The 243,793-nt window shown below is 40.5% G+C and overlaps 1 protein-coding gene across 1 annotated transcript; it reads right to left on the bottom strand.

The window, feature by feature from the left end:
• Positions 1-2,920: 2,920 nt before the first annotated feature.
• synpra (synaptoporin a) lies at positions 2,921-150,142 on the bottom strand. The gene is made up of 6 exons (XM_060835859.1): positions 149,954-150,142; positions 115,484-115,494; positions 114,561-114,713; positions 58,974-59,172; positions 9,001-9,192; positions 2,921-3,235 (listed from the first exon to the last, which is right to left on the bottom strand). The coding sequence occupies exons 1-6, from the start codon at positions 150,140-150,142 to the stop codon at positions 2,921-2,923; spliced, it is 1,059 nt and encodes a 352-aa protein (XP_060691842.1).
• Between the last annotated feature and the right edge of the window lie 93,651 nt (positions 150,143-243,793).

The following is a 243,793-nucleotide window of genomic DNA, read 5'->3' as shown; positions in this document are numbered from 1 at the left end:
TCTTCTCGTGTGGGTCACTTGAAACTATTGGATATCCATAAGTCAAAAGAGAAAATGCTTGGCAGCCATGACAACTTAAGGAGAATCTCAACTGGTGTGTGAATCAATTTTCATATCATATACATCCATTACCTAACCAAGGAAAGGCAAGTACTGAGATGGGCATGGAAAGTATTATATCCTGCAGCAATGAAGCAAGCAAGCACAGAGGGACGTAAAAGAGATTAAGGAGACCAATTGGTGGGACAATCTTTGGGATTGGAGGTTAAATGTAGAGATCCACTCTTGAATTTGTATTGTGCTCCATGTGCTCATGGTAATCTATAGTCCTAGCACTAGTGTGAGTAGTTCTGTTGTGGAGTTTGTGGTGTACTTTTAGGTGGGGAAAACAGCAGGATGAAATTTCTGACGTCCTGAAGTAATGATCATCAAAAGGAAATGAGGATGCATATATTTTGTTAAATCATTGAGACCCCTAGAAAAGTTCTACAAATTTTAAAGAAAGGAATATGCAAATTTTAACTCAAAATTTGCTGGGTTACCAGGATGAATTTAAATAAAGTTGAATGAATTTGAACACATGTAAAGCCTGGTGATAACCTAATGATTAGAAAGGTCACTGGTTTTAAAGTGTCTGTTTTGTGTTGTGGAAGGAATGTGTGTGCTTAGTTTGGAGGACTGTAACTCAGCAGTAATGGACTGAACTGTCACAGTAACTCTGGAAAACTGATGTTTTATTCAAACCAGACACTGTGAATAAGGTATGATAATGTGGACTATTTATCAAATGAATTTGTGATTGTCATATAGAATTATGCTATGTAAATAGCATATGGTTGATTTGATGACATAAAAGCAGTGAAAAGCAAAATTAAGCTAAAGCTAAGGTCAGAGTTCACTAAAAGCAAGAGATAAGTTCTTTTCCAAAGAGACATAAGCAAATCTTAATGAATTAACTGATTTAACTGGCCATAGTAGATGACATTTTGTGCTCAAGACTGGATAGCATAAAGAGTTTGAACACTTTTTTGTATGGAAATATTAAAATAGTTTGCCTCGCAGCACAATTGGCCAGCTAAGGAGTTCATCTGATTGAACAGCTTAAAGTTCAGACAGAGTAGGCTGATGACTGTCCTGGTCAAATGTTCAAATAGGCCTTTGTAAAACAGTTCCCTTGTGACTGGAAACATTGTACGGGTAAAATGTTTGCAGTTTTTTTTGTAGTATACTTTGCTTTAATAAAGAACATTGGGAATATTCCATTGTTTGAATTACCTTGTTATTGATATCGGAATAAACCCGACAGACTAGGGAATGTGGAATTAAAGTCTAGAAGCATAGGTCTCGAGCCCAGAGTTTCTAGCCGACTGTGCTGTAAAACCTCCTTCTGTTTAAGTTGTAGCGATACGCAAATACAAGAAGGTCACATTATTTACTTCAATGGTGAGCCAGACATTGCAATGCTGTTTTTATGAGGATAATGGCAGAGCAGTGCATCTTAAAACAACTTCTGTATTTTGGATATTAATTGTACATTTGCTCTGTGCTTGAATTTGCTGTACCACTTGTGCGTCAATAACAGTAAGTACCAATAGCATTACCATTATTTTGACAGCTAGATATGGCTCATTGTATATTCTAAGAAGACAGTTTGAATGTTGCTAAGCTGACATTGCGACTATTGTGTGTGGATTTTTAAAATTTGCAGGTAATTCTACATTTATGAGTTGGATTACATTGGTTGGCCAATGATTTTGATCACAGATGCTGATGATTATTTTGAATACATTCACACACTTCTCAATCATCACCAATACCACAGTACTTCAAAAAGACAGAAAGGAATCATAGTTGCTTTGTGCTTTGATAACTACATCTTACGTCAAGATATTGAGCATAATATATTGACTGTTATAGACAGATACAGATTCAATTTTTCTACAATGACTATTTCATTTGTATGACAACACAGTTAGACCACACTGCAGGCAGGTACATAACTACTGTACCAAAGAGATATAGCTGTGGCAAGTTGCAGAAGCTGGTTGTACATATGTTCATAAAAAGTTAAACATTTTCCAAAGTAAAGATCTTTTCAATATTTTAGGGTGATCTAATGCAGTTTTTCACTACTGTAGGGAATTCAAAGATATATTACAAAACACACTAGCATGCTGAAAATAAATCACATTTGCATCTGTACTAACAAATAACATATATAAAGTAAACAAAATAACTTTTACATTTAACAAACAAGGGTTTTTTTGAACAAAATGCTTCTCCTTAACAAACATAGAAATATAAATTCCATTTGACTGTAATACCTGTAGCTACAGCATAAAAACATTTTTGCTTTACTAACTATAAGGTTGAGATCTTAGTGCACTGAGTAACATCACACCAGAGTCGGACACAGTGTAGAAGCTGTAACAACATCATGCACAAGCCATTTTTAAGTACACACAATGCAATATTTAGTAGTCACACAAGGGCCACTTATTAATTCCTCCCCAGAAAGCCAAAAAGATTAATTCAATTCTAATACTATTTGTTCAATCAGACAGAATCTACCACATGTAGCCAGAACAAACATTACACAAGCAAAATATGTTTTGTTCATTTTAGCAGTTTTATAGGTTTTACTAGTTCAATACAACATAAAAAAGACACTAACCATGGAGGTATTTTATAAAGTGATATTTGCTTACAGTAACCAGCAATACTTACATCACCATGCTAATGTTTGAACACCTGAAAATTATTATTAACAAGTGATTAAAATCACTGCAACTTTCTACTGATATTTCTCATTATCAATATCACAGAAATACTCAATACCCTTATGAATTTACTCTAACTGAAAGCTTGGTGCTATGGAGATTTCAGACAAAGGATGCACAGATATCAGATCTAGAACACGTTACATTTGATTAGTAAAAGAAGTTGGAGCATTCTGGCCGTAACCACCCTGACTGTAGCCTCCAATCTGACCATATGAAGCTTGTTGCCCATAACCTGGTTGCTGTCCATATCCTTGTTGGTTGTATCCAGCTGTTTGACCATAGCTTTCTTGATCACCTGCCCGCTGATTGTAGGGTTGGTTGAAGCCAGTTTGAGCTGGCTGTTTTTCCATGGTGCTTTGAGGGTGTCGTTGACCTGAAGTATGCCAACCAGTCTCCTTGAACACAAACCAGATATTCCCAGCCCACAGAATAAAGTTAAGAAATCCAAAGACCTAAGGAGGTGAGAAAATGTGCAATTTTATTTTATGTATGTCACTTTTGTAATCTTAAGTTAAGAACTATTATGGTTCTATCTGATATTGAACTGGACAAGTCGAAATAAAGCTGTTAAGGTGATCTAGAACTAACTATTTCATGTGAATAAGTAATACTTAGTGGGAAATCAACTGGTCCTGCATAAGTCACACACAACAAGATTTGGCACTAGAACTTGTAACTGGTAAAACTTTAAGCAAGTTGTTTAAGTTGCTCTTGAGTAACAAGTTTTGGTTCATCCTGCTCCATTGAGTAATACTGCCAAATGTCTTTACTGTAAAGTTTATGATGGTGGATTTGGTACTTTAACAATACTTAGTATTTGATATTGTCAGTTAATTCAAAAACAAGAATTTCTTTCATGCATGAGATAAAATGTAAGGACTTTTAAAAAATCTGCAGAAAAGGAATTTATTGTGAGTGATTGAACTAATGGACATTCATTAATGTGAGCGTCTTTACATGTGTACTTTCTATGTAATCTATTCTAATTTTTTTAGCTTCAAATCACTAGAACTGCAATTCTAAAATATTGTTTCAAAGAGGAAAAGTGTAAAAAGTACAAATAATTATTTGGAAAACAATATTCATTGCGTACATTCATGATTTCAGGCAAATCTGAGCAGCTTCACCATGAGTAATTGCTATTATTATGCTGTCAACAAAATCAGACCTTGTAAGACAGCTAAAAAAATGCAGGTCAGCAGGAAAAACAGTAATGCCTTTAGAAAATTATGCCTGATATGAACATACTGTAGGTGTTATGTGACCTTTAAAACAATTTATCATACTACTTAACAAATAGAAATGTCAAATACAATTTTAGCTCTCAGCAATAATTATCATTAGGAACTAAATTCATTTTCAGTCATAGAATCATAGAAATGTACAGCATGGAAACAGACCCTTCGGTCCAACCCGTCCATGCCGACCAGATATCCCAACCCAATCTAGTCTCACCTGCCAGCACCTGGCCCATATCCCTCCAAACCCTTCCTATTCATATACCATCCAAGTGCCTCTTAAATTGCAATTGTACCACATCGTCTGGCAGCTCATTCCATACACGTACCACCCTCTGCATGAAAAAGTTGTCCCACCACATCCCGACACCAAATTCTAGCTGTTTTGTTATTTAGACTTAAAGTTATTTAATCTTAAAATTAATTTCTGGTGTGTAACTATACAAGATATGGGAATTATTGGAACACACATTTAAAAGGACCAAGGTTATGCGAAGATTTGTAGCTCGGGTGCTCGTTGTTGTGGTTCTGTTCGCCGAGCTGGAAGTTTTTGTTGCAAACGTTTCGTCCCCTGGCTAGGCGACATCATCAGTGCTTTGGAGCCTCCTGCGAAGCGCTTCTTTGATGTTTCTTCCGGTATTTATAGTGGTCTGTCCTTGCCGCTTACGGTTGCCAGTTTCAGCTGTCCGCTGTAGTGGTTGGTATATTGGGTCCAGGTCGATGTGTTTGTTGATGGAGTTTGTGGATGAATGCCATGCCTCTAGGAATTCCCTGGCTGTTCTCTGTCTGGCTTGCCCTATGATAGTAGTGTTTTCCCAGTCGAATTTATGTTGCTTGTTGTCTGCGTGTGTGGCTACTAGGGATAGCTGGTCGTGTCGTTTCGTGGCTAGTTGATGTTCATGTATGCGGATTGTTAGCTGAGTTCCTGTTTGTCCTATATAGTGTTTTGTGCAGTCCTTGCATGGTATTTTGTACACTACATTAGTTTTGCTCATGTTGGGTATCGGGTCCTTCGTTCTAGTAAGTTGTTGTCTGAGCGTGGCTGTCGGTTTGTGTGCTGTTATGAGTCCTAAGGGTCGCAGTAGTCTGGCTGTCAGTTCTGAAACGCTCCTGATGTATGGTAGTGTGGCTAGTCCTTTTGGTTGTGGCATGTCCTCGTTCCGTGGTCTTTCTCTTAGGCATCTGTTGATGAAGTTGCGTGGGTATCCGTTTTTGGCGAATACCTTGTATAGGTGTTCCCCCGGAAGCGGCAAGGACAGACCACTATAAATACCGGAAGAAACATCAAAGAAGCGCTTTGCAGGAGGCTCCAAAGCACTGATGATGTCGCCTAGCCAGGGGACGAAACATTTGCAACAAAAACTTCCAGCTCGGCGAACAGAACCACAACAAGGACCAAGGTTAGGTTAACATTGTAGCCCTCTTGATCACTATTTCAGTGAAAAAGAATCATAATTTGAGTATTGTTGAGAAAGACACATTTTATCTAAGCTTTTTGTTTTGTACATTTGCATAAATAAAAATGCTAATGGCAACAGCATTTTACACTGCTTGAAAGGAGAATGCTGACTGGTTGACAAGTGGATTCTGATTGGTGGAGATGTTGCCATGGAGAATTTACCAGTTAGATGATAATTAACAGTTAACTGATGAGCGAATGAGTGCTAGATGAAAAAGATTGGCAAAATGTGTGTTTTTTCAGCAATGCTCAAGTTCTGTACTGCAAAATAAATATTTGTGGTACTATTCATGAATTCCATAGGCCTAAGTCTTGCTTTCTCATGATTAGAATACTCATGATAATTCATTGCTAATATCTGGGACAATATTTATTTTGTGTAGATTTAAAAAAGAAAATATGGGTTTGGCGATGGAGGCAGCCCAGGACCTGTATGGGAGAGGGAGAATTGAAGTGTTCAGCTATGGGGCGGTGGAGTTGGTTGGTGCGGGTGTCCCAGAGATGTTCTCTGAAACGATCTGCAAGTCGGCGTCCTATCTCTCCAATGTACAGGAGGCCACATCAGGTGCAATGGCTTCCACGTCCGACACAAGGCCTCAAAGGATGCTTCAACTTCTGACCAAGTCCCCAAAGGATCCTTGCACATCCAACAGAAATTTACCTGTACCTCCACCAGTGTCATCTAGTGTATCCGTTGCACCCGATGTACTCCCCTCTACTTCGGGCAAACAGGACGCCAACTGGTGAATCATTTCAGAGAACATCTCTTGGAGCCCCGCACCAACCAACCCCACTGCCCTGTTGCTGAACACTTCAACTCCCCTTCCCACTCGGTCAAGAATACGCAGGTCTTGGGCCTCCTCCATCACCAAACCCTAACCACTCAATGCCCGGAGGAAGAACACCTCATCTTCTGCCTTGGGATGCTGTAACCACACGGGATTAATGTGGATTTCAAGAAATTCCTCGTTTCCCCTTCCCCCCGCACCAATCTATCCTAGTCCCAAACCTTCAACTCGGCACCATCTTCTTGACCTGTCCATCACCTTTCCCATCTATCCGTTCCACCCTCCTCTCCGACCTATCACCTTCTCCCCCATCTTCATCTACCTATTGCATTCCCAGCTACCTTCCCACCAGGCCCACCCTCTTCCCATTTATCTCTCAGCCCCCCCTTCCTGATGAAGGGCTTCTGCCCGAAACGTCAAATCTCCTGCTTCTCGGATGCTGCCTGACCTGCTGTGCTTTTCCAGCACCACACTCTCAACTCTGATCTCCAGCATCTGCAGTCCTCACTTTCTCCAAAAATGAGTACAGCACTGAGAGTACCCATTATATTGTGCATGTGCCAGTGTTTCTGTGAAATTATTGAGAATTGATATTCTCATAATTTTTTGATACGCAAGAGATTATAATTTGTACGTTGAGAATCCAAGTTGTTTGCTGTTTTGTTTAGTTTTGCCATTAGAGCAGGAGAGAAAGAGTAAAGGGTAACTCCAGTGGAGAACTAGCAAAACTTACATTCATTTCTTCCTAGGTGTGGAGTCAGGAATAAGTAAAGCTAGGGGTTAATGACCAAAAGTATTGCCAGTTTGGAAGGGCTCAGTATCTCTGACAAAATGACATCAGAGCTCCAATTCTAGATATCCTTCACCCAAAACAGACAACCATCTTTTTAATGAGGGCTGAATGGAAACAGGGGGTATTTTATACATTTATCGTTCACAGAGGCAGCAGCACATTTTAAGTGTATCTGCTAACAAAGGATTAATCTTCATCAAGCAAATTTCTGAAACATGATTTATGGGCTTTAGACATTTGTGAAAATGTCTGAACTTCTTAGAAATCTTTAGAGAACACGTATACTCTTTTAGAAAGGTTCCAGTACCCCTCTGGAATTGTTAACTGTAAAATTATTGCATGGGAAAAGTGGATAAGCTCTTTGGAACTGTCAAGCTTTCAAGCCATTTAATCCTCTGTCCTATAAATTTTGAAAAGAATCAGCTTGCTGTAGTTGTAAATTGAAAGACAACTTGCTTACTATTTCAGAGATGTTTGCTATCATAAGCCTCAGGGTTACAATCACAGAAATTATCTAATTCACTTCTTCCACAATCTATCATTATCATAGTAGGGACCTGTAAGGACACAGTTTGATTGACAGTTCCAAGTGGTTATAAATGGATGATTATCTTCACACAGTGTTATAATATAAAAGTGTGTTGTTATTTGTATTAATCGCTTGAAGGAATGTTTGATATGTGAGTGATTAAGTAACTGAAGGACTTTAAGGTTTTAAATGGGCCTTCATGATTGACAGTGTTTTTTTAATTTAGTGAATTCTATAATAGATGTTTGGAATGTTGTATTATTTCCACTCATAAGTTAGTTTGGAAGATATAAGGTCAAAGCATGATGGGTAGGGTTAGTCCTGGGTTGGCTTAAATTGGTACTAAGCTGGTACAGGGGCTGTAAAGGCTGATATGGATGAATGCTGGGTCATAGGTTGCTGTGAGTTGAATGAATTTGGCATTGGGATATAAGGGGCCATGGGGTATAGGTTAGTATTGTGGGTGTGAGGAGTTATAGGGTGAATAAAGGGTCATACTTTGGCATGGAGGGTATGAGACATCATGAAGATGGATGGCATGAGTTGGCATGGATGGAGGAGAGGAGTGAGTGGAAGGTTGAGGGCTAAAAGGCCCGACTGCTAGACTGCGCACCCAACTTGCCGGTGAAAATTTGCCACCATGTTCCTAAATTCCTGTGAGCCCCTGTGATGGAAAGCATCCTAGATGAGGTCTCAACATGGTCCAATTGGTGGAGATGCTAGATCCTAAACAAAACAGCGAACAATTTCAGCTCTAGTATTTACAGGCAGGGGAATCCTAATGAAGATTGGAGGTTTGGCTACATCTCCAGACCCAGCTTCCCAGAACAGGTAGAAACCAAAGTTCTATGGTCACGGAATGCTCAAGTTCAAGAGATTTACCCAAAATTATGTATGCCCACTTGATCCATGCTAAGCCATCCCAGAGATCCCATGAAAATGATGGAGTTCTCTGATACAGAGTTATTGCTGGAGGACATAATCAGGTGCAATTATGGCATATATCCTGGGATCACAACCTGAAGAATCAGCGAGTCATTTTACTAACACAGAGACAAATGCTCAACTATTATTTTAATGTTTTGTATCAACATCCCTCCTTTTATGTTTATTCTCTTTAAAACACTCAATCATCACTTCCCAATTTATTGTTATTCCTTTCTTTTTCCATTGGCCCACTGATGCATGCAATGTCTTGAGTTTTGATTCCAGGACTTTGATACACAAAGGGTCATGCAAAATGAATACCGAGCTACTTCTTCTTCCATCTTTCCTGCTCTTGAGGAGCTGAATTTGGGAAGTTACCTTGAGGGGCTACAGGCGCTAACCCACATCTTACCTCTGGGATGTTAGCACATCACCAAACCTGCCTACTGTTCAAACATCTATCAATATTGGCTTTCAACTTACAACGGATGTGTTTAATCCTGACATAGCAGGGTCTCTGACAGGTGAGCATTTATTGCCCTGTTGTTTGCATGCTGACATGAGTAAAAGCACTTCATCAGGATCTGTAGCAACTTTGACATCAGAGAGTCCTTTCGCCCAGGCTGATGATCCCACGAGCCACATGAATGAGAAGACCACAGTCACAATAAAATCCTGGAAAATATTTTTAAAACAATTACTTAAAAATGACATTAGTCTTATTCTAAAAGCACACCATCACTGCATGCAGAACATCTCATGAAAGAAACCCATTTATACAATTGTAATGATATTTATGAATGTATAAACACAGAGCATTGAAACTTTATATATTCATCCCCAAGTAGCTAATCTCCAGCAACCTGATCCTCTACTGTCTACTCTTCCTTTCAGTTGCTATGGTTACTGTGGAAGTTTCAAATTTGACTATAAACTGGATGATGGAAGCAAAAAATGGGAACCTAAAAATGTAAAATTTGAAGGGGGTTGGAAGGAGAGAGACATATAATCAGCTACAGGAATTGTTAAATAATGAATGGAAATCTGGCTAAAACAACATTTTAAAATACTGCAACCTAAAATATATAGCAGTTCTATTTTATACTGATGGCATTTACCAGACAATCTAATGTAATTGCATTCTATTTCCCGAAATCATAAACCTTCTGGCTCATGTACTGGAATGGTACTGAATTTAAAAATAAAAGAAAAATATGGCTTCTGGTATTGGTGGGGATGGGTGTTGCAATTGGGGCGGAGGGGGAAGGGGAGGGGGGAGGTAACAGCCCTGGTTGGAAAAACCTGGGTTCCAACTTCCTAGCATTCTTTGAAAGCAAATGCTTTTTGTTTGAAATTGCATCCTTGCCTGATTCACAAGCTTGGATTGCAGTTGAGCAGCAGCACTCTAATGCAGTTCACAACCATAAGGAAGAAAGCTCCCAGTGTTGGTGTGAACTTGGGGTGGGGGTGTACTATCCCTGACTCTGGAGAATTATTGGTCCAATCATTGAAAGGTAGTCAGTGTGGGTGATGGGCCACTGGGGAACGACTGCTGCTCCTATTCATTGGCGCCCATGCAGTGCTGCAAAGGCACTTAGCTTTTTCCCTAAGCTATCATTACCTCCCTGTAGTTGCTGGATTTTCCAAGGCATGGAAAACTTAACCAGGGAAACATGACATAATGTAGGAAACCAGGATAAACGTATATACCATTAAGTTGACAAATTCTACTTGGAAGCGAATGGGCTCCCTTAACTGCGTGTCTGGTTTCTGCTACACTTCTAAGTAAGCAGACTGGAATTAAATTTGAGATTTTAAAATTTCAACATTTAACCTGACTCCAGTCAGCAAAAAAAGTCTGATGCTTGCAACATCAAAAGAAGCGATTGTGCCTGAAACGTCGATTCTCCTGCTCCTCGGATGCTGCCTGACCGGCTGTGTTTTCCCAGCACCACACTTTGAATTCAATCAACACATCTATTGAGGGTTAAAATACCCCCATCTGTTTCTACACAAATCTTTGCTGGAATTGCAGTTAATTTTGGAAGAGAATCACATATGATCTCAAAATTCAAAAGAGTTCCTTGCAGTTTCACTGTATCTCTGGCAGAACAGCAGTAGAAACCATAAGTGTAAACTGCCAAAAGCAGAAATTCAGGCTTTATCTATGTGAATAATTAAACTTCAGAACTGTAGGATGACAGTACACCCACAGCTCAATAATAGTCATTAGTAATCTGACAGAAGCTTGAAAACACAGTATGTTGCTTCAGTCAAAGCCATTGAGATGATTCTTCAGGCTGTAAAATATTAGCAAAATTAATGAATGCTGGAAGTACATCAGATGGCCCTGTCCTTCCAAACTACCACCTCCACCTTCAACTTTCCTTCCTGCTCAAAATCCTTTAATGTGTCTATGCTCCTGATATCATGCCCAACTTTCCTTTAACTCAACAATTGAACCCCTCCAATTAGATTCAATAATACTGAAATAATCTTTACCAAAGTCACAAATCACATCCTTCATGACTGTGACAAAGCTAAAATAGCCCATTTAATTCTCTTAAACCTCGTTATAGCCTTTTACATAAATGATCACACCACCTCATCCATTGTCCTACTGGTGGAACTAGTTCAGCCATGTTAATACACTCATAAGTAAAGAATTACTGACAGTCATTAATCTTCCTGCTTTTGCACCATAAAATCTGGAGCCCATCATGGATCTATCAGTGGTCTCCTTACATTTCATGCCTACCTACTACACATACCCACTACACCTAAGTAGCACCATCTGAGCACACAATGTCAACTAAAACATCTGTACTGATTGTACTCAGCTCCATTTCATTGCTACTTCTCTCAACCATTCCACTATCTCTGATTGGCATGCTGCTTAAATAATATCCAGTATAATTTTCCTTCAGCTAAATACTGGGAGTGCTAAATATTTGTCCCTGCCACAAATTCCAATCCCCGGTTACAACTCAATTCCTTTCCCTGACAATTCTCAGAGATTCAGTCAGTCATAACAATGGTGTTGTTATGTTTGACTATGAGACCCTTTATTCCTCCATTACCAAGTCAATATTTCACTCCCTAACAATGTCTGTCTTCACATTTGGGTAAAAACAATGGCTGCAAATGCTGGAAACCAGATTCTGGATTAGCACAGCAGATCAGGCAGCATCCAAGGAGCAGTAAAATTGACATTTTGGGCAAAATTCCTTCATAGAAACATCGATTTTACTGCTCCTCAGATGCTGCCTGAACTGCTGTCTTCACATATGCCTCAGCTCATTTATTGTTAAGCCAATGTTTCCTTTCTACATGACTATTTTAACGTCTTCCCGGTTTGCTGAAATATTAACAAGATGCTTATGAGGCAATGGGGTTCTGCTAACACCATTGCCCCTTGATCTATGATATCCCTATTCTTTCTGTAACCTCTTTGTCCAAGCTTGGTGATGGAAGGTGTGTTGTTCACTGATGTCTAGAGCAGGGAGATGCAACACAAACAGGGATTGATTCAGGATGACCCAGCAGTGTCTGTGTCGCTTACAATGTCTAGGTCTATGTATAATGTTGTTCCCCTTTAATGATCTCCCCGATGAGTCCTGCAGGCTTCACCCCCACCCACTCTGAACTGGTCACAGCCATTTTATTTTTCATTGCATATATTTTGATGTCCAGCATGATGGAAGGTGCTCTTTGGCTGCGGCTTACAAATGCAGTTGCCCCCTTCACAACTGTCATCCCCACTTTCTCCCAATCTGCAGCCCTCAATCCTGAAAAACAGTTTCCTGATTCTCCTTCCCAGAGCAGCTGCCCTTCTAGTCCCTCTCTCAACCCTCCTTCCTCTAGAATCTGTCGATTGCCCCAACAGACTGACTGTGGCCCACCCCTTGAGTGACCTATTCAGACAACCTTGGATATGAAGTGCCCAGACTCCTGGGTGGCTGTGCATTTCCACGATCATATTGGTCCTCACCTCCTGGACTACTGGGGCCTGACTGTGGCCAATCCCCTGGATCGGTTTTGGAGACTGCCCTTGATTTACAATAACACAACCACCTGACTGAACATAGAACATAGAACAGAGAAAAATACAGCGCAGTAAAGGCCCTATGGCCCTCGATGTTGCGCCGATCCAAGCCCACCTAACCTACACTAGCCCACTATCGACTTTGGTGAGGACTACTTCCCTAAACCCCAGCTGCTTGTATACAGCGCACACAGTGTGTTTGCCACATAAACTCCTGGCCCTCATGGAGCAGATGTGAGATTGATGTAGCAGACTGCCACACTGTAAGATGTACGCTCCTTTGACTGAGGGTTGCTGACCAGCAAGGCAAGCTGCCTGGATGTGTGACTGCACTAAAAGGCACAGCAAGACATGGATGGTGAGAGTTTGCTGGTAGGTCTAAGTGAGCGAGCGCTAAGAAAGTAAGTGAGCAATCGTGAGATGCAGCACGGTCAATCCGTGAGCTGGGTGCCTGTCTCTGCAGTGTCCTTGCAGCAGCCTTTCAGTGATAGTTGCTGGTGCACCCTGCGATGTAGGTCTGTACTTTGTTAGAGTGATGCTGATTGTGAGGGGTTGCCAGATGTCAGATACTACTGTCAATGAGCTGCATATGGGTAGCTGGAGTCCATGGATCATGTTGATACTGAGCAACATGAAAGCTCCGTGTGACCAGTGACAAGCTGAATTTGCTAGGTTCCCACTCCGAGCTCTCAAGGTCTAGCTTGTTAAGTGAATTTGGTTTGACTGGAAGCTGAATTCTAATGAGTTGTTTGGCAACTTGCCACTGTCTATTGAAAACTTCACTTTGCCATTTTTATTAAATGCATAGAAGATGCAGAAAGATGCTCCAGGCATCAATATATGTGTTGCTAGACTTCCCATCTGATTCTGTCACAAATCTTGCTCTGGCCCTTAGCATTCAGACCCCCTTAAGAGTCCTCCCATGTTGGTTTTAAAGGTCTCATTTTTATTTTCAAATCCTTCTATGATCATGTCCGATATCTGTAATTTCCTCCAGATCTACAATCCTCAAAAGTTTATTCACTTCATAAGAATGTAGATTAGCCACGCTGAATTGCCCATCGTGTTCAGGGATGAGTACGTTAGGTGGATTAGCCATGGAAAATGCAGGGTTAGGGGTAAGTCTGAATGGAATGCTCTTCAGAGAGTAGGTGTGAACTTTTTGGGCTGAATGGCCTGTTTCTCCATTCTCATTCTCTCCCTCCTGTACTAACACTCCCACAGATTTTCTTCAAAGGTACCTCTGTAGGAGGAAAGAAGAGAAAGTCAGTCCCAATACCTCATGGAATGTCCTGCTCCATGTGCTCAGAGATGTGACTGCAAGGCAAACTGCCTGGTTGTGTGACTGCACTAAAGGGTACAGCAAGGCATGGATGGTGAGAGTTTACTGTTAGGTCTAAGTGAGTGAGTGCTAAAAAAGTAACCGAGCAATCGTGAGAGATCGCTCTGACGTAGGGCTGACTCTCTTCCACAAAGATGAGTCTTGCAGGTCAGGCTGGATCTCTGAATCACTGCATAGTCATCTGCCATGAGTGTTTGCAGTGAGTCTTTCACTGATAGGGTGGCTTCAAGGTGTTTGTTCTTATCACACCTCACCCTGGACCTTTCTGAATATTCTGTGGAACATGAGCTGGGTTCAAAGGGGTTGTATGAACACTCTTCACTGCTGTCATACCAGGAAGTGTAAAGTGCATGTTTTCAGACACTGGCTGAAAATCAAGGTGCCAGATAATCTGCTTGACACTTCTCCTACACACAACCCTTGGTGTGTCTGTAAGTGGTTCCCCCTGAAACTAAAAAAGAGAAAATGCTGGAAAATCTCAGCAAGTTTGGCAGCATCTGTAAGGAGAGACAAGAGCTGACAGTTCAAATCTAACTGACCCTTTGTCAAAGCTAAAAAAATGGGAGAAATAGGGAGGTATTTGTACCAGGCTGAGAGAAGGTGAGTCATGGCTTCAGAAGCAAAGGTAGCAGTAAAGAGGTGATAATGACAGTGCATAGAGAGATAATAGGAAGATTAGGAGCTGGGAATGACCAAGGCTGAAGCCAGTGCTATGTGACAAAATATGTGGGGGATGGGGGAATGGGTGAAGCAGGGGCAAAATGGAAAACAGGGGAGAAGAGCAGCAAAGGGGGAAGAGGAGAGAAAAAAGGTGATGAGAGAGTGGGGAGCGAGAGAAAGAGAGACAATCAAGAAATAAGAGGTACAGAACAGTGAAAGAAATATATACACAAAAAAAAACCTCTGTGACCGCTTTGACTTGGTCTTCACTTTGTTTACCCTGTAGCTGATAGTTGCTGATTAATTTAGTGACCATTTGGGCCCATGATCACTTGGCCACAAAGTTATGCGACCATCAATCCTATAAAGTTGAAAATCAGACAACACCAACAAGTTGGAGTCCAACAAGTTTAATTGGAAACACACTAGCTTTCAGAGCGACGCTCCTTCATCAGGTGATAATGGAGGGCTCGATCGCAACACAGAATTTATAGCAAAAATTTGCAGTGTGATGTAACTGAAATTATACATTGAAAAATTGATTGTCTGTTAAGCCTTTCATCTGTTGGAATACAGTGACAGTTTGACTTCTTTCATGTGTAAATCACAAAACCTTTTTTTAAAATTGCATTCTCAGGTTAGCTTTCAGACATACACACTCCCACACTCACACATGCACCCCCTCACAGATTTAAGACACTCTGCACTCACTACACACACACACACACACTTTCTGACATTCACAACCCCCACCCCAGACAGACACACACACACACACACACACACACACAGACAAAGACCCACATGCACACATATTTTGTGGGGTGAATTTGTACTTGCAGAGTTACATTGCACTTTGCTCAAAAACTGCATACATTCATGTAGAACTCAGCACAAAAACTGCAGGAATTTATGTAAAACTCTGTTATCTCACTTTTTAGATTAGAATCAATCTAAACATCAGATCATAGACAGAGAACACGGGGGGGGGGGGGGGGGGGGGGGGTAACACCTTCAACATATTGTCTAGCTATCACCATTGTTAACAGCTAACCCAAGAATGCAACTTTTAAAAAAAAGCATGATTTGAAGATGCCGGTGTTGGACTGGGGTGTACACAGATCTCTGGCCACATGGGGCAGGACATTCCATGAGGTACTGGGACCCTGAGTGCAGGACTGACTTTCTCTTCTTTCCTTCTTGGCTGCCACTCTTCCTATCATTAAGGCGCTTGGAGTCAAAGCATGATGCAGCTTAAAGGAAAAGTTGTTGCTGTTCCGAACAATTTGTAGCAATCTCAACTCAGTCATTAATGCCAAGTTGTTGTGTTTCACGGAAAGCTACAGAGGGCCTTTGAGTATTTCCTTTGACTTCCTGGAAATATTGGCTGAGTTTTTAAAAAAAGGGTCAGGTTGGCTAGAGGGTTTTCAGAAACATCATAGTCAGTTTTGTAGGACTTGTGCCTGAATACCTGTAGAGCTGACTACAAGAGGATCATTAGCATTTGTTTGATGTTCCTTGCATTGAATCCAGAGAACACAGTGGAAACGTTGCTTGTGGAATTCCGCTACTGCTGTTACTAATGCATACTAAGGTCTCACTGCAGTACAGGAGTGAGGTGACAACAACTGCTTAAGACAGTAGGACTTCTGTTGATGTGTAGATGTCCTATTTGTCAAATATTTGCTGTACGTAGAAGCCTATTCTGGCAACTGAAGAATGCATGTAGAGTTAGAGCCAAAATGAACACCAAAGACAAGCAGAAACAAAAGCAGAAATAGCTGGAGAAACTCAGCAGGTCTGGCAGCATCTGTGGAGACACAGCAGAGTTAACATTTCAGGTCCAGTAGAGGAGACTTTGGGTTTTCAAAATGATGCGAGTAATTCAGATTCAGAACATTCTGAAATTTGCTTCATTCATTCCAAACATGTAGCAGGATTGCTCTTCATTGTTCCTGTTTGTAGTTGACAATTTGAGGATTAGGCTTCTCCCTTTGTTCCTTTTGACTTTCTAGAAGAAAAACTCACATTTTAGCTCACAGGCTGAAAGCTACAAAATCTTAGTCATAGAGGCGTACAGCACGGAAACAGACCCTACGGTCCAACCTGGTAAAAACAATGACTGCAGATACTGGAATCCAGATTCTGGATTAGTGATGCTGGAAGAGCACAGCAGTTCAGGCAGCATCCAACGAGCAGTGAAATCGACATTTCGGGCAAAAGCCCTTCATGAGGAATAAAGGCAGTGAGCTGGAAGCATGGAGAGATAAGCTAGGGGAAGGTGGGGGTGGGGAGAGAGTAGCATAGAGTACAATGGGTGAGTGGGGGAGGAGATGAAGGTGATAGGTCAGGGAGGAGAGGGTGGAGTGGATAGGTGGAAAAGGAGCTAGGCAGGTTGGACAAGTCGGGACAAATCATGGGGACAGTGCTGAGCTGGAAGTTTGAAACTAGGATAAGGTGGGGGATGGGAAATGAGGAAGCTGTTGAAGTCCACATTGATGCCCTGAGGTTGAAGTGTTCCGAGGCTGAAGATGAGGCCTTCTTCCTCCAGGCGTCTGGTGGTGAGGGAGCAGTGGTGAAGGAGGCCCAGGACCTCCATTTCCTCGGCAGAGTGGGAGGGGGAGTTGAAATGTTGGGCCACGGGGTGGTGTGGTTGATTGGTGCGGGTGTCTCGGAGATGTTCCCTAAAGCGCTCTGCTAGGAGGCGCCCAGTCTCCCCAATGTAGAGGAGACTGCATCGGGAGCAACGGATTCGGTCCAATCTGTCCATGCTGACCAGATATCCCAACCCAATCTAGTCCCACCTGCCAGCACCTGGCTTATATCCCTCCAAACCCTGCCTATTCATATACCCATCCAGATGCCTTTTAAATGTTGCAATTGTACCAGCCTCCATCACTTCCTCTGGCAGCTCATTCCGTACAAGTACCACCCTCTGTGTGAAAAAGTTGCCCCTTAGGTACCTTATACATCATTCCCCTCTCACCCTAAACCTATGCCCTCTAGTTCTGGACTCCCCGACTACAGGGAAAAGACTTTGTCTATTTATCCTATCCGTGCCTCTCATAATTTGGTAAACCTCCATAAGGTCACCCCTCAGCCTCCGACGCTCCAGGGAAACCAGCCCCAGCCTGTTCAGCCTCTCTTTATTGCTTAAGTCCTCAAACACTGGCAACATCCTTGTAAATCTTTTCTGAACCGTTTCAAGTTTCACAAAACCTTTCCAACAGGAAGGAGATCAGAATTGCACATAATATTCCAACAGTGGCCTAACCAATGTCCTGCACAGCTGCAACGCGACCTCCCAACTGCTGTACTCAATACTCTGACCAATAAAGGAAAGCATACCAAATGCCTTCTTCACTATCCTACTTACCTGCGACTCCACTTTCAAGGAGCTATGAACATGCACTCCAAGGTCTCTTTGTTCAGCAACACTCCCTAGGAACTTAACATTAAGTGTATAAATCCTGCTAAGATTTGCTTCCCCAAAGTGCAGCACCTCACATTTATCTAAATTAGACTCCATCTGCCACTTCTCAGCCCATTGGTCCATCTGATCAAGTTCCTGTTGTAATCTGAGGTAACCTTCATCGCTGTCCATTACACCTCCAATTTTGGTGTCATCTGCAAACTTACTAACTATACCTCTTATGCTCACATCCAAATCATTTATATAAATTACAAAAATTAGAGGGCCCAGCACCGATCCTTGTGGCACTCCACTGGTCACAGTCCTCCAGTCTGAAAAGCAACCCTCCACCACCACCCTCTGTCTTCTACCTTTGAGACAGTTCTGTATCCAAATGGCTAGTTCTCCCTGTATTCTGTGAGATCTAACCTTGCTAACCAGTTTCCCATGGGGAACCTCGTCGAACACCTTACTGAAGTCCATACAGATCACATCTCCCGCTCTGCCCTCATTAGTCCTCTTTATTACTTCTTCAAAAAACTCAATCAAGTTTGTGAGACATGATTTCCCACACACAAAGCCATGTTGACTAGCCCTAATCAGTCCTTGCCATTCCAAATACATGTACATCCTGTTCCTCAGGACTCTCCCAAACAACTTGCCCACCACTGACATCAGGCTCACTGGTCTACAGTTCCCTGGCTTGTCCTTACTACCTTTCTTAAACAGTGACACCATGTTAGCCAACCTCCTGTCTTCCGGCACCTCACCTGTGATTATCGATGATGCAAATATTTCAGCAAGAGGCCCAGCAATCACTTCCCTGGCTTCCCACAAAATATTAGGGTACACCTGATCAGGTTCTGGGGATTTATCTACTTTTATGCGTTTCAAGACATCCAGCACTTCCTCCTCTGTAATATGGACATTTTTCAATGTGTCACCATCTATTTCCATACATTTTATATCTTCCATGGCCTTTTCCACAGTAAATACTGATGCAAAATACTCATTTAGTATCTCCCCCATTTTCTGCAGCTCCACACGAATGCTGCCTTGCTGATCTTTGAGGGGCCCTATTCTCTCCCTAGTTACCCTTTTGTCCTTAATGAATTTGTAAAAACCCTTTGGACTGAATAAATAAACCAACTTTCTAGCATTTTAAAACTGTTTGAGTCACACATTTACCTTGAACAATACATAACAGCTCTTCAGTCTTAATACACTTTTATATTTGTTTTCATATCTGTTAATCTGTTGAATGTTTGCTTTAACAATAAGTACTGACATCATCGGCATTTCTGGTGCACAGTTAGTTCATCTTGGAGGGAGCTCAATCAACATGCACTATATGAACTATAAAACCGCTGAAGCATCCTGACTAATGACTGTATTTACTGACATTACTTCAGCTCCCCTACACTGCAGTTTCAACGCCCCTCAGCCAAAGAAAAGCTTGTAGAAATTTCATAGAAACAAACAAGGAAGTGGGAGGATGTAGGCTTCACCCCCATCCTGTTTTGCTAAGTTGCACTGCAGAGACTGATTGAAGGTAATATAATTTTACAGCACAATACAAAAAATAAAATTCAACACTAATATCCTTCAGAACATACAGGAGAAGATAGATTTTACCTCTTCACCACTTCCTGTGTGAGCAGAAGACATGGTGATCAGGGATGGATAGATGGCAGGCTTGCACAAGTGATGGATGGATGAATATTTAAGTTCAACTATTGACTGCCCAATTTCTGCCCGTTATCAGATCCCAATTATATTTTAGTATACAGAAAGGCTTAAGCATGTGCCAGTCATGTTAATCTCTATTGTACAGGACAGTGAGTGGTTGAGCTGCCAGTTCTCAAACGGACTATAGAAGATCACTTAGGAAAGGTAAGTTTTTTTTAATTTAAAGGACTTTATGGGTTCAAAGATAATGCTCTCATGACGGAGCAAGGGCCCATTCCAAGGCCAGTAAAATGATAGTGAGGATCAGAACTGACCAGGAATTATCCCCTTCACAAAATCACAGAACCTCAGAAGGTTTACAGCGCAGAAGGAGGTCATTTGGCCTATCATAGAAGACAAGCAGGAAGCTGGAAGAATACAGCAAGCCAGGCAGCATCAGGAGGTGCAGAAGCCAACGTTTTGGGTATAACCCTTCTTTAGGCTGGCTTGCTGTGTTCTTGCGGCCACCTGTTTGTTTACTTTGGATTCCAGCACCTGCAGTTTTTTGTCCCTATCTGGCCTACCGTGCCTGTCTAGGATCATTACTTAGTGCCAATCTCTTGCTTTTTCCCACACCCTTGCATATTATTTTTGACCCAGATAATTATCCAATGCCCTCTTGAATACTTCAATTGAAACTGCTTCCATCACACTTCTGGGATGTGCATTTCATACCCGAACAACTCATTGAGTGAATTTTTTTTCCATTTACTTCTTTTGCAGATCATTTTAAATCGATGTCCTCTTGTTCTTATTTCTTTTACAATGTTGTTAGTTTAATTGACTTCCCATCACCAGTTTCCTTTGTTGATAATATTTTGTGATACTGGTATTTTACCAGTGATATTTTTCTTATTCCCAGTGCATCTCCAAAAAGCTGGTAAAATCTACTGGCTGGTTCTCTCATTAGACCTTGTTTGAATTTTCTTGATTCTAGAAATGGTGGAATAAAGGCTTCAATAGATCTTGGCTTAGGTTGTCAATTGTAGATTTCACCTTTTAAAAGCTAATGTATGAGTGAACATAGAGGAGATGATTATTGATTTATAGTAGCTACAGGCTTATAATATTCGGGTAAAAAAATGAGGTCTGCAGATGCTGGAGATCACAGTTGAAAATGTGTTGCTGGTTAAAGCACAGCAGGTCAGGCAGCATCCAAGGAATAGGAAATTTGACGTTTCGGGCATAAGGCCTTCATCCTGATGAAGGGCTTATGCCCGAAACATCGAATTTCCTATTCCTTGGATGCTGCCTGACCTGCTGTGCTTTAACCAGCAACACATTTTCAACAGGCTTATAATAATCTTGCGCATTATTTTTGCCCTTTATTAGGGTTTCTTTCCAGTTCTTCAGTAAAATTTTCCTTTTCTGCAAAGTAAGTTCCCTTTTGCTAGTTATAATCCTGCATGGATCCCACACTCTACATATAATTCCTCTACAAAATTAGGAGATAATCAGTACAGATGTGCCAAAGAGTTGGAACATCACCATTGATCATGTCTTGAAGACTTTATATTTAATATTTTTTGTGGACTTGAGGTTGAAGGATTGTGGACACCTGGATTTTTTTTTGTGAGTTCAACAACAGTAAAAATTTTCAAATGAGTTACTTCTTAGTAGTCAGATATCTTGTGATAATTGTTTATTGGAGATCACTTGCCTGGATTTATAACTGTCAGGTTGTAGGTTACTTTAAAAACTGTTTGGAGTAGTTTGTGATCAGTTTGCTGAAGGGAAACAACTTGCCATCTTTGCAGTTCTTTGCCTGAAAAAGTTCTTGCTGTGAATCCAGTGTGAAACCTGACCTCTTGAACAGCTTACAGAAGAATCCTCAGTTGTTTCTGATCCCAAAAACTGCTGCCCAGGTTTGGAAACACTCATCTACACAACCCCTGAATGCCAGCCTGATAGTCACTGGAACATTTCACACCTTATCCTTTTGCCTTCAATAATAACCATCACTAAACAAAAGAGATTTTTTGTTTTTATTTTTCCCTAAAGTGAATCTCTGCAGAGAGAAATCCATTTCCCCCTTTCCTGGTGTGAATTGGTGTGTGTTTGTGTGTGTGTGTGTTGAGGTATTTGGAAGGGTTGATATTTAAACCTTCATGTTTTAAACAGTATGCTGATTGGCTTTATGTCTGTATGGTGTCAGTTTTATTTTCATGATAAATCAATATTTTTGTTTAATTAAAGAAATCTGTTTATGAATCTTTTCGTTTCAAACTTTAAAGTGATAAAATATCAAACTGGCTATATTGGTGAATGAAGAAAACATTTCTAGTTTCTGTTAGTAAAGCTTATATGTAACCACATAAATGCCATGACATAAATTAAGGTCTCAAAATCATACGTTATAGACAAAAAAAAGTGGCTCAAATTGCTCGTCTTGTGCGAATTTACTTATTAAAATATTTTAAAAATAGCATAATTGAATTTATCTAGATCTAGCAGAAACCCATTCGATTGAGTATTTCATCTAAAGTAATCAGAATTAATTGATTAGAATTCATGTAATGTAACATAATTACAACTAACCAATTAGTAATTTTTGAATAATACCAACTACTCAGATTTTCCAGATTCATTATAAATTATGTCAAAATTAATGATTAATCATGGCAGTGCATAGTTTAAAGCTGATTCACAGCTGTTTGAAAACATAACTACACAAATACATCTGCAAAAGATTTCGCAACAGATACAAGTTACAAATTAGATTGCATGCTTCGCATACTGAACTGCTGAAACATCCCAGCAACAAAAATCAGCCTAGATTCTGCCAGTCAGCCTAGCTTTTGATAATTAGCACTTCAGTTATTGTGTACTCATCCATTACAACTGGGTTTAATAGCTTGTAGAAAATGCAGATGTGTGGTAATTACTGTCAATGAGGTATTGCCATCCATCAATGGGAACAAAGCACTGATCTAGTAAATATTCATCTGATAGCCTTTGACCCCACAACTGGTCTTGTTTTGGGATTTGATTAGCTGCCTAGTCTCAGCCTGTGTTGCTGGCTTGTGTGTATAATTGTATATGAAGCAGAGTGGCACAGTAGAATTGGGTAGATTTACAATCCGGAGATTAATGGATCCAAACCATTTTTCATGCAGATCTCTTGCAAAGTGATTTTTTGCAAGGCAAGGATTTTCCTTTCTACAGTATATGCTTACTGGTAACATTGGGGAATCAGTGGAAGAAAGTTGTTCACATATCACATTTTCAAGTGGTACTGCATAAACCAAGGCAATTCTCCAAAGGGGACTAATGCTGTATGTTGAGTTCTGCAGCGCTGACTGTAACTTGAGAATCTATGTACATTTGAGTAGAGTCGTAGAGTCATAGAGATGTACAGCATGGAAACAGACCCTTTCGTCCAATTCGTCCATGCTGACCAGATATCTCAACCCAATCTAGTCCCACCTGCCAGAATCCAGCCCATATCCCTCCAAACCTTTCCTATTCATATGCCTCTTAAATGTTGCAATTGTACTAGCCTCGACCACTTCTTCTGGCAGTTCATTCCATACACGCATGCGTAAAAAAAGTTGCCCCTTAGGTCGCTTTTATATCTTTCCCCTCTCACCCTGAACCTATGCCCTCTAGTTCTGGACTCCCCCACCCCAGGGAAGAGATTTTATCTATTAATCCTATCCATGCCCCTCATAATTTTATAAAGCTCTATAAGGTCACCCCTCAGCCTCCAGGTAAAACAGCCCCAGCCTATTCAACCTCTCCTTATTGCTCAAATCCTCAAACCCTGGCAACATCCTTGTAAATCTTTTCTGAACCCTGTCAAACTTCACAATTTCCTTCTGATAGGAAGGAGACCAGAATTGCATGCAATATTCCAACAGTAGCCTAACCAATGTCCTCTACTGCTGCAACATGACCTCCCAACCCCTGTACTCAATACTCTGACCAATAAAGGAAAGCATACCAAATACCTTCTTCACTATCCTATCTACCTGCAACTCCACTTTCAAGGAGCTACGAACCTGCACTCCAAGGTCTCTTAGTTCAGCAACATTCCCCTCGACCTTAACATTAAGTGTATAAGTCCTGCTAAGATTTGCTTTCCCAAAATGCAGCACCTGGCATTTATCTGAATTAAACTCCATTCGCCACTTCTTACCCATTGGCTCATCTGATCAAGATCCTGTTGTAATCTGAGGTAACCTTCTTCACTGTCCACTAACTTCCAATTTTGGTGTTATCTGCAAACTGACCAACTATACCTCTTATGCTTGCATCCAGATCATTTCTATAAATGACAAAAAGTAGATGGCCCAGTACTGATACTTGTGGCACTCCACTGGTCACAGGCCTCCAGTCTGAAAAACAACCCTCCACCACCACCCTCTGTCTTCGACCTTTGAGCCAGTTCTGTATCCAAATGGCTAATTCTCCCTGTATTCCATGAGAGCTAATCTGTCTCAAGGTGACATCATGTGATTAAATGCTCCGTGTGCTTTTGGAACCCAATCTTAACATCTCCCCACCTTTTTGATTTACCCTGACTTTTTAATCTGCTATGCTTGCACTGTGTACATTTGATCCTGAAATTGGGGTTGGAATGTTCCCCTCCCTTGACTGGCATGGCAATTGTGATAAATGTAAGAAAGAATGACAGAAGAAATGAAAAAGAAATGGCAAAAAAAAGAAAAAAAATTCGGTCTGTCAAGAAATTAGTTTTCAATTTTCCACTGAAAGTTTAGGCATTGAGATCAGAATCTCACAAATAAGTGCTAACTACCTTTTGTATTCCATTACAATCTAAAATCACCTGATATCTATGCAGATTTCAATTTCTTCTTTTCCCTGAAAAACTAGATGGTGCCAATTCCCAACATGAACTTCTGAGCGCTAACCTGGTGGCAGCATCTTGCTGCTTGTTTCACCAGGCCTCTATCCAATTCTGTCCATCTTGCCAAGTCCCTGCATGCTCCATGGGCATTGTTCTGCTGAATTCATCAACAGAAAAGGCTTCCACTCCATCAGATCATATGTGACCATCAATGGCAGATTTTGTTGGTCTCCACAAGTATCCTTACGACTGTCATGATGTGTATGTACTAGAGAACTCACAGGCTCCTATTGCTTCCAAGGTCCTTGGGCCATAGAGGGATGGTCGCTCAGAGCCGAGGACTGTCCCCTGAAGACATGACACCGTTACAAAGCCCTTTCTATTGAGAAACTCGGCAGGTTGCTGATAGAGTGCTGTAAAACAACACAGTTTCATTCAAAGTAGTCTGCACCTGGGGAAGCCACCAATCCCTGTGCCTGAGCTGCTTAACTCTCCTCATCACAAGTTAAGGGTATAATGCAGACTGAAAATACAATGCTGCTCATGCGTTTCCACCAGTGTCACAATGAGCAGACTATAGGCCTCTTTAGGATGAGACTTACATGTGTGGTTACTCTCCAGTGTAGCCCAGAGCATCACCACAGCAAGCTGTGCCCGTCACAGCTGGAGCTGATAAGGGGGAATATCTTGGAAGCAGAGAAAATGGAGTATTGATTAATCTCCTGAGGTGTCAGTGTTAGACTGTGGTGGACAAGGGCAGAAGCCACACAACTCCAGGTTACAGTTCAAAAGGTTTATTTGAAATCACAAGCTTTTATCGTGCTGCTTCTTCATCATCTGAAAATGTTCTGAAAGCTTGGAATTTCAAATAAACCTGTTGGACTATAGCCTGGAGTCGTGACTTCTGACCTTCTGAGATTCAAGATGAGATAAGGATATTGACCGGGAGAGCTATCCAAGACAGCGTTATGAATCAATGCATCATTAATTAAGAGGAGTTGGTGAGAACCTAATTGGAACCCACTTCCAGGAAGAATGAGCTGGGTTTAGACTTCATTTAATTGCATAATTTTCTATTAGCTGTATGGAAAGCAGTTTCTGTTTAAAGTGTATGTAGACCTATGTTTTGTAGTCCATGAGTCTTCTGTTGCTGAATTAATGTTTCCTTATCAATATGGTTGCATGCATGGTATATTCAGCTGATCCCACTTTTAAGCATCTATGCATTACAGGTTCAACCAACAATTAAGTAAAAAGCAACAGTCAGTGAGACAGGGGACTAATATCACATGGTGTCAAGATTAGTTAGTTTTTAAGGCTTCAGTCGGCATATGATATCACATTTTTAGAATGCTTGCTATTATGATGGGCAGATGGTTGGGAGGAATCCTGAAGCACTGCCTTTTTGACCTTTCCAACATTGGTTAATGTTCAACTTTCAGAGTTTGCGTACTTGCTATGTTGCCCTGAAATATTTGAACATCATTTAGGACAATACATAAGCTGAGAGACACAGTGCAATTTGCAACTTCTCTTGGCTACTACTGCACTATCGGGAGAGTGGACATATGAACTGCCCACAGTATAGCACCCAGCCTTGAATGGCAGTACGTTCCCTGGAAAATGTGATAGAGTGAACGTTTGTCTCCAGAGATGTGTGGAATCATCACTAATTCTGTACCCGTATACATAACGTATGTGGAAGTGTGGAATATGTGCGCAGGTGAGGCTCGAGCAGGATCTCCGCACATTGCTTTTAGAAACAGACCACAGGAACAGACCCTTTGGCCCAACATGCCTGTGCCAACTTTGATCCTATTATAAGCTCACCCTACCTATCTTCACAAGATCCATATTCCTCTATTGCCTGCATGTTCATGGGTCTGTCTAAATGCCACTTAAACATACTATAGTATCTGCTTCTACCACCTCCTCTGGCAGTGCGTTCCAGGCACTTATTAGATTAGACTTACAGTGTGGAAACAGGCCCTTCGGCCCAACAAGTCCACACCGACCCGCCGAAGCGCAACCTACCCATTCCCCTACATTTACCCCTTACCTAACACTACGGGCAATTTAGCACGGCCAATTCACCTGACCCGCACATCTTTGGACTGTGGGAGGAAACCGGAGCACCCGGAGGAAACCCACGCAGACACGGGGAGAACGTGCAAACTCCACACAGTCTGTCGCCTGAGTCAGGAATTGAACCAGGGTCTCAGGCGCTGTGAGGCAGCAGTGCTAACCACTGTGCCACCGTGCCGCCCCTGTTTAAAAATTTCCGTCACACATTTCCTTTAAACTTGCCCCCTCTCACCTTAAACCGATGCTTCCTAGTATTTTACATTTCCAATCTGGGTAAAAACTCAGACTATCCACCTTATCCACATCTCTCATAATTTTATATACTCTTATCAGGTCACCTCTCAGCCTCTGATGCTCTAACACTAACAATCCAAGTTTGTCCAACCTCTTCTTATCACTAATATATTTCAACCCCAGCAACATCTTGGTAAAAATCTTTTGCTCCTTTTTCAAAGCCCTCTACATATTTCCTATGGTGTGAGAACCAGAAATGCGCACCATACTTCAAATATAGCCTCCATAAGGTTTTATGACTCGCCAACTTTTATACTTAATGCCCCAACAGATGAAGGCAAGCATGCCGTATGCATGCTCCACCACCCTGTGCTGCCATTTTCAGGGAGCTATGGACTTGCATTCCAAGATCCTTCTGTATATCAATGCTCTTAAGGGTACTAAAGGTCCTGCCATTTACTGTATACTTGCCTCTTGCAACTGACGTCCCAAAATGCCTCATCTCACACTGGTCCAGATTAAACTTCAAATTTCAGTGTTGCTCACATTAAAATACAACACATTGGGCCACAAATATTCACATAAGAAAACAGAGAGAATTTGTTGTTCATGAGGGATAATAGCTTGTGCAGGTTAAGAATCAGTCTGTGTTGGCAGTAATGGAAGAATAAGACAGTACAGCAACATGAAGCTCATTGAGTTCATTGGCCATGGAGGTCCCCTCATTGATCATGCTCTTCTCCAGTCAGCTTTTTTAATTAATTGTTGAGGAGCAATTGTTGGGAGCAGCCCTTGTATGCCACCCCACCAGAAGGTTTAGTGCTTTGGGAGGATGAGTTGAGCATAACCCTTTGAGTGGACATGATACAGGTAGTAATGGAAATTGTAATCTATGATCCTTGTTGAGAGTTGTACGCATTGGCAGAATTAGAGTGTGTGGTGGCCCTGTGAGTGTAAGGTAGCAGCGAGGAAATGGTGGTACTTAACCCTTGTGAAATGCAGAAAACCATTAATCTTCTCATTACACTGCTCCGCAATGCATTTCACCCAGGTAACTGAACTGACCTGGGACATTACTTCAGTCCAGGCTGACTGTCCAGTAGCATGTCAGCACTGGCCTCCTTTCTACCACTGAGTCCACCAGCATTTCCAAGTCCCTGTTCACAAACCAAAAAGCTAACTTGAATTTCTGGTCTATTTCCTTGGGGATTATGATACATGAACAAAGTGTGAAGGGCAGCTCCTGGCTTGCAGCCTTTGAAATGATCAACAGCTTGGTTTTAAATATTGCATTAATGAAATGTCTGGCAAAGTCCTGACACTGGTGAGCAATTCTGTCTTTGCTTCTGTGTCATTCCAAACCTAAATGCATAGGGGCTAGTTGTATAATTAATGAAGTGAATTTTGGAAGATGTCATGAGAGGAGTTGTCACTGGGCCTGGCAGACATGGGTGCCACGAAACTGACTTGAGTAAACACTTTGCCGAAAAATTGGAAAATTTAGCCTTAGACTTCCGAATGAGAAAAAATAAGTCAATCCCCAACATATCTCTTGAAATATTTATAATTTTAGCTTGGCCTTCCTGATTCCTTCTATGTGAGTAGGCAGGCACAGCCTCCAGTTAGAAACAGCATTTCATACTGGCAATGTTGCACTCCCTCAGTGCCATATCAAATATCCTGAATTCATGACCTTCGGATTTGTAGGTAATAGCTTTACCATTGTTGGCTTCTGAGAAATGTAGAGAGATATACAGATTTGTATAGAACTTCCAAGAGTTGGGTGGAAATAATTGCAATTTATGCCATCAGTGGTAGTGTGAAAATTGGAGGTTCCAGAGAAGGTTATAGTCGGAGGAGGAAAAGCTGCAGGAATCTTTAAAGTTACAGCTAAAATGCCCAAACTTCCAACCAGTGAAGGATGGCTATTGGACTGCAAACTTTATTTCATGCATTTTACAGAATGCCCCTTCATCTGATTCTTTCATGGCTTTTTCCCCTTGCACCTTCATGAAGAATTCCAATTGATTGGAATGGTATTGGACCTTTTCCAAATATCTAAAGAATTTTGTTTCCTGTTGGTGTAGCTCAGAAATACAATGAAACACTAACCTGGGGCAGCAGCAAATGGGAGTTAAACCCAGACCTCTAACTCAGAGGTAGGGACACTGCCACTATCACACAGGACCCTGGTACTAAACTGCACAATGTCATATTTCCCCACATTATACTCCATCACCCAACTTGCTGCCAAATCCCCTCCTCACATCCCTTGGCAGACTCTTTGCAGTTTTCCTCAAAGGAACTTGAAGATATTTTCAATTAACTTGTTCAAAGATGTCATGACAAACATCTGTAGCAGGTGGGACTTGTACCCTCCCCTTGATATTTAAGTGGCCACATTTTGGAACATTGTAATTAAATGGCTGTTTATTTTCCTATCCTCTCAGTGGTTTAGGTCCTTACATAAATGCATGGAATGCCACAAGCAATTTTAGAAATAAGCTAAGAAAAAAATTGGGCCAGTCATCCATAATGTTTCTGATTAGCTTTGCACTTGCATCCATCCATTCTGCACTACATTTATCTAGTGCTCTGAAAGGGGAGTTTTGCTTGTCAGAAGCACTTTTAAGAAAGGTTAGGTGCATATAGTGCAAATAAGGCTGCAAGATGATCTTATTAAGCCACGTTTTAAAGCATTAAAAAATAATAAAGACTTAACATTCTATTTTAATATTCATATTTACGTACTTATTCTAATGGAAAACCTTTAATAAAATCTGTTATCAGAGGTATTCTTCCAAATTAGTTTGTTAATAAATTGCTTTTCATTGAGGGATTGAATTAATAAATTTATCATTATAATTGGATACTAAATTTTGCTCTGTAACCTCTATTTATGACTGATAAAATTTCTCTCACTCCATCTGACCAGACAATCAATATACACTCACGATAAACACTGCAAATTGAAAGGTAGGTTTTTTAAAACTAGAAATTATGATATGAGGCAGAAGCTGTTGACTGCTTTTTAAAGATGTAAAAACTTTGTCTCACCTTAAATAACATTCTAATTTTGTACGCTCCTCCAGCTCTGTAACCCTCGGTGAACTTTACCGGCCTTCAATTCCAAACACTTGTTTATTTCTCATTTCTCTCGCCTCACTATTGGTGGGAACATTGAGCTGTCTTGGTTCTGTTACAATCCATGATAAAACTGCCAATTTACATGAATACCTCAGTAAGGACCAGTAACATCTCTTTAAAAGAGATTAACTTTGAGGTGAAGATGCGATGGTCAAGTGGTATAATTGCTAGACCATTAATCCAGAAACTCAACTAATGTTCTGGGGGGGGGGGCTGGGTTTGAATCCTGCCTTGGCAGATAATGAAATTTTAATGCAATGATAAATATATAGAATTATGAATCTACAGATGGCCACGTGTAGTGGTTGGAACCAGATGGATCTTGTTGACTATGAGATCCTTGCTTGGGATTGTTAACTTGGGCCAATCAGAAAGCCCTGGCTGACCAATATTAACAGAGGGTTTAGAATCCCTTAGTTCAGGGGGCTGACTCTAAACTGGCTGGCCACAGCCAGTGGACTGTGCATAAGTAAATAAAAGATGACCTGGTGACATGACACAGGTCACCAAACCATCATCTCCCAGACCATCCATTACCTCATCACCTCAGGGGATCTGCCATTCACCGCCTCCAACCTCATAGTTCCACAACCCCGCACCGCCTGTTTCTACCTCGTGCCCAAAATCCACAAACCTGACTGCCCCGGCCGACCCATTGTCTCAGCCTGCTCCTGCCCCACTGAACTCATCTCTGCATACCTTGACACGGTCCTGTCCCCCTTAGTCCAAGAACTCCCCACCTACGTTCGGGACACCACCCATGCCTTCCACCTCCTCCATGATTTTCACTTCCCCGGTTCCCAACGCCTTATCTTCACCAAGGACATCCAGTCCCTGTACACCTCCATCCCCCATCATGAAGGACTCAAAGCCCTCCGTTTCTTCCTTTCCCCCTGTACCCTTCCACTGACACCCTCCTTCGACTGAGTGAACTGGTCCTCACTCTGAACAACTTCTCTTTCCAATCTTCCCACTTCCTCCAAACCAAAGGAGTAGCCATGGGCACCCGTATGGGCCCCAGCTATACCTGCCTCTTTGTAGGATATGTGGAACAGTCCATCTTCCGCAGCTACACTGGCACCACCCCCCTCCGCTACTTCGATGGCTGTATCGGCACTGCTTCGTGCTCCCACGAGGAGGTTGAACAGTTCATCCACTTTACCAACACCTTCCACCCGACCTCAAATTTACCTAGACCATCTCAGACTCCTCCATCCCCTTCCTAGACCTCTCCATTTCTATCTCGGGTGACCGAATCAACACGGACATTTACTATAAACCGACCGGCTCCCACAGCTACCTAGACTACACCTCCTCCCACCCTGCCCCCTGTAAAAACGCTATCCCATATTCCCAATTCCTTCGTCTCTGCCGCATCTGCTCCCAAGAGGACCAGTTCCAATACCAAACAACCCAGATGGCCTCCTAGTTCAAAGACCGCAATTTCCCCCCAGACGTGATCGACGATACTCTCCACCGCATCTCCTCTACTTCCCACTCCTCCGCCCTTGAGCCCCGCCTCTCCAATCGCCACCAGGACAGAACCCCACTAGTCCTCACCTACTACCCCATCAACCTCCATATACATCACATCATCGGTCGTCATTTCCGCCACCTCCAAACGGACCCCAAAACCAGAGATATATTTCCATCCCCTCCCCTATCAGCGTCCCTAAAAGACCACTCCCTCCGTGACTCCCTTGTCGGGTCCACACCCCCCATCAACCCAATCTCCACTCCCGGCACCTTCCCCTGCAACCGCAAGAAATGCAAAACGTGCGCCCACACCTCCCCCCTTACTTCCCTCCAAGGCCCCAAGGGATCCTTCCATATCTGCCACAAACTCACCTGCACCTCCACACACATCATTTACTGCATCTGCTGCACCTGACGTGGCCTCCTTTATACTGGGGAGACAGGCCACCTACTTGTGGAACGTTTCAGGGAACACCTCTGGGACACCCGGACCAACCAATCCAACCACCCCGTGGCTCAACACTTCAACTCCCCCTCCCACTACACCAAGGACATGCAGGTCCTTGGACTCCTCCATCGCCAGACCATAGCAACATGACTGCTGGAAGAAGAGCGCCTCATCTTCCACCTAGGAACCCTCCAACTACAAGGGATGAACTCAGATTTCTCCAGTTTCCTCATTTCCCCTCCCCCCACCTTGTCTCAGTCCCAACCCTCGAACTCTGCACCACCTTCCTAACCTGCAATCTTCTTCCTGACCCCCACTTCGGCCTATCACCCTCACCTTAACCTCCTTCCACCTATCGCATTTCCAACGCCCCTCCCCCAAGTCCCTCCTTCCTACCTTTTATCTTAGACTGCTTGGCACAGTCCTCTCATTCCTGAAGAAGGGCTTATGCCCGAAACGTCGATTCTCCTGCTCCTTGGATGCTGCCTGACCTCCTGCGCCTTTCCAGCAAGACATTTTCAGCTCTGATCTCCAACATCTGCAGTCCTCACTTTCTCCTAGGTAGTCATATAGCCTCACGCAGGGCATATCCCAAACAGAGGGATCCTAAGCCAGCCCACATCAGAACTCGACAACAAAGCCGAGCCTCAGCTAAGTGGCTAAGTAGTCCTTCAGGATCTGAGCTGGCAAGCCATTGTATTTGGTGCCTGTATGCGGACTTGAGACAGCAAAGGAGTCCTACATGGCCTGACTTCAATAAGAAAACCCCTAGGCTGGTACCCAGGACAATGCACACTCTGGAAAGTCCTCCTACATATAGGTTGCTCCAATTAAATTGCTTAGCGATCCAAATTGGTTGAATGGCCACACAGTTCCCATGGAGGTCGACACCAGTGCAGCTGTATCTGTGGTTGCAGAATGTGTCTTTAGCAAGATTCACTCCACCTTTACGTTTGTACAAGACCTCGGCCAGACTGTGAACATACACTGGGGAACCGTTGCAAAATAAGAGTACGACTTTGGTTCTAGTCTCCTATGAGAAGCAATTGGTGCAGTTACCATTGATGGTAGTAAGAGGCTCAAACCCAAGCCTAATGGTGTGGAATCAGTTGAGAAAAATTCACCTGGATTGGATGAACGTTTTTCACTTAGAAAATGGCTTTCTCAGTGATTTCCTAGAGAAATACTCGGGACATTCTTAGGAAGGGTTTGGGACTATCAAAGGAGCCAATGCCACTTAAAAATATTGACCAGGAATCAATTCTGTGATTCTGCAAGGCCCACTCAGTGCCATTTGCCTTGCAGGCAAAAATGGAGGCGGAAATCAGGAGGTTGGCGAGGGAAGGAATCATCAAATCAGTGCAGTGCAGATTGGGCAGCACCAGTCACACTGATTGTGAAGCCTGATGGTTCGGCTCACTTTGGTGAGGATTTTAAACAAGCAGTAGGGTGCTTCTCATCGGTGGATAAGTACCCGATCACTGGCAAAGAGAACTTGCACGCAAAGTTGTGGGGGTGGGGGTGGAGGGTTGCTCCTTTACAAAGCTGGATATGAGCCACACCTACCTGCAATTGTGACTGGATGAAGAGTCCCAGAAGTATCCCACAATGAACAGCCATAAGGGTTTATACCCATATACAAGACTGCCATTTGGGGTATCATCAGCCTGCATCCTTTTCCAGTGCTCCAAGGAGAACATTTTACAATGGCTACCCCAGGTTTTCATTTATCTGGATGACGTACTAATAACAGGGAGACCAATACCCTTGGTTGGGGAACTTGGACATAGTGCTTACTCCTTAGAAAGGAAATGTGTGTGTTCCAGGTGCCCTAAGGGATCTATTTGGGTTACGAAGAAATTAAAACCAGGTTACACCTATTGCAAGAGAAAGTGAGAGCAATGAAAGGAGCCCCAGCTCCCATGTCTGTATCAGAGCTTCGGTCTTTCTTTGGGTTAGTGAATTATTACAGAAAATTCGTTCATAACTTGACCTCCGTCTTGGCACCCCTTATAGCTGCTATTGTAAAAGGGTCAGCCTTGGAAATGGTCACATAGCTGAGAAGGAGCTTTTAGGAAAGTGAGAAAGCAGCTATTGTCATCAAAGGTATTGTCCAATTTGAACAAGCCAAGAGGTAGTGCTGGCATGTGAAGCCTCCCCGTAAGGTATCAGGGTAGTGTTGGCTCACCGGTGGCCCAATGTAGAGAAATGCCCTGTAGCATATGCTTCCCGGACTTTGACTAAGGAAGATTTAGCAGTCATCTTTGGTGTGAGGAAATTCCAACAGTAACTTTACAGACGTGATTTTGTCATTGTAACAGATCACAAACCCCTGCTAGGGCTACTGAAGGAAGAGAAGGCAGTGCCACCCATAGCTTCCGTGGAATTCACTTTGGGCCCTTATTCTCAGCGTGTACATGTACAAGGTAGAACACCATCCAGGAAGCCAAGTGGCTAATGTGGATGCCTTGAGCTGCCTCCCACTGGCAGATACTCCTCTGGTGGTGCCTTCCCTGGAAGAGTCCATTCTGCTTTAAAATTTTCTGGACATCGTTCCAGTCACCGTGGGAAATATCTGACAGTAGACACAAAAAGATCCTATCCTAGTGAAACTGAAACAGCTGAGGGTAATGAGGGAAACAAAAGGGCCATTGCAACCCGGATTGAACCTTCCTGGACCCAGTGAGACCAGATTATCATAGAGGACAGCATATTACTGTGGGGAGCAAGGGTGATTGTCTCAAGTAAAGGTTGCCGCAAGACCCTGGATGAACTCCACCAGGATCATCCAGGGGTTTCTAAGATGAAGATGCTAGCAAGAAGCTATGTCTGGTGGCCAGGGTTAGATGCTGACATAACTGCATTGTTGGGGCATTGCTCAGAGTGCCAACAAAGACAATAATTCCCACCTACATTCACATTCATGGGAATGTCTGGGTAAACCCTAGAATTGGTTATGAGTTGACTGTGCCGGTCCTTTCTTGGGCTCAATGTTCTTGGTCATTGAAGATTCAAAGTGGTTGGATGCGCATAACATTCATTCAGCAAACTCAGGGATCACAAATGAGAAGCTGCGAGCATCATTTGCCATACATGGACTCCTAGAAGTACTGGTTATGGACAATGGTATGCCATTTACCAGCAAGGAGTTTGAGTATCTCCTCAAGTCAATTGGCATTTGGCACATAAGGATAGCTCCATATCATCCATTATCCAATGGTTTAGCAGAAAGAGTAGCCCAAACATTGAAGACAGGCTTAAAGGAACAGCCTACAGCGTCAGTTGATACCAAACTGTCCTGGTTCCTGTTCCATGACATTATAATTCCTGCAGAGTAGCTGATGGGGAGAAGACTCCACACCAGGTTTAACTTGATATTTCCAGACTTGGGGGGAGGTGTGAAATGGCAGCAGAAATGTCAATGCCTCCCTTAAGCGAGAGAGACAATTTAATTCAGGGGATGAAGCTTGGTGCCAGAACCGTGGAATGGTATGGGTATGAGGTGAGGTTGATGTGACGTCAGGTCCTGTCAATTACAAAGTTCAAGCAGGTGATCCAGTCCTGAACAAATACATGGATTACTGAAAGCTGTTAGCTCACAAACAGGGCAGGAGCAAAACATACCTGACCCCTCAGTACAGCCAGAAGGTCTGTCAGAAAACATAGGTGCCCCCCTCTGTCTAGTGTCAAGGAAACCTCAAAGTCTGAAATGGATGCAGCCTCAAAATTGCTACTGGCAAAAGAGGAGGAAATTCTCCAGAGACGCTCAGACATAAGAGAGGATGACAGTATGCACTCCCCAACCAGAGTCTGAATCAGAGAAACCAGACCTGGGATGAAAATGTCACAGGAAAGATTACAAGAGAAAGACCAGTCCCTCCCAGATTTAGTGGATGAGGGATGTAGTGATTCAAACCAGGTGGATCTTGTTAATGACGAGATCCTTGATTGGGATTACTCACCTAATCCAATCAGGAGTCCTGGCTGAACAATATTAATAGGGGATTTCACTGCTTGTCACAGGCCACTCGGGTGTTTTCCTACTTTTCCTGGTGGTGGAAATTGAATAAAGATTTGTACACCTTGTCTCTCACTGTGTCTCACACCTGCGCGCACACACACACACACAAAAAAAATTAATAGGGGATTTCACTGCTTGTCACAGGCCACTCGGGTGTTTTCCTATCTTCCTGGTGGTGGAATTTGAATAAAGATTTGTGCACTTTGTGTCTCTCACTGTGTCTCTCACACTCTCACACACACACGTGTGCTGGGGAAAAATAAGCACTGCCACAGTTAGGTGGTAGTGTGGGGGTTTTAAAAAATAAAAAAAACTGTAAATTTCACAAAAAAAATTAACAGGGGAAAAAATAAACAAAAAAAAGGGCGTCAAAGGTTCTGTTCATTCTGAGAGCTAACTCTGAGGAAGCCAGACCAGTGTCAAGTACTATGCACATTTAAACAAAGGGTGATTTGTTGATAGGATACCGGCCTCTGAGGAGTTATTTCAGAATCCCTACAGTGTGGATACAGGCCATTTGGGTCATTGAATCTACACCAACCTTCTGAAGAGCATCCCATTGAGAAAAAAAAATGAAAAAAAAATTAACAGGGGATTTCACTGCTTGTCCCTGGCCACTCGGGTATTTCCTTTCTTCCTGGTGGTGGAAACTGAATAAAGAATTTGTGCACCTTGTGTCTTTCACTGTGTCTCACACCTGCACACGCACAACATGGGTGCTGGGGAAAAAATAAGCACTACTGCAAAAAAAAAAGAAAAAATAATAAATAGGAGTGTCAGGGAATTCTGTTCGCTCTGAGAGCTGGCTCTGAGTGAGCTGGATCACTGTCAAGGGCTCTCCATGTAAAAATAAAAGCTGGGCCTCTGTGGAGAAAAAAAAATTAACAGGGGATTTAGAATCTCCTCCATTCAGGGGACTGACTCCAAGCTAGTGTACTGTGCACAAAAAAAACAGCAACTTGGTGAGGAGGCACTGGCCTCTGTGCAATTATTTTACCATGAAACCATTGATAGTTGGAAAAATCCATCTAGCTCACTAATGCCCTTCAGGAAAGGAAATCTAGGCACCTGTTTTGGCCTACATATCACTCTAGACCCATAGCACTCCGAACTTCAGGACTAAAGAAGGGCTGAAACGTTAACTTCCGCACCTCCTGATCTGCCTGGCTTGCTGTGTTCTTCCAGTCTCCCGCCTGTTTATTTTGGATTCCAGTATCTGCAGTATTTTTTGTCTCTGAAATGAGGTAGCAAGCCACTCAGTTATACTAACCACTACAAAGTCTCAAAGAAATGAAACTGGATGGACCACCTGCTATAGACCTAGGCACCGGAAAAGACAACAGCAAAAAGAGGTCTGCTGACCCTACAAAGTCCTCCTCAATAACATTGGGGGCTAGTGCCAAAATTGGGAGAGCTGTTTCACAGACTAGTCAAGCAATAGCCTGAAATAGTCATACTCACAGAATCATAATTTGCAGACATTGTCCCAGACACCACCATCACTATCCCTGGATATGTCTTGTCCCACCAGCAGGACAGATCTAGTAGAGGTAGTGGCACGGTGGTATATAGTCAGGAGGAGTTGCCCTGGGAGTTGTCAACATTGACTTTTGATCCCATGACGTCTTATGGTTTCAGGTTAAACTTTGGCAAGGAAACCTCCTGCTGATTCCCACAATTCTCTCAGCTGATGAAACAACACTCTTCCATGTTGGAGGAAGCACTGAGAATGGCAGGGCACAAAGCGTACTCGGGGTGGGGAATTGCGATGTTCCCCCACTCAACCATTATCGTCAAGCCAGAAATTCAACCCTGGTTGGATGGAGAGTGCAGGAAGGGATGCCAGGAACACCACCAAGCATTGCTAAAAATGACTTGTCGACCTGGTGAAGGTACCAAAACAGGACTACTTTTGCATGCTAATTGGCATAAGCAGCAAGTGATAGATAGAGCTAAGCAACTCCAGAAGTGACTGATCAGATCTAGGCTCTGCATCCTGCCACATCCAGTCAATGCCCGAACTGTGTTACTTTGGCAATGTTATTTTAAAATGAAACTGGGCTATTTAAGCACCAAACTTGACTCCTGTCCATGACTCCAGAAGGCCAGAAATGGAGTAATAGAGGCTTTCCAGATTATTGTAGGGTGGAGGTTAAAGAACAGAGACAAGGATATGGAGGAATTTGAATACAAAAATTACAAGTTAAAATTTGGATTCTTGCTGAACTGGAACCTAATATAAGTCAGTGATAGACAGATGATAGGTGAATGAAACTTGTTGTGAGTTTACAGAGGGTAGAAGACTGAAGGCTATCTGCTTGTTGTACTCACTTTATCATTGTGTGCTAATACATATGTCATACGAAATCACTTTGAGTATTATATTTTTGTCAAAATTAGTTATAAAATGTCACATTTTATTTTTAAAATAATTGTTAGAATTTATTGCCCATCCTTTATTGCCTTTATGCAGGTTTTGTCTTTCTTCTGTTGCTATCGTACACTGCATTATACAAACATGAATGATACCAGAGCTGATCCATGAGCTCTACTCCTCTGGAGACAAATTTAATTTTAAAAGATCCAGGTCTAGATAGTTTCCATCACAGAATTTTAAAAGGAGTCAATAATAATATTGCAGATATTGTAACTACAATCTCCCAAACTTCTCTTGATTTGAGAAATGTAGATTGGCAAAATGTATGCTTACAATCCTTTACGTAAGAAAAGTGTGAGAGGGAAATGAGTGAAATATAGATCAGTCAGCATAAAGCCTGTTGTGAAGTCTATAGTTTGACTTGGTCTCAGCTGATAAGAGGTAGCCACTATGGATTTATAAGGAATAGAGTCATTGAGATATGCAACATGGAAATAGACATTTTGGTCCACTCATCCTTGCCGACCAAATAGCCTTTTTAAATTTTGTTTCATTTGCCAACATTTGGCTTATATCCCTCTGAACCCTTCCTATTCATATACCCATCCAGATGCCTTTTATATGTTCTAATTGGACCAGCCTCCACCGATGTCCTCTAGTTTTTAACTCTCCCACTCCGGGGAAAAAGACCTTGCTCATTTACCCTATCCATGCTCCACATGATTTTATAAACCTCTATGATGTCACCCCTCAACTTCCAGCACTCGAGAGAAAATAGCCCCAGCATAGTCAGTCACTTTCTATAGCTCAAATCCTCTAATCCTGGCAACATCCTTGTAAATTCTTTCTGAACCTTTTCAAGTTTCACAACATCCTTCCTATAAGGGGGACACCAGAATTGCACACAGTATTCCAAAAGTGGTCTAACCAATGTCCTGTACAGCTGCGACATGACCTCCTAATTCCTCTACCCAATGTTCTGACCAATAAAGTCAAGCATACCAAACACCATCTTCATTATCTGATCTACCTGTAATTTATACTGGATGAAAAATAACTTTTTGAACAGGTAATGAAAGTGATGAATGCCTGTGCAATGTTTATGGAGGCAGGCCATTTGGCCTATTGAGTCCACACCGACCCTCTGAAAAGCATCCCATTTAGCCCACCTCATCGTTGTAACCTTGCATGTCCCTTGGCTCACCCATGCCTGCACATCCCCACAAACTATGGACAATTTAGTATGACCAATCCAACTAACTGCACATCTTTGGATTGTGGGAGGAAACCAAAGTACCTGGAAGGAACCCATACAGACACGGGGAGAATGTACAAACCCCACAGTTGCCGGAGGGTGGAATTGAACGCAGGTCTCTGGCACTGTGAGGCAGCAGTGCTAACCACTGAGGCATCATGCCATCAATTATTTAATGTAGTTAGTAAATCCTAGACAATGGAATAAACCACCCATTCACTTTTTCTCTTACGAAGTTAGACAGATCGCTAAACAGTGTAGTTGGAAGCATAGAATTACATTTTTATTTCCTGACCCTCCCAGAAGTTTCACATCATGCATGCACAAAGCTCTGCTCATGCACATGTGAATTGCTCTGCCATTAAAAAATATGATGGCACAAAGTAAGCAAGATAAATGTGAGCAAATGGGATGATGTGGCAGTACTAACAGGAATACCACACATACGCTTTGGACATGCATACTGAGGGTTTCTGCAGTGTCAACAGACTTACTCAAAATTACAAAGAGATAATGATAGATTAATTTAGTGGACAAAACTGTGGCAAATATTCAATGTTGGGAAATATGAGGGACTTTGGATCTGAAAAGGATAGAACAGGGTACTTTCTAAATAGTGAAAAGCTAGAAACAATGAACAGCTAAAGATGCTTGGAGCCCACGCACATAGATCATGCGAATGCTTTGAATAAGAACAGGAAATAACAGGCAGTCATTGCCATTGCACACATTTAATTTCCTTCATGGCCAGGTCTAAAGCAGAAGCAAAGTATTTATTAGGCGCTCTGACATCCTTTAGGACACCTGCCACCTATGCTTCCCCAATATAATGTCACGAAGCACACAAAACACCATCGCAACTCATGAGACCACAATGAATGCTGGATGCTGGGGTATTCCAGACCTGATAATGAAGACTTCCTTTAAGCATTTCAATGGCTCTCTCTCAATTCCAAACCTTATTGTTCTGCAAGAATTATCGTAGTGTTTCTATACAGCACTGATGTTCTGAACAAGAATGTCATTGTAATGGATATTCATCATCAGACATTCATTGTTGTGCCTTTGCCTCCCCTTTATAACTAAACCTGTGTCACTCGATAGATAAAATGTAAATGCATCATGACAGCTCTGTTTTTTATCATGAATTCATGTGCAAGAGAGCTATGCCTGTCATAACACAAAGCTGCACACACAGTGAATGGAAAGATACATGGGTGGAATTAATAGGCCTAATAACTTGAAGAATACAGTAATTATGAAAATATAGTGGGTGTTTCAGACAACTAAGCAAGCAAGTTTGTAAAGTGAGCTGCGCTGGAATCATGGCTTCTTGTGACTGGGCTGATAACACTTGCACAGGACACTGTCTTGACAACCAAGTGTTCCTTGTGGCTCTGGGGAATAATCCTGTACAAGAAATTGGACAAGTGTGATTATTTTCTGTGCAGCAGTAAGAGTCACTTCTGCTCTGTAACTTTGGTGGCACAGGATCAAGATGCACCAGTGAGCAAACCTCCTGCAAAGTTATATAAGTGGGTACCACCTCCAGAGTCAAACCTCCTGGAAAAATGTACAAAGATCTGAACCCTATCTGAAATGCCAATATGCACTTCTACAATTACATCTCGTGTCTACTTCACACAGCATCACTTTTTCAAGCCAACCATTCTCTTCCAGATCTAAATGAACATTTCCCTGCCACCATCACAGTTACTCTCCTTAAAGCTGTCTCTTATGTCAGGTGTTACAGCTGCTTGTTTTTCAATTGCAATTTGCTGGTAAAATGTTTGCTGACAGCTCATGGGCTAGGTGAATTTGAGACTTTTCCCAAATGTAAGGTGCACTACCAGACTCACATTCAGGCAAGTCCAAACATATTAATCGCTAGTTGCTTGTCCATCATGTTCCTCATTAAAAAAAAAGTAATTTTCTTATAATTGTTTTATAATCCGTGTATTTTCTGTATGTAATTATTTTCATTTTATTTGCTTTTCATTCTTTTTTAATTTTGTTCCCTACTTATTTGGCTCAGCAATTTTCTTACTATTATTGTTTATTGGTCATTTTTCATTTGCTCTCTTTAACTGTTGACTGTCTTCTTCTGTCATCCATATGTTTCTCATTTTCTCTGTTGAAGTTGCAACTCCAACTTGACACAATAAAAGTTCATATATGATTTCTCAGTAATTGGACACCTCAGTGACAGACATGAGTAATATGCCCACCAGGATTCAATAAACTAGCTGGCACCTTCACAAAAATAAATATAAAATGCTTTCTGTTACACCTCACTGGATTAGCGTACTGGAAGTCAAACCATGCTATTCCAGGAGTTATCATAAATGTTACAAACCTTTATTAAAAATTGCAAAACGTCCCTAATTTTCCTATCTTTTGGATCCAGGTTGACAGAGCACATGGACCAGGTTTCTGTACTTAACAGAATCAGTATTTATGACAAATAAATGGATTCTAGTTACAGGTAAACAATTTTGAATCATTGACATTGGAGGGATTATAACAAGATCAGCCAGGTGGATTTATAGAATATGAGTTCCCTGATTTGGGCTGTTAATTTGGTCCAATCAGGGAACCTGGCTGACAGATATAAACAGGAGTGTAAGATCTTCTGCTCACTCAGTGAGTTGGCTCTTAGGAAATCGGACCAGGAGTCAAGTGCAAGCACATGTAAATAAATGGTGACTTGGTGATAGGATAATGACCTCTGTGGAGTTAGTTCAGATATCTAATTCAAATGGTTAAAACTCTAACTCTAACTTAAAATTATAATCTCCCCCCTCCACATACAAATAGCTAAAAACAGCCAGATTCAAAAAACATTGGTATGGGCAGAGGAAGAGAGTGGGAGGACTGTTCAGTGGTCCCTGTTCCCAGCATTTGCTGAGGTAATGTTTTGGTTGTCAAAAGGACTGTTTCTTGATCCTCCTTCTCCAGATACAGGAGGCACACGGTGATTTGTTCACACTTATAAAGATCTCTGACTTTGTAATTAAAAGTTACAGCTTACAGCAACTGAAGTGGGAAAATAAACTGGCTATCTTCATGCTTGAGAAGATTTTTATTACAGAGCAGAAATATACTTCTTTTGCTTCCAAAGGTCCAATGACTTCTCCCTCAAGCATTCACACCCCAAACTACCTGGGAGCCAATTGCAGAGTTATTGGCAGACAGGAGGCCTTGATCATTGACAACTGGTTACCATTTCATAGACCATCTAGCTGGCAACATGCAGCTTAATCTCCATTCATTCACAGCCTTCAGCTTCCGCATGTCTGTAACTAGGCATTCCCTGCTGCTTGAATCAACAACACTTAGAATGGCTGTCAGATAACTTGCTTTTAAAATATGCAGGAATCTGACCATAAGCCATAGATTTTAAATGAACCATTTTCCCATTTCAGTCCACATTCAAAAATCCAGATAAAATAAAAAGGTCCAGCTTTTCCAAATCCATGATGATCTTTAATCCAGAGCAGTACAGTAAGAAGGGTTTGATTAGCTCAGTTGGCTGGACAGTTGGCTTGTAATACTGAGTGATACCAGCATGTGTTCAATTCCTGCACGAACTGAGGTTACCATGAAGTATTCTCCTTCTCAACCTCTCCCCTTTCCAGAAATGTGGTGACCCTCAGGTTAAGCAACCACCAGTTGTCTCTCTCTAATAAGAGGGTAGTCTACAATCCAGAAAGGCTGGTGAGTGTATGTCTACTTTTACAGTAAAAGAAAATTTGCTATTGTTTTAAAATGTCTTTAGAATCTGTAATTGTTCTGAAGAATGTTTGAAAAGAACATTTACAAATCTGCAACAATTGTAAAAGACACAATTGTAATTTTATTGAATATTTTTAAAAAAAAGACCTATGTGATCTGACAAACTATGACATGGAAAAAGTACTAAAAGCAAGGAAGCTAATAAATGGCATTTGGCCAGACGCAGAGAAGACAGCCAAAAAAGGTACTGCTGTTGATACAAAGGAGGACTGCAGCAGGAAAAGGATATGTATATCTGATATAGTCTACAAGGGACAAAAAGCTGAAGACAGTGTTAGATCATGGATTATGAATCAGACAATTCTAGGCTTTGTTTCATTTTTGCCACAGCTGACTAAACCATTTAATGAGGCTTATTAATAAAAGGAGTCATATAAAGGTGTCTCTTGGGAGTCTGTACCATTAAGACTATCACAATCTTACCTAAATAGTGTGTTATTTAGGTGATAACTGACTCCTAGAGATTCAGATGGAATAAATTTTATGGGTGACTCAAGGACCAAATCCATTGAGATCCTACATTCCAGAGGCTAAGTTGGAAAGACTGAGAGATTGAATATAGTGACACACTTGTGCATGAAGTGATTTGAATGCTTCTATTCTTATGAGATGCTCTTTCTTTTAAGTGCTTTTCTGTCTGTAATTTATAATTCACGTTTACCATAATATGCCTGCTAATTTATCTTTAATTTGTGTAGGTTCTGATTCATGATAAAGTAATGACTAAAAAGTAGAACCTTGTTGCTAAATATTTCATTCAGGAAATTTAGTTGTTTTGGTTTATGATTTCCTTGTGGGGATTGTACCACATCTGAAGCCTCTATATAAGGTTTATACAGCATTCCACTGCAAAATAGAATGTCTCTAGTCAGTCATTTTCCATACAACAGAAAAGATTATTCTTTTACAGTTTGCTTATTAACTATATATTTTTATGCTCACTGCCATATTTGAAAACTGAAATTCCCCTTGACAAGATAGGCTCTGTTTAAAGCTGAATGCAGATTGAAGCTGCAATTTAGCTGGATCAACACCATAATCTAATAGTGACAATGTCAGAAAACCACCATGAACAAATATGATGACCACCAGTCCAAGTCATACTCCGCAAGGACAGCAATTCCTTGCCCCTCCTCAATTCAAGATTTCAAACTCTTGAACCTCCCTTGACTGGGACTATTGACCTGTGTTGGTTTTTTCCATTCCATTCACTTCTCCTTGTTCCATCTTCTATTTCATCTGCATCATTTTCCGGTTTATCTTATCCCTTCTGTTAAATATATCTTAAGAATGCCTCTTCCTTCTGTTTCTTGTGTCCACTTTCTCTCCATTTTCCATTCTCCATTTCAAATCTTTTCTCCTTTCCTTTCTTCTTGTCTCCTTCCTGAATTCTCTTATCTCTTTCCTCTTTCTCAACCTCTTTGTTCCTCTCCTCCTTTTTCCCTTGCTCTTTTATTTGCCACCTGCCATTCCTCCTTCCCCTGCCTGACACTGATTATCTCCAATCATCTAACACCTCTTGACCTAAATACTGTGCTTGGTCTTAATTCCCCATTCACAACACCAAAACAAATTGACTAGAAATAATTAAAAGCTGCTTTAGTTTTTGCTATCACAACCTGACCAAATTTACACTAGATTGGATACTTGATGATGATGTATGTTTCTTTGTATTTGTTTGAGTTTGTTTCAGTGCAATAGCCTTTAGATGTGCCATGTTCCTAAGATACTGCATTAAACCGTAGCTTATTAAAAGCATGATAAGCTACTCCATTCTACAGCTCGGCTCTTTGAGGGTTGGAGATTGCAGATTATGCCGAAGCATTTTATTCTCTTGTACATTAAGATTCCCTTAGCTCATCTGATGTGTTAGCTTCAATGTCCACTGCTAATTAGCAATCTTCAATATTTCTGTTTAAACTAGATTAAAGGTATGCTGTCTGTGGATATTACTATCTCAGGAGCATTGCCAAATGCATTCAAAAATGGCAAAGACTGAAATACAGGAAATTAAAGTAACAGCAATGTTTAATTGAAGCAGAAAGCATGTGCATAAAATAAGTTTTTTTGCAAAATGCAGACAATGTTTTAAATCTGTAAGTTACCACAAGTTTTATTTTGACAGTTCACATGGCAATTATGCACATTTTCAGATTGTGAGACTTATTATGAATATAAAACTTTTAGAGCATCTGAGTCAACAAAACTGACTTTTATATAGTGCTTTTAATGTAACAAAACGTCCCAATTGTGTTATGTCTGATGATTAGCATATACTTAAGAGATACAGTATATCTGTCTGCCTTTAAGATTCATGTTCATGATATCAATACTGAAACCTGTGTGACCAAAATCTCCCATGCCATCTTATGGGGGACTAATTGAAGCACGACACACTAATTGAAATATGCTGCTTTTTGTAGCCTAGTAGCTTAATTTGAGCACAGACACTGATGTCTCTGTGAACATAATATTTGTATACATTTATGCTCTGTAATAAACGTCTGTTGACTGGTTTCAATACCACATGAGCATTGCTGTATCAGGTAACGTACATTGTTGGAGGGAAAACTCTATAAAATCCTAAGGTGTTTAACAGGAGTATTATAAAACAAGCTATGAAACCAAGCCACATAGGAACATATTAGGTTAGATGATCAAACGCATGGTTGTAGAGAAAAGCTTTTAGGTACATCTAAAAAGTAGAAATCAAGTGAAGAGGCAGAGTGATGTAAAAGAGAATTCCAGAGCTTAGGCTTACAGTAAAGACCGACGCTTAGGCTCCACAGTTACTAAAATCGGGGAGTAGAGGTTAATCTTGTCCGGTACATTATTTTTATTTTATTAAAGAAATATACGGTGTTTTCTTTTTCTCTTTTTATTCCTGATTTGTCCATGCTGAAGGCATCATACTGGTGGGAGTTCCATAGCCATAGACTCTTTGGACATGGGGGTGATGCCAGAGGAATGGATAGTGTTGTAGAACAGATGGACTCAGGGGTCCAGGTACATAATTCTTTGAAATTTACGTCATGGGTAGGTTAGGTGGTTAAGAAGGCATTTAGCATGCCTGCTTTCATTGCTCAGACCTTTGAGTATAGGAGCTGAGACAGGATGTTGAAGCCTCTTCTGGAGTAATGTGTACATTTCTGGTTGCCCTTCCATAGGAAGGATATATTAAACTGGAGAATTTCAGAAAAGCTTTACTAGTGTGTTGACTTATAAAAATAAGCTGTATATGCTGGGACCTTTTTTACCCTTGCATAGGCGGTTGAGGGGTGACCTTATAAAGATTTATAAAATAATGAGGAGCAAAGATAAGGTGAATAGCAAGGATCTTTTGCCTTTTCAAAACAAGAGGGAATATTTTTAAGGTGAGAAGAGGAAGTTTTAAAAAGGACATGGGGGCAATTCTTTTACACAGAAAATGGTTTGTGTGTGGAATGAATTAGCAGATGAAGTGGTGGATGCACATACAGTTACAACATTTAAAAGACATTTGGATAAGTACATCAATAGAAAAGGTTTGAAAGGATATGTGCCAAATGCAGGCTAGTGGGACTAATTTACTCTGGGAACATGGTTGGTGTGGACCAGTTGGACCGAAGGGTCTGGTTCCATGCTGTATGACTCTATGACTGCAGCTTTGAAAAATTTACATCTCTGTTTATAAAGGAAGATGATAAAACTTATAACTATAAGACTGGCAAAGGCAATAGTGTGCAACAAAATTAAATGATGTGGAACAGTATTGTATCACAGAGAGATTTATGTATTTTCACACTACCCATGATCAAAGTGTTTTATCTGAGGATGTATATATTTTCTTAACATCTGAGTGGTTGTTGCAATTTTAATAACTCAAGTAGCAAGCCTTTTTGTAAGTTTAAGCTGAAACAAGATTATTCATTACCTCACAATTTCCCCAAAGTCTTACTCACTCAATGCACTCACTAATACTCACACAAATGTTAGATATGAATGAAGAAAATAAACACAATTACAATTTATGATTGAATGAATCACTTTTTCATAGGAGGCCTATTATTTCTGAAAATGAAGGAAAATGGTCTTGCAAGCAGACGTTTTTCAGTAAGTAGTGAGGCTTCTGATAGTTGAATTTTCAGGAGGCTCATCTGCAGGTGCACTTGAAGTTACAACAGGTTGATTGGTATCTTTGGCCAGTTTTCAAAACATTGCTGTTTGTTACTTTTTCTGCTTAGATTTAGCTTTGCCACTGATCTTCACATAGTCTCTAATGAAATTCGGCCTTCAGGCAGCTTCTGTCGTTACTTTTAAACTAGAACATGGCTTCTTGGCAATATAACTCACCCAGGTTCAGAGACCTTTTACTAAAGAAGGGTGATCAGCTGAGTACACATTCTGTATCTCATGTGACACTGAAATTCACCTTGTCTGGTTCGGTGGAGGATCAGCATAAAGTAATGTAAGATCGATAGGATCAATTTCACATTAATCTAACACACATTAACCTTCAAAGTCTCTTATCCACAGTGAAACTGAAAGAGGAACCAACTGCTTCTTTTTGGTGTTAGTCCATTTTTAACAAAGGGATATATAAGTTTCTTTAATGGCTGTGGATGACTATATTTAATTAGTACTTGCTGGAGATCCAGGAACTGTCTGGAACTCAGAAGCCAAAGAATGCATGATTTGTAGTAGCTGTTTTTAATAGGTTATCTTCAAACTTTTAAACTGTTGTTAGCAATGTCATAATGCACTAGACAATGATAATGGAAATAAATGAAAGTTTAGAAGATCTGTTAAAAGTAAATAAAATCAAAATATCATGGGTGCTGGAAATCTGAAATAAAAACAGAAAAATGATGGAAACAGTCATATTGGACTTGAAATATTAATCCAGTTTCCCTCTCCACAGATGCTGCCAGATCTGCTGAGATTCTCCAGCATCTTCTGCCCTTATTTAGTCAAAGGCAAATTGTCCCTATCTAATCTGATTTAGCTCTTTATAAAGAGGTCAAGGGGGATACTGTAGTCAATGTTATGTTTTTTAAAGCCTTGTTCTATCTTGAAAATAGTTTTACTTTTTTCTTGGGCTGAAACCACTGAGTTGAGTTTTAGACAAAAGAGATAAAGATGGATAAAAATTAATCCAACGCCTTTGACAATGCTTGAAGAAAAGCATATCCTCTCATTTAAAACATTTTTGATTTTAAAACATTCTTGCCAATAACTACATCTTACAAGATCAGCTATGTTCATAATAAGCTCTATCTACAGTAATAGTAATAGATCAGCAGTGATGGCACATGGATAGCATTGAGTTGAGGGGTTTGTGGGTTAAGTTACTATATTTTACATTAGGATTAAATCTGGGCACAACATCGTGGGCCTAAGGGCCTGCTCTGTGCTGTACTTTTCTACGTTCTATGTTCTAAGTTGACTTCATAGAATATGAATTCCCTGATAGGACCAGATTAGCAGCCTCAATCAGGGAGCCCTGGCTGACAAGTATAAACTGGAGGCTCTATTCACTCTGAAAGCTGGCTCTGAGGGAGCTAGATCAGTGTCAAGTTCTCTCCATGCGGAAATAAAGAGTCACTTGCTGAAGGGATATCAGCCTCTGAGGAGTTATTTCTGCACTGTCAACCAGATCCTTCAAGCAGATTTTACAAAGTTAACAGACATCTGCAGCACAGGGAACCGGATTGTGAATTTCTCTAAAATCATATCCAGTGTACAGTATATCCAAAATGCCAGTGCCAGAAAAATAAAATCTACATGGATGGCCAGAGTTTGAAACCATCATGTTGCAATTCATCTCCCACTCCATGATGGACTGTTGAGCACACCTATGTTCACCTTCCATCTGGGCACCTGATGTGGAGCAACCTACTTTTGCAAGATTTACCAGCAGTCGTACTTTAAATCAAGGAATGGGAAATATCTGAAGTCATGAGCAAATTGTGTAAGAGTTTCTTACTAAACAAGTTCAGGAGAGGCTATGGCCACTGTGCTGCTAACCTCCACTGCTAAAGTCTCAGCGCAAACCCCTGCTGCACTTGTGGAGACACACAAACAATGCTACACATTACTGAGGATTGTTCCCTTTGAAGACTAAGTGGCAGACCAGTCACCTTGGGCTCAAAAAATGAGGAGGCTATCACTTGGGTTTGGAGAGTATGTCCACCAAACAATCAAAAAACAAGGAATCCACCTTAACACTATTTACTTGGCCAAAACCAGCATCAAAAAATAAACAGGTGATTGACTTTGCTCCTGAATCAAGCAATCTTCAATGTTAATATGTTTAGAGAAGGTGTGTATAGCACCAGCATGGGTCTGGCATGGTCCTTATTTATTAGGTCTTTGTCAGCTTATTTAAACAGATTGTGTTCTGACTGTGATTTTAAGTCTTGACTTGATTCTGAATGCCTAAAAGACTGCTTTGTGTGGCACAGTCAAGTGATGAGTATTAGAAGCAGGCATGACCTGTTAAGGTGAGATTTTTCATTTGGGTTTAGAAAGTTGAAGGGTGAGCTAATTGAGATGTTTCTAATTATAAAAAGCTCAATAGAGCAGTCTCAAAGAAACCATTCCTCTGACAGCGAATCCAGAACAATGTTAAAATTACAGCTAGGTCATGCAGCAGTACAGTCAGGGAGCATTTTGTCACAGAAAGGGCAAGAGAAATCTAAAATTCTTCCTCCAAAAATCTGTAAATGTTAGGGTAATGGATATTTTCAAGATTGAGTTCAAGAAAGATTTACCTAAGGTTTCGGTGTCCATGTACATAGATCCTTGAAAGATGCCACCCAGGTTGATAAGTTTGTTGAGAAAGCATACAATGTGTTAGCTTTTATTGGTAGAGGGATTGAGATTTGGAGCCATGAGGTCATGCTGCAGCTGTACTTGGAGAATTGCATACAGTTCTGGTCTTTAAAGGAAGGATGTGGAAGCTTTGGAAAGGGTTCAGAGGAGATTTACTAGGATGTTGCCTGATACAGAGGGAAGGGCTTATGATGAAAGGCTGAGGAACTTGAGGCTGTTTTCATTAGAGGGAAGAAGGTGACTTAATTGAGACATACAAGACAATCAAAGGGTTATACAAGGTGGATAGTGAGAGCCTTTTTCATCTGATAGTGATGGCTAGCGTGAGGGGACATAGCTTTAAATAATTATACTCAGAGAGTATAGGGCATAGAATGCACTGCTTGCAACAGTAGTAGACTCACCAACTTTAAGGGCATTTAAGTGGTCATTGGATAAACATATGGATGAAAATGGAATAGTGTAGAATAGATGGGCTTCAGATTGGTTCCACAGGTCGGTGCAACATCAAGGGCCGAAGGGCCTGTACTGAGCTGTAATGTTCTATGTTCTATGTATATAGACAAATGGCTGGCAAGGTTGAGCCACTGATCAGTCATAACATAATTAAGTGACAGACGATATTAGCTGAATGGTCTGAATGTTTTTTTTTCTTCATTTCACAATTGTTCCATAATGTTATGGAAGTTTTGACGTCAAATTAATGTCCATTAATTTTCAATCCCTTGGGCAATTAAAAATATGGCAATATCAGACACTTTTTTTGTTGTTGGTATATTATGAATATTCTTACAGGAAAAGAAAAAGAAAGCATACATATGTTCTAGAAGGCTAGGTACTGACGAAGCCCTTGAAATATATCAGGAAAATAGAAAAGAACTTCAACAAGGAATTAGAAGAGCTAAAAGTCATTAGCAAACAGAATTAAGGATAATCCTTAAGCTTTTTATACATACATAAAAAGCAAGAGGTAGCCAGGGAGGGGTTGACCCACACAAGGACAAAGGAGGGAATCTATGCCAGAAGAGGTAGGTAAGGTTCTAAAGAAATACTTTATGATGATATTCACCAAAGAGAAGGAATTGGTGGAGGATGATCTCAAGAAAGGGAGTGCTAAATGTCTAAGCCAAGTTGCTATTGAGGTAGCTAGGTCCCCAGGTCCTGATGAAATCTATCCCAGAAGATTGAAGGAGGCAAGGGGACAAATTACTGGAGCATTGACAGACATCTTTGTATCCTCTTCAGCCACAGGTGAGGTCCTACAGGACTGAGAATAGCCAAAGTTGTCTCATTGCTTAAGAAGGGTAGCAGGGATAATCCAGGAAATTATGTTGTTGGGAAATTATTAGAAAAGACTCTCAGGGACAATATCTATTTACATAGGCGGCTCAGTGGTTAGCACTGCTGCCTCACGGTGCTAGGTTCGATTCCTGCCTCGGGTGACTGTGTGTGTGGAGTTTGCACATTCTCCCTGTGTCTGTGTGGGTTTCCTTCGGGTGCTCTGGTTTCCTCCCACAGTCCAAAGATGTGCAGGTCAGGTGAATTGGCCATGCTAAATTGCCCATAATTTAGCATGGTTGAAAATGTGTTGCTGGTTAAAGCACAGCAGGTTAGGCAGCATCCAAGGAACAGGAAATTCGACGTTTCGGGCTTATGCCCGAAACGTCGAATTTCCTGTTCCTTGGATGCTGCCTAACCTGCTGTGCTTTAACCAGCAACACATTTTCAACTGTGATCTCCAGCATCTGCAGACCTAATTTTTTACCCATAATTTAGCATGGCCAATTATGGTATTTATGCACACCATAATGCTAGGTGCATTAGTCAGAGGAAAATGGATCTAGATGAGCTACTTTTCAGAGGGTCGGTGTGGACTGGTTGGGCTGAAGGGCCTGTTTCCACACTGTAGGGAATCTAATCTAAATTTAGAAGCAAATGGAGTTATACGTGACAGGCATCATGGTTTTGTGCAGGGGAGGTTGTGCCTGACTAACATGATTGAGTTTTTTGAAGAGGTGATGATGATTGATGAGGGAAAAGGATATTTAGAGATACTTCAGTAAAGCCTTTGACAAGGTCCCTCACAGAGACCAGTATAAAAGGTGACGTCACATGGTATCAGGGATGGGCTGGCAAGTTGGATCAAAACTGGCTTAGTCATAGGAGACAGAGGGTAGCTGTGGGAGGATGGTTGTGACCACAGGGATCAGTGCTGGAAGCTCTGCTGTTCATGGTCCATATAAATGATTTGGAGGAAAACGTAAATGGCCTAATTAGTGCATTTGTGGATGATATAAAGATTGGTGGAGTTATGTATAGTGAGGAGGATTGTCAGTGGTTCCAGCAGAATATTGATCAGTTGGAGGCATGGGCAGCAAAATAGCAGCTGGAGTTTAATCTGGACAAATGTGAGAAGATGCAATTTAGAAGGTCAAGAATGGGTGGAAATTATACAGTGAATAGCAGTACTCTGAGGATTATTGATATGCAGAGGGATCTGGGTATGCAGGTCCACATATCACTGAAGGGAGCTGTGCTGGTAGATAAGGTAGTAAAAAAGGCACACAGTGTTCTTGCCTTCATTGGACGGGGCATTGAGTATAAAGATAGACAAGTTATGCTGCAGCTTTATAGAACTTTAGTTAGGCCTAACTTAAAATATTGCAGAGTCTAGATTAGAGTGGTACTGGAAAAGCACAGCAGGTCAGCCAGCATCTGAGGAGCAGGAAAATTGACGTTTCGATTTTCCTGCTCCTCGGATGCTGCCTGACCTGCTGTGCTTTTCCAGCACCACTCTAATTTAGACTCTGGTTTCCAGCATCTGCAGTTCTTGTTTTTACCCCTTAAAATATTGCATACAGTTCTGGTCACCTTTGGAGAGGGTACAGAAAAGGTTTACCAGGATGATGCCTGTTATGGGGGAATTTAGCTATGAAGAAAGGTTGGATAGATTAGGTTTTCTTGCACTGGAAAGCAGGAGGTTGAGGGGTGACCTGATACAAGTTTATAAGATTGTGAATGGCATGGATAGAATGGAAATTATGAGGTTTTTTTCCCAGAGTAGAGGGGTCAATTACTAGAGGTTCAAGGTGTGAATTTAAAAGAAATGAAAATGGCAGGTTTTCACACAAAGGGTGGTGAGTGCCTGGAACGTGCTGCCAGAGGAAGTGGTGGAAGCAGACACAATAGCAACATTCAAAAAACACCTGGCCGAGTATAAGAATAGGAAAGGAATAGAGGGATATGGATCCTGTAAGGGAAGACAGTTTTAGTATGCGAGGGCAAAATATTTTGGTGCAGGCTTGTTCCTGTGCTGTATTATTCTACAGATGTTTTAATGGCCAGTTAATGCTGAGTAATGCTGATATACTTTCTTAATGTGCTCGATAAGATTTATTAGTGCTACCAAACACATTAACTCAGCAGGCGAATGCAAAAAGAACCAAGCATTCACTAATTAAAAAACATTTTGCAAAAATGCTAATAATTACAGGACAGGAGATGACAAGTGATTGAAATGAGTGCAGCACTCTTTTATATTCTGCAATATTATCTTTTACATAATTACAACACTTACTGTAGTTGAAGGCATCAGATGGGAGAGAGAATACCACTCAGAGTTACTGCTGACAGAAAATGTAGGTTTGTTCTGTGTAATTATTTTTAATGTCTGTCATATAATCAAATTATATGTTAATTCTGCACAATTTAGGTGACATTGTTTCAAAGAGCACTGTGCACCACTCTATGCAGGGTCTGATGTTAACTTTGAATGTACCATCATAAAGTGCTGAGGATGTTGAAATCCTATGCTTGGCAAAAAGGGGTAATAGTGTACCTAGAAAATTATGTTCCCATTCCCACCATCACTGTGGCCAACTGTGGCCATATTAAAGTTACCTCCCTGTTCAGCTGTAGAAAATACTAGGTTAGTCAATTTGAAAAGGGGTGGTACGGTGGCTCAGTGGTCTGCACTGCAGGCTCACAGCACCAGGGTCCCAGGTTTGATTCCAGCCTCAGATAACTGTCTGTGTGGAGTTCTGCACATTCTCTCTGTGTCTGTGTGGGTTTCCTCCGAGTCCTTTGGCTTCCTCCCACAGTCCAAAGACCTGTGGGTTAGGTGAATTGGCCATGCTAAATTGTCCATAGTGTTTGGTGCATTAGTCAGAGGGAAATGGGTCTGGGTGGATTACTCTTCGGAGGATCGGTGAGGACTGGTTGGGCCGAAGGGCCTGTTTCCACATTGTAGGGAATCAAATCTAAAAGGCAAATTAAGGTCCTATTCCAGACTCATGAGCCTGACTTTAATAGTAGGAGAGTACTTTAGCTGGACCATAAGCCATGCATGTTCTATCCAGTATCAGCTGGCTCTTCAGTGGAAAACAATGTGACAGCTAGGAATATTGAATAATATTCCATAAAAGTACAATGGGATTTTGCTGGCTCCCATCAGGATGGCCTCTCTGCTCCATTGCATCCACAGAGATCCCAAAAGTCCACTGTTCTATTGCATAAAATCAGTCACCTTACAGTGCCCATGTGATGTTCACGAATTTTTTAAGACAAGATTCAAATGAAGCTCAGTCTTAAAATATTAGCAGTGTCGTCTTCATTGTTAGAATGGATGACTCACCAGCTTTATTTGCTGGTCAGATTCTCAAAGGCAGGTTCTATCCAAGTTTTCTAAGGAGGAAGGAAAACAGCTGTGGATGACAAAGATAGTTCATCCATCGCACTTACTGATCTCTACTATCGGATCACTCATCAAAGCTTTTTCACTTCTCCAGAGTGGAAATGCTTTTCTCATGTCTTGTGACCAAGTTTGTCCAGAGTATTTTAGATATAACTTACTAAAATGCTTTAAAGATGCATGATACTGTTACTATACAATATTTTCTGTGTAGTTCATAATTCCAAGCCTCCTGAACTGAAAATACTGTAGTGAACATCAATGTACAACTGACAAACAGCTTTGAATACAGACCTATGATGAAGGCCACTGATTTAATGTAACTGAATTCATTTATTTTTATCACCCCTCAGCCTCTGATGCTCCAGGGAAAACAGCCCCAACCTATTCAGCCTCTCCCTACAGCTCAAATCCTCCAAATCTGGCAATATCCTTGTAAATGTTTTCTGAATCCTTTCAAGTTTCACAACATCTTTCTGATAGGAAGGAGACCAGAATTGCATGCAGTATTCTAAAAGTGGCCTAACTAATATCCTGTACAGCTGTAACAAGACCTCCCAACTCTTATACTCAGTGCTCTGACCAATAAAGGAAAGCATACCAAATGCCTTCTTCACTATTCTATCTATCTGCGACTCTACTGTCAAGGAACTAAGAACCTGCATTCCAAGGTCTCTTTGTTCAGCAACACTCCCTAGGACCTTACCATTAAGTGTATAAGTCCGGCTTTGATTTGCTTTTCCCAAAATATGCAGCACCTCGCATTTATATAGATTAAACTCTAACTGCCACTCCACAGCCATTGGCCCATCAGATCAAGATCTCATTGTAACCTAAGGTAATCCCCCTTCGCTGTCCACTACACCTCCAATTTTGGTGTCATCTGCAAACTTACTAACTGTACCTCCTTTGTTCACATCCAAATCATTTATATAAATGCCCAAAAAGTAGAGGACCCAGCAGTGATCCTTGTGGCACTCCACTGGTCACAGGCCTCCAGTCTGAAAAGCAATCCTCCACCACCGCCCTCTGACTCCTACCTTTGAGCCAGTTCTGTATCCACATGGCTAGCTCTCCCCGTATTCTGTGAGATCTAACCTTACTAAGCAGTCTCCCTTGAGGAACCTTGTCGAATGCCTTCCTGAAGTTCATATGGATCACTTTCACCACTGCGCCCTCATCATCGTCTTTGTTATTTCTTCAAAAAACTCAATCAAGTTCACGAGATATGATTTCCCATGCACAAAGCCATGCTGACTATCCCTAATCATTTATCATGTTAAAACATTTTTACATCTATGCTGTTTTTAATTCAATTTGTCACTTCCCGGTTTTCAAAGGCACTCTGCTGTGACCATGGACATCTTCAAACAAATAGCAGCAATGTAAATAATAAGCATATGTCTGCAGAGGAGTGCAGGGATGACAGGCAGGAACTTCATGTAATGCTGCTCTCAGCCTCTGTCAACACATACACAGACACAAAACATTAACCTTCTACTTGTTCTCTTATTCATTGTTTGCAAGCATTTATTGCCTTTCTTGATAAGCAAGGGCATAAAGGAATTTGGAGGATAGGCAGTGAGATAGAACGTCTGTCATTTATTTATATTAAGTTTAAAGCTGTATTGCAAAGTTGTGGCATATGCATGTTGGCTTATTTTTGTGAGCGGTTTTAATAATTAATTAGGTCAGTCTTTCTGGAATCATGACTTTAAGATCAATATATGTCATTGAGCAACTGACTGCATGGACCTCTGTTATTTCTAGAGGGATTTTTTTTAAATTATGAAAGCTTAAGACATAAGAGAATAACCTTTAAACCATTAGCTTTAGCAGAGTCTAGAATGAGCAATTTAATTTTTTTTAATTTAAAAGCTCTTGAGTTCAGTTTTAATGAGACCTGATTGGGGTCAGTTGCAAATGTAGTTTCTCCTAGAAAGGTGATTGTTCAAAACACTTAAGGAAATAAGTTACTATAGTTAAAAAGTGTATTTTGTGAAGCATCTGTATGAGGATTATGTTGGTTAGAAACTTGCATTGGTTGACAGCTGAAACAGTCTAAGATGTCAGTTGAGACAGTAGTCAAGGAAGAAAGGCCCCATAGTTCACAGGATAGGAATTGAGAAGAAACCATTAAATCAACCCTGCATATTGGACAAGGAAAGGGAATTGGTCTGAATTTTGATAAGCTGCAAAATAATGGTGTTGGGCAGTAAATGGGTTTTTTCTTTTGCCATATGGTTTAATATTTCAAACTGTTTTGATTACAGAGGGGAAATAGACAAAGTCTTTTCCCTGGGGTTGGGAGTCCAGAAGTAGAGGGCATAGGTTTAGAATGAGAGGGGAAAGATATAAAAGAGACCTAAGGGGCAACTTTTTCACATAGAGGGTGGTACGTGTATGGAATGAGCTGCCAGAGGAAGTGGTGAAGGCTGGTACAATTGCAACATTTAAGAGGCATTTGGATGGGTATATGAATAGGAAGGGTTTGGAGGGATATGGGCTGGGCGCTGACAGGTGGGTCTAGATTGGGTTGAGATATCTCGTCAACATGGACGGGTTGGACCGACGGGTCTGTTTCCAAGCTGTACATCTCTATGACTCTAAGACAGTTTGACTTGCTTTTATTTTATTTTAGTTTCTTTTGCATCATAAACTGCTAGTTTATTTTTGAACAAATTCTGCAGCCCTGTTTGCTTATCTTTCATATTAAGATGGCTGCGCTGAACTAAATTTAAAGATTTAATTGTGGGATCTGACTAGTCCAGCAGTTCCATCAGCTGGGATCATAACAGCGGAAATGTGGGGGAACTGCTTCAGTCATGATCTTTCTCAATGGCAGGGCAGGTTCAAGCTGCCGAATGGCCTGCTTCTACTTCAAATTCATATCTTTGTTACTGTCTTGAGAAGGTGGAGGTGAGGCACCTTCTTGAGCTGCTGTAGGTACATTCATAGCAGACAAGCAGGAGGACACAACAAACCAGGCAGCGTCAGGAGATGTAGAAGTCAACCTTTCAGGTGTAACTCTTCTTCAGGAGGGAGCTTGGAGGTTTTCCATCAGCATCAGTGAAGACAAGGCAATATTATTCGAAATCAGGTTGGTGTGTGACTTGGAGGGAAACTTGCAGGTGGTGACGTGTGTCTTGTTGCCCTTGGTCTCCAAGGTGGTGGAGGCTGTGAGCTCAGAAGATGTTTTTGGAAGGGCTTTGGGATTTTTTAAATAGTGTATCCAGTAGATATTACAGAACTAATGAGGCATACAGTAACAATAGTGTATATGGAGCAGCTTAGAAAAAAAAATACCCATTCATAAATCTTTTGAGAAGGAAAACTGCTCTTCCTACAACTTTTGAGAAGGAAAACTGCTCTTCCTACAACTCTTATCAGAGTGTCAATTAGGTAGACCATTAGAGTTTCAATAACAAACATTTTATACCTATTAACTTGCATAAATAAACATTGAGACATTGTGAAAAGTCATCATATAAGAATCACATATTGTTATAACATAAAGATGGTCATAAAACAAAGTCAACAGTTTTCTCCAGCTATCAAAAACCAGGACCATACAAAAACAATTCTTTTATGAGACTAGACTCTCAGCATATAATGAAATTTACTCCTGATCCTGATCCAACGGTCATATGGGACATTTGGAATGGAGGTGGAAATCCTTGAATAAGTTCACCAACCCATATTTAAAATACCACTCCATGAAAATCTAGGCATACACTTCCACCTCCCACTGTCAAGCTTTTCAGTGCAAATGAGGTTGTACAAAAATGAAAATAATCTCAAACATCACAAAATGATTCACTGTAACATAGATAATAGATAGGTAACATAAATACACAAAGCTATGTTAATATTTTCTTATCTTGTATGTAATGAGATTATATCACATTTCAAATATTTCAAACATATTCCGAAAGGGCTATGGACTTCACCCTCATCTGTAGTAACTACAATTTATGGACGACTAGTTCCCCTTAATTATTTGGATTACTACACAATCTGTGATTTCTACAATATTGAAATAGAAGGAATAGATCAACTTAACACAATGCTAAAAAAAAGAGACAGTTTATGACATCAAAGGTCCATGTGCTACTTACAATCAGAGGGCCCCGGTTGTTTTCACGATATTTGTTTTGAAAGAAGATATAAACTACTGTAGCTGCCAGTGAGTACAGGAATGCAAAGACTGCAATGGTGACGAAGAACTCTGCAGATGATGAGTAGTCGCCTATCAGAAACAGCCTCTCCTGCTTTTTTCCTTCACATGTGGGTGCATCAAAATACACTTGGTGCAACCTAGAAGTACACAGAACAAAGTGCCAGCATTAGATTCATTATCATTGCCATTTTCAATCATTTCCTGAAGATATGTTTAAATTACCTCAACGTATTCTGGATACATTTTTTTCCTGCAATAGGTACAAGTAATCAGGGCATTATACTAATTAGAATACTTTGCTCTTCTCTATCCCAGAAAGTGAGATAGGCGTGGGAAGGGTTTTATAGCCAACAGATGTATTTTACAGAAAAAATTATAGTAATGTATTTTTTAAGAGGAGTCTTGATAAATTGCAGCAAACAAAACTCTTGTGCGACTGAAGCAGCTTCTCCTGAATAAAGTGTAGTCGTTTCTCCAGCAAAGTGAACTAAGGATGTTTACATTTTAAAATGTGTAAAATTAATTTCAGGCATTTAGAGTAGTCTGATCAACACACATGTTTAATTGGGGATATCCCAAATGCATCTGTTCTGCCTGAGAATAATGTTGTCAGTATATCATTGTCTTTTCTCAGGCACCTTTGTTTGAACATTTTGATTATGTTTGTCTATCAAATTATACTTTTAAGATTGACTCTAAATTTGGTAGAATGAACAATATGCCAAATAACTCTTACTGTTGTCTCTTATGGGAGGATAAAGTTAGGGTTTGCTTGAGCCGGGTATTGTAAAGTTTTGAGATCAATTCTGAAATTACCCTGTAAATGATAAATGGTTTTGATTTCTCTTGGCTCAGAAGAGTACTGCCTATTTAAAGATCCTGTATTACAGAGGGAAGTTCTCATGTGTGAATTCACAAAATGTACAAGGTATTACTCAATTAACCTCTATCTATGACGGTTGGTTCCTGCAAACTGCCTGGTATGAAATTCTGTCTTACATTGAACAGTCATTGTTATTTTTGAAATTGAATTTCATATATGGTATACTTTGTGAAATGGTATTGCTGTTTTAGTATAATTGTTATAACCAATTTTAGGGATTAGGAAGTTCAGGTTTGAGGAGTGACTGAACATTTCCAGGTTGAATGTATAACCTGACGCAGGGATGAAGTCAAATGACTTGACAATTACAGCAGATCATGGTGTATACGTCAACCTGGTATACAAGATGACTCAATTTTTCTGTCCCCCAAAAATAATCTTTTTCCATTTACTTGATGTATAGATCTATCTCCCCTTTTCAGCCGTGTAATGCGATATGGGTATTAGTTGTCACCCTCAATATTCAATTCACAAATGTATATTTTTACTTCCCTCATAACTAGGTTCAAGAGATTGAGCAGGTGCTAAGAGCTGTGTTGCAAAGGTGCATGGAAGCTTGAGGCATGCCCACATGGAGTAGAGCAATCTGGTAAAGCAATGGTAGAAGAAGGAATCCAATCTGGTGAAGATGCCCAGGACCAAATGAACCATTAGAAGAGAGACCAGTCGCTGGCCTGATCTTGAGAAGCATGTGTTAGAATGGATCATTGAAAGTTATCAAAATGGTTTCATCTTCATAAGAAATAGAACATGCACACACGTGCATTTAAGTGGGCCAAATCAAATAGAGTCCAGCAAGGATTTCAAAACAAGAGCTAGGTGGTGTAGCTGGTTTATGAATTGAAAATATCTGGTTTTGCAACAAACAATCAAGGTCATGTGGAGATTACTAAAAGACCTCAATGCTAAAATGACCGGTTTCCAATATCCATCATTACATAGAATCCTGTTGATGATGCCATAGTTAAAGTAACTCAGAATGAATCCGATTAACTCTTTGTTAACTGACCGATTTTAAAATACCTTCATTGTGGCTAAGTATAGTTTTATACATTTTATTTATTCAAAAATGTGCCACATTAAATTAATATACATTACTAGTGTTATATCGTTGTTCCATATTTTAAAATCATAACCACCTAAATGTGTGGTTCCATTTTATAATCAGCATATATGTCAACCCCCATTTTCAGAATGATTTCTGAAGAGTTCTGTTGACATCTGTAACAACTAGAATTTTGAGACATAATTGAAGCAACAGTGATTTTGCAAAAAAGTAGATGAAGAATAATGTGGGAAAATGTGAACATGTCCACTTGGGCAGGAAGAACAGAACTGAAGTTAAATGGAGAGAGATTGCTGAACATGGTGGCATGGAGAGATCTGGATGTCCTGGCTTAGGAACCACAAAAACTGCTAGAATGCAAGGACATCAAATCATTAAGAAATAAAATAGAATATTGGCCTTTATTGCAAGGAGAATGGAATATCAAAACTTTCACTGCAGGTTTATAGAGACTTGGTGAAACTACATCTGGAGCACTGTCCTGGGATTCCTACTTTAAAAAAATGGCAATTGTTTTCAGAGAAATCCAGAGAAGGCTCCCTTGACTCATTTCTGCAAATAAAGTGCTAATTTAATTGAGAAAGAGTGAGTGGGTTTGACCTATACTCATTGCAATTTAGAGGAAAGAATGATTTTATTGAAAAATGTGGTTATATGGTCTAATATATAAGAACTTCATAGGATTTGATAGAATAGATTTCAAGAGGATGTTTCTTCTTGTGGTGAAGACTGAAACTAGGGATGCACTGCTTAAGTATAAGAACTTGTCTCATAAGATGGAGGAGAGATTCTTTTCTCTCAGAGAGCTGTGGAACTTCCTTCCTTAGAAAGAAGGTATGTCTGGGTCACTGCGCTTATTTAAGGAATAATTATATAGACTTAAAGTCATTGTCATGGAGTTATACAGCACGTAAACAGTCCTGATAAAGAGCTTATGCCCGAAATGTTGACTGTCTTGCTCCTTGGATGCTGCCTGACCTGCTGTGCTTTTCCAGCACCACACTTTTCGACTCTGATCTCTAGCATCTACACTCCTTGCTTCCTCTCTTCAGTCCAACTTGTCCATACTGACTAGACAGCCTAATCCAACCTAGTCCCATTTGCCAGCATTTGGTCCATGTCCCTCAAAATCCTTACAATTCATACACTCATCCAGGTGTTTTTTAAATGTTGCAATTGTACCAGCTTCCATTACCTCTTCTCATGGCAGCTCATTCCATACATGCATCACCATGTGTGTGAAAAAGTTGACCTTCAGGTCATTTTTAAATCTTTCCTCTCACCTTAAACCCATGCCCTTCAGTTTTGGACTCTCCTACCCTGGGAAAAAGACCTTGCCTACTCACCTTATCCATGCCCCTCATGATTTTGTGAACCTCAAAATATCACTCTTCAGCCTTTGATGCTCCGGGGAAAATAGCCCCAGCCTATCCAGCCTTTCCCTATGCCTCAAACCCTCCAATCCTGACAACAGGTTTGTAAATCTTTTCTGAACTCTTTCACGTTTAACAACACCTTTGCTATAGCAGGGAGGCAAAAATTGAACACACTATTCTAAAAGTAGCCTCACCAATGTCCTATACAGATGCAACATGATCTCCGAACTCCTATATTCAATGCACTGACCAGTGAAGGCAAGCACGCCAAACGATTGCAGCACTGGTCACAGGCCTCCATTCCGTAAAGTAATCCTCCACCACCACCCTCTGTCTCCTACCTTCGAGTCAATTTTGTATTCAATTGGTTACTTCTCCTGGATTCCACATTATCTAAACTTGCTAAACCAGTCTACCATGCAGAAGTTTTTGATAGACAGGGGAGTCAGTGGTTATGGGGATAGTGATGTTGAGACCACAACCTGATAAGCCATGATCTTGTTGAATGAGGAAGCAAGCTTGAAAAGCCAAATTACATTTTAAAATTTATTCATGCATAGTTAGTGGGCATCACTGGCTTGGCCAGCATTTATTGCTCAATCCTAGTTGTCATTGAGAAGGTGATGGTGAACTTCAGCAGTCAATTTGGTGTAAGTGGACCAATAATGCCATTAGGGAGGGAGTTCCAGGATTTTGATGCAGCAACATTGAAGGAATGGTGATATATTTCCAGATCAGGATGGCGAGTAACTTGGAGGGATACTTGCAAGTCATCATGTTCGTGCTGCCCTGTCCTTCTCAAAAGCGGATTGGGAAGATGAGTTTCAGTGAGTTTCTGCAGAGCATCTTGCAGACAGTACACACTGCTGCTACTGAAAGTCTGGGGTGGAGGGTGAGAATGGCAGCACATCCACAAACATCAAGTGGATGTGGTGCCAAATCAAACAAACAACACCAACAACCACAATATCTGCTTTGACCTGGATGATGTTAGGTTCCTTGAATGTTGGGTGGACCTGCAATCACATCATTCCTGACTTGTGCTTTGTAGATAGTGGACTTGTTCTGGTGAGTCAGAATTTATGTTATTCACCGTTGACCTGCTCCTGTACCACAGTAATTATATTAGATTAGATTTACAGTGTGGAAACAGGCCCTTCGGCCCAACAAGTCCACACCGACCCGCCGAAGCGCAACCCACCCATACTCCTACATTTACCCCTTACCTAACACTATGGGCAATTTAGCTTGGCCAATTCACCTGACCCGCACATCTTTGTGACTGTGGGAGGAAACCGGAGCACCCGGAGGAAACCCACGCAGACACGGGGAGAACGTGCAAACTCCACACAGTCAGTCGCCTGAGTCGGGAATTGAACCCGGGTCTACAGGCGCTGTGAGGCAGCAGTGCTAACCACTGTGCCACCGTGCCGCCCTCAGTCCAGTTAAGTTTCTGCTCAAAGGTTGTTAATAGGATGTTAATAGTTAGGCATTCAGTAATGCTCATGCCAATGATTGTCAAGGGGCATTGATTTGATTCATTCTTTTTGGAGATAATCATTATCTGGCATTTGTGTGGTGCGAATGTTACTTACCACTGGTCAGCCAAGCTTAGATTTTGTCCAGGTCTTTCTACACTTGGATATGGACTGGTTCAGTATCTGAGAAGTCATGAATGTGCTGAACATTAGTGAGCATCCCACATTTCTTGCCTTATTGTCGAGGGATTGTCACTGATGAAACTACTGAAGGCAGTTGGTGTAGGACATTACCCTGAAGTATTCCTGCAGAGATGTCCAGGAGCCGAGATGACTGAGCTCCAACAATCACAGTACCTTCCTTTCAGCCAGGTATGACTCCCACTAGCTCTCTGCTGCTCTCTGATGCTCATTGTCTCCAGTTTTGCTAAGGGCCCCTTGATGCCATACTTGGTTAAATGCAGTCTTGATTGTAATTGCAGTTACACTTGGAATCCAGCTTTTTTCTCCATGTTTAGACCAAAGCTGTAATAGGGTCAGGAGTTCATTGACCCTGGCAGAATCCAAAACTAAGTGTCAGTGAGCAGGTCACTGCTGAGCAAGTGTTGCTTCATAGCACTATTGATGGCACCTTCATTATTTTACTGATGATCAAGAGCAGATTGATGAGGTGGCAATTGGCCAGGTTGGATTTGTCCTGCTTTTTGAGTACAGGACATTCCTGGACAAACTTTCACATTGTCAGGTAGATATCAGTGTTGTAGCTGAATAGAAGAGTTTGGCTAGAAGTGCAGCAAATTCTGCAGAACATATCTTCAATACTTTTGCCAGAATGCTGTCAAGACCCACAGCCTTTGCAATACGCAGTTCCTGCTGTTGTTACTTGATGTCACGTGGACTGAATCAAATTGGCTAAACATTGGCATTGTGAAGTTGAAGACCTCTGGAGGAGGCCAAGATGCTACTGTTCCAGTGTCCTATATTCCTATGTTCCTCTGAGAGTGATTAACATAGCAAGAATGGGAATGCTATTTTTACAACCTTATTTAATAATAACTACTGCATTTTTAAATATACATTGAGAACTATGACACTTGTAACATCTCAAGAATGAGAAAGAAAAAATATTCAATTAATATTCTGTTCTTCCATGTTTAGATTTCATGTTGTTCTAGGGATATTAAACCCCGTGATTTTATTACTGACTTATCCTGACTGTTGTTTCAACTGACAAACCGAGGATCATCTTCTCCCTCATCATTTATGTAGAGCCTGATCAACTTCCACACTATTGAATTCAAATGATCTGAAGTTTTGCTGAAATTTGTAATCCATTCGTATTTTGTTTTATGCTTAAAAATATTAAATGTATATTCTGCTCATGACAAAAATATCCTGTAAGATCAAGGGTATCCAAAAATATTTGAGCCAGTTTGTAATTGTGGGAAGGCTGCAGCAAGGTTTGTTCATGCATTTCAATGATGGATATCAAACTGCAGGTTTTGTGGTGATATTGCCTTGCAGCCTTTGTGCATCTTTCCTACAGATCCCACTGGACTATCCAGTACCAGTCGGAAAGCATCTGATAGGCATGGAGCAGGTCGGTGCAAGCACTACTTCAGCCATTTCCCCATGTAGCTTGAAAAACCAGCACATGCCTGCCAAATCGATACATTTACCATAGCCACACCTCAATAATCAGAATATACGGTCACTCTTAACTACCCTCCCATCCCTGCACATACTCCCTGCGCTTCCTACTCACCATCTTTCACCCACCTATACCACCACTAAGAACTGTGGCACAGACTTCCACCTTATTCAATCCTTCGCTTACTCTCAATACAGCAGAACACAGTTCGGAATGGGTGGAAAGGGCCTGAACTGGTGCTTGGGTATTCGATACAAAGCTGCCTGTCCCTTATGAGCAGATGATACTAGCTTTCTCAGAAACTGACAAGGTCTGCTCCTACAGGGGTGTTGAAACATCCACATCCCACCAACTGAATAAGTTACGCACATTCTTCCACTGAATCTCTAACATCAGCAACACTGTCAAAATCGTTCACTGGACACAACCAATAATCCTTGACTGCAATATCTTCTCTCTCTTTTGTGTCTTGCCCGTGCAAACAAGATGGCCATGGTCTCAGCAGTGAAATTTGGTCACTGGACTAGAAGGAAATACATCGAAATCTGGGGAAGGCAGGACGAATGTCTCAGAAGAAGCATGGCCAGCCTGTCTCCTGCCCCTCCCACTAACTCAGATGCTGATACATCAGTGGGAACATCACTTCCAATATGTTTGGGACCACAGGCTGGCAAGCACTTCATTATGATGCTCCACAGTCGGCCAAGGAAGAAATGGCCCAGACCTTTGGCAATCGGAGAACTGCTGGAGACCAGCACCCTGCTTAGCCCCAAACAGGAGAGGACTGTATGCAGTCTGGAATCATGGATTCTGTTCAAATGTACAAGGAAGCAAAGTAGCAGCATGCACCCAAGAAAGAGGCAATAGAGTGCAGCTACACTATGGGGACTCAGCTGCTTCAAGCGTATAATTGTCTCACCGTCTCCATGGACAGGATGCTGAATGCAATGGAGAACCAGGTCCAGCATTCTTAGGATCTGCTGGGTAGTTGATTTGACCTAGACACTACTGGCTGAGCCACACGTCCTCAGGACCAAAAGCAAGGCAATGGAGAGGTGGGGGGGCAGGCAGGTGACCTTGAGCTTACACACGGAGACAGGGAGGTACCAGGAATCAGCCAGCCACAGGACATTTCACAGAGATTCTGCTCAGGAGTTTCCTCAGGCCACTTATCTGCTCTGATTTTGTTGTCAAGAATTGCCAATGTCTGGTTTGGCTGAAACAGATGGTAGAGTAGAAGGCTGTAGATTAAAGAGGCAACATTTGTAGTTTACAAGCAATAATTCCCCTTAATATGCAGTGTATCACTGCCCAGTGAGAATCTTTCATCAATGTTCAGAACTTACTGCATATTTTAACTAAATTGTTCTCAATGTTGATAATGGCCTCCCTGGGCTTTCTGTCTCATCCTTCCGTAATTCTCACCCTATTCTATGTCATCCAACCCTTATATGATTCTACCAACTTATACTATTGTCTAGCCACAGTCTCACTAGATGGTAGTAAAGCTGAAAATTGCTATTACCATTGAAAAATGATGTCCTGATTCCTGTGTTTTTACTTACTGAGGTAAAATGTAATTTTGGGATGCAGTCAATATCAGTATCTTTCACTATTTGTAGGCACCGTAGGATAAAGTTTAATATAATTTGCACCCCTTACACTATCCATATTTAGCATAAGTAGCCACATATTTTGAGCAGGTGGCCCTAACTATTTGTCAAGATCATAAGAATTAGTTAGAAAGGAATCACTTTAAATATATTCAGTAAGCATGTTGTTTTGTGAAGTTTAATAATTATTTACTCTCTCCTTACTATCCTAAAGCAAAATCTAGGCTTCAATTAGCTATTGGCGCCATTAACAATTGGAGGAAATTGTCAGAAAATGGAGACTTCAGTCAGATTCAACAATGTAATTGCATCCAGTTCATGACTTTAATATTACAGAAACTGCATGGCGTTATACTCAGCTGGCACACTGCTGACAATTATAGGTGATATTTTATTGGTTATGCCACCCTATAATTCTGATGCTACCCTCTACATTACTAGGTATAAAGATTTGCATAGGATTTACAACATAGGAATAGGTCATATAGCTCAGTGATCTATATCATTGTTTATACTCTGCACATACTTTCTCCTACTTCAACTCATTCTATCAATATATTCTGTTGCTGTTCTCAGTAATATACTTATCTGGATTTTCATTATGTTTTAAATGAGCTATTCCTTAATGTATGCATGCTATTCACCTCAGCCACTTCAAGTGACAGAAAGTTCTGTGTTCTCAGTACTGAGTTGCAAGTGGAACATTGCAAGCAGCTTTGAAAGATCTATGAGGAGAACTAGAAGTCGTAGAACATATTGGTTAATATTTTGTGGTCTCTGTGAATGACAGTCTATTGCACTGGAAGTTATAGTTAAGCAGTGCGACACCCTTTAAAGGGATCTATGGCCTATCTGAACAAGTTGTACAACAAGGGCCTCCATAACCATGCAGATAGAAGAATCCCATCTAAGACACAATGAATGACACTTTAACTCACGTGAAACTACTCGCAGAGGCCCTGATTATCGCTCTTGATATGGGCTTGCAGAGCTGAGACATTACCCAGCATTGCAAAGCTAACTCAGGATTAAATGCCCTGTAAGAATGATTTTCATTCCAAAGTGGTAGGTTCCTTGGGAGGCAAACAAGTTGACGTGGTATAAGACCTGCCATGAAGGCAGGGTACAGGTCTGCCCCTGTGTACCAGCATTATACCACAGTTAAAGTTTAAAGAAGACCAAAACCAAAATTGACCCTCCAATCCTCTGATCCATGCCACCCTCTACTCTGCCCACCTCAAGTCCCTCATGCCTCCATGACAGCCTATGGCCCTGTACTCTTTGTCCTGGCCCTTTATAGGCACATACCAATTTAGTGCCAATTTATACCAACCCATGCCCTCCCCAACCACCCTTGCTCTTCCTCTTAATGCCAATAGATTGAGGCTCACCATGGACATAAAGCTAACGTTGATGAAGTTACGATATTAAAATACATTCTCATTAATCAAATAAACATTGCACTGAAATTTCTTAATCTAATTTCTTGTGAAAACAAATATTTGTATTCCAATTATTTTGAAAGCTTCACCAGTTGCTTGACTTTGACAACTCTTTGGCAATTTTAATAGTTTGTGCACAGATTAGGCACATTCTTGTCTAATGTTTACAAGCTCAATGGGTATTGGAGATCTCTGTCCCAAATGTATGTGAGACCCCTATCCCATGTGAGATCCCTCGAAGGACACCTGCCCTCACTCCCCCCTTCCCCGCACCTCCAAGGTACACCTGAATCCCCACCAAGATGCCCTAGAACTATAGCCATATGGGAAATCTCACCTCTCCAAATTCACAAAATGGCTTGCTCAGACCTGATCAACTGCATTTGTGGATTCTTCAAGAGAGCAGGGATAACAAAATGGCATTTAAATGGAGGTCATTTCCCGTTTTAATGACTACCTATCTCCATGAACCACACATGGATAAAACATGAATCTTCCCTAATCGATCCCTGAGAAAGTAACAGAAATGACTCGTTTGGTGATGGGGCTTTTGATTTTCAGGGATTTCCACGAATTTTCTTCAGCCTTCTGTGACAATGAAATTCTGGGCTGAGTTAAAATGGACACCACAGAATGTAACTGGCAATTAAAGTGAGAATTATTAATTCATGGGCAAATTGAGGAGACAAAGCTAAATAAAAGAACAATAGTGTTTAAGAGAAGGAGAATAAAAGATAGTTGTTTTGTTTGTTACATTTTTAAAAAGCTAAAATAAACAAAATAATAACAATTTAAAACTGATATCAATCAGTGCTTCTCCGATTACTTCAGCATGAATGTAAAACCATCGTGACAGATTATGCAGTGGCTTTGATATAATTGCTAATTTTTTGAGCAGTTAAGCTAATTACTGCACGATGTGATCCAATTTTCCACTGGAATCATTTTTTTTGCCCTGGAGAGGACATTTCATAAAAAAACGGAGCATAACAATTAAACACAATAATCTCGTTACACTTCACTAACTTGGAAAATATGCCATGAACTATGTCCCACACAAAACCACAGCATGAAACAATTCATAATCAATAATTTGGAAATTGGGGTCCCTGAAAACTGGAATTTCCTGAGTATTGACTGCATAGCATGACATACCATTCGATGGCTATTACAGCAGTAATTAACTTTCCAAAATTCTAGCATAGGAAAACAAAGGGGAAGAATTACGAGAAACATGGCAGTCACAGTCTACATTGAACTAGCGTCAACAATTTGGTGCCAAATGTATCCTATTATCAGTGTGTTATGTTTGAAATTAAGAAGGTTTTGTTCTTAGAATGAATTAAAACTAATCTCTAAATAAAGTGGGAAAGGGACCAACAGTCATCTGATGTCATGACAGTTGTCCCATGGCCATTGACTGAAAGGATTGAGATAAATGAATGACACAGTGTAAGCTACCTGCCCCTATAAGGCAGGGGTGGGGTGAGCAAAGGGTATTCCTTATCGGGGAGTCTTCATCTTGGAATGGGCATCAGATGGTCCTCAGAATGCTGGTTTCTCAGATGGAAGATAGACCAGAGAGGAGAAGGAAGACCCAAGGAAGATTTCCCTCAGTTCAAGCAAGATGCTGTCCTCATTATCTTAGTGAGACCAACATATTCCATACAAAAATCCTGATTATCCTCTAGTATCAGTGATCCATCTCTTTATCTAATTAACTAATGTATTAGATCTCAACTGCTGTTTCTCAACAAACTCAATAAATTATCTGAAAATGGCTACAAACTGTCAATTGCTTTAAGTTTGAGCTGTTTGGAAATCACAGTCTTAAATGCATTTTGAGTAATTCTTAAAGTAAAAATAGGAAATGTTAAAACAGGAATAATGGGATATTTTAAAATGTGACTGATGGATGGTTTAAAGGAAATGCTAAAATCATTGGCAGCAGAGGCTCTACTGGAAATTGTAAAAATATGCAATGGTAATTATGGATGTGTCTTTGAAAGGCTTTTGCAAGAGTTTATGAAAGGAACAATTGAGTTATAGTCTGGATTCAATTGGAAGTAGAATCCACAGATCTTTCAAGTCATGAGAGAAGGGTTGAGAACTGTAAGAAGGGAGCATAGAATTTGGATGGAAGTTTTGAAATTGTTAGATGTACAAGCATATTATTATGATGCCATTTACGGAAGACATACATCATGTGATATACTTTGCCCCTTACGGATTTTGAATTGTTGATCTATCTCCAAAAGCTGCAGTAAAGTGTTACATAAATATGTATTCCTCCTTCTCCCCATTCTCCTCCTCCTGACCCAAGCAGGAGCCTCAGTGGAGCTGGAAATGGCATGAGTACTTGCCAAAAAGGATTAGACAATCACGACCCTAGAAACTTGGTTGTGGTCAGAACCATAAGGATGGCTATGCAGTCATTCTGCTTCATATCTGATATCAAAGCAAATTCAATCTAAGTTCGTATCATTAGTTTGCTTTCCCACATACGGATAATAGAGTCTCTTAAGATAGCAGCACCTGCATGGATTCAGGGTGAGCCTGCCAATTGGTTACAAAATTGGCTTGAAGGTAGGAGACAGAGAGAGGTGGTGGAGATTGTTTTTCTGTCTGGAGGCCTGTGACCAGTGGTGTTTATCATTTATATAAAGAATTTGGATGAGGATATAGGAGTAAAAAGTGAGGTCTGCAGATGCTGGAGATCAGAGCTGAAAATGTGTTGCTGGTTAAAGCACAGCAGGTCAGGCAGCATCCAAGGAACAGGAAATTCGACTTTTCGGGCCAGAGCCCTTCATCAGGAATATAGGAGGCATGGTTAGTAAGTTTGTAGCTGACACCAAAATTGGTGGTATATTAGATTCCCTAAAGTGTGGAAACAGGCCCTTCAGCCCAACCCGACCCTCCAAATAGTAACCCACCCAGACCCATTTCCCTCTGACTAATGCACCAAATACTATGGACAATTTAGTATGGCCAATTCACCTGACCTGCACATCCTTGGACTGTGGGAGGAAACCCACACAGACACAGGGAGAATGTGCAAACTCCACACAGACAGTCACCCGAGACTGGAATTGAACCTAGGACCCTGGTGCTGTGATGCAGCAGTGCTAACCATTGAGCCACCATGCCACCCTAATTATTCAGTGAAGATTATCTAAGATTACAGAGAGATCTTGATCAATTGGGTCACTGGGCTGAGATGTAGCAGATGAAGTTAAATCTGGATAAATACAAGGTATTACAATTTGGTGAAACAAACGAGGACGGACTTATACAATTAATGGTAAGGTCCTGAGTAGCGCTGTAGAACAGAGACATTGAGGTTTTAGGTACATTATTCTTTGAAATTTGAATCACAGGTAGACAGGGTGGTTAAGAAGGTGTTTACACACTTGTTCTCATTGCTCAGCCCTTTCAGAATAGGAGTCGGGATGTCATGTTGAGATTGTATAGGACATTGGTGAGGCCTCTTCTGGAGTACTGTGTGCAGTTTTAGTCATCCTGCTATCGAAAGGATATTACTAAATTGGACAGGATTCAGAAAAGATTTACCAAAATGTTGCTGGGAATGGAGGGTTTGAGTTATAAACATAAAGCTGGATAGGCTGGGACCTTTCTCAATGGAGCATAGGAGTTGAGGGGTGACCTTATAGTCATTTATAAAATCATAAAGGGTGAATAGCATGGATCTTTTCCCTAGGTTCAAACCCAGGGGGCATATGTTTAAGGTGAGAGAAGAAAGGTTTAAAAAGGGTATGAGGGGAAATGTTTTTACATAGTGGTTCGTGTGTGGAATGAACTATCAGAGGAAGTGGTGGATGCAGGTGCAATTACAACATTTAAAAGACATTTGGAAAAGTACATGAATAGGAAATGTTTGGAGGGACATGGGCCAAACACAATCAAATGGGACTAGTTCAGTTTGGAAACATGGTCAGCATAGACTAGTTGGACCAAAGGGTCTGTTTCCGTGTTGAATGACCCTATGACTATGGCACAATGTCCCTCTGACATGCCCGTCATCTCAGTGTTAGTAGATCTGGTAGAGAAAGGACAGGTCTGGGGCTCATACATAGCAAAGGTTCAGTACACAGCAGACAGATTTCAAAATCTTGTGGCAGTGAGATGAGGACTGTCTCAGTCACAAGAGTTCATACACAGTAGTCAGTCATCTCACATATTTCTGATACTCATGCAGAGCTCAGGGCAAGAACTAGATTAGGAAAAAGATTTCTAACTTCATACATTGGCACCAAGCTAAAATAACACGGTAAGAGAAATATAAATATTGTGGTACTAAAATTGTTCTGCCAGTGACTGAAATTTAAGAAAGATCTGGAAATTATTTATATAAAAACAAAAAGTGATGCAGAAACTCATGAGATCTGGCAGAATATGTGCATAGAGATACAGAGTGAATGTTTCAAGTCCAACGTGGCTTCAGAATACTTATGTTTTTGGTTGGATTTCCAACATCTGCACAATTTTTCCCTTTCTTTTAGTGTGGAAATTATTTACATTGGTTAACAATTTGGGATCTTTAGGAAGGGGGCTACAGATTAGAACATTTTGACGGAAAGAAAGTGATAGACACAGAATGGATTATAGTACAAAGACCAGACATAGCTGTCAATTGAAAATCTTCTGTTAGAGTGGCATGATTTCTGCAATGGATCGTCTTCTACGTTCTTTTAATGCCACTCCATTTCTTTGTACCCTTACTATTATGATAACTTACATTTCACAGGGCTTTTGTAATAAGGTCTCATGAAAAATTAAATGTGTAAAGATTTGTTTGAAGGGTGTTAAAATGTCTGAAGATTATACAACCTCAAATACAAATAATTCTTTGCAAATGCAAGTGTCTCCTTCCTGCTTTTGGGTTTACTTACACTAATTATAGCCAAATTCATTAAGTTAATAAAGATAGAAACTTGAAGGAAGATATGTCTATTATCTTGAGCATATCAGACTAAGCCTTTTCTCCGGAAAGTTTCTGATTTTATATTAATATTTATAAATCAATGAACATTCAGATTGCTTAAACTACTGTGTGTAGTTTAGAGGTAATGTTTTATTCATTTTTTTTCTCTGTTGTCAAAAATATTGTGCATGAAAATTTTGTGCTCATTAGGTATCAGTGATGGTGATGTGTATCGAATGATTTTCCAATTTGTGTATACAGTGACAGAGTGATTGATAGCTGTGTGGCTCAGATACAAAATAAAGTAGGTTCGTAAGAACCAATTTTTTGAATACCCAATTCTTGCCTCCTTACAAATTGCTCTGATGATTTTTAATCCATTAGTTATTTCCATGGTCAAAAAGTCATAGGGAATGTGTTCATACAATTTCATATGATCATTTTGTGTTCAACAAATTGACTGTTCTATACTTAATACAAGCTGAACAAAAATCTTTTAGGCCTTTGTGCTCTCAGTTGGATTTGATATCCAATGATCTGTGACATTGTGTCTTGTTGGCCAAAGCAAATACAATGTAATGCTGGAGGAACAGTGTTATAATAGGAATGCAAGAGAAGATGCTTCAACATAGAGCATTTTAAGTGTTTGCTAATATATTTGGAACTGGCACAATTCCTGGACAGGTCCGAAGTATTCAGAGGAGAAAGATTTCCAATTAAGGTGTCAGGTTCCTCTGTCCTTTTGACCCATCTTCACTTGGTGGGAAAACCATCATGGTTTCCTTGTTCTGGTCCAAGGTAAAACATAATCGGGCTCTCTTTGAATAAAGGGATCTCGATCTGTATCAGACTTCCTGCTTGCTCCAGGATAGGATGACTGTTAAAGACCGATACTGATCCTGCTGGTTAGGAGGGCAGGCTACTATCTTCTTCAGTGTTTACCCACTTTCAATATCAGAAATGACATTGGATACACAGCTCCCAACCTGGGATTTGAAAAATATAATGCAATTGTTAAAGAAAAATATTCGATAGATTGTTAATTAGAAGAAGAATGACAAGTTCTTAAAATGGCAATGTTGAGGCATTATTCTGTTGCTTGTGAGGCTTATCAAATGGTGAATGAATTCAAATTTCAAAATAAGCAAATGGTATAGACATTTATTTTGCTTCTATTTTGTATACAAGTCTCTTGCAACTACCTTCTTCACCTGAAAAGCTGTTCCTTGTCTTCCCTTCTCTCAAAAATTTGAAAAAAAATCATGCATCATCACCTCATAACTTTTGTACATTCTATCTTTTGTACTTTTGTACATTTGTTGATAAACAAGATATCACCTCAAGGTCTTGTTTTTTGCTTATATTTTATGAACTCTTGAGGCAACAGTGATTTTAAAAAATGCTGTGGGAAATGTTACTTGGAAATGGAAGCTGAGTTATCATAGGTTTTTTTCACTCCAGCCATCTCTTGAATTTTTTTAGAGTAACTAACTATCAAGTTTGTGACTTAATTTCAGTTGACTTTTTTTTCTTTTTATTTTGGTTTTTCTGGATATTTAGATAGTTGTTACGAATGATAGCAGGAACTGACTTGTAAAAATTTGAAGTGCACAAGCTGATACTATCATTAACCTTGACTACGTTACTTTCAGTCCAAGGGATCCGAAAGATGTTAATTTCACTCGTGCATAACAGGAGCCAATGACTGCTGGACAGACCATAACCTGATCCAAACCAGGATCAGCAGAACATAGCCCCACTGCAGCAGAGACAACGATAGCAGTGCTGCAACAAGTTCAATATTGCTGCACTCCAAGACACAGAAAAAAAAAGCCTTATACAACTAGTTCCTCTCTTCAAACCTGGTGACACCGGTGACAAGTTGCAGGATCCCAATAGCGTCTAGTACACCCTCAAGATTGCCATCATCAATGCTTGCAAAAACTAGGAAACTCCAAGACTGGTTTGACGAGAATGACCAGGAGACATAAGAACTGTTAAGCCGGAAGCGCATGGCATTTCTGAGTGTAAATAACAACTCAGAATTACTCAGAAGAGAAAGGCAGGCCTACAGACGACTGAAGGCTGAGGTCCAACCACAAACCCACCACGTAAAGAACAGGTGCTAGGTGGAGAAAGTCCTGGGGGCCCAATGAATGGCCGGCAATCATGATATGCAGAATTTCTACTGTACTGTCCAGACCACTTACAAACCAAACACCAAGGCCCCACCCCACAGCTGGCCAAGGACAAAGTGACTCTTACCAAAAGTAAAGCAACTGTCAAGCAACACTGAGGGAAGCACTTCAGATATCTCCTCAACTAGGGATCTGTTATCAATCCAAGCATCCTTGAACATACTCCACAGCATGGTACATGCCATGAGCTCAGCAACACGCATGCAATATTCCAACAGTGGCTTAACCAATGTCCTGTACAGCCGCAACATGGCCTCCCAACTCCTGTACTCAATACTCTGACCAATAAAAGAAAGCATACCAAACACCTTCTTCACTATCCTATCTATCTGCGACTCCACTTTCAAGGAGCTATGAGCCTGCACTCCAAGGTCTCTTTGTTCAGCAACACTCCCTAGGACCTTACCATTAAGCGTATAAGTCCTGCTAAGATTTGCTTTCCCAAAATGCAGCACCTCGCATTTATCTGAATTAAGCTCCATCTGCCACTTCTCAGCCCATTGGCCCATCTGGTCACATCCTATTGTAATCTGAGGTACCCTTCTTCGCTGTCCACTACACCTCCAATTTTGGTGTCATCTGCAAACTTACTAACTGTACCTCTTATGCTCGCATCCAAATCATTTATGTAAATGACAAAAAGTAGAGGACTCAGCGCTGATTCTTGTGGCACTCCACTGGTCACAGGCCTCCAGTCTGAAAAAACAACCCTCCACCACCACCCTCTGTCTTCTACCTTTGAGCCAGTTCTGTATCCAAATGGTTAATTCTCCCTGTATTCTGTGAGATCTAACCTTGCTAATCAGTCTCCCATGGGGAACCTTGTCGAACGCCTTACTGAAATCCATATAGATCACATCTACCATTCTGCCTTCATCAATCCTCTTTGTTACTTCTTCAACCAAGTTTGTGAGACATGATTTCCCACGCACAAAGCCATGTTGATTATCCCTAATCAGCCCTTGCCTTTCCAAATACATGTACATCCTGTTCCTCGGATTCCCTCCAACAACCTTCCCACCACTGAGGTCAGGTTCACTGGTCTATAGTTCCCTGGCTTGTCCTTACCACCCATCTTAAACAGTGACACCACGTTAGCCAACCTCCAGTCTTCCGGCACCTCACCTGTGACTATCAATGATACAATTATTTCAACAAGAGGCCCAGCAATCAATTCTCTAGTTTCCCACAGAGTTCTTGGGTACACTTGATCAGGTCCTGGGATTTATCCACCTTTATATGTATGGACATTTTGCAAGATGTCACCATCTATTTCCCTACATTCTATATCTTCCATATCCTTTTCCACAGTAAATACTGATTCAAAATACTCATTTAGTATTTCCCCTATTTTCTGCGGCTCCACACAAAGTCCACCTTGCTGATCTTTGAGGGGCCCTATTCTCTCCCTAGTTACCTTTTTGTCCTTAATGTATTTGGAAAAACTCTTTGGAGTCTCCTTAATTCTATTTGCCAAAGCTATCTCATGTCCCCTTTTGGCCCTCCTGATTTCCCTCTTAAGTATACTCCCACTGCCTTTGTACTCTTCTAAGGATTCATTCGATCTATCCTGTCTATACCTGACATATGCTTCCTTCTTTTTCTTAACCAAACCCTCAATTTCTTTAGTCATTCAGCATTCCCTATACCTACAGCCTTTTCGTTCACCCTAACAGGTCTCCTTCCTACCGGAAAGATGTTGTGAAACTTGAAAGGGTTCAAAAAAGATTTACAAGGATGTTGCCAGAGTTGGAGGATTTGAGCTATAGGGAGAGGCTGACCAGGCTGGGGCATTTTTCCTTGGAGTGTCGGAGGCTGAGGGGTGACCTTATAGAGGTTTACAAAATTATGAGGGGCATGGATAGGATAAATAGACAAATTCTTTTCCCTGGGGTGGGGGAGTCCAGAATTAGAGGGCATAGGTTTAGAGTGAGAGGGAAAAGATATAAAAGAGACCTAAGGGGCAATGTTTTCACGCAGAGGGTGGTACGTGTATGGAATGAGCTGCCAGAGGATGTCGTGGAGGCTGATACAATTGCAACATTTAAAAGGCATTTGGATGGCTATATAAATGGGAAGGGATATGGGCTGGGTGCTGGCATGTGGGACGAATGAGACTCCGGGAATCCTTTCAAGGTGCCAGCAGTGATCCCACTGAGCCCACTGATGAACTAGAACAGTCATCACAGGGATCTGTAGAGGAGTGACCAAAGAAGATGTCAATATGGACCTCACTGGAGGGCCACTGCCCTGGGCTTGACATGTATGCTCAGGAAATATGTAAATGCCAGATTCATCAGCCGTACCCACAAGGTAGAGCAAAACATCACCCGTTCACAACTCAATGCCATCCAGGCTCTCAAAACCAATCACAGCATTGTCATCAAACCAGCAGATAAAGGAGGAGCCATTGTCATTCAGAATAGAACAGATTACTGCAAGGAAGTGTACCAACAACTGAACAACCAGGAACACTACCGGCAACTACCAGCTGATCCGACCAAAGAACACACCCTAGAATTAATCACACTGATCAGAACTTTGGATTCAGTCCTTCAGAGTTCCCTATGCGCCCTCATCCCACGTACTTCTCGTGTAGGCGACTTCTACTGCCTTCCAAAGGTACACAAAGCCAACACACCGGGACGTCCCATCCTGTCGGGCAATGGGACCTTATGTGAGAATCTCTCTGGCTATGTGGAAGGCATCTTGAAACCTATTGTACAGGGGATCTCCAGCTTCTGTAGCGACACTACGGATTTCTTACAGAAACTCAGCACCCACGGACCAGTCGAACCGGGAACATTCCTCGTCACAATGGACATTTCCGCACTCTACACCAGCATCCCCCACAAGGATGGCATCGCGGCAACAGCCTCAGTACTCAACACCAACAACTGCCAGTCTCCAAACACCATTCTACAACTCATCTGCTTTATCCTCGATCATAACGTCTTCACCTTTGACAACCAATTCTTCATTCAGACACACGGAACAGCCATGGGGACCAAGTTTGCACCCCAATATGCCAACATTTTTATGCACAGGTTCAAACAAGATTTCTTCTCTATGCAGGATCTCCAACCAACATTGTACACCAGGTACATTGATGACATTTTCTTCCTCTGGACCCATGGCGAGGAGTCACCGATAAAACTACACAGTGACATCAACAAGTTTCATCCCACCATCAAACTCACCATGGACTACTCTCGACTGTCTGTCTCATTCTTGGACACGTGCGTCTCCATCAAGGATGGACACCTCAGCACCACACTCTACCGCAAACCCACAGACAACCTCACAATGCTACACTTCTCCAGCTTCCACCCAAAACATATTAAAACAGCCATTCCCTATGGACAAGCCCTTCGCATACACTGGATCTGCTCAGATGAGGAGGAACGTGACGGATACCTGGAAGTACTCAAGGATGCCCTCACAAGAATGGGGTACGATGCTCAACTCATCGACCGCCAGTTCCGACGTGCCACAGCAAGGAACTGTAATGACCTCCTCAGGAAACAGACACGTGCTGCAACTGACAGGGTACCCTTCGTTGTTCAGTACTTCCCGGGGGTGAAAAATTATGCCATGTTCTTTGTGACATGCAACACCTTATCAATGAGGATGAGCACCTCACCAAGACCTTCCCCACACCTCCACTACTTGCCTTCAAACAACCGCCAAACCTCAAACAGATCATTGTTTGTAACAAATTGCCCGGCTCTCAGGACAACTCCATACAACCCTGTCATGGTGGACGCTGCAAGATGTGTCAGATTGTGGACATAGATACCACTATTACACGTGGGAACACCTCCCACCTTGTACATGGCAGGTACTCATGTGACTCAGCCAATGTTGCCTATCTTATAAGTTGCAGGCAAGGATGCCCAGAAGCATGGTACATTGGGGAAACCGAGCAAAGGCTACGACAACGGATGAATGGGCACCGCACAACAGTCAACAGACAGGAGGGTTCATCCCAGTTGGGAAACACTTCAGTGGTCCAGGACATTCAGCCTTGGACCTTCGGGTGACCATCCTCAAAGGTGGACTTTGGGACAGGCAGCAGAGGAAAGTGGCCGAGCAGAGGCTGATAGCTAAGTTCGGTACCCATAGTGAGGGCCTCAACCGGGACCTTGGGTTCATGTCATATTACAGCTGATCACCATTGCACTACACACACACACAGATATTCCCACACAGACACACACACACACACTCTCACATACACACGGACACAGGTGCACACAGACGCGCACACAGACATCCACACACACCCTTATAGACACATACACTCACACACAACACACACACACACACACACATATACACAACCCCCACCCTAGACAGACAGACACACACAGACAGACAAAGACCCACATGCACACATATATTTTGTGGGGTGAATTTGTACTTGCAGAGTTACATTGCACTTTGCTCAAAAACTGCATACACTCATGTAGAACTCTGAGCTCAAAAACTGCAGGAATTTATGTAAAACTCTGTTATCTCACTTTTTAGATTAGAATCAATCTAAACATCAGGTCATAGACAGAGAACACAGGGGGCTAAACCTTCAACATATTGTCTAGCTATCACCATTGTTAACAGCTAACCCGAGAATGCAACTTAAAAAAAAAGGTTTTGTGATTTACACATGAAAGAAGTGAAACTATCACTGTATTCTAACAGATGAAAGGCTTAACAGACAATCAATTTTTCAATGTATAATTTCAGTTACATCACACTGCAAATTTTTGCTATAAATTCTGTGTTAGGATTGAGCCCTCCACAATCACCTGATGAAGGAGTGTCGCTCCGAAAGCTGGTGTGCTTCCAATTAAACCTGTTGGACTAAAACCTGGTGTGTGATTTTTAACTTGGGACTAGATTGGGTTGGGACATCTAGTCGGCATGGATGGGTTGGACGGAAGGGTCTGTTTCCATGCTATACATCTCTATGACTCTATAACATGCCAGTTTGCATAAAGTAAAGAAAGCTGTCCGCCAGCTTAAATCAACAAGACTGCTACAGGGCTACATTCTTGATGAACAGCTTATGACAGCAATGTCAATTCTCCTGCTCCTTGGATGTTATCTGATCTGCTGTGCTTTCCCAGCACCACATTCTCGACTCTGATCTCCAGCATCTGCAGTCCTCACATTCTCCGAGGCTGCTGCAGCCAACAGACAGTATCCCCACTGAGGTATTGAGGTGCAGAGGCAAAGAGCTCCTGCTGCAGCTATTTGCCCTTGTCTGCCCTACCTGGAACAAGGCAAGCTCTGAGATGCCACAGCATCTGAGTATTTTCAAAAAAGGGAATAATTCCAAATGTGGTAACTACAGGGGACTCTCCCTGCTGCCAACCATTGGAAAAGTCATCGCCAAGATCCTCGTCAACAGTCTCCTCTCAGTGACTGAGGAATTTCTCCTTGAGTCATAGTGTGGCTTTTGGTCACAGAGGGACACAATGGTCATGATCTTCATTGCGTGACGACTGCAGGAGAAATGTAGAGAAATGAACCTACCTCTGTAATGGCCTTCCATGACCTGACAAAGCCCTTTGACACTGTCAGTTGGGAAGCATTATACAGCATCTTTCTCTGCTTTGGTTGCACCATGATGTTTGTCACCTACCTTTGCCTGCTCCATGACATCATGGATGTAGGGTAATAACAAATGGCTCAGTCGCCAAGCCATTCCCCATTCGGATCGGTGTCAAGCAGTGCTGTGTTATCATCCAAAACTGTTTGATGAGATTAGATTCCCAACAGTGTGGAAATGGGCCCTTCAGCCCAACAAGTCCACACCGACCCTCCGAAGAGTAACCTATCCAGATCCATTTCCGTCTGATTAATGCACCTAACACTATGGGCAATTTAGCATGGCCAATTCACCTGACCTGCACATCTTTGGACTGTGGGAGGAAACTGGAGCACCCGGAGGAAAACCACGCAGACATGGGGAGAATGTGCAAACTCCACACAAATAGTCACCTGAGGCGGGAATTGAACCGGATGCCTGGTGCTGTGAGGCAGCAGTGCTAACCACTGATCCACCGTGCTGCCCAAAAAGGTGTGCAGGCCAGGTGAATTGGCCAATGTAGCAGTGCTAACCACTGAGCCACCTGTTCTTGATCTATCTCGCTGCAATGCTTCACCTCACTGCCCACAAGCTTCCCACTGGAGTGGAGCTAACTTACAGAATCTGTGGGAAATTATTCAAGCTCCATCGCCTTCAAGTCAAAACCAAAACCACCCCAACCAGCCTCATCGAGCTGCAGTTTGTAGGTGATTCTTGCGTATGTGCAGTTTCCAAGGATGTACTCCAGACCATCGAGAGCACTTTTACAGCAGCATATGAGACCTTGAGTTTCACCCTGAACATCCACAAGACAACAGGTGCTCTACCACCCTAACCTAGCATTGTGGATCAAATCCCCAATCATCAAAGTCCACGTGGAGGCCTTAGAGAGCATTGAAAGCTTCCAAAACCTCAGAAATGTCCTGTCAGCCAAAGCAGATGAAGAGATCCAACATCACCTCCAGTGTGCTAGTGCTGCCTTTGGGCACCTGAGGAAAAGGATGTTCAAGAACAAAACCTCAACTCTGACACCAAGACTATGATTTACGGAGCTAAGGCGCTTCCCGTCCTCCTACATGGATCTGAGATGTGTACTGTTCACAGCAGAAACTGGAGCAGAATCACCAATGCCGCCTGCATAAGATCCTGTTAATCTGCTGGGAAGGAAGTTGCACCATCACCAGTGTCCTCAATAAGCTCAATATTTCCACCAATGAGGCACTGACTACCCTTGATCGGCTGTGATGGGCTGGGCATGTTGTCTGACTGACATGAGACTCCCAGCTTCGAACTAGCAGTGAGCCCTAGGTGGACAGAGGAAACACTTCAGGGATATCAAGGCCTCACTGGCAAAGTGTGATATTCCCATAGCCACCTCAGAATCACTGGCTCAAGACCATCCAAAGTGGAAGAGGGACATCCAGGAAGGTGCCATCGGGAAAAAGTGAAAGCCAGGTGGAAACAGGAAAAACAATGCGCTGCCACATCAAAGCCCCACCCACCCCTTCCCACGACCACCTTCTGCCCCAACTGTAACAGAGCCTGCAGAAGCCTTGGTCTGTACAGATTCCTACGGACTCATCCTAAGCATGGGAGAGAGTCAGCCTTGTCTATGTTGCGCAGTCAATGAATGAATGTGTGACGATTATTAAACTAGAATTTCAAACTTCTGCTACACTCATGTCTACAAAGGTCATACTAACAAGAATGCTACTATTATTATAACTTGGTACCGTAAACTTTACACTTGACAAGATGAGATTCCCAGGGCTCAGTGTGCTGAACAAGAGAATTGAAGCAGCTCTCTGTAACATACATCTCAATCAAGCAAAGCCAAAGAAGAAAGAATAGGTTTTTAAAAATTTTTTCTCATCAAGACAGTAACTTGGCAGAACCGATCACTCAGCAACTGTGGCTGCCCAACTTTCGGCCTGATGAAATCAGTGGGATGGAAATCAGAATAATTCCTACATTACAGAGTGATCCACTCCTCCATGCAAATGTAGATGAAAAATCAACTTCAGGACTCTTCACTTACAAAATTTATTCTTACATATTATTTCAGATACCTCCCACTTTGCAGTTCAATTGGTTTTCATGTATCACCCCACATATTGCAAGCAGCAAAAAATGAATATGTTGCTGCGAGCACTTTTTGCCATCATCTTGGATTATTTTCGATATTGTAACTGTAACACTTTCTTGTATTAGAAATTTAAATATTCATTTTCATGCGATGTCTATCATAATTTATTTTGAAGTAAAACAGCAACACATTAAACAAAGGCTTTTGTCTCCTGCTAGATAAATAAAGATAAACACTGTGAATGTACCAGTGGCCATTCCAGCTGGATTGTAGGCAGATAGTTACACACCATGTTCCACCGGTAGCATGTCTCATTATAAGGCAGTCATATTTGTGGAATAGTCTGCTTTGGGCACTACTGCATGTTACTTTCTTAATGCAATTCCCATTTTGTGATGCCTGTGTAAATCAAAATAATATTCAGTCTTTATCAGTCAAATTTATACTGATTTATGCACTTTGGTTCTCTTCACCAAAATTATTAAAAGTGCTTTCAAGAGAATGCCAAACCAACTTTAAAATAAAGCTATTTGTTTAGATTAGTTATACATACAGAAGCAATTAATAACATTTTTTTCAAAATCATGACTTAGTGGTATACATAAGCAGAAACAGAGACTGCTGGAGAAACACAGCAGGTCTGGCATCATCAGTGGACAGAAACAGAGTTAATGTTTCCCGTTGTTCTGAAGAAGAGTCATCTCAGTCTCACAATATAAACTCCATTTTTCTCTCCACAGATGCTGTTTTAGATTTCTAGCATCTGCAATATTTTGCCTTTATCTCATTATCAGCGTAAACAAAGGAAAAAGCAAGAACAGGGTACAAAATTGGATGATTAGCTAAGAATATATTGAATGATGTTGCAGGCTTGAAGGGTCAAATATGCTACTCCTGCTCTTATTTTGCTAATGTTTCCATGTTTCTATATTTCTAACAGTGTGTTTAGTAAGTCAATGTGATGTGACTGTTTGGATGCAGAGATTTGTAATGGTTTTGGTTTTGTCCTTCTCATTTTCAGCAGCAATGGTTAACAGCAAAGCAAGAAGACAAACAAATGTGGATGTGTCTCCCTGTCACTACGCAACCTCTCCATTGGTTCAGTGTCTTAATTTCTCTCCCAGCCTCTCATACTGACAATGCTCCATCTTTGTCCTGCCTATACGTTGATTATTACAATATGAGTAGCTGCATATGTAAAAAATGATAGAAAAGGGAAAGGATAAGTGGAAATGAAAAGGAATAAAATGATGGGGCTCTGGACACTTATAGAAGCCATTTTCTAAAATAAAATGTATTGGTTTACAGAAGCAATCTGAATAGTAGTATGCTTCAAGGATGGGAAGAAGTTATGTTGAAACTTATTATACATTAACTATAAGAGGTATTTAAATTCCATTCCAATATCTTAGTCTTTATGGATACCCTAAAAAGGCATATAACAAATCTACAGAAAGAACAAGCCAAATTCCTGATGCAAAAAAAACCAACAGTACTGCAGAATAAGGGATTACAGGCATAGACAATGTCCAGTCATCACTTAGGAATGGTACATTTGCAAAACTGTACATAGCTTCCAGAAAATGTGTAAAAGGAAAATACAGTTTCAGAACAGAGATTACGGTGGTCACACTGTTGAGATCTTTATTATTTGTACTTTTATCATTTTTGGTTTGGAGCTGTGAACTGTGAGTTGAGGGCTGAAGATGATCTTTAAACTGTGAGCAGCAACTTGTTTCTTAAATAAAAAGAGAACAAGCTGATATTTGCTGATGAGGCCAAACCTGGAAGTTAATTGCAGGTGGATTTTTGTTCAAAATCCTCCATAGGTGTTTCAGTTCTGAAGATGCATTCTGCTCAGATGGCAGATGTTTAGATACTAACTGGGGTCTTACAGGAAGTTATGGTGCCAATCAGTTTAAAAGAGAAAATACTGGAAAAGAAACAGAAAGAGAAACCAGAGTTTGAACTGATTTTAACTTTGTTTTTGATAAAAAGATTGTGGCTAACAAAGCTACAGGATGGAGGTTTGATTGCTCCATGACTAGCCTCTCATTATTAGTGCCATTCCAAGAATAGAATCTTAGCTATAAGAATTAACTTCATGTTCCTTGGAGCCTATTACAAGCTGTTTGCCTTGACCAGTTTCTCCTGAAACAAAGTAAGATACAATCCCATGTGCCTGTACATTATGAATTGTGGTGAACTGACCAGTTACATCTCTTTTTACATTTATTTTTCTTTTAGAGTCAGAGTCATACACCACTGAAACAGACTCTTCAGTCCAACTAGTCCATGCTGACAATGCTCCCAAACTAAACTAGTCCCTCCTGCCTGTTTGTACCACAACCCTCCATACCTTTCCTATTTCAATCCAAATGTCGATTAGGGGGCGGCACGGTGGCACAGTGGTTAGCACTGCTGCCTCACAGCGCCAGAGATCTGGGTTCAATTCCCGACTCAGGCAACTGACTGTGTGGAGTTTGCACATTCTCCCCGTGTCTGCGTGGGTTTCCTCCGGGTGCTCCAGTTTCCTCCCACAGTCCAAAGATGTGCGGGTCAGGTGAATTGGCCATGCTAAATTGCCCGTAGTGTTAGGTAAGGGGTATGGGTGGGTTGCGCTTCGGTGGGTCGGTGTGGACTTGTTGGGCCGAAGGGCCTGTTTCCACACTGTAAGTAATCTAATCTAATCTAAACGTGGTGACTGCATCTGTATCCACCACTTGCTCTGGCAGTTCATTCCACACAATAACCTTTCTCTGTGTAAAAAAAGTTGCCCCTCATATCCTTCTTAAACCTTTCTGCTCTCATCTTAAAAATATGCCCCCCCTGCTTTCGAACTCCCCCATCCTCAGGAAAAGACCTTTGTTATTCACTTATCTATGCTCCTCATGATTCTATAATTCTCAACCTCCAGCGAAAGAAATCCCAGCCTATCCAGCCTATTTTTATAACTCAAACTCTCCATTCCCAGCAACATCTTGGTAAATCTTTTCTGAGCCCTCCCAGTTTAGTACTTCCTATAGCAGGGCAACCAGAAGAGGCCTCACCAATATTGTGTACAACCTCAAGATGACATCGCAACTCGTAAACTCAAAGGTCTGAGCAATGAAGGCAAACATGCTAAACGTCTTCTTAACCAACCTCTACTGGTGACGCAAATTTCAAAGAATAATGTACCTGAACCCCTAAGTCTCTCTGTTCTACAGCACTACCATTAATTGTATAAATCAACCATGTTTGTTTCACCAAAATACAATCATCGCATTTATCCAAATTAAACCTCGTCTGCCACTACTCAGACCATTGACTAAGTTGATCAAGATCTCTTTGTAATCCTAGATAACCTTCTTCACTGTCCACTTTACCACCTATTTTGAATTATCCCTCAACTACGTCTGTTTGTTTGAATGTCCTTGTGCAAGCAGGGCTTGGATTTAATCATGGACATTAGTTATACTGCATTGTTGTTAACTTTGCTCTGCGAAAGCTACTGTGTTGTTAAAAAAAATGTTAATTCTTTTGTTTAAGCTATAAACCTAGTATCAGTGATTTTCAAAGGCTGGTAGTGGTTATTTAGAAAGTCTGGTTAGGAACAACTGGCTAATTCTAAGGGTCATTGATTATATTAACTTTACTATGTTTGAGTATAGGGATCCGGAGGTTGATTCTAAAGAGATGTAAGGAAATCTACCCAGTGTAACACCCAGCAATTTATGAGATACTTCCATTGTAGATGTAACTCCAAGGTACTCTCAGGCAAACTAGCTAATCTGTATGAACCACAGCAACTGAACTTGTCTATGTTACTGGATGTCATATTGATTTTGTGTTTGATACAGAAACAACTGTTACTGTCCTATTAAACCATTCCAACCATCAAAGAAGTAGAAGCTATATGATACACTGATAAGGCTGCATGGCATAGGTGGAATATCTGTCAGAAGCAGAGGAAAGATACGTTACTTTACAACGCACACAATAAATAAATTAAAATGTGTACATTTTTTGCAATCAACCAACTTCATTTTTGAGCCTGCACATATATCTCACCCTCAATTCATCAGGAGAGTTGCAGGAAATTGACAACCTTCCAGTGAACAACTGGTCCGGAAGCAAGTAACTATCTAAACTCTGGTCCATGAACAATCAAAAGGCAGCTAGTAGGTTTCTTCAGTGAGCTTCCTAGATTAATGGTAGCGTCCAAACTGAAGAAAGAATTAATCATGTACATTGGCATCAAACAGCTTTTTATTATTGTTGAAATAAACAAAATCGCAGACTTCACAGAAATAGTAGAAATATTTAATCTTCTGATTTCTTAGAAGGGATTTAGATAAGATCTTATAATTTAGCCAAGGGATGCAAATATTATATCTTTCCCATTTCAGAATCATTTTTCTGTATTTTACAATACAATTAATTTTTAGTTTTTATTACTTATTCATTTTTGACATCTTGTTCAGTGGTGCCTGTTAATTCTAAACAATTAACAGATAAATGGTGATAAAAATTCAGAAGGGAATGTTAGGAAAGTATCTAATAATCTGTGATTCTTATTTTCTTTTAATTTTATCCAAAATTTCTCTGCAGTCTATCCTCCTGTGCAGCTCTGCCACTTAATCTGAATCTTGGAAATTATTAATGTGATTTGAAATCACACAGGCCAAACCAAGACTGGGAAATGAGCCTGGGGAAATTAATTCTAAAACAGTTGCTTTGGCTGCAATTTTTTTTATTGGTATTTGAAGGTCTACGTTGATGATTCATTTGTGTGAGATCTTGTTCATACAGCAATACATTATAACAAGCTGTTTCACTTTGTGAAGAATAATAGAACCAAAGGGCAAGGCCTAATTTACGGAAGCAGTAAGTGAGTGGTCAATTTATTGAACTGACTCTCTAAGGGAATGATAGAAGCTGCTAATATTGATTAGTTCAAATGGAACCTATATTTCTTCCAGAAAAATAACATTTTGGGATATGATTCATTTGAAATACGTGCAAAGTGGGAAAATAGATTAGTTTGAATGTAAGGTTCATAAAACACTTCATCTGAGTGGTTTGCTCACAATATGCCTGGAAACCATGTAGCCTCATTGATCAAATTGATGAACAGCTCCATCACTGTATTGTGCAAACAGGTTGTTAAAAGCTGTCCCTATTTTCTGCCCCTATTTTTATATAAAATTATCCACTATGTCTACAGATTAAAATAGTGTTAAAACAGAAAAGAATAAGCAATAGCCGGTTATTACTTGCTACTCCCATCATAGCAACAGAGCTTCAAATTGCATTGTTTTTAATTTGATAAACTATAAAGTACCAGCCAAACATAAAATTCTGATCAATGTTGCTATTTGCAATAAATTAAGAATCGTAAAATTAAAAATGCTTATTCATTTCTCTCAACACTTTTAATCTTCAGACATAGTGTATAATGTTATGTAAAAATACAATTGATATATTAATTTTCTGCTAGTTATTTCCACAGAAATGACCCTGAATTTTTTTTTACCATGTACAACAGCAGGCTACATCAATGTCACACCTACAGCAGCTTACTTAGCAAACAAATGTCCATGTCTGAAAGCCAAAGGGATCAGTCCTTTTACCTCCACTTCTATAACAATATATTATTCCAATACCACTCGTATTAAAATTACATCAACTTAATTTCAAAACCAGTCAGTGGATGTCATCTCTGGTATCCTCCTTCCTCTGGCTGTAGATCTCCCTGGGTCGTCTTTGGACTTTTGCTGCAATGATGTTTCATCTGAAAAAGGTATCTTTGATTGAGAGGGTTTTGCTGGCAGTTACTCTGAGATGGCAGTTGGTCGCTCTCTCTGGCTAACTCTCAAAATTCCTGCTTCTTTATACCCTCATTGGTTTAATGTTGTCAAAAACATTAAATTCAAATTTGATTGGAGTTTAGTATTCAAGGGCATAATTAAAACTGTTTGGTTAGATTCAAATAGTGATCAAAACAGCTGAGGCATCTAGTTTACAGCCAAATGTTACATATTTTCAATTCTTCAGTACACTCTAAGAGTGCTAGTCAGTCACATGACAGATGCTTACAAGCCCTCAGTGCAAAACAGCCTTCACTCTCTCAAAGGTACAGTACACACCTTCAACTTCATAACAGTAGAAACTCTACATATTGACTTTAAGTTGAAATCTTGAAACTGTAATGAAAAAGCTCAACAGGTCAGCAGGTCTGGCAGCATCTGTGGTGAGAAATCAGAGTTAATGTTTCAGGTCTGGTGACCCTTCCTCAGAAGGCCAGTCACAAGGTGCACCCAGAGTCAGTCAAGGGGCTTGTCTGATCTCAGTTCAGACAGGTGGCCATGGTCAGCCAGGAAATTGGTCTGACCAGAATCTGGTGCTCACTAACTTGAAATCCAGAGTTTTGGGGACAGTCAGTTCTGCAGGTCAAGTACAATCAGTCCAGTGATTATAAGTAGATCAGTTCAGGTGCTGTTGGACTGGGCTGTGTTCAGCTGTGGCTCTCCATCTAAGTGTATGTAGAAGACGGGTCATGGTCAGTCCGAGGGGATTGGCTATTAACAGGCAAGTGGCAGTCTGTGCAATCCTGGAGAAAATGGGAAGCTCAAGTCTGGGCTTGGAGTGCATTGACTGAGGGAATGATGACAATAAAGGATGGAGGGTAGAATTTCATAGAGTATAGGAATAATATGAAACTGTAGGCAAGGACTTTTCAGAAGTCACAATCACCCTAGTCTCAATGTGAGAATATGGCAATTCACAAAGCCATGGGTTCAGGGTGAATGAGGAACATTAACCATAATGGAAAGGGGTTGAACAGCAGTTGGGAGAATATAAATGTCATTGGGGATATAATGAAAGTGAAACAAAAGGGAAATGAAGGATGGTTTGGGAGCAAGTGATCATTAGTCTCAGGCAGAGTTTATAACTCTATAACTCTACATATTGACTTTAAGTTGAAATCTTGGCATTTTTGCACCAAATTCTATTGTGCAATAAGGAGATAAAATGACTGCCACTGCATGCAAAGTAGGAGGAGTAATTTGCTGTTTTTCTTTTTGGGAGCAGACTATCATTCTTTACATGTGCGGCTTTGCCAGGGGCATTTACATTAATCTTGCATCCACTGATTCCCTACTGCAACCCATCTGCCATTGAATTGGATTTGATTGAAAGGTCATTCTTTTGGAAACAAAATCACAAATTATGGCCTCAGGCAAAATCACAAATTATGACCATTACATGTTTACGTCAATTAGCCCTCAGTCTTGTCAGATATGCAAAGCTATGCAGACACACACTTAATATTATCATCTGAGTTAGCCATACCTGCATCATTTTTCTTACTTAACAGTGGAATATAATGCTTCAGATATGTCACTTTCTCGCACGTAACTTTAAGTATGTGATAATGTGGCTTATGATGTCAAGTCTGGGTTTTCTTGGGGAAGGGCGCTATTACCATGGCTAAGTGTCTAAATTTCACTGTCTATTTGCCATTAAAACTTGGGGGGATCTGTAATACATCTACATATGGTCAAATAGTTCAACACCCCAGACATGGTATTGGCTTCCTTGCTTGGAAGAATGTATATTTACCCTGCACAACACCAGTGCTCTGCAAGGCTGCGTACTCAGCCCCTTACTATACTCGATGTACACTCATGACTGTGTGGCCAAATTCTGTCCCACCTCCACTTGCAAGTTTGCTGTTGGCACCATCATTGTAGGTCCGATCTCAAACAATAATGAGACAAAATATCGGAAAGAGATTGAATACTAAGCAGCATGGTGTAAAGACAACAATCTTTCCATCAACATCAGCAAAATGAAGGAACTGTCACTGACTTCAGGAAATGGAGTGGAGGGCATGCCCCCATCTGCATTAATGGTGCTGAGCTGGAGATGATCGAAAATGCCAAGTTCCTGGAAATGACAATAATCAACAATCTGTCCTGTTCCATCCATGTCGACACGATGGTCATGAAAGCACAACAATGTCCCTAATTCATCAGGAGGTTAAGGAAATTAAATGTGTCCTCAAGGACTCTTATGAATTATTATAGATGCACCATGGAAAGCATTCCGCCTGGATGCTTCACAGCGTGGTACGGCAACTATTCTGCCCAAGAACACAGGGAATTTTAAAAAGTCATGAACACAGCCCAGTCCATCATGTAAAGCAGCTTTCCATTCACTGACTCCATCTATACTTTCTGAGGCTTCGGGAAAGCAACCAACATATTCAAAGACCCCTCCTATCCCTGTTATACTCTCTTCCTCCCTCTTCCATTGGACAGAAGATATATAAATTTGAATGCATGTATGAACAGATTCAAGAATCAGATTTTATGAACAGACCTATCAAGTATTAATTCTGATTTCTCTCTCTGCACTTTCTCTGTAGTTGTAACACTGTATTCTGCACTCTGTTCTGCTACCATGATGCACTTTGTATGGTATGATCTGCCAGTACAGCACATAAAACAACACTTTTCACTGTATCTCAGTACATGTGACAACAATCAGTTGATCAATCAATCAATCATATCTTTTTCTTTTAAGTATGATGCCCTGCACTTCTTAAAGTATTCCAGATTTGATTAACTAAGATTTTGTATAAAACATAAGAGCAAAATAATTAAAAGCAGGAACAGTCATTTAGCCCCACTGAATCTACTAAACCTTGCAACAACATGTCTAATTTGACTGTACCTCAATTTCACTTTACTGCCTCCAACAGTACAGCTTCTACCACGTTGTATCCTATTCCTCTTGATATAAAGGCTAGCAGTTCATTAATCTATTTCTGTACCTGTTTATGATAATTTAATAAACCGTGTACCTGGGCCCACAAGTCTCTTTCGGTCTCCATTGGTCTTGCTTTTCATTTGTTACTGTTCTGCCTATTGACTTTATTTGTCAATGTAGTATCTCTTGGTAATTTTATAGTTTGATTTACATTACTGACAATGCCTCCAAAGACAAAATACGCCTTGGATATGTAGTTTATAATACAGGTACATCAATGAAGTTATTAATAAATATTTTAAGTATGATGCCCTGCACTTCTTAAAGTATTCCAGATTTGATTAACTAAGATTTTGTATAAAACATAAGAATTGAGTTCCCAGGCAGATCTTTGTGAGCATCATAAATCATATCTGGCCATTTAGAATCTATTATCCTCATTTTCTGTCTCCTACCAATCATGAAATTTCCTAAGCAGGTTAATTGTTTGTTTCACCATTAGCCAACAATCTTTTTTAAAATGGGGATTTCATCAAATACCTTTTAACCAAGTAACATCCATTGATAGTCTCCAGATGATAATTTCAATGATTTCTCCACAAAAATTAAGCAGAACCATCTGGCAAGACCTTTCCTTTATAAATCCTCACTGGCTGTCCCTGATCAGCTGTCAATTTTCAAGGTTCAGTCACTCTATCCTTAATAATAGACTTTATTAATTGCTCAACAACATATGTTAGGCTGACTGGCTTATAATTCTCTGGTTTTCCACTTTTACCTTTCTTAAATACCTGATGTGGCATATAGGATTTTTCGAACTTAAGGAACAATTTTGATTTGATTGATGTTTGTATGATAAAAGTTAAGAGTTTTGCAAAGTTTTGAAGGTTTATTATATATTTTTGTTGTTTAGATCCAAAGGTAACTGACTTTTTGGTTTTCAGTTCTGTGAAGGTGATTTCTTTTCAATAGTCAGAAAATTGTTTTTGGCATTGGATAAAATAGCCTTTACAAGAAAACATGTGATTTAAACTAAATGTCCAAGCAAGGCACTTGATTGGTTAATTGTTGAACTGTTACGAATTTAAAATTTGCAACCCAGAGACAAGAGATAGACGGATATGGGCCATAAACAGGTCTCATTCAGAGAAACGAAAGAGACCCATACCAGTAGAAAGACAGTTTAATTTTTGCAGTCACCAGGCATCAGAGCCTGGAAAGAAATCTGAAATTGTTTAGCAGTCCAAGTAGACAGGTTGGAGAAAATGTGGTGTTCACGTGTATTCGTTGCCAATGTCTAGATGCTGGTGATTGTGGATTTACAAGATGCTTCGAAGAAGCTTCAGTGAATATCTGCAGTACATCTTGTACTATGCCTCAATGGTGAATGTGGATGATTGATGATGTGGCGCCAATCAAGTAAGCTGTTTTATCCTGGATGGTGTCAAGTATTCTGTGTGTTGTTGGAGCTGCACTCATCCAGGTGATTGGGGAGATTTCATCACATTACTGACTTCTTCGTTGCAGACGGTGGACAGTTCTTGGGTAGTCTTTGCAGTGAGTAACTTACTGCAGGATTCCTCGCTTCTGACCTGTTCTTGTGGCCACAGTGTTTATATGGATAGCCCATATCAACTTCTGGGCAATGGTAAATTGCAGCGTGTTGATATTGGGGGATTTAGCAATGAGAATGCCAGTTAATGTCAAAGGGTGATGGTTAGATACTCTCTTGTGGAGACTTACATTTTCTTGTACTTCTGAGGCACAAACGTTACCACTTGCCAACCTAAACCTAGATATAATCTTATTGTTGAATCAGCTCAAGGCAGTTGGGCAGAACCCTGAGAAACACCTGGAGTGATGGCCTGGGGCTGAGATGACTGGCCTTCAATAATCACAACCAAAATCTGTTTGCTTGGTGTAACTCCAACTAGCAAAGAGCTTTCCCCCGATTCCTATGGACTCTAATTTTTCAAGAACTCCTCGATGCCACAGTCAATCAAATGCAGCCTTGTTGCAAAGGACAGTTACTCTCATCTCACTTCCAGATTTCAGCTCTTTTATCCATGTTTGAAGCAAGGCTGTAAGGAGGTCAGAAGATGAGTACCTTGGCACAACCCAAAAAAGTGGAGCAGATTATTGCTGGACAAACACTACCTGATAACATGGTTTACAATCCCTTCCATCGGTTTACTGATCATCGAGAGTTTATTGATGAGGTGCTAACTGACCAAGTTGGAATTGTCCTGCTTTTTTGTATAGGTCATATCTGAACAATTTTCCACATTGTCAGGTAGGTAAAATCATAGAGCTGTACAGCATGGAAACAGACCCTTCAGTCCAACTTGTCCATGTCAACCAGATATCTTAAATTAGTCTAGTACTACTTGCCATAATTTGCTAGCATTCTAAAACCTTTCTATTCATGTACCCATCCAAACACTTTTTAAATGTTGTAATTTTACCAGCCTCCGCCACTTACTCTGGCAGGTCATTCCATACATGCACCACCCTCTGCATGAAAAAATTGCCCCTTAGGTCCCTTTTAAATCTTTCCAGTCTCACCTTAAATCTCTGCCCTCTAGTTGTGAACTCCCCTATCCTGGGAAAAAGACCTGGTCTATTTACCTTACCCATGCCCCTCATGATTTTATAAACCTCTATACGGTCACCCATCAGCATCTGATGCTCCAGAGAAAATAGCCCCAGCCTATTCAGTGTCTCCCTATAGCTCAAACACTCTAACCCTGGTAACATCCTTGTAAGTCTTTTCTAAACCCTTTCAAAGTTCCCAACATCTTTGCTATAGCAGGAAGACCAGAATTGAATGCTATATTCCAAAAGTGGCCTAACCAATGTCCTGTACAGCTGCAATATGACCTCCCAACTCCTATATACTCAATGCTCTGAACAATAAAGGAAAGTATGCCAAACACCTTTGTCACTATCCTGTCTACGTGAGACTCCACTTTCAAGGAACTATAAACCTGCACTCCAAGGTCTCTTGTTCAGCAACACTCTCCAGAACCTTACTATTAAGTGTATACGTTCCACCCTTCCACCCCTGCCCCACCCCCGGTTTGCTTTTCCAAAATGCAGCATTCTCACATTTATCTAAATTAAATTCCATCTGCCACTCCTCAGCCCAATTCCCCATCTGATCAAGATCCCATTGTACTCTGGGGTCACCTTCTTTGCTGTACAATATTCCACCAATTTTGGTGTCATATGCAAATGTATTAACCGCACCTCCTATGTTCACATCCAAATCATTTATATTCATAAATGAGAAAATTGCTATAGCAGGAAGACTAGAATTGAATGCTATATTCCAAAAGTGGCCTAACCAATGCCCTGTACATCTACAATATGACCTCCCAACTCCTATACTCAATACTTAGTGGGCGGCACGGTGGCACAGTGGTTAGCACTGCTGCCTCACAGCGCCTGTAGACCCGGGTTCAATTCCCGACTCAGGCGACTGACTGTGTGGAGTTTGCACGTTCTCCCCGTGTCTGCGTGGGTTTCCTCCGGGTGCTCCGGTTTCCTCCCACAGTCACAAAGATGTGCGGGTCAGGTGAATTGGCCAAGCTAAATTGCCCATAGTGTTAGGTAAGGGGTAAATGTAGGGGTATGGGTGGGTTGCGCTTCGGCGGGTCGGTGTGGACTTGTTGGGCCGAAGGGCCTGTTTCCACACTGTAAGTCTAAAAAAAAAATACTCTGAACAATCAAGGAAAGCAAGCCTGCTATAATGAGAAAATTTGTAAAGCCAAAGTATAAAGTGATCTGGGAGTGCTAGTCGAGGATTCTCTAAAGGTAAACATGCAGGTTGAGTCCGTAATTAAGAAAGCGAATACAATGTTGTCACTTATCTCAAGAGGGTTGGAATATAAAAGCACCGTTGTGCTACTGATGGACTTTATAAAGCTCTGGTTAGGCCCCATTTGGAGTACTGTGTCCAGTTTTGGTCCCCACACTTCAGGAAGGACATACTGGCACTGGAACGTGTCCAGCGGAGATTCAACGGATGATTCCTGGAATGGTTGGTCTAACATACGAGGAACGGCTGAGGAACCTGCGATTGCATTCATTGGAGTTTAGAAGATTAAGGGGAGACTTAATAGAAACTTACAAGATAATACATGGCTTGGAAAGGGTGGATGCTAGGAAATTCTTTCCGTTAGGCGAGGAGACTAGGACCTGTGGACACAGCCTTAAAATTAGAGGGGGTCAATTCAGAACAGAAACGCGGAGACATTTCTTCAGCCAGAGAGTGGTGGACCTGTGGAATTCATTGCCGCAGAGTGCAGTGGAGGCCGGGACGCTAAATGTCTTCAAGGCAGTGATTGATAGATTCTTGATGTCTCGAGGAATTAAGGGCTACGGGGAGAATACAGGTAAGTGGAGTTGAAATGCTCATCAGCCATGATTGAATGGCGGGGTGGACTCGATGGGCCGAATAGCCTCACTTCCACTCCTATGTCTTATGGTCTTATAACAAAACACAGTGGCCCCAACACCAATCCTTGTGGCACACCGCTAGTCACAGGCCTCCAGTCTGAAAAACAACCTGTAGTCCATGTGATCTAACATTGTTAACCAGTCTACCATGCAAAATCTTGTTGAAAGCCTTACTGAAGTTCAAATAGATCATGTCCACCACTCTGCCCTCATCAATCCTCTTTGTCACTTCTTCAAAAGACTCATTCAAGTTCACGAGACATGATTTCCCACGCACAAAGCCATGTTGTCTATCCTTAATCAGTCTTTGTCTTTCCAAATAGATGTAAATTCTGTCCCTCAGGATCTCCTCCAACAACTTGCCTACCACTGATGTCAGGCTCACTGGTGTATAGTTCCCTGACTTTTCCCAACCACCATTCTTAAATAATGACAACACGTTAGCCAACCTCCAGTCTTCTGGTACCTCACCTGTGGCTATCAATGATAAAAATATATTAGCAAGGGACCCAGCAATATCTTCACTAGCTTCCCATAGAGTTCTACAGTGTATCTGATCAGGTCCTGCCAGTCTTGTTGTTGTACTGGAACAGTTTGGCTGTTCTGGAGCACAAGTAGTCAGTACGATTGTCAGAATGTTTTCAGGTCCACGGCCTTTGCTGTAACCAGTGCCTCCAGCTATTTCTTAGTATCACATTAAATGAACTGAATTTATTGAAGATTGGCATATGAGATATTGTGGGCTTCTGCAAGAAGCTGAAAGAGATCATCCACTCAACACATCTGACTGAAAATTATTGTAAAGCTTTACCTTTTGATGCGGTGAGCTCTGCTAGAACTGATGGTAGGGATAGAGCCTCCTCCCCAAGTGAATTGTTTCCTTGCTATCAAGTTGGGATCAGCACACTATTTTCTTTAAAGCCATGGTTGAAAAGCTGGTTCTGGGCATATGTCACTCTTTATTGTCGCTACTTTCTTTATACTACTTGCACTAATTTTGGTTAGCCCTTATCACTGGATGTTTCAGCTTGTCTCCTATATCCTTGCTCAGACCATAAGAGATAGGGGCATAAGTAGGTCAATTGAGTCTGCTCTACCTTTCAATGAGATCATGGCTGATCTGAAAATCCACAACTCCACTTTTCTGTCTTTTCCCATAATCCTTGATTCCTTTACTGATCAAACATCTGTCTGTCTCAGCTTCAAGTATACTTAAAAAAAAATCAACCTCCATTACCTTCTATGGTAAAGAATTCCACAAAGTCCCTACACTTTGAGAGAAGAAATTCCTCCTTATCTCTGTCCTAACTGTGTAATCCCTTACTCTGAGAATATGCACTCTGGTACTAGACTGTCCCACAAGACAAACAACCTCACAACACCTACCTTGTCAAGGTTCATAGGAATCTTATATGTTTCAATAAGGTCACCCCTCCTTCTTTTAATTTCCATTGAGAACAGCTCCTCCTCATAAGAAAATCCCTCCAAATCCTGAATCAGCTGAGCAAAACTTCTCTGGACTTCTTCTAATGCCAGTATATCTTCTTAGAGAAAGGGACTAAAACTGCCCACAGTACAGTATTCCAGCTGTGATATAACTAGTGCCTTCTTTATTTTTAGCAAGGTGACTTTTATATTGTTTTTACAAAATTAAGGCCATCATTCCATTTGTTTGCCCAATTACCTGCAAACATTGTATGCTAGCTTTATGTGATTTACGTGTGGGAACTCTCAAAGTCTGTAGTCTTTCTCCATTTAAATAATATTCAGCTCTTCTATTTTTCCTGCCAAAGTACACAATTTCATATTCTGCATGTAAAACTCTATGCTTCTATTCTATTTTCAACATTATATTCCATCTGCCAAGTTTCTGTTTACTCACTAAACCTGTCTATATTTCTCTTCAGACTCTTTGTATTATTCTCATTACTTACTCTTCCACCTTATTTTCATAGTCAAAAAGTGGTGTGCTGGAAAAGGACAGCCAGTCAGGCAGCATTGCAGGGGCAGGGGACTCAACATTTTGAGCATAAGCTCTTCATCAGGATCTCTGATCTCCAGACTGCAATTCTCATTTTCTCCCAACCTATTTTCATGTCATCCACAAACATAGCTAGAATATGTTCATTTCCCTCATCGAAGTCATTCATATATTCCACAGACAATCGAGACTCAGCAGTGATGGCTATGACACTCTAGTATTTACAGGTTGCCAACCTGAAAATAACACACTTATGCCAACTGTTTGTCTTCTATTAGTTAGCCAATGATCTATCCAAGCTAACATACTATCCTCAACACCATAGTGTGACAATACTATGGCTTTAAGAGGTGCATGTGGTCCTGTTTTTTTAATGAAGAAGGGTTGAGGCAGAGGTACTGAGCAGTCTGCTTCTAAACCATGAACAGGTTGTGAGGCCTTAGATTTGTTTTTCTAAATTCAAAACAATAGAAGCAGCCTGACTGGGTAGGGTCAAGCTCCCATAGAAACAGGACATTTAGTTTTAGTTTTTCAGTAGGAGTTGGTACTGGAGTCTTGAATTTGGAGGTGGAAACTGTTTCTCCTCTCTCTGTTACAGCTAAAAGCTGGGGGTTCTCCTCCTGCTGCTAGAATTGCATGTGAGACAGTCTGTTTTACTGACTTTGCCTTTGCGAAGGGTGTGTTTATGGGATATTATTACATTAGAACAGTTACATGTTAGTAACTGTTAGTAACATGTTAGTTAAATAATCTATTATTCTGTTAAGTTTTTGAATAGAATTAATTTATTCCAATGCTTTGCTTCAATTCTTGTAGTTTGACCAATTGAATTGCATCTCGAAAGCAAACACTTGGCACTTGCCTTTAAAATAAGAAAATGTCAGGTTCAAGGCTATCTTCTTAATATATTTCAATGTTGTTTGGTTTGGTTCCTAACAATAGACTCTTATTATTTGGTATTTTTGGAATGCAAATAGTCTTTTCTATTGTGACGTTAATTTAAAGTATTCATTTAACTCCTCGACCATTTCCTGGTTCCTCATTATTATTCACACATATTCATTCTCGAAGAGACCTCTTTGGCCTCTTTCTCCCTTTTAGTGTCTTTCTTAAAAAAAAATTGCTGTCTGTCCTGATATTATTGCAAGTTTACCTTCAACATTTACTTTCTCCCTCTTTTTGTTTTGGTGATCGTTTGTTAATTTTTAAAACTTTCCCAATCATCTTGCATACCAATAATTGGCATTAATATGTTTTTATTTGAAATTGATGCTATCCTTAATTACTCTGATTAGCCATGGACAATCATTGTTCCTCAACTGTCTTTGCTGCTAACCCCCATTCCTACTTCACTCCTGCTAGCTCTACCTGCATTGCTTTGTAATTACCCTTACTTATGTTTAGCACAGTTGTTTCTGATCTAAATTTTCACTCTCACATTGAATGCTCAATTCTTCCATGTCACAGTCAGTGTTATTATGGAGATCTTTTACTCTGAGATAATTTATTAAATCTGCCTCATGGCACATCACCCAGGTTCAAAATAGATTGATCACTGGCGAGTCAACAAAATATTGTACTGCATATGCTCTGAGTTCTTCCCTCATGGTTATCTCTGTCAACTGGATTTCCCAAATTTACATGAAGATCAAAGTCACCCATGATTAATGTGTTGCCTTTTTAAATGGTTTAAATGGTTTAGTCTTTGTCCTATCACCTCCCTACTGTTAGTGTGCTTGTGCACTACTGCTATCTGTATCTTATTCGTTTTTTTATTTCTTATGTGCTGAGGGAGGATATTCCTGGAAATACATCCAGGGAAATTATTTGGGTGGAACTGAGAAATAAGAAAGGGATGATCACCTGATTGGGATTATATTATAGACCCCCTAATGGTCAGAGGGACATGGAAAAACAAACTTGTAAGGAGATCTCAGCTATCTGTAAGAATAATAAGGACTGGGACTGCCATAGTGTTAAGGGTTCAGATGGAGAGGAATTTGTTAAGTGTGTACAAGACAATTTTCTGATTCAGTATGTGGATGTACCTACCAGAGAGGGTGCAAAACTTGACCTACTCTTGGAAAATAAGGTAGGGCAGGTGACTGAGGTGTCAGTGGGGGACCACTTTGGGGCCAGTGACCATAATTCTATTAGATTTAAAATAATGATGGAAAAGGAGAGACCAGATCTAAAAGTTGAATTTCTAAATTGGAGAAAGGCCAATTTTGACGGTATTAGGCTTGAACTTTCGAAAGCTGATTGGGGGCAGATGTTCGCAGGTAAAAGGGCGGCTGGAAAATGGGAAGCCTTCAGAAATGAGATAATGAGAATCCAGAGAAAGTATATTCCTGTCAGGGTGAAAAGGAAAAATTTATAGGCATAGGGAATGCTGGATGACTCAAGAAATTGAGGACTTGGTTCAGAAAAAGAAGGAAGCATATGTCAGGTATAGACAGGATAGATCGAGTGAATCCTTAGAAGAGTATAAAGGCAGTAGGAGTGTATTTAAGAGGGAGATCAAGAGGCCAAAAAGGGGACGTGAGATAGCTTTGGCAAATAGGGTTAAGGAGAATCCAAAGGGTTTTTTCAAATATATTAAGGACAAAAGGATAACGAGGGAGAGAATAGGGCCCCTCAAAGATCAGCAAGGCTGCCTTTGTGTGGAGCCACAGAAAATTGGGAGATACTAAATGAGTATTTTGCATCAGTATTTACTGTGGAAAAGGTCTGGAAGATATAGACTGTAGGGAAATAGATGGTGACACCTTGCAAAATGGCTGAACTAACAATGCTACACTACTTTCTTTCCTACCTGCCCTTTCAAAATGTGAAATATCCTTGAACGTATAATTTTCAGCTTTGATTTCCATGTGATCATTCTCTGTAATGCCTATATATTCACACTGATTAACCTTTATATGCACCTTTAATTCATTTATTACATTCCAAATACTATGTGCATACAGATAAAGAGCTAATAGTTTTGCTTTTTTAAAACCATTTTTCCTCCTTTGCCTCTATTTATTGCTGTTTCTCTATCTTTATATACTCCGTCCCTTCTTGTCCTACTCTGGCCAAATACTTCCCGCTTAATTCTGCCATATCCTCTCGCTTTGTAAACCTAACTTTCAGCTCTCCCAAAATCTCCCTGCCACGAATTGGTTTAAAGCCCTCTTTGAAGTTCTTGTTACTTGATTTGCCAGGTGACTGGACCCATCACAGTTCAAGTGCAGCCCATCCCACCAGAATAGCTCCTTTTACTCCTGTACTGGTAACAGTGCTCATGAACTGAAACCTTTTCCACCCACACTAATATTTGAGTCACACAGCTAACTCCTTGACTTTATTTACTCTTATGCTAGTTTACCTATAGTTCAGATAGTAATACAGAGATTACTGCCTTGGAAATTCTCCATTTAAATTAGCTCCTAACCATTCAAATTCTTTCAGCAGATCCTCCTTTCTGGTGCTATCAAGGTCACTGGTACCAATGCAGACAACAACTGGAACCCATTTGCAGTACTTTGCTGTAATTATCAGAAGGGAAAGGGTGCCCTTTCACTTGATAATTATAGTTCATTTTGGCAAAAAAAACAGGTTTAATTAAAGAGTTCAAAATATCACACTTCTACTTTGTTCAGTTGAAAAATGTAGGCATTCTACGTACTAAAAATAGGAAAGCAGTGATTCCTATTACAAACAATCAAGGGGCATAGGAAGTGACAGAGAGTCAAACTGAGAGAGATAAAGAGGAAGAAAAGCACAACAGAACAGAATGGTTCGAAGGAATGATTTAATGTTGTAACCCACTGGGACTCGGGTGAGGAGAATGAAATGCATGGAGGTGAGGTTGTTGGGAATAGGAAACTGAGAGCTGTGGAGAGAAATTAAAAGTTGCCAGCATCAGTGACCTTGGTAATTGATGGAAGTAGGCTGCTGTAGGAACATTGGAGATTAGAATCCTCATATGGAATGGGGGTGGAGGATTGACGTAGTCAGGGGCATGCTGAAGCAGGAATGTGGATGCAGATACATGGAAAATCATTTAGCTATAGGATTGATAAGTTCTCATCTGTCTGTAGTTGCTAGATTTCCAAGTGTCAGAAAATATGGTCATTCCATGTAAAATTTAAAACAATGCATAAATATGAAGCAAATTATAATCTACTTATAATATCATAATATTTATATTGGATAGTAAAAGAGATATACATCTGACCATTTGCTGGATAGAGGGCAAAAGTCAAGTATACCTTGCTCTCTGTCTAAATAGGCCCTAAATAATGTGCTTCTTTCCTTTGACCTATTCTTTGAGATTTCAAAGTGTCCTCTTCAAGAACTGCACAAGATACCATGTGGACAGTTGGATTTTCTTCTTTCATGGTGATAGAATCTCTCCTGTTTACAATAATTCCATTAGATTGCTGCCTTGCAATTTTAATGAGGTCCAAAAAGAAAGATGGGTCAAGGTTATGTCAGCAGGTGCATGTAACTCTATGGGAGAAAGTGAGGACTGCAGATGCTGGAGATCAGAGTCAAGAGGGTGGCGCTGGAAAAGAACAGCTGGTCAGGCAGCATCCGAGGAGCAGGAGAATCGATGTGAGATCTCATTGCTGATGTAGAGCTTATGCTCGAAACGTCGATTCTCCTGCTCCTTGGGTGCCGTCTGATCGGTTATGCTTTCCTGGCACCACACTTTCAGCCCGCATGTAACTCTACCTCTGTCCATATTGGATACAGGTAGGAAAATCCAGCCTGATGTCATGCCTGTTCATATTTAAATTTGATTAGTGTTTTAAAAAAGTTGTATTTAGAAAACATTCAAATCTTGTTTAAAGGAATGGACAAAGGGCTACTGGTAAAAAGAAAACATTTTGAAGTTAATGAGGTTTCCAGCCTTTATCTACCTGCCCTTAGTGTAACAATAAGTAACAGTACAGTAGGTTCTGCTATAACATATTTTTCGTCAATGCAAATTGTCTTTAATGGGATTTAAGAGTTTAGACCATTATTTGCAGAATGCAAACTTTCCTTACTTGTATTGGCTATAATGCAATTCCAGCACTATTGGTTTAAATTTTCTTATAACGCAAGATCACACGAGAACAGAACCATCACGTTATATCAGAACCAACTGTCCATGTTAAAGAGCAAAAAATGAAGTGGATGAAGGATTAAGGTGATAGAATTAATTTGTTAAGATTAAACCTATGCAGTGGTCGGAAAGCACATTTAAAATGTACAGAGAATACAGATTATCTAAATATTGGATTATCCGAAGGGGATCTCAAGGTCCCTACAGAAACATTACATCAAAGAGCTGTTTCAACCCTGGTCGCATCTTTTGTTTACAGGTACAATGATTAAAAACAAACTCAGCTCACTGAAATGGTGCCGAGAACAGTCCTGGATAGTCCAGGCACCGTCTCTCTTGCTCTCTCTCTCCCCCCACACTTTCCCTTGAGTTCTACAAAGGGGTGTGCCCTAAATCCCCGCTTCCCCAGATAATCTCTCCAACATTGTCCTGTACAGGGCAGAGGTGAAACCTGTCAAAAAGGTGTGTGTGTGTGTGTGTGTGTGTGTGTGTGTGTGTCTGTCTGTCTCCGGTTGCCCCGAGCGAGCGGGTTGGATGGGGGCGGGGGTGGTGGGTTGAGTGGGGATGGACGGGGGTGCGGGGTTGGGGCTGCGAGGTTAGGGCCACGGGAATGGGGGCGGATGGGGGCAAGGTGTTGGACATGGTTAGGGGGTGGGTGGGAGCAGATGGAGATGTGGGTGGGTGGTGGAGTGAAAGCAGATGGGGTTGGGCTGGGCGGGGACGGGATGGGAGCAGACAGGGTTTGGGGGCAGGTGGGGGGGTGGTGCTGGATGGGGTTGGGGGCAGGCAGGGGGGTGAGGTGGGAGCATATGGGGTTGGGGGCAGGCAGGGGGTGTGAGGTGGGAGCGGATGGGGTTGGGGGTAGACAGGGGGGTGAGGTGGGAGCGGATGATGTTGGGGGCAGGCAGGGGTTGAGGTGGGAGCGGATGGGGTTGGGGGCAGGCAGGGGGGTGAGGTGGGAGGGGATGGGGTTGGGGCAGGCAGTGGGGTTTGGGGTGGGAGCAGATGGGGTTGGGGGACGGGGTGAGTAAATTTGTGAATGACACTACAGTAGGCAGAGTTATGGATAGTGCCAAAGAATGTTGTGGGTTATAGAGGGTCATAGATAAGATGCAGAACTGGGCTGAGAAGTGGCAAATGGAGTTTAATATGGGAAGGTATGAGATAGTTCACTTCGGAAGAAGTAACAGGAATGCAGCGTACTGAGCTTACGGTAAAATTCTTGGCAGTGTTGATGAACAGAGAGATCTTGGTGTCTTGGTGCATAAATCCCTGAAAGTTGCCACCTAGGTTGATAGGGTTGTTAAGAAGGCATATGGTGTGTTGGCGGTTATTGGTAGGGGAATTAAGTTTCAGAGCCACAAGGTCATGCTTCAGCTGTACAAGACACTAGTGAGGCCGCATCTAGAGTACTCTGGTCACTGCAGTATAGGATGGATGTGGAAGCTTTGGAAAGGGCTCAGAGGAGAATTACTAGGATGTTGCCTGGTGTGGAAGGAAGGTCTTACGAGGAAAGGCTGAGGGAACTGAGGCTGTTTTCATTGAAGAGAAGAAAGTTGAGAGGTGACTTAATCGAGACGTATAAGATAATCAGAGTGTTTGATAGAGTGGTTCGATAGTGAGAGCCTTTTTCTTCAGATGGTGAAGGATAGCACGAGGGGATATAGCTTTAAATTGAGAGGTTGTAGACTTAGGACAGATATCAGGGATAGTTTCTTTACTCAGAGAGTAGTAGGGGCGTGGAACGGCATGCCAGCAACAGTAGTAGACTTGCCAATGTTAAGGGCATTTAAATGGGCACTGGATATACATATGGATAATAATAGAACAGTGTAGGTTAGATGGGTATCAGATTATTTTCACAGGTCGGCGCAACATCGAGGGCTGAAGGGCCTGTACTGCACTTTAATGTTCTATATTCTATGTTATATAGGGGAACCAGTCACCTCAGCAGAAGTGGTTTCTAGTCTGTGAAGCTGCAAGCTAGGAAATATTGGGTAGAAATCTTCAATATGTTTGAACAGACAAAGTTTAGGCCATCAGAAATGTAAGAGGCTCATGTTAGCAAATACAGCATCATAAAAAATCTTTACAATTTAAAGAAACCATAAAATGTTGTTATGAAAAACATTAAAACCTGAAACAAAAGTGATATTTCTGTGGGATTGAGTCTCTGTAAGAAATGGTGTTGGGAAACAGGTTGAAGCTTGTTTTTTTTTTGCATATCCTCTATAAAGCTTAATTATTTTGTATTTTGAGTAGTAAACCTATGTTCTGTAGAACATCTGCAGCCTTATGTGAATATGTTTCAGTAATTATCCACCAAATTAACAAACTGCAAAAATTAAACTGTATGTCAAAAGAATATCTGTCAAGCCAGGTTTCATTCTGGGATCTGATTTGTCTATTATCACCAACAGCTGAAATTATAACAACAGAGATAAACAGAATAGGACAGGGAAAAAGAGAATAGAGAAGCTAAAAGGGAAAGAGAAGGAAATGGTAAGATACTGAAAAGAAAGAGAGTTTTCAACTTTCCAAATGCAACATTACAGACAGTCGTCTAATATTCTGAATAGTGCATAATTTCCAATGAAGTAGGAGAATGATTTCATGGGTGAAACCACAGATGCAATTAAATTGTGATGTGTTTGATGTTAATCGCACACAGGAAATTGTCACGCAGTGTGAACCGTTAACTGATAATTAACTATTGTTATTTCTATTTTTACTATAGTTAATTGTCATGGTTTTTGGCTATGAAAATCTCAGAAACAGCAACAAAATGAATAATATTTCTTTGAATTATTTATTTTGGACTACAAAATTACTGCCAGCTAGCAGTAGCAGATGAAGGCTCTGACTCAATACAATGTAACGGTCCCAAGTGTCTAATAGCTAATATAGTAGTTAAGTTAACCAAAAAAAGTATTTTTTTAAACTGTAGTTTTAAAACCATATGAGCTAACAAATAAATAAGCATGCATATTTTCTCTCAAGCACAAACAATGAATAATGCTCTTTATTGGAAAATGTAATGACTGTCACTCAACCAACACCTGCAGGCAATTCTTTGAACCCCACTCACATCACAGGCAAGTGTAGAAAACCAGACAACCACTCGTCTTTTTTTTGGGAAAGCATAGTCTCTATTGTTTACTGTAAAGGGAATATTTAATGAATAAGAGCATGTTATGTTTACATTCACACACAAACATAAACACATATGGAAATAATCAGTGATTAGATCTGGACGATCAATGTCAAAATGAAATAGGAGATCTGTAATTGAAGATACCATGTGTTTAAATTGAGTTCCTAATATATTATTTATCCCAGAGTAATGCAGGGATAGTTCTAATATCAAACAGTTCATTTATAATGACTGAAACATCTTAAAAGATTACAGAACTTCATTAAACATGCAGCCATAGCATGATATCTTGTCTCCTTCTGGAAACTTCCTTTGAGAGTCAGGAGTCAGTCACTTGACTTATGAGCTTCATTACAGACTAGATCAATCAAGCCCTGTACAAGGATCTGTGATCAAAGTTAATGAAAAAATGTGGCACATGGGTGTACTGAAACCTTCATCTGTGTCTGGGTTACCTCTTGGCTTGATTATTCCAATGTTCTCCTGCCAGGGTCTCATCTTCTACCCTCTGTAAACCTAAGCTCATCTGAACTTCCCGTTCTCTCTTTACCCTTTGTTCATTGGACTAAATTGGCCCTAGTTCAGCAAAGTCTTGAATTTAAAATTCTGCTCCCTCAATAATCTCCTCCAGCTGTCCAAGAGCTCTGCACTCCACCAATTCTGATATCTTGTGCATCTCCAATTTTCTTCACCACATGGTCAGCTGCCCATACCTGAGGCTCTGGAACTACAAATTCATTCACAGAGATGCCTTAATGTCTATTCTTATGATTTTTTTTGAGTAATGACAACAGCAGTTGCCATCGTTACAAACGTGACAATCATTTCCATCTGCAATAATTGAGGCCAACATAAAATTATAATTAAGATTTAGTAAATATATATGCATGCTCACGATATATGATTTAAATGAAGAAATTATGACAAATCCTTTTTAAAAAAAACAGGCTTTACAACTGGGGTGGTAAGATTTACAGGGCATACATACATTTAATGCATTTTATATGATGCATTTTTCAATACCACATGGGTCTTAAAAGCAGACTAAATTAAACTGAAAGAAATTTAATGATTTTAAACTTGTCAAAATCAGCGTGATGGCTTCAAAATTGCTTGGGAATCTGGTTACCTTATGTAACGTTAGTTAGAATTTCCTTATTAAAAATAAAGAATCCACCTATAATGACACATCTATATGGCAGTTGGGACTTCACCACAATATTCCCTCACATGTTGTATATTTGCAGCATTCAGCTTGTTGGCATTTTATAGTTACTGGATACAATGATTTAGTTAACAGCAAAATACTGAAAATCTAGAAATTTGGAACAAAAACAGAAAATACTGAAAAAGCTCATCAGATCTGGTAGCATCTTTGAGAGAGAAACAGAGTTAATGTTTCAAGTGAAATATGAGTCTCCACAACACTGATATAAGTATTTAATTTACTGCTGTCTTTATTGAAGAAGATAAAATCAAATATTTAAAATTAATTGTGCATAACATGGCAATAAATTAGAGTAATTGTGGCCCCAATGAAATTTATTAAGCTATTGTGTCCAGGCAGAGCAATCCAGTCAGTACCAGTCCCTTGCTGTTTCTCTGCTACATTGCTAATGTAATTCTCTCAACCGCACACCCAATTTCAAAACTTCTTTCTCACATCCCATCCTTGACCAAAAGTATCAAAAGTCCTACTCTCCTCACTGGTTTGAGTCATGACTACAAAATGCCCTTTTACTGTTTCTCAATGTAGTAATGTACAGAGAACTATGAGATGTTAGTAATGCCACATGGTCAAGCTGGAAGGATTTAATAGGATAGACATTAAGGACCACCATGATTATCACTGCCATCTATCCTGCTGTGTAGCACGGTTCAATGGGCACTCTCCTGGTGAACCATAGTGGCTGCCTCAGACACTGCTTCTGGCTAATTCATTGTTACATAAAGAGCTCTTTGAAGATGTTTCGGAATAAATTTCTTTTATGAGCCCAAGCCACCTTCCACTGTCTACACGTTTCCTCTTTGCTGTCTGTGTTCATGTTTCTGTTATGCTAGAGTTCAAGATTTCAGACTCCAGGATTAGAAGCAGCTAGGAAAACATAGCATTTATCTTGATGACAAGAATTCTGAAGAAGAGTCAGTGCACTTGAAACATTAACCCTGTTTTCTCTTCACAGACATTGCCTAACCTGCTGAGTTTTTCTAACAATTTCTGTTTTTGTTTGTTCCTGATCTCCAGTATCTGCAGTTCTGGTTTACCTATGAGAAAAGGATGTGACTGAAATTCAGTTACCTGCTGCTTTCAAAAGATTAAATACAAAGGATGCAAAATTAGAAAGAGTTTTAGAAAGTGTTTAGTTGATGACGTTTAATAAAAATGCAATAGATGGATCTTGTATTAAGAGAATGGTGCCAAACTGCCTACTCAGAAATTGAATCAGAATCATTAGCTGAGTATTATTATTTCAAAAGACAATCATAAGCAAACAAAGATCACAACAAAGGCCAGCTGATGAAGAAATCCAACAATCATAGAATCACAGAATCCCTACAGTGTGGAAGCAGGCCATTCGGCCCATCGAGTCCACACCAACCCTCCTAACAGCATCCCACCCAAACCAAACTCTCCTACCCTACCACCCTGCATTTCCCATGAGCAATCCAACTAACCTGCTCATCCCTGGACACGACGAGAAATTCAGCATGGCCGATCTATGTGCCCTGCACATCATTGGACTGTTAGTTCTATCTGAGTATCGTGACATAGCTTTATGAGTGGCTCTTGAAATTTCAATGGCAGGTCAAATGTTACTTGGAAAATGCAGGCTAAAACGCTAAAGCATTTCTATTGGCTAGGATTACATAAAAATGTGTTTAAATATTCCAGACACAATGTACACATTCAAGAGTGAGGAAACCCCAACCATCAATAAGCCTGTGCCTTCAATATCCAGCAGGAGATTTCAAAGAACTGTTTAGCAGAGTCTTAGACATTGTGTACGGCCCTAACGAAAACCAAAAGTTGGCACCAGTCTCTTTTTGCAACGATCTATTTTTCAATGACATTCCCTGAGGCAGTGCCTCTACGAAAGCTACAGCAAAAATGGTAGTGGAAAGGTTAATTCAAACTTTCAAGAAAGATGCAAAAATATGGATTTCCAAGAAATACAATGAGATCAGTGTTCAAATTTTATGTCATAAATATTCAAAGAAATAACAATTGGGGCAGAAAATGATTTCCATCTTTTAATTATCATTCACAACCTGAAGGACCATCAAGAAGTTGGCATCAAAACTTTGAAGGTCATGATCAAAGCTTATTGTAGAATGTCTTGAAGTGAGTTAGTTGATTATAGTGGAAATCTAAAAGCACACCAATTAGTTTAGAATATGTAGTTATAGACACTTTTTTTAGCATGATGAGGAATGTAGTTGAAAATATATTCTATTCCTAGAGATCCTAGTTGAGAATGTAAATTGTAATAGAGATGGTAGATGGGTGTAGCTGAGGCCTTAAAGAATCTAACCTGAGCAAACAGGTGATACTGTCCTGAGCATATAATTGAATAAATCTCTGAATAAATTGTTGAATCTAAGACACAAAGTGGCTATATTTAAACAACACAATAATTTGACATTGTGAGCAGGATTTTTGTAATATCAGTTGTCTCAATGTACTAACATCAGAGGAAGGATGAGCATGTTTGTTTCGCTATCCATTAGATTTTGGGTCAGCATTTGAAATGGCAACTAATGGGGCAATTTGAATAGCTGAATCAGAGGACAAGACTGTTTGTGCAGTAAAATAAATCAAATCAAAATCAAAGAAATATGAAGGCTGGAAATCCAAAGCAAAAATACAAAATGCTGGAGAAACTCAGCCAATCGGTTTCTCTCTCTACAGATGCTGACAGACCTTCTCCAACACTTTCTCTTATTTTCTTTACAGTGATTTGATACCTTTACAGTGATTTGACAGCTTGATACCACATGGGTATAAAAGGTGTAACTGTTCTTAGGGAAAATGAAGTGTGTTGACAAACAGCTGATGGTAAAATGGGAGGGAATCCTGTCCTTACCTGGTGAGATAAACATGAGACAGACCGTCTCCTGAAGAAGATCATCAGGCTTTAAATGTAACATCAGACATGGCAGACAGAAACTTAGGCTGGGGACCCGAAGGGTCACTCAATTAATTCTTGAAAATTTAAATTAAAGTTCCTGAATAAAATAATTAAGGAAGGCTGTGAACTGTCAGGGGTTCCAGATAAGCATAAGAAATGAGAAAAATTGACAAAAGTGAAAGAGGAGAAAGGAAGTAATTCTGTGTAAAAGTCAGTGGTTGAAAGACTGACTCAGGAAAAGAACAATTGCAGTAGGTTGGGCAATGAGAGAATCACATAGGCAAGCAGACCACTGTGTGTGTGAGCTTAGGATGTTGGAATTTAACAGGAAACTGGACAGGCCATAGCTTTTAAGATGACAAAAAGCAAGCTCCCCTTTCAGTAGACGACACTCCAGCTACTGTGTGTGGCCACAGAGAAAAACAATTTGTTATTTTCACTCCCACTTAGCTATGAGTAAAGTTAAAACAATAAATGAAATTGGGAGTTAAAATAATTAGCAGAAAGTTTAAAGCACCACAGTAATTTAGAATTATTAAAAACAAATGAGAGGGAAAAATGCTTATGTGCAAGTCTTGGCTGTGCATGTGAAACTATCCTATGCCTACCAGTTGGTGCCAATAGATATTCATTAATGCTCGGTAGTCTGTCGTGTATATTTTAAAGTTGTTGGTGTTTAATTGTGTGAAGCATCCTTTTAAAAAGTGGAGTAAATTGGCCTAAGAATAAACCATGATAAAAATCATGTTTTAGTTGTTCAAAACTCATTGTTTGATTTAATATGAATGGAAATCCTAAGGAGTATCCCTCTAGAATGGGGGTGTAATCGGATTTGACACTTGAAATATTCAGAAAATTATGTTGTCTGTCACTGAAAACTTGAAGATTTTTTTCTTTCCCTTGTGGTTCTAAGAGGCTGTTAGCTGTTGTAATAACATTATAGCAACATTGCTCTTAATTTGAGTGAGTGCTGCAGATAATGTGTGTAGACACTTCCAGGCTTCCTTTAGATTTAGCTCAGGTTTTTGTTTGTAATTAACCCTATTGTATTTCAGAAAGTTGAAGAAAAGACAACAAGCAATGCAACTTATGGAAAGTAAATACATATTTTTTATGGAACAAACCTGGTACCATGGTTATTGGCCAAATTAAATTCCAGGGCATTCTGATAAACATCTGGCTGCAAATTTCATTCACGTTTAGAACAATATTTAATGCAGAATTGTGTAAATTGGGATGTTTGAAATGATCATCAGGAATGCACACAAAGCCCATGGACTGGACCAAGCTGCATCTTAGGTTTGTTTGCTTCATCTCTGAGTGCTCACTCACTTTCAGCCTATCTGGACACTCACACCACACTGTCTTGCCTAGCTGTGCCTTTTTGCACCTTGTCCCTCAGGCAGAGGTGAAAATACAAGACAATTGCAACTTATTATATACTGCAAACTCAAAACCAGGAAGCTTGTCATAGTTGTCACCAACCTCAATCAAGTCAAGAGAGATAGTCTGGTCAGGGATCCTGGCGTATTAAGCCAAGGGAAACCTCCAATACCAGTCCGTAGCTTGAAAATAGTCAGTCATTCCACGGGGCTATCAAGTCAAGATACTTTCTGCTTAAAGGGTTGAGAGCCTTATGTCAAGCAGCCCACCACTATCTTGACTTTTTTTTGTCCTATTAGAGCTATAGTGTCAAAAAGTTATACAACATGGAAACAGACCCTTTAGTCCAACTCGTCCATACCGACTAAATATCCGAAACTCATCTAGTCCCATTTGCCAAATTCATATACTCAACCAGATGCCTTTTAACTGTAACTTAAACTGCCTCCACCACTTCCTCTGGCAGCTCATTCCGTACAGGCATCACCGTCTGAGAAAGTTGCCCCTCAGGTCCTTTTTAAACCTTTCCACCCTCACCTTAAACCTATGCCCTCTAGTTTTGGATTCCCCTAAACTGGTTTAAAAAAAACCTTGGCTATTCACCCTTTATAAACCTTACCCCTCATGTGGGCTGTTTTACTTCTGAACTGAGAGAGAGGGGCAGGAAATAAAGGAGATGAAAGTAGAGGTGGCACAGCTGTTATTTATGATGCAGGTGGGAACGTGTCCTGAGCAAGGTAGTAGGCATGCAGAGTTAGTGGTTTCAGTGGTAAGTGAAAATGAGTGGGGATGGTGTTGCAGGCAATAATGGAAGTGGCACAGCATGAGTCTTGGTGGGTGGTGGGTACAATGTGTGAATGTGAAGTATTGGAGAGAAGATGGTGGCTCTTAGACTGGTGGAGTGGAGAAGGTCATTGACATTCTTTCTACAATTCTGCGCATTCCTCCAGACAGCTGAGATTACACTGGCCAAATGGTAACCTACCCCAGGTTGGCATGATTGAGTGTCATGGCCTACACGGCTGGTCCTGGTGGGAAACTGCATGTCCAAGTTTCAAAGAGGGATACTGTTACATCCCAGATATCCGAAGTGGTAGAATGATGAAAGAAGCAGGTGAGATGGACACCATAGGGATGGTATGATGCTTAATCAGGCACATTTGTAAAGATTTGGTGAGAGAGTTTGCTGGGGCTTACAGCCCGTGTCTATGCGAGTTTCTACTGGGTACTCTGGTTTCTTCCCACAATCCAAAGATGTGCAAGCTTGGTGGATTGGCCATGCTAAATTGTACTGCAGTGTCTAGGTTTGTGCAATGTAGGGTTAGCTATGGTAAATGTAGGGTTACAGGGATAGGATCTGGGTGGGATGCTCTTTGGAGAGTTGTTGCAGACTCAATGGGCCAAATGGCCCCTATCTACACTACGATTCTATGATTCAGAATTAGAATAACTTTCTTCAATTTATGACAAATGATGGTTAGTGAAAAAGTAACTTTAGAACATAAGTCTGCAATTGGTTGAACACTGGATAACTTCTTTCTGACTGTCACTTTTTGTCAATTTTAATACATTCATATTTAGGCAACCAATTACATCTCATATTGGCAATTCAATAAACAAGTGGTTATTTGAACTATTTATATCTTACAGAAGTGATAGTTCAGAAATGTGATACCTTTGAAAGTTGTGCAACTTCTGATGGGTGTAAACCTTGTGCAGACCTCGTCCATCATAACGAAGAAAATGATGCATTTATCTAATACAAAGTTATCTCACCCTCAATACATAACATGACTTAAAGATGATGTACCAATTTTTGTTTCATTCTAGATTTTCATTTGCACATAAAGATTGTTTCCTATTTTACAACTACCACCAAACCATATTGCTTTATGAAGGAGAACTGTCAATTTTAAATGTAATCAAAAGTACTCTCATCTACATACAATGTCAAGGTTAAACAATTGATCAATTCACTTTTGAAGATTATTAAGAAAATAATCCATAAAAATTCTGAAGTGTAATGAATTCATATTGTAGAACCTCGTACAGATATCTTAAAGTCTTTAAAAGAAACATTAATGGGATGTGGGCATTGCTGGCTTGGCCAGTACTTATTGTCCATCCTTAGTTGCTCTTGAGAAGGTGGTGGTAAGCTCATAAATGAATGGTTTAAGTGTTTCTATGTTGATTTATGGTATAATCACACAGCATGAGCTTAAAAACATACCTGAAAGGATACGAAAATCCTATCTCAATATTCAGGTTACTTTCTGACTTGTTCACACAGTCCACACTGACTTTCAGTGCTCCAGAGTAGCCACCACATGTTGCAAATGCAAAGATTGCAAAAATCTGCAAGGAGAAAATATATTTAAACTTTCTGACATAACATTGTATTTGAAAACTTAAATGTCTAGCACATGACCTTCCTTGACAAGGTCGAATAAAGAATTTAATTTGTAACATAATACATTTGTAACATGGCTCATTTAAAATATATTTGTCTGTAATCAAAACAGATTGATCGGTTCATTCATGATCGGTCATTCATGATCGGTCATTCATGAATTGCGAAGCTTGGCGGCTGAAGACAAGTATCCAAACTGCATACGTCTTGCTCAAAATAATGTAAATTCAGTTATCAAATCATTTTAAAAATGTAGTTTCTTTCCCAGAATGAAACATTTACAGTTACAATATGCATAAACCAAAGGTTCAGTCTGTGAAAATGTTTTTGTTCATCCCCTATCAAAATTCAAATGTGAATCCCAAAGCGCACACATTAAATCTCAGAATCTCTAACGTGCAGCACATCGAAATGAATTCAAAACTGGAAACAAATAAATAGAGACAAGTAAATAGTAATTCAAAACATATTTTGATTCAACAGTATAGTCAGAAAATGATAATGCTAAAAAATTAAATGAAAGACAAAATGACCAATCTAATTTGTAGTTTCACTTTCTTCCTTCCATACCTATTTAAGTAATTCGTTTTAGAAATAATTTGCCATGTCATGTTCCATTGACTAAGCAATTGATTTTAATAGTTTGCATATGGTGTTGACCATCAAGGCAAGTTGTTTCACAAAACAGAAGGCTACCAACTGTGCGCACTGCTCAGGAAAATATAAACTGAAAACTATATTACCTGATTACTTTCTGAAATTTTAAAACATAGACACTATTTGATAAACATTGCATATGGCAGACTGAATGGATATGATAAAATAATAAGAAAAGAATAGATTAACTACAGTGTAGATTTTATTCAAACTCTCTCCACTTGGGCTCATCACATAATGGTATTTATTGCAACAGACTACCATTTCCTACAATCAGAATTTTTATGTGTGTATTGTACATTAAAAAAATTAACAACATCATTTAATCCTAAAATGGAGTGCTGGAACCCAGATGGGATGCCTAATATGAAAAGGCAGATTGAAAAGACAGGATAACTCCACACTGTCAGACCATAGTTCAAGGAGTCAAAATCATTTTGGAAGAATTAAAATTACAAGAATCAAGAACCATAGAATACAATGCTTGATTTATGCAATATTTTAAACTACTGAAAACAATGAAAAGTCTCAAATCGTAGAGTGAACTGAGTTTCTGGCAAATATAAGGAGTGATATAATTACCTTATGTTGTTCTCACTTACATGGAAAGCAGCAGGTGAAAAGCATTGAAATACTTAGCAAGTCAGAACTTCAATATCCGAAATGAAAGAAACATTTCCCCCCAAGGCACACGACAATGTTTTTAATTAATTCAAGTTCAGTAAACCATTCTTGTGGGGTTTAGTTGCTTTTGCTACCTGCTTTGCATTCCAAATAGTTTAACTTTGAGAACAACATCTCTGTATTTGGTAGGTGTCATAAAGTCATTGGCCTTTGGCCTATTGATTCTGTGCCAGCCCATCCACACAAATTCCATTTCCCAAGGTTCTTGGCCCCTACCCTTGAATGTTATGCTCATCCACACACCTTTCAAAGGTTGTAAGATTTTCCACCTCAACTACCCTCCAGGGCAGTGCATTCCAGATTCCAACCACCCTCTGGGTGAAAACATTTGTCCTCAAATCCCCTCTGACTCTCCTTCCCCTCAACTTAAAATTATATCCCCCTGTATTGACCCTTCAATTAAGAGGAATAGCTGCTTCTTATCCATCCTGTCCATGATACTCATAAATCTTATATGCCTCCATAAGGTCCTCCCTCAACTGTCTCTGCTCTAAAGAAAGCAACTGAACCTACCAGCCTAGTGAAAAAGTTCCAACTCGGGTAACATCCTGCTGAATCTCTTCTGTACCCCTTCCAGTGAAATCACATCCTTTCTAAATTGTGATGACCAGAACTGCACACAATACTTCAGCATGGCCTAACCACAATTTTGTACAACTTCAACGTAACCTCCCTGCTCTATGTCTATGTCATGAATGATGAAGACAAGTGCCCCATATGGCTCCTTAAACCACCTGTTAACCTGTCCTTCTGGGATCTCTGGACAAATATTCCTCTGTTCTTCTGAGCTTTATAGTGTCCTTTCATTCATTGAGCACTCCCTTGTCTTTTACTTCTTCCAAAGTGCATCAGCTCTTGACATTCCATCTGCCATTGATCTGATCAACACATTTTGTGTCTTAAAACCTTCCTCCTCACTCTCAACCTGATCAATGTGCGTCAACCACAAATACACTCATCATCACCTTTACATTGTCATCAATATGATTTATATGTACGTAAACAATAAGGGATGCAGTACTGATTCTTGTAGTATGCCACTGACCTCTAGTCAAACAGCCTTCTAACACCACCTTCTGTCTTTTACCACTAAATCAATTCTGTTAATTTGTTACAATTACAGTGCCTGTAGGTTTCACAGACATTTATGATATTTTTGGGATTTGTCTGGGATACCTGCTAGCCCAGAAAGAAATATAACGATTGTTAGAAAGCATTTACACCTTGATCTAAAAATCAATCATTGTTGTGTCCATTTGTTAGGTGTTAAATAGCTGCTCAAGAGCTAACATGGTTGTTTGTATATTAGAGGAAGTGATATACGTGATCGCACTACTCCATAGCTGCTCAGGATGCACACTGGAAATGTTAAAGGCTGATTAAAATAGCTAACCGTAAATAACAAATTCTTGATGCAGGGTCCTTTTGTGACACTGGACTGCCCATTCCCTAAACATACCACATAAGAAACTTCCACAGGAACCCATGTCACTAATCGACAGGATCATAGGAGTAGGGGTCAAGTAATCAGCCTCTCAAGTTTGAAAGTTAATTAGACCATTACTGATCTATACCTTAACTCAACTTATCTGCCTCAGTTCAACAACTCTTAAAGCACTTTCCAAACCAAAATCTATTGATCCACGTTTTTAAATGTTCAATTCATCAAGTGCCAACAGTTTTTTGAGTGAGCAATTCCAAATTCACGTTATACTTTCACTAATTACTTCTTCAACAGTTCTAATTTCAAAGTGACACCCATTTATTCCAGAATACATCACCAGAGAAAATAGTTCCCCTCAATCTCAAACAATCAGTCTTTTGATTAAATTAAACACCTAAACTATATTATTTCCTCTTATTCTGTACTTGGTGAAAGTACAAATTAACCCTCTATACTCCTGTACTGTTGTGGTGAATTTGTGTTACAACCCTTGTAGTGTGGTACCCAAAACTGAAAGCAGTACTCCACTTATAGTAAATAACTGGCATTTCCATTCAAGTGCAATGTCTATTACAGCAAAATGTGCCCAAAATCAGTACAACAGATACAAACGATCATATGATTAAGTAGACTGGGACTATACTCATTGGAATTTAGAAGAACGAAGGGGGGATCTTATGTAAGAACGAAATAAGATAAAAGCAGGGAGGTTGTTTCCATTGATGGATGAAACTAAAACTAGAGGGCATTGTCTGAAAATAAGGGGGAGCAGATTTAGGACCGATGTGAGGGAAAACTTCTTCACCCAAAGGGTTGTGAATCTGTGGAATTCCTTGCCCACTGAAGCAGTTGAAGCTACCTTGTTGAATGATTTTAAGGCAAAAATGAATGGATTTTTAAACAGTCAAGGAATTAAAAGTTATGTGAGCAGGTGAGTAAGTGGAATTGAGTCCACAAAAAGATCAGCCACGACCTTATTGAATAGTGTAGTGGATTCAACGGGCCAGACGGCCTACTCCTGCTCCAATTTTTTATGTTCTTATACTTTTATGTGCAAATCGTATTCAGATCAATTCAAACTCCAATAATGCTTTTGTTAATTTTAAAAGCATCTTGCTGGAAGCATATCTTACCCACCAAAAAGTCTATACCGACAGTGAATTAAGCACCATTTGGAGTTTCTGTTATTTTCTTATATTTTTGTGGGGGCAAAGTATCACTTGGAAGTCGAGCATTTTTGTGCCAGAACACCCAGACGCCTTTCTCTCCATTTATGTAATTTACTGTTTACCTATTCTTCCTACCAAGGTAGATTAGTTCCATCGCCAAATGTTTGCCAATTATTTAATCTGTTTATACTTCTTTCTTGAATAGGGGAGTTGCATTCACCTGTTTCTGGTCTGGCAGGACCTTTCCAGAATTTACAGAATTAAAATTAAAACACATGCATCTACTATTTCAGCTGCTCCTTCTTTTACGAACTTAATTGAAGTCCATCAGGACCTGGGGAATTGTCAGGTTTTAATTACAATAACTTTCTTAGTACCCTTTCCTTGGTGAGTATAAATATATTATTTATATCCTCTGCAGTGAAGATAGATGCAAAATACCCATTCAATTTATCTGCCATTTCCTTATTTTCCAATATTAATTTTATAAACATGCACACAGGACCGATTCTTGCTTTATATTTTCCTTTCATTTTTAAATGCCTGCAGAAAAATTATTCTCATATTATTTTATCTCAAGAAACTCATTATCTGCTTTATATTTCTGACCAGCTTTTTCTCTCCTTATTAATATTTTAGTCATTCCTTGCTGTTCTTTACATTCGATCCAACTTTCGGACTTACCAGTCGACTTTTATTTTCAATTTGATGCTGTTTGAACTTCTTTAAATCAGCTGCAAATGGTGGGTCCTTTTAATGGATTCTTTCTTTCTCATGGGAATATACTTCCGTTAAGTATTCTGAAACATTTCCTTAAATATTTACAATTCCTTACTGCCCTAAGCCATAATCCAATTTTAAGAATACAAGAATTGGATGAGAAGAAATTTCCTCACCCAGAGAATGGTGAGCATGTGGAATTCTCTGCCGCAGAAAGTTGCTGAGCCCCAAAAAATCCAATGTTTTCAAGAAGGAATTAGATATGGTTCTTAAGTCTCAAGAATGAAGGGGTATGGAGAGTAAGCAAGAACAGGGTATTGAGCTAGATCGTGTTGTATGGGGGAGCAGGCTCACAAGGGCCCAATGGCCTACTCTTGCTTTTATTTTCTGTATTTCTTATTTCTCATTTCACTTTTGCTATTTCTGTCCTCACCCTCACAACTGCCTTTAAATTTAAAATATTAATCTTAGATACACTTATCTCTTCCTTAACTGTAAGTGATATTCAATCATATGACCACTGCCACTAATAAATCAAACTGTACCAAATGATCATTCTCAAATATATACAGAGCTATTTTTAAAGCTTTTTAAAAAGCAAACACTTTCAAGCCTTAATAAATTTTAGTGCATTGCAGATTATGGATTATTAATCTTCAAATAAGTCTGAACGCAAACACAGGGAAAAATCACATTTCAAATGGATGCAATACTGGGAGCAATATGAGTCAGAAAAGGTGATTGCAATCAAAGTGAACTCTACTCACTGAATTTCATCCCTCTTTTTTTTCCAAAAATACTGAGAGAAAAACACATTGTTTTAGACTCTTTAAGTTTGAGAGGTCACTGAGGGTCTGTCTGAAGATTAACAACTGCATCCCTTTCTTCTTGGATATGACATGATGAGAAAGCATTAGGCTTTGCTGACATTCCAGATACAGTCAACAAAGTAGACATTATTCTGATGTTATAATGAACTAAAGACCAGCCAAATGATTTTACTTCCAAATAGAAATGCCAAGAAAGCCCTGAGCAGAAGTTTTCAAAGAATGATTATTCTAAGGGTATGCAAAAAGAAAAAAAAATCAGAAATGCCTGTGGTAAATGTTTTACAAAGTGATTATATCTGTCATCTTTGACAACATAATATGCCTTAAGCATATACTTTCTCATGCTATCAAAAAGCTCATGTACAGATACACTGGACTATATTTTTTGTCCATTAACTATGAATGGATGACAACTTGTAGCCATCAATTGAATTATGATTGGAAAACCATCCTCAGAATGGCCTCAGTCATGAAATTAAAACGTTGTAATTATCTTACCAATGATTGATCAATCCTAATTCTAACCTCATTGTTCTTTTATATGACATTTGTATCATAAAAATTGATTTGTATTTCTTATGTTACTCATATTAACTAGTTGCTTTTCATTGCTTATGCAATAGTTGTCTCATGACAATTTAAAATATTTCCATTATATCTTTATTTACCCATTGCTCCAGTTTTATCTCTTCCAAGAAAAATAATATCAGTTGTCACCTTTAATAAAAAGGATTTTACCAAAGCACTAACAGACACTTAAACAAAATAGGTGTTGATCTATGAAGGGGCAGAAGAGGTGACTGACTAAATCAGAAACTCCTCTGTAATTGCTATCGATGTCAGTTCTGTGATAGAAGCCTAATGCTGTGGACAGAACAGGTTTGATTGCTGGTTTGGTTTCGCTTGAAATGGGTGATCAGATGGAATACTTCATCCAGTGGCCTAACTAAAAATCTGAATGTCACAAAACCAGAGCTTCCTGTGCCACTCACATTCAATGGCACAGATAGTTATATTACTGCATCTATCAGTAATTTCTATTCCTAACTTCAAGTACCCATGAAATAGGTTATCTTCCTCCACTCCCAATGGGAAATTGTTAGCCTTTGCTTTAAAAACTCAGAAATATTGACCCAAGAAGTTAAAAACTTGCCACAACTAGCACTGGAAATGAATTCCTGAATAGAGACAGAGACAACCAAACTGATGTATGTTCCTTATTTGATTCACACTGACATGGTGCCATAATCTCCACCTATTAAAAGTTCATCAAATGGGGGTTGGACAATTGGGTTGCCAGTGACACCGTTCAAAAGGACTCTGCAGCTCTTAAAGGGGAAGGGTGATTTGTTTTTACGTAATAGAATCAATGAAATAAAGCATAAAAATCAGTCAAGTTCCTGTTCATATTCATAGATTCTTCCTATTCATATATCCATCCAGATGTCTTTTAAATGCTGTAGTCATGCAGCGTCCACCACTTCCTCTGATAGCTCATTCCATACACCCACTACACTGTGTGGAAAAGTTGTCCCTTAGGTATCTTTTATATCATTCCCGTCTCACCTGAAACCTATGCTCCCCAGTTCTGGACTCCCCCACCCCAGGGAAAGGACCTTGTCTATTTATCCTATCCATGATTTGGAGATGTTGGTGTTGGATTGGGGTGTACACAGTTATAAATCACACAACACCAGGTTATAGTCCAACAGGTTTAACTGGAAGCATTAGTTTTCGGAGCTACTCCACAACCACCTGATGAAGGAGCAGCACTCCAAAAGCTTGTGCTTCCAATTAAACCTGTTGGACCATAACCTGGTGTTGTGTGATTTTTAACTTTATCCTATTCATGCCCCTCACGATTTCATAAACCTCTATAAGGTAACCCCTCAACCTCCGACGCTCCAGTAAAAACAATCCTGATTCTGAGATGCTGCACTGGAGGATTTGGTGGAGGAGTTGATCAAGAAGAAAGAGGTGATGCTGCTAAAGGCAACCAAATGATCTCATGGTAAGTTGACTGAAACCAGAGGGCAGAGATATTTGAACAGGTCATTGAGAGAAGCATTGTACAATGCTAGAAGAAGTTCAGTGACATGATTTATCATATCTTTAGAGTCATACAGCACAGAAACAGAACTTTCAGTCCAACTTGTCCACGCCGACCAGATATCCCAACCCAATTCAGTCCCACCTGCCAGCACCCAGCCCATAACCCTCCAAATGCCTTTTAAATGTTGCGCCTCTTAATGTGGTTACATGTCCTAACTCCACTCACAAAATTATTAGGCAGATGTTCAGGTAGAAAAGAGGTATGTTTTCTGGAGTTCTTTCAAGCAAAAAACAGCGATGAAAGACTTGGGGAGAGAATTACATAGTTTAGGACCTTGGAAACCCTTCCAAGGTTCACAACATCCTTCCGAAGGAAGGAGACTAGAATTGCATGCAATATTCCAAAAGTGGCCTAACCAATGTGCTGTACAGCCACAACATGACCTCCCAACCACTATACTCAATACTCTGACCAATAAAGGAAAGTATACCAAACGCTTTCTTCACTATCCTATCTACCTGTGACTCTATTTTCATGGAACAATGAACCTGCACTCCAAGGTCATTTTGTTCAGCAAAACTCCCCAGGACCTTACCATTAAGTGTGTAAGTCCTGCTCTGATTGGTTTTACCAAAATTCAGCACCCTACAATTATCTAAATTAAACTCTTTAGCCCACTGGCCCATCTGATCAAGATCCAGTTGTAATCTGAGGTAACCTTGCTGTCAACTACATTTCCAATTTTGGTGTCATCTGCAAACCTATTAACTATACCTGATGTGTTCACATCCAAATCATTTTTGTAAAAGATAAAAAGCAGTGGACCAAGTACCGATCCTTGTGGTACACCTCTGGTCACAAGTCTCCAGTCTGAAAAGCAATCCTCCACCACACACCCTGATGGGCACCTTCATGTGTGGCTGCATCAAGCTGTGCATATGCACACACCAAGTGTCACTACTTCCTGAGGTTCTACCTGTCCTCTGTGTTACAAACCATGGGTCTAGCCTCATTGCCACAGAATGCTCCAAGCTGTTGAACTGTCCCATATCACCTCTTTCTCATGGAGAAATTTGTGAAGACAAGCATCTTTGATCACAAATCCATCAGAAAGGGGTCAGTATATAGCATCCTCAAGATCCTTGCTGGTCCTCCAGCACAAAGAGTTGGCCTTGACCAAGTGTTGCAGACTGGCACACTCCAAGGTCCAGGCCAAACGCTGAGGGTTGCACTGAAGCTTGGGGCAGCAGCTGCCAAGGTGTGGTGGAAAAAAAACATCGTTTAAGGTCCTTCTGCCAAAGTACTACAGGAGTCTGTTCAGTGATCAGACCCTCGGATGCCTCGGATAAATACTTACAGATTCATTGGAATTTTTGAGAAAACCAAAACACAATGCTTAATCTCTTCTCTGTAAGTCAAGATGGTATAGATATGAATAGTTTTATTAACTGTGTATTTGCATAAAGATTTCCTTCTTACAAGTAAAATATATTTTTGCAATTACAAAAAACTGACGCAGTTCATACTGAGGGACGCACTAAAGCTTGGGGCCACCAAGATGAAGTGGGGAAAGGCTACTGTAACAAACCAAGGAGCTGTTAACTTGTGGCAAGTGACTTCTTTCGATTGTGTTTTCTATAATACTTGACTTTGATTATTTTGTATTGAACTTATGGATAATGTATCAGTAAAATGCATTTTTGCATATAGAAATCAAGAAATTGTGATATAGTTCTGTCATGGCCTTCCTGGTGAAGTGAGATACCAAGCACATTGCTCCTCAGTAAAATATAGATAGGATACTCTGTTTCTGTAGATTCACATAATGTAATGCCTCCTATCTTCTCCTCTTCTCACAGTAGTTGTAAGTCTACAATCTGACTTGCTGCTCCTCCTCTTCAGGATTCACAACCTCCAATAGCAAACTAAATAGCACAGTATTGGCAGGCTATTCGTTGTTGACAGAGCTCAGAAGTTGTCTTATAGCTTTAAAGGGCCAGTTCCAAATACATTTGAAACTCGGTTGGGGTAGTCAATGCAACCACAAAATAGCTGATTAGAGACTTACCTGAACAGAACTGATAATCCCTTGAAATATCACTGAGTGCCCCACTTAATACAAGTGATTAATCTATTTGGTTTGTTTTCAGGGTATAAAATTAATTTCATGAAATCAGAGGCCATGCCTGTGGGGAGTCTTACTAGTATTGGGTGGCATGGTGGCACAGTGGTTAGCACTGAGTCGGGTTCAATTCCGGACTCAGGCGACTGACTGTGTGGAGTTTGCACGTTCTCCCCATGTCTGCGTGGGTTTCCTCCGGGTGCTCCAGTTTCCTCCCACAGTCCAAAGATGTGCGGGTCAGGTGAATTGGCCATGCTCAATTGCCCATAGTGTTAGGTAAGGGGTAAATGTAGGGGTATGGGTGCATTGCGCTTCGGCGGGTCGGTGTGGACTTGTTGGGCCGAAGGGCCTATTTCCACACTGTAAGTAATCTAATCTAATCTAATCTATGTCCGACTTTGGGGTAGAACTCACTTCCCTTTCCGATGGTCACAGGGAGGTTTTCTGTATTTAGGCATTTTTATTACCCTGGTTTTTGACCAATTATATAAAAGCAATTATGCTGCTAGAGAAAATCAAGCAGGACCTTCGATGTTGGGAAGATCTTCCGATATCTTGGTTGTGCAGGATAGCTCTGGTTAAGATGAATGTTCTTCCTCACTTATTATATCCCATGGGAATGCTCCCTTTGATGCTGCCAAGGCAAACACTGCACAGGCTTTACAGATGGCTTGGATCTTTTATTTGGCATCATAGGCAGCCTCTTATTAAGCTGGATAAATTGCAGCTTCCGCAAGAGAAAAGTGGGGTGGGGTGTGTAGATTTTCCGCACTTTTGGAAGTACCAATTGAGTTCCTTGTTATCCTATGTAGCTGAATGGGCTTGTTACAATCTATGATCAATTTGGCTAGATATTGAGGCCTCCCAGACAAAATGACCGGTCATTAATTTGTTGCTAATGGACAATATGAGAACTGTCATGGATTACTGTAAAACCCGCTTGTCCTAAACACAGTTAAAGCATGGCGATAGATGCAGCAGGGCAAGGACAATTTAGAAAAAAAACTTGCCTTTTGACTCACATTGTGGGAATATCAGGATTCCAGCCAGGTTCGATGGACTCTGACTTTAAGCTCTGTGAGTCCAGAGGAATCTGCTATTTGGGAGATGTATTTGACAGGGAGGTCATGATGTCAGCTGAGTCAGAAGTTCGAACTACCTAGGAAGGATCTCTTTCATTACTTCCAGGTTAGAGACTTCGTACAATAAAAAAGGCTACATTGATCCTTGCAATCAGACATGGAGAGGAGAGTGCTCCGAACTACAGGCGCCCTCTCAGTTAGAATTCTTTATCACTTGTTAGGTAGTAATGTTTCAAAGGACACTGAATGGCTATATAAAACCTGGACTGAAGAATTAGGGGTGTAAATCTCCTCAGAGGTGTGGGAGGATATCTGGGAAAATGTTGGGAAGATCTCGACTTGTAATAGGATCTAGGCTATTCAATTGAAGGTACTCCATAGGGTGTACCTGGCACCAGAACAGCTTGCGAAATTCAAGACAGGAGTGTCCCCAATGTGCACCAAGTGTAAAATGGAGGTTGGTACTCTTACTCACTACTTGTGGTCATGCCCCAAGATCCGCAGGTATTGGAAGGCATAGTAAAAGTTTTGGGTACTGAGGTTAGCTTGGATCTGATATCCCCGCCTTTGGGTCTTCCAAATCTTCCCTCCCTAGATGTGCATAGGAAGATATTGTTTAATATCCTTTCTTTTATTGCACAAGGAAGAACTTTCTAATGAGTTGGGTGTTGGAGAATCCCTCAGTGATCTCGCGTTGGCGTAGGATAGTCATGGAACACATCCCCCGGACTTCCTTACGAATATGGTGGACCAGAAAATGGAATTCTTTTACAGAATATGGCAGCCCTTTTTGAATTATATTGATGTAGATATATTGTCTATATTATTCAGGGCCTTTGTTTAGCCGTGAGCACTATGTCTGTCGGTTTGGGAGCCCCTGGGAGGAAGAATCCCGAACATACAAAGGTCTACTTACTATTGCTCTCAGTGATGGGGAGCTGTGATGAGATTGCGCTGAGGGCAATAATTTAATTGAATATCATTTAAGTTACCTTTTTATAACTTGGTTTAATTTTATTTTGTCTGTTTATTTATTTTTCTTCTTTCTCCTTGGTTATTTATTGAACTGTAGTTTTTACAGCATAATTTTTTGTTTTATTTTTGTGTTTCTGTGGAGTGGAGTAGCAGTTTGTTTTCTATTATTGCTATTATATTACAAAGTTGTCATACTATTTTGTATTAGTTTTGTAACTTTGTTAAAAACTAAAAGAAATATCACTGAGCGGCCTCCTTCCAGATTGCTGGTGCCATGGATTAATGAATGATTTTAAAAATTAATGCATATAGTTCATCTTCATTTTAATTTCACAAGAGAATCATCAGTAAATACAGAACCCAAATGCTAACACATTCCGGGGTGCCACCGCTTCCGGGTGACCATGCTGGATGACTGATAGTCACCTTAACCAATATAATGACAATGTATCTCTTTGGTAGATAGGGTAGAGGAGATCAGTAATTGGAACTCTTAAGCCCATCAATAATTTGATCTGTTATCATGCCCTGTGCTGCAACAGTTCCATCCTCCACCCTCTTTATCAATTCTCTTATTGCCCTGATTCTGGCCTCCTTTTTGCATTCCCCTTTCCTTTCATTCAACAATTAGCATTTCCTGATTTCAGAGCCACACACTGGAATTCTTGGACAACTTGTTGGTTGGAACTCCAAATAAGGGGATTCAGTTAGTGAAAAAAATAACTTTGAGGAAAGAAATGATGTGCAAAATCTCAGTCTTGTTGACGTCAGCAGTTTCATAAACAAAATTGTTCCAAGTATCACACATCATCAGTGAATTAGTGATCCAATATGTATTGTTAAATATATCTACTAGCCTCAAAAAGCTTAAATATTTATAACAACATTAAATGGCACTGGTATAGTAAATGAAACATTTAAGAAACATAGTAAAATAGTTTACTAACTTTCATACAAACTTTAATGTTGCAATAGGGAATAAAACAGAATTAGCAGTCAGCTATGTGTGTTATTTTCATGAGTTGTAGTGCATGAGAGGCGATGATTCCTCAGGAGAAATGACAGCTCAATTAATGACAATATTGCTACTACAACATAAGGCTATGTTGAATAGAGTCTGATTGAAGTAGAAAATAAAAAAGTAAACAGAAAAATGTGTAAGTTGATCAGCAGGAGAAAGAGAAATATAGATTAGCGTAATTTGCAAGGCTATTCACTGGTATAGATCTCGTTTTTTTTTACTTTCAGATGCGAATTGGTCTCCTCCATTTTCAGCATTTTATGTTTTAATTTCTGATTGCGAGCAATTATATTTTTCTTTCTACCTGTAGTACAGCTCTTCTGAATAATGTACGGGAAATGATACCATAAAAATGACTCAGGTTAAAAAGAATTAATTTATACAGGAAAAAAAACCATTACACTTTATCAAACTAAATTAGAAAATTAATGTTTTATTGAACCCCAGTGTTCTAGTCCCTATAGTGCTATGACAATATTGGAAAATGTATTATTATTTCCTCATCAATCAATGACAACCCGAATAAATTAATAATTAATTGATTCTGCGGAGACAGGAAAAACAAAGATTTCTCAGCTACAGGGTGTAAAAGGTGAAATAAGTTATTTGCGGGTCTCACATAGCAATGGACTGAGACAAAGGCAGAATAAATTTGAGAATGAAGGTTAGAGAAAGAGGTGGAGATTAGTGGAGAAATTAGTGGAGATAGGGGAATAGTGACAATAAGTAGACGTTGAAAGTAACACTGGATTCTGGGGTAAGAGAGGAGGAAAGTTAACAACAGGAGAAATCAAAAAGTGATAAAGCAATACCATGTGAACTTAGTTGGAAGACGGGAACAAGAATGAGCTTGCTCCGCCATAATTAATTCGATCATGACAAATATCCTACCTCAATGCCACTTTGCTGCACTATTTCTGTATCACTTGATATGATTAATGTCTGGATAACTACTAACTTCTCGAACATGCTCAATAATTGAGCTTCTACAACTGTCTGATGTAGGGAATTTCAAAGATTCACCAATCACTATGAAAATTTTTCTCCTCATCTGTACTACCCATTATTCTGAGAATATGTCCACAGATTCAAGAGTCAACAACCAGAGAAATGTCCTATCTTCATTATCCCCATCATTCCATGCAAGAACTTTGTAAGTCTTAATCACATCATCTCACATTATTCATAACTACAGAGTATAGGTCCATTTTCCTCAATCTCTCCTCATAATTGATCCTCCATCCCAGGATTAGTGTGGTGAACCTCTGATGCGCTCCTTCTATGGCAGCTATTCCATTCTTTAGATAAGGAGACCAAACCTGTTCACAGCATTACACATACAGTCTCACCAAAGCTCTCATCAGTTGCAACAGGACATTTTTGCTAAATTCAAATCCCCTTGTGATGAAAACTAACATACTAGTTTATTTTGTTATTGATAGTTGTATTTGCATTCTAGCTTTAAGTGAGAGATTCTTGAATAAGTACACTCAGGCCTCTTTGGGTACCTAATTTCCCAGCCTCTCACTATTCAGGAATATCTGTCTTTTTGTCTAAAATGTCATACTTATTAACATAATCTGTCGTGTTCCTGCCTATTCATATAACCTGTCCAATTCTGTTGGAAACCTTCATGCATATTCTTGACAACTGACATTCCAACTTAGTTTTGTGCCATCAGCAAAATTAAAAATACTGCAATTAATTCTCACATTTAAGTCATTTATTTAAATAAGATAAAAAGGGGCAAAGAGTGACAAGTTATAATGGAAGTATTCTATACGATGTAATTTGTCACAGTGGGCCCAATTTGAATTCCACATAAAAGTATTATACATTATCAGACACGACTTTGATTGAATTTAAGTTAGGCCCAGTATGTCAAGCATAGCTGATCATTTGAAATTGTGCAATATGGAAAATGGACACTAGCGAATCAGATATTTCTTCTGATTTTTATTTTAAATTACTTCAAACAGGCTTCTGATTTGCTGTCACTCACTACACTGTCACATCAGTCAAAACTAACTCCTATTGTGTTCTCAGATTTAATTGATAATTCTGTTACAAACTATTTCTAATATGAAAAGATGTTAAACTGTCATTACTTTCACGATTTAATAATCAAGAAAGACAAATTAATGGAAAAGTGTTAAATCTCAGTGTTGTGTGAAATAAGTAATTGAATTATTTTACTTGAAATTTTTATTCTTTGCCACCTGTATAAAACGTATGTATTCCTTTGTATGGTTAATTAAGAAGAAAGGTGATTACATTAAACAATTCCTGTGTCTCCAAAGTACAGCTACGACAAATAAAATATGCAGAATGAATTCAGTGATCCTTCTTAAATACATTTATTAAAATACACTGCCTGGATGTGTGGTGGAGGCAGATTGAATTTCAGCATTGAATAGAACACTGGATTATTATTTGAATAGAAACAATTCAAAGGTATGGGAAAAGGCTGGAGCATGGCACTAAGTTATAATGCTCATTCGGAGAGCTGGTGCAGACCTGATGGACCAAATGGCCTCCTTCTGCACCATAACTCTTCAGCGATTATTCCCATGTGTGCTGAGATAAGGTTTCAATTCAACAGTTCTTCTGAAGGTGGATAGAGGTAATATTTTCACCCAGCTAGCCCATTTGTCTCAAAACAATATATCACAAAGATTAATGGTCAGGTTGAACAAAACCTGATGCGCAGGTCGTGGCTCAACGAAGAACTGATGGGTTTTTGGAAAAGCCGCGGATCAGATAGTGGAATCTTTTTAAAGGATTGGATGATTGGGCAAATTGACTACAATTTTTTAGAACATTGTAGGTTGTTTAATTCAGATTGCTGTTGATACTTTTAGAATGTTGCCGATTGTCTCTGTGGCTGCAATGACGTTTGCAGGTATCAACACGTGAGAAATATTTTCAGAGCAGATTGGTGGATGTAGATTGACAGGAAGCCTCCCCATTGAGACAGAGATTTCTTCTTTTAGTTGTGTAGTTCCAGAGCAACATCCTGATAGACGAGAAAGTCCTCAATTTAGACCTGTTTAATTATAGTAATGTTGAGTTAACACAGTATGATGGAAGTATGCACTCTACTGAGTGCTCTCTTCTAATCAAGCTAGTTATTGAGTTTGTGTATTTCAATGAAAGTATTCATTGTGTGTTGTATTAACAGGTAATAGAATCAGGGTGTTTATAGAGAAAATATTTTTATTTTAGGTTAATAAACCTGCAGGGTATTCACAGACATGCAGGGATGAATGTGAATTCTCAGGAGCACATGGACTTTGGTGTGAGCGAGGGGGTAAAATCAAAGAAATCAGGATTCTGACAAATTGTACATTTGCCCACAGCACAGTAGAACGTAGAACGTAGAACATAGAACATAGAACAATATAACGCAGAACAGGCCCTTCGACTCTTGATGTTGCGCCGACCTGTGAATATTCTAAGCTTATCCCCCTACACTATCCCATCATCATCCATGTGCTTATCCAAGGATTGTTTAAATCTCCCTAATGTGGCTGAGTTAACTACATTGGCAGGTAGGGCATTCCACATCCTTATCACCCTCTGAGTAAAGAACCTGCCTCTGACATGTGTCTTAAATCTATCACCCCTCAATTTGTAGTTACGCCCCCTCGTACACACTGACGTCATCATCCTAGGAAAAAGACTTTCACTGTCTACCTTATCTAATCCTCTGCTCATCTTGTATGTCTCTGTCAAATCCCCTCTTAGCCTTCTTCTTTCTAATGAGAACAGACCCAAGTCTCTCAGCCTTTCCTCTTAAGAGCTTTCCTCCAGACCAGGAAACATCCTGGTAAACCTCCTCTGCACTTTTTCCAATGCTTCCACATCCTTCCTGTAATGGGATGACAAGAACTGTAGACAATATTCCAAGTACGGCCACACTAGTGTTTTGTATAGTTGCAACATGACATTGTGGCTCCAAAACCCAATCCCTCTACCAATGAAATCTAACACACCTTATTCTTTAACAGCACTATCAACCTGGGTGGCAACTTTCAGGGATCTATATACATGGACTCCAAGATCCCTCTGCACATCCACACTACCAAGGATCTTTCCATTGACCCAGTACTCTGCCTTCCTGTTATTCTTCCCAAAGTGAATCACCTCACATTTAGTTGCATTGAACTCCATTTGCGACCTCTCAGCCCAATTCTGCAGTTTATCTAAGTCCCCCACAAGCTGCAACATTCTTCCACATTGTCCACTACTCCATTGACTTTAGTGTCATCTGCAAATTTACTAACCCATCCACGTATGCCTGCATCTACGTCTTGTAAAAATGACAAACAGCAGTGGTCCCAAAACAGATCTTTGTGGCACACCACTAGTAATCGGACTCCAGGCTGAATATCTTCCATCAACCACCACTTGTTGCCTTCTTTCAGAAAGCCAGTTTCTAATCCAAACCGCTAAATCACCCTCACTTCCATGCCTCTGCATTTTCTCCAACAGCCTACCGTGTGGAACCTTATCAAAGGCTTTACTGAAGTCCATGTATACCACGTCAATTGCCCTACCCTCATCTATATGCTTGGTCACCTTCTCAAAAAACTCAATGAGGTTTGTGAGACACGACCTGCCTTTGACAAAACCATGTTGACTATCTGAAATCAAATTGTTGCTTGCTAGATGATTATAAATCCTATCTCTTATAATTCTTTCCAAAACCTTTCCTACAATAGAAGTAAGGCTCATTGGTCTATAATTACCTGAGTCATCTCTAACCCCCTTCTTGAACAAGGGCACAACATTTGCAATCCTCCAGTCCTCTGGTGCTAAACCTGTAGACAATGACAACTCATATCAAAGCCTAAAGCTCCGCTATCGCCTCCCTAGCTTCCCAGAGAATCCTCGGATAAATCCCATCCGGCCCAGGGGAAGTGTTTACTTTCACTCCTTCTACAATTGATAATACCTTTTTGTAACTAACCTCGATCATTTCTCGTCTAATATCTCATTCTTCTCCTCTACAATATTCTCCTTTTCCTGAGTGAACACCGATGAGAAATGTTTGTTTAGCACCTCTCCAATCTCCACAAAGTCCACACTCAACTTCCCACTTCTGTCTCTGACTGGCTCTATTCCTACCCTAATCATCCTTTTATTCCTCACATACCTATAGGAAGTTTTAGAGTTCTCCTTTATTCTGTCTGCCAAAGACTGCTCATGTCCTCTCTTTGCTCTTCTTAACTCTCTTTAAATCCTTCCTAGCTAGTTTGTAACTCTCCGTCGCCTCATCAGAATCATCTTGTCTCAATAACATATAAGCCTTTTTCTTCCAATTTCTGTCGTAAACCATGGTTCCATTAACTTATCACTCCCTCCCTGCCTGACAGGGACATACCTATCAAGGACATGCAACATTTGTTCTTTAAACCAGCTCCATATTTCCATTGTCTGCATCCTCTGCATTTTGCTACCCCATTCTATGCATCCTGATTCTTGCCTAATCGCATTATAATTGACCTTGCCCCATTGATAACTTTTGACTTGTGGCATGTACCTATCCCTTTCCATCATTAAACTAAACGTAACTGAATTATGGTCACTCTCTCCATAGTGCTCACCTACAACTAAATCAAACACCTGGCCTGGTTCATTACCAAACACCAGATCCAGTGTGGCCTCCCCTCTTGTTGGCCCTTCGACATACTGCGTCAGGAAACTCTCCTGTACACATTGGACAAAAACTGATCCATCCGACGTACTAGAGTTATAGCATTTCCAGTCAATGTTGGGGAAGTTAAAGCCTCCATAATGACTACCCTGTTCCTTTCATTCCTACCCAGAATAATTTTGCTAATCCTCTTCTCCACCTCCCTGGAATTCTGCGGTGGCCTATAAAAGACTCCAAGCAGTGTGACCTCTCTTCTCCTGTTTCTAACCTCAGCCCACACTACCTCAGTAGACGAGTCCTCATCAAAAGTTCTTTCAGCCACCGTTATACTATCCTTGACTAACAAGGCTACACCTTCCCCTCTTTTACCACCTTGCTTGTTCTTAATGAAAGATCAAAACCCTGGAACCTGCAACATCCATTCCTCAGCCTGCTCTATCCATGTGTCAGAAATGACCACAACACCGAAGTCCCAGGTATCTATCCATGCTGCAAGCTCATTAGACAGCATTAAAGTAACTCCTTGAAATGGAGGCAGAGTATCGATCTCAGGATCTTAATTTCTGAATTAGAATGCATGTTACTGTGGGTACATGGATTTCCAAGTCTTCCTGGAGTTATGTAGTTGTAACATGACATGAAACTGGAACTGAAATCTGTAGACATACAAAAGATGGACCATCTTAGCATCCCTTACACTTGAATATTGTTATCTTTAATAAAGCCTAGACTACTTTCATACACCTGAGAAGAGAAGTGACCTTACTGCATGGTAGTAATGGTGACCAGATCCACTAGAGGTAGAGGCACAGAGCACCAGAAATGGGCTCAACAACAATTCAGTGCTATGGATGAAGGTCAATGCCTTCCAGTGGTCTGACCCCAGAAGAGAGGAAATACCTTCAAATTTCACTTAACTACAGGATGATTTTTGGGATGTAAAAATTATCAGTAGGGGCAAGAAGAACATTCTAAAATAGATACAGATGTAGATGTAGGTACTGCTCCTGACACTAAAGCAAGGTTGAGACAGAAAATTCTCAGATCATCCTCCATTCAACACTTAAACACAGGAGGATTAAAATCAATGAGACAACAGATGCGTGCTACATTTTGCTACAATGGAATAGAGATCACTGAAATCTTGTGTATTGTTCTGCATTTTTATTGAGTGGCGATCGATATTCTTCAGTGAGCAGCAAATGTTTGCACTGACATTGACTTAGTGCACCAGGATTCACTCTCCTCCAGAAACTCCAGTCATAGAAGTGAATGCAGATCCTTCGTTTTGGTCAAAAGAGAGGAAAAGGTGAGAAAGGTAAAGTTGGCCAGTCATTTTGGACCTTAGTCTCAGGTAAGGAGACAGAGAAAACTTATGTTCATTAACAGAGCCAGAGGTCCTGTATCTTCCTGTACTTTTGATTCAGCACTCAGTTTGTGAAGGCCCTGTTGCCTCATTTGAGCAGATTTATTCCCTAGTTGGGGAAGGTAAGCTTGCTGACATATTTCACAGAACCTAGAAATGCAACAACTGCAAACACAATCAGGACAAAGAGATTCTTCCCTGTGTTGAAGACCAGCACACTATGGTGGGTGGCACGGTGGTACAGTGGTTAGCACTGCTGCCTCACAGCGCCTGAGACCCGGGTTCAATTCCCGCCTCAGGCGACTGACTGTGTGGAGTTTGCACATTCTCCCCGTGTCTGTGTGGGTGCTCCGGTTTCCTCCCACAGTCCAAAGACGTGTGGGTTAGGTGAATTGGCCATGCTAAATTGCCCGTAGTGTTAGATTAAATTAGATTACTTACAGTGTGGAAACAGGCCAACAAGTCCACACCGACCTGCCGAAGCGCAAACCACCCATTCCCCTACATTTTACCCCTACCTAACACTACGGGCAATTTAGCGTAGCCAATTCACCTGACCCGCACATCTTTGGACTGTGGGAGGAAACCGGAGCACCCGGAGGAAACCCACGCAGAAACGGGGAGAATGTGCAAACTCCACACAGTCAGTCGCCTGAATCGGGAATTGAACCCGGGTCTCAGGCGCTGTGAGGCAGCAGTGCTAACCACTGTGCCACCGTGCCGCCCAACACGGTTAGGGGTATGGGTGGGTTGCGGGTCAGTGTGGACTTGTTGGGCCGAAGGGCCTGTTTCCACATTGTAAGTAATCTAATCTAATCAAAAAAACTACTGAGAAACAAAAGGAAACTTGGTTTTGTTGTCAGCTGCATCCACATACCTGGAACATGAATTAGACCTGGGCTAATGTGTAGGCAACACAGCTGAAGGTAAAGGACCTGCCAGTATTGCAGGCTACGTGCAACAAACTGGCACGTATGACATGACACTAAAGGGCTATCAGCTGAAAAAGATCTTAAACTCATTCAGACTCAAATGAACATAATTGAATGTTCAAATATTTCTGGAGCCAATTAACTGCATATAAAATCTGAGATGTCTTGGGTTATGGAATTGGAATCACATATGAAAGAGGTCTCAGAGCCGCAGCACAGATTCATGGACACTGAAGCTTCAGGTAGAATTGATGATGTCATACCTAGAATGGCAGAAGCTTTATAATTTTTATAATTGTGCACATGGAACAGTAATGTGAACTTGATAGTTCAGACAAAAGCTTTAAACCTCCATAAACAACCTTTCAAACAGTAGTTCAACAAATGCAAGCAGATGATGAAAGGCTACCCAGAGATATAATGTACTCAAGTTAAAATTTAATTTTCAATGTTCAAAAATTATTAATCTGCCCTAATGGCAGTTGGAGTATGTAATGAGCCTCATTGACAAGCCACAGAAACATTTCAGGACACTTTTCAGTCAACATTTTGAGGATCAAACTGTAGAGCTGGTGAATGCCTTGGAGAATCTTAATGTTAAGCATGAAAGGCATCCAAATAGATCAAAATTAAACAAGGATTGAAGCAGTCTAACTTGTTCAAAGTGACTGCTGATGTAATCTTATTACAATCCCTGTGAAGAATCCAACACTTTCAAGCCAGGAGTCTTACAATGAGAGCCATATCACAGCCAGGTGTCACATGAAGCAAATTTGCTGAAGATGCATCTAAGGTGTCTACAGATTTGGGGGAATCTATTAATAAAGACTAACCAGGTTCACTAAAATGGTAATGATATGCTACACTATCCACGACATTACATACCTACTGGTTTGGACTTATAGGAATAACAAGAAATAGAGTACAGAATTTCTTCAGATGATTATTAGAAGCAAGAAGAGGAGGAACGTAATGCAAAAACAAGGCACTCCTGGTCATAAACAAGCATCCCTTTCTAAGCCACCCATTATTCCTGAAGAAGGGCTCATGCCCGAAACGTCGATTCTCCTGCTCTTTGGATGCTGCCTGACCTGCTGCAGCAACACATTTTCAGCTCTGATCTCCAGCATCTGCAGTCCTCACTTTCCCCTCGAAGATAAGCCACCCATTAGTCAGCATCATACTTTGTGTACAGTTCATAACAAAGGAACAAAGAAAATAAATTGGCTATTTAGCCCCTCAAACATGTTCAATATAGTCATAGCTGATTGGTGATTTAACTCCTGACACATATCTTTACTCTATATTCCATAATATCATGAACTGGAAAATTACATTAATTTCTGTTTTAAAATTAATAATTGCTGTTGTGGATTGGAGTTCCAAATTTATGCCATCCTTTTTGTGAAATTAAGTCAGTCCTAAAAGGCCTGCCTTGACCTTTAGACCATAACCCCATGCCCTGGCATCCCAGCCTGACAAAGCCTTGCATACATGATTAGCTTCATTCCTTACCCGTCTGCCTTTGAGGGAACAACATAGAGAGAGAGAGAGAGAGAGAGAGAGTATATATATGTGCTTGTGTGTGTGTAACACTGGAGGCTCAGGATCACTATTATGCACAGAACATAGACATACAAAGCAGCCACTCAGTCAGTGTTTCACCTCTCTCGTATACAGGAGACCACATTGGGAGCAGCGAATAGCATACAATGAATTTGAGTGAAGTGCTGGTAAATTGTTGCTTTACCTGGAAGGTATGTCTGAGGCCCTGGAAAGTGAGGAGGGAGGAGGTAAATGGGAAGGGATTACAGCTTCTACAATTGCATGAGAAGGTGCCAAGCAGGTGTGGGGAGGTTTTGGGAGTGGAGGAGGAGTGGACCTGGATGTCCCAGAGGGAACGGTCCCTGCAGAATGCTGACAAGAAAGGAGAGGGGAATATGTGTCCAGTGGTGGCATCCTGCTGGAGATGACAGAAATGGTGGTAATGCTCCTTTGGATGCAGAGGCTTGGGGGGGGGGGGGGGGGGGTGTGTGGAAAGTGAGGTCCAATTGTTGCTGTAGGAGGGAAGAGAAGGAGTGAGGACAGAACTGATTTACTTTTGCTACTTGGCTTAACCCTTAGAGTCAGGTATTATCCTCATAAATGTATGTTGCACTCCATTCAAGACCAAAATATCCTTTCTAAGGTGTGATGACAGAGCTGTTTAGTATTTTAGGTATTTTTCTATTCAGGGCTTTATAACTATAGAATAACTCCAATCTCCTTGTATTCTAGTCCTATGAATATAAATACCAGCATTCCTATAGCCTTTCTGATTGACCTAAATCTTCTGATCAAGACTGGAACCCCCATGTCCCACTCTAATCAAGCAAAACCATCCACTTACCCTCTGATGATATTTTTGTGCAAACCTATAATAGAGGATCCTGCAGAATTCCATCAGCCCAGGAAACATCAGAGATAACAATGGACAGGATCACTCAGAAGCCCAACCCACATTTGCAGCAACATTTGCCACACTCTGGTAACTGTTTAAATGTCCTGGCTGAGAGAGAACTACACCTTCATAACACTGTGTTTGTGGATCTGTGTATGCATGTTTGGGTGAATAAACGGATGGCTGAGTAGGTGTGTAAGGGGGTAAAGTAAGTTGGTAAATGGATAGGACAAAGACTAGAGGGGTGGTAATTAGGTAAGGTGGTAGATGGTTAGGATAGTAGGTGGGCAGAGGGGAATGTGAGTGCAGGATCAGCTGGCATAAAGGCAGGTAGATCAGGTAACAGCCCCTACCTCCGACATGGAATCCCTCAAACTAACCCATCATGGGCTGGATTTTTGCTCTGACTCCAACCCTCTCCATCCCCAACTTGTCCCCTGAATAAAACATTCAGCCTACTTTAAACCATCACCCACCTAACATATCCCCTTACTCACCTGACACTGGTACCTATAACCCACTTGGCATTCTAATGCCCATTTTAGCTTGCACCTGGACCCTCACCCAACTGTCATCTCTGTCACTAACATATGATTTGTTACGACCCAGCCACCCAGTACGCTACTCTTTCACCCGTTGACATCTGTACACCCTCATGTAGCTCATCACTCTTCCCTTGTCTCAGTAATTGCCAAGGTGGCTTAAAGGACTTCTGAAATACAGAATATGACATGTATTGCTGGAAAAGTGGATATGGTTTCAGCATGGATCCTCTTCTCCACCAGCTTTGTGGATTCCTGGGCTTCTGTACACTTCTTCAACTGGGAAGGCTCTTGGTAATACTAACTAAACAATAGGCTGGATTTTACATTGAAGAGCAGCCCACTGCCTACACTGCAGTGAGGCCTACAGGAAGGCATAGATGTAAGTTAGTGAGCTTCCCTGTGGTCAAACTGGCAGGGCCTAGTGAGGTGAAGGAGTAAGTGGGTGGGCAGGATATGCAATCCAGAAAAGGAGTGAACTGGGGTAGGGGAAGACCTGTGATCGAGTTAAGGAGGTTTCCTTCCCATATACTCACCATCACCCATGCAGTGAAAACTGGTGTTTGTGTCAGTCTCTTCCATTGCTGGTTACATCCAAGTGATGGTGGGATATGGCCCTTTCATGGAATTAATTGGGTAGGCAACAGGTAAGTAGAAGGCATAGTGTTTATGATCATTTAGGCCATCTACCTTTGCTTTTCGCAGACACCCTGCCTTTGGTGCCATAACATCCAGGAGCATTTCTGGATAGGAATTTTGCTCTGGATAATCTAAAGCATGAAACCCCAGCAATGATGCTAATATTTATGGAGGTTGAGGCAGAGTCCTCCAGAACAAAGTCCATATGGCCCCTTCCTCCACTCAGCACATATATGAGAAAAGTTGGATGAAGCAGGTCAATGAGGAGAAGAAGGGCCCAGTGCCTGACACCACCCCCCTCCCCGGCCCCAAAAAGTTGGAGTACAAACTTTAAAACTGGAGTTAGTGTCATTTCACAATCTTTGGGGATTCAGGCATTGGTCTCACTCACTGCTACAACATCTTCTCAGAAACTGAAGTGAAAGGCAGGGATTCAGCACGCTTACCAGAGGGCATCTTGTGAATGGCCAATAGGATTTCAGAGCCAAGGAGCATTACACTACAGCCAGAGGCGAATTATCTGTTAGCTGTTACGATCTACACTACAGCAGGGTTTTCTCATACCTACTCGATTGTTAAAATTAGTGAAAGTGGGCACTTAAGCTCCACCACGTCTTTTTTCATCTGCTAAGCAACCTGCTATGATTTCCCATTAGCACACACTTGTGATTGATATTATACATATTAATGAAACTCTAAAAATAACTCCAATCATTAATAGTCTGCTTTCATCAGCACAATTTAATCACATACATAGTACACATTTATTAAATTCTCTCAGCCTAATTTTACTTCCAGTAAATTTTGGGAAATTAATGTTGGGAACATATTCAGATGGTGGGACATGGAGGGGGAAAGCAATTATGGAAATTTGTTTTCATTGGCATGACCTGTTAATTGGTTGAAAGGAAAACCATGCAGCTAGTTAGTCATTGCGAGGCTGTGAATGAACAAATATGCATGACTTCCTCCAGGAAAGCCATCATGAACAGCAACGCAGAGGGCTCAGAACCTGGGAAGACTGCCCCAGCCTTAAGAACACTGACCTGGAGCTGTTCCAAGAGGCAGTGAGGAAGAGGAATGAGAACCTCCTCCCAGAGAGTGACAGGAGAAGGCCACTGTCACAAACCATGTTGTGAGACCATCTCTAGAATACTGTGTTCAATTCTGGTCTCTCTGCTATAGGAAAGATGTTGTTAAATTTGAAAGGATGCGGAAAATATTTACAAGGATGTTGCCAGGATTGGAGGATCTGAGCTACAGGGACATGCTGAATGGGCTGAGGCTTTATTCCCTGGAGTGTCAGAACCTCCCTTATGGAGGTTCATAAAATCATGAGAGGCATGGATCGGGTGAATAGCCAAGGTCTTTTCCCTGGGGTGGGGGAGTCCAGAATTAGAGGGCATAGATTTCAGGTGAAAGGAGAAAGATTTAAAAGGGACCTGAGGGGCAACTTTTTCACATAGAGGGTGCTGCATGTATGGAATGAGCCACCAGAGGAAGTGATGGAGGCTAGTATAATTACATCATTTAAAATACATAATGGATTCATAAGTGAATTGGAAGATTTAGAGGGATATGGACCAAATTCTGGTAAATGGGACTTGATCAGTTAAGGCTATCTGGTTTCATAGAGGAGTTGAACTGAAGAGTCTGTTTCTGTGCTGTATAACTGTATGACTCTATGACTTTGCTAAGTCCATGAATGCATGAAGTGTGGTGCAGAGCATGGGTCCTGTGCGAAAGAGCGTTTAATTATCTTCTTTGCTCTGGCAAAGTGAGGGCAATGCCGGAGCCTGTTGACAAACCTTTTAGTGTTCACCATATTCAGGAACAGCATGGAGCTTCAGGCTCCCCTGCTGGTGTGCCCCCTGGAGGTTGTACAGCTCCTCAGAACTCGAAAGGAAGAGTCACCAGACCAGAAACGTTAACTCTAATTTCTCTTCACAGATCCTGCCAGACCTGCTGAGGTTTTCCAGCAATTTTTGTGTTTGTTTCTGATTTACAGCATCCACAGCTCTTTCAGTTTTTATTCAGTATTTAATTTACTGCCACTTCTCTTCTAGGCATGCCCACCATGAAGAAGCTCTGCTCCTTTCGCTGACGGGATTCCCATTCCAATCTTTTATCTTGTCCACTAACACTAATTTCATGGTTGCTCCTGGTATTTGACCAGGCATTTGCTAAAATTCATTTCCACAGCAACATCACATTCCTCAGTGACTGCCTCTGGCTCAGTCTCATCCCAGTGGATTCCAGCTCAAGTTTCGTCAACATTCTGCAATGTTCAACGTGCCATGGATAGCTGCTCTTGCTGCATTCTGTGTACCATACCTAGTGCCATGAGTCATCATATGAACATTCTCAATCTCTCTCTCCAGCCGCATTGAATCACACAGGCTCAGGGCTGCACCACTCCACAGTGCCAAAACCAGTTCTGAGGAAGGGTCACTGAACCTGAAATGTTAACTCTGATTTCGCTTCACAGATGCTGTCAGACCTGCTGAGCTTTTCCAGCAATTTCTGGTTTTGTTTTGGATTTATAGCATCCACAGTTCTTTTGTTTTATCTTGAAAAGGTAATCCTTGTTCTCTAATCTATCTGTGCAGTTTGCGATGACCAAACCACATGAGGTCAATACAATTGCCAAGAAAGAAAGTGGCTAAGTGGTGAAAGCTACTGTTATGGAGATGGTCCAGCTGAACATTGGAGTAATGGAAGTCCTTCCTGTAAGTGGATCCTGGTGGTCAGTCACTGAGTACTTGGATGGCTACATGGCTGCAGTTGATGCACTCTGTGTGGGAGGGAATCCAGTGCTGGAGGCAAAAACCTGCAAGAGAGCCTGGAATAGATCTACTGTCCAGCTCTCAAAAACAAAAATTTACAGTTCATGGTGTTCCCATTCACCTGCTGCTCTTGTGAAACTTAGCAGCAGAGGACATGTTGAAGAAGCCTTGGTGAGTTGCAGCAGTGTACATCATTGATCTGCTACTGCTGCTACTGTATACTGATGTTAGAGGGTGTGAATATTTGAGGTGGTGAATGGTTGATTGATCATGTGGGTTGTTTTGTCCTAGATTTGGTTCTTGAGTATGTTGGAGCCATATATCGCAGAATATGGAGAATTGTTGATCGCATTTCTGACTTATACCTTGACAATGGCAAACAGACTTTGGGACATGAAGAGTTAAGTTATTTAGCTCAGAGTTCATAGCTCCTGACCTGCTTTGATATAGTTCTTGCAGCTAAATAAAGAATGTGTGGAAACAGTGGGAACAGGGTACTGAGTAGGATGGTTAGCAGGATTATATTGAGTGGCACAGCAGGCTCGAAGGGCTGAATAGCCCACTCCAGCTCATAATTTCTTTCTTTTTGAGTTTTTTAGGTCATTGGCGTGACTCACCACTTGCCTGGAAGACAACAGATTCAACAACACGGAGGAAACTTGACACCATTTGAAATAAAGCTGCTGGCTTTATTGGTAGCACATTCACTCCTTCAACCACTAACGTACAGTGGCAGCAGGATATGTCAAGATGCACTGAAGCAACTTATGAAGACTCCTTCGATGGCATCTTCAAAACCAAAGCCTCTACCTCCCGGGAATATAAGGGCAGCAAATACGTGGGGAACAACACCCCTGCAAGTTATGTTCTTAACTTGGAATGATACCGCTGTTTCTTCAGTGTTTACTGGGTCAATATCCTGGAACTCTCTGCCTATTAGCACCTGCAATGCCCACATCTCATGAATGAATAAAACAATACGAAATTTTTCCCTCAGAACTTGCATTAAATCTTTGATTTGTAGCTGCTGCATCAATTTCACCTTTGGAGGCATAATAAAAAATTACTGGGCCAAGACAGATTGCAAAGAAATATTTTGAGCATAACAAGTTCTTGGGCTACCCTTGTTCTGAATACTTAGCTTCAAGCATCTAGTTATTTTCATTTAAATACCAAGTAATGATATGTACATTCTTCTAGAGAGTTGAGCAAAATTATCACCCCCGCCACCCGCACCCCCCCATTTTATACCTGTATATACAAATTTGCATTTCTGAAACAAAATAGGCAGAAACCAGAAGGATTCTATACATAGAAAATATTGACATGCACATGCTCGAAAAATTAAAATGCATTTTAATATAATTCAAGAGATTTAAACACTGAATTGATTAAGACAACCAACCAACACAAATCTTTACATTTTTTGCCATGGATGTCAGAGTTTTATAGCAATGGAATTATAAGTTCAATATTTATGGGCAGGTGGGAAGGGTGATACGGGAAAGGATAAAAATGGCAGTAATGTCATTAATACTTTTAGGTTCAGTTTCTTACCCAAACAGCCAGCTGAATGGACAGCGAAGCTGACAGATGAAACTGATCACTACTTCCAAGACATCAGAGTTGGTGATCCTTGGGAACAGTTCAGGCCATCAGCACAGCCCATGATTAGGAAGCAGGAAAGAGGCCATGATCAGCATTGCGAATGGAGAATCCAATTGAGAGGAGAAAAGGAATTGGCAATCTGGAGAAACTGTAGGTGGGAAGCTGATGATTTCTAGGTGGAAGCATTCCTACACTTCTTGGCTTTCAGGCAGTGCTAAAAAGTATCCCCAAACCTTGAGGCTGTAGCACCTGGTTTACTTTCATTGAAGGGTTTCCTAAGACCCTCAGCAAACTCATGCAACAAGAGTCATATTAAAATTAAACTCCCAACTGCACTGTGGTGCACAATTTAACTATGCTAAATGGACACCCCCCACCATTCACCATTGAATAAACAAGGACACTGTGTTGTAGATGTGCTCCTATTTAACTCCACACCTACTCTCCAACACACTATGCCGCCAGTATTTGGAGAAGTGAATATTGAATCCATAGAATCAGCCAACGTAAAAAGAATATTTGGAGTGGTTCTGGACTGCAATGGTAGTGTCCCTGTTGCTTAGATCATAGTTTTAGCTCAAGACTGACCTGCCATGGAGGTGTGGTATAACATGCTCAAACAAGTTGACAAAAAAATAACGTGATAAAGGTGCCATTTGGTCCATCATGCATATACCAACACTTTAAAAGTGCTGTCTAATTAGTCAAGACTCCCTGCCCTATTCCTATTGCTCTCATTTTTTTTCCATTAAAATTAAATGGCTAATGTAATTCCTTTTTGAAAATTACAACTGAATCAGTAAATGCCATTCTTCCAGTTGAAATTGTAACTCACTGCATTAAAATAAAATCAATTTTCCTCCAGCCTTTTAGCAATTATTTTAAATGTTCGGAGCTCTACAGAGTTGTGGCATTCTGGAAGCCAGTTGGATGGTTATGCTGGTATAAAATAACATGTTTTTCCAGATTTCTACGTTCTACACAGAATCCAGCAATTCTTGGTTACAGTTCCACATGCTCAACCACCACATTACTTGACAGTGAGATAGCTCTATCTCTTTGGGAAAAACAGCACAGAGACAGTATCCCACCATCAAGTCACCCTTTATTTACATGTACCCATTACACTGGGTGAGACCAGCCAAATCCAAGTCAGTGAGAAGATGCTGAATTCCCTGTTTATATTATTTTATTAACCAAATTGCAAAAACAGTTTACAACAAACAAAGTTACATTTACAGCCGCATACAAGACACAGCAATTTTACAAGGGAGAGGAGCAAAATTCCCTGTTTATATATTTTTTTTCTTTTCTTTTTTTTCTTTCTTTTCTTTTTTCTTTTTTTTTCTTTTTTTTTCCTTAACCCCCACACTACCGCCTAACTGCGGTAGAATTCCCTGTTTATATTTGTCAGCCAAGGGCTCTCTGATTGGCCCAGGTTAACAATCTCCAATAAAGGATCTCATAGCCAATAAGATCCACCTGGTTCCAATTACAACATTCTTATTCATGAATGTTCCCAAAGCTCAACCCCACCCCTTCATCAATTAACATTTACTATTATGCATTTGTCAGCAACATAACTTGGTGGATATCTGAAAGCTTGGTTGATTTGACCCTCACTAACTTAACATCTGATGCCAGTTTAAATGCTCCAAACGGAGCTCAAGTTAGTTTTTAGAATACAGAGGAACCTCGATTATCCTAAACTCACAGTATTTTGTTCGGTTAATTGAAGCTAGATAATCAAATGCCAAATAACATCGTTCAGCCAAGCATCAGGACCTTGAGATACTGTCAGATAATCCGAAATTCAGATAATCAAATGTCGGATAATTGACGCTCCTCTGTATGCAGGATGAATAGCTTAATTACAGAATACCTTTCCATTTTGGTTTTTATGAGCATTATTATTTGAGAACTGCTGGACTACAACAGCAATGGCTAAATTACCACTGATTATATTTTAACAGTACTTAGTGCTGCTCAATTGTACATATTGTAAAACGTCCTAAGAAAACTTATTCCATTTTGCAAAAGGTTCTTCAGTTTACACATGAATAATATGTGAGTGATTAGATTACACTTACATATTTTCTATATGGTAGCCAAAAAGGATCTGATATTCAATAGTTCCATGTGAAATCCATGGAGTTGTTGCAAATGTGATAAATTGATATTTTATTTTTCAGCACTTCAGCAAGTATTGGTAGTCATCATTTCCAAGAAGCACACAAGCTACTTAAAACAATTGGCTATTCAAAAAGTAGCTGCTGAAGTTGCTATGAACAAATCTAACTCAATTCCAACAATGCAAGATGCCAGGGTACACATGCATACAATATAAGAAAACAAATAAAGATTGCAACAAGAGAAATATTTAAACCTATTAAACCTATTCCTGAGGATTTTTTTGTATCAGACTAGCTGGTCAGACAATGGTAAATTGAACACAATTCTAGAATATTTATATTTGTCCACACATTGAACATGACTTGCCAGTTGTTTTCATTGACATGACATTTCAAAAGGCTCAACATTTCTGTCAATATCTTGTTCCTCATTGGTTAACCTACCACCATTCTATTCTTACACCTTCAATGCTACTGTCAGCCATGTATTCATTCAGGGAGTTTTTTTTAAAGGTATTTTTCTCTTCAACAGTTATAAAGTGAACCTTCACCATTGTTCATCATGCTGTATGAGCTTTCCAGTTGATTTTCTGCCATCATCTTCTTTCCTGATGGGGATTTATAGATTTGATTGGTATATCATTAGATGGTCTGATGTGAAAAAGCTTTTGTCATAAACTGGATTCTTTGAGGAGGTGACAGGACTGGTCAATGAAAATCGAGCAGTGGATGTGGTTTATATGGACTTCAGCAAGGCATTTGATAAGATTCCCCATGGTAGGCTCATTCATAAAGTCAGGAAGTATGGGATACAGGGAGATTTGGCTATCTGGATTCAGAATTGGTTGCTGACAGAAGGCAGAGAGTGGTTGTAGACAGAAAGTATTCTGTCTGGAGGAGAGTATTGAGTGGGGTCCCACAGCGCTCTGTTCTTGGGCCTCTGCTCTTTGTAGTTTTTATAAATGATTTGAATGAGGAGGTTGAGGAGTGGGTTAGTAAATTTGCAGATGACACAAAGGTTGGAGGCGTCGTCAATAGTATAGAGGGCTACTGCAGGCTGCAGCAAGATATAGACAGGATGCAGAGCTGGGTTGAGAAATGGCAGATGGAATTCAACCTGGATAAATGCACAGTAATGCATTTTGGAAAGTCGAACTCGAATGCTGAATATAGGATTAAAGACAGAATTCTTGGCAGCGTGGAGGAACAGAGGGTTCTGGGTGTGCAAGTACATAGATCCCTCAAAGTTGCCTTCTAAGTGGATGCTTTATTAAGAAAGCATGTGGTGTTTTGGCTATCATTAATGGGGGATCGAGTTGAAGAGCTGCGAGGTTTTGCTACAGCTCTACATGTCCCTGGTGAGACCACACTTGGAATATTGTGTCCAGCTCCGGTCACCCTCCTAAAGGAAAGATAGAGAGGCTTTGGAGAGGGTGTAAAGAAGGTTTACCAGGATGCTACCTGGACTGGAGGGCTTGCCTTATGAAGAAAGGTTGAATAAGCTCGGACTTTTCTCTCTGGAGAGAAGGAAGAAGAAAGGAGACCTGATCGAGGTATACAAGATAATGAGAGGAATAAATAGAATCAATAGCCCGAGACTTTTCCCCAGGGCAGGATTGACTGATACGAGGGGTCAGAATTTAAGATATTAGGAGAAAGGTATAGAGGAGACGTCAGAGAAAGGTTCTTTAAGCAGAGAGTGGTGAATGCATGGAATGCATTGCCAACAGTGGTGGTGGAAGCAGAGTCATTAGGGACATTTAGGTGACTGCTGGACATGATATGGATAGCAGTGAGTTGAGGGGTGTGTATGTTAAGTTATTATATTTTACATGAGGATTAAACCTCGGCACAACATTGTTCTATGGTCGATGTTCTAACAACCAATTACCAGTTTCGTTAATATGACAGACATAACTAAAGAGACTTAAGGAAGATCTAGATGACAACTTACTCCTCCAAGTTCTTAAGCTGCTCCCCTTCAGGATCATATGACATCATCATAATAGGTGCTGCTTAAAATACACTTAAGTATATATTGTTTGAGACCTTTGCACAACATGAACCATTTGCTAACTTTTAAAAAATTCATTTGTGGGACTTAGGCATCGCTGGATGGCCAGCATTGATAGCACATCCCTCTTTGCCCTTGAGAAGGTGGTGGTGAGCTGCCTTCTTGAATTGCTGCAGTCCACTTGCTGTGGATTGACCCACAATGCTGGTAGGGAGGGAATTGTAGGATTTTGACCCACCGACTGTGAAGGAACGGTGGTACCTTTCCAAGTCATAGCTGTGAGTGGCTTGGAGGGGAATTTGCTGGTGTTCCTATATAGCTGCTGCCCTTGTCCTTCTAGATGGAAGTCATTGTGCGTTTGGAAGGTGCTGTCAAAGGATCTTTGGTGAATTTCCGCAATGCATCTTGTAGATAGTACACACTGCTGCTACTGAGTGCTGATGATGGAGGGATTGAATGTTTATAGATGTGGTGCCACTCAAGCGGTTTGCTTTGTCTTGGATAGTGTCAAGCTTCTTGAGTGTTGTCAGACCTGCACCCATTCAAGCAAGTGGGGAGTATTCCATCACACTCCTCACTTGTGCCTTGTAGATGGTGGACAAACTTTGGGGTGTCAGGGGATGAGTTACTCACCACTTTATCCCTAGTCTCTGACGTGCTCTTGTAGGTACTGCATTTATGTGGTGAGTCCAGTTGAGTTTCTGGTCAATAGTAACTCCAAGGATGTTGACAGTGGGGAATTCAGTAATGGTAACACCGTTGAATATCAAGAGGCGGTTAGAGAGTCTGTTATTGGTGATGGTCATTGTCTGGCATTTGTATGGCGTGAATGTTACTTGCCACTTATTGGCCCAATCCTGGATATTGTCCAGATCTTGTTGCATTTGAACATGGATGGCTTCAATATCTAAGGAGTCGCGAATGGTGCTGAACACTGTGCAATCATCGGTAAGCATCCCCACTTCTGACCTTATGACAGTGGGAAGGTCATTGGTGAAGCAGCTGAAGATGTTTGGGCCGAGGACACTATCCTGAGTGACTTCTGCAGAGATGTCCTGGAGCTGGACCCTCCACAACCACAACCATCTGCCTTCGCGCCAGATGTGACTCTAACCAGTGTACTGACTACCACATATCATGACTTCTCACAGCTAGGCAACATATTTAACCTTAAAGTTTACTTTAGAATACTTATATTTTACATTATGCTCTAATTTCAAATAAATCTGTTTGTATCTACAATATCCACTTCTCTGTCACTTTCATACAGTCGAATGATGTCTTTTCACTTTTTTCAAATTAAATCAATTTTCAATTTCGATGTGGCAATCATGATAAATATATATAAATATATCTCACCATGATGACAAACAGTGACTATCTGATTATTAAATAGCTTGCAAAATGCTAAAGTACAACATTTATGCAACAGGACTCAACCAGTGGTATTCCAATTGTAATACAATTATCAGAAATCCTGAAGAACATTTTCTGCAGTTCCCCTGAAACTGTAATTGATAAACCTAAGGCATAAATTTCCAAATGCACTCTCCTCACAAATTTCAATCTATTAAAGGCCAAATGTAGGCATATGGTAAATCACCCCTTTGATGTAATTATAGGAGATATGTGTAGGCAGCCATCTGTAGACACTGATATCAAGAGTTGCAGAATTGTTGAATCTTTCTACGTTCACTTTCATACTGGTAGTCAAAATAGTAGTTATGAAAACCAACATATTGAGTGCCTGTGGACTTCATTTAAACAGAATTGCAAACTTTTGCAATGTTAAAGCAATGTTAGATGTGGCTTGCAGCATAATAATAGAAAAGTTTGAATCCAATTCCTGCAGCAAAACTCTGCCAGATAAACCATATTAGCAACTTCTGTGTACTCAGCTATGAAAATTATACATTCTGAAGTTGGAGGAAAATGAAAGTTTTTGAACTGAATTTAACAGTTCCTTAGCTGGCATATTTTCAGTGGATGTGAACATGTAATATGCAACTAGGGTAACCAGCCAACCACCTTCCCATCCACTCTCAAACCAAGTGGCAAGATTGCAGCCCACTGGCCATTTTGAGCTTTTTAACAATTGAACAATTGAGCTTGATAACAATGATACATTGTCTATGGCATGCGAGTGATATTGAAAAGCCTGCTTATTAAGCCTGGGGTGCATCTTTTAGTGGGTGCCTTGGATGCACTGAGAGCATACTCCCAAGATCTTACCACCTCCTTGCTCCTCCTCAACTGGCCTTCCAAGCCAGCCCACCCTCATCATACCTTTATTTCTGGACTCCTTGATCCCCTTACATCCTAAAAGCTCAGGATTTACCTTAACCCAGGATCTATTACATTTCTTCTTCAGGCTTTCTGACAGTCTCAGCAGTGCCCGTAACTGAGTTTTGGTGCTGCTCAAATTGTCAGAGCCATGGCCCAATCTGATTAACTGGGAGCTCTCGAGGGCATGACTTTCTACCATTGAGGAGCTGAAGTCTAAACCTCGCTCTGCTTGATCCTCCATAATGTGTTATTGATGCGGGTTCTGGATCTCATTAATGAATGGTGAATACCTTATTTCCATGGTATTTGCATCTCATTATTACCTGATGCTGTCTCATTTTTTTACAGACGTAAAGAAGGTGCCAATTCCTGACATGCAAGTCAGAGCAGTTACCTGGCAGCAGCATCTCACCACTTGCTTTTCTAGACCATTTCCCTGCATGCTCCATGGACACCATCCTTTCATCCATGTAAGTCAGCATTGCTAAAGCATATCATTAGGGATGATTTTGGAACAACTCAAAAACACCACTTCAGCCTTTTCGGATTTCAGCCAGATGCTTTGGGATACTTATGAACTGCATGCTTCTTCCAGGTCACTTTGCACATAGATAGCTATGTAAAACTCACATATCCACGCAGAATGCACCTCATGGCTCCTAGTTTTATTTCTTAGCATTTACTTGGAGGCTGCAAACCAATGTGGCTTGCATTTTGCTTTAGTGCACAGGATCCTCACTGCTAAGGTAAAGGGCCGACAGTCTCTGTGGCTTGCATTGCTTTTTTTTCATAGAGGGAGAGGCAGGCAATTTGTCAGAATTCTGAGCACTGAACGGTCAAGGAAGCAGATAGGTTGCTGTATGACACAGTGTTGTATCAATATTACACTTACGGTAAGATGTGCCAGCAAATACACACATTTGATTCAGCCAAATGCTTATGTCTGAAAGTGAAAGGGGACCAGTCTTTAGTGGGGTTAAGGAGGACTACACTTAGGCAGGAGTTGCCTCCACACTCAGTCAAGGGGACTAAGCAACTCAAGTCAAAAGGGCTTGTCACAGTCAGGCAGATGCTTGGTCTTACCAGGTTTTGGGCATTTGTGTCCTTGCAGTCTAGCAACTGGGCCTCAGTCCGTTGTGAAGAACACAAAGAAGAGTCACATCAGACTTGAAGCATTAACTCACGTTTTCCCAAACATGCTCCCAAACCTCTTGGCTTTCTCCAGCATTCTCTCCTCTTATTTCAGATTTCTAGCATCTACAGTATTTTGCTGTTATTCTCTACGAAAGCTTAGATTGGACAAATAATTTTCCTCTCTCTCCCTATCTTAGTTGAGAAGTAGAGAAGGTTGTGCATTATCTCCCTTCTATTTGATGTTTCACAAATGATGTGTTTGAGGACAACACAGAGGTATATCAAGCTGATTGGTAAGTCAGAACCTACCCTGCACATTTTCCATCACACTGGAAACAAACAGTTAAAATCCAGACTTAGGACACAACTGTTGGAATGCCTCGGTGAATGCTTGATGTGAGAACAAGTTCACATTCATGATTTGATAATATATTGACACCTTTTAGAGTGAGTTTAACTGTTTGTGATGCTGCTTGAACACATCAGGACATGGAAAATCAAAGCCACATCAAACATCATAAAACATCTAGTATTTTCACCTGAATTCAGCTGGTCTATTGATACTTGTTTAAACAGCCTACCTCATTGCTGGGAGCAGGCATAGTAATTTTATCACTGAGGCTTGCGATTTTCCCAGTCCAGGTAAAGTACAAGTTCACAAGAGATGGTCTTAGGTGGACAATCTGTGGAATGTTTACCAAGTTCTGATGGTAGGTTGTTCAATCAGAGCTGTTTGAATTCCATTAGGATCCCAGCAAACCCTTGTCAATCCATAGCTATTAGAAATCATCAACCTATTCCTTTGCCTTTTTAGACTTAAGTAAATGGCTATGTTCTAATCGACAATGTATCAACATCACACCAAACAGAAATTCAAAGTGAAGTGTTCTGTATTTTGATTTGGAGGCATACTGAAATATTCATTTACAAAACTGAGTAAAATAGTTTGGAATAGAATGAATTTTACACTAAATTAGCACTAACTAAATTGTTACTGAAGACATAGGTTTACCATATCTTACTGAGATTTAAAAGATCATGAAGAGAATAGACTGTCTTACTGATCCGATTGATCAGTTAGGGTGGACCAGGGATCATAATTTTAAGTTATATAAAATCACATCTAGATTAGATATTAGAAGATTTTTTTAATCCAAGGAAGAAGCAAGGTGTCAGCTTTTGCCTTTCGCACCAATTCACTGAATTCCCTCAAGTAAGAACTAGATCTGTTTCTACCTCAGAGGAAAATAAAGTCTTACAAAGTTAAATATTGAATGGGATCAGGATCAGAGTCATCTCCCGGACAAACTTTAGTCAGTTACATAAAGAATTGGAAAGCGATCTCCCAGATGTTTGGGAATATATCCAGTAGTTTGAAAAACATAGATGTAAATAACACCGAGTGAAGGTGAATGTGTCTTAGTCAATGTCGTTATCTACATTTGCATTTTGTTTTGATGCTTCTAATAACAGAAGCCAAAAATCATTATTACGTTCCACATTCACATCATTGTCCAATAAGAGCAGGCAATCTTCCAATCATAATATCTCAACAACTTGGGGCATGGCAGTGGTTCAGGGGTTAGCACAGCTGCCTCACAGCTCCAGAGATCCTGCTTAGATTTCAGCTTCGGGTGACAATCTGTGTGGAGTTTACACATTCTCCTCGTGTTTGCGTGGGTTTCTGCCAGGTGCTCCTTTTTCCACCCACAGACCAAAGATGCGCAGGTTAGGTGGATTGGCCATGCTAAATTATCCCATAGTGTCCAGGGATGTGCAGATGAGGTTCATTAACCATTGTAATATCGGGGCTATGAGTAAGGGTAGAGGGTCTGGGTATGGGAATGAAGGTCTTCTGGGTGGGTGCAGACTTGATGGGATGCATGATACCTTTCCACTCTCAGGATTCTATGATTCTAACAACAACAGAAAATAATAAAATATTCAATAGGTCAGATAGCATCTATGGTGACAGAGAAACAGTTAAGTCATCAAACAAAATGTTAATTATGTCTCTCTCTCTCTGCAGAAGGAGAATGATCTATGGGGTATTCTGGCATTTTCTGGTTTTATTTCACAATGCCTGCACCTGCAGTAATTTCCTTTGATGGGAGATAAACACATTATTCTCTGATACTGGCCTGCTAGCTTCTGAGTTTCAAAGAATGAAAAGAAATTAATTGAATATTTAGTTGATTCCACTTGTGGGAATAAATAGTTAGTGTAAATAGTCTTGTTGTTTGCAGACTTGAAAGAGGACCTATTAATCAGGTCACCTGCTCCAGATAGTGGTTCATGAACTTAAAATTGAAAAGTGCTTTTGGGGACCTCAAATAAATTCACTGAGTTGCAAAGGTAATCACCACCAACTGGTTTTGAAATTACATTATAATTGGACTAGTAAAGTGCCACAAATGAAGTATGGTGATTTGGATAATTTCTGAAGTGCTACTTGCCAAAATACTACAAATATCCCCATCCTCAATGATTGGACAGCCCAAAAGCTAAGACTACAGCAGTTGCAACAATCTTCAGCCAGAAGTATCAAATGGAATGTCCATCTCAGACACTTTCAGAGGTCTCCAGCATCATTGCCTTCAACTAGTGTAATGAGCTCCACTTGATATCAAAAATGGATGAAGGCACAGAGTACTGCAAAAACTATGGGCCCTGGCAACATTCCAGTAATAATATTGATGACTTGTGCCCAAGAACTTGCTGAACCCTAGTCAAACTGTACCAGTACAGCTACAACACTGGCGTCTATCCAACAAAGTGGAGAGTGGCACCTGGCACACAGGAAGCTGGTCAGAAATCACATGACACCAGGTTTTAGTCAAACAGGTTTATTTGAAATCAGAAGCTTTCAAAGCGCTGCCCCTTCATTAGGTGAAGTGAAGGGAAGCGCACAGGCACAGAATTTATAGGCAGAGAGATGAAAAAATAGTACAAATGGTGCGATTAAAGTGACGACAGACTGAATAATAAGAATCTGCAGGTAATCGAAAGTGTCAGATAGTATGAGTAAAGAGTCAACAGCTGAATAGCAAGTGAAGGGATGACTTATGATCTAATTAATTGAGGCAGAGAGATAATTACAAAATATTTTTAAAAAAAGAAAGTATGGAGACAAACCAAATGGCTGGAATAACATGATGGATATAACAGCCGCATGCTGAAGGTCCAACCAAAGTAACAAGTAACCCAAAACTGTACAAACTGATTAGGTAGAGCGATCATATGAACTTGCTATGAACTTCTGAAGTTATGAACTTATGATCTCTTTATCTTAATTAGTCTGTGCCTGTGCACTTCCCTTCACATCACTTGATGAAGGAGCAGAGCTCCGAAAGCTTGTGATTTCAAATAAACGTCTTTAGACTATAACCTGGTGTCACGTTATTTCTGGCCTTGTCTACTCGAGTCCAAGACTAGCACCTCCACAAAGCAGGAAAATAGTTGTGGTTGTTGGAGATCAGTCATCTCAGCTCCAGGATATCTCTGCAGGAGTCCCTCAGGCTAGTGTCCTAGGCCCAATCATCTTCAGCCATTTCATCAATGACCTTCCCTTCATCATAGGCTCTGAAATTGGCAGGTTGGCTGATGATTGCACAATATTCAACACCATTTGCAACTCCTCAGATATTGAAGCAGCCTATGTCCAAATTATGCAAGACATGACAATATCCAAGTTTGGGCTGACAAGCAGCAAGTGACATTCACACCATGAATGTCAGACAATAAGCAGCTCAAACAAAACAGAGTTCAGTCATCATCAGTTGACATTCAATGCATTATCATCAATGAATTCCCACCATCAACACTTGGGGAGATACCATTGACCAGAAACTGAACTCGATTAATTATATAAACACAGTGGCTAAAAGAGTAGGTCAGAAGCAAAGAGTCCTGCAACAAGTAAATTTAACTCCTGACTTTCCATCATCTCCAAAGCAAGTATCAGGAGTGTGATGGAATGCTCTCCAATTGCTCGGATGTGTGCACTCCAACAATACTCAAGAAGCTTGACACCATCCAAGGCAAAGCAGCCCACTTGATTGTTTGCAGATGTGGTGCCATTCACATCCCACACTGATGCACAGTAGTAGCACTATTTATTATCTATAAAATGTACTGCAGGTATTCACCAAGGTTCCTTTGATAGTATCTTCCAAACCCATGAGCATTCCATCTAGAAAGACAGTGGCAGTAGAAAAATAGGAAAATCATCGCTTATAAGTTCTTCTCCAAGTCATTCACCTTCCTGACTTGGAAATACATCACTGTTCTTTCTCTGGTTGGTCAAAACCTTAGGACTCTCTCCCTAACAGCATTGTGGAGACACTTGCAACAAATGGACTGCTGCAACTCAAGAAGGCAGTTTATCATCACCTTCTCAAGGGGAACGAGAGAGGAATAATAAATGGTGGCCCAGCCAGTGACACCCATGTCCCATGACTGAATAGAGCAAAAAAACTAGAAACTATATGGTTAATTTTGACTTTAAAACTATGTGGTTGAGCTGGAAGGAAAGGTAAAATATACAAAAACTCAAACCTGAATACAACTCACTTCACATCTGTCCACCTCTTGTTTTAAGGGAGGTATATAGAACTTTGGGCAAAAACCAATGACTCACAAAAGGAGAGTTGTTTATTTAGTATTTTGTTGTGGCAATGACCAAGATTTTATCCATATTTTAGGTTCAGTGTTGGCCACTGCATTTCTTGGCCTTTAAGAAATTAGGGATGTAAAAGAAGAAAGGACTGATGGATGGAATAGAGTGTGAAATTAACAAAGATACAAATAAAGTGGACTGATCTTTTGAAAAAAATTCCAAAAATAATTCAATCCTGAAGGAATGAGAATGCATACATTAAAATTAAATATTAGTAAAAGGGAGGTTTTTTTTGTCAGTAATTAAGATTTACCATGCTGTTAAAAATCCACTTGGGTCTGAGTGCATTAGCCCTACCATTTTCTTGCATATTAATGTAGATCATGAGATGATCATGCTCTAATGTGAATTTAAATATTGAGTTTCTTGGCAAGGAATTGGAGCACTAAGTTCATGAGAGAGCAGGGTAAACAGGTCAGCAAATTCTAGATTTCTTCATTTAACTGTGCAAGTACAAATTCCTGGAGAATGTATTCCAATTCACTCTCAAATAAGTGTGAGTGCTCTTAGCTTCCACCATTGTTCAAGGTAAAATTTTAGCCAAAATAAATGCTTCTTTCCTGAACAAGGTGATTATCAGGTAAATAGATTATCTGAGTTATTTGTAAATTTGCTGTGAGCAGTACAGTGGAGAAGGGTAATTTGTTAATGCAATTATCATTAATTCAGTAAAAACATAAAACTCATCATGTTCACTACTAATAACAAAAGGAGCATTGCCCTTCCACAAATGTATCAGCAAGTCAATTTTGCTGACTGGAGTGAGAAATGTAGAGTTTACAGCAGAAATTGGAGAAACACCAGGAAGTCTGGGCTTCATTAGCACAATAAACATTTCCAAATGCCATCAACGGAGGTAAGGCAGAACACTGATAAGACAGGAAAGATACTGCAAGCAATACTCCCTCACCTGAAGCTCTATATGATTATCATCTCAATTAAAACAACACTAAACAATAGTAAACAACAATAAACATTCTATTTCCCAATTATTTCCTCCCCCAGACCACTGATGACAGATTATCATCATCTTTAAAGTACACTATGTAAAATCAAGGCTGGAAACTTAATGCATGTTTCTGCAGAAGTATAAATTATGCTTTAAGATGTAAAGCCAATATTCAGTCCCAATGATGTTGCAGTGAATTATAGTAAAACATTAATTCCGCTATCATTTTTAGTTATAATTAAATGAAACTGCTAATGTAAAGCACAAACTAGAGCAAAGATATGAACAGCAAAATAATGTTTGAAATTAATTTGAGTACTCCCAATGCTCATAAGTGCATTAGTTCTATGCACTGCCTTGGAGATTAAGCTGTTTCTGTGGCACAGCCAAATTGTCTTTGCTGCATAGGTTACATTATCTGAAATGAATGATTCAATCTTACAGGTAGTGTTAGAAAAATAGTTGTTGAGAAAGAATAATTCAAACAAACTTTTATTCCAAATTCTGTCGTAGGGCATTCTAATTTAGTATTTGAGATAATACATCCAAAATACAATATTTACAATAAATTAACTCAAGAAATCTTGCTAAGTGTAAACCAAAACACATGGAGAAGCCTCTGTTAAAGGACAGAAACCTCTGTTGTTTGGAAAGTTTTTTTTCCAGTTAAAGGCATCCTTGAATTTACCTCTTTTGATATTGTGACCTTAAATATCAAGTTTAAATAAAACGGTTTAAAAGTAGATGTTTTGTTCTCTATATATTCAGGGGTTTTGCTGTATTTTTCAAAATTCTTCCTTACTGCTGTTCTCTGTAAAACAAAACTTGCCCCCAACTGCATAGTTTTATGCAAACCAAAGACAAAAACAAATGCTTTCAATAAAAATTACACAAACATGACAGCAACAGATTACAATACTTACCTTGAGCTTGCATTTGGTTTTAGTTTACACTGTATTGAAAGAAATTCAGCATTTAAAGCTCTAGTCTGTCTAGTAACTGCAAGTATACCTAATTCTAGAGACTTATCGCCATCTATTTGCAAGCTATGTAATTGTTCCATCGATAAATTAAAATGGATTTAGAAAAATGTTGTCCAGGCTTCTTAAATGTTCAACTATTGGCAAACTATTTATTTGAAAAATATAACCTTTGCATATTTCCCTTTATGGTTTCTAGATACACAATCTCGAAGGATTCTATGTTGTTTCCGTATAGCAAAACATTCTGTAGCAACCGTCACCACAAGCAACTAACCAGGAGAGCATTCTAAATGAAATAATATGTCATGCATATTTTTAAAAACTCAGTTAACAATAAATAATAATTAATTTTCGAAATATGTAAAACAGAAATAGTTACCAAGGAAATGTCGAGGAATTTACAAAACAGAAATAAAACAATAAAAGTATCATAATTACTATAGTGACAATTACTTGATTCTAAACAAGAATACAAATATTGCTAAAGCACTCTTTGTCTAATAGATCACAAAATATTTAATCAAAGCTGCATGGCTTTCAATATTTTTTCAGATGTCAAAGGATTTGGATTTTACTTACCGGAGCAAATATCACCATACACATTTACAGAAATTATAATCCAATTTCACTCCACAAACAAATAGGGTCTGGCACATAGTAAAAGTAAGGGTATCAAGTTCTTTTCGCTGGACAGTATCTTCTGGTCTCACTTTATCAATAAATGTGGAGCAAAAATAAATCAGTGCAAGGCAAAGAAAGATATACCAAATCAGGCAGGTACCTCAGTTGCATTTGTTTGAGGGCATATCAGTCACGTTAGAGAAGAAATGCTGCAATCTTACTGGAGGAATCTGAGTCTGTAAAAAAGTGGGCAGACTTTTCAGGAACCGCAAAGCTCACGACAGCTTATAAAGTTGATGAAACGTAGGAAGGTATTCAATTTAGCTAGTGCAGTGTGCAATAACAATTGGCTTGCAGAAGTTTTCTGGCTTCAAAGCAGAAATAAATTTGACATGCTACTGCACATAAATTAACCTTTATTCAACAGAAAAATGTTATATTTTATTTTGAAGACTCTGTATAGCCAAAATATAATTCAATTTGCATAAAATATTCTCATTCATTTCTGAATGTCTTCTGCACAATGTTATATAGTAGGTTTGTCAAAGAGGTTGAAGCTATTTAAAAATTGCTCTGCAGTAGAGACAAGAACAAATCGATCATATCGAAATTGACTGGTGACTGCAATAATTAAAGTTCTCCCAGATATGTATGTCTATACCAAATTATAGTATGCCTTTAGTGTCAGAATTTAACTATTTTTAATGAATTATGATGGAATGTACACTTGCTTTCAACTGCTGTTATTTTGTTTCAGCGCTAATCAAATTTTTGATTATGGTAATTATTCAATTCCAAATGTTGAACCTCTGGACAGATGGAAAACATCTGCATTTTAAAACTGGTGATGGTTCTATTTATCACTGTCACCAGTGTACAATGAGTAACAACAATGGAACTAATAGAAAGAAAATCATTAATGTAATAAAGTAGGCTCGACATAGTGCAATAGGTCACCCAATTTCAAATTAGTCTCAATTGACTAACTATAGTCTCCAGTCCCTCTTACTCTACATGTAGCTCATCTTTATTTATTATCCTAACCATCATAATATCCCAGATGCCCATTGCCTTATCACTTAATGTACTCTAATTAATCAGTCTAATTATTTCTTCTGATTAGACATTTACTATATGATGCTTAATTATTCAAAAGTTCAGCTGGTGTACTGCACTACACAAGTGAAAATAGATTATAAATTTATTGGACCTATCTGCACATTATGGCCACTGGTACATCTTCAAATACTCCAATTAATCTTGATATTTAGCTATTTCTTCACAATAAATGTAATAATGAACTACTTTCTATTATCAATGATTATATTTTGACTGTTCTGGCTGAAAAGAATTACACAATGTTTTTATTTCCTGACAACAAAAAATATTTACATCATAGCTGTCAGGATACAAACAACCAAAGGGCAATCAATAAACTAATATTTGCATAATTTATTCAATGGTGGGTACCGGGACATACTATCCACATAAAACAGATCTAAAGATGCTTATATATGAGTAACCTTGCAAGTAACAAATTAGAAACCAACTCTGTAACTTTGGACTGTAAACAAATTATATGTATTAAAAGTATCTTTAGACATTATTGACAGACGTCTACAATTTGTCATTTCAATCATTAATTTAGTAAATTCAATCAAGGCATTTAAGAGGGCATTATTTGGTTAAAAAGTAATGTGCAAGAATATAGTGAAAAACCAGGAGATTGACAATAGGTAATATATTCATTTAACGGGCAGGCGTACGACCAACAGACTGAATGGCCTCCATCTCCACTTTAGCACTTCTGTGGTTCTGTGAATCACTTCCTGCTTAAGTTTTATGTTCTGAAGCTGTCCCCAAGCTGTCAATTAAAGAACTGAATCAGCAAGTGCAATGCTATTACTGGTACTCTCTTGATAACTCTGTCATTAACATTTAGTTAAATTGTAAGGTTGCATGCTTGAGTCGAGAGGTTGTTAAAGAATAATCTTGTCTAACTTCAAGACATTTAATACCCTACTCCTTCATTTTTTGATTATTAATTCACCTTTAGCCTCAAAATTCCTGGCAATAATTTTCTTTTTGCAAACATTATTTACTCTTAGTCTGCAACAGACGGTATGCAGTGTACAGTTGAAATTATATGATTGTAAAATGTAAGTTAGTATATTCAGTGCAGGGGCAATTAAAGCACATTCTCAAGTTAAAGCAGAGCTATTAAATTACTGTGTGGCATCAGTCTATACTCCCATAAGTTATGTTTATATTTTAGGTTTGGGGTTCCTTGTATTGAATGGTGCTATTTACATTAAAACAAGTTAGTCATGTCAAAAAAAAACAATAGTTTTTAAAATTGTAACTATAACTAAATTTCAAACGCATTTCATTGACTATACAACATAGAACAGTACAGCATAGTACAGGCCCTTCAGCCCTCGATGTTGTGCCGGTCTTCTATCATATACTAAGATCATACAAACCTACATACCCATCATTGTACTAACTTCCATGTGCCTATCCAAGAGTTGCTTAATTCTCCCTAATTTATCTGATTCTACTACCACTGCCAGCAGTATATTCCACACATCCACCACTCACTGAGTGAAGAACATACCTCTGATATCTCCCCTAAACCTTCCTCTAATCACCTTAAATTATGCCCCCTCATGACAGACATTTCTGCCATGGGCAAAAGTCTCTGGCTATCCACTCTACCTATGCCTCTCAACATCTTATATACCTCCATCAAGTCACCTCTCATCTTTCTTCGCTCCAATGAGAAAATCCCTAGCTCCTTCAATCTTTCTTCATAAGACATACCCTCCAATTGTGCATCCTAATAAATCTATTTCCTCTACACCCTCTCTAAAGCTTTCACATCTTTCCTATAATGAGCCGACCTGAACTGAACACAATATTCCACGTGTAGTCTAACCAGGACTCCATACAGTTGCAGCATAATCTCATGGCTCTTAAAGTCAATCTTCCTGCTAATGAAAGCCAACACACCATACACCTTCTTAACAACCCTATCAACTTGGATAGAAATTCTGAGGGATCCATAGACATGGACCCCAAGGCCCCTCTGTTCCTCCATACTGCCAAGAATCCTGCCAAGAATCCTGTATTTTGCACTCAAACTCAACCTTCCAAAGTGAATGACCTCACACTTTTCTAGATTGAACTCCATCTGCCACTTATCAGCCAAGTTCTGCATTCTATCAATGTCTTCTTGCAACCTACAACAGCCCTCTACACTATCCTCCATGCCACCAACCTCTGACCCATTGACAGTGAAGAAATATATTCAATGTCAGAACAGTGAGTGACTCGGGAAAGTTTTTGCATGAGTTGCTTTCCCATGTAACAGTTGGCCTTGTCCTTTGAGATGGTAGTGGTTGTGAGTTTGGAAGGTTATATATATGGAACATAGGAATAGAAGTAGGCCATTCAGCTCCTTGAACCAGTTCCATCATTCAATGAGATCATGGCTAGTCTGTGGCCTAACTTCATGTCCCTTTGGCCCATATCCCTTAATAACTTTGCTTAATAAAAATTCATCTGTCTCAAATTTAAAGTAACAACTGATCTAACATCCATTGTCATTTGTGTACGAGAGTTTCAAACGTCTATCACCATTTGTGTCAAGACTTTTGGTGAATTTCTGTAATGCATCTTGTAGATAGTACACATTGCAAATACTGTGAGACATGAAATTAAATATCATGAAGTAATGTTTTTTGGAGTTGTTCATAAATTAAATGAACAACTCTTAGGAGGGTAGAGATCTGGAAAAGCTAGAAACTAAATTAGAAAAAACCTGAATCGAGTCTCTTCTAGATTTATTGGATGTGATTTGAGGGGTGGGTGGCCAATAGGGAAAATATGTTGGTCATTTGAAGATTACATTAAGGATGCATGCACACATTTTAATGGTCAGTCTATTTTTAACCTCAAGTGGTGGATTTCCAGACTTTGGGAAACTTGCTGGCTTGAAGGAAATGAGATGGGCTTAACTTAGTGCCATAATAAAACCTCACATGAGCCCTTCAGGCCTACAAACCTGCCAGTAAATGTCCTACATTTCAGGAATCAGTTTCTGTATCACACTGAATACCATTGGGATCTGGGTTAGAGATTACATTACATTGAAAGTTATGGTCTGGATAGAGAATCAGGTTAATGAGGTCATTGCGGCCTCCTGACTGGTTTTAATTAACTGAAAGGGGGCAAACAGGAAATTTCGGAAACAATGAAGCAGAAGTAAGCCAATCAGCTCCCTGAAGTTGCTCTGCCATTCTAAATCACGGCTGATCATCTATCTCAGCACCATATTCTCCTACTCAACCAATATCCCTTGATGTCACTAGTAATTAGAAACCAATCAACCTCTGTCTAGAACTTGCTTAATGACTGAGCTTCCATAGGTCTCTGAGATGGAGAATCCCAAAGATTCAGCACTTGGTGAGTGAAGATCTTCTTCTACATTATAGTCTTACATTAACCTTATTGGCTGTCTTTTTTTTTGTTGCTTCCAGCAGACATGGCGGCAGGGTGTGGGGGAGCAGGGTGGAAGGGATAAAGCAGAAAGTGGGAGGAGGGAGACAGAGGAATGAACAGAGCATGTGCTTACTTATGGTACTCTAGCCCTCTTGAGTGCAAGCAATTTAATGGACTAGCTGGTCCTGGTTTCTTGCCCCTATCATGTGTATTTTTTAAGGCACATTTAATCATAGAGTACCTGTTTAGAACTAACAGAAATTATTTAGAATGAGAGCAAATCGCTAAGAAGTATTTTTTATAAAGCTTACTGATGTTTCTCACATTTGCAGCAATCAATGAATGAAACATACAACTCTTTGCTGTGTTTTCAAAACTTATGATTTAATGAATCTCAGAACAAAAACATTTAGACGAGATCAATGTGTTTATGAGAATGTATTCTGGTGCTTTTGTCATAATTTATAATATAGCACATACTGAAAAGCAAACGCTTTTGTACGGGGAAGAAAGTCAACTCACATTAACTTATTAGATAGTAAGAAATAGCTTTCATTTAGTGCAATTAATTAGATTTTTCTTTGAAAGGCTGAAAGAAATTAGATTCATAGTATGGTTAGTTTTGCAGAACGGGTCCCAAAGTGGGGATTGAACCATTTGCAGCTATTTCTGGAACAAGTCACCATTCTTATAAGCATGCCAATGCCAATGGGACATGCCTGCTTGGTAAGTGTACAAATAGGTGAAACATGATATCATTCAGCTCCTAATACTGATTTGTATCCAACCTGCATTGCGGACCTCACAAGTCCTGTTAATGCCCTCTCTTAAACATTCTTAGCTGAACATGCATTCAGCTGATAGAGAGACATCCTAAAACAGTCAGATTGTTGATGTACCTTAGAGCCCACTGCTACTCCCCTGGCTTGCACCTTAGTAATCCCAGTGAGCTTCAAAGACACAGATTGCTGGAGTGTTGTGAGGGCTTGTATACTCTTTTGAGCATCGGTGGCATGATAGCAGTAGTTTGAACTTGTATGGCAATGAGTGTAGATCTCATATTTCAGATTGAGCTGGCTCCTAGCCTATCTAGCCTCCAGGACTCCCTGAAGTAAAGAATTCCAGACATTCATTGCCAACTGGGAAAAGAAAGTCCTCTGCATCTCAGTTTTAAATGAGTGTCCCCTTTATCTGCAACTCTATCCCCGAGTTCAAGACTTCCCCACAAATGGAAACATCTTCTCATCATCTCCCTCATCAAGGCCTCTCAGAATCTTGCATATTTCAATAAGATTACTCCTTATTCTTCTAAATGAAAAAACGTGTAGTCTGTTTAACCGTTCTTGACAAATCAACCTCTTCATCTTAGAAATTAGTCAAGTGAATCTCTTTTGAAATGTCTTCGATGCTAGTGTATCCTTTCTTAAAATGGGACCAAAACTTTACACAGTACTCCAAGTGAAGCCTCAACTTCCCTCAACTTTTCAAACCTAAGTCCCATAAAAAGAAAAGGGCACAATCCAGTTGCCTTTTTAATTACTTGCTGCACCTGTTTTTATGCCAGATCCAAGATCTGTCAGTGCAGTGTATTTTTGGGAGATTCTCTATTTAAACATATTCTACCTTTTGATTCTTCCTACTAAACTTCCTACTAAACCTCGCATTAGGCCCCATCTGCCAAGTTTTGCCCACTCACTCAACCTATCTTCATAGCTTAGCAGATTCTTTACGTCCTCATCATAACTAAGTAAGGCAACTCTTTGGGGGCCTAATACACGACTCCCACCCATGACTCCTTTCCCTTGATGTTCCTTATTTCCACACAAATTAACTCTGCATCTCATGAAAGAGTAAGAGAAGAATATCAGAGAGAATATTGCACTGTGTTTGAGGCATGTACTTGTCAGAGCTAAAAAGATCAGAAATGTGAATGTGAGGCGCAGATCATTGTTTGGTGTGTGAGGGTGTGTGAGGGTGAGCCGGAGCATCCGAATATTGGGTATGAAGTCTGACTGCTTAAAGATGAATGACAGGCCTGAGTTGCACTGTGTCGCAAGAAAGGTTGGTGGTGTAATAGATAGATGTATTCATTTACTGGACTGTCCATGCGTGATTGAACTTCTCACAGAAGATCTTGAACTATTGGTCTGTGACTTCAGATGGCTGCTTTCATTTCTTTCTTACTGCTTACCTTGGAGAGCTTCCTGAACTCTTTCTTTCTTCCTAGCCCCTACATCAGAGTCTCTAGTGCCACATCAGAGAATATGAATGCCTTCATTCTAGTCTGCTTTTGCATACTTCATAATGGGCACCTTTGTTTGTAACCATGTAAGTTCTCTTTATTAATTATGTTTCACTTTTTTTTTAAAGTTGCTTATGAAATCAGCTTCCATTACCAGCTTCCAGTACATGTAATGTTCCCGATTCTGATAAGCTCTGGTGGTTGAGGAACTGCCACGGTGAGTGTGTCAGTGAGTCATTGTCCCCATACTTTTGTTTAGTTCAACAAAGGCTCAATACCTGCATATTCACTTAATCCTGCAGAGGTCAGATCCCTGAGCTACGCAAGTGGAAGCTCAACTGATAATCTTCACTTGGTTGTCAATGTAATTCTTAGGGTACTTGTAATTGCCTAGCAAGTGTAGCACTTGTCAACCAATCAACACCCTTTTCTCAGGCAGAGCAGGACTTCATTGGTGAGGCTCCTGATTGGCCAAGAAGCCGACTAGCCAAGACCTAAATACCTAACTGATGTTTGCTCCGGCAGACTTCCTCAATGGTCTGGGCAAGGGCTTAGTTGCTCCGAAAGTCATCTACCCCGACACTTCGAGCACAGAACACAAATGCCAGCAATAGGATGAGAGCCTCAGTATCCTTGAGTTTTGCGTGTGGGTTTAGCAGTTCACAGTCAGCTAACTCCCATTCAGATTGAGGTTATTAATGCAAAACATTGGTCAAGTTCCTCTTTCATTTTCCAAAACATTCTTTGTTATTAACTAAATCCTTCTCCTGATAGTTGTCATAGTCCTCTCTTTACTGTTTTATTTTAATATTTATTTTCTTTATCATGAGGGGTACATTATGTTTATATGTTCTACTTCTTACCTTCAAAATACTGCACCTAGTTGGAATCTAAGAGACTTCTTCTCTGAATGTCTTCCATTACTGCATTGCTATTTTACCCTTCAGTTTACTTGTGTTCAGTGCATTCATTTATCACTGAAATTAGCCTTGACATTAGAGATTCATGGCTAGACATTAATAATCAATGTACACCAAAACCAAGATGCCCAAGGGTTGCTTAGAGACCACTGCAAAACATAGTGCTGATTGTACTCTTTTAAAAGTTAATAATCAAGGAGTTCTTGATTGGATGAGATGAAGAGAGTTGTATATAACATTTCATGGGATTGGTGCTGTATTTTCTAAAGTCTTTGACTTCATGCATATGTTGTGCTAGCCTCTACACGTCAGTCTTCTCCATGACATGCTTCATTACTTAACAAAGACAACACCAGGCAACCCAATTCCAATTTTAAAAAAAACACCATTAAAAAGAAAGCAGGAACAAAGTGAAAGAGGCCAAGAGATTGACGACAAGGCAACTCGAGAGAAAGACATTGCTAAGGATGAGAACTAAGGCATGAAACAACATGAAGTGACACATTAACAAGTAGTTGCTGACAGATGAGAGACAGAGCAAATCATGCAAAAAAGCAGAAATTAGAAGCAGTATGAGTCCCCTTCAAAGAAGCTGCATAATAGATATTGATAGTTGTAATGGTTGCATTTGAGATTCAGGTCCATCTATTAAAGCTGCAGATGTAGAATACATCATTTGATTATTATACTAAGCTTTAACACATTGAGTTTTTCGTAAGTTACAGCATGAAATTCCTAATAGCCAGGTCACAGTTACTTCCTCCAATGAAATCACATAACGAGATGGCACAATGCTAAAATACTATTGTCCCAGCTGCAACATAATAATTGAAGTCAGCATGACAGAACCCACTCTGGCACTTAATTACATAACTCCAGCTGTTACAAAACTGGTGGAGTCAGGCTCACAAGTAATTCATTTTAAGATGCTGAATGAAATGGGCTGTACACTCATGCATATACTGTATCCTGCCAAAGTGCCTGTAGGAGCCAGTGGTTGTCCATGTTGAAACATTACCCAGAATGCCATTGATTACTATTGTTAAGTACATTAGATGCCCTCAAGGTAATTTTTCTAAGCACATACACCATCCTGTTGCCCTTGCCTACCCTCATCCTTTGGATATCGATACGATTGGGTGGAGAAGTGATTTTAAACTGAACTAATTTTACTGCCTTTGGAAAATGGGGAATAACAGCAAGTATTTCATTTGATCCTGTGGGTTTCCCACCTGACAATTTAAGTTAAAACTAATTCTCATCATACTTCCAACTGAGCTTCATTAATAAGCTTACTAAAATTCACTGATCCAAATAATTGTTTAGCCTCTATTAGTTATCGCTTACATCCTGAAATTCTCAATGTGAACAATTAGCAGTCACCTTGCCTATGATTCATTAAGAATGTTTTCTCAGAGATCTGTCTCTTACCTCACTGTAAAGATACAGTATAATTTGTTGATAATTATACATTCGGAGGAAATTCTGTGGATATACATTGAATCAAATAATGGACTCCAATTGCACTGTCAGGAATGGTGGCACTGATTGGTCACTTCAAAGTACTTAGATATGGGAAAGTTTTCTTTAATTCATGTTGTTCTTTAAAACATCATATTTTTACAAACCACAGTGAAAAAAATGCCATTCAGTTTAATGCCCAAAATTAAGAAGTGTTGACTTAAGGTGCATTAAAATTCCATTATATATTCAAAGTGTTAGAGTGACATAGGAAACAAAGACAAGGCATTTTAGTGAGCACCGGAAACATACAAAATCTTGGGAAGAGTGGTAGGCTTTTACATAATGTATATTAATTTCCTGTAACATTCAGGTGACAATAATTCAAATACCATTTCATAATGTCACTCTAATTCAAATGTTCTAGTATCTCAGTTCAAACCACATAAGAGACATACAAATGTAGTATCTATTGATATGTCAGAAAATCTGCCATACCCAAGCACAATTGAAACAATGCTGCACCATAACATTAAGCCAGCCACATCTTTGTCTCTGCTGCAGATGTACCATTGTTGCTATGATATTATGTACTGAGCTATTGGCTACTGAGCCAATATTAACATTTCTGTGTATAAGGATTTTTTCTGATGAGGAAAATAGTACCAGAGAGGTTTGAAAGGAGCTCCACCAACTCACCAAATATCATGCACTCTAAATTCCCCAAACAGGTCCAAATACATTTACGTTTGTGCATGAATAGCCAAGAACCAGGTTAAGGCTTTAGCACAATGCAGTGAAGTAAGTTCAGGTGGCATCATAACAGCAACCACTGGACAAACAGAAGGTTATAATTAGTTAAGAAGGTGTTGTGGAATCCACAGATTCATTTTCTGGAGGGTCTTCACACAAAGATGCACTGGTTAACCAGTAGAAAGTCTGCATGTGAGTTTGAATCACTTTGAAAGGTATGCAGTAGCTATCACAGAAACATAGAAATTTAGAATAATTGGGGGAACTGAAATTTTCAGGCTATGGGGGCTTTACTAAGGCTATGGAAATTAGAAAAGGATGCAAGAACAGCATCATTCAATAGAACAGCGATACAAAGAAGGGATTTTGGCAGGATAATTAGCCAATTGGAACACTACCGTCTAGAATTTTGTTTACCTGCTGGTACAAAGTAGGCATGAGGATTGACCAATATGCCTGAATGGGTAGAACTTAGGAAAATTTGATACTGGGCTCAGACTTAATGTAAATTATACTGATGAATTGCAGACACTATATCTATAAACACATGAAATTCAGGAAGAGCAGTTTAGTCAGGGTTTTATAAAGAGGCTGCTGTAAGCCACCCCAGTTGGAGAAAAAAATAGCCTTTTTCAATGATGGTATTATTCTCTCAATCGTTGCTGGTTCTGTCAGCGATTCCCCATGCTACATTAATCTGCCATCCTGTTATGAAAGGGGTTCAGTCAGCTTGGCAACAGGAAGAAAGGTTATGTTTAAAGGGACCAACACAAATCTTTGTTTTTGATGAGAGTTGCCAATTCTCAGAATTGGCCTGGACTCTCTAGACTCTGAATAAAAAGGTATTTTAAAAATACTGGTTGTTTTGTGATTTGTTTGAACATGTCTTATCGCCAGATGTAAAGACTGCAAATGTTGAAATAAAGACTGTTTGGCTGACAGTCAAGCATCACCCAATTAAGTAATGAGTCTTGTTGCTTTCCAGTTGGCATAAGAAGACAATGTATCATAAGGATGGAAGTGTTGCCAACTAATGGCTGGGGCATAGGGGAGAAGTCATGCACTAGGATATTCAGAAATAGACATCAGAGTTGACAACCATAGATACCATCATGAGGACTCTTACTGTACAGTTACATGGAATGCACCGCTCCTGACTTTGCAGATAGTGAGGAGGATATACAATAACTACACATGCAGAAATAGAGTACATCAGACTAACAGTCAGCTTGACTGGATTAACCAGTGCTGAGAGGGAAGGCTACTTAAAAGGGACTGAACAGTTGGAGTGGCTGATATTTTCAGGTTTCTTAAAAATGCATGAGCTGAAGAGTTGAATTTTTTTTAGAGAAAAATCCATTTGATTATAATTTATTTACTCAAAGATTCAATCTGTCTATTTAGAACTGCCAATTCTTGAATCCAAAAATGAGTTGATATGACTGAATATTTGATTCGGCCACACAAGCAAATACTGAAAACTACAGTGCTTAGATGAACAAAATATTTCTGTTTGAATTACATCATTTCTTTATCAACACTGTAGTGCTCCCAAAAATCCAAGGGCTGTGAATCCAATAGGTATACTAAGTGTGCTCTCACTGCAGCCCATTAGTATCCACTCTGCTTGAATTTGTGGGGTTAGCACCATATGCACCAAATATTCAGGGAATACTTGGTTGGAGCCCATGATGACTTGTGCACATCTTATGCATTTACTACGTTAAAACGGCATGAAAATCTGACATATGCCTGTCATCCTGCTGTTATCAGACTTTTGAATAGGCCTCTTTAATGTTAATGTTGATCTCTCTCTGCACCTTCTCCATAGCTTTAACATTGTGTCCTGCGCTCTGTTCTGTTATCCTGATGCATGGTACAATCTGCCTGTCAAGCACATAAGCCAACACTTTTCACTTTACCTTGGTACATATGACAGTAAAAAATCAAATCAAATCAAATCAACTCAAAGGGCTGTCAAAGACTCTGCCCAAAGACCTGCACACCTTGCTCTTAAACCCATATAATGGGGTTAACTGGGAAAATAGTAATTGCAAATTGAAGTATTGATCCAGTTCTGCTTCCTAGGCATGTTAAGTAATGGGCACACTTACAAGGTTAAATCAGATAGTCATGAAACTTCAATCATCAAGGTGCCTTTAATTTTGATCCTAGCTTTACAAGAACCATTTAGCAGAGTCTTATTAGATTGTGTATAACCCCAATTTAAAGCCATGAATGGAAATCAGTATCTTTTAAGTATTATGGGTATTTCAACATTTCCTGAAGCTGTGCCTTTAGGAAAAAATACTGAAAGAATGGTTGCGAAATAGATGATTTTTTTTTCAAGGTATGGATTATTCAAAGAAATACAATCAGATAAAAATTCAAATTTTATGAGACAATTTTTTAAAAAATTATGACTAGTTTGGGAATACATCTATTTACATCAGATCACTCATGAATGTGCTCATGACTGCTGTTTCTGTATCTTGTTTTTAGTATCTGTTGGCATTAGAAATGCTCCAAATGAGTCCAAGGGATTCATTTTTTTTAACAAACATATGGACATGAGGTGAGGGGACCACTTAAATTGATTAGAGAAAAAATGATAATCCAAAGCTCGGAAACCACCTCTCCAGCCTTTGTTTTAAGTTTCAAAAATAAACCAAGCAAAGCATGTCAGTTGACTAAAAACATTTGAACAGTGCCCATCAAACAATGAAAAATAGTGCAGCCAAAATGTCTGATGGTTGAAATATTATTGCGAGAGACGAAGTATTAGCTTTGTTCCTGTGTTTGGGAACCATTAAAAGCAAGAGTCATTGGATTTTATCAGATCAAAAAAAAACTCATTTATTAAAATTATGCAGCAAGTACTCCAGTCAGGAGGATAAGTAACTGAGTGTGTCATGTTATTATTTTAGAATGATTTTATGACAGGTAGGATAGTCAGAAGAAAACTGTACTTATGGTAGTGCAAGAAATTGGGAATCAAATACAAATATCAGAACAATTGGACAATTAATTAGAAATTGAAAATTCAAAAAGGACAGCATGGTGGCTCAGTGGTTATCCCTGCTGCCTCACACCGCCAGATATTCTGGTTCGATTCCAGCCTTTGATGACTGTCTTATAGACTTTGTATGTTTTCTCCATGTCTGCGTTGGTTTATCCTGAATGTTCTGATTTCCTTCCACAGTCCAAAGAAGTGCAGGTTGGGTGGATTGGTCATGCTAAATTACCCTGTCATGTCCACTGACATTTAGATTAGATGGGTTAACCATGGTATAAATCCTATGCAGGTTACAAGAAGGGGTAGGCCTGGGTGGGATGCTCTTTGAAGGGTCAGTGCAGACTCATAGGCCAAATGGCCTCTAACTGTACTGTAGGGTTTCTATGATTCTAAAAACTTGATCATCAAATAATCAGATTGGATAACAAAGTGTTACTTAAAAGGCAAGATAGCATGATACTTTATCGCTCAGAAATCTAACTGTGACTGACAAAGGCTATTACAAACTCAAATCAGTTTGTGTGAATAGGTTAGAAAAAAATGTCTTTGGCTTTTTGTGATGTTAATGTAGGAGATGTGTTATCAATAAAACACCATCCTTACAGACTTAATCCAGAGAAATTGGCTCAGGGGAGGTAGTGGCTTAGTGGTATCATCGCAGGGCTAATGAGGTAGAGGCCTGGACTAATGTTCTGGGAATTTGGGGTTTGAATCCTACCATGGTAGATAGTGAAATCTGAATTCACTTAAATAAAATCTGGAATTCAAAAACTGGCCTAATAGTGATCATTTAGCCACTGTCAATTGTTGTAAAAACCTATTTGGTTCACTACTGTCCTTCAGGAAAGGAAATCTGCCATTCTTACCTTATCTTCCACATTTGTGACTCCAAATCCACCAACAATGTGGTTGACTCTTATCTGCCCTCTGGGCAACTAAGGATAGGCACTAAATTGTTGTTGAAGAAAAGCAGAAAATTTTGATGGACATAAGAAGGCCAATGTGCCTTTGACAACATGACAACCATTGCTGACAACAGTTTTAATATCACCATATTATGGGGAGTCATTTAAACTGAGTGTTCATGCCAGCAACATTGGAATTGATACCGTTTTATTAAAAGTAGATCAAACAGCTTGTCAGTTATATTTCAAAGGAAGTGAATGTCTGTCATTTGAAATACCTAATGATGGAGAAAGAAGCATTGATATCTTGTGACAAGACAGAGCAGACAAAGAATTGGCACTCCGCTTTGCCCAGGAGGGCCTGGATGTCCTGGAGGTGAGCATAGGGGTCGGGATAAGTCCATTTGTTTCCTGCAAAGAAAAGCTCAAGATGTTGATGACTCATTGTGGTCCTGAGGATCAAGTGGAGAGCTGGCATCACCAGGTTATCACTCAGGCCATCATTTTGGGTATTGTCACCATCTAATTTCTATCCAGCTGGTGGGAGAATGGGAAACAGCATATTAATGAGTTAAGGTGGCATGATAACAATGATGATACTGCATGCTAAAGCTTTCAATTTGCCCTCTCATTGCTCATTTGCAAGTATCTAATCCTGCCATTCAACACTTGGTTGGAAGATGGGATTTTTTTGCCCTCATTGGATGTCACATAATTCTCCTAATTTCTTCTCCAATGCTTATATCATTCAATACTTGGGTAGGTTTCACCTACCTTTGCTCTATTCTGTAAAGGGGCAATAATGCATCGCCATTAATTAAAAATCCACTTACTGTCCCGAAATTTGACAAAGGAGTTGTGGATGCGAAAAAGATTTGCACCTAAGTAATATCCCAGAAAATCCTCATACTCCCCAGAGTCTTAACATTCATGGAAATGAAGATCCAAATCCAAAAGATTCTAAATTATAAAACTGCTGCAGTCTCTTCTCAAGAACACATTTTGTAAAAAAAAGTTAAATGTAAATTAATTTGGTATAATTATGAACAGAAAATAAATGATAAAAATGCAGCTTAGAATTCAAACAATAATTTGAGAAGGAACAGCTTTAAACTGTATGGTGTATTCCAACTTACAATTATTTTCTTCATGAAGTTAACCCAACTTGTGCTTTGCTCTGGATCTGAAGTCTTTTTTTTCCATCATTTGACTGTCTAGATATTTTTATTTATTAATAGAAATAACACACACTTAGTAATCTTCAATAATTTTTCACAACACTTTAGAATGGCAGGGATTTCATTCCCTCCCCCAAAGCAAGTTTGAAGGTGAGGGGCATTTAATCAGGCAAGAGGATGATGGCTGGAAAGTGTGCTACCTTTACACCATTGCCCTCATCAAGCCGGGAGCATGCAGGCTTCTGCTTGGCAGTCCCATCCCATCTGAAATTGAGGCACTTAAGTAAGCAATTAATGATGCTTGAGGGCCTTGTACTTCTGTCACAGGTATTCATCAGATAGGAAAACAAGGGGAATTCTGGGAGAATGATCTCTCATTCAAAGGCACTTAGTGCCTGATTCAGCCGTTTACTTACTATTTTTTAATTTAGTTGGCAGTCAGAACAAAATAGAATTCTGAAGTTTTAGGATACTCAACAGCAGAACAGAGTTAAAAAATGTTTTTTTATTATCAATCTTTAAGAAAACTGTGAATCTGCCAGCAATCACCACACTGCTTCTGGAGACAAAGATATCATTTGGATTCTTTTCTCTCATTAACCTTTTTTTTTGTGAAACACAGCTTTATGATATATTTATGCAAAATACTTCATTGAAAACTTCATAAGTAGGTTATTTCAAAGATGGTTTTGGGAGTTTGGCATTTGAAGAATGCTTTGTTTGAAAATTCAAAATGCACTGCCATTGTGACACTAGATTCCAATTATCAAAACATTCGTCTTAGCTCCACTCAGAAATTCATTCACCTATTTTAAGAAATTGATGCTGAAGAATTATTTATCCCCCAATTTCTAGCAAGAGCAAAAGACAAATTAACAATGGTACTGATTAATCCAAAAACAGAGAAATTCTCAATAGTTTAGCTGCACTTTTCATAAAACCACCAATAAACTCTGATGCCATAGTCCCTGAGATATAAATAATGTCAGATGTCAAGCACAAAAAGAACACCACAAAAATAACACGATAGGTTTTCATGGAGGGTCTTCCTTCCTAAGGGTTCAATGTGCTACAGAGAAGCCCCAGTAGTGTTAATGCTGCTGCTGGAGGGGGTCGCCCTTCCTATCATTAGGGTCTGCATGCCCAGACCAGACATATTTAAATCATACTTTCCTTAGCCGTTGGAGGATGTTTCCTTTCTCCTGAAGTCTGTAACTGTGCTGCAGATTCTATTGAGCTACCAACTCTCTAATTGGTCCAGTAACTCAGAGAGGCTAGTCACTATGCTTAATGAGATGACAGTCCCAGCAACAGCCTCTTCATTAGCTACTGCCACTCAAATCTCTTCTGTTGTCCTGCCATGCACTTGCACAGACTCTGGAACCACATATATACCCAATGACAGGACCCATGTTTGATGATAAAATTTCAGCCAATATTTCATGTTGATAACCCTTCATCAGAGCTGTCAACATTCCAAGCAGCTAACTCTGGGGAGAAATGTATCTAATGCAGACCTGAGGAAGTGATTGAGCAAATCCACATCTATAGAAATATTATGGTGAATGGAAGGCCTACAACTACACAGTTAAAAGTACAGTGCAATTGAATTTCTGTAAGTTTTCTTCCATAGCATCAGACACACAAAGAAGTTGTGTTCAAAGGGAAAGGTGGATGTGAGTGGTGATAGTTACTAAGAGATAATCAGAGATGGCCATGATTGTAATTAACTTCATAGTTGTAGAAAAGCACAGAAAAGGTAGTAGCCATGATGGAGAGGAGAGATGGTTTTGTTGCAATCCTAGACTGGTATTGTTATGATCTTGGTAGCAACAAGTTTTAAAAAAACATAAAATAAATTCAAAAACTCAGTTATTTACTAAGAAAAAAATCCACTAGATTCCACAGTTTAAAAACATAAGAACTTCATAAAGGAATCAATTAAAACAAAACTAAATGCGATCTTAGCTAACCACTGATATCTTAGCTAACAAAATCACCATAAATTAAAAGACAAATTGCAGTTGCCTATAAAGTATAAATTATACAGTTAATGGCAGTTTAAATAAAATTATTAAGAAATGCCTTAAGAACTGGCTCAGAAGTTCACACAGCTTATAGGTCACCTAGATCAGTCACAAGAACTTTAGCTTCTCTCCTCAGATGTAGACTGAGCCCCAGCAACGCCACAACCAACCCAAGTGCCAAACATGGCAAAACTTGGCTTTTATCAGCAAAACCTCCTCAACTCTTTGTGCAGCCTGTATTTTATAAATCCATCAATGTCATCTTCAAGTAATAAGAACAGCTACAACAACTTAATCTCAGCTTTTGGATTTGGCGTCTGTGTTCTTCAGCTGGCCTCTACTGTTCCATTAGACTTGTTAGCTGCTGGTACTAGGCTTAGAATGATTTGTATTTTTTTATATGATCTCAACCAGGATCAGTGTCACTTACAGTTTTCCAATCGCAGTTTCAGTTTTTGTTTGCAAAGAAAATGGGTCAGTTTTCTTTCTCTGTTTTCTTTTTCAGAATCGGATGAGATATTTACAAGAGGAAATGCTGCTATGGGAACATTGGGAGACACCAAACAAATGGTTAACTATTACTGACTGCTCAGAAAATGAAAGCAATTTTCATTTTCCCCGACCTGACAGATGCAGACTAGAATCTTAGTCATCTTTCACTGAAATCCCAGTACCTAAATCATGACCAGTGTTTCAGCTTCATGATTGGATGTGGCAACATTCATTCGAGTGTTCTACCATTGGGCTAGAACCCCAGAGATAACCTGTCTCAATTTTCAGTCATACCTTCTGCTACCTTCACAGAGGAGCACTGCTTTCTGGAAGTGGGTGCATAGTGAAATTAAGGTACAAGATCGAAAAAAATTGCAATCATATTGTGGGCATTTTTAAAATAAAAGGTCACTTTGTGATGTTATTAAAACATATTTTATCTTATTCTTTTTGATTGTTACTTTCCTCGTCAACATTCCAAAAGAGGAAATCTCATCACATTTATCGTTAAGATCTATACTAGTTCCCTGTGGCCATTAAAAAGTCATAATCATGATAATTAGTTTTGACATCTAATTATCATTCAGCTGTTCTTGTTGTTCCTTTCCGAACTATGGCATCTGCAGCTGGACAACCCATTTCATGGTAGGAAACATTATGTAATTGCACACTAAAAGCTAAACTGTCTCAATGGCAAGCAGCTTCCTGTTATTCTATTGCCATATTCACTTTTGTGCACTGCACTGCCACAGCTGAGTATTTAGTTTTCTTCTATGATGAAAACCGAAAATGTTTTAAATACTCAGCCAGAGAGGCAGCATCTATGGAAATAGAATCAGGGTTAATGCTTTAGGTCAATTACCTTCCCTCAATTTCTGTTGAGCCTTTTTCTTACAGATAAGGAGGCTGAGGGCAGACAGATTTTAGTATGAGCAGTGTGAAGAATCAAAATGGCAAGTATTTGGAAGCTCAGATTACATGTCAAGATTGAATGGAAGCATTAGCAAAGTAATCAATCAATCTGTATGTGGTCTTACCATCATAGAGGAGACCCACTTGTGAGCAGCAAATAATAAATGGAGAGAATAGAAATAAACATTGCTTTCACATGGAAGGAGTGTTTGGAGCTGTGGACTGTGGGAAGAAGCCGCATTCTATATTTCTGGTGTACTTCTGCTGTGTCTTGTGTTTTTTTTCAAATAACATCTTCCACTTCATAATCATTAGAGCATTCTCTGTGATGTCCATCATCTCCAGCATAATACCATGATTAAACATTACTGTCCCCCTCCTCCCATTCCAGCATCCTGAAATTCTTTCACTTTGTAAACCCTGGTTCACTGCAGTTGTCCCCAGCACCTCTCCCCTTTGCACTGTATCTTCCATACAAGGCTAGGAGGTGAGTCATTTGATCCATTGCCTCCTTCTTTCCTACCATATACCTTCTCAAGGGCAATTAGAGATACACAATAAATACTGGCCTAGCCAGGACAGCCACATCCTGCTAACAAATTAAAAAAATAATTCTCAATTCATGGTGTAATCTTTTCTGGGTTGGAGAGACCAAACAAAGATTAATTGATTGTTTTGTACATCATTTTTATCAAGTCCACATTTGTGACCCTGAACTTCCTATTACTAGTAATTATAATTAATCGCCACACTGCTATTCTGACCTCTTTAGATTAGATTAGATTACGTACAGTGTGGAAACAGGCCCTTCGGCCCAACAAGTCCACACCGACCCGCCGAAGCGCAACCCACCCATACCTCTACATATACCCCTTACCTAACACTATGGGTAATTTAGCATGGCCAATTCACCTGACCCGCACATCTTTGGACTGTGGGAAGAAACCGGAGCACCCGGAGGAAACCCACGCAGACACGGGGAGAACGTGCAAACTCCACACAGTCAGTCGCCTGAGTCGGGAATTGAACCCGGGTCTCAGGCGCTGTGAGGCAGCAGTGCTAACCACTGTGCCATCTCACACTATTCTGTGGAGCTCATTGCAAACTTGAGGAATGATTCTGTATTTTACAATCTTTGGAATTCAACACTCAGTTCATCAATTTCAGATTGAAATAACTGTCCCCATTTTAACAAACATCAATTATTATTAATGATTCCACTCCCAATATACATAACTTCGTTAGATCCTATTTATTATTTCTTTACTTGCCCTTTACTGATCACTTTTGTTTTGTATTATTATTCCTTCTTGGTCATTTCAATTATTCTGCGTTTCCATGTGAAAACAGGCTTTCCTTTTATTATCTTCCTCTCCAAGTCTTGCCTGTTTCTGCAACTTGTTGTCTCTGTAATCTTTGACATTGTGAACATTTTCCAGCCTGATGGAAGTTCATTGTTCTCAAATCTTGGGCTGGAGTTTGACATGGCATCAGAGAAAGGCTCAAGAGGGGGAAACAAGCCAACAAATTAGTGTTGCTGCTTCTCATGGAAGATGGCCGCCAATCTGGTAGTGACAACTAAACAATTAAGGTCATTAAGGAGACAGTTGAGAGGTCATTTAATAAGAAATTATAATTTTACCAGAGGTGCACAGGCCCCATGCTATGTTAGCACCTTATCCAGGCTGTGCAGAGGAAACATCCTGAGTAAAGCGGTGATGATTTAAGATTATGCATAAATTGAGAAATTATCAACAAAAGCTTGTGCACATGCTCTATTGGCTGTTCTTTAAGCAGAACTGTATGATTGAATTGGTAACATAGAACAAAGGGTGTTGGAGGCATCTCTTTCAAACAAATGCTTGAGAAGTTTAAGGTCTTGGTGCCTGATATTATCTTTGATAGTATGACTCATTTACCCAGATAGTTGGGGCAGTGGGGAGATGTAGCAACCTCTGCAGTAAAGGCTATTACATGGTGTTCGCTGGTTGAGGGGCAGGCATGGGTCAGAAGCTGATACCTCTGGAATTAAGTATATTGAGGATTAACTTCCTCAGCAACCAGAGTAACAGTGCTGGTGGTGGCTGTGCGTATCAAGGTGGACAGCTACATTGTGTGCATGTCTGGAGAATGATTTGATGGCATAAGGCTGAAAGGACATCCTGCAGCAGGCTGTCATACTGACAGTGTCCTTGAAAATGCAGCATCTGGCTAATTTCAGGGGTCAGCAGCTGACCTACACAGAATCTCATACAGCTGTTTATGCCAGCTGATGAGTGCTCCTTCTGTGCGGACATCTGACTTTATCACTTCAGCAACACAGAGTGCCATGTGTTTTGCCTCAATGAGAATATTCCCTCAGATGAAGGGTTTGATTGACTGCAGATGTTACCATCAAAACCCTGTCATCATCTCAGGCTACAGCAACAGGAAGGGTCTCTACTCATTTAAGTGTTCAGCTGGTGTGTGACCATCATACATTCATACAGTCATACAGCATGGAAACAGACCCTTTGGTTCAACTTGTCCATGCTAACCATGTTCGTGAACTAAACCAGTCCCAGTTGCCTGCATTTAGCCCATATCCCTTTAAACCTTTCCAATTCGTGTATTTATCCAAATGTCTTTTGTTACTGTACCTGCATCCACCAGTTCCTCTGGCAGTTCATTTCACATATGACTCATTCTCTGAGTAATAGAGTTGCCCCTCATGTCCTTTTTAAATCTATCTCCTCTCACCATAACAATATGGTGTATTTTTTTTAAACTCCCCCATCCTAGGGAAAAGAGCTATGCTATTCACCTTATCTATGCCATTATGATTTTATGAACCTCTATAAGGTCACCTTTCAATTTCCTATGTTACAGTGAAAAGAAGTCCAAGCCTATCCCACCTCTCCTGAGAACTCAAAGCCTCTATTCCCAGCAATATCCTGGTAAATCTTTTTTGAACCCTCTCCAGTTTAATAACATTCTTTATACAATTGGGTGACCACAACTAGACACAGTATTCCAAAAAAAGGCCTCACCAATATCCTGTGCAACTTCAACATGATGTTCCAATTCCTATACTCAAAGATCTGAGCAAATAAGGCAAGTGTGCTAAAGGCCTTCTTAACCACCCTGTCTACATGTGACACAATTTTGAAGAATAATGTACCGGAACTCCTGGTTCTACAACACTACCCAAAGCCCAGCCATTAATTGTATAAATCCTGACCCTGTTTGGTTTATCAAAATGTAATACCTCGCATAAGGACTTCCTTCTAATGAATGCAAGAAATTTTGGCTTCATTCATTCTAACACAGTTGAAAGTATTGCAGCTGTGCCTTCCACCATTAAGCCTCTGCGAATTGCTCCCGGTAGCTGAGGGGTACTTGGTAAAATGCTGACTGATGATGCCATAAAGAAAACCCACAGCAGAGACATGAAAGCAACATCACTACTGCCATCCCATCACTTCACTGAGCAAGCTATCACTCTCCTAAAATGCGGTTTTGGTGCTTGACCAAAATGAATGCTCACTGTTTAATCTCCCTTTGAAAGTTTTCTGCATATGCTGTGACCTGCTGCATTCTGCACAATCTGACTAACCAGAGATGAGTGAACCTACTACGTGTTCTGAAGAAGACTATCCAGAGATGTGTCAGAGCAACCTGGGGGTAAGGACTTGAGTGAAACACTGACTCAGGATGGCAGGGAGGGAGGCACAGGCAGCCGTGATATAGAAGCATTTCTTTTGACTATTCCCTTCAATGGAACACTCGATTTAAATTAGGTTGCCAGTTTATATGTATTGGCTCTTCTATGGACAACAAAAAAGATCCACTTCTCATGGAGTTTAGCTCTCATGATGCAAAGTCTTCTTTAGAGGCAGACAACCACATAACACCTTCAGACTTCACTCAAAATCCATTGTGCGGGGTAGGGGCATTAGCATGGGAAAGGCAGAGTTAAAGGAATAGTGTGGGGGGTTGGGTCTGGAGCTGATGCTCTTCACAGGGTCAGTGTGGACTTGATTGTTCAAATGGCCTGCTTCCACACTGTAGGGATTCTATGTTTCTGTGAATAACAGGATCTTATGACAATATCAATCCACCATAATGAATGGCGTGATCAGTAGAATTTTTCAAACAAACCAATTTTACTCACATTAAAATCAGAGATTCACAAAACTGTTACAGTGCAGAAGGAGGCCATTGGGCCCATCATGTCTGCACCAGCTCTCCAGTAAGCATTCTGACTTAGCAGTACTCACTTGTCTTTTCCCCGTACACTTGCACATTGTTTCTATTCAAATAATCATCAAAAGCCCTCTTCAACACTTGGGTGACTCACATTACCAGGCAGTGCATTACAAATCTGAACTATACATTGTGTAAAAAAGTTTGTCCCACGTCACATTTGCTATCAAATGTTTCACCTCACTATTCTGTCATGTCTTTCATGATTTTGAAAACTTCTATCAGATATTCTCTTAGCCTTTTCCTCTGCAAGAACAATAGTTCCAACATCTCTGTTCTATCCTGACAACAAAAGTTTCTCAACTCTGGAACCATCTTTATAAATCTCTTCACATTTTCCAAAGCATTTACATACTGAGGAGAAAGTGAGGTCTGCAGATGCTGGAGATCACAGCTGAAAATGTGTTACTGGAAAAGCGCAGCAGGTTAGGCAGCATCCAAGGAACAGGAGATTTGACGTTTCGGGCATAAGCCTTTCCTCAGGAATGAGAAAAGATTTTTCCTCATTCCTGAGGAAGGGCTTATGCCCGAAACATCGAATCTCCTGTTCCTTGGATGCTGCCTAACCTGCAGCGCTTTTCTAGCAACACATTTTCACCATTTACGCACTGACAACTGTACACAATACTATAGCTGAGATCTAATAAGTGTCTTGTCCAACCTGTTTGCTTTTGTACCCTGTATCCCTACTAATAAAGTGAAGGATATCATATGCATCAGAATCATAGATTTTTACACTACAGAAAGAGGCCACCATGTCTGTACCTGCTTTCTGTACCTTTATTAATTGTTCCCTCACTTGTTCTGCCACTCTTCAATGATCAGTTTATCTGTACACCCATGTCCCTCCACTCTCGCAGTTCCTTAAGGATTGTGTCACTTTTTAAATCCTATGTTCTTCCTATCAAAGTACATCATCTCACACTTCTCTATGTTGAACTTCATCTGGCCAATTTACCAACTTTTCAATGTCCTTTTAGAATTCCATATTGTCTACCTCATAGTTGACAATATTTCAAGTTTCATATCAGCGACAAACCTTAAGTGAAACCCCCAACATATCATGATTTATATCATTAATATATATCAGAAAAGGAAGGGTCCCAACACCAACCCTCATGGAACTCCACTACAAACTTAATTTCACCCAAAAATATGCATTGACCAATCTTCCCTAGTTCCTAATGCTCATCCAATTTTTTATCCAAATTGCTACTAACCCTTTTATTCCATGAGCTCTAACCTTTCTCACAGGTCTGTCTTAAGGCATTTTACCAAATGCCTTTTGAAAGTACACATACACACATTACTTGCCTCATCAACCCTTCTGTTACCACTTCAAAAAACTCCAGCAAGTCAGTCAAATTTGATTACTCCTTTAGAAATTCATATTCACTCAACTCAAAACCTGCATTTTTCTAAATGATACTAATTCCACACATAGTTGTTTCTCGAAGATCTCCAGCCACTGAAGTTAAACTGACCAGGTTTAACTTTGCAAACTTTCCTAAGAAAGGGCATAATGCCTTTAATCTTCCAAGCCTTTGGCATTTCCCCTTAAGTCTATTAGACAGCAAGATTTTGGCCGGAAATCCTGCAATGTCCACTCTCTTTTCCTTCAATATCTGAATTTGGTACTGGTGCCTTGTCGTCAATAATTATTGGTAGTCGATCTGATACTTCCTCCTCATCAATCTTCAAATCTTCTGGTGACAGAGTTTCCTCTTCTGTCACCATGGCTTGGCTAGTAGGTCTCTCCTTGGTAAAGCCAAATGCAGAGTATTCACATAATACCTCAGCTACACCTATTCCTCACAATGTAAATCACCTTTTTTTTTATCCCTAATCAGCTCTACTCTTTCTGTTATACGCATTTACTATTCATGGTTTGTAGAAGGTCTTTAAGTTAGCCAACTTTCTTTCCTCATAATTTCTCATTGCTTCTCTGATATGTTTGTTCAATACCTCTCCGAACCTTTGGTAACCCTCTTGCTTCTCTATTGTATTCTCTACCTGACACATTAAAGAAGAAAAATTATGCTAATGAAGAGTGTAATTTATATCTCTTTCTTCATCTAGGGAACTGTATATTTGTTGTCCTTCCCTTTCTATTTTGATCAACCTTGATATACATTGACTGTAGTGAAATCATCTTCTCTTTGAAGGTATCCCATTGTTCAGTTACAGTTTTTTCCCATCATGCATTTGTTCCAGTCTGTCTGGCCCAGCTCTGTTCTTGTCCCATTGAAGTTGACTCTCACTAGTTAATTATTCTCATTCCAGATTGTTACTGTCCTTTCTTATCATCATCCTAAACTTAACATTATGGAAAGAACGTGTCATCTTATTTTTGTGCTTATAAAACTATGAACTAAAATGAGAAAGAATTGTTCTGTAATCCAGGACCTACAAGGATGGCCAGCTGCATATTTTGAAAGCTGTACTTTTGCTGGAACAGAATCAGTCTTGAAGGCATTAAGCTTATCATCTGTCTCAGTCACAGGGGTGAAGGGAGGTGGCTTCAGAAGAAAGTGGCATCAACCACATCATATCATCTTCCTTATGTACTTGCATGGTCATCAGCATGTCCATATTTAGCAGGTCCATGGGAACAGCTGATAGGGATGGATGACTGTATATCTCCTTTTGGGCTTCACATGAACCCAATTTGTTTTTGGCTGTGAGATCAAATATCTCAGGTTGGACATGCAGGGCTGGAGTTGTCCTCTGTGATTGAAGAAAGATTGCATATAACAGCCTCTGCCTCCATAACCTGCTCATGCTCACACGTGCTGTGATCCTCACCTTAAGGTATCATCACAGAGTATAGAACTCCTACAGCGTTGAAACAGGCCATTTGGCCCAACAAGTCCACACTGGCTCTCCGAAGAGTATCCCACCCAGACCCATTTCCCTGTCCTATAAATCTACATTTCCTCTGACTAATGCATCTAACTTGCACATCCCTGAACCAATTCACCTAACCCGCACAGCTTTGGATTGTGGGAGGAAACTGGAGTACCTGGAAGAAACCCATGCAGACATGGGGAGAATGTGCAAACGCCACACAGGCAGTCACCCGAGGCTGGAATCGAATCCAGGTCCCAGGTGCTGTGAGGCAGCAGTGCTAACCACTGGGCCACCATGCTGCCCCCAACGACCTGTACTAAAGCCACCTGAGGCATCACTGAAATTGGATATTTTGAAGATTTTGAGTATCATGTCAGCATTGACCCAGCAATGAAACCAATGATGCATCCTCCATGTAAATTGCCAATAGAACTACTAAGAAATCTTGGTGAGCTCCAAGCAAGGAAACAATGGTCCAAAAACTAAAATTGCTGGAAAAGCTCAGCAAATCTAGTAGCATCTGTGGAGAGACATCAGAGTTAATGTTTCAAGACCAGTGACCCTTCCTCAGAACTGATGGTAGCTAGGAAAGCATTGTTTTTTTTGAGAAGATAGGGTGGGGGAGTAAACTATAGATTAGATTAGATTAGATTTACAGTGTGGAAACAGGCCCTTCGGCCCAACAAGTCCACACCGACCCGCCGAAGCGCAACCCACCCATACCCCTACATATACCCCTTACCTAACACTACGGGCAATTTTTTTAGCATGGCCAATTCACCTGACCCGCACATCTTTGGACGGTGGGAGGAAACCGGAGCACCCGGAGGAAACCCACGCAGACACGGGGAGAACGTGCAAACTCCACACAGTCAGTCGCCTGAGGCGGGAATTGAACCCAGGTCCCTGGCGCTGTGAGGCAGCAGTGCTAACCACTGTGCCACCGTGCCGCCCATTCGCCACCGTGCCGCCCATTAGGTGGAGGTAGAGATACCATTAGGTATAGGTGGAGATAGAACCTAAAGAGAGACAACAGTTGTAACTAATCACTGCCTGCATTTAGGTCCCCCTGCTGAGAGATGCGGCAACTCCATAAGCTTAATTTTGCTCCATATTAATATTTTCAGAAAGCAGATCATTGAACTGCTTTCTGCATGCAAACTATCAATCCTCTTCCCTGTGCTGAGGCTGTTGAATTTGCTACGGTTTTTGCTGTACCTTCTTTGCTGACCTGAGAGTTCCTCCTGCTGCTCTACAAAGTCAAAATACTCCCCTCCATTTGGATTGTATCAATCACAACTGCAGGAAAGTGTTGGTGAACTTTGATGACACCCTACCATGACAAATGGCCATGTTACTGCCCTGAATTTCATGCACACTGAATCCAGATTAGATTCCCTACAGTGTGGAAACAGGCCCTTTCGGCCCAACCATTCCACACCGATCCTCTGAAGAGTAACCAACCCAGACCCATTTCCCTCTGACTAATGCACCTAACACTATGGGCAATTTAGCATGGCCAATTCACCTGACCTAGATGGGGTCTCTTTGAATCCTAGAATCCCTATAGTGTGGAAACAAGCCCTTCTGCCCAACAAGTTCACACTGACCCTTTCAAGAGTAGTCCACCCACACCCATTTCCCTACCCTATTATCCTATACTTACCCCTGACCAATGCACCTAATCTGCACATCTTTGGGTTGCGGGAGTAAACCGGAGCACCGAAAGAAACCCATGCAGACAGGAAGAGCATGCACAAAATCCATACAGTCAATCGCCTGAGGCTGGAATCAAACCCGGGTCCCTGGCACTGTGAGGCAGCAGTGCTAACCACTGAGCCACCATGCCACCTAGGCTCACTACTTCTAACTTCTGCCTCCTGCTCACATCCACCAACTGCAATTGGTCAGGTATGGCAGAGATAACCCATTATTTCCTCAGCATGAGGGAGTCATGGAGGGAGTGGTCTTTCCGGACTCCGCAACTCCCTCGTCAGGTCCACACCCCCCACCAACCCAACCTCCACTCCCGGCACCTTCCCCTGCAACCGCAAGAAATGCAAAACTTGCACCCACACCTCCCCCCCACTTCCCTCCAAGACCCCAAGGGATCCTTCCATATCCATCACGATTCACCTGCACCTCCACACACATCATTTACTGCATCCACTGCACCTAATGTGGCCTCCTCTACATTGGGGAGACAGGCCGCCTACTTGTGGAACATTTCAGAGAACACCTTGGGACACCCGGACCAACCAACCCAATTGCCCCGTGGCTGAACACTTTAACTCCCCCTCCCACTCCACCAAGGACATGCAGGTCCTTGTCCTCCTCCATCGCCAGACCATGGCAACAGGACGCCTGGAGGAAGAGAACCTCATCTTCCGCCTAGGACCCCTCCAACCACACGGGATGAATGCAGGTTTCTCCAGCTTCCTCATTTCCCCTCCCCCCACCTTATCTCAGTCCCAACCCTCAGTCTCAGCACCACCTTCTTGACCTGCAATCTTCTTCCCGACCTCTCCGCCGCCACCCCCTCTCCGGCTTATCACCCTCACCTTAACCTCCTTCTGCCTATCGCATTCTCAATGCCCCTCCCCCAAGTCCCTCCTCCCTACCTTTTATCTTAGCCTGCTTGGCACACCCTCCTCATTCCTGAAGAAGGGCTTATGCCCGAAACGTCGATTCCCTTGCTCCTTGGATGCTGCCTGACCTTCTGCGCTTTTCCAGCAATGAAAAGAATAAGCAAAGCTGTTTGAAGTCATCTTTTCAAAGTTTCATCACTAAGGTTGGCACAACTAGGACACTTTCTAGATTTCACCAAACACGAGGTGAATCAACTCCCACAGGAATAGAAGGCAAACTCAGCCACAGATCTGAGACAGTGCTCAGTGATCTACTCATACATCAGATCAAAAACAATGACCCTTGGATTGGGGCTTCTGCTGAAAGCTCTTTTCCTTTATGACAGAGGAATAACAATGCTGTGAACTGTCATCTTGATGGTTAAATAGTGAGATGATATTTAAAAACAGAATATGCATCGGCATAACACAAACTTGGTGCACGGAAGAACATTTACAGTTATCAAACAAGACTCCTGTTACAAACACTATGGTTTTATACAAGATGCTCAATTATAAGAACAGTTAAGTCAGTTCTGCATCATCTAATCAAGTATTGTATAATATACCTCTCCCTCTCCTCTTAATAGGTTGTCTCCATGATATCCAATCAATTAGAGATGGTGGGTGTGAGCAGAAGGCAGCAGATGGATGTAGTGGGCTCCATGAAAAGGATGCCCATCTGGACTCAATGCGCAAACAGCTCGAGAGAATCAGCCCTGAGGGAACCATGGCCATTTGTCATGGCAGGACATCCTGTGTCATTCAACCTCAAATTGTGTTTTATAACACCCCTGCTCAGGGGAGTGTCCAAGCCCAACCATCTTCAGCTGCTACATCAATGACCTCCTCTCCATCATAAGGTCAGAAGTGGGGAAGTTCACTGATGATTCCACAACGTTCAGCACCATTCACCATTCCTCAGATACTGAGAGCAGCCCATGTCCAAATACAACAAGGCCTGGACAATATCCACGCTTATGCTGACAAAAAATATCGCCAGGAGCAATGGGGCCCCATCAATCAGAAACACACCTTGGGGGGGACAGAAGGGGAAGAATGTTTTTGTGTCTGTCTGTCTGTGTGGGATTGGGTGTATGTGTGTGAATGGGGGGGTGGTGTCTGTGTGGATATGTGTGGGTAGGGAGTGTGTGTGTGTGTGTGTGTGAGAGAGAGAGGGGAGGGAATGTCTCTGGATTTGTGTGTGTGTGTTGGGGGGCAAGTGTCTGTGTGGGTGTATGGGCAGGTGTGTTTGTGGGGTTGAGGGGAGTGTATGCTCTGTTTCAAGAAAACCCCTTGTGGGGAAGATTTGACGTACACAGTTCACTGTAGGTGCTATGCTAATGTCTGTGCTCCTGGAGCAGATACTGGTGATGCTGTTGGGATCACTGTGCTGTACTCAGGGAGGGATGGGGTGATGGTCTGAGCGTAAACCTGGCCCCACCACCATGTGATGCAGTGGCACACAGTGCCTCTGAAGAAGTGCTTCTGTTCCTGAATTTGAAACCTTCCTCTGTGTTTCTCACTCCTCAGATATTGAATTCCTCCAGCACTGTCTGAGGTTCCTGCAGCTTGTACCATTCTACAAGGACTGTAAATGGACTGAAAAACAAGGTTGTTGCCAGGGCTGGAGGGTTGGAGCTGCAAGGAGAAGTTAAATAGGCTGGGGTTGTTTTCCCTGGAGCGTCGGAGGCTGAGGGATGACCTTATAGAGGTTTATAAAATCATGAAGGGCATGGATAGGGTACATAGACAAGGTCATTTCCCTGGGGTGGGGGAGCCTAGAACTAGAGGGCATAGGTTTAGAATGAGAGGGGAAAGATATAAAAGGGACCTGAGGGACAACTTTTTCACACAAAGGGTGGTGCGTGTAAGAATAAGTTGCTAGAGGAAGTGTGGATGCTGGTACAATTACAACATTTGAAAAGCATCTGGATGGGTATATGAATAGGAAAGGTTTAGAGGTTATGGGCGAAGTGCTGGCAAATGGGATTAGATTAGTTTAGGATATCTGGTCAGCATGGACAAGTAGGACCAAAGGTCTGTTTCCATGCTGTACATCTCTATAACTCTAAGTGGCAAGTAATATTCCCACTATACAAAGACCAGGCAATGACTATCTCTCCCTCCCTAACAGTCATGTGACAACATGTGAACTGCAATGGTTCAAGAAGGCAGCTCATTAACACGTTCACAAAGGCAAATAGGGACAGACAATAAATGCTGTCCCAGCCAATGATGCCCACATCCCACAAGTGAATTTTAAAATGCAGTTATTTAACCTGCAGGCTTTTTGACCGGGCAATCACTGTGTTTTTTTTCCCCACTCCAAAAATTGTGATTTCAAATAAACCCATTGGACTATAACCTGGTGTCATGTGACTTCTGACTTTGTCCCCTGCAGTTCAACACCAGCACCTCTGCGTCACTTTATCCTTGGAAGAACAGCACCTCAATTTCCACTTGGGAACTCGACAGCCTTCTAACTCAATATCGAGTTCAACAACTTTAGGGCTTCAGACACCTTCTCCCATGTCCTTACCCCAATCCCAACATACCAGGCTTTGTCACTACATGGTCTGCTATTACACACAACCTATTGTTAGCCACTAATAGTCCCCATTATCAGCCATACATTCTCCTAGGCTGGCCATTATCCACTCCTTTATCTGTCCAACTACTCTTCTCTCTCTTTGGGCTCTATCTCAATCTATTGCTTTCTCCTTAACCTCTCCCCCAACCCTATCTTCTGTATAAAAACATTTTTCTGGCTACCATCAGTTCTGAAGAAAGGCCACTGTTCTTGAAATGTTAACTCTGATGTCTCTCCACAGATGCTGCCAGATCTGCTGAGATTTTCCAGCAATTTCTGTTTTTGTACCATTATTTCCTTGCTTGGAGATCACCAAGATTTCTTATTAGTTCTACTGGCACGTTACATGGAGGATACACCATTGGTTTCATTGCTGAGTCAATGCTGACATGATACTCAAAATCTTCAAAGTATCCAACAGTTCTATTGAAACACTCTGGGAACATTTGAAATATTTTTTCTGTACTTGTTTAGAGGCACTTCTACTACCTTTGAAATCCTCAGCTCTCAGTGTCACATCCTTCATCCCATTGATTACTGTGATAACATGTAGCTGCTCACAACTGCCCAACCAAAAGGTAGAACAACCATCTGTTTCAGTGACTTAGAAAATACAGTTAACATCTTTTATGTGTCCCTCACAGCTGATTTGTTCCTAACTGTTGAAGCTCAGATCCCACATATGCTGTTATAAGATACAGGAGCAGACATCAGCTAGTTGATTCATCAAGATTGCTCTTGAATACAATGATATCATAGTTGTTCTGATACCCCTCAACTCCACTTTAGTGCCTTTCCCTTATAACCCTTGATTCCCTTATTGTTTAAAAATCTGTCTATCTCAGCCTTGAAAATTCTTAAGGATACAGCTTCCACAGCACTCTGCGGTTAAGAACTCTACATGTTCTGAGAAAAAAAATCCTCTTTATCTCTGTCTCAGATGGGCAATTACTAACTGTGACATTATGCCATCTGACTCTAGACCCTCTCACAAGAGCAAACAACCTCTCAGCATATACCCTTCTGGCCTCTGAAGAATCTTGCATGTTTCAATAACGTCTCCTCTCACTTTTCTAAACTACAATGAGTACTGACCCAACCTACTCAACCTCCTCGCTGAAGAAATCCCTCCATACCAACCTAGGGAACCCTCTCTGGATTGTCTTCAATGCCAATATTTCTTTCCATAGGTAAAGGGACCAAAACTATTCACAGTATACTACATGATCTAACTAGTACCATGTAAAGCTTTCATAGCTCATTCCCATTAAAATAAAGGCCATCGCTATTGTCGGATTTGAATGCTAACTGTTTTGTGATTCATGCATGATGACTTCCAAATCCCCCTGTGTTGCAGGTTTCTGCTGTCTTCCTCCATTTAAATAATATTTAGCTCTTTCATTCTTCCTGCCAAAGTGCATAACTTCACATTATATTCCATCTGCCATACTTCTGCCACTTGCTTAACCTGTCTATATCCGTCTGCAGTACATTTTGTTATGAAGTTGAAAGTGTGCACTGTACCTTCAAGAGAGAGTGAAAGCTGAAAGCTGGCAAGTCCCTGTCATGTGACTGACGAGCAGTCACTCAGTGTGTTGTAAAATTGAAAGATGCAATATTTGGCTGTAACCTGGATACCTCAGTTGTGTTCACAGCAGCTCGAATTTAACCAATCAGTTAAAATTATGCCCCAGGATACCAAAACCCAATTGAATTTGAATTTTACTGTTTTGACATAATTGGACCAATGAGATGATCTGATGTTGGGGGTATTAAAAAAAGCAGGCGTTTTAGATAGTTGTCCAGAAAGACCACCAATTGCCATTGAAAGACTGTTCTTCACCACACGCTCCGTCAAAGGTACCTTTTTCAAATGAAATATCTTTGCAGCAGAAGACTGAAGACGGCCCAGGGAGAACTACAAACAGAGGGAGATCAACACTGGAGACGCTGCTATTTGGTTTTGAAAATTATGTTGCTGTAAATTTAATAGGGTCTTTTATTGGATTGGGGTATTGTTATAGAGTAGGAGGTAAATAACAAATGTTGAAGAGAAAGGAGGTTTAGAGTTGTAAATAGTTGTGGTTTAATGTTCACTTTTAGAGTTAAAGAATAAATCAATATTTTTTGTTAAATAGTGTAATTTGGGTAGTGCTCTGTGTGTTTGATTTAATTAGCAGAAGGGCTTACCACTGTGTCATAACACTTTGTGTCATCCTCATCATCATCTTCCAAATTTTTTGTGTAGCATCCGCAAATTTGGTGATAGTACATTCACTTTCCTCATCCAAGTCATTATTGTTCAAAATTTGTGAGAAGATTTGTAGCTCGGGTGCTTGTTGTTGTGGTTCTGTTCGCCGAGCTGGGAATTTGTGTTGCAGTCATTTCGTCTCCTGTCTAGGTGACATCCTCAGTGCTTGGGAGCCTCCTGTGAAGTGCCTCTGTGATATTTCCTCTGGCATTTATAGTGGCTTGTCTCTGCCGCTTCCGGTTGTCTGTTTCAGCTGTCCGCTGCAGTGGCCAGTATATTGGGTCCAGGTCGATGTGTTTCTTGACAAAATCTGTGGATGAGTGCCATGCTTCTAGGAATTTCCTGGCTGTTCTCTGTTTTCAAAAACCACCAATCAGGAATAGACCCAGATCATAGAACAGGCCGTCACCATAGGACAGAACAGGACCACACACCACAAAAAAATGGCACTAAAAGAAAAAATGGCCAAACTAACACACAACAGAGAGGTCACCACAACACATACCTGGGTTAGAAACCTCTCCCACAGACAGCTCACAGACATGGAAGGAATAATACTGGCCAAGAGACTCAGCTATAACCACAGAGACGCCAAGACAGCAGACTTCCTAGCAGCACTAGAATGCACACTCAGGAACAATGGGCTGACAGAAGAGACACAACAAACAGTGAGACAAAGTATCGTACCCCTGATAGCAAGGAAACGACAAACACACAACCTCAACACCAAGGAGAGGGAAGCACTAAAAACACTAAATGAGAAGAACATAATCATATTACAGCAGACAAAGGCAGAATGACATTCATCCTGGACAAAGCCGAGTACATCCAGAAAGCACAACAACTACTTGCAGATACCAACACCTACCAAAAGAGGGAGTTTGACCCCACCCCACAGCTCATCAATAGGATAAACAACACACTGAGGAACCTGCAAAAAACCGGACAGATAACCAGGTTTGACCTACAGAGAATGAAACCTGAAAGCAACACCACCCCCAGATTCTATGGACTACCTAAAGTGCACAAACCAGACATCCCACTCAGACCAATAGTATCACTACCAGGGACACCATCACACAAACTGGCTAAAGAACTACAACAGAAACTGAAAAACCTGATCAGGGGATCCAGACACTTTATATAGTCAACACAGGAATTCTTGGACATCATCAGAAATATACACATGGACAAGGAAGAAACTATGGTCTCATTCGATGTAACGGCACTGTTCACCTCTATCGACAAAACCCTAGCCAGAGAAACAATAGCTAACCTGCTGGACATACAGAACAGGCAACAAGACGGGGAACCTATCAACAAAGACTGCATACTCAAACTACGGGACCTGTGCCTCACAACACACTTCAGATTCAACAGCTAAATATATGAACAAATCAATGGCACACCCATGGGCTCACCCATCTCTGGATTCATAGCATAAGCAGTAATGCAAAGATTAACAGTCTTACCGCAAATTCAACCCAAACTCTGGGTCAGATATGTAGACGACACCTTTATAATCATTAAAAACACAGAAATAGAAAACACACACCGGATCATCAACGCCACACTCACAGGAATCAGATTCACTAGAGAGGAAGAAAAGGACAACCAACTCCCATTCCTAGGTGTGATGGTACAGAGAACATCGAACGGAAAATTCACCACAAAGGTATACAGGAAAGTCACACACACAGACCAAGTCCTGAACTACGAAAACAACCATCCCAACACACACAAAAGAAGCTGCATCAAGACACTGTTCAAAAGGGCCACAACACACTGCAGTACACCAGAACTGCAAAAAGAGGAAGAAGAACACCTGTACAATGTATTCGCCAAAACGGATACCCGCGCAATTTCATCAACAGATGCCTAAGGGAAAGACAATGGAATGAGGACATGCCACAACCCAAAGGACTAGCCACACTACCATACATCAAGAACATTTCCGAACTGACAGCCAGACTACTGCGACCACTAGGACTCACAACAGCACACAAACCAACAGCCACTCTCAGACAACAACTCACCAGGACAAAGGACCCGATACCCAGCATGAGCAAAACCAACATAGTGTCCAAAATCCCATAGGACAAACAGGAAGACAGCTAACGATCCGCATCCATGAATACCAACTAGCCACAAAACAACACGACCAGCTATCCTTAGTAGCCACACACACAGATGACAAGCAACATGGGTTCGACTGGGACAATACTACTATTATAGGACAAGCCAAACAGGCAACAGCCAGGGAATTCCTAGAGGCATGGCACACTCATCTATCAACAAACACATTGACCTGGACCCAATATACCGGCCACTGCAGCAGACAGCTGGAACTGACAACCGGAAGCGGCAGAGACAAACCACTATAAATGCCAGAGGAAACAACACAGAAGTGCTTCATAGGAGGCTCCCAAGCACTGAGGATATCACCTAGACAGGGGACGAAACATCTGCAACACAAAGTCATTCGTGTAAAATGCAAATAATTATGGCACTAGCACTGATCCCTGTGGCACTCCAATAGTTGCAGGTTGCAATCTTGAAAATGTTCCCCCTTATCTCAACTTTTAGCTGTTTCTCTATCCATTCTAATTTACTAACCCCAACAGCATGGCTCCTATCTTATTAAGTAGGCTTGTGAAGACTGTATCCTTTTATTTTTTTTTATTTTGGATAGTAGACCAAAATGGGGTAAGGGCTGCTTTAGAACCATTGTCATAGAGGTCAACAGCACAGAAAAATGGCCCGTCAGCTGACCATGTCACACTGGTCAAAAACAAGTTCCTAACTATTCTAAACCCCATTTTCCAGTACTTGGTCCATAACCTTGTATGCCTTGGCATTGCAAGTGTACATATAAATACTTCTTAAATGTCACAACATTTCCTTTAGTCTTTTATCACCGCTAATATCACACAGAAATTATTGTTGTCTCTATTTAAAAAAGGAGCTGGAATTGAAAATAATGAAGATTTCTGCCTAAGAAGGGTTACACCTGAAAAACTGACTTCTTCACCTCCTGATGCTGCCTAGCTTGCTGTGTACTTCCAACCTGCTGTCTGTTTATTTTGCACCATCCTGTCAGGCAGTGAGTTCCAGATCCCGACCACCCTCTTGGTGAAAAAAATAATTCTTCCCATCTGTTTTAAACCTCCTGTCTCTTACCTTTAAAAGCAAGGACTAGGCAAGTAAACAGAGCATGTGTGAACTATACAGAAACAGTCCAGACAGCATCTCTCATTTTCACTATTGCGGTGAAGTAACCAAGAACTGAAAGGTAATTACTCTCCCCCCACCACTTGCTGTAAACTGTTGCCTCTAGCCAGTGACTCAGTCTGAACAATTTTATGTCAATTAATATCCTCTGTCTTCAGTAGATTCATTGGGATGTACAGCATGGAAACAGACCCTTCGGTCCAACTCGTCCATGCCGACCAGATATCCCAACCCAATTTAGTCCCATCTGCCAGCACCCGGCCCAAATCCCTCCAAACCCTTCCTATTCATTTACCCATCCAAATGCCTTTTAAATGTTGCAATTGTACCATCCTTCACCACATCCTCTGGCAGCTCATTCCATACACGTACCCCCCTCTGCCTGAAAAAGTTGCCCCTTAGATCCCTTTTATATCTTTCCCCTCTCACCCTAAACCTATGCCCTCTAGTTCTGGACTCCCTGACCCCAGGGAAAAGACTTTGCCTATTTACCCTATCCATGCCTCTCATAATTTTGTAAATCTCAATAAGGTCACCCCTCAGCCTCCAACGCTCCAGGGAAAACAGCCCCAGCCTGTTCATCCTCTCCCCATAGTTCAAATCTTCCAACCCTAGCAACATCCTTGTAAATTTTTCTGAACCCTTTCAAGTTTCACAACATCTTTCCGATAGGAAGGAGACCAGAATTGCATGCAATATTTCAACAGTGGCCTAACTAATGTCCTGTACAGCCACAACATAACCTCCCAACTCCTGTACTCAATACTCTGACCAATAAAGGAAAGCATACCAGACGCCTTCTTCACTATCCTATCTACCTGCGACTCCACTTTCAAGGAGCTATGAACTTGCACTCCAACTTCTCTTTGTTCAGCAACACTCTCTAGGACCTTACCATTAAGTGTGTAAGTCCTACTAAGATTTGCTTTCCCAAAATGCAGCACCTCGCATTTATCTGAATTAAACTCCATCTGCCACTTCTCAGCCCATTGGCTCAGCTGATCAAAATCCTGTTGTAATCTAAGGTAACCTTCTTTGCTGTCCACTACACCTCCAATTTTGGTGTCATCTGCAAACTTACTAACTATACCTCCTATGCTCGCATCCAAATCATTTAAATACATGACAAAACAGTAGAGGACCCAGCACCGATCGTTGTGGCACTCCACTGGTCACAGGCCTCCATAGTAAACAGAAATGATCTGGAAACAAGGAGCTTGGAGATCTGGAAGACTTGGATACCTCAGCAACATGTGGACTGGTGTGATTGAATGGTGTTTCCCCAATATTGTTCATCTAGTCATTTTTTGTTTGCTTGTCTGCATCTGTCTGTGCATGCACAGGGATTTAAGAGGGAGTTAGAATTTCAGTTAGTAGAATAATAGATTAATAGTTCAACTTTGTGTTTCCTGGTGGTTAGAATTGATTAATTTGCATCGAATTCTAATTAACTTTATTGTCACATGTACTCAAATGAGTATTGAGAAAAGTTTCCTAGTCGCCACTTACGGCACCATCTTAGGTCCAAAAGTACTTAGCTACAGAAATCTAGTTAATGTTTGCTGTTAACCTGAGTCCGTTGGGCAGGTACATTGATGAAATCATTAACTTTTGTGACAAGAGCAGGGCAAAAGTATCAGCTTCCTTTCTCAAGTGGGTCACATTAAGAGATTGGTGACTCTTACTGGGGATATTTTGAAACAGAGACAACATTTCCTGTGCTGTATTAGTTGGTGATACAGGACTCAAGAAAACACCACGTTCTGTACTTCAAATAAAAAATGGCACTGGAAACTGCTCAAGGCTTTCTGTAGGTGGCAGAGTTGCCCCTAACGAGCTTGAAAGAAATCGATAAAGTCAGGTTAACTGAACTTGTATGTCAGTTGGGAGTGAAATTTCCTGCTAAAAAGCCGAGGAAGCAGACATAATAGACAGGCTGACATGGCATTTGGGTTTAGTGGGAATACAAGAGAGAGCAGGTACTCCAGCCTGTGAAACATTGGAATCAGATGATATCGAGTTTCATTTCAAGCAGCTTGAGACAAAAGAAAGGAATGAGGATTAAAGAAACAGGTAAAGGAGATGGAATTGAAAAGAATAGATTAGATATGGGAAAACTAGAATTATATTTGGCAAGGGAAAGAGAGCGAACATGAATATAAGCGTAATACACAATAAAAAAGAACACACAAACTGAGGACATCTCTATTGGGGAGAATCCTAATCACAATCTGATATTCAGAAAGGAAATGTTTAAGTTTGTGGAGGCCCTATAAAAATTTGAAGGAATGAATATGGAATTATTCTTTAAGTATTTTGAGAAAATAACCAGACAATTTAATTGGTCAAAGGAACACTAGACATTGTCCGTGAAGAGTAAATTGACTGGTGAACACAAGAAATTGAAGAAAACAGGAGACAACAGCTTCGCTTCACTTGGAGGTCGCCACTGATGATGTTACCTAGCCAGGTAATGAAACGTCTGGATATCAAACCTACAGCTCAGTGAGCAAACCTACACCCTGATGCTTCACTGTCAGAGAAGCTTTCCAGGGACTATGATGCAGTTCAAGAAAGAGCTTTACTGGATACATATGAGTAAGTAAAGGAGGACCAGTTCCACCATAGAACACACCAGATGGCCTCCTTCTTTAGAGACCGCAATTTCCCTTCCCACGTGGTTAAAGATGCCCTCCAACGCATCTCGTCCACATCCCGCACCTCCGCCCTCAGACCACACCCCTCCAATCGTAACAAGGACAGAACGCCCCTGGTGCTCACATTCCACCCTACCAACCTTCGCATAAACCAAATCATCCACTGACATTTCTGCCACCTCCAAAAAGACCCCACCACCAGGGATATATTTCCCTCCCCACCCCTTTCCGCCTTCCGCAAAGACCGTTCCCTCTGTGACTATCTGGTCAGGTCCACACCCCCCTATGAACCACCCTCCTATTCTGGCACTTTCCCCTGCCACCGCAGGAAGAGTTTATAGTTAGAAATGTCCCAAGATCTCCTCCTCACCTGAAAAAGGGAAGTACTGAGGGTGGTTTTGAAAATCAAAGGCCTAATTGTTCTCACTGTAACAATGTGGGAACATTCGTTCAGAATGCTGGAAGTCCAAGGAAATTCTTGGGGTTCATAAGAATGAGTCTGAATAGAAAATTCAAAAGGAAACTGCCGCAAATAAAATAGTAGCTTCACTCCAACTGACAGACTGGAGGCAATCACTGCTGTGGCTGCAAAACAAGTGCATTGGGTAGATGAGAGCTATAAAGGGTTTTTTGTCTAAATGGAAGTTAACACCCTTTTTAAAAAAAATTATCTAGCCAGGCCTATAACTATATTAAGGGCGAACGTAAACTCTTTTTCTGGAGAATGACTTACATTTTCCTCCAGGTTTTAATGAAAGTAAATGTGCTAATAAATAGGATAAGTGCAGAACACATCCCAGTTCCGTTGTAAAAGTCCAATTGGAGTGTGGCTTGTCTGGACCTGTGGTAGTCAGGTGAGTTAAGAAATTACCCCTGGAGTTAAGTATGAATGGTTCACACTGAAGCTGAGACTGAAGTGAGGTCTGAGGGTTATTATATTAAAAATTGAATTCTTGTATGGAAGTGGACACACCCTCACAGTCCTGTGGATAAAGAATGATTGTTCATCAAATAGTATTAGTGCCCAGATATCATAAGGAGAAACTGCAAGGACTCAGGAAAAGGCAAGCATCAACAAACAGGTATTTTATCCAACCAAGACATCATAAGGACATAGTGCAATTCTGCAAAATATGTCATACATATCAGGACAGGGAGGTTTTGAGAGATACCATCAGATTTCAAAACCACCATCAAGGCATCTTGTCACAAATAGCCAGAGAATTAGGACAAAGGATTAGATTGCTTACTATTTGCTACTAGAGATTCCCTAAATGAATTTACTAGATTAAGTCCATTTGATTTGATCTACAGCCACAAAATGAGAGGTCCATTCAGATGTATTAAGTGTGCGTTCCTAAGAGAAAGAGAATCCTCACCGTTGAATTACATGTCCATATTTCTAGGAGGACTCACAGCAGCATATAAAATAGTTCAAAAGCATTTAAAAGTTTAAAATGAAAGAATAGGCTTCAGAGAAGCATGCTACAATTAAAACATTTCAAGCAGGAGATGAAGTATTGGTAAACTTCTGAAAGTGAAATTCAGTGTTCCATAGAAGATTGTTAGGAGGATTATTCTAAGGACATATCTGACAGATATCCCTGATTCTACAAAGAGGAGCAGGTAATGTCACAAAAGCATAAACATGTTGAAACAATATTTTCTCTGAGAAGACAACAAAAAGGAGCAAGTGTGCCTGGTGATAAGAGCAATGGAGTTCGCCAGAGATGATAAGGCTGGGGTTGAAGTTTTTCTCAAAGAAAACCATCTACAATCTAATTAGCCAACATAAAAGTATAATGGACAATAATTCACAGTATTCTCGTATTTAGAGAAGGGACAATGGGGGATCTTGTAAGACTATTCAAGAAGTATACAGCTAAAACTGGATGCACTACATTAGCCAGTATAATGTGGACAAAGGAGAGTTAGTACTAATAAAACAATATCCTCTGTGGTTGAGCCTAAAACAAAACTCAGGTAGAAACAAAGATTCAATGCACAGTGGAGAATCACTTGACTGAATCGAGCTGAAGTAGCTGCAGTTCACCAGTGATTTTTAAACTAAATGAATCAATCAGGTTCTGTATAGATTAAGGCAAATGCAGTCACAAAAGAAAAAGATTTGCACTGAATTCCATTAGTAGAAGACTGTATTGATTGCCATATTACTTTCAAGTCATGTCATTTGGGTTAAGAAACAAAATTATCCCAGCCACATTCCAAGCACTTATGAACCAAGTCACAGATGAAGTATTTAATGATGTACTTTATTTAGGGATGTTCTAATATCCAGTAATACATGGGTAGGGCCATATAAGACAACTAGATGAACCCAGGAATACTGGGACTCAAGTATGAGCACATATTCCCAAGTGAGTCATGACAGCCTTATGGAATACCTTTTGGAGATCCAAACATATTATCTCTGCTTTAACCCTTTATCTATTTTACTTGTTACCTTCTCAAATAATTCTAAAACATTTAGTCAGTCATGCTTACCCCTTTATAAAGTCATGTCAACTCTGCTTTATTAGCTTATACATTTCTGTATTGCTATTTTATCCTTTATGACAGATTCGAACATTTTCCCAATGATGGATGTTTAATCAACTTGCCAATAGTTACCAGTGTTTTGTCTCTCTGCCTTTTTGCCTGACTGTGCAGTGGCCTTTTAAAGATGGGACCAGCATATCTGGGCAGGGGCAGGTTATTCCAACTATGGTAATAAGGCTATCATCAGGTGATGGGATCACCATAGAGCTGGCATTAGTAATAGAGGAGGCGAGTTTGTGACAATAGCTTGAGAAAACACTCTCTATGAAACCTGATGTAACTGTCAGCTAAAAAAAGGCAATATTTAACTCATGCTACTTGTCCAAGGAACATCAAAACTTAGCATGTAAATACAACATGCAATGAATAAAGCAAATGGCTATGTGTTCATCAACATTGCATCCACCTCAGTGATGAATATATTTACACAATAATAATCAGGGCTTTATTGGAATCAGAGTATTGAAAATATTTTAATGACAAACTACATTAATTTTAACTCTTACAAACATTATTTCTATGCTACTAAGTAGTACCTTAAACTATTAATCAAAATCAGATGGTAACTATTGCTGTTCAAGTAGAAAATAAGCAATTAAGTAAACAATTAAAGGATGGAGACAGGGAGCAGGCAATTTAATTTTCTAGTTCTGAGTTTGAAACACTTTGGTGAATCAAAATGCAGATAATATTAGTCAGTTCAAACTTAGACCATACCAACCCATACTGGTGGTAGGACTGTCTTAATAAAACATTAATTAACTTTTGATTAATGTAAAAAATTCGACAGCACTGGAGATAAGGTTTCATCGATAACATGGCCAATATTTATCCGAATGTCATTAAAAAAAAGACCACTTGTCATTATCTGTTTGATTTTTTTTAGTGTGATTTTACAGTCTGCCAATTGGCTGCCATCCTACTTTTAAGCACATTGGGATAATTTGAGATAATGAAAAGCAGTACAGAAATGTATACCATCCTCTCTTTTCCCAATATCACATGTCAACACTTCACTGTCTGTCTCCATTGTCTCTTGTTCGTCTTCAATATCTGGTTTGCCAGAGATCGACCTTTGGATTCTGAACTGGAATACGGGAGTGTAGCAAAATCCCACTGACACAGAAAGATGTAAAATCTGTTATCCATTTCAGAATATAAACTATTCAGTCCTCTAGTCTATTCTGCCATTCAATTAGCATGGCTAATCTGTATTTTAAAACCATATAATACGTAAAACATTAGTGACTAGAATAAATTACAATGACATAGAAAATGAATCGTGCTGTGCCCATTTACAGGTGTAAAGCAGGATCTTAAATGTGCAATATGTGACCATCATGCACATGCTTATTCGACACCAGAAGTGGTTAGGTTTCAGCCACAGGCATAGAAGATGATTGTTGTTGAAATATAGCAGGCATCTTCCAGAGAGAAAGATGAGGAATATCTGGAGGCTATGTGGAGGACTAGATGATCAGAGGTTTTATTTAGAAGTTAGGTAACTGGCTATTCTTCATTGATACAGGAAATGAAAAGAAAGATCTGTTCATAAGAAAGGAAAATTAAAGCTTGTGCAAATTGACCTAAATTATTAGTTAATTTGTAATTTGGGCTAATAATGTCAGTCCATTTAATGAGTTGTGTAATAATAATGAGTTGTGGATACATTTTCAATCAGACAAGAAAAAATATAAAGCAAATTATCATACTGATCAGATTTCTGATATTTAGATTAATTTGGGAGATGCTTCCTCATGAACTTTAGTTTAAACCTTAGTAAAGTACAGTAAAAATGTGTTACATAAAAGCATCATTCAAGATTCTCTCCAGATCCTGTGACCTTAATAGTAGGTATGACTATCACTGTCCAAACATGCTCCAAGTTTGTGCAGAAATGCTTTTAAAGTAATTGAGGAAATACCTTTTTCAACTAACCTGAGCATTTTTGTAAAGTAATGGTTCATTAAATCTCAACATTCTGTGAAATAGAGATGTATTCCTGTAACTTGGAAAAGCACAATGGAACAAGTACTAAAAATACATCTCTAATTAGGATGTGGAGAAGCCAGTGTTGGACTGGGGTGGACAACATTAAAAATCACACAACGCCAGGTTGTAGTCCAACAGGTTCATTTGGACGGACCAGCTTTCGGAATGCTCCTCCTTCATCAGGTGTTTATGAAACAGGACCATAAGACACAAAATTTGTAGCAAACGATAATAGTGTCAAGCAAGTTAAACAATACATTTAATGAACCCAGGTTTCCATCTATAACGTATGACCATTTTATACAAGCTCTTGTCACAATGTTGGTCCTTTTACAAGGTTACTATGCCCTTGAGTTTTTTTCTCAGAGAGGGGGGAATTGGCCAGGCTCCAACTAGGCTGGGTTTGAAAGGTTTATTGGGGCCCTTTTGTTTACCCTGAACAGATAATGCCGCCGGCCGAAGGCTTTCATGTCATAAAGAAAATCGATCTAATCAAAGGGGAGTGGCCAACTAGCTGTCTAGCTAGCCTTTGTTTAGATTAGAGTTTTTGATTCTGTTCAGCAGCAGTGTGTGTGTGAAGAAAGGCTGCTGGGGCTGAGTCCAGCTGAGTACTCTCTTTCTCTCCTTCAAACCTGTAAACCCTGGTTTGTTTCATTTTCACTCTTTGTCCTAAGGGATGTGTTTATTGGCACAGTTGCAGGCACTTTCAGAACAGCATCACTAAGTTGGGATAATCTGTCTGGTTTTTGGTTGGGAGAAATTATCCGGTATTCTATTATCTGTCCTTTTTGTTTCATTCTGTAAATTTGTGAATAAATTCTCTTTCTTTAACATTTGACAGTTGAATCAACTAATTCACTCTGGGAATATCCACTATACACTTACCTAAAAGAACAGCAAAGTGACAGTCTGGGCTACCTGCTTAAAATGTTTTGAGGGGTCGTGCCTGGTCCATAACAGATTGGGGGCTCTTTATGAGTTTTGTTTGTAGTTCTGAGTTGGGATTTGGGATTTGAATTGTTTGGACTCGGAGACAGCGAGTGGTAGATTACTTACAGTGTGGAAACAGGCCCTTTGGCCCCAAGTCCACAATGACCCGCTGAAGGGCTACCCACCCAGACCCACTCCTCTACATTTACCCCTTCACCATGGCCAATTCACCTAATCTACACATTTTTGGACTGTGGGAGGAAACTGGAGCACCCAGAGGAAACCCACGCAGACACAGGGAGAATGTGCAAACTCCACACAGTCAGTCGCCTGAGGTGGGAATTGAACCAAGGTCTCTGGTGCTGTGAGGCAGCAGTGCTAACCACTGTGCCACCATGCCGCCCTTTTTATAATTAAATTCCTTACTTTGTAATGAGCCTACACTGCATCCCTCCAAGATCAATGGAGCTGAAAATTATTCTGGGTGTAATTTAGTTGATTTAAACTTTGCTGGGATAGCAATGGCTCTTTCAGTCACCAAGAGTTCTCTTGGGGTGGACAAAGTGACTTTGTGGGTTTTACAAAAGGTAGTTAAGGCCAAACCGCTGGAATTAGCAGGCAAGCTGGAGTTGGAGCTACCTTCTAACTGAGGAAAGATGAGATGATGAACAGCAACAGCTCAGCATTTAAATTTGTTGGAACCACCATCAGGATCTGTAGAGATGGCAAAAATTCAATTGCAAATGTAGCTGCTTGAGTTAGAGGTAAGAGATAAGGAAAGGGCAGCAGAAATGTAACAGTTTGAGTTACAAATGAAAGCAGAAGAGCAAGAAAAAGAGAGTTTAAACTTCAGGAAATGACACTTAGAAGGGAAAGTCAGCTTAAAAGGATGGAGGTGAAGGCTGAGATAAGATTAGTGAGGAAGTAGTGTGAACTTAAGTGGAAGAGCAGAGAGTTAAAAAGGCAAGGTTAGCAGCTGCAGTGGTTGATGGTTATGAGCTGGTCTATAAAACACGGTTTGGCTTCCAGAATCAATTTCAGTCCATGAGGGATAGAAATTGGGGCAAAGAGAAATCCTTAAGGAGGAAGGGAAAGCTAGATCTCAGAGAAGATCATAAAGATAACTTACCACAGGGTAAAAAGGAAACCCTTGAAGAGGACAAAGAAGGTAAAAAGCTCCTGTATTTTCACTGAAATAAAGTAGGCCACATGAAATCACAATGTTGGTGGGCTAGGAAAAAGCCAGATGTAGGAAAACAAGATAAGCCTGGGAGTTTTGTTGGAATGGTAACAGAAAGCACAGTGGAAGCTAGAAAGCTGCAGAGTGTACAAGCTGATCAGAGATTGGTTGAGAAGGAAGTGCCAAGATCCAAGATGGTGTTGATCCTGTAGGTCTACCCTGCTGAGCTCTGCACCATAATCCAGGCAAAGTGGTGCATTTACCCTCTCTTTCTTAGTTATTGTGGTAGAAATCGGCAGTTTTAGGTCCCCAGAATTGCTGTGTGCCTGTTTTGTTGATTAAGGAAGATGACCAAGGGAAAAGGACAGCGAGGATTACACCTAGCATGGCACTCCCCTGCAGCAACAGACACACCCATGACCTCAGCATCGGTCTCAATGAATGTTCTGGGGACTTACCTGTGGAGCAGAGCCTGATCTTGGAGTTCATGAAACTCTTAGAGAAGTTTGATTCAGCAATGAAGGAGACCCAGACCAGGCTGGAACTGATCCCAGCCATACTGCAGAAATATGACCAGGAGAACCAGCCTCTCGGGCAGCGCATCGTGGAGGTGGAACAGCGGACCACGGCTTCCGAAACTGTGGCAGAATCCTCACCGGGTCAGGTCCAGGCCCTGGAAAGACAGGTTTGGGCTTTAGTGGAACAGGTCGACGACCTTGAAAATTGAGGCCATTGGAAGATCATCCGCCTGATCGGAAGGAAGAAGGTCAGCTAGTCAGATTTTTGGAGCATGTCTCCTGTAGTTTTTGAAGTTGGAAGTTGGGACAGACTGGTTGCGGGTTGAGCAGACCCACCGCATCGCGGTGCGCAGGCCCGGATCACACCAGCGCCCTCGCTTAGTCCTAGTGCAACTCCAGCACCATAGAGATAAGCAGATGGCGTTGGATGCTTCCAGTGCACTGGGGAAGGATCCACAGGCACTGATATAAAAGGAATCAAGAATTATGTTCTCCCAAGACTATTCTGCGGCCATGATCCACAACAGGAGGGCCTTTGATGAGTCAAAGAGGAGGCTGAGGGACTTGAATATTCAGTACTCTTTAAGATAGCCGGCAATATTGCATTTCAGCCACGGAGGGTCCGTGTTTAATTATGACTCATCAGAAAAGTCAAAGGACTTCCTGACACCTTAAAATAGACTGGCTGGCTCAAATATTATGGATAATAGTGTTTACTTTGTTTTTTTTCCCTCTGTGGTTTGCCTGGTTTTATTCTTTTGATATGTGGGGGTCTCCTTTTTTTTTTTCTCTCTCTTCTCCCTTTCTCCCCTCCCATTATCCTTCGGTTTTATTTTATCATTCCCTTTTCTTTTCTCTCTCTTGGTATGGAATGGGGAGGGTTTGGGGGTGGGGAGGGGTTATCTACCAAGAATTGCCTATGGTCAAAGTATGGATGGGATGGGCTGAATGCCCACTTTTAATTTTCTTGTTATAAGATGCATGTAACTTTTTTTTTACTTTGTTTTACCTGGGTTTGAGGCGCGGCTTCAGCTAGACAGAGCTATGGAGGGGTTAGTGAGTTGTGTGAGTGCCCCATGTAGGCAAGGAGTGGGGTTCATCCTCCCAGGGGGTCATGGGCTGTTCTCAGACTGTAATCGCTTTGTTTAAATGGTGCAGCTGGAATATTAAGGGGAATCATTCGCCGATTAAGAGAAAGAAGATACTTGCAAGTCTTAGAAAAGGATGAGTTGATGTAGCCTTGCTGCAAGAAACACATCTAACCAATAAGGAGAACTTCAAGTTACAGCAGGGAGGGCTCGGCTGGGTTTTTTCTCATCCTTTAATTCTAAAAGCAGAGGAGTTGCTATATTCACCCAGAAGATTCTCCCATTTCAGCTGTTAGACCAAAATAAGGATGGATATGGGTGGTTTGTGATCCTTAAAGCTTTAAAAAAATGGAGAGGAGTACGGGATTTGAATGCACATCACCTCAAATATTTAATGGATGCACTTTCCAGGTTGATGATCCTTGGAGCGCATCATACGATTATAGTGGGAGACTTTAACCATCTTATGGACCCCGAGGTAGGCAGGAAGCCTAGGGGTCACATGGGCATATCCCCGCAATCCAGGCAGCTGGTAGACCTGAGTGTGGAGCTGGGCTTGGTGGATGCATGAAGATGTCTTCGCCCTGAGGGTAGGGACTTCACCTCTTTCTCTAACCCACTTCATTAGGATTGACATGTTTTTTGCCCCATCGACCTTTTTGAATTCAGTGTACATGGAGGTCAAGGCCAGAGGTAATGAGACAGACTTGCTACATTGGCGCATGATTTCTTTCCTCCTGAAGGTTAGCAAATTTACTGAGTATTTTTTGCGGGAATTTAAACTTTTTGGGTCATTAATTTGGGTATGGCCAGTAATCCACCGGTGCTCTGGGAGACTGCCAAGGCCTATGCATGGGGTTTGATTATTTCTTCCTCTGCAACCCAGAAAGCAGCAGAGGGGAGAGCAGCAGCACATGCTCGAGGCCCGGCTGAAGGCAGATGAGACAGCGTACTTTGACAGACCACATTGCAGCGGATTACAGCCCTCCGGGCTGCTTTGAATGCTGTGCTCACCAAAACAGCAAAGAGGGAGATCTCCTTTGCAAAACAGAGGTTATTCGAGTATGGTGATAAACTGGGTAGATATCTGACATACCTGGCCAGAAAGAAGAATGTCCCCCCCCAATCTATCACATCCATCAGAGAGTGTGCAAGTACTCTCACCTGCCACTCCAAAAAGACTAACACAGAAATTCTACACTGAGGTGTATCAGTTGGAGAGCTGTGAGGACAGAGTGGCAAAGATGGAGACCTTTTTTAAGACTTCCAAGGCGTCTTCATAGCAGGCGTATCTTTTGAATGCACCTCTTCCTCATTTATTAAAACCGATGCGAATACTTGTTTTGATGCTGGCCAGGCAGGCGCTACAAAGGCATAACAGTTGGCTTGGTTCTTTTATCTGGTGTCACAGGCAGCCCCTTATTAAGCTTGCCAAATTGGTGCTTCTGCAGGAGTGTGGATTTTCTAGATTTTAAGAAATGTCAATAAAGTTCCCTATTTTCTTGTGTAGTTGATTGGGCTTGCCAGGACCCGAGGTCAATTTGGCTGGACACCAAGGCTTCCCAGGCAGAATGCCCCCTCACTAATTTGTTGTTTACGGACAAGATGAGGACTGTTATGGACCATTGCATAAGCCCGATTGTCCTTAATATGGTTAAAACATGGAGAATGATGTGACAAAGTGAGGATAATTTATAAAACACTTCTTCTTTTACTGCCACTGTAGGAATGCCAAGATTCTGGCCAGGATCGAGGGATTATGGCTTTTGGCTCTGGGAGTCTCGAGGAGCTGTTTGGGAAATATATTTGAGGGGAAGATCCTGATGTCTTTTGAGTAGTTGAGCCAGAAATATGAACTATTTGGAGGGACCTCTTCCGTTACTTTCAGATTAGGGACTTTATACATAAAAAGACAACATTAATGGTTAGCCCCTATAAGTCTGAGGTGGAGAGGAAGGTCTTTCAGTCTGCGGATACTCCTTCGGTCAGCCCTCTATCATTTATTAGGATGTAGTATCTCAAAGGATATTGGGGGATTTAGATTCAGGAATTGGGGTTGATATCTCGTCAGAGGCATAGGAGGATATTTGGGAGAATGTAAGGAAGATTTCAATTTGCAATAGGACGCAGCCTGTGCAACTTAAAGTACTCCACAGGGCTTACCTGGCACCGGAGCAGCTTGCGAAATTCAAGACAGGAGCATCTCCAATGTGCCCCAAATGTAAAATGGATATTGGTAATCCTACTCATTGTTTGTGGTCATGCCAAAAGCTTCATAGGTATTGGGGTACTATAGTGAGTGTCTTGGAAGGGGCCTTGGGAAGCGAGGTCAAGGTAGAACCGGTGTTCCTCTGCTTGGGTTTGCCAAATCTCCCCTCTTTGGTCATGCATGGGAAGAAACTGTTTAATATTCTTTCATATTGTGTGAGGAAGAACATTCTGATGAGCTGGATGTCGGAAAATCCCCAAGACTCTTGGGGTGGCATAAGTTAGTTATGGAGCACATCCTCTGGATTTCCTCACAAGTATGACCCTTTTTGAACTACATAGATGCAGACTTGTCAGTTATATTGGTCAGGGTCTTTGTGTGGCCATGAGGGCTGTGTCTGGCAGGCTAGGGTCCCCTGGGAGGAAGAATCTCGAATAAATAGGGGTGTGCCAACAGATACTCCTGGTGATGGGGAGCTTTGGTGGGATTGTGCTGAGCGTTGTAACTTAATTTAGTTTAATTTGCCTTGGTTCAATTCAATTTAGTTTTTTTTAAACTTAATTTATTTATTGGAATTGTAGTATGGGTAGGGTTTTTTATTTCTATTTTTCTTTTCCTTTAAACTGTTTGTGGAGTAGAGTAATAGTTTGTTTACTGTTATTGTTGTGATATTATAAGATTGTTATACTATTAGAACATAGAACATAGAAAAATACAGCGCAGTACAGGCCCTTCGGCCCTCGATGTTGCGCCGACCGAAGCCTACCTAACCTACACTAGCCCAATAACCTCCAAATGCTTATCCAATGCCCGCTTGAATGACCATAAAGAGGGAGAGTCCACCACTGCTACTGGCAGGGCATTCCATGAACTCACAACACACTGAGTAAAGAATCTACCCCTAACATCTGTCCTATACCAACCTCCCCTTAATTTAAAGCTATGTCCCCTAGTAACAGCTGACTCCATACGTGGATAAAAGGTTCTCACTGACAACCCTATCTAAACCCCTAATCATCTTGTACACCTTGTTGGGATATATATCTATACCCCTAGGGAGGGCAGACCTGTAGTTGCTGCTTGGGAAATCGGGGGGCGCTGCGGAGCTGCTGTTTGGACTGTTTACTGAAACTGCCTGTGCAGCTGGACTACCAAGGTCAGACCAATACAATGGCAGCCTTTACTCGGACACCTTGTTTACAAGACAGACCATCTCGTGGATACCTGCCAAGGCCGAGGACTGTTCACAGGAAGCCTTTGTCTGTGAGAGATCACGTGTGTGAGTGATTACGTAGCGTTAGCTTAGCAAACAATATGTCAAGCAGGGGTTTTTGGAAAGATTTCAGAACGCGCCTTCTCCAGTGAAGAGTAAATATCTCACTGCATGTCCTGTGTACGGCTCTCTCATTAAATCAGCTTATATTTTGAATCAGATCCTGTGTCTCTCTCCTTCAAACGAACACGGGACGGTAGCCCCGTCCTAACAACCTCTATCAAATTTCCCCTAAACCTTCTTTTCTCCGATGAGAACAGCCCCAAGTGCCTCAGCCTTTCCTCATACGATCTTCCTATCATGCCAGGCAACATCCTGGTAAACCTCCTCTGCACCCGTTCCAGTGCCTCCACATCCTTCCTATAGTATGGCGACCAAAACTGCACACAATACTCCAGATGAGGCCGCACCAGAGTCTTATACAACTGCAATATGACCTCAGGACTCCGGAACTCAATTCCTCTACCAATAAAGCCCAGTACACCATTTGCCTTCGTCACAGCACTATTTACTTGGGTGGCAACTTTCAGAGATCTGTGTACATGGACACCAAGATCCCTCTGCTCATCCACACTACCAAGTAGCCTACCATTAGCCCAGTAATCCATCTTCTTGTTACTCCTACCAAAGTGAATGACTTCACACTTAGCTACATTGAACTCCATTTGCTACCTTTCTGCCCAGCTCTGCAACTTATCTATATCCCGCTGTAACTGTCACATCCTTCTTCGCTGTCCACAACTCCACCGACTTTCGTATCATCCGCAAACTTGCTCACCCAGCCTTCAAGCTCCTCCTCCAGGTCATTTATAAAAATGACAAACAGCAATGGTCCCAAAACAGATCCTTGTGGAACACCGCTAGTACCAGCACTCCAAGATGAGCCTTTACCATCAACTACTACCCTCTGTCTCCTTCTAGCCAGCCAATTCCTAATCCAAACCTCTAATGCACCCTCAATGCCATACCTCCGTAATTTTTGCAGTAGCCTACCATGGGGTACCTTATCGAACGCCTTGCTAAAATTCATATACACCGCATCTACTGCTTTACCCTCGTCCACTTCCTTGGTCACCTTCTCAAAGAACTCAATAAGGTTTGTGAGGCATGACCTGCCCTTCACAAAACCATGCTGACTATCCTTGATCACATTATTTCTATCCAGATGTTCATAAATCCTATCCCTTACAATTCTCTCTAAGACTTTGCCCACAACAGAAGTGAGACTCACTGGCCTATAGTTACCAGGGCTGTCCCTACTCCCCTTCTTGAACAAGGGGACCACATTCGCTATCCTCCAGTCTTCTGGCACTGTTCCTGTAGACAACGACGACATAAAAATCAAGGCCAATGACTCCGCTATCTCCTCCCTAGCTTCCCAGAGGATCCTAGGATAAATGCCATCAGGCCCAGGGGACTTATCTATTTTCACTCTTTCCAGTATTCCCCGGACCTCTTCCCTACTTACCTCAAAGCCATCCATTCTAATCACTTGTGACTCAATATTCACATCAGCAACAATGTCCTGTTCCTGAGTGAATACTGACGAAAAGTATTGATTTAGTGTCTCTCCAATCTCCTCCGCCTCCACGCACAACTTCCCACTTCTATCCTTGACTGGACCGATACCTACCCTAGTCATCCTTTTATTCCTGACATACCTATAGAAAGCCTTAGGGTTTTCCCTAATCCTACCAACCAAGGACTTTACATGTCCCCTTCTCGCTGCTCTTAGCTCTCTCTTTAGATCCTTCCTGGCTACCTTGTAACTCTCAATCGCCCCAATTGAACCTTCACGCCTCATCTTTACATAGGCCGCCCTCTTCCCTTTAACAAGGGATTCCAATTCCTTATTAAACCACAGCTCCCTCACAAGACCCTTTCCTCCCTGCCTGACAGGTATAAACTTATCAGGGACACCCAATTGCTGCTCCTTGAACAAGCTCCACATATCATTTGTGTCCTTCCCTTGAAGCCTATTCTTCCAATCCACACATCCTAAGTCATGCCTCACCGCATCATAATTTCCCTGCCCCCAGCTATAACTCCTGCCCTGCAGTGCACACTTATCCCTCTCCAACACTAGAGTAAAAGTCACCGAGTTGTGGTCACTGTCCCCGAAGTGCTCACCTACCTCCAAGTCTAACACCTGGCCTGGTTCATTACCTAGAACCAAATCCAGTATGGCCTCACCTCTTGTTGGCCTGTCTACATATTGTGTCAGGAAACCCTCCTGCACACATTGGACAAACACCGACCCATCTAACGAACTCGAGCTATAGCTTTCCCAGTCAATATCTGGGAAGTTAAAGTCCCCCATAACAATCACCCTACTACTTTCACTCTTCTCCTGAATCATCCTTGCAATACTTTCCTCTACGTCTCTTGAACTATTAGGAGGCCTGTAGAAAACTCCTAACAGGGTGGCCTCACCTTTCCTATTTCTAACCTCAGCCCAAACTACCTCAGATGGCAAGTATTGCTCCATCGTCCTTTCCACCGCTATAATACTATCCTTGACAAGCAATGCCACACCTCCCCCTCTTTTATCCCTCCCTCTGACCCTACTAAAACATTTAAACTCTGGAACCTGCAATAGCCATTCCTGTCCCTGTTCTACCCACGTCTCTGTAATGGCCACAACATCGAAGTCCCAGGTACCAACCCACGCTGCAAGTTCACCTACCTTATTTCTTATACTTCTGGCATTGAAGTATACACACTTCAAGCCACCTTCCTGTTTACTGGCACCCTCCTTCGAGATCGATGCCTTGTTCCTAACCTCCCTACACTCAAGGTCCTGTAGCTTAAAGCTACAGTCCAGGTTCCCATGCCCCTGCAGAGTTAGTTTAAACCCTCCCAAAGAGCACTAGCAAACCTCCCCCCAAGGATGCTGGTGCCCCTCAGGTTCAAGTGAAGACCATCCTGTTTATAGAGGTCCCACCTTCCCCAGAAAGAACCCCAGTTGTCCAGAAACTAGAATCCCTCCCTCCTGCACCATCCCTGTAGCCACGCATTTAACTGTTCTCTCTCCCTATTTCTCGACTCTCTATCACGTGGCACGGGTAACAAACCAGAGACAACAACTCTGTTCGTTCTAGCTCTGAGCTTCCAACCTAGCTCCCTGAAAGCCTGCCTAACATCCTCATCCCTCTTCCTACCTCTGTTGTTGGTGCCAACGTGGACCACGACCTGGGGCTGCTCCCCCTCCCCCTTAAGGACCCGGAAAACACGATCAGAGACATCACGTACCCTTGCACCTGGGAGGCAACATACCAATCGTGAGTCTCCGTCGCCCCCCGCAAAATCGTCTATCTGTGCCCCTCACTATTGAGTCCCCAATAACTATCACTCTACCTTTCTCCGCCCTTCCCTTCTGAGCAACGGGGACAGGCTCCGTGCCAGAGGCCTGAACCCTGTTGCATACCCCTGGTAAGTCGTCCCCCACACAAGTATCCAAAATGGTATACTTGTTTTTGAGGGGAACGGCCGCAGGGGGTCCCTGCACTGGCTGCTTCCTCCCAGTCCCCCTCACTGTCACCCATCTGTCTATAACTTCGGAGTAACTACTTCCCTAAAGCTCTGATCTATGACCACCTCTGCCTCCCGAATGATCCGTAGTTCATCCAACTCCAGCTCCAGTTCCCTAACACGGCCTTAGAGGAGCTGGAGATGGGTGCACTTCCTGCAAGTGTATTCAGCAAGGACGCTAATGGCTTCCCTCATCTCATACATCTTGCAAGAGGAACATTGCACTGCCTTTGCTGTCATCCCTCTAAAAGGTAAACTTTAAAAAGAAAACTAGATCTAAAGAAACAAACAAGCAAAATGCAGCACTTACCTGCTTACCACAACGGGTCTTATTATTAGGTTAGAAGAGGAGGGCGGGTGGGAGGCTCTACCCCTGTAGTGCCTTGGGCTCCCCGCCTGCGCGCTTTTATAAGGAAAAAAACCTTCCCAGGTAAGCTAGCGCGACACCAGCTTCCGGGTCTGCTAGACGCTTAAAAAAACTTTAAATTTTAGCCGTCAAAAAAAACAATAACTGGACTATACCGCGACTTAAAAAAAAACCACCAGACAGCCGTTACCTGCTCCGCCGAGAGAGTGAGGCCGAAGGCTTGGAGCTGCGCGCTTTTATAAGAAAAAAAACCTTCCCAGGTAAGCTAGCGCGATACCAGCTTCCAGGTCCGCTAGGCGCTAAATTATTTTGTCATAATTTTATAAAAAATCCAAATTTTACATAAAATAGAAATATTTACAAAAAAAAGAAGCAAGTGCCGGATCTGTGTAAAAATAAAAATCCCTGCAAAGGTAAAGCTTATTTACATAGGCCAGGAATAACAGGTAAAGAGGTTACAATATTAAGGGACACAGGATCCTCTTAGTCTGTGATGCTGAAAGAGGAGGAAATATGTATTCCCGAAGGACTATTGCTAGAAAAGGTGCTCGTAATGGGAATTGCGGTGAGACAAAAAGCACTCTAGTGTGTCCCTAAAAGAGTGAAGAATTTGTGGTACTGGACAAATTCTCAGCTCCAGGAATACAATTTTGCCTTGCCAATGATATAACTGATTTACTGGTAGGCGTGCTGCCTCCTATGGTTAAAAAGCCAGCGGAGACTCAAACAACTGAAGCAATGCAAGATTTTTACCCTGGAATCTCCCCTGATTGCTTAGTAATGAGGTCACAGTCACCAGTTGAAGCAGGAGATATCAAAGAATATAGATAAGAAAGCTGAAGTGGCATTAGCAGAGAGTGTTCGATCTGATAGTTGAGACAAAACAAGAGCAAATACGTAATCGTGCAAGTATCGCTCTGCAAAACGCTTTTGAGTTACAGTAGAAAGATGAAAATTTAAAGCAGTTGTATCAAAGGCATATACAGAGAAGGAATCTGAATGTATCCCTAACTGTTATTACCTGAAAAAAATGTGTCTTAATGAGGAAATGGAGACCATCAGTTATTCATGCAGATGAGAAATGGGCAGAACTTCAAAAAATTGTCTTGCCAGTGGGAGTGGGGTATAGAAAGGAGGTGTTGTGAGTGGCACATGAGCTACCACTAGAAGCTCATTTAGGAGTGAGGAAAACACAGGCTAAAATACAAAGACTGGCCTGGGCTTGTACAAGGATGCAGTTGAATTTTGCCAGACGTGTCATACATGTCAGGTAACTGGAAAACCATAGGCAGTAATACTACCTGCACATTTAATACTTATTCCAGCATTTGAGGAACCTTTCACAAAAGTCTTAATTGATAGCCTAGATCCCCTGCCTCAAACAAAAAGTGGGAATCAGTATTTCTTAGCAATAATGGACGTATCGACTAGATATTCCACTACGCAATATTACAGCGAAAAGGATTGTCAAGGAATTACTCAAATGTTTACTAGAAATGGACTACCAACAGAGATACAGTCAGATCAAGGGTCAATCTTCACATCAAAATTACTCAAGGAGTTATGGACAGCGAGAAATAAAACAATTTAAATCTACAGCGTACCATCTAGAATCGCAGGGAGTGCTAGAAGGGTGGCATCTGACATGAAGGACCATGTTGAGGGGCTTATAGTCAAGACTATCCAGATGATTGGGATAAGGGAATTCATTTGTGCTTTTTGCGATCAGAGATGCACCAAATGAATCAACCAAATTCAGTCTATTTGAATTAGTTATTGGGCATGAAGTAAGAGGACCATTAAAATTGATTATGGAGAAGTTAGTAAGTCAGAATTCTGAGACCACACATTTGGACTATATGTCAAATCTTACAGAACGATTGAATAGAGCTGGGGAGTTGCCTAGATAGCATTTAAAAATATCGCAGCATACAATGAAACAGGAAGCAGACAAGAAATCAAAAATTCGCAATTTTGCTATCGGGAATAAAGTATTACTGTTACTTCCAGCAATAAATGAACCTTTAAAAGCAAGGTTTAGTGGACCTTATCAAATTGAAAGTAAATTGAGTGAGGTGAACTACTTGATAAGGATTCCAGACAGGAAGAAATCCCACAGAGTATGTCAAGTGAATATGCTCAAAAGGTATTTTGACAGGGAAGGAAAGCAAGAGGAGATGGTGTCAATGATTACAACATAGTGGAAGAACCAACTTCAGAGCATTCTGAATTAGACATTCCTCAAATTAAATTGGACAAGAGGAAGTTCTCAAAATTTGGGATAAATTATTGAGTTACCTTCCACAAGAAAATCAAAATCACCTGAAAGAGTTATTACCATCACATGGGGAGATATGCAGAAATAAAAGCAAATTACTGCAGATGCTAGAATCTGGGAAGTACTCACCTAATTGTGCATCATGTAGATGTAGGAAATGCTGTTCCAATTAAGCAACATCCTTACAGGCATAACCCTGGAAAATTGGCACAGGTTCAGAAGGTGATTGAATGCATGCTCCAGCATGACATAATCAAAGTGAGATACAGTGACTGGAGCTCACCTACAGTAATGGTGCCAAAGCCAGATGGTATCCAATGGTTATGTGTGGACTGTCGCAAAGTCAATGCAGTTACAAAGACTGCTGTACATCCAATTTCGCGGTTGGAAGACTGTTGAAAAGGTGGGACAAACGACTTACATTTCTAAGTTGGACCTGCTCAGAGGCCACTGGCAGGTAAATTTGTCAGAGAGAGCAAAGGCAATTTTAACTTTTGTAACACCACATGGATTGTATCTTTTAAATGTCATGCCATTTGGTATGAAAAACGCTCTAGCCACGTTTTAGAGATTAACCAATCAGGTCATTGCTAGATTACCCAACTGTGTGGTATACATCGGTGACGTGGTGATTTTTAGTCACTCATGGAAGGAACATTTACAGCATTTTTTGGACTTGTTCAATTGAATTTGGAAGGCAGGCTTGGTGATAAAGTTGTCCAAAAATGAATTTGCCTAAGCCCAAGTCACCTTCCTGGGCCATGTTGTTGGACACGGACAAATGGCCCCACAGGATGCGAAAACAACAGTAATTGGGGAATTTCCCATACCATCATAATGGAAACATGGGTTTCACAGGGACAGGAATGGTTGCTTGATGTTCCAGAGTTTAGAACATTTAGAAAGAACAGGAAGGGTGGAAAAGGGGGAGGGGGTGTAGCATTGCTAATCAGAGAGTGCATCACTGCTACAGAAACAAAGGCTGTCGAGGAAGGTTTGGCTACTGAGTCAGTATGGGTGGAAGGTAGGAACAGCAAGGGAACAGCCAAGTCATTGGGAGTTTTCTACAGACCAGCTAATAGCAGTAGAGAGATTGAAGATCTCATAGGCGGGCAGATTCTAGAACAATGCAAAAGTAGCCGAGTTGTTGTTATGGGTGATTTCAACTTTCCCAATATCGACTGGAACCTCCTAAGTTTTAACTCCATGGCCTATGATATTGTAAAAGTAGAGTCCATCCAGATGCCAAACAATTTGATAGATTTAGTTACTTATTGGGCAGGGAGATCTCAGCCCAAGATCTCACCACCATTTCTTATTGGTGGTGAGGATGATCTTGTACAGCTTGGTTGGGATGACTGGGCTGACATTGGGCTGATCAAAGATTATAAAGAGCTGTAGGAACTCTAGAGCCAGGTTTTAGATCAAAGGTGGATGGTTGGGAAAATTAGAGACCACAGTGGAGATCAAGGGTTGTTGGTGATGTAGGGGAGAGGTGGTGCTGGTGATGGGGTGATGGTTTGACAGCGATGGTACTGCAGAAAGTTTACAGGTAAGTATTCTCAGCCTGGAAGGAATGTGCCTGGTCCTCTGCCTCACAAGCAGAGTTTATTTATGTAATGGATCTAATCTTTCTCAGACTCTCTATCTGCCATTTTCTCTGAGATTTGGCTCACCATTCCATTGCGGTTATTAGTAGAAAAGTAGTAAAATGAAGGCATGCAACCTTCATAAGACGTAGTAATGAGCAACCCACTTCCTAAGAGGAGTGACTGCTTGCCCCACATCGACTTTTGCTAAAATGAGGAGTGATTGGCTTGTTATCCTTTGTCAGATTTTTAACATTTTATCCTCACACCTAACCCAAAGCTATTTATTCCTTTTGGTTAAAAGAAACCCCTAATTTTCTATCTATTACGTCCCATTCTCTCATTGTTGTGAACAAATCTATCATTGTAGTTCAAAAACTTGAGCGGCACGATGGCTCGGTGGTTAGCACGGCAGCCTCACAGCACCAGGGATCCGGGTTCGATTCTAGCCTCGGATAACTGTGTGTGGAGTTTGCAAATTCTCCCTGTGTCTGCATGGGTTTCCTCGGGGTGCTCAAATTTCCTCCTACAGTCCAAAGTGTGCAGGTTAGATGAATTGGCCATGCTAAACTGCCCCATGCTGTTAGGTGCATTTAGTCAGAGGGAAATGGGACTGGGTGGGTTACTCTTCAGAGGGTCGGTGTGGACTTGTTGGGCTGAAGAGCCTGTTTCCACACTATAGGGAATCTAATCTAATAATCAGTGTCCCTCAAATGTAAAAGGCTTCAGGTTTTCAAGTCAATTTCTGTACTTCCTCGTACAATCAATATCTGAGTAAATTTGGGCTGCTCTTTCTCTAAAGCATTAATATCCCCCCAGTACTTTGGAGTCTTATGTTGTACATGCAGACCTTAAAATGATCTTGCAATCCACCTAATTATAAAACTGTTAATACAATGAGTAGTTCAAGCTGAATGGCCATCACCACCTTCTGAGAAAATAAGGGACCTCAATGGCCTTGCCAATGTTACTCATATCACAGTTCACAGTAATTAAAAACTGGCCTAAACATTGGCTTCAGCATTTCTGGTGAAGAAGAGATAACAGGATGCTCCCATTCCTACTTATTGTTAGCCAGTGATCTGAACTGGGAAATACAGGTCTCCAGAAAACAGAGTAAAATCAAGAAGCCCCTTGGTTGTGAAGTTCCATTATTGATTATTGCACAGATATTCAAAAGCACAATTTCACAATCTGAAGTTCAGTGCATTGCACTCCAGAATTGCATCTCAGGAAATTATACTTGTTCAGTCAGAGATCTACTTTTCACTCATTTTAATAGGCAGAAAAACTTAGCCTTTGTGTCAATGATGATTCAAGATTTAAGGTGCTTGATTATGATGCCTTCACTCTGCATTATAATCAATAATTGTTCCTGATTGAGGGAACAAAGGACATTTGGTGCCTGTGAAATTCTCGTCTTGCATGTATTAATGTCTTCAAGAGAAAAGGGAAAAATACTGGAGGAGGAAATAACGTTGCAATAAAAAGAAATGCACTTGCTTTTCCATTTACAAAAAAACATACTCTGAAGCCTTTGCACTTACACCCTTGATCTATCTTTCTAGCTCAGTTGTTGTACAGCTTTTCTGTTCAGGTACAATGTACTCTAATTCAGTTAGGGTGGTGAGCCAGGGGAATGGTGCATGTGAGCTCAATAGCAAGTGGTACAGGGGCATGAAGGTGACCGTGCCTATCACTCATTACTAAATATGACGTAGTCTCTAAATCTTGCAGAATTGCCAAGACATTAGCTTGTTCAAACAAGGTTGTAAAGATAACTCCAGCAATTACAGACCAGTCAATTTAACTTCAATGATGGAAAGCTTCACGAAATGATTATTGGGTTAGAATTAGTAGCCACATGGAAAAACGTGGATTGATTAAGAAGAATCAGCATGAATTTCTAAAGGGGTGAACACGTTAAATCAACTTTCTGGAGTGTTTTGAAGAGATAACAGAAAGGTCAATCAGAGCAATACTATTGATCTGTTGCACATGGACTTTCAAAGGACATTTGATATAGTTCCACATGACAGGCTTGCATTAAAAGTGTATGGTTATGGACTAAAAGCAACAGTGGCAGGAAAGGAATATTAAATTGGCTGCAAAATAAGAAATGGTGAGTAGTAATAAATTGATTTTTTTCCAGGACAGTTTGTCATGAAGTTCCCTCAGGGTCAGTATTGGGAACTTTGTTTTCCTTGATAACATATTAAAGATCTAGATCTTGATGACCGGGGACAATTTCAAAACTTGGAAACATTGCCAACTAAGAGGAAGACAGGTGCAGAACTCCAAAGGGGCAAAATGGTGCGGTGGGCAAAAAGGTGTCAGAGGACGTTCAATGCAGAGAAGTGTGAGCTGAATGCATTTCAGTAAGAGAACAAGGGCAGACAAGAAAAGACTAAGGGGTACAATTCTCAAATGAGTGCAGGCGCAACATTCCTGGGTGTTTATGTGCACAAATCACTGAAGATGTGACAGAACAGATGGACAGAGCAGTTAATAAAGCATACAGTTACTTGTGCTTTATTAAGAAGGGCATAGAGTACAAGAGGAGGAAGGTTATGGTGAACTTATCCAAGAGATTTGTTAGACCACACCTGAAGTATTATGAAGAGTTCTGGGGACCTTTCCAGAAGAATATGAGTACAGAAGAGATTTACAAGAATAATTCCAGGGATGACAAACCTCAGTTATAAGGATAACTTGGAGAGTTTGAGACTGCTCCCGTTAAGAGAGAAGAAGGCTAGGTAATTTGGTAGAAAGTTTTGAAATCATGAGAGGTTTGGATCAATTATAAACAGAGAAACTGTTCCTCCATGTTAAAAAAGATTAAGGAGGAGAGGAGTAGATTTGAAGTGAATACAGAAGTAGCAAATGTGATATGAGAAAACGCTGTTTCATACAATGAATAGTTTGGGTCTGGAATACACTGCCTTGATGTACTATGGAGATTGGTTCAACTGAGGCACTCAATCACGGTTAGATGATTATTTGAATAGAAACAATGTGCCAGGGTATGGGGAAAAGGCAGAAAAGCACTAAGTCATAATACTCATTTGGAGAGTTAGTCAGACACAATGTGCCTAATGGAATCCTTCTGCATTGTCACACTTCTGTAATTCTCTGATTTATTGGACATGGTAATCACAGAACATTTTGTTAGAGCAAAATGCTCAGATATAATAACCAGGATCTTCCCCATTGAAACTACCTTGCTTTGTAAACATAGTATTCATCATGTGCATTACTGGAATTCACGTTACAGGAGGGATGTAATTACAATGGAGACAGTAAAGAGATTTACTAGGATGTTGCCTGGGCTGGAAAGTTTTAGTTATGAAGTGAGATTGAATTGGCTAGGGTTATTTTCCTCAGAGCAGAGGGGACTGAGAGGGGCATGATTGGGATATATAAAATCATGAGGGGTAATATACAGAATAGATTGGAATAAACCTTTCCTTTTGATGGAGGAATCAATGACCAGAGGGCTTAGATTTAAAGTGAGGAGTAGAAGGTTTAGAGGGGTTATTAGGAAAAAGTTTCTCACAGACAGTAACTGAGAATCTGGAACTCACTGCCTATAAGGGTGGGAGAAGCAGAAACCCTCATAATATTGAATAAGTATTTAGATATGTACTTACAATGACAAGGCATGCAAGACTATGCGCCAAGTGCTGGAAAATGGGATTAGAGTAGTTTTTGACCAGTACAGACTCTATAGTCCAAAGGGTGTTTTTCAGTGCTGTGAACTTTTATGACTGTATAACTCATAAAGCTGGATATGAAATCATTAAAATACATAAGAAAGCACAGATTTGGGGAGAGGATTGCAGCAATTGTCATGGATTTCTTTTGATAGCTTCAAAAAAAAGGAGTGTTTTGCAGTAAGAGTCATAGATGCAGCAGGGCTCAAGGGAGGAATCACAGGCTGTGATGCTTCTGCTGTGACCAAGCCCCTATTTCACCCACCTCTTCACATCCTTTGGGTACCCAGAATGACAGAATAACATTATATTGGTGTCAAACTGTTTAACATAATGAAAGGTTACTGTCTTTTGCATTTTATGCCTCTATTTATAAAGCTCATCAAAAACTCAGGTTTCAGTATGATATACTTTGTAACCACTGCTTTGTCAGATGCTTACACACAACACAATCCTTCATATTACATAAAAAGCTATTAAAAAGTGAAAGTATGAAGAAAACATGAACAACTTGCTGAGTAAATAAAATGTCAAAACAGTAAATTCATAAGTTAATGAGTAATGAATTTAAATGAACATTAAAAACTGTGAAACAGCAAAACTAAATAACAAAAACACAGAAATGTGGATGCTTAAAATCTGAAACAGAAGCAGAAATAGCTGGAGAATCTCAGCAGGTCTGGCAGCATCTGTGGGGAGAAAGCAGAGTTAACATTTCCAGGGCAGTAACCCTTATTTAGAACTGATGATAGCTAGGAAAACATCTGTATCTATGCTGAAGATGGGGTGTGGCAAGGGGGAAGGAATATATGATAGATGAAGGTGGAGCCCAGTGAGACAGAACCGCCAACAAGGGAATGGATAATGGTAAGTTGGTGAGAAAGAAAAGCTGCTAATGGAGACCATTACTGGGCGAAAATGGGTTGGCTGTGGTGGAAGCAGCCCAAGTGATGACAAGGGCCTGTGTATGCGGTGAGGGAAGGAAATGGGAGATGATGTTCAGGTCCTAAAGTTATTGAACTCAATATTGAGAACCAAAGGCTGCATGGTCTCCAAATGGTAAATGAGGTTCTGTTTTTCCAGCTTGTGTTGCAATTCCCTGGGGCACTGCAGAGATGTTGACCAGGCAACACAGTGGTGTCTTGAAGAAGCATGCAACTGGAACCTCAGGGTCATTTTTGCTGTCAGAACCATGGCTGTTCTGCAAATCGGCCTCCCAGTCTGAATTTCGTCTCCCCAACATAGAGGAGACCACATGGTGAGCAGTGAATACAATGGACTAGATTGAGTAAAGTGCAGGTAAATTGCTGCTTCACCTGAAAGATATGTGTGGAACCCTGGACAGTGAGGAGGGAGGAAGTAAATGGGTAGGCACAGAAAGAGGCCATCGGGATATGCGGAGGTGTTGGAAGTAGAGGATGAGTAGGCCAGGGTGTTCTGGAGAAAACAGTCTCAATGGAAGGCTGTCAGGGAGAGGGGAGGGGAATGTGTCTGGCTGTGGCATCCCGCTGGAGTTGACAGAAATGGCAGCTTATGATCCTTTGGATGTGGATGCTGGTGAGGTGGAAAGTGAAGATCGAGGAGGCTCTATTGCTGTGGAGAAGGGAAGAGGAGGCGTGAAGGCAGAAGCATGGGAGATGGATTGCACATGGTCCTGTCTACCACAGTAGTGAAGAATCCTTGGTTGAGGAAAATGATAGACATTACTGAGGTGCTTCTATGGGAGGTGTCAATCATCAAAACTGATGATTTGGAGATGGAGAAACTGGGAGAATGGAATCTTTATAGGAAACATGGTATGAATTATATATTTGTGGGAGACTGTGGGTTTATAATGGATATCTCCAGAGATGGAAACAGGGATGTTGAAGAAGGGAAAAGAGGAGTCAGAGATGGACCAGGTGAAGGTGATAGAAGTTTGGAAATTGGAAGTGAAATTGATACATTTTTCCAATTCCAGATGGGAGAGGGAAGCAGTATTGATGATGTTATTAATGCACCACAGTAAGAGTTATGGGGAGGCACCTGAGTAGAATTGAAACAAGAAATATTCCACTTACCACACAAAGAGACAGGCATAACTGGAACCCAGTCATAACTGTTGTTTGGGGACCTAATATTGTAATATTTGCCATGGACAATGAGAAATTGGACAGTGGATAATAATAAAAATAATAATAAATAATAATTGAGAACAAAAGGTCAGATACTAATTTATAAAACCAAAGTAACATTGGAAATGGCTAAAATGTTGCTACAGATGGTGACAGATGAAATACAATATGAGTTTTGGAATAGTTGCCATCAACAAAAAAGTCCTTAGAAATAAAAAGACAAAACAATAAAAGTAATGGGAACAGGAAAATATGGCAGCTGTAATTTAGAAAGTCATCTTGGAAAGGCAGTGTTGTTTCCAATTCAGTTATGGGTAATTATTTGAATTTAGCTAGTAAGTGTATTCAGCCTTAGAAGCACAGATGCACATGCAACAACAGCGGAGATGCAGTTTTGCTAATTTTTACAAAGTCAGCCCCTCCCTATCAAATACTGCATATGAACAACATGCACATGAGACAGGTCTGAAATGTGTTGGCTATGAACCACAATACTGGCTACGCTCGTAGTTCTCAAAAAAATTATAGTTGCCATGAAAAACATAGAATTTGCATTGAAATTTGCTCTTTTATCAGACTGGCTTCTGACACTTTACTCTCTCTGCATAATGGCCTTGACCAACCACTTTTGCAGCACCATGCACTTCCTCCCAAGCTTTAGCACATCTACACTGAATTACTCATCACTAGAGTGAACAATTCCAATGTTTTCCTGATTTACGTCATTTTGTCTAACATTATTAAACTTCACCTCATACAATACTCTGCTCTTTGGGCCTTAACCAGCACCAAGTCCCATCACATATTATGTATGCTCACTAACCTGCACTGGCTCCAGATCCCCATGCCTTTTACCCTTTTATCCTTCACTTTTCCCTATATCTGTAATCTTTGTCAATCGTCACCCTTCATTCTTCCATCTGTGACATCATATTAATCCTGAAACTTCTCCATCACCATATTTTTAACTAGCTTAGGCCTAAGCACTGGTCTTCCATGCTGAAACAACATTGACTCGTCCTGACTGGCCTTTGTGCGCAATTTTGTAGACGTGTCTCCTGATATTTTGTTTGACAAATTTTCTTTTCTGATTGCATATTCTTCACTATAGTGCCTCGAGGTAAAGGCACTATATAAATGAAATTTGTTTCTTGTATTTTACTCTATAATTCTAACAATTTTATCAGGAATGGGCTGGAAAGTTTGAATGGTGGGTAATATTCTTTCCACATGCTTGAGGGTGGAGGGGAAAAGAGTAGCAGCAGCAGTGGCAACAGGAACCAAATGCAGCAGTGATATACTTTATGTTACTTGTTTTCTTCATGCAACTTTACCAATCACACGTACAGGACTGGTAAACTATGTTGTAAGTTATTTTGATTGAAGATTAGTATTGATATATACAAGTCATGGTAGATCTTAACACACACATCCAACCACAGGATTCAAAACAAGCAGACAACTTCCTGGTTACATGCTATTTTGTATCCTGGTTCAACAATGAGACATGCATGTTATTTTCATATTCTCTTAAAGCAAAATTGCAACAAGACAATGTGAATATTCTTGCATTAAACTTTGTTCCTCAATCTCCAAGGCATGTCATAGTTAGAATTAGCACAGGGAGAAATTTGCTGGCATCACAAGTGTCAAGTATGTCAACATTTGCAAACATGCAAACACTCCATCCATGTCAGGGCTGTCTCAAAGTCAATGTTAAAAGTAATAAAGAAGAAACATGAAAAGTATGCCCATGACAACCATTTATCTGTAAGAATGGATAAACGCCAAAAGTTCACAAAAGGAAAATCAGCCTTAACTTTGAGGGCAGATGCTACAAATTAATAAGAACTTTCATTACTATGTCACAATTGGCATTTACATTCTGATTGTCGCGAATTGCACTTTAAGCTTGTGTATTGTATGACTACATTTCCTCAGCACGATTATGATTTGACTTTGTTACATTCTTGGGCACACAAAATATAATGAATAGTTGAACTGAATGATGCCAAAATTATAAAAATCATATCAAGAATTTGTCAATCCGTCTCCACTGACAACTGATGGCATTCATGCCAAGTGTAGCAAGCAAACATGAGTGTCAAAACTGGTTCTCAAGGCCTTTTGTTTGAAATAGAGCAAATTGCCACTTACAGCATGTTACTTTTACATTTTTATAGGCAGTATTTTAAGTAGAACAAAATGCAATCTAAAAATTTTAAAGATTTAGCCAGAGTCAACAAAATGAAAATATTTACATGAAATGGTTTTCAAATCGGTTAATGATCAGCCAAGATATCATTGCCATGGCTTTGTTCACAGCAAAAGAAAGACTGGAACCATCACCAATGTTTTCTTAATCACATACTGTCAATTAGAAATAGTCTGACAGATGTTTAACGGGTGTTTAAAATACTTCACTTAGGAGGACAATGACTAGCCAGGGAAATTATAGCTCATTTGAAAAACAATTTTGAATATGGCTTGATATTAAATTATCACACTGATAGCTTGTCAGAAACTTTAATATCCTACGCCCTGCTGGAATCGCCAAACATAAGACACATTATGTCTAATGTGCACTAATTTAAGAGATTCACTTGGAATGGCTTAATACCTGAGTAATGTATTATTATTATTATTATTATTCAAAGCAGCAGGATTTTTATTTTCATACATTGTTGTACCTTAAATTGTTTTCTTCCTTTCATCACCTATACTTAGTCCCTGCCATAACGTTCTGTGACATACATTAAGCGTATGATATATTGCTCAGTCTCCAGGACCAAAATTGTCTCCAACACAAGGAAGTTTAAACTGTACCTTGTGATACTAGTAAAAAATTAACATATTAGGATGAGACTTCAAAACTCATAATTTTTGTGGACTTTGAAAGATTTGGATACCCGGCTTTATATTTTTAGCATGGTCAATGAAAGGACAGCGGAATTTGTTTTTATAATAAGTCATTTCTTCATATATTCACATAGGTTGTGATGACGGCATATGGATTTGAACCTTCCATATCAGTCTTTGGCTGTCAGCTTGCAGTGTCTGCTTTGGGTGTTGTTTTAAATAACTGCTTACAGAAGGTAAGGAGATTCCTAGTTTAGTGCTTCTGTTTCTGGGAAATCCTTACGGTGGGTACACTGTCGTACCTGGAGACTGGTCTATCTGGGAAACATTCCTAAACGAGTTTATCAATACTTGATGAAGGAATATGTCTCCAAGCAAAGGTCCCCAAGGCCAACGAGAAGTGTTCAGTGACATCCATCTTTGTACGCCAGAATGTCAGAATAACAAGTATCTGAACGTTACCTGTCTCTTGTTGACCTTGAGAATGTGATGGTGAATTGCTTTCTTGAACCGCTGCAGTCTACATGCCCTTAGGGAGGAATTTGCAAGATTTTGACCCAGCGACAGTGAAGGAATGGAGAAGCACTTCCAAGTCAGGAAAGTCAGTGCTTTGGAGAGGAACATGCAAGTAGTGGTGTTCCCATGTATCTGCTGTCCTTGTCCTCCTACATGAAGAGATCATGGGTCTGGAAGGTGCTGTCTAAGGATCTTTGGTGATTTTCTGCAGTGCACCTTGTAGATAGTACACATTGCTGGTACTGAGTGTCATTATGAATGTTGTGCCAATCAAGTGGGCTGCTTTATCCTGAATGGTGTGAAGATTAGAGTGGTGCTGAAAAGCACAGCACGTCAGGCAGCATCCAAGGAGCCAGTAAATCGATGTTATGGGCAAAAGTCCTTCATCAGGAATGACTCTAATCTCTAGCATCAGCAGTCCTCACTTTCACCTTGTGCTGAACAGTGTCAAGCTTCTTGAATGTTGTTGAAGCTGAACCCATCCAGGCAAATGGTGAGTATTCCATCACATGCCTGACTTGTGCCTTGAGATTGCGGACAGGCTTTGGAGAGTAAGAAGGTGAATTACTCACCGCAGTATTCCTAGCCTCTGACCTGCACTTATAGCTACTGTACTTATGTAATTAGTCCTCCTAACTCCTGTACTCGATACTCTGACCAATAAAGGAAAGCATACCAAACGCCTTCTTCACTATCCTATCCATCTGCAATTCCACTTTCAAGGAACTATGAACCTGCAGTCTAAGGTCTCTTTGTTCTGCAACACTCCCTAGGACCTTACCATTAAGTGTATAAGTCCTGCTAAGATTTGCTTTTCCAAAATGCAGCACCTCGCAATTATCTAAATTAAACTCCATCTGTCAATTCTCAGCACATTGGTCCATCTAATCAAGATCCTGTTGTAATCTGAGGTAACCCTCTTCGCTGTCCACTACACCTCCAATTTTGGTGTCATCTGCAAACTTACTAACTGTACCTCTTATGCTGCATCCAAATGCCTTTTCTCTGCTGCACATCTCTATGACTCTAAGTTATAGTAAAAAACACATAGTTCGAGATAATCATGTAACACAATTTTGTGAAAGGGAAACTATGTTTAATTAATCATTTGGAATTCTTTGAGAAGATAACATATGCTATGGATAATGGGGAACCAATGGCTATACTGTAGTTAGATTTCCAGAAAGCATTTGAGAAAGTTCCACAAGTTATTGCAGAAAGTGAATGCTCATGGCATTAGGAATAACATATTGGCATGGTAGAATATTAGCTAGCTAACATGAAACAGAAACCAGGCATAAATTGGTGTTGTTTATATTAGAGACATAGAGTCATAGAGATGTACAGCATAGAAACAGACCCAACGGTCCAACACATCCATGCCGACCAGATATCCTAACCCAATCTAGTCCCACCTGGCCAGCACCCTCCAAACCCTTTCTATTCATATACCCATCCAAATGCCTTTTAAATGTTGCAATTGTACCAGCCACCACCACTTCCTCTGGCAGCTCATTCCACACACATACCACCCTCTGTGTGAAAAAGTTGCCCCTTTTTATATATTTTCCCTCTCACCCTGAACCTATGCCCGCTACTTCTGGACTCCCCGACTCCAGGGAAAAGACTTTGTCTATTTGCCCTATCCATGCCCCTCATAATTTTGTAAACCCCTCAGCCTCCGACGCTCCAGGGAAAACAGCCCCAGCCTGTTCAACCTCTCCCTATAGCTCAAATCCTCCAACCCTGGCAATATCCTTGTAAATCTCTTCTGAACCCTTTCAAGTTTCACAACATCTCTCCGATTGGAAGGAGACCAGAACTGCATGCAATATTCCAACTGTGGCCTAACTAATGTCCTGTACAGCCACAACATGACCTCCCAACTCCTGTACTCAATACTCTGACCACTAAAGGAAAGCATACCAAACACCTTCTTCACAATCCTACCTACCTGCAACTCCACTTTCGAGGAGCTCTGAACCTGCACTCCAAGTTCTCTTTGTTCAGCAACACTCCCTAGGACCTTACCATTAAATGTATAAGTCCTGCTAAGATTTGCTTTTCCAAAATGCAGCACCTTGCATTTATCTGAATTAAACTCCATCTGCCACTTCTCAGCACATTAGCCCATCTGATCAAGTCCTGTTGTAATCTGAGGAAACCCTCTTCGCTGTCCACTACACCTCCAATTTTGGTGACATCTGCAAACTTACTAACTGTACCTCTTATACTTGGATCCAAATCATTTATGTAAATGATAAAAAAATAGAGGATCCAACACCAATCCTTGTAGCACTCCACTGGTCACAGGCCTCCAGTCTGAAACACAACCCTCCACCACCACCCTCTGTATCCTACCTTTGAGCCAGTTCTGTATCCAAATTGCTAGTTCTCCCTTTATTCTGTGAGACCTAACCTTGTTAACCAGTTTCCATGGGGAATCTTGTCGAATGCCTTACTGAAGTCCATATAGATCTCATCTACCCCTTTGCCCTCATCAATCCTCTTTGTTACTTCTTCAAAAAACTCAATCAAGTTTGATCAGATTAGATTGGATTACTTACAGTGTGGAAACAGGTCCTTTGGCCCAACCAGTCCACACTGACCCTCTGAAGAGTAACCGTCTAAGAACCATTTCCCTCCTAACAGTAACACGATGGGCAATTTCGCATGGCCAATTCACCTGACCTGCACATCTTTGGATTGTGGGAGGAAACTGAAGTACCCAAAGGAAACCCACACAGACACGGGGCGAATGTGCAAACTCTACACAGACAGTCACCCGAGGCTGGAATCAAACCTGGGGTCCTGGTGTTGTGAGGCAGTACTGAGCCACCATATCACCCGTAAGACATGATTTCCCATGCACAAAACCATGCTGACTATCTCTAACACTCCTTGCCTTTCCTGTCCCTCAGGATTCCCTCCAACAACCTGCCCACCACCGACATTAGGCTCATGGGTCTATAGTTCACTGGCTTGTCCTTACCACTCTTCTTAAACAGTGGCACCACATTAGCCAACCTCCAGTCTGTGACTATCGATGACACAAATATCTCAGCAAGAGGCTCAGCAATCACTTCTCTAGCTTCCCACAGAGTTTTAGGGTACACCTGATCAGGTCCTGGGAATTTATCCACTTTTATGCATTTCAAGATATCCAGTACTTCCTCCTCTGTAATATGGACATTTTGCAAGGTATCACCATCTATTTCCCTACAGTCTATATCTTCCATATCCTTTTCCACAGTAAATACTGATACAAATTACTCATTTAGTATCTCCCCCATTTTCTGCGGCTCCACACAAAAGGCACCTTGCTGATCTTTGAGAGGCCCTATTCTCTCCCTATGTTATCCTTTTGTCCTTAAGGTATTTGTAAAAACCCTTTGCATTCTCCTTAACACTATTTGCCAAAGCTATCTCACGTCCCCTTTTTGGCCTCTTGATCTCCCTCTTAAATACACTCCTACTGCCTTTATACTCTTCTAAGGATTCACTCGATCTATCCTGTCTATACCTGACATATGCTTCCTTCTTTTTCTGAACCAAGTCCTCAATTTCTTGAGTCATCCAGCATTCCCTATGCCTATAAATTTTTCCTTTTCACCCTGACAGGAATATACTTTCTCTGGATTCTCATTATCTCGTTTCTGAAGGCTTCCCATTTTCCAGCCGCCCTTTTACCTGCGAACATCTGCCCCCAATCAGCTTTTGCAAGTTCTTGCCTAATACTGTCAAAATTGGCCTTTCTCCAATTTAGAACTTCAACTTTTAGATCTGATCTATCCTTTTCCATCACTATTTTAAATCTAATAGAATTATGGTCGCTGGACCCAAAGTGCTCCCCCACCGACACCTCAGTCACCTGCCCTGCCTTATTTCCCAAGGATAGGTCAAGTTTTGCACCTTCTCTAGTAGGTACCTCCACATAACGAATCGGAAAATTGTCTTGTACACACTTAACAAATTCCTCTCCATCTTAACCCTTAACATTATGGCAGTCCCAGTCAATGTTTGGAAAGTTAAAATCCCCTACTCTAACCGCCCTATTATTCTTACAGATAGCTGTGATCTCCTTACAAGTTTGTTTCTCAATTTCCCTCTGACTATTTGGGGGTCTATAATACAATCCCAATAAGGTGAACATCCCTTTCTTATTTCTCAGTTCCACCCAAATAACTTCCCTGGATGTATTTCCAGGAATATCCTCCCTCAGCACAACTGCAATGCTATCCCTTATCAAAAATGCCACTCCCCCTCCTCTCTTGCCTCCCTTTCTATCCTTCCTGTAGCATTTGTATCCTGGAACATTAAGCTGCCAGTCCTGCCCATCCCTGAGCCATGTTTCTCTAATTGCTATGATATCCCAGTCCCATGTTCCTAACCATGCCCTGAGTTCATCTGCCTTCCCTGTTAGGCCCCTTGCATTGAAATAAATGCAGGTTAATTAATTATTAATTTACCTTGTCCCTGCCTGCTTTGACTGTTTGACTCACTTTTGTTCTCAACTATACCAGTGTCAGATTGATCTCTTTCCTCACTATCTCCCTGGGCCCCCCCACCCACCCTCACACCTGACTAGTTTAAATCCTCCCGAGCAGCTCGAGCAAATCTCCCTGGCAGTATATTAGTCTCCTTCCAATTTAGATGCAAACCGTTCTTCTTATACAGATCACTACTACCCCAAAAGAGATTCCAATGATCCAAAAATGTGGATTCTTCTCCCATGCACCAGCTCCTCAGCCATGCATTCACCTGCTCTATCCTCCTATTCTGCCGTCACTAGCTTATAGCACCACAATTCCAGATAATACTACTCTCAAGGACCTCCTTTTTAAATTCCTATGTAACTCTCTGTAATCTCCCTTCAGAATCTCAACCTTTTCTCTTCCTATGTCGTTGGTTCCAATGTGGACAATGACCTCTTGCTGGCCCCTCTCCCCCTTGAGAACATTCTGCATTGTCTCTGAGACATCCTTGATCCTGGCACCAGGAAAGCAACACACCATTCTAATATTTTGCTGCTGGCCACAGAAACATCTGTCTGTACCTCAGACAATAGAGTCTCCTAACACAATTGATCTCTTGGAACCTGACATACCCCTCATTGCATTTGAGAAAGTCTCAATACCAGAAACTTGGCTGTTCATGCTACGTTCCCCTTAGAATCCATCACCCCCTACATTTTCCAAAACAGCATACTTGTTTGAAATGGGTATAGCCACAGAAGGCTCCTGCACTAGCTGCCACCTCTCTTACCTTTCCTGGGGTTAACCCATCTATGTGACTGTATCTGAGACTTTCCCCCTTTCCTATAACTGCCATCCATCACATACTGTTGCTGTTGCAAATTCCTCATTGCTTCTAACTGCAACTAATCCATTCAACCTGATAAGATTCGCAACCAACAGCATTTATTGCAGATATAACCCGCAGTAACCTTAAACTCTCTTTAAACTCCCGCATCTGATAAGAAGTACATGTCACTCTAGTAAAGGCCATTTGTGCTTCTTCACAATCTACAGATCCAGGAAATAACACCTTCTTATTCCTCTACAAAACACTGCCCCAGATTAAATTAATAATTATGGCTTATATTTTAAGTTCAATTAAGAGACATATTTCAAACACATATAATCAAGAAAGAACCCACTCGACTCATTACTGAAGACTTTCTGTAGGTCCCACTTAAAAACAGTACACTTATCTACTTCTGTGCTGTGAACTTTGCCCAAACAGTTCCTCCAAGATCAGTAGTGAATTTCATTGTTTTTTAATTTTCCCAGATGCACTCTGATGTCCAGCGATACATGAATTCAAACGGCAAAGGCAGTAACTGTGCAGGTTCACTGCTGTGTCAGTTTCTTTCTCTCTCTCTCCTCCACTGACCTCACCATGTGCTTCCTTTGTCTATTCTTCTCCCTTTTAAAACTGCTGTTGTTTTGACTTTTTTTCCAATGTTCTAAAACAATGCAAAAGCAAATAAAACAGTAATTGCTTCTCCTGGAATTCGAGGAAATCACCTCTAACACCTAAAATACCTCAATAAAGGAGCAGCTGTTACAGCCAGAAATTTTTCCCGTCCTCTATCTTGGATTAGCAAGATACTATGAGTGGAATGTCACAGGCATCAATGCAGAGGATCAGTTACAAATTATATAAATTACTTCAACAAAGGGACAGGAGGTGTGGTTGTCAAATTTGCTGAAGAGTCAAAAATGAGTAAGAAAATGTGTTGTGAAGAGGATGTAAAGAGGCTATAAAGGGATACAAATAGATTAAGTGAATGGACAAAGATTGGCAATTGGAGGATAATGTGGGAAAATGTGAACCTGTCCATTTTGGCACGAAGAATCAAGAATGATGTCACTCAAATGGAAGAGATTGTGGAGCTCTGAGAGGAAAAGCAATCTGAGTTCCTTGTGCATGAACCACAAAAGTTCAGTCCGTAGCTACAGGAAGTAATTCGGAAAGCAATTATAATTTTATCATTTATTGCAAGAGAAATTGAATACAAAAGAAGGGAAGTTACATTTCAGGGCACAGGTAAGACTACATCTGGAGTATTGGTCATCATATTGAAGGAAGGATGCAAATATATTAAAAGCAGTTCAAAGAAAACTTAACAGATTCATACCTGGAATGGACAGTTTGACTTATGGATAAAGATTGGACAGGCTTGATTTGTATCTGTTGGTGTTTAGAAGAGTAAGAAGTGACATGATTAATAAGATCCTGCAGGTCCCTTGTGGGTTGAATATAGAGAGTTTGTTTCCCCTTGTTGGACAATCTAGAACTAGGGTTCACTATTTAAAAATTTGGGATTGCCCAATTAAAACAGAGCTAAGTTGAATTTTGTTTCCCTCAAATGGTCGAGTAGCATGCCACTAGATTGAATGAATCTTTCTCAGACTTTTCACCCTATGAAGATCCCACATGAAGCATGCACACTCCAGGATTGGACAAAGAAATGTTTAATATGCTTTCATACTTATATTTTCATTGTAACATCAAAGGTTTCTTCTTAGAAAACAAAAAAAACTCTTTTCTTTTGATGTTATCTGATAAATGTGGAATTCCCAATAAAGATTCCTTTGTGATGAACCCCCAGTATATTTACAGAACTTAAAAGCTGTTTGCTTCTTGTTGATGATGCACACGACATAGAACGTTTTGCCAGTAAATACCAGCTTCCATAGGTCGCAGTGGTAAGAACTGGCAATCCTTGCACCATGCTTTGTCAGCAAAAGGCAGCATAAAAATCGATACAAAATCTTTGCTTCATTTGAAATTCAAATTTCCTTCTTGGTCTTTCACAGGCATAGGTGCCATGAGGCACATAACTGCAAGCAGCCATCTTAGAGATATTTCAATAAAGATGTCATTCTAACCAGATTGCTGTCGGTTGTGCACATGGAGTTAGAAGTGGAACTAGGCTGAGTGCATTAAATAAAAGCACAGTTGCTGACACACGAGTGTTCAGAGCTGTGAAAACCGTTATAAGCAACTGTAATAAAGTAAGCTGCAACAAAGAAACAGAGGAAAGAGAAATTGGCTGCAGTTCTGTCTCCCGCTGGTTGAAATGAAAGATGACATGCAGCTAAACTGCCAGGTTTTCCAATAGGCAATGGCAGAATTATGAAATAGCAACAGATTTGTTTTACAAGTCAAAGAAGGTAGTTGTCACTACACTCATCACTGTTGGAAGGGGTTATTTCATAGGGTATTACACCATGAATCACCTAGACAACAACAAAAAAGACTGGTGAAATTTTGAAAGCCTTGAAAGCACAGCCTTGAACTCCAAGTGAACATAACTTATGACATATTCATTATTAGGGGCCGAGGTGAAAGAGATCCTATTGCTTAAAATGTGATTTCTTTAGCTCAGCCTGCAGAATCCTATGACTTTGAACAATTAAAAGATAATCTAATTAAAGGCAAAACAAGAGATCCTGCACTGAAAGCATGTCTAATGGGAGAAGAGAAGCTTATTCTCAGGAAACCAATTACCACGTGTTCGAAGTTCCAAATCACACCACACCAGGTTATAGTCCAACAGGTTTAATTGGAAGCACTAACTATCGGAGCGACGCTCCTTCATCAGGTGGTTGTGGAGTACACAATTGTAAGACACAGAATTTATAGCAAAAGTTTACAGTGTGATGTAACTGAAATTTTATATTGAAAACTACCTTGATTGTTTGTTAAGTCTCTCATCTGTTAGAAGACCATGATACTTTCATTTCTTTCATAAGCAAATCACAAAACTTTTTTTAGAAGTTACATTCTCAGGTTAACTGTAACAATTGATGTCAGTGCAGATAAGATGTTGAAGGTGTTAGCCCCCGTGTTCCCTGCGTGTCATAATGTTTAGACTGATTTTAATCTATAAAGTGAGTTAACAGAGTCTTATACGGATTCATGCAATTTTTGATCAAAGTACAATGTAACTCTAAGTTCACCCACAAACGTATATGTGTATGTGTGCATGTGTGTGTGTCTGGCATGGGGGTTTGTGAGTGTCTGTGAGAGAAAGTGTGTGTGTGTGTGTGTGTGTGTGTGTGTGTGTGTGTGTGTGTGTGTGTGTGTGTAAACCGATTAAAGTTTTGATGCAAGACACTGGTTGTTTGTAGACAAAATGGGCATATCTCTGATTGGCAAGTCTGCTTGTGGACATTAGTTAATGAAACTTAAAGAGGTTACAACAGTTACTTCCTTAATATTACAAGCCAGTCAAAGACATGAGCCAATGGCTAGGCCTTAATATCATCCTAACTGCTAGCATCATGCCCAAAACAGACATGTAATGACACTGTTAGGTTTGGACCAATAAGAACCAAAAGGCAATTGGCAAATAATGAGATAGGTTGTGGCGGGGTAGAGTTAATAGGGTTTTGTTGTGTGTGAAAGGTACAATGGGAGCTCAGGATGACAATGGGTACAGGCAAATACTATTTCTTCACTGTTCAAAGAACTGTGGGTGGAAAGCAAGAAATTGGATTGTAATTCCTGTTCTGTTCAGTTTTCACTCAGTGAAAAGAACTGAAATTTATCCCTCAGTGATAGAGATTATTTGTAAATGGAAATTTAGGCTAGCTTCCAAGTTTCATAACTTTCAAACTACTGACTTTCTCTAAACATCATTGCTCCCAATTGTTTGACTTTGGCAGCATAACAAAATATTGCTCAATTATTAACTGTAAAAGGATGACTTTTATTTAGAAATCACCTCTTTAAATGTCAGCAATTAAAAGAGGCACAGAAAGGGACAATAAGAAACAGATTAAGAAAAATATCAAAAGACAAAATACGAAGCAAGGAAAAATGAAAGGAAACAAAAGGATTGTAAATCAGAGAGGAATAAGAAAGCAGATAAGATTGTGAATTGAGGGCAGCTTCTCATTGAATTTCCCATTATTTTCTTTTTCATTTCATTATCTTCTCGGCTTTTTGTTTTCAAATTATGACTGACGTTCTAATTAACGGAAGCCTCACTTAAGCTGCCTCAGTTTTTCATGATTAGTTGAAGTATTGTAAAAGGCTAGAGTGACTCCACAGCCAGCTCTTGCAGCAACTGTTAAAGAAAGGGCAAAATATTTATCATAATACATACATCTATTGGTAGAGATTGCTGAATCAGCCAATTACTTTATGCTTCTCAATGATATTCTATTCATCAATATAAGTTGTAAAGTTCAAATACATGAATATACATATGTACAGTATTAGGTCCAGCATTACCCTGACAACACTCATTCTGGAGGTTTACTAATGAAAAATGTTTACTTGTTTGAGATTCCAGAGAATTACCTGAGTGAACCAGTAATCCAGCAGGAAATTAGGGCGAAGAAAAATAACTTCATAAAATACTAATTACTCATCTTTCTTTGAAATTATAACATCAGGCTAAGTTTACCAATCTCACTCCATTTATTTATGGGTATGAATGCTACTGGTTAAGTCAAGATTTATTATTCACCCTTAACTATCTTTGAAAAGATGGTAGTAAGCTACCTCCTGGAACTGCTACAGTTTATGTGGTGGAGGTACAGTCACAGTGCTACTCGGAAAGGAGTTCCCGGATTTTGACCCAGCAACAGTGAATAAATAGTATTATTGTACTAAGTCAGGATGGTATGTGACTTGAAGGGGAATTTGCAGGTGATGGTATTTCCATGCATCTTCTGTCCTTTGCATTTTATGTGTTAGAGGTCACAGGTTTGAAATGTGCTATCGAAGGATTCTCGGCAATCAATTGTGGCTGCACAGTCTGGGATGGTGCTGAGCGTCTTTTTATGAAGCTGCATTCATCCAGGCAAGGGGTGTTTCTCCATTACTTTTCTGACTTGTACCTTACAAATAATGGACTGGCTTTGAGAAATTGGGTGCGGGGATTTCCCCACATTGAACCGTGTCTGGAGGTGGAAATATTTAGTGGAGAGAACTCTGCAGTCCATCAAATCGAATGTCAACAGATAGCTGATTGGAAATCAGATAGCTTTCTACTGGAATTATAAAGCTGGAGTAGGGTGTCATGCTTGCCTGAATCTGCCAACAAAAGGTGGGAGTTTTCATAAGCCCACATCGTGATGATTGATGCATCACCTCCAGACCCTCAAGGAAGGTTCAATGTATGCATTGATTGAGAGTGGGTGTTAATGGGATAGGAGTGAGAAGGGTTGGATATAAGGATGACAGTTGACTCTCAGAGGCCATCCTTCTGCTCCTAGGTGGAGTGCCTTAGTCTTGCACAAATTAGTGCAGATCAAGTTATGGTGCCATTACCCAAACTGAAAACTTGCTTGCACCAGTTTATTAATGCCAGGGCCTTAGTGGTTGGGAAAGTCAATTGGCCTTCCTGTCCAGAGCTTTATTTCTTAGGTGGCAGGAAGGTACCAATCCACTTAATTGTTTACCCTTATCGTTTTTCTCAGGAGTGTTCTACTGCACAAGTTTTTGTTTCAAACAATACATATGCTTAATGGCAGCCATAGATTGCACACAGAAGAGGTAGGTGTCACATGACTATTGAAGCCAGCCAGTATGCTAAGTGAAATTGCATATCTCCAAACATCTCCCTTCACACAAAAAGATTTTTATAAAAATCACACGCACTATCATTTTCACTAAAAGTCATGCAATTTACCTAAAATACCTAGCTAAAAAGAAAATCATTATTCATTACTAATATGCGTGTTAATTCTAGTCATAGTCTATAAATCATGCAGGTCTCCAAATATGTCTGCATATTTTGTTGGCTGTTCATCTGGCATCAGCTCATTCAGAGGACAATGTTCCTCCTTCACTTTATTTCTATTATGTCCAATGCTTTCTTATAATAGCAGCAGTGTTATTGAAAATTTCAAACCATTCTTTCATCACCACTTCCTGCAGCATTGGAAAATTGCAGCTTTTTGCACAGTTTCCTCAAGTTAAGCAAGATGCTTGTATGTACTCCATTGATGTATTCCACAATATGTTGTTTCTCTTTGAATAGGGAAGATTTCATACTCAGTCTTAGGGTCCTCAATTTTCTTCATAGTGATTGCTGCTCTTGACAACATAGAGTCATACAGCACAGAAACAGACCCTTCAGTCCAACTCACCAATGCTGACCAATTTTCCCAAATACCTTGATTGTATGTCACATTCAGGTGTCAGCACTTCAAATTAACTACACTTGTTGCAGATTCTTTAGTGCAGAGAAGCAGTGTGAGAAAGACCTTAAAGTGAGTTGAGGCCAATTCCATTGTCACTTTGTCTCTCTCAAACAGAGATTGATTAAAATGCACACAAGGAAAACAATAGTCAAGAACTCTTTATTTATCTGAATTTTTAAATTCATTTGTGGGACATTGTTAAATAGTACATGAATCCAACAAATGCAGCACCACTTTCACATCTATTAGATGTTGCATCACTGCTATGGCTTTCACTATGTCACAATCCAGGTGAAGTCTTTTTACTCTTAGTACATGACCTGTATACATCACCTTCAGGAATCTTCAATTACATCTTATTTCTTGTTCAGCTTCAGTTTTATCTGGTAAGCTCTCTCCAGCAGTCATTCTGATTCTTTCTCTATACCCTTAAACTAGCAGATTATTCACAGTTTCTAATCTGGGAAAATCACTATCTTGTGTTGTCTGCATTGATTCTGGAGAATGAAAGATCCAGAATATTGTTAGGAAACAATTGATTTCATTCAGCTTTACATTTGAGTGGAACCATCTTGAAGTTGGAGAACAGTGAAAACTTTTGTCATCAATGGTTTTGGTTAAATTTCTTCAATGGTCGCAATCAAATCATAAGATTTTTTTCAAAGCTTTACTGAGATCCTTTGATATCTGCTTAATCTCAGTTTTCAAGGATTTTTCACTTCTACCGTGCTGCTAATCAGTTTATGTGAGTTAATAATTTCTTGATCACTCCCTTCTTTTTCAACTTTTGTATCTTTCTAGGTCATTAACTTGAGCCATTTCACACAAGTCTGCAGAACTCATGATGTTGTGTGAAATACCAACATCTGACTCTTCACATTCACTTGATGTTCTCCTTCTGCAGTGATCATTTTAACAGTCACAAATTATTTATCACATTTAGACCAAGTGATTCATCAGAATTGTCAGCTTATAACTCTCCAGTAGCCTAGATTTGTTTTGCTTCTTTCTAGATAAATGCCTGCAAAGTGATTGAGCTTCTTACAGTTAGAGCTTTGCATTTCCTATGCTAGACATTTTTAAGTTTCTTTTGTACCTTACTCTCCCCAATATTTGCATCTGGTCTTCTGGCATTTATCTTTTGCTGGATTTTCTATAAATATTTCTTTTTTTTTTCCCTCATCTGTTCTTATTCACCGTGGTCTGTCTCTCGGCATAATGCAGTTACCTGTTCTTCGATTAATATGATCAAGCTGACTTGGAGCTTCAGCACTGTTGACAGGATCCTTTATACCTAAAACAATAGTATCTCTGATGAGATCATATACCATTTATCCAAACTCTCAGCATTCAGGTAGCTCTGCCAGTGACCAATAGTCTCCCTCTCCCCTTGAGCTCTGATATAGAATTAAAAACTGTTCATGAGGAACACTGATAAGGGGTTCCAAGTTTGTCTTCAAAACCTACAAATTTTCTCCTGGCTTTTTTGCTTTTTGGTGAGATCTAGGCTACAAAACAGCTTGTAGCACTCTCTCCTCAGCAGAGTGCCATTCAGAGTGGAAAAATTGCACTTTGGCCAAACTAGTCCATTCATTTCCAAAGCAGCAGGGAGTGGAAAATGCAAAGCTATTTTGACTCATATATGAAATTCAAAACTACAGACTTCTTAACAAAAATATTCACTGCTGTTTGGTTCAGCAGACTGCTGTCTTCCAGCCCTGAAGTTCCACACATTCTCAGCAGATGGTCTTTGCTGTGTTTTGAGAAATAGTTGGCTCTCTTACAGCTCTGACAATTCTCATATTTTCAGCTGTACCATTGTGACACCATGGCTTGAATTTTCCCCAAATCACCAAAGTGTCAATTTTGGTGAGTTTCACTAAGGGCTTCTCTCCATGAACCCTAATGGGTTTTCCACACAATTTTCTGCAGTTTGCCTCAGCAACAATGCACTTCTATGAGGCCTTGCATGTGCTATTTTCTGCTCCGCAATGCCAGATGTACTCACCACTAGAAGGATCTCTCAGGATCTCCGGCACCAATTTTTATGTATAGCCATGTACAGTTAAAGTATGCAAAACGAGAGCTGCCCTTCACAGAACCCATAGTGAGAGGAGAACAAAAGAGAAAACGTGCTGAGAGCACATAGGTGGCATGGCTGACACTTCATTGCAAACACAGTGCACATTTGAAGATGGATTGCTGCTTATGAACCAAGCTACACAAACTATCCATTCCTGTCATCATCCCATCCAGAATCCAGATAAAGGTATGCCATTCTGCTCCCCGATATAGCCAAACACTCATTGAACAATGTGGGATCATAATCTACTGGAAAGCATTAAAATAGTTGAAAATATTCACTTTTTCAGCAAAACGTAAAACTTTGTTTCTCTGGGGAGAAACAAAGGCTGCTTGCCTTGCAAGCCCAACAAATTTACCTCTATGAAGGATGGTAGCACCATGACTACAGTGATAACAGGCCCTACCGTAACTGGATCCATTGGTAGGAATAGATCTTTATCATTTCTGATACCTATGTGGTCCTTCCAGTCTCTTTTGTTTTAGACTTGGTGAAGCTTTCATGCAATCAAGTAGCTTGCTCAACCATTTCAGGGAAAGTAAGGATGGCAAATTTTCTTCCTCAGTAACCTTAATGAAACAAGTGTGTTTTTAAGAAAATTGACAATGATTTCATGTTCACCATCACTTCCACATTTATTATCTAAGTGTAAACTCAACTGGCTACTATGATGAGATTTGAACCTATTGTCCCCAGAGCATCAAACCTCCGGTTATTAGTCCAGTAACATTACCACTAACCACAATTTTCCACTTTCAGCTCCTTTCCCACTGAGGAACCATCATCAAAGACAGAGTTGATCAGCTCACTCCAATGCTATTGCATTGTTGCTCTATCTCTGTTTCCTCTGTGCAAGGCTCCCTGTGGAACCGCAGTATAGTGCACTTAACTGAGTGAATTCCAGCTCTTCAGAATTAAACAGCGTTCAGCAGGGAAACAAGACTGTGTGGAAACCTGTAAGCTAACAGCAGTTATAACATTTTCCCCTCTGTGGACCAGTCTAATAGAAGCAGTTTCACAAAAGGTTCAGGGACCTTTTCAGCTCAGTTCTGAATATTTTTGTATTTTCATCATAAGAATGAAAGTAAATTCAATCGGAAAACAAAAATAAGAGATGTCAAAACAACGTAAAAATGATTTATGACATAAAACTGATTAAGAAATTTCTATTTAGGTATGAAATGAGGTTTAGATATGTTTATAAAATATAATTTGACCTTTTCTCTGAGGTCTGTAGTAACAAGCATATTGAACAAATGCATTACTCTGACAGCACAAAATACACAGATGAATAAAGAGATCAGCCTATCAAATCTTTGCCAGAATGCTCTCAACTAAGCCAGGAAAAGGCAGAGTTCACAGAGGCAAAAGGATCTTAGCCATCAATAAGAGAGCTGGCAAGAAACCTGATCCTTTTGGGGAAGACTTTCACAGCTTCTGGCACTTGACACCTGACAGGCCAACACATAGCCTTTCCTCAGAACCAAGAAACCCAGAGCAGAAAAATCCTGTCTGCCGAAAGCTGACAATCAATGGCTAACGGCTCAGCTATACTTAGCAGCGCCTTTGGAGAGACATTAGCTGCTGATAGTTCCTCATCCATCTGAGAAAATTGAGACAACTTCATGTCTTAGCAAGGACACGTTATGTAGGTATAGGTTGGGGGAACAGGAAAGTTGGAAATCCATGCTGTCCCAAATGCTATGGTGTTTCTAATTTAGCTCTATTGTATTTGGTAAGTTGCAGTCCAATTGGTTAATGTAATTGATACATTTGGCTTCTACTGGTTGTGGCAGAGATAACAAACTCACCCAAAGCCAGGCTGGTCAGTAGTGGAAAAAGATGAGCGTGAGGACCCTGCAACAGCCCCTTTGACAAAAATGTCAAAAACAATGAGGTTCAGCATAATTCAACTGATATCTGCACATCCAAGCTGGTAAGTGGACTAGGAACCAGTTCATCTGTCTATTGTAGTCCCCACTGGCTTGTGTTGCCCATGTTTTTGTAATTTGATCTCATCCTCATTGCTAAATTCGTAACACGGGGAGGCATTTGCAAGAAAGGCAGATACTGTTATAACGAGTTCATATCTTTGATGACACCATTGTGAACTGTTCATACCTTTGACACATGGATATATTACAACAGCAGTACCTTACTGTACATGAGGACTGGGAAACATGATCTGCAAGACATCCTCACATATTAATGTCAAAACCAAATTCCTACCTGTTTTAGATGGTTGTTTCTGCACTGGTTACTTGTTTAAAAGTGGCTGGGAAATGTGGCTTTCAGTTTTCAAATGATTTTAATTTCTGTACATTTATAAACTAGGCAGATAGAAGTATCCAGACTGACTGCCCCAACTTTAGCTTATACAGCTCTCAAAGCCATTTAAGAAATAAATAAGACTAATGGTGCTAGGAACTAATGTTCAGCAAAAATAAAGTTTATACTCCAGAGCTTAGTTGCACCCTCATGTATAAATGGTAGCCATGATTAGACCACACGGTATGATGAAATTAAGCATAACTAATCAAAATGGGTTGTGCATTTTTTTTGAGCATATTTTTCCCTAGGAATATTTGAAGACAAAGTTGTGCTACAGCCTTAGTCTCTGTCCTTTAAGAAATAAGAAAAATCTATCCTCCTTACGAATAAACTTCATTTGTGATTGAAGTGACACGACAATACCACTGCAGCATGGAATTGTGCAACAATGTAGTAGCATGGAAACAAGTTCTGTCACTGTGGTTACCGCAAGAAACAACACATATTTACCTAGTCCTTTGATTAATACATCCCTTGAATGAAAACATTATACATTCAACATTAACATGATAAAATTGCTGCTACTGTGACAATGATAGATTCAAAATGGTTGAGTTACCATCTCATTATTGCTGATTATTTCACTGCTGGTTTCAATGCAGTCTACTGTTGGGTAACTGAAATACTTGCCTGATCCAATGATAGCCCTCTTTTACGCAGTAAATTTGAGATGACTCCAATTACCATTTGTGCACAGAACTGTGTGTGCAGTTAAAATTGAAATAGCAGCAAATAAGGTCTGGACAAGTAAATTTTGCGTTATTTTTGTCTGATGAATCAGTGCAGGATTTCTGGAAGATAGTACGTTTACTGTAACGTATCTTACTCAGGATTGTCATCTTGCTATCCCTCTACAATATTAAACACACTGTCGCCAATGCTTAAGCTCCTCCCACTGCCTCCCTCTCACTCAACCAAAGACCTAAATGTTTACTTTTAATATAATTTACTGATGTCCCCTACTCTGATCTCATTCAGGAGGTAAGGGCACCATAAGGCCAACATTTATCTATTCCTCATCGTTCTTGAGAAGCTGGTAGTGGATTGTCTGTTTGCTAGAGTCCAAGTTGTGAAGGAAAGTGCTATAAGTCGGGAATTCAATAGGTCAGTTTATTAAAATCAATTTTCTCTTGGGATTTTAAATATTTCATCCCTTCTCAATCTGTTCAAAGCATAACTTAATCACTTTTAATTCTTCACTGTTTAGTTTCTTTTATCTCCATCTTTTCAGACTTACTCAGATACAGTAAAGGATTGTTACTGCGTAACTCTTAGCTGGGATGAATTTAAAATTTATATCGGAATTACATTGTAAATAAGATTATCAATATTCGCCCAAGAACTACAGTGAAATTACTTCAGTACTCTGCATTATTACAGTTTACTTTCACATATGTATTCATTTCAGATATAATATGAAGAAAGCTTTGACCCAGATCCTGCAGTCAACGATGCTCAACATCCATTATGTTCACTGTTTCCCATAAATATTCTGTGGGTTTTTACACTGTGTTTGGAGAAATCAACCGAGTGCAGCACTGTCTACAGAAGATCTGGGCATTGTGAATTGGACTAACAACAGCCCATCTCATTTGAGAATCCTTACTCCGGTGCATAGAATTGAACCTTTGTCTGGGCGCTGGAATTCTGATTTCGAATTAATTTCTAGGTCCCAGTCCTATAGCGTTTCCAATAATTTAAAATAGAGTTGACTATTTGGAATGGCAGATCGCCACTGTTGTAAATTGCTTATATTTAATAACCTGTAGCTTGACAGTATAGAACTTGTGAAGTGCTAGAAAAATATAGATTTTGTCAAAGCTTTTCATCTTCCATTCATCAGGGCAATTCAGAAGAAGTGCCAA

The sequence above is a fragment of the Hemiscyllium ocellatum genome, chromosome 14, assembly GCF_020745735.1.
Source record: "Hemiscyllium ocellatum isolate sHemOce1 chromosome 14, sHemOce1.pat.X.cur, whole genome shotgun sequence".
Lineage (NCBI taxonomy): Eukaryota > Metazoa > Chordata > Chondrichthyes > Orectolobiformes > Hemiscylliidae > Hemiscyllium > Hemiscyllium ocellatum.
Note: the sequence above shows the minus strand (reverse complement) of the source record. Positions and strands in the feature narration are given on the sequence as shown.

Bases quoted from the DNA above. Each gene is read 5' to 3' on its own strand.
- synpra (XM_060835859.1), bottom strand. From the start codon at position 150,142: ATGGAGGATCAAGCAGAGCGAGGTTTAGACTTCAGCTCCTCAATGGTA. The intron at 59,173-114,560 runs GTATGTTTTTAA...GTGTACTTCTAG, and splicing joins GGATTTTCGTATCCTTTCAG to GTTGCACCAAGTGTATTTTG. The intron at 3,236-9,000 runs GTAAGTTGAAAG...TCACCTCCTTAG, and splicing joins CAGGATTAAACACATCCGTT to GTCTTTGGATTTCTTAACTT.